Source organism: Motacilla alba, chromosome 15 (assembly GCF_015832195.1).
Source record: "Motacilla alba alba isolate MOTALB_02 chromosome 15, Motacilla_alba_V1.0_pri, whole genome shotgun sequence".
NCBI classification, from domain to species: Eukaryota; Metazoa; Chordata; class Aves; order Passeriformes; family Motacillidae; genus Motacilla; species Motacilla alba.
Genome location: NC_052030.1, coordinates 12,696,239 through 12,975,231, shown reverse-complemented (window position 1 = coordinate 12,975,231; position 278,993 = coordinate 12,696,239). Strand labels below are relative to the sequence as shown.

Sequence of the window (278,993 nt, the reverse complement as noted above, 5' to 3'; positions counted from 1 at the left end):
AACAAAGCTGACCTCCAGATGAAGCATATCCCAAACCAGCAAGCCAGTCTTCAGGATAAAAGGACCCCAATTACAGAGCACAGCTGCTGGGGTAGAAGGGTGAGAGGCCAGCTGAGGGAGGCCGTTGGGAGATTAATAAGAAACAGGTGGCTAAGGTAGATCCCCACCCGAACGTGTTTCAACACCTTGTGGAAGTATTGAGAGCAGGTGCAGGAGTGGTGATGAGAAGGGACTGATTGGACAGAAAACTCTTTTTTTTGCTAATAAGCGGGTCTGATTGCCCGATGTAACTCCCCACAGGGTCACACAGATGGCAGCTTCCCCAAAGGCTGGAGATGACAGGGAAAAGTGGTCTTCCAAAGCCACTAGGCAGCTCTGGCGCTGCAGGCCCAGAGCAGCCCGTGTAACCAAAAATGATTCTGCAGGTGTACCCTGGAGCAGGGTATCCGGCTGTGGCTCAGAAAGCCACGTTTTGGGTTAACAAAAGCTGTCCAATGCATTTAGTGTGCAACACAAAGAAGAAAAAATGCAAACATTAAAGTAAGACAAAGCCTGCTCCGTGAGAAATGAGGAAACTCAGCCAGTCACCTGAGAAATAAAGAGGAAATAAAGGAAACATTCACAGAGACCTTAACGTGTTATCACTATTTATGGTAGCTCTGGCTTTATGCTAGATAGGCTCTGAGTGGGAAAAGTGATCTGGAAATGGGCAGCCCTGTGTCTTGAAAGCATGGAGATGCATGCGTGTATTCCTGTGCAGACACAGCTGCACTCACGGGGGCACAGAAAGGGTCTGGGCGTAGCAGAAAGCAGTTTTAAACACACTGTAGCTAAGCGTTGTGCGCAGGGAAATTAAAACCGCCTTCCTGCTGTGCTTCCAGAGAGAAGTTATGGGTTCAACAGGACTTGTGGATTTAGGGAGAGTACCCACATCTCCATACCCCAAGAGTCAGGTAACATTTTAATGTACATTTGAATGTAGGCTTCAGCTGCTGCTCAGCATTGTTAGGTGTTCGTACCAGCTGTGGGATAGGCCAACACAGCAATCTCACCAAGGTAAATTATGAAGGGTCTAAAACATGAAAATAACACACAATAATGCAAAGTGTGCTTCATTACTTTGAATCTCCACAAAATGCTACTAAACTCCTCAGAAAGTGCAATCACAGCTAATATGACAATGCTAGGAAAAGATGCAATGTAATTTTGTTACAGAAGCAGTCACGTTACAGTAGTTCACCAAGAAATGCCTCTACAGCTGGCTGCGTTTTCCTCATTGTCCTTTGTCAAGAGATTTCTTCACTAGTTAAGAAAGCAAATGTATGTAATGAGTCATTTTTTATGGCATATGTTATTTACAAAGGCCCATTATTGAATGACTGTATTTACTTTTACAAGCATCACTTGCTCCACAGCAAGTCATGCCTAAATGTTTGGTGGGTAACTACATTAGGTCAATAAACTGAACTTTTTCACTGAAAACACACAACCAGCAGTGTCTTACCCACTTTGTTCTGGCCAAAATTAAGTCTTTAAGATCTGCTGCCGAAGGCAGTTTCATGCATTCACAACCTTCACCTCAGCACGTGCAATGGTGGAACTGCAGCACATCTCAGGCTTGTAATCTTGCAACCACTGATTTATGTTTTCCCATTTTAACCACATGCTTTGTCCCTCTGAAATCAGAGTGTTCACTCTCCATGTGTACCTGGCTAATTCCTGCATGTCCTCACACCCAGCTGCTGCTCCCACCCCTGAGTCAACAGGCACATCCTGGGTGCAGAGCCAGGCTCAAACGTGTATAAAAACACAGATAAAAACACGTATAAAAACATATATAAAAACCTTTTACACCTCACATTCATCACCTTTTCCTGCTGAAAGGCCTTGTTGTGAGACAGTCTTTAACTATAGCATTAAGCTACCCTAAAAACCCCAAAGGTAATCTGTGGTCTGGAGCATCTTTTGAGAGAACGTGGAGCCTGTTTAGTCTCCAGAAGGCTGAGAAGGGAATCTCATTAATGCATAAAAATATCTCAGAGGCGGGTGCCAAGAAATTGGTGCCAGGCTCCTTTCAGCGGTGCCCAGCCACAGGACGAGCACAATGCCCATGAACTAAAGCACAGTTCCACCTCTCCGTGAAGAACTCTTCTCATGAGGGATGGCAGAGCAGCGCAGCAGCTGCCCAGGGAGGCGGGGAACCTGCTGCACACCCCCCGGGCACCTTCCTGTGCCACCTGTGCCAGGTGCCCCTGCCTGGGCAGGACCCGCCAGAGCTCCCTTCCTCTGGGACGCAAGCGGTTCGGGCATTCTGTGCATTTCCATTTCCATTTCCATTTCCATTTCCATTTCCCTGTGCAGCCCCACGAGCGGCAGCCGGGTCACAGGGGGGAGAGGCGCCGCACACCCCGGGGTGCCCCGCTCCGGATGGCACTGCCGGCCGCTCCGAGGGAGGGACACCGTGAGGGACCTCCCGGCCGCTCCGAGGACACCGTGAGGGACCTCCCCGGCCGCTCTGAGGGACACCCTGAGGAACCTCCCGGCCGCTGTGACGGACACCGTGCCGGACCTCCCCAGCCGCTCTGACGGACACTGTGAAGGACCGCCCCGTCTGCTCTGAGGAACACCCTGAGGAACCTCCCGGCCGCTCTGACGGACACCCTGAGGAACCTCCCGGCCGCTCTGACGGACACCCTGAGGAACCTCCCGGCCGCCGTGACGGACACCGTCAGGAGCCTCCCCGCCGGCCGGGGCTCCCTCACGGCCGGGCCACTTCCGCCCCGCCGCGCCCCTCTCGGCCAGACGGCGGCGCGACGGGCGGAGTGACAGCTCACCTGACCAATGGCACCGCGCCGCTGTCGGGGGCGGAGCCGGGCGCCGGAGGAGTGACAGCGCCCCCGACCAATGGCGCCGCGCCGCTGCCCGGGGGGCGGGCCCGGCGGCGGGTCCCTGCGGGCGGGCCGGGAGCGCGGCGGGGCCGCGGCCGGGCCGGGGGACGCGGGGCCATGGACGAGGCCGAGCCGAGCGAGCGCAGCCCTCTGCTGAGCAGCGGCGAGCGCGGCCGGGCGGCCAGCAGCGCCTTCCAGGGCCGGCGGCTGGCCTGCGCCGCCGTGCTGCTGGCCGAGCTGCTGGAGCGAGTGGCCTTCTACGGCATCACCTCCAACCTGGTGCTGTTCCTCAACGGGCCGCCCTACGGCTGGGAGGGCGCGCAGGCCAGCCAGGCGCTGCTGCTCTTCATGGGCATCACCTACCTGGTGTCGCCGTTCGGCGGCTGGCTGGCCGACGCCCTGCTGGGCAAGTTCGGCACCATCCTGCTCAGCATGGCGCTCTACCTGCTGGGCATGCTGGCCTTCCCCGTCATCGCCGCGCCGCACACCCGCCAGGGCCTCTGCGGGGACGTCCCCCTGTTCCCCGTGGAGAACTGCTCCTCTCCGGCGGCCAACGCCACCCTGGCGCCCTGCTCGCAGGTGGGAGCCACCCGCTACTGTGCCACCGCCACCTTCGTGGGACTGGTCCTCGTGGGGCTGGGCGTCGGCTCGGTCAAGGCCAACATCACCCCGTTCGGGGCAGACCAGGTCGAGTATGCCGTGCCAGCTGCTGGGGTGCCCCGGGTGGCAGAGGGGCTTGCCGTGCTGGGGTGGGCACTGCCCGGCCGACCGAGCTCTCTGTGGGTGCCCAGCCTCGCAGGGAGTCGCCTCGTCCGGCTCCGGCCCTGTGCGGGGCAGGCGGCTGAGCTGGGCCCTGCTTGGTGTAATTTTGGTGCCTCTGCGGTGTCGGATCCCTCATGACCCTTGGTTCCCTGGTTTCCCTGCCTTAGCTGTGCGATCTGAGTTGGCTAAGCCATCAGCATCTTGAGGACTTGGGTTGAATACTTAATGGTCATGAAGTGCACTGCTAATTGTCCTCCCTGGTGAGTTTGTACCCAGTTAATGTGACCTCAGCTCATCAGATGATGTACAAGGTACACATTTTAGCTGTGACAAGGATGGCATGGGCCTTGTGAGGCACTGTCAGAGGCTTTACCGTCCCGTGATAAAGGAAGGCTGCAGAACGAACAGTTTTTATGCTTTGGGTATTTGTGCACTGCCTTGCCCTGGAGTGGCGTTTCTGTGCGGGCTGGTGCTGCATCACATGATGGGGAAGCTGCTCTGGCCGTGCCAAACATCACCTCGGCTGTTCCATGAGGACACATCCTGTCAAATGACCTTACGGGGACCTGCCACAGTGATCTCATTCATTGGGTCATCCCTGCAGAACCCAGGGGCTGCACAGAGAACGTTTTACAGGCAGCTTGCAGTTCAGCAGCAGCTGGAATACTCTGTTACACGCAGTTTTGAAAAGTCCTGTGCTAAGGCGGCATGCTGGCTGTGGATGTTGAAATGTAATTTCTGCTTTGCAAATGGAGAATTTCAGCATGCTCAGGTACTGCTGAGCAGCTTTTCTAGCTCAACAGAAACTCCAGTGGCATGTCTGTTTGCTGGCTCGCTGAGTTCTGGTTAGAGCAGGTATCAGAAATGCCATGAATTCTTTGAAAGAGGGAGAATCCACCACAGAATCCTTGCCAAACGTAGCTCTGTTCTCTGTTGTGCAGTTTGCATTTGTCATTCCTTGGCATCTCGTGTATTCTGAATTCCGGGTGAAAGGCAGTATATAAATGTGAAACATTATTATAGCCCAGGATTGTGTGTCCCAAGTGCATTAGCTCTGCTTAAGCCAGCCTGAGCCCATCAAGTGAAATAGCTTTAATATGACTTTATCTTGTAAGGTGTTTTTCAAAAGTGACTGCTCATCCCCAGAACGCTTTATGAAAGTTAAATATGGGAGATAAATAATGGCAGGAACAGAGCAAAAGAAGAGCCATTGCCAATGGAAGGGTAGCTGTTGCAGCTGGATTTTGGAAAGGCTTTTCCCCCAGGAATTCAAGGAAAGCAGGTTTTGGCCGGGTTTGCAGATAATTCACAGTGATTTATGTAGGGTGAAGCAAAAGAAATACTCCTTTCTGGGCCATAATAATCAGTGGAGCTCTGCCGAGGTCTGAATTTCCCCCTTCTCTCTTTTTCTGGCTTATCTCTTGTTAAATCTATTACAGCGTGCCACTTACCTTGGAGTGCAGTTTGGGGCCCTCTTGGGTGCCTTTTCCCTGCACAGGAATGCAGAAAACTGCTGGGGAGATGAGTATATATCTATATAGCTGTATATATCTATCTGAATCTCTGTATCTGAGGATAAAGTCTATCCCAGAGCCACGTTCTGGGAGGCCAGAGCACATTGCAGGCGTGTTTTGGCTGGCTGTGTGCTGCTAGGATTTGTCCTCCTTGCCCAAAGGAAGGGATGAATTGTGTATCATGTACCTCAGCTGGCACAATCACCTTTCACAACAATGTTAATTACATTTCATTGCGGGTCTCTTAAAAATCACCATGTCAATTTTTCAGCTTTAACATGTGTATAGAATTGGGGTGGGGAGCTCCTGTATAATGAGAGGTTTCTTTATTTAGCAGAATCACTTTGTGCACGACTGGAAACTGAACTGCAATACTGACTTTTCCCTGGAGTTGGAAGCTGTGGTTTCTGTCTCTCTGTTGAGTGCCTGCTTTCAGAAGTGCTGTTAGAGTTAGGATCAAGCCAGCTTAGCAGAGTTCCTGCAAAGCAGGGACAGACCAGCTTTTCTCAACTGTGTTTAGGAATGTTTTTCTAGAAGTTGCAGCCGTGGTGCTGTGTGAATGTGAGGGGATGGTTCTCAGAATGGTTTCTAATCATGTGATCCCACAACCTGGCACTTTCCAGTTCCCCTTTCGGGCCAGCGTTTGCTGTCGCTTCCTGTTCATGGAGCAGCCTGTGACTTTCTGCAGTTAGGAAACAGTGGGACTGCTGGCCATCATTGTGAAAGCTGCTTCAGCTTCAGCACTGAGGCCAGAATAGCAGCAGGCTCCTAATCTGGTCTCAGCCATAATGGTTCTAATTATAGCTGGGTCTCTGTCAGGGTTACAGCGACTGGGGAGGCCAGGTTTCACCCGCGCCGTGCCTGCCCTCTGAGCTGCCTTCCCAGCCAGTGAATGCCAGGCCATGACTGCCACACATCTCCTAGCTCTGCTGAAATTGGTGCTTTACAGGTGCTGCTGGAAATTGCTGCTGTAAAGATGGCTTTAGAGTGATTTTCAGCCTTTATTTATTTGTAGAGCATAGATTTTCCAGCCTCTGGATAAGGATGGGGAGCTGCATATAAAGATCTGAAGGTCCCTGACTGCAGCTTGTTTTGTTGCTGCCGCTGTCAAAGTTCTTACGAGCCTGTGGACCTCGAAGGCTCTGCAGAGAACAAGTTTGGAACAAGCTGTGGCCTTCACAAGGCCAGTAATAACAGATGGGAGAGGAAGAGACTTTATGTGGGGACTTGCCGAATTTCAGTGTAAAACTTTGAAATTACTGAGCAGCTGAGTAATACTGTGGAGCTCAGCTACCCAGCTGTCTGACACGATCTCAGAGAATAAGTGGCTGTCTGCAGTGATGGATTAGAGGGTCAGGATTCTGTAAAGTTGACTGCACAGAACTCCTGTCATTGTACCTTCTTCGGTAGGCTAAGGACAGGACAGGGTTCTCTGTTCCATCCCTGCTCTTTGTGTGGCTGCTCTCAGAGTTGACTGGGATCAGTTTGGGGTGTTTGTTAACATTTGTCACTTGTGACTGTCAGTTGACTGCAGGAACAAATGAAAGCAGTACTGTCAGGAACTTCTGAGTGGTCATGTTCCTTTTGTGCGGGGTTTTGACAAGACATCTTCATCGTTCTTTGTCTTTGAGAAGATATTCCACCAGGCAGCTCAGTGGGACCTTTATTCAGTTATTAATGTTTGCCAGTTAAATGCTGTAGTGGCATTTCAGATGAGGCTGTGATGTGATTTTTAGTGCAAATGTATGCTGTGATAAAGCAGGGGGAGATGGATTCTTTGCATTGTAAGTCTGTGGTGTATCTGCCTTCCTTTTGGTCACTTTCTTACAAAAAGGACACTGGAGATGGTGGGGGAAGTTCCCAGGAAGGGCCACAGACCTGGTCAGTAGTTTCCAGGTGAGGAATCACGAATCAGTCTAAATTTCCTACCTCTGAAAAGGCTGCAAAAAGAGAGATGTGACAGTGGTTTGTGCCAGCAGTGGGCAGGGGAGAGAGGCAGCAGTGGAGCAGGAATGGGATGGAAATGGGATGGAGCTCGGCTGTCTCTGGAGCAGGAATGGGATGGAGCTCAGCTGTGTCTGGAGCAGGAATGGGATGGAAATGGGATGGAGCTCGGCTGTGTCTGGAGCAGGAATGGGATGGAGCTCAGCTGTGTCTGGAGCAGGAATGGGATGGAAATGGGATGGAGCTTGGCTGTCTCTGGAGCAGGAATGGGATGGAAATGGGATGGAGCTCGGCTCTCTCTGCAGCAAGAATGGGATGGAAATGGGATGGAGCTCAGCTGTGTCTGGAGCAGGAAGGGATGGAAATGGGATGGAGCTTGGCTCTCTCTGGAGCAGGAATGGGATGGAAATGGGATGGAGCTTGGCTGTCTCTGCAGCAGGAATGGGATGGAGCTCGGCTCTCTCTGCAGCAGGAATGGGATGGAGCTCGGCTCTCTCTGGAGCACGAAGGGATGGAGCTCGGCTCTCTCTGCAGCAGGAATGGGATGGAGCTCGGCTGTCTCTGGAGCAGGAATGGGATGGAAATGGGATGGAGCTCGGCTGTCTCTGGAGCAGGAATGGGATGGAAATGGGATGGAGCTTGGCTGTCTCTGGAGCAGGAATGGGATGGAGCTCGGCTGTCTCTGGAGCAGGAATAGGATGGAAATGGGATGGAGCTTGGCTCTCTCTGCAGCAGGAATGGGATGGAAATGGGATGGAGCTCGGCTCTCTCTGCAGCAGGAATGGGATGGAAATGGGATGGAGCTTGGCTCTCTCTGCAGCAGGAATGGGATGGAAATGGGATGGAGCTTGGCTGTCTCTGGAGCAGGAATGGGATGGAGCTCGGCTGTCTCTGGAGCAGGAATGGGATGGAAATGGGATGGAGCTCGGCTGTCTCTGGAGCAGGAAGGGATGGAGCTTGGCTGTCTCTGGAGCAGGAATGGGATGGAGCTCGGCTGTCTGTGCTGTTTCCTGGAGCAAGGAGCGAGGCTCAGACAGGCTGGGTTCAAAGCAGGCAGTGGAGGCAGTCCTTCCCACCGTGTCATTCATTACCTGTGGAGCTCTTTGCCAGGGGATGCTGTGGATTCCGAAAGCTGACCTGGGTTCAGAGGCAGGTCACACAAGCTCGTGGAGAGGAGAGCTGCTGCATTGATCAAGCAGGGAGAGGCCATCCTTGGCTCAGGAAGTTTCTCAGGAGCTAATGGTTGGAGGCTGGGATAACGCTTGTCAGAAGGCTCACGGTGTGCTTCCCTGTTCTTAACTGCATCAAAGTTGGCTTTCTTCTCCCAGCTTTCCTTTGTAGAGATGTCAGCCAGGTCATGTGCAAGAGGGAGGATGAGGAGTCATCTGCCTTGCAGAAATAAGAGAACTGAGACTTTGTGATGAAGAAACAGAAACTTCATCAAACAGGTTGCTAACACACACGCTGGAGCACTGTGTTCCATGTAATTGTTTGCTAATATCCTGCTGCTCATTGGGCTTCAGGAGGAATCCCTGGATTGACCCACTGCTGCAGCTGATGAAAGTTAGGAATTGAGTACCAAGTTGAAGCTGGAGAGGGAGAATTTCTTGGGTTTAGTCTCCAGGATTGAATCGGACGTTGTGACAGATGCAGCTGAAGGCCTGGCGGTGCTGTTAACTGTGCACAGGAATAGAACTTTCATATCTCCTCTCTGGGGCTTGGCTAAATGGTACAGATGGCTTTGTACCACTGGGAAACCTGGAGCTGTTAATCAGAACTGGCAGTGTTAAAACCTCATTTTAAGACACGGCTTGCTTTTCATACTGCTGACCAAATATGGGTCTGTTGGAGATCTGGGAAATGAGGAGGGGAAATTTGCAGTTACAAATGAAAAAAAACTGACTCAGCCAGGCTGGTGCGTGGCACTGACTTGCTAGTCACTGTTCATGGCCTTTCAGTCATCAGCCACTGGCACATACAGTATTATGGGTTCTTCTGCAGACCACTTGATCTTTTTATTGTATTTCAGATTTTGATTTGCATCATTTCTCTTACATCACCTCTTAGGAGTGATGCTGCATTCCTGGGACTGAATTACAACTTGTGGGGTAACTTAGAGTAAGCAATAATAAATAGGGATGGTGAGAACTCTACAGGACAGTTCTGTCAACCAGGGATGTCTTTACTTTCACTGGAGAGACACTGAGAGCTTCAAGCAGAAAAATTAACACTATGAACAGCACTGACTTACAGGGATAAATATTTACTGGAGCCTGGTGATCCTCAGGCAACCCAAATTTAATTAATTTTTTTAAAGGTCAGAATGACAAGTGCTCAGTTTGTGTTCTGATGAGAGGCATTAAGACTGTGTTAAAAATTAAATTTGTTGTTTAATTACCAAGTATTCATTTGAGGCTTAGAAAATGGAATAGTGTTAACTGTTATGTAAATGCAGTCAGAAGAAGCAGTTGTGGCAATATGTGAATTTTTAGGTAGCTTAACTTTTTGTTACTAAAAAACAGTTACTTAAACTCCTGTGGACTATGGGATGTTAATCTGAGGGAGCTTTCTGTAGAGAAATGACCCAGTGAGAGTCAGTGCAGTAGAAATAATAATGGCCTCTCTGGGGAAGCTGTCTCTCTCAGCAGTGTGGCTTTTTTATCCCTGTGCTGAGCTTCTGGAAGGTTACTGACATAATGCTGCAGCTCTCACTGAGGTGTCATTTCATCAAATACCATGGGAAGCCCAAACACTGAAATCATTCCAGTGTGACTCTAAATGAAACCTGAGCTCTTCAGTGTATTGAACTTGTTTGAATTCCAGTTCAAAGATTCTAATTCTGTTTAGCCTCATTTTCTTCAGAAACTGAAGGGCTTGCTTTTAATCTTCTCCAGGTCAAAGACCGGGGTCCGGAAGCCACAAGAAGGTTTTTTAATTGGTTTTATTGGAGCATTAATTTGGGAGCCATCCTCTCTCTGGGAGGCATTGCCTACATCCAGCAGAACGTGAGCTTTGTGATCGGGTACAGCATCCCAACAGTCTGCATCGGGATTTCCTTCATGGTGTTCTTGTGTGGGCAGAGCTTCTTCATCACCAAGCCTCCCGATGGCAGCGCCTTCACAGACATGTTCAGAATTCTCACCTACTCCTGCTGCTCCAAGAAGAGCCACGGGGAGCACTCGGCAAGCAGGTTTGTGATGAGCTCTTCACGTGGCCTCGCTCAGAGTCAGCCTGGGATGAACCCCTCGGCTCACACTGGCTGCTGGTCCCTCCCAGCAGAGGCTGCAGGAGAACGAGCAGCTCTGCTCTGGGAGCTGGAGAATGGCGTCCTGGAGCTGCTGTCTGGGAGCTGAGGGATGGGGAGGCACAGTGAGATCACTGGCTCTCCCTGCAGCCAGACCACAGTGCCAGCTGAGCTGTGTCCTGCCAGCCCAGAGTTCTGAGGGTGTGCCCTAACCCGGCTGGGCTGCCCTCAGCATTAGTTAACTTTCTCCTCTGGCAGATGTGTGTGTGGATGCCTCCTGGTGTGAAAAGCACTGTCATCTGCATTTAGTGCTGGAAGTAGCTTGATGGGAGCCAAAATTCTTCCACTGTTAAGAGCTGCCCGTGGAATACTGGTGGTTGAGTTGAATCACTGGTAAGAGGTGTCAGGAGCTCTGCAGTGGGGTGTCATGTGTTCAGATTGCCTGAGAGTTCAGTGACCTAGCAAGCAATATCACAAATTGCAGGTTACTCCAAGTTCTGCCAGTTATTTAGGGCTGGGCTGGGAGGGGAGGATGGGAGATCAGGAAACTCCGTGGCAGAAGGTTTCCTCTCGTGTTTCCACCTGCTGGGGATCCATTCTGGCCTAGCTGTGTTGCTGTAACTTACATGAATCACTCATTTTGGAAATGCATTAGCTTTTTATAAGTAAGAGAAGATTGCCAGTTGTGTTTAACTAAACATCTGACATCCTCTTCCCAAGTGAAGGCCAGGGAGTGCTGCACCCGCCTCGCAGGCAGAGCCTCTTCGAGATGGCCAAGCTGTCTCGGGGGGGCCCCTTCAGAGAAGATAAGGTAGAGGATGTGAAAGCTCTTGTCAAGATCATCCCTGTCTTCCTGGCTTTAATACCTTACTGGACAGTGTATTTTCAAGTGAGTAGTTCCAGATTATATTTTACATAATTTCTAATTTAACATTTTTGGGCGTTCTCTCATTAATAGGAAACTTACCTTGAAGTTGAGACATGAAAAATGTCTACTAAGGGATGCTCTCAAATAATATTTTGATCTAATAATTGAAACAAATAAAATCATTACAATGGTAGTTCAGACTCACATTGTACACATTCACACATCTTCAATACTGTGCTGTGTTTCATCTTGCAGCTGTTTCATGTGGGTCAGGCTTAGTGGCCTAGACCTCCTTTTAATTTTCAGGTTCTGCCTTACCGAGATGACTTGGGATATCAGAGACATTTTGGGCAAAGGAAACAATGCAGAAATTGTTTTCAAAGACACACAAATGATTCTTTGTGTTTTTAGTAAAAATAGCTACAAGGTTAAAAAATCTTGTGATGTTCTGACCATAATTGTTTTCAGTTTGCTGTCTTGGCATTTCAGCTCTGGTACAAACTTTGTTAATGGTTACAAAATGAAAAATATCTTGCTCTCAGCACTCCTTGTCCAAGTAATCTCAACTCCTCTCTCCTGATGCCAGATGCAGACAACATACGTGTTGCAGAGTCTCCACCTGAAAATCCCCGAGATATCCAATGACACCAACTCCATCCACACGGTGAGCAGAGCAAACCAGAGCCAGGGCCTTTCTCGAGTGCAGTGCAGGTTACAGTGCTGTGCAGAACCTCCAGGAATGCAGGTAGTGCCTCTGGGATCAGGGGCCCCAGCCTTCGGGGATTTAGGAGCACGGTGCACATCCCAGGTTTTGTCACACCAACAAGTGTCTGGAGTTCCCAGCAGCCTGCTCTGGATGCATTCAGGTGACTCTCACTGCTTTCACCCTGAGTTTCTTATCCTTCAGTGCCCAAGTCTGACCTTTGGAGAAAGCTGATCAGTCTCCGTGCCCTGAGTTTCCAGAGCAGCACAGAAGCATTTCTGCAAGCCCAGGAGGAATAAATGCCCATCCTTAAGGGATACATTAGCATTTGGAATTGGAAACACATTTGTTACTCCAGACTGCCTAATCAATAATCACTTTACCTTCAGCATATTGAAAGAAGCTGTTCAGTCAATACTTTTCAAGAAGGGCTGGCATCATGTGATGGCAGAAATGGTACAGAGAAGTAAAACACAGGATTTACAGGGTTTACACGTGTTACACCCCCCTCTCTAGTCATTTGATAAGTGGAACTTGATTTTAATTGAACTTTGCATTGACATTAGTGAGACTGTTTCTGCTCTTCTGTGGCATGTTTCTGATAGTTCTGAGCTTGAAGGAGAAATACAGAGCTTGGCTATTAAATGCTTTTCATGACTGAATTAGGTAAAAAGTTAAGTTCTGTCAGATGAGAAGCTGAGCTTACAGATGTATGAGCAGCCTGATTCAATGAAAACCTGATTTGCTGAGTATTTTCTTCAGCTTTTAAACACTCTGACTTTTCACAATGTCTGTCAGTGCATTGTTGTTTATTTTGGATCAAAGTGTTCAATCAAAATCCTTATTTGTAAAATATTAGTAAAAATTAACTCTAAAGTATGAAATTGCCAACTGGAGTCCTCTCCCCTTTCAGTTCCCAGCAGCCTGGCTGACCATGTTTGATGCAGTGCTTATCCTGATCCTGATACCCCTGAAGGACAAACTGGTGGACCCCATTTTGAAGAGGAATGGCTTGCTGCCCTCCTCCCTGAAGAGGATTGCAGTCGGGATGTTCTTTGTGATGTGCTCTGCCTTTGCTGCAGGTAAGAAAACGACTTGGGCATCTCCTGACATTGTGAATTCTCCAGCTCACTGCAACAGCATTCTTAAAAGAGCTGTGTGAATATTTAATTCAGCATTATTCAGATCTTTTTTAGTGGGACAGTTGGAATGTGCCTTCGTGGATGCATTTTCCTCAATAAAGGGGATTGTATCCAGCAATTTACTAAACTGTTCTGAACACTTGTTATAAAGTTGGACCATTTTTTCCTGCCTGAAGGAGACTTTGCATATACCCTTTAAAAATGTTTCTTCATGCATTCTGACTCACAAGTATAAAAAAGCTGAAATTTTACCCAAAATCCTTTCCCCTGCTCTGAAATAATAAAGTTAGGTTATGGCTGAACAAGAGTTTCCTCCCACTTTGGGTTTTCTCCCCCCTGTGTTCCTGTTCCCTAATGTTTGGGAATTAGTGTAGTGTAAAATAGCTCAGCTGTAGCATGGAAGGGCAAAGATGGCAACTCTGCTGGCCCCATAAATCAGCTGCTTTTGAGATGATTTCAAGTTGTTAAGTGCTGCTGATGTGGAACTGAACATCTCTGAGCAATGCTTCACAGAATCTATAGCCTCGCCAGCATCCCTGTAATGCACACCCTGATAAAGCATTATAGCATTAAATGAATTCATTGCAGCACTTGGGATCCCCTATATTTTAGGGAGAGCGACACTTTGTATGGTTATTAAGAATCCTTTCAATGAGAGAGGTAATTATTAGGCCAAGGTCACTTTGTGGGCAAGGAAAGTTCTTCAAACAAAGTCACTTCAAGATAAAATAGAAGTGTTTCTCCTATTCCATGTTTCTTAGGACGCTGCTGCTGCAGAAGAGGATGATGTAAAACACTTAAATGTCAGCTCTTTAAATAGAACCTGTGGGCTCACATATGAGGGAATTCAAAACCAGCCATATCTGTCTTTATTCATAGTGGGGAAGGGCACTCAAGCTGTGAGAGCTGACTTGGGGAACAGCAGAATTCCTTAAAGTTTCTGCTGCTTTTTCCAATTCACCTACAATTGTAACAGATGCTTTTCTTGGTTTGATCCTCCCCGCGTCTGCCCCAGTAGAAACTGAAAAGGTGAAATCTTTGGGTGATTATTTGCAATGTTTGGAAAGTTTAACCTTTTGGAATAACTCAACATCTCTTCATCATAACAGGAATTTAAGGGCTTCAGTTGTGACAAATCTGGGGTTTGGGAAACTGTTTATTTCTAGCAAGGTGTTGGTTTCTATGTTTCACTCAATTTTTATTATGTCATTAGGTGATATTTATAGCTGCCATATTTTAACATTCTTAAAACACACTGTTGCTTCCAACCACTGCTGCCTTTGAGAGGGACACTGAATGAAATCTTAAACATATGAAAATGTCAAGGGTTTGCAATCATGGCAATATCTTAATGATTTGTTTGTGCCATATCTCCATTTTGACTTGTTTATCCAACAGCCATTAGTTGTGGACACTGCTCAGGCTGCCTATTAGATTGCTTAGATTATTTAAAATATTTTACAAACTGTTAAAATACAACTGATGAGATTTAATGAACATCTGCTGTGCTTCATGCATCTTACGGTGAATTCCGAGCAGCAGTGTTCAAGGTTATTCAGCTGGAAAATCTACTTCATTTATAGAGTTTAAACCATTATAGCAAGAAGTTAAGGTTATTTTAACTCCTAAGAGTGTAAAATTGAATATGAAACTTGTCTATCAAAGTCTAAAGGGAAGAATCAATAGATTCCAGATACTAAAGTACTTTGAAGATGAATTTATGGCCAAGTTTTGTATACTGTAATTGTGCTCCTAAGTGGCTCCATGGTTATTTTGTAAGAGTATAAACACATTAAGATCACTTGATGTTTTGAGGTGCAACAATTCTGTGTTGAGTGTAAATAAATGAAATTATATCTGAGCTCTCAGATGACTCAACTGCTTTGTTTACACTTTAATTAAGTTCCACTCTAAAGTGTTTGGCAGCTATATTAAAATTAAAACACCAAGAAGTCCAGATTTATTTTAATTACGGCAGCTCTTCATAGTTCAGAGGGCACAGAGGTAGGTAAAGAGCTAAAGAAAGATAAGATGGGTCACCTAAAAAGAAGTGAGGAATATAGAGAGAATGTGGTGGCTGGCCTGACATGAAGAAGTAATAAATTCAGACCAATCTTTACCCAAACGCAGATGTTAGTGAGAAATGTGGCACTGTCACTTAGCACAGAGCTGCTGGTCTGGCTGCTCCCTCAGGGTTTACATCCCAGACTTGGGAAGAGCCAGGAGAAGAGGAACTGTGCTGTCCATCAGGGGCTGTGCTGTCCATCAGGGGCTGTGCTGTCCATCAGGGGTTGTGCTGTCCATCAGGGGCTGTGCTGTCCATCAGGGGCTGTGCTGTCCATCAGGGGTTGTGCTGTGCGTCAGGGGTTATGCTGTGCATCAGGATCTGTGCTGTCCATCAGGGGTTGTGCTGTCCATCAGGATCTGTGCTGTCCATCAGGGGCTGTGCTGTCCATCAGGGCCTGTGCTGTCCATCAGGGGCTGTGCTGTCCATCAGGGGCTGTGCTGTCCATCAGGATCTGTGCTGTCCATCAGGGGCTGTGCTGTCCATCAGGGCCTGTGCTGTCCATCAGGGCCTGTGCTGTCCATCAGGGGCTGTGCTGTCCATCAGGGGTTGTGCTGTGCGTCAGGGGTTATGCTGTGCATCAGGATCTGTGCTGTCCATCAGGGGCTGTGTTTGTTTCTGGAGAGCGCTGCCAGAGTGGCTCCCAGGGTTTGGCAGCACACAGAATGTGCCCGTGGCACCCCTGGGTGGCTCCAGGAAAGGGAAGCTGGCACAGGGGAAGCAGATGGACTCGCTGTGGTGCCCGTGAGCAGCCTGGCTAAGCCCTGCCCATGGTTTTGGGGACACACTTAGTGTCCCAGATGAGGGCAGGTCGTGGCTCAGGACAGAAGCAGCTGACAGCACTGAGGGGAGGCTGGGACGGCGAGCACACTGCAGGAGGCAGTGGCTCAGCCCTGCTCCTCTGGATTGGGATGAATAAATTCACCTTATTTCCAAGGATAAGAGATGAGAGTTCCTTTATGGAGGTCTCTTTTGGGTGCAGCAGGGAGTTTTATTAACTATTAGCTATTCTGTGTATGTTATGGAACTGTGAGTCAATCCTTTAATCTGGGCAACTTCAACAAAACCCCACAGCATCATTTGATATTCACTTTCTACCCTAAACTGTTGTGCTGAGCAAGCTAGAAATGCTTGTATTTCACACTAACCTGTCTCTTTTTCATTCCCTATGAAGTACTTTCTATGCAATGTATTGCTTGTAAATCAAGCTCTAATGAGCTCTTGGATCTCTTTGGATGAAAAGTGTCAAATAAATGACATAATCATATTCATAGAGGGTTTTCATGGCTCTACAGGACTGGTGTAGCCATTTCCATAAGCAAAAGGGTTTCTAATTTATGAATACTATGGTGGCAGTTGAAATGGTTCAACAGTGCAAAGCAGTAGTTTGTGAAAATGAAATTGTCTTTAAAAAAACCCCAGCACGGTGTCCATGAGAGCTCTGAGCTGATCCACCCAGAAGTGGGCTAAGTGTTTGTATAATTATTGCTACTGAATGAGAATATAATCACCGATTCTATGGCAGAACAACTATGTCTTGAAATAACAGCAGCAGAAATAGTCTGAAATGCTTTATGGCAGGAAATAAATACATATTCCTCTTGTATCATTTCTAACTGCAATGCAGGGCTGAATCCTAATTTCATTCTTAATGTGGAGAAACAATGTTTGCGTCTTAGGTCAATCTTTTTTCCTTCCCCTTTCACATAGGAATTCTGGAAAGCAACAGACTGAAAATTGTGAAGGTTAAAACCATTAACCAGACCATTGGGAATGTCACATACCACGCTGCAGACTTGCCAATCTGGTGGCAGATCCCTCAATATGTGCTGATTGGATTCAGTGAAATATTTGCAAGTATAGCAGGTAAGAGTCTGTGTGTGCTTGAATCTGCTTTTGTATCTATGGTAAATGATGGAATCTTAGAAAATAAATACTTCTCAAATCATTACAAGCAAGCTCTGATGTTCCCAAATACATTTTCATACGACATTGCTCCATTTAAGTGGCAAAGCTCGCCGCTGTCTTGCGCATTTGAAGCCTGGCCAGGTAAGATTGTGCTTTCAAAATTGAATTTCAAGCAGAGTGACACCCTAAATATTTGTGTGGCATCTAGTTAGTGCTGGATAATTGCAAGCCCTAATGGAAAAAAATCTACTCTTTCAATATTGTATTTTAATGCAGTTTTGTGTCCTCCGAATATCCCTCTGTGCTGGAAATACAATTTGTGCTTTGTGATTTTTTGGCCACAGTTTAGAAAGTCAATTAGTAAGTGGAAACACCTCTCTGAGGGCAAAGGGAAGAAATAAACCACATTTAGAAAGACTTACCAGTTTAAATTCAGGTTACTTGAGTTTTTCCATCTATGAAATAAGAAAAGTTTTAGTGAATATTAATAATGAAGCAGCTATTTTTATATAATTTTATCTACTTTCTTCCTAGATCAGTTTTCCTGTAGCTCTTCCAGTACTTCAACATGACACTAAGCAAACTGAAACTCTGCTGACATTTTGTGTGTCTTGAACAAATGCAAGAGATGTTCAGTTCCCTCCCAGTGCAGGTGTGCTGCAGCGGGCAGCTGTGTGCTCACAGATTCTTAAGCTGAAAGTGCAGAGGGAGGGGAGGAGGATAAATCAGATTTAGGAGGATAAATCAGTCTGTTTGCTGTGTGTGCAGGCTCAGCAGGAGGAGAGCTCAGGCATGCCTGTGGCTGTCCAGCCCTGCTTTCCTGGGCTGGCATGGGGAAATGCTCCTGGGAATCTCTCAGGTTGCTCCCGTGCTGCTGGAGCAGGGCCGGGCTCCCAGGACAGACGCAGCTCAGAGAGCCCAGGTTTGGCTGGCATGGGGAAATGCTCCTGGGAATCTCAGCACAGGTTGCTCCCGTGCTGCTGGAGCAGGGCTGGGCTCCCAGGTCAGAAACAGCTCAGAGAGCCCAGGTTTGGCTGGCATGGGGAAATGCTCCTGGGAATCTCAGCACAGGTTGCTCCCGTGCTGCTGGAGCAGGGCAGAAACAGCTCAGGGAGCCCAGGTTTGGCTGGCATGGGGAAATGCTCCTGGGAATCTCTCAGGTTGCTCCTGTGCTGCTGGAGCAGGGCTGGGCTCCCAGGACAGAAACAGCTCGGAGAGCCCAGGTTTGGCTGGCATGGGGAAATGCTCCTGGGAATCTCTCAGGTTGCTCCCGTGCTGCTGGAGCAGGGCAGAAACAGCTCAGAGAGCCCAGGCTTGGCTGGCATGGGGAAATGCTCCTGGGAATCTCAGCACAGGTTGCTCCCGTGCTGCTGGAGCAGGGCTGGGCTCCCAGGACAGACACAGCTCGGAGAGCCCAGGTTTGGCACTGCTCCAGCAGGACTGTGGAGCTCCCTGCTGCAGTCCATCCAGCCTCCTCCAGTGGCTCCTGTAAAACTCATTTGAACCTCGCTGCACTTCTGCTTGACTGCAGTCCCTTATCAAAGTGTTGAAATTCTGTTTGCAAATGCTGGGCTGTGAGGCTCAGCCACTCCAACTGGCAGCACCCACAGCTCCCTTCCTTCGATTGCTGGTGGCAGAGCTCCTGTTTCACTTCCCCTGGGAGGCCACTTTCATTCCTGGGCAAGCACAGCAGGCTGGAGGCAGATCTCTGCTGCTGGGAGATCTTGCTGGCCGTGGCCCCAGCTGTCGCACGGCCCATTTGCTCCCCTCTGAGTGGAACAAAAAACAACTGCTCCGTCAGGTTTCTGGTTACTCGTGGGCTGCTGTCATCACAGTTGTTAGGAAATAAAATAAGGTGCTTGCATTGCTTGGCAAGGAGAAGAAAAGTGGGGTTTGTTTTTGTTTTCCTGTCTACTCACTTGCTGGCCATTTCGTTATGTGTGTATGGTACCTGTCACAAATGCCAGCACACAAAAACCTGAGTATAAAATCTTGCCTGATTTGGTTAGTTACTAAAACCAAGGCTGTATTTAGCATTTTTATCCAAGGAATAAATTTAATTACTTGTAGCCAGTTTAGTTACGGTGCCACTTAAATCCTGATTCAAACAGATGACTTATCAGAAACACAAGTGGTCATGGAAAGTTAAACCCATTTCTTCCCTCTTACACAACCTTGTTTCTCTATCAGCTACTATTAATAGTTCCTAGGTGTTTGCAAGGAAAAAACAGCAAACCTGTCTGCAGGCTGTGGAAAGCACTCTCTGTTTGCTGCACTCCAAGCTGAGAGGACTTCAGTGGAGTTCTCTGGGAGAAGTCTTTGAGGCTTGCACAATTCTTATGGGAACGTTCTGCTGTCCTGCACTGCTGGGTCTGTACCAACAGCGTTTCAACTTCAAAACCTCTCGGGCAGTGTTTGAAAAAAAAGGGACCAGAAATTCTATGCAGAGTTTAATTGCTTTGTGTAGTGCACTTTCATTGGATTTTTTATTTTACAAAGGCTCTTTCCTGCCTTCTGAACATAATTCTTAATATTTTTAAGAAGGCCTCTCAAGACTCAGAGTGTACTTTACCAATTCAGCATTAAACTTGATAAAGGCATCTGCCGTGCTGTGAAATTCAGGTTTAAAACAAGCAAAGTGTTACTGGTTACAAAACCATAACGATGGGGAAATGTTTGTTGTGAGCAAAAAGGGATTGAATAGCCCAAGAGCTGAAACATACCTCTGTTTGTCTGTTTACTGTAAAACTAAGCATATTCTTATTAAGCCACATTAGTTACACTCGAGGTACCTTTAAAAAGATGACACACACTGCATTAATCTTTTGTATTATTCTGTCAATCCTCCTCAAGCACCCTTGTCTAACTGGGAATTGTAATCTCACATGACAACACCAGCGAGGGGCTTTCATTTCAGCAGGAGCATGAAATCATTATCAATGGCTGCCAGCAGCCAAGGGAGCTCTGAAGGCAAAGAAAAGATTTAATATTCTTTATGCCAGATTAAATAGTAGTGTTGCTGCAAAAGTCATTCAAATTCAGAAATGTACCTTATTTTGTTGCAAGAAGTGCAGGGTTACACTCGTTTTGGTTTTTGTTCTGAGTCTTAAGGTCTTTTTCCAGCTGGAGCAGTCAGATCCAGCGTATCTGTGAAATGAACAAGAAAATAAAGTCCAGATCCTTTCCTGTGCTCTACCTGAGCTCACCTTGCACAGAGCATTCAGAGCCCTGCTGCCCAGGCTGAGGCTGAGGCGCAGGAGCCTGGGGCAGCTCTGGTCTCACCAGGCCCACAGGGAGCTGCAGCGTGCTCAGAGCAGGCTGCCTGCTTCCCCCAAGAGCGCTGGGACAGGCGAGCGCTGCTGGAGAATCCGAACGGCTGCACTGGTGCAGAGCCTGGGGAGCAAGGGCAGCGTCCGTGCTGGAATAATGCACTGTGCCCCCTGCCCTGTCCATGCTGGAATAATGCACTGTGCCCCCTGCCCTGCCCATGCTGGAATAATGCACTGTGCCCCCTGCCCTGCCCATGCTGGAATAATGCACTGTGCCCCCTGCCCTGCCCATGCTGGAATAATGCACTGTGCCCCCTGCCCTGTCCATGCTGGAATAATGCACTGTGCCCCCTGCCCTGCCCATGCTGGAATAATGCACTGTGCCCCCTGCCCTGTCCGTGCTGGAATAATGCACTGTGCCCCCTGCCCTGCCCATGCTGGAATAATGCACTGTGCCCCCTGCCCTGTCCGTGCTGGAATAATGCACTGTGCCCCCCCTGCCCTGTCCATGCTGGAATAATGCACTGTGCCCCCTGCCCTGTCCATGCTGGAATAATGCACTGTGCCCCCTGCCCTGCCCGCCGCAGCGCTGTGTCCGTGTGTCTGTCCTGCTCTCTGGCTGTGGTGTGAGTCAGGGAGGCCCCTCAGCTGTGTCCGTGTGTCTGTCCTGCTCTCTGGCTGTGCTTAGAGTCAGGGAAGCCCCTCAGCTGTGTCCGTGTGTCTGTCCTGCTCTCTGGCTGTGGTGTGAGTCAGGGAGGCCCCTCAGCTGTGTCCGTGTGTCTGTCCCAGTCTCTGGCTGTGGTTTGAGTTCAGGGAAGCCCCTCAGCTGTGTCTGTGTGTCTGTCCCAGTCTCTGGCTGTGGTTTGAGTTCAGGGAAGCCCCTCAGCTGTGTCCGTGTGTCTGTCCCAGTCTCTGGCTGTGGTTTGAGTTCAGGGAAGCCCCTCAGCTGTGTCTGTGTGTCTGTCCCAGTCTCTGGCTGTGGTTTGAGTTCAGGGAAGCCCCTCAGCTGTGTCCGTGTGTCTGTCCCAGTCTCTGGCTGTGGTGTGAGTTCAGGGAGGCCCCTCAGCTGAGCAGGGTGAGCAGTTTCAGGTCCCTCTGGCCATCCCAGCTGGCTGCTGGCCCTGCTGCCCTTTGCAGGGGAAGGAGCAGCAGGGTGGTGGCCCCCGGGCACAGCTCGGGGCACTGAGGGCACCCAGCTCTGCTGCTCCCCAGGAACACAGCTCCTGCTCCCTGGCCCTTCTGCCTTCACGTGTTCATCCTGCTCTTCACAAGAAATGCCTCTGGGTTTCTGTAAAGCTGCCTGGAGCAGGCAGGCAGCAGCGGTGCTGTAAATAAAGCCTGCCTTATTGTGCCAGACAGGAGAGTTATGCAATTTCAGCTCTGTAATGCTCTCCTTGCAGAGAAAAATGTTAGATGAGGTAGCATTAATTCCCAGTATGAGCAGACTGTTTTGAAACAAGCATTTCACCTGTCAGAAAAAGCTCTGCAAGGAATGTATTTGATTGTCTCTCGTGAATAATCCCATTTGATTTTTGACAGGAGTATTATTCTAAAAAGGAGAGTTAATCATGGGCATTAATCTTTGTGTGGCAGAGCCTAAGCCAGTGTGTGCTCTTGGTACACAAATTCAGCAGCACAGATTTGCAGGTGGATGGTCACTGGCACCTTTTCTTGCGTTTATTGGTTGAAATTTGAGCAAAGGCAGCTGAAAGTTCAAGGCCTATATCTACAAATCTCAAAAAGGATTGCTTGCTAGCGAGCAATGAACTCCGAGAATTCTAGATCAAAAGTAAATGAAATTAAAATAATTACTGCCTTTCCAGTTCCAGTTAATTTCTCCGTGTGCACACTCAGAGACAGAGACACTGAGGCTGTAAGAAATAAATGTTCTTGCCTAATGCAAGGGAGACTCCTCCTTGTCCTGCCTGCACTGCCCTGCAGCCAGGGAGCAGGGAGGCAGGGCAGGTGGGAAACGTGGAGCTGCCAGGTTGGAGCTGGTTTAGTTCATTTCCTTCAGGATCATTTTAGACAGAAAAATGAAAATGTTGGTTCAGAAGATTTCTTGATTTTACACATGGAACATAAAAAAGATCAAGGTCTGTGTCTCAGCACTGGGTTGATGCATTGATGGCCTTTAGGAGGATTCATGAAGCAATTAAAAGGAGCTGGGAGCTGCCAGGGATTCACTGCACACCTGTGGCTTCTAGAGCACTTCCAGAACAGTCTACTCTCATTTCTTACACATTCTAACAGCATTTTTTCCTCTTTTGACACAGGGCTAGAGTTTGCCTATTCAGCTGCTCCCAAGTCCATGCAGAGTGCCATTATGGGGCTGTTCTTTTTCTTCTCGGGGATTGGCTCCTTCGTGGGCTCTGGGTTGTTGGCACTGGTGTCTGTTAAAGAAATTGGCTGGATGAGCAATCACACGGATTTTGGTGAGTCTACTTTGCAGCGTGCTCGTGGAAAGCAGAAGTTTCAGTTCAGCATCAAGGACACGGCACTGTTGAGTTTTAACACAGTTATTATTTAAAAAATATTAATTTGTCTACTGTTCTGTAATAGTTTCATTTTGCATCTAAGCATGAAATTACGTGACTGTGCAAAATAATTCACTGCCCTCCTGGAAGCATGAGGAACGCCTCTGTAGAGCCTCAGCTGCTCAGCTGTTACTGCATTTCATCTCTAGAAATTACAAATATTTTCATTTCAGTAAAAAATATTTAAATTATGTGCAGCAGAAGAATAGATTTGGTATAAAGTACTGAAATTGCTTTCTGTGGTTACGGGAAGTAAAACGTACCCATTTCTCTCCAAGTGATTATTCAGCTTCCTCATTTCAAGTGACTTCATTGAAATTACCACGAGTTAATTCTGCACTTCTGTCTGCTAGCTATTTATACTCCTAAAGTTCAACAAATCACCTGCTTTGGGTTGCCAGTGGAGGTTAAAAATAATTACTGGCACCAGTAGGTGGCACCTTGGGAATTTCAGAAAACCCTGCCATCCTCAGTGGGCTAATTAGGGTGTGAGCAGTTCTGCCAGACCTGCCATGAGTACATGGCTAAAAACTGCAGCCTGAGCTTTCAGCTTGGTGCATTTTCAATTCCTAGAGAATTTGCCATTTCAGCTGGGTTTGCATCTACCAAAAAGCAGTGGTGGCTGATTCCTGCCTGTGCCACACGCTGGCATCTGTGGCCTGCAAGTTGTTCCTCAGCAGCTGCAGAAGATGACAAGCAGCCTGAACCTTCTGGAAGGTCCTCCCCAAAGGAGCATTTCATCCATTGAGACTTCTTTTCCCCAGACACTTTCAAAACTGGAAAAGGAACCTTTTCTGCAATGCAGAGGTCATTCAGCTGGTGAGGGCTCAGCAGGGGATAAGAGTTCCTCAGAATAATGATGGGGCTTCTTCAGCCCCTTGCCCTTGTTCTCTGAAGCAGCTGAGAGAAGGCACTGCCAGATCTTCTCCCTTTAAAACACTTGGGCTGTGCTAAATCTACCCAGAGGTGGCCAGCACTGAAGGGGCTGCCTTTGCTGAGCCCCTGGCCATCATTGTGAGCATCCACCTCAGCCCAGTGCTCCTGGGCAAGGTGTTTGTGCCTTTGCTGAGCCCCTGGCCATCATTGTGAGCAGGCTGCTCAGCCCAGTGCCCTTGGGCAAGGTGTTTGTGCCTTTGCTGAGCCCCTGGCCATCATCCTGAGCATCCACCTCAGCCCAGTGCCCCTGGGCAAGGTGTTTGTGCCTTTGCTGAGCCCCTGGCCATCATCCTGAGCATCCACCTCAGCCCAGTGCCTGTGGGCAGTGCCAGCACCAGCTGTCCTGAGCCCCTGGCCATCATCCTGAGCATCCACCTCAGCTCAGTGCCTTGGGCAGTGCCAGCACCAGCTGTTTGTGCCTTTCCTGAGTCCCTGGCCATCATCCTGAGCATCCACCTCAGCTCAGTGCCCATGGGCAGTGCCAGCACCAGCTGTTTGTGCCCTTCCCCAGCAGGGGCACACCTGGCTGGGGTGATCTGCAGCTGCAGCAGCCACAGCAGCCCCTGCAGTACCCCTCTGTAAGTCCATTTTCTCTGCTGCAGCAAGATTAGAAGCCAGCAGAGCCACAGCTGAGCTTCACCTGGCTCTGCAGGGAGGCAGTCAGTGAAGGACGGGGCGCTGCTCCATCAGCTGCTGTGAAATGACTGCCAGCACATGCCCTCAGTTCCTGTTTCTGCCATCTCATGACATCGTGGGGGTGACTGACAGCCTCCAGAATCTCCTGAGGACGCTCCCTCTCTGCCAGCACTTCAGGGCTGGTTGCTGCCATTGAACTGACTTGTTTCTCCCACCAAAACGAAGATTTCATGGGTTTAATATCCCATCTCATAAAGGATAATTACTACTCTTTAAACACATCTGCTCTTGAAATGGAGATTCACATCTATATTGTATTTTAAATGTCAAGGAAAGGCTGAGTTTAATTTTATTGCATTTTATGATAAGTTCATTTAATTGAATCTTAAGTTTCAGTAATTAAAGTAATTTAATCTGAACGTTTATAGGCTTGCTGCAGGAACAGCTGGTGAGGGTCCGTGTACACGTCACTGTTTTGGTCTCTGCAACACATCTGATCATTGTAATGGTCCACTTGGCTGTGCTGGGCTGGAAATCAGCCACCATGCATTGTTCTTGGAAATCCAGCAGGAGCTGGGCACGCTTCCTCACAGAGGAGGGATGGAGGGATGCTTCAGCAGCGAGCTCTCTCCATTTAACATTGCTCAGTGTCCAGAGCAGTAATTGGTGACAGCTCGGAGGGAGCATCCCAGGTGGACTGAAGCACAAAGGAGTCACCTACGTTTTCATGAACTCTAAACTTTGTTGCCAAAAAAGGCTGAGAAACAAATTCAGTAATGGCTTTTTTAATATCCGTGGAGTTGCCAACTTCTTCCTTTGCAGCATTCATTTTTTGGGGTTTTTTACTTGCTTTTGACTTGGTCTAAGGCTCTGGAGAAGAAGGAAAGCCATGCTTACCCTGTGCACACCTTCCTCAGCAGCCCAGCCCAGCTGTGGGTCATTCCAATGAACTTTGCTGTGGGATGCAGACGGGGTTTGGTTCGGTTCTGCGGGACAGCCTTCACCACTTACACTTGACCAGAGTCACGTTTTCACTTGTATCACCTTAAGCTAATGCTTTTTTCCTCCCCTGTTCTCCCTAGGCAATATCAATGGCTGCCAATTAAACTATTACTTCTTCCTGCTGGCTGCTATCCAGGGAGCCACCCTGCTGCTTTTCCTGATCGTCTCTGTGAAGTACGAGCACCACAAGGCCAAGGCCGGCGAGGCCAACGGGAGGCTGTGACCGCGGGGCACTCAGTGCCAGCACGGGGAGGGCAGTGCCCCCGCAGCAGTCCTGCCTGCAGGGACCCTGCAGCCCTGCCTGGGAGAGTGGAAGTGCCTTAGGGCAGGGCTGCTTCTTGCACTACGGCCTGGCAGGGACAGCAGAGCTGCACTGAAGCCCCTGCAGGCGTTCGGGCTGCTCTCTGCTCAGGGGAGATGTTTACTGGGCTCCTGAGGCTGGCACACCTGGAGGGCACTGCAGGTGACCCGATGTGGAGCTGTGACACCCTGCAGGCCAGGCCTGCCCTGAGGACACAGGAGGGAAACCACTGACAGCAGCCTCAGGCAGTGCGTGGGAGTCATTCTGGGGTGAGAAACAGGGACAAATTAAACTACAGATTAGCACAGCCTAAATTTCATGATTGACCTGGTACTGACAGTGTATCCAGGATTTCAGACTTGCAGTCAGGAGTATCCAGGACTGAGGACTGAATCCCAAATCCCAGTAGCTGGGCAGACAGCTGCTGCAGACTGGTGCACAACTCACACTAGTTGGGATTGAAGCTGTTTGACTGCAGCAATATTCTTATTTTTGAGCCTGCTTTAGATCTCTTAGGACAACAGCCACCTTTGGACAAGGCCCTGTTCAGTCTAACACCGTTCCTCCCCTAGGGATATCCCACATATCTGCAGGAAGCAAAGCAAGCTGGAATTCTGAGCAGATCAATGCACAGCAACCATTTAGCAGCCTTTAGCCAGCTCCTTCAGTCTTGTCTTACTTTCAGTTAACGTGCTCCAGGGTTTGGATCTTTCAGCAACACATTCCTCCAGCAGAGCAAACGGCTTTATGTTCAGCCTCTTGAATTTTAATGACTCTAACAACTGTGCTTCAGAGTGTGTGCAGACTGCTATGGAAGGTCAAGGAATTATGCAGAAAGAAAATAAAACCTTTTTATTAATGTGTTGAATTTTTATAGTTTCCTTTGTCTGCAGTTCTGTTGTTTAAAATGTCCTTATTTTGTACCTGGACATCTTTTTAATGAGTTTACAAAATAAAATGAACCTCCATGCTGTGACTTTCGACCCTTTGTTTCTAGGTGAATAAAATGATACTACAACTGCTTTGTTCTTCAGCCTTTACTTCTGAAGAGCCAGAGGAGTGGTGTTGGATTTCTGAATGTCCACAGGCACCCCATGAATTCTGTCAGACACTACAGCAGTGTCCTACCCTTGCCCAGATAAATCAGCAAAAATGCTTCAGCTCTTGCATTCCTTAGTATGATTTAAAACTGGAATGACTGAAAAATAATGTCTCTATGAAGAAAAACTAATTTCCTTTCCTAGCTCTGTTTCAGAAGCTCCATATGCTGTGTTTCTGGAATATCCCATTTACAACCAGCTAAAACATAATATCAGGAGAGTGGAAGCTGCAGAAGAGACAGAACAGGGACCCAGTAATTGTTCCCCTTTTTTGGCTGCTGTTCCCAAAGAAAGCCGAGCTGGGGTGTTTCCCCCCTGCAGCACTGATTCCCCAGGCCAGCAGGGCTGGCTGGTGCCTGCTCAGTGCTTTGTGGCAGGCAGATGCAGCTTTGGCTCCCTGGAGTGTCCTGGCCCTGCAGGACTGGCACCGCGGGCAGGGCTGCCAGGGGAGCTGCTCTGCCCCTTCCTGATCCCCGAGCTGCGTCCATGCCCTGCTTCCCCTGGCTCCTGAACTTTATCAACAGCACTGATCAATTCCCATCTGCTCAGGGGTAGAGCTGTGTCAGCCAGGAGAACAATCTGCAGCTTCCCGAGGAAGTCAGGGGGCTGGAGAGAGAGAGCCTGTGCAGGCAGAGCAGGACGGGATGGTTTGGGGCCAGGACAGTCCTGACTGCTGGCCAGCCTGGCCCACGCCAGGCAGCACGTGTCCCCTGGCAGCATGTGTCCCCTGGCAGCAGCATGTGTCCCCTGGCAGCAGCACAGCCCCCGTGCCCGCTCTGGGGCCCCTGCTGGTTCTGCACCATGGAGAGCAGGCTGAACAAGCACTCCCTTGCACGATTTAATTTTCATTCGGGAGGCCTTGGCTCGGCTCCAGGCACAGGTAATTACGACCATTTGTGAATGTTAATCTGACACTTCTCACCGGGGGACGAGGCCTTGGAGTGGCTCAAAGGCTCAGCTGATTCTTCCTCCCCACCTCAGCTTCCAGTGGTTCCACCCCAGTCACAGAAACGAGAACCAACCAATTAATCCATGACTGAGCACTGCTCCTCATCAGTAAACACCTTGAAGATTCAGTCTGAATTCTCCATCCCCTCCTTAGGATGTTCCAGGGCATTGGAAGATCTGACAGGAGTTACCCTCATGGATGCTTTGAAGCCTTTGTCTTTCCAGGTGCCTTAAATTCAAAGCAGAGCACAGAAAAGCCCTTGTTCAACGTGGGAGGAGGTCTCTCAGTGAAGTTTGGTACTTTGACTTGTAAATAATTGTAGAAACTAGCACTGCAGGCTAATTGCAGCCTCCCAGGCTCCAAGCAGGGGAAGGAGGGTGCCTGTGTTTGTCTGAGATTACAAGGTGGCTGCACTGCTCATGTAATGGTGGATATTTCCAGAGCACAGCAAAACCTGGTTTTTCCTGCCTTTGTATCTATGCTGGATATACTGGATATACTGAATATCCCTCCTCAAAAAAGGAGAGCTTTTTCCATTTATTCTGCCTATGTAAACCTCCAGCGTGGGTTCAATTACAGCAGTTTAGACACCCGTCACTGTTTCCCTCACAAGTCTGTAGTCACCTCTGAGTTGGTTTTATTTGTGTATTTCTGTGTTAACAGAAGTTGCTCAGGGCTGGCACCAGACAAGCTCAGCTTGACAATAAACTGCTGTCGGAAGCTGCACAGAGTTCTTAATTTCCAAAAAGCCATTTCCAACACCAAATCTTATCCCAGTGATTTTGTTTCTATGCAGAGCAAGTCTGAGCCCTCTGGGCAAGGAGATTGAACAGCTTCCATTTGAGCAGGCGGTGGTTTGAGGCAGATTCATTTCTGAGCGAGCAGAGAACGTGTCACCCAGCAGTGCTGGTGACAATCACACACCTGAGAGCCTGCTGGGGGCCAGGGGCTGCCTGCAGGGACCAACAGGAGGCGAGACCCAGGGGCAGCAGCCCCTGAACACAAAATGCCATTTCTTGGTCCTTTCTCTGCTTCTTACACACATTTTCCACTGAACTGCTCCCCGTGCCAGGGCATCCTGCAGAGCTCTGCTCCAAACACGCAGAACGCTCGGGGTGTCCCTCAGGGGAGGGAATTCTGTGCCCAGCTGAGCAGCCTCAGGAAGGAAATGCAAACAAGAACTCTCTGCTGCTGTGGGATGCAGCAGGTGCTGCCTTGGCTGGTCCATGGAGGTGTTTCTAATGAATGACCAATCAAGGATGCAGCTGGCTCAGACTCTGCTCAGTCACAGCCTTTGTTATTCATTCCTTTCTGTTCCTGCCCAGCCTTCTGATGGATCCTTTCTCCCTGTTCTTTTAGTGTAGTTTCAATACAGCATTTTAATATAATATATATCACAATATAATAACTCAGCCTTCTGGAACATGGAGTCAGGATCCTCATCTCTCCCCTCGTCCTGGGACGCTGCAAACCTCACAGGTGTGATGTGAGGAGAGCCAAGGCCCAGCCTGCTCCGTCTGCTGTAGCCTGGGAACTGCTCATGCTGCGTGCTGGCTGTGCACTCTGAACTTCCACTAATAACCTGATCCTAGTGACAAATGGCTGCCCTGGCAGGCAAGGTGCTCCAAGGGCAGCTCTGCAAGCTGAACATCTGTGAGGAGCAGTGCTCTGCTCACGCTCAGGGCTGGTGGCTCACTGCAGGCCCAGGCAGACACTGAAATAATTAAAATGTGGGAGAGGGCTCCTGTTAATTGACTGCACATTTTAGAACTTTGTCAAACACTGGAAGCCTAGAGATGCCCTGATTCCTGTTCCAACCTGAGTCTCTCTGGTGTAACCTTTACCTTTGTCCTTTCCTGTCCCTCTCAGTGTGCAGGATCAACACCAGGCACAGCCTCCAGCCCACCTGGCAGAGCCCGGCAGTGACGCCTCTGCTGGCTGTCAGAGCTTTAATAATTCCAAACATTGTATTACACACAATCCTCATCGTTCCTCAATTCCAGCTCATCAAATTGATGAGCTTTAACGTGCTGGAATTGCTCTGTGGGATACAGAACTGCCCAAATCCAAGCCCTTACAGAAGCACGAAGCGCTAGGATAATTTAAAGTGGGCTTTCAAAGCCCTCTCGTGTTGCTGGAGCACTTCAAATATTTTTACAAGGATGTCAAAGCAGAATATGGTCAAATAGCCTTTTGAAGTAAAAGCAGCAGACATCAAAACATTCTCCCCGGGCTGAGAGAAACACTTGGAGTGTCTGGAAAAGCACCGATCCCAGCTCGTCCCCAGCCCGCAGGCTCCTGGAGCAGAAGCGTGCTCGCTGATGGAGCCACACGCGGGTGTGGCCCCCGTGGGGCAGGAGCAGCTCCCGTAATGTCCCCACTGCGGAGCTGCTGCCTGCGGGGGATCCGCTCCCCATCCCCACACCTGCCCTGGCAGTGCCCCCGGGCTGGGCCAGCCTGGCAGCAGCACAGCAGCTCTGGGACACTCCAGGAACTCTCAGCAGTGCCGTGCCCTGCCTGGTGGTCATGGTTTTTGGAGAAGATGGTGAATTTGGGGTACAAATCCATTTTGTTTGGTCGTGCAGATCCCAGTGAGACTGGACAGGAGCTGCTTGCAGTGACATTTGTGCCACGGAGCTACAGAATGTGGCAGGAAAACATGCACGATAACATCCCCCTTCAATTTCCTCCTTCATTTCTGCTACAATAGCTGGATTTTCTCCTGCCTTCTGGAGAGGAGACTAATGCATCCCCAAAGTTAATAAAATGATATGGGGTCATTTTTATTGAAGGGAAGTTAAACATCTGCCGTGTCTATTGCAGTATATTAAACAATATTTTATTATTCTCACTTCCCTGACATGATTCATGTCCCTGGCAGGCACTGAGCCCCATTGTTTGCTTTTCATATACATGCAGCAGCAATTTAAAACGTGAAATAAAATCGGGAGATAAAGCCCAGCTGCAGAGAGGGAGCAGTCGGGGACGGGGTGCTGATGGTCCCTGCCTGTCCTGGGTGTGCCCTGCAGAGGCAGAGGAGCCCCGGAGCAGGGGGCGCTGAGCCCAGTCCCCTCCCTGGCAGCTCGGGTGAGACTGCAGCGGGTCTGGGGGCGCTCCCCACCCTCTCTGGGGGCACAAGGGAGACAGATGCATCTTTGAGTCATTTTCCATGCAGCTCTGCTGATAGCTGGGAGCCCAGGCACAGCACGAAACAGAATCACTTCAGCCGAGATGAACATTTCATCTGCCCACCCTGCTGAGCCAGCGGAGCCCCAGAGCTGCCAGCCGGGGCTGCAGTGCCCTCTGCAGAGCTGGAGCCAGCCGGGCTGCAGTGCCCTCTGCGAGCCGGAGCACACCGGGGCTGCAGTGCCCTCTGCAGAGCCGGAGCCAGCCGGGCTGCAGTGCCCTCTGCGAGCCGGAGCACACCGGGGCTGCAGTGCCCTCTGCAGAGCCGGAGCCAGCCGGGCTGCAGTGCCCTCTGCAGAGCCGGAGCCAGCCGGGCTGTGCCCTCTGCAGAGCCGGAGCACACCGGGGCTGCAGTGCCCTCTGCGAGCCGGAGCACACCGGGGCTGCAGTGCCCTCTGCGAGCCGGAGCACACCGGGGCTGCAGTGCCCTCTGCGAGCCGGAGCACACCGGGCTGCAGTGCCCTCTGCGAGCCGGAGCACACCGGGGCTGCAGTGCCCTCTGCGAGCCGGAGCACACCGGGGCTGCAGTGCCCTCTGCGAGCCGGAGCACACCGGGGCTGCAGTGCCCTCTGCAGAGCCGGAGCCAGCCGGGGCTGCAGTGCCCTCTGCAGAGCTGGAGCACACCGGGGCTGCAGTGCCCTCTGCGAGCCGGAGCCAGCCGGGCCAGGCACTGCCCAGTCCAGAGGTGCCTCAGAGGGGATTGCCTGCAGCCCCTTCTGCTCCTCTCCAGCCTTCTGATGGAGCCTCTCTGTTCTTTTAGTGTAGTTTCAATATAGCATTTTAATATAATATATATCACAATATAATAAATCAGCCTCTGGAACATGGAGTCAAGATCCTCATCTCTTCCCTCGTACTGGGACCCCCTGCAAGGAGCACAGCCAGGGGCACCCAGAGCACAGCCAGGAGAGCCCAGAGCACAGAGCACAGCCAGGGGCACCCAGAGCACAGCCAGGGGCACCCAGAGCACAGCCAGGGGCACCCCGAGCACAGAGCACAGCCAGGGGCACCCAGAGCACAGCCAGGGGCACCCCGAGCACAGCCAGGGGCACCCCGAGCACAGAGCACAGCCAGGAGAGCCCCGAGCACAGCCAGGCTCTGCCCTGCCCCTGCAGCAGCCCTCTGGGTTATCCCAGCACTGACTCTGCCCCAGGGCCTTTGGTGCTCCCGCCACCCCCTCAGCTCCCCAGAGAATCAATATTCACCCGAAGGGCTGCTCTGGAAAGCAAGCCATCACTCTGAGAGTGTCAGTGTCCCCAGCCAGTGAGAGTGTCCCCAGTCCCCAGAGAGCAGGATGGAACGCCAGGCACAGGCTCCACAGGGAGATAAAGGAAAATAAAGAAGATAAAGGGAGACAAAGGGAAGGGAAGCAGGTGAGGAGCCCTGCAGTGACATTCTGGTGTCTCAGGGGGGCTGAGCAGCCTGGCTGGGGCAGGGGACACCCGAGGAGAGCTACAGCCACTCCTGAGCAGGGCTGGTGCCACCAAGCCCATGCAAGGAGCCTTTTCCTGCAGCTGAGCCAACCCCCCAGGCTGCTGCACGTGGCAGCATGTCTCTGTGCAGTAAAGCAGGAGTTTTGAAGACAACTCCAAGGCAAAGCAGGACATCTTGCAGCTCCTGAGGCTCTCTGAGGCTCCAGCCCTTCCCTCTGCCAATGAGCAGTGCGGGAAGTGCAATAAAATGGATAATGAAGAACAGGAAGATTAATAAGGAATGCGAGAGTGAATGAGGGAAATAACTCTGCCATTGTTAGGATGGTGCTAGTGGCAGCTTTATAGCAACTTATCATTTCTATTTAAAGCCTGCTTTGGGGGCTATAATCTCTCAGCTGTTTTCTGTACCATCTGGCTGAAATTTAGCATAAAATTTGTTACCTCAGAGGTAAATTAATTCTTTTCCCTTTATCAAAATTGCTGGATTGGGGCAACAAAACCCCAAGACACAGAGACCCACATTCAGGAGGGCTTTTATCAGCCAAGATCCATCTCTGCTGTAAAACCAGCCCTGACCCTGCTCCAGCCCCAAAGCAGGCAGGGGCTTCTCCAGCCCTGTCCCCATCTCCTAACCCAAAGGAAAGCTGCCTGCAGCCTGGGGACAGCCCTGGGGACAGCTCCGGGGACAGCCCTGTGCCCCAGCCCGGGCTGGGCACGCCAAAGCTCCACTTGCAGTTTCTCAGCTCAACCTTTCCTTTCCTTTCCTGCTGAAGGCCAGAGTTTCTGATTCATTTCACATTAACCTCATTATTTCAATGTGCTGCTTTGCCCCGCTCCACTCTGCTCCGAGTTCAAGGTGTGCAGCTTTATCTGCTGAAAATGTCTCTTCATTTTCCAGTCTGGACTTCCATTATGCACAAAATAACACAGCTCAGTGGAGGAGGTTTGCTGGAATAATTTATATCTTTTTTACAAACTGATGATAAAAATTTAGCTCCTTGATGTATTTTTCTCCCTTAAACTGCAGTTATGTTTCCTTGAATAGACAAAAGCAAGATAAATTCAATTACAGCATAATTTCTCCTGGGGTGAATAACCTTTCAATCAGCTCTGATCTCAGAACACGCTCTGAGATAACACCCTGTCCATTACAGCGCTGAGATTGGGGCCAGCAGCGCCTGCACTGTCACTGTGAACATCAAATTACTGATGCCCCCTGCACCCCTGAGTGCCAAACGAGCCGGGGCCCCTGTGAGAGCCGGGAGCCCGGCTGGAGGGTGGTGCATGGGGGAGGGAGGAGGGGTTTGCCTGTCGCAGCCTGCAGAGCTCCATCCCTGGGAGCTGCACCGCACCTGAGAGCTGCACCTCACCTGAGAGCTCCATCCCTGGGAGCTGCACCTCACCTGAGAGCTCCATCCCTGGGAGCTGCACCTCACCTGAGAGCTGCACCTCACCTGAGAGCTCCAGCTCACCTGAGAGCTCCATCCCTGAGAGCTGCAGCTCACCTGAGAGCTCCATCCCTGAGAGCTGCACCTCACCTGGGAGCTCCATCCCTGAGAGCTCCATCCCTGGGAGCTGCACCTCACCTGAGAGCTCCATCCCTGAGAGCTGCAGCTCACCTGAGAGCTCCATCCCTGAGAGCTCCATCCCTGAGAGCTCCATCCCTGAGAGCTGCAGCTCACCTGAGAGCTCCATCCCTGGGAGCTCCAGCTCACCTGAGAGCTGCACCTCACCTGAGAGCTCCATCCCTGAGAGCTCCATCCTTGGGAGCTGCACCTCACCTGAGAGCTCCATCTCTGGGAGCTCCAGCTCACCTGAGAGCTGCACCTCACCTGAGAGCTCCATCCCTGAGAGCTCCATCCCTGGGAGCTGCACCTCACCTGAGAGCTGCACCTCACCTGAGAGCTCCATCCCTGAGAGCTCCATCCCTGAGAGCTCCATCCCTGAGAGCTGCACCTCACCTGAGAGCTCCATCTCTGGGAGCTCCAGCTCACCTGAGAGCAGGACCTGGGATGCAGCAGGATTTGGGATGCTGCAGGAGGACTTAGGACCCAGCAGGATTTGAGATGCAGCAGGACCTGGGACCCAGCACAACCTGAGAACCAGTAGGATTTGGGACCCTGCAGGACCTGGGAACCAGCAGGATTTGGGACCCTGCAGGACCTGGGACCCTGCAGGATTTGGGACCCAGCAGGATTTGGGAACCAGCAGGATTCGGGAGCCTGCTCTGCTGCAGGGTGCTCCCCGGGGATGCTGCATGGCAGGGGCTCCCATGGGCGCTCCAGGCTGGCTGCACCTCATTCCTCTGCCAAAGGCAGGGCAGGATAAACACAGTTTCTCCTGCTGATTCCCACACTTAAACCACAAAACTTCCCCTTCCCTCCAAACAGAACTCGGTAATAAAAAAGAGTGAGAGCAGAACTCACTTTTTCCCCCGAAGTCCCTTCTGTCCCAGCGGCCTCAGCAGCAGAGGAGCTTCAGGGACCTCCACCTGCTCTCCTCTCCCGCAGCTGCCTCCCATCACACCCATCACGGCTCCCCCCAGTCCTGACCTTCAGCTGCAGTGGTTTCACTGGGCTCCCTCCAGCAGGCAGCCCCACACTGCAGGCACCAGGGGAACCTGTTCACCCCGCGCTGCCTCCTTCCCAGCCCCTCGCGTTCCCACCCTTCACACTGGGAGTCACTGAGCTCAGATTTGCTCTCCTCCAGGTGCAAACGATGATCAGTGAGTTTCGGGGCTGGCTCCCTGGCAGGAGGTGCAGCTCGCAGCGCGCTGTCTTTGCAGCCCTGCACCCCTGGCACGGGCAGAGTCCCTGTGCTGCCAGGTGAGCCGTGCTGGCAGCAGGGAAGCTGCAGCAGCTGCCCCCCGTGCCCCATGCCAGCGCCTCCGAGCTCCGGAGATGCCAACCCTGCCGTTTGACCCGAATCGGGGATATTTCACAGCCCGGCGCTCTGCTCCTGCTGGATGATCGTTTTTGGTAACCCGCTCGGAACAGGGCTGTGACAGAGTTTTTGGTCGGTGCAAGACAAACTGAAAAGTTTCAGTATTGGCCTCTGAAGCCCCACGTTCTGTAGCTTCAGACAAATCAAATGCGAAGGCAGGGCTCAGGTTTTTTCCCTTTTTTTAATTTTTTTTTTTTTTTTACTCTCTCCCTGCTGTCTTTTCCAATCCTTTCTGTCCTCCTCTGCTCAGACCCACGGTCTGGTCACCTTGCTCCTGCCCAGCCAGCAGCCCTGGCTTCCTGGGGGTTCCTGGGGGTGCCACCCCTCGTGGGTGCTGCACAGGGGCACCCTCCTCAAAAATGCCCGTGGAACTGGCACCCTCTGTGCCAGCACACCACTATTGCTGTGTTCCTGCTTCCTCTGCTGCTGGCTGCTGCAGCTCCACCTGTAAATGCCTTTTCCACCTTTGTTTTCCCAGGTAATTAATACATTAATAAATTAATTTCAGGGGTTGCCCGCGGCAGGAGCAGAGTCCTGGTGCTGGTGGAGGCAGGGCGAGCAGAAGATGGATCGTGGCACTGCCCTGCCCTGTGCCTGGCTGAGCTGCTCCTGCCTGCCATCATCATCCTCAGCACCACCACGCTGCCCGGGGAGGGGAGTGCTGCTCCAGGGAAGGCTCGGAGCAGGGAAAAGCTCCCACGCATCTCTGTCCTGCCCCAGGAAGGGGCTGGAATCGTGCTCCAGGGCAGAGGATGCAGCGCTCCACAGGAATGACAGAGGAGCACCCCCCTGAGGAAAGAGAGGTTAATTTGTCAAGCCGTGTAAAGCATTTTAATTACAATTCATATAACAGGTATAAATAAATATTACATTCTTTCAGTCTACAATGCATACTAGGCATATCTTGTTAAAACCTCCATCTATGTTACTGGGTGGCAGGATTGACTTTGTCCAAGTAAAAAAAAAAAACCAAACTACAGAGTTTAGTAATTAAAAAACCCAAAACAATGAAATACATGGCAAAGACAGGACGATGCAAGTGCTTCTGGCTAACAGTCAGGACATAATACTGCTTTCCAAAGGCTGGCTCTACCACCTCCTTTCAGTTAGGAGAGCTTTGGGAGGACTCTGGTTTCCTCACTGAATAGATCTGGACCTGTGTCCTCCAAGAATGTGAACTGGCACTGAGCCAGCACAGTTCTGCCAGTTCACACCACCAATTAAATCTCTGTTTTGTATTTGCTTCTGATTTATTACTGCCTTGGCATTTGTTTATTCAAAATTCAGATTTACAGTCTAGTCTAAGCTTTTCAGTCTTCGCTGGTCCAATGGTAAAAAAAAATAAAAATCTATAAAACAGCTCCAGGTATTTCTTGTTCTTGCTTCAGCAATATTTCCCTCCCTCCCTCCCAAGAGTGTGCCCAGAGGCCAGCTCCCCCAGCACACGGGAAAAAACGTTTGGGGCAATCAGGGTCTTTCTGTCCATTCCTCTTCTTGCTTTCAGAGCTTGATGAGAGCTGGTGACACCAGAATAAACAGAAAACTGCAGCACAAAATTAGGAATTCATGAACCTGGCAAAAAAAAAAACCAAAAACAACCCCAAACCAACCCAACTGCAGGCTGTGCATATTTGGCCTGTGGTGGTCCCAGTTCCAGGAACACTTACAATGCACCAGTGGGGCACTCCCATTGCTTGGTGCCTCTAAAAGCTAACAGAAAACAGCACCTGCTTCCCTTGGTGAAACACAGGGACTTTGGTTGTGGAGATTTAAAACCAGCAACTAAACAAACAACCCCAGCCTGAAAGGAAAAGGAAAATTCTTCCAAACAGAACATCTTTCTAGGCAGGGAGAAATGGAGGCTCAGGCTTTCAGAAGAGACACCACGTGGAAATTATTAGTCAATACTTATCCCCTGAATTCTTTAAATGACAGGAGACTGTTTACAGCTGCCTTAGAAACAGAATGTTCTTGTCCCACTGTGAACTTATTGAATTTTAAATTTTCCTGTTTTCAAGATATTTAAAAGAAAAATACAAGAGGGAGAATGATTCTGTTTCAATTTACAAGACAAATGGAAAAGTAAAAATGAAAATACCAGGTAATTTCTTCCTCCTTCACATGTAATGCCAGAGACACATCTTCATTTCAAATGAAGGAATGAGAAGAAATGGCTTGAGTACCAATACAAAAAGTCTCCTTGTGGGTCACATGTCCATAACTGTGATGTTTTATTGGAACCAGAACAAGTAATTGTTTGCCTCTTGCTTATTCTTTTCATGCTCTTATGTTCTCTCATTTCTTTTTACAGATATTTTTGGTACTGTGAAATATTACCATCATTATTATTTGTATGACCCATAAAATGAATTTTCACAACCTCATCTTGCCCAGTTCATCAAATTGGTCATACCCTTTCCTTGTTCCTTTCCATTCGTATTCCACTTCCTAAATCCTTGAGTAGCAGAATAACCACTGGAAAAAAAAATAAACAAACAACAAAACCCAACAAAACGAAGCAAAAAACAAAAACAAACCACGGACAGTTTGGCAAATTTCTTTCCCTGATTATAAAAACTGCCTCATCGTTTCTCCTGGCGACCCCTTCGCCTCCCCCTCGCCCGTCCCAATATATACTGTAGAACTGAAGGCATCAAGGTGTGGTTAAACCCAAAAAATACCCCCAGCAGGGAGCTACGCTTTGTCTTTGAACTTCCCCGCGTAGTTTCTGATCTCTTTGGAGTCGCCCAGGTCCATATCCTGGCACACCCACTTAATGTCATCGTCGTGGCTGCTGAGGATGGAGTTGACGGTGGGGCAGCCGTCGTCGGGCGGGATGGTGGTGAACGTGGTGAACTTCACCCGCTTCCTCTTGGACGTGGGCGAGTGCAAAGGCTCCACCTTGTGCTCCTTGCCCAGCCTCCCCCCCGGGTCTGCAGCCCTGTGCGCCTGGCTCTGGGCGTTCTTCGGGGCGCTGCCGTTCAGCAGCTGGCTGCTCTCCTCGCCGCCCGAGCCCCGGTCGATGATGGTGGTGTGCTCGTCCTGCTGAGGCGACGCGTCCGCCGTGTTCTCCAGCAGCTCTGCCTCGTTCCCCAGCCACACCCAGTCGTGGGAGTGCGTCATGGTGGTCTGTCCTTCCACCAGCACCTGCTTGTGGCGGTACTTGAGTGCAAATGTTGCACAGTTGATGAGGAACACCAGGATGGCCAGGCAGAAGACGCCCAGCAGGGCGTACATGCCGATCTCCAGGTCGCTGAGCCCCCGGGGTGTCTGCACCAGGTCGCTGTCCTCCATGCCAGCACCGCCTCTGGGCAGGTCCACCTGTGCGGGGAAGTTGGTGAAGTCAATGGGGATGTTCTGCAGCTGGCCGTCGTCCGAGAGCTTGCCGCCGTCCGGGCGGTTGTTTCGGATGACTTTGTTTTTGAGGATGGACTTGGCCGTGGTGCTGGCCTTCCTGAGGGGCCCGTCGTCCCTCTCTGCCGAGGAGCCGCCGTGGTGGCGCCCGTCGTGCCCGTGGCGCTCCGGCTCCGGGCCCTTGTGGCGCCGGTCGCTGGCGCGGTTCTCGATCTCGTCGGCGTCGTAATCGCCGCCCGCCTCCGCGTCCGCGTCGTTCTGCCCGAACTTCACCCGGATGCTGCCGCTCCCCACGGCCAGCACGCTCTTCCTCTTGGACTTCTGGCAGGCCTCAGAGATCATCATGTCCACCTTGACCAGCGCTCCCTGGCCCTCGCCCTCCGCCGCCACCACGGGCCACTTCAGGGCAGGGCTCTGGTGCACGGAGACCACGGCTTCGTCCAGCGACACGGCCGACAGGGAGAAGTCCTTGGGGTCGTAGATGTCCAGAGGGGTAACAGAGCTGTCGCTGAACTGGATCCAGGTGCTTACCACAGCTTCCTGCAAGGACAGGGAGATGGGTGAACGCAGGGCCCCCAGTAAACCAGCCCAACCCGCTGCAGCCCAGCCTTCTCTCAGCTGGAGGAAATGGGACACAGCCACTCTGCAGTGCATTAAAAGCAAACCAAGCCTCGACTGATGGGGCTGAAAACTGGTCACATTTGTCACTAAGGGTTCCACTGTTACTCCCCCTGCAAATGTTCTGCACAAGGACGTGGAAAATAATTGATATGAGATGTCTTTATTACCAAAGTACCCATTAGCAAGGCACAATTTTACAAGCTCTGTGAGGAAAGGCATTCCTGTCGTACAAAAGCCAAAAGAGGCAAACCACAAAAATTACTAGAGGCACTTGACAGAACACTTATTTCCCTCATGTAACACATGCACAGGTGTCATGGGGAGCTGTCAAATTAAGGCATAAGTATCTTAGCAGGAGTAAGGAGCTACCACAGTATCTTGGAAATGGCTGGAGCAGAAGATTCATCTGAAAGAAAAGGACTCACAGGACAATTGCCATTTTGCTGGAGAAAGTTTTTTTTCATGCAAAACACACTTTATCCTTGAGATAATTAAAAAGTCCACCAAATTTCTGCGTCAAGAAGAGGAGGACGGGGATTCTGGCACGATGTCTACAATAAAAATACAAATGGCCTGGATTTAATTGGTCAGTCTTTGTGCTCTGCAGGTAGCACTGTCAGAAGTCATCATTAGAAGCAAACACAAAGCCAGAGGTCAGCTCTTTGCCATGTGAAATCCCATCCAGATGACACAGATATTTACTTCTCCGCATCTCAATAGCTTTCTTTGCAGGGCATTTCTTTAATTTTTCATTTGCTCTGTGCCTTGCCTGCGTAGCCAGCAGACGGCCAGGCAGATTGCCAGAGTGCGACTTCCCACAAAAGTGAAGTTCTTTCCTTCCCACACTTCAACCACAAATGGCTCTAATAACTTCACACTTGGGTACATCAGAACAACTGGGCTGAAAAACCAGCACTGGGGAAAAACATTGCCACCCTGTTAATGTCCAGTCATAACACAAATTTACAGCTTAATATGGTTTTCAATTGGCTGCAATTTGTTATGCTATGGTTATAAACAAAGAGAATTGCTACCCTTCCAGTTGAATTTAAAGCTTTTAAATGGAAACAGCAAGGGGCATTTAGCTGGCCAGAAGGTTGGGCCATACTGAATGTCTGATTTCCAAAGCACTATCAGCAAGTACTTGAGGGACTGAAAGAAGGAAAATAAGTTGTGGCACAACAGGAAAGAAAGCAAAATTCTTGGTGATTCAAATTTACTTCAAAGAGCTGAAAGGGAACCAGGGTAACTCAGAAGCTGGGAAGGGTGAACTGCATAAGGAAATGAAAACATCTGATCCCTCATTAGAGAAACAACCCTGAAATGACTGAACAAACACAAAGCTGCAGGGCACAGCTCGAATTTCTATCACGGAAATCCATAGCAGAGCAACCCCGGCCACAGGAAAGCAAAGGGGGTTTTTAATGGATATGAGCAGAGAGAAAAGGATTCACCTCCTCAGGCAACTCAGCATCCTGCTGCCTTCCTTCTCCCTGAAACAAAGGTCAGTGTTTCCTCCTCATGAGCCACTGGGGAACACACACTGACTTTGCATGTGCCAGGGAAAACACCAGCATCCCTTCCAGCACACCCCCAGTGCCTGCCAGCGTGCCCTCCCCTGGAGAGCAGGGGGAGAAAGCGAGAGCAGGATTTTGTTCAGGCAGGGCTGGGAATGATGGCTCCTGTGCCTGCTGCCCAGCTGGGAACACGCACAGCTCCACGCCCCTGCCACGGTGCTCACCTCACCAAATCCCTTCTGCATTTGGGTAAAGTTGCCACCAACTTCAGAGCAACTTCTATTCTTTATGCCACTGCTCTACAATTCTGCATTCCTGGTTTTATGAAGCAGAGACAGAGACAAACGGGATGGCAGTCAGCTGAAATTTGCAGGCACACTTGTGATTTACTGTCGGTAACAGAGGTGTGCACTGGCTCAGCCATTATTTTCTACCAGCACTGACATTTTTTATTTCCAAGAGAACGTTTCTTCATAGGAGGAACCAATTTTTTTTTCACAAAACAACATTGTCATGCCCATACTATGGACAACATTAATTAAAAGGGAAAGAAAACAAACCAGAGAAAGAGGGAGAGAGTTTAAAATCCTGCCAAAACATGTTGGATCAGACCAAATATTCTATATGGCAAGAGATCATTTCCTCTCATTCACATCATTAAAGGAAAGCCAAAGGCAGGGCAAGGAAGTGAATTTCCCAAATGATTATAAATTCTGAAAAGCTAAAAAGAAAAGAAGAGAGAAAAAGGAAATGATTTAGTGCCATGTCCTTCAAAGAGCTGTTTCTGCAAATCCTGGGCACCACATCAATAAATCCCCTCCAATCTCTGACAAGGTCCTCCAGTTACTCTCAGAAGATGAAGATGGATTGGAGCCTTCTCACCTGCCAAGCTGCTGCCCCTCGTCTCATGCCCTCAACACTGAGGTGACAAATGCTTGTGCTCTTTAATTACCAGGCACAAACAAAGAGTTTGAGGGATTATCTTGCTTTCCAGCCTTTATTTCCCTCACCTTTCCTCTCACACTCGCTCAGAGGTGCTCAGCTGCTCTCCCAGAACAAGTGACCCCAGGGACACAGCAGTGCCAGTGCTCCCCACAGAGCAGGAGCATCTCAGTGCTGACTGTGAGTCAGAGAATGCTCACTAGGTCGTGCTAATGACAGCAAAATCCTGTCCAGAGATGTAGAAACTGCTTCCCACAACACTGTTGATTACCACCGGGCTCTCCTTAAGCACATAAAAACTTTATCAAGACATCTTTTGGCTAAACTTCCCCTTGTGCCTTTGCTGCTCTCTTCCCCCACCACATATTTTCAGCTCTTGATCTGGGGCAGCTCCACCAGCTTTTCTGGCCTTGAACTGCACTGTGGCTTATCAGTCCAAAGATACCATTTGATAAATCTTCTTGGATAAACTGGTGGCATTTTAGAGAATTCTGCTGCTTAGAAACACTGATCAGGATATTTGATTTTATTCCATGCTCAGAATAAAGCGGCCTTTTAACAGTCCCCATTCACTACAGCACAAATAAGAATAAGCCCTCAGTTGCTGGGGTCAGCTGCAAGGGTCCTGGAGTGAGGCTGGACATCAGAGGAAAGAAATGGTTGGCTCTGCAGAAAACAAATACATCCCTCCCTCAGATAAAGGCAAAGGAATACTGTTCCCAGCAGCTTCTCCTAGACCAGCTCTGATTGCTGTGTCTGGGTTCCTGAATGCTGGAATGGATTTCCCCAGCAATTTTATCAGATGAAATATCAAAGTATTACATGTGCATTTATTTTTAAGCCCGTGGCTTGTGTAGTAAAAATTTGGCTTGATCGTTATGATGTGGAAATGAAAGGCAGCCAGACTCAGATCTTAATTCAAGCCATGCATTCCCCCACTGTGGATTTCTCTCTCTCCTTTTTGTCCAATCTGCTCACGTGACATTCCTTTCCAGTGGGAATTTTGCTTGTATTTGCAAGGGAAGAATTCAGATTCTCACCCAACAATGCGTCCCTTCTCCCTTTCCCATGCTGCTGAATTCCTCTGTCCTTCCTGCAAGCCACGGCATTGCTCTGTCAGCTCAAAGCAGATATAAACACAATTTGGGTGTAACTCACGCTGCCAGGATGGGGCAGGGAACCCACACCATGAAATCACTGCTACTGCCTGTTACTGGCCGTCAGGTGTCAGTGAACTCTCGGGACAGGTTTGCAGGAGGGCCAGGAGCTGAACCAGACCATCCAGAAGGCAGGGCCAGGGCAGTGACCCCAGCCTGTCCTGCTGACCAGGGGTGCTGGGCACCCTCCCCTGCCAGAGGGTGAGAGCAGAGCCAGCCCCGGGGCTGCAGCAGGCACCGCACCTGGGGAACACCAGAACTTGGCTCTGAGAAAGCACCAGCGTGGCTCTTTTTCCCTGAGAAAGTGTCTGCAGCTCCCCAGCAGCACTGAGAGATACATCAATGCACAGAGCAGTTTATTAAAGGCTTTTTTCTTCTTTCTTCACTGACCCATTTCAGTTCATCAGCCCCCATGCAATACCCTACAGTGACAAAAAAGCTGGATGTGACTGCGAGTTTCCCTGCAGAGCCAGCTGAGCTTTGAGAGTCCTTGAAGCTCACTTAGATCAGAAAACATTTAAACACTGCAGGTTTTCTTTTGTTTACGTTTTGGAGAAGCCTTTAGGATGACAGTGTTGATTTAACAGCCAAATGGAACAGCTTCCCTACCTGAGCAGATGGCCTCCAGAAATAGATTACTCACAGCCAGAGTTTCCAAATTTTCAGGAGACACTTCATCTTCGATATCTAAAAGTTGGTCAAACCATGTCTATTTTTAGGCACCTAAATCACTGATCCATTTTCAGTGCCAATGAGCTCCCTATTGATTAAAATATAATATATGGGCTCAGCATCCCTCAAGGTCACCTTGTCACAGCAGGTAATTAGTTGCTCAGCTATAGATAAAGGTATCTAATTTAAAGCATCCAAGGTGAAAAAATATTGGCTTATCTTCTTTAAAGTGCCTTGTATTTAGGGAGAAACTGCCAACTTTTCAGGACTTGTGCTCTGGCTGCTTTGTGCTGTGTATGCAGACAAGGTGTGGTCAGTAAACTGAGGCAATCCAGTCATTGTGGTCACTGAAAGAAAGCCACAGCAAAAATCCTGCATTTTGTTTTTCACTTCCATCAGTAAGGTTTATAAGGCATGAGTTATTTGGGCCTTTTTACAAACTTGCTTGAGAGAAAAGACACACTTAAATGATGAAGTCCTCACAATGTTCAAGTACAGGCTTAGTCCTGGGCTGTCTCCTTGGAAAAAACCCTCTCTGAAAAGGGCTTGATTTTCAGAAAACACTCAGCATTTGCCTTCAGAGTTCCAGCTCAGTCAGGATCTCAGCTGATGCACTCCAAATCATGAGTCACTCCTTGCAAAATTTAGCCACAAACATTCCCACATTTGCATTAATTTTTCTAAGGGAAAGTGACTTAAATGTTATATCCTTCATTCAAACTGCAACTGAAAGGAAAAGCTGTCTGTGACTCTATAGGTCACTCCTACACCGTTTCCTTCCACTTATTTCCCAGTGTGAAATCTATTCCTGCCTTGCTTTTGGTGATGGAGATGCCCTGCTCAGAACCAGGGCCTGACTGCTGTGCCACTCTCAGCAACCTGGAACCGTCCTGCACAGAAACAGCAGCTCAAACCAACATTTCACCAGAGTGATTTCAGAACTCGGATGCTGGGAGAAATAATTTCAACCCAAACCACGTTTACAGGTTTTGACTCTTTTGTACTTCCTAACTTGCCAGTTGCAGTGACACGTGATGACATGCCACATCGTACTGCCACGCCACGAGCAACGGGAGGTGTCACAGATTATGGCATCATCTGCCAGACCCTGATGCTGATAAATGTCTCTGCATACTCAGCACAGATCATAAATCCATACATCTGGGAAGTGACAGTGGGACTGGCAGCCCTTCCAGATCCACAGGCTCTTTTATCTGCAATCAAAGCCACAACCCTCCCAGTGCTGCTGCAGGACTGGTGCTGCTCTGTGCCACAGGACAGGACTGGGTCAGGAGAGCTCCAGCTCTTGTTCTCAGTCTTAGTCTGAGGCCAGTATGCCAGATGTGGCTTCTAAGCCCTGAAGAAGGGTAGAAATGGGTTAATTACATAAGATTCTTATGTTTACAGGATGCAACAAATGGAACAGATGGGCACCGTGTCCTTCTACTTTGGACATTTTCCTGTCACTAAGTTATAAAACAAACTAGATTATTTTTATGTTCCAGAAAATTAGGTAGCAATAATCATGAAAATGGGCCATAAAACTTGACTTGAGATCTCTCCCCATCTATGTAAGAGGAAAAACGGTTCCTGCAAGAGGAGTAGCTGTGGACAGATTTAAAGGCATGGTCCCCAGTCCCAGCCCTCACATCAACTGACCAAGGAAGCACGTCCCAGTGCTGACCCTTGGGTTTATCCTGGGCCAGAGTGAGTGTTTGCCTTGATCTGGTGGAGTTCTCCAATCTTCCTTTCCACAGAGGCTGTGACCTGAGACAAGCTGTTTGAAAGACCCCCTTCGGAGAGATGGGAATTTGCTGGCTTAAATGAAGATCAGCACATGAACGGGATGATGAATCCCCCAAAATCCACAGGAAAAATAAAGGAGAGATGAGCCTGGCAGTGTGTCATGGCTCCAGGAGGGAAAGGAAATGGATGTGGCCATCTTCTGCCTGTATTTTACAGCTCTTGAAGATATTAAATTGTGACACACAGAGCTCCCTGCTCTCCAGAACAGAAAACAAGGGCGTGCTCACACAGCAAACCAGGATCGCTGTCCAAAGACTGCCTGTGCAGTGAAAACAACAGGTTCATTAGCTAAAGAAAGCATTAAAACTGTAAACAGCACAAACTTCAGTGCAGCTGGGGCTTTTCCTGCAGACTGAAGACCCCATTGGAAGGGAAGAAAAGGCAGCTCCAGAGTATCTGTAGGGAAAAGCAATCAACATGGACACAGACTACACCTGAAGTCTAAACTGTGAGCTGGCTAAGAATTCTCATCTGTACCTTACACTGATGAAATCCTGCCCCATCCCAGAAGGCAAACCCAGCAAATCCAGAGTGCACATTACCTGCTTAGGAGTGTGAAGCAGCTCCTGGGCAACGGCTGTGGCCACAATGGCCCTGCTGGTGGCTGCACTGGGCTGCAGGAAGAGAGAAAGCCCAGACACCAGCTGCACCCCCAGGTCTGTGATGGTCACTTTGTCATCCAGCACAGTCACTGTCTTCTCTGCCAGGATGGAGTCAGACAGAGGAGACAAAACCTTTGGAGAAACACGGAAGAATCAATTTAGGAAAAGGCTGATCGATTGATAAAACCTTCCTTAAGGTCATCATCCCCTCTTGTCTCCAAACTTTATGCACAGAAATGAAGAGCACGGGAAAGGGAGTCTGATTTCATTAGCAGGCTCAGAAAACCGGAGAGGTTGTGGCTGAGAACCATCCAAGGCTGGGAGCTGTCCTGTCCCAGCTGTGTTATTTGCATTATTTCACCATGAGAGTGGATTTAAAATTCTCATCTCCTGTTCCTCTGTCTTCCCATGTGGATGAGCTCACTAAACCTCCCGGCTGCTTCAAAGGGAGGTCAGCAGCCCAGGATGTGTCCTTCATTCTTGGCTTGGAAAGTCTCATTCCTCCAGCTTTTTCTGTTTCTGATGGAACACCAGGACAGCAGAATATCCTTCCCTTAGCTGAAACTAAGGGCCATGCTGCTCTCTGCAGGAACTACTGACAGCCAGTTCACACTCATGCTGTCTTCCCTGTGGCTGCGTTCGAGGGGTCCCAGGACGGGGGAAGAGAGGAGAATCTTCACTCCATGTTTCAGAATGCTGATTTATTATATCATGATATATACTATATTAAAATGCTATGCTAAAAGAAGAAATGATACAGACAGAAGGCTAGCAAGGAATAGAGAGGAATGATAACAAAAGCTCACGACTCTCAGAGAGTCAGACACAGCTGGATCTTTGATTGGGCATTAAGCAGAAACACCTCACATGGACCAATCCAAGATGCACCTGTTGGTAAACAACCTCCCGACCACATTCCACAGCCATCAGACAGTCATTGTTTACATTTCCCTTCCCAGGCTTCTCAGCTAGAACAGGAGAAAAATCCTAGCAAAGGATTTCCATAACAATACCACGGTGACACTTCCCCACATCCCCACAGATGAGCTCTGTCCACCCTTTATGCGGTGGCTTCAGTCAGGATCCCCGTGTGCAATCCCCCAGCTGCCCAGAGTGTGGCTGTGGCAGCCACAGCCCGTCCCCAGTGCCTGCCCAGGGCTGTACCTGCATGGTGGTCATCCCCACTTCGCGGCCGATCAGGATCCTGCCCTCCTGCAGCCTGGCAACGTGCGGATCCTCCAGCTTCATGAAGTCCCTCACCAGGTCCGTGATGTCAAAGTGCCAGTCCGAGCCCAGCAGGTAGCTCAGCTGGCCCCAGGGGCCCGAGTCCTCGGCCACGAACTGAGTCAGCACCCTGACCATGGCGTGCTGGTACTGCAGCGTGCAGCCCCTGCCCCTGCGCTCGTCCTCGTCCTCGTCATCGCTGTCCCTGGTGGGCCTGGTGGCAGGAGAGAGCACAGCAGGGAGAAACCTTCTCAAAACACCAGTGAAAATTAACGTTGGAGTGCTAATGGGGAGTGCCCCTCAAACAGAGCCCTCCCTTCTGGATTTCTGGACTACAGGTGTCCACCTCACGTGATGAAGGACCACACAACTGGACTGTGCCACCTTTTCATCTGTGCTGCCATCTCCCACCAACACCTCTGCCAGGGGACCTTCCCAGAGCCCCACACTGCCAGGGAACCTTACCACAGCCCCACACTGCCAGGGGACCCTACCACACTCCCACACTGCCAGGGGACATTCCCAGAGCCCCACACTGCCAGGGGACCCTACCACAGCCCCACACTGCCAGGGGACATTCCCAGAGCCCCACACTGCCAGGGGACCTTCCCAGAGCCCCACACTGCCAGAGGACCTGACCAGAGCCCCACACTGCCAGGGGACATTCCCAGAGCCCCACACTGCCAGGGGACATTCCCAGAGCCCCACACTGCCAGGGTTCCTTCCCAGAGCCCCACACTGTGTTTTGTGGCCCAAGACAGACACATGCCCAGGAGCAGAAGTCCCACAGCTTTAACAGCTCTGTTGCAGCTGCAGATGCCCAGTGCAAAGCTGGGGGTTCCGGTGCTGCTCCTCAAGGGAAGAGGCTGAATTTCGGGAGCATTCCTTTCACAAACCACCCCAAAATGTAGTGACTGAAACGCACCTTTTGTTGGAAAGCACGGGCACTCGCCAGCCCTTGATCTGGCTGAGCTCGGTGTCGGAAATGTCGATCTGGAGGGGCAGGCGTGGCACCCACACTGTCATGTGCAGGGGAGCGCTCAGGTACTGGTAGGTGAAGTTCACCAGGGCGTTCACCTTGCCTTTCATCTCCTTGCCGTTGACAAAAACATAGTCACACCTGTCAGAAACCTGAGAGGGGGAGGAGAAAAGGCGATCACTGTGACAAAACCGGCTCCGGGTGTCACCCTGGCAGCTCAACCCCAAACCAAACAGCAAAGGCTCCCCTCTCTTTATGCATGTTAATGATGGCCTCGTGCAGTGGGAGCAGCTGAGCACAGAACCCCTCCCTGGCCCGGGAGGCACCACGTGCTGGAGATGCCCACTGGATACTGCTGATGAAGCCTGTGGTTGATTTTCTGCGATGCAGCGAGCTCCGAAGCGACGGCAGAGCTGGGGAATCCTTAATGAGCAAAGCTCTTCAAAGACAGGAAAGCTCTTTGCTCAAAGGCTGAGCAAAGCTTGGTCAAGAGGAGCCCAGCAAACCCAAACTGGGCTCCAGAGGGGCAAAGAGCCAGTCAAAGCTCTACCCCAAACACGACCTCCATCAGGGGTGATGCTGCCTTCAACACTGGCTCTGCAGTAGATTTCACCCACTGAAGAGTAACAGAAGTCGACTCATTTCCTCTGCAATAAACATTATCTGTTTGTAAATGTTTACATTTTGATTAAAGCTGTAAAGTATTTCTAAACACTACAGCAGATTTATCATTAATATGTAAATGCTGTCCTGGAATATAAGCAAGCATTATCATAGCCGTGTAAGAGTTATATCAGTAATCACTTCTTTAATCAGTGTTGTAATTTACAGACCATTGAGTTTTCTCATTTATTATGTTACTGAGCACTAGTGATAAAATCACTCCTGGATATATAAATCATTAAGAGAGATGCAGATAGTATGAAGTGACTCCATGTGATAAAGTCATTGTCATTTCTATTCCTAAAGGTGTCATAAATGTCTGGGGGAATCCTGTGGCACATTAATCATACATTAAGTGGTGAGCAATGGGAGCTGTTACATTACTAAATGAGCTGGTATGTCTGCAGGAATTAACAGCAGACCCAGCAGATCCCAGCTCCTGCTCTTGCTCCCATCCTGTCAGAATTCTATTTCATCACCCCTAACGAGCCCTGGTAATGGTGGAAAGGCATCTCCCACCTGAACATGTATTTATATTATCATCTGCTCCCTTTTATCCGTTCCCAACACCGTTTTATTCAAATGAGGATTATCAGCTGGCAGTGCTGGTGTCCCCAGGCTAACCCAGCAGATGGATGTCCTCTGTGGCCACAGATGCAGGAGCTGAACTGCTCCCAGTCTGACACTCCCCGTTTGAATCCTCTCCCGTGTTCAGGCACTGCTCATATTCTGGTAAAATATTTGATGATGAGATTGCAAAAAGAAACTTCAGAGAACATAATACAAACACTTCTCTGCCTCGCTGCCTCAGAGGGTTATGCTCCAACAGCTCTGTTGACTGAAGCACTACCGCTGCTACAATGCCTGACCCATCCCTCTCCTCAGGCTTCTCCCTCAGACCTCCCGAGGCCGGTTTAAATGCCTGAAGGGGGCAGAAACACCTTCATTTTAGCACTCTGAATGCCATGGCCTATTTTTCCATCCATCAGCTTGAATGGCAATGCAGAAACAGGTTTAGTTCACACCAGGCTGTTTCAGAATGACTGTTTGATCTATTCTAAAGGCACCGTGCAGCAGAGGTCAGCAGGAACCCAATCATACGTGTAATATCCTCCATAATACCAGGCAGGTATTCAGAACACACCCCTACATGGGCTGCTTGTTCTTTCTGTGGTGTCTCTCATCAGCCTCACCCTGGGAGAGGAATCTGAAAACGTCTCTCATTAACAGCTCCAGCTGCAGGCAAGCCAGGGCTGCGTGTCAGGAGGCCCAGCCCTGAGCTCCTGCCCAGGGAGGTGCTGTGCCCAGAGCAGTGAGCAGCCCCTGGGACATCCCAGGGACACTCAGCCCCTGTGTCCGAGCTGCTGGTGTCCATCCTAGGTCTGGAACATTCGACAAAGCAGCCTCAGACAAAGCTCTTGGCTCCTCAGCCTCACCTGCCTTTGAGCAGAAGTGCTTGGGAGGCTTGTCAGCAAAATCTACCTGAACTCTGCTTGGAGCCACAGCCATTGCTGTCCTGGAGCTGGTTATACCCCACTCATTTCCATGCAGCTCAACCCCGAGTCAAAGTGAACTTTCTGGTTTAGTTGTGCGAGTTGCTCGTTTATGCATGGTGCAAACCACTTGCACGTGCTGATAAAAGATTTCTGACAACACACTCGGCTTCAGACTGCTCAGGCCTGGCCCAGATGCATGATTTCATATTGTCTAAAGCTCAGTGTTGTCAGAAACTGGACAAATCTAACTGCTGGGGAAAGAAAAAGAATAACAATAGTAGCAAAAGTGCAATTCCAAAATGGCTCTGGGCTGAGATCCAACCTCCACCTGTGTTTGGAAAGCTGCTGGGAGCCTGTGTGGCTATGCCACAAACAAATGGCTGAACAAGTCCTTGCAGCATCCTAAGGAGGTGGCTGGGCAGCCCCACAAAGCCTTCCCAACTGCTCCAGGTTGAGATTTAGTACTGGACATGCATCAGCAACACGGGCAGGTCTTTAGGACCAGCAACACTGGTCTTCAGGAGCTGCACTGTGAAAAACATGAGTCTCCTCCCCAAGAACAAGCATTGCTGATGTCCCTGCACTGCTTCTCCTCTGTCCTGCACTGCTGAGAAGGAGGCAGCACTCAGAGAGGAGAGGGCAGGAGGAGCAAAGCTCAGGCTGCATTGCATTCCTGTAACTCTGCATTTTAACTCCTTCCAGGCATCCACCCATCCTGGAAGCATCATCCACCCCTCCTGACAGGGACAGGCAGTGCTGCACAGGAGCAGCAGCTGTGCACCTGATCCCCAGGTGGCTGTGCTCCCCGAGGCTCAGCTACATCCCACCCCTGCTCTCCTGGAAGCAGCACACCTCAGCTGAGCCCAGCCACGGCAGGGGAAAAACGAGAGCAGGGGCACTGCCTCCCTTGCCCTTCCCTCACACAGGGGCACTTAAACAATCAATAAACAAGGTTTCTCGGCCTCAGAGGACAGATGCAGATGGACTGACTGCTGCAATTTACAACCCCAGCCAGCCCCTGGGAGGCTCTGATTTGCTGAGCAGATGCCTCTCACAAAGAAAGGGAACAGGTTGTGTGGTGCCTCAAGAGCCCCCAGCTCAGGCTAAGGTGGAAATAACCTTAGTTATCAAATAACATCATTTACTAACTTAGTTAGTAAATAACATCCCAGACAACTTGGTTGTGGAGTTATTCAGGGCAGCAGGCTTGCCTACACTGCTTTGATCTGCTCTCCTGTGGGGTAAAACAGGATGGAAACACAGGGCTGGTAGGGACAACCAAAGGCAATGCCACATGGAACCATGGAGGAAGGACAGAAAGCAGATTTTTTTTTAAAAATGGGTCACATTGGAACTCTATTTTTATTTTTTTTAATTAAAAAGGTGTATTCGTTGAAGAGTTTTTGATAGATAGAAGTGCTTTTCTGTTTTCCTCCAGGTTTTTGCCAATGCTCCTGGAAGGTCAGGGAGCAGTGCAGGGAAACCTCTCAGCTGTGGGTCCTGCCCACTCCAGGTCAAGAAAGTTTCCAAGAGAAGCTGGAGACTCTGTGAGCAGTGCTGTGCCTCTCATCTCCTGGGGTATTTATGCTTCTACTATGAAAACATCCTCCCTCTGAAAGTGCTTTTTATCCCTGGCATCAGAAGAAGTGAGCAATGATGAAGGGAAAGCCTGCTTAGCCACCACCTTTAAGTGATTGGGTTTTTTCTTTCCTGCTTAGCAGATCAGCAAGAAGTTTTGCATTTTAAAGAGCTCTCTGATGCTATTTCAGCAGTTTCTTTCATTATTAAGCTGTATTCAGCTACTTTTCCCTTTTTTCTATTTTCCTAACTTCTTTCTCCAGATTAAAACTAAAATAAAGAGGCAGACAGCAAAGGCAGGGCTAAGCACAATTCCCTGGAGGCTTCCTCTTTGTCTTTTTCCTGGCATTATATTTTTGTGCCCCCTTGTAACAAAGGCCATTGCCTTTGCAGATGACTTGGACAGATTCTCTCTGCAACAAATCACATTTTATTGAGCTGACAGAGAGAACTGCTGCCTGGAAATCAAGAGAGCGTCACTCCTGAATGGTACCTGTGGCACTCTGATCTGGGGAGGGCACGTCTCTGCCCCCTGGCAATCAGCAGATGGGCTGCAGCGAATGTAAAGGACACTCCTGGCACTGTGACCAGCCCAGGGCAGAACCTCCGGGTCTCCCTTCACTGCCCCACTTCAGAGTAAGCTTTTGATCCCACCACGACTCTGTGCTGCACACTGCTGGAGGCCACCACAGAGGATGTGACAAGGACACCACGGCCAGAGAGGGGCTGCTGGCACCTCTGGAGAGCACTGGGTTCGCCAGGTTAAATTGCACCCCAGATTCCTGAGAAACCTCCCTTCAATTACCGCTGGAGTCAGGCAGTTTTAGGGAGACAAATTTCATCCAAACGCAAGCTAAGGCTGCCTCTCAAAAGATGGTGAGCTCAAAGCACTGGCCTGTGTCTGTGGTACACAGGAGAGGGAACAATGACAACTGCAACACCTAAAAACAAACGAGTGGCTGCCCCTGGGAGTCTGCTCTAGTCCAAGCTTGTTTATTCTCCCAGGGGTTTTCACCTCTGGGGATACCAGCCCGGCCTCTGAAGGACAGTTCAGAAGGACAACAGGAGAAGTTTTTAATGCAGCAATCCTGTCAGGTTTATGGAGACTGAAAAGCTGGGAGGCATCAGTCCATTTTCCACATAGAGGCCTGTGTGGTTTTAGGACTGAGCAGAAATGAGGAGATGTGCCAACAGTGGATGTCCTGCTTGTATTCATCAGGTTCAGAATCTTGCATTTTCATCTGTAAACCCATTTACCTATTTCTGTTACACTAATGTAAATGTTGCTAACATATTCAAAGGTTACATAAATGTTGAAATATTTATGACAGCACTTCTGTGAGCTGAGAGCTTTTTCCAGTGCCTCTTCAAGGAATCTCAATTTCAGTGAAAAAAAAATAAAATTACAGGATAATCAGCAAAGAATAGTGGTGTTCAGCACTTTTCATACATGAGATCCTTGTGCTCAGCTCAGTGTCATCTCTGGGACACACCAGGAAGGCACCTGGAGCCCATGGAGGTCAGGCTGTGGCAGCAGCCACTCATTCCATGAAGGAACACAGAGCCAGGATCACTCATTCACCACAGACCAACACATCATTTACAGGAGATTAGGCAGTGATAATCATTCCACACACTTTTTGGATATTCTTGCCCTTGCTATAGAATTTCTCCCAAGATTTCTTTTTAACAACGTGTCCTGTAGAAAGGGAATTATCCTCTATTAAATTCTACAGGTTTTGAAAGAGACACTCGGTGTGGCTCTCCAGCCTTGATTCCCATTAAACACCATGGTCTTACACACAGAGGAAATCCTCTGCTACAGGAACATTAGGCTTCCTAAGGAGGATTTCAGTGCCTGGCTGCATAATCCTGAATAATCAGCAACCTAGTGGAAAACCGAAGCTGTCTCAAGACCCACAGTACTCATTTTTTTTCAAATTAAACTCTTTAAAGTCTGGTAAAAGTTAAAGCTTCAGACCTGAGCTCTTCCGTGCCATTCCCAGCTTTGTGGCAATGCCGGGATGGAAAGCTCCACGCCAGGAGCTGCTGACTGCTCCAGGGCTGGCCTTGCCAGGGCCACCCCTGGCTGCCAGGGATGCAGCTGAAGCTGTGTGGCTCAGGAAGGGCAGCCAGGAGCTGCACAGGGGTGAGGGCAGCCCTGCAGGCTGGCAAACTCTCACTCAGCCCTGCAGAGGCTCGGCTTGCTCACATTAGTGCAAGAATGACCCCGAGAGCCCTTTCCACCCGTGACCCCCCAAAAGAATGACCCCGTTTGGTGAGACAGCTGGGGAAGGATTCCCACTCTGGGCACAGGGAGCAGGGCAGCACTGCCTGGTTTCAGCTGCACCCCTCAGAATCAGCAGGCTGCAGCTCCCAGAGGCGCCCAGGGCTGGGTGCTGGCGGGGCTGAGAGCTGCTGGGAGCTGCACATCACAAAGGGGAGCCCGGCAAGGCTCCCAGCAGTGCCCGTGGCCAGCACAGGGAGGGAGCCCCAGCACTGCAGACGAGAGCTGGGTAGCACCAGGGCCATGGCCTGGATGCAGTTTGGGCTCTCTCTGCTCAGCAGGGGCTGCGTTTTCACTATCAGCAGCCAGATTAGCAAAACTGAGCAGAAAGCCCCCAAAGCAAGAGAGCTTTTCTTAGGGAAAAGGCTGTACATTATCTAATCTCATTACAGAGATTTCAGAGGCAGCCTTGCAGAGCAGCAGCAGTACATTTAACTAACTGAACATCATCCACCACGACAGAACTGAGACAGTAAAAGGGGCACAAAATGCCAGCTGAGACTGGAGGGCATCTATTTGCTCCCAAATGACCAGCTTTTGAAGCTGAACTGTAGCTCTGCTGAGCCACAGGAGCTCCGTGCAGCTCACATTATCACAGAACCCAAAATCTGCCTTGCTCTGTGCGCTCTCCAGTCAAGCAATTTCTGGAAATGGGGACAAACAGAGAGCTTGGCTGCTGCTCACTGGGGAAATGGCAGCCCATATATGCAGCACAGCCCCAGATATCCTGCTTGGCAAGGCAGGATCCCAGGGTGGAATCACTTTGAATTCCATCTCTCAGTTCGGGCAGTGGCTGTGCATTTCCATCACAGCGTTTGTCATTCCTTAACTCGGTGTGTATCTACAACACACTGATTCTCAGTGAGTAAACTACAACCAGGGGCAGAAAAGCAAAGCAGAATCAAACCATCCTCTCTTCTGACTGTGTTACCCAGGTCTGGAGCAAACTGATCATCCTGCCTGGCACAAGACTGCTGTTGCTTCTCCCAGTTTCTTTGCCACTCTTGGTGTTGAAGCTTTGGAGGTGATTCTGAAGCACTTTCTGTGGAACTTGAGGTGCTGTTGCTGTGATTCTTCACTTGGGCTCTACTGGCTCTCCATCCCCAGAGCAGGCAGGCAGCTGGGTGATGGCACAAGGGGACAGGGAGGGAACTCTTCAAGGATATAGTTCAGAAGTTTCTTCAGCTGCCCTTGGAATTTCTGCCTAGGATGTGGTGGCAAGGTATTTACAGCTTTCATTGCTGAGTGCACCTCAGTCCGTGCCCATTTTGAGTCTGAATTTCCACAGAGGCTGGCTGCTGGGGGAGTGGTGCTGACCACTCCTGACAGAGCATCTCCTGTGGAAGCTCCCAGCACTGCTGCCCTGGTCACTCTGCTGGCATCACAAGTGTGTGCTCAAGCTTCACTCCACAAAGCTCCTCTCAAGTTCTGCTGCTCTGCTGAATATACTGATCCCATAAATCACAGGACTATGGGAAGTATGGAGGAGGGCAAGGAGGGGGAGTTTCCATTTGTTATCCTGGTCAGAATGTAACACAGCAGATTTGCCAGAAGAAAAACCTTCAGAGCAGCAAAACGAGGGCATCTCCATGCTGTGACTTTCCCCCCTGTCTTTAAAGCTGTTCAGTGGGACACAAATGACTGGGTGCTCCCACAGCACCAGAAGGGAAGGAGAAGCAGGCTGCTGGCTTTGGACTCTCAGAGCTGCAGCTGCTGCTGCTGCCCAGGGCTTGCAGGCTGGTTTGGGGTGTGCTCAGAGGGAACTGCACCGGCAGCTCCTCATCCACTGAACACAAACCTCAAACCTTCAGGGAAGGAGGGATTGTGGGGTTCTTCCCAGCAGGAAACCACACCTGTCCCTGCAGGTGACCCAGGAGCCCGAGCAGGGTTTGCTCCTGAGCAAAGAGCACCAAACACCAGCAGAGGCAGCAAAATCCACCTGAGCCCCAGCAGATGGCAAAGAGCCCCTGCATGCAGCTGCAATTGCTATGAATGCATCCAGACAGATGGATCCTATTGGTAAATTCCAGCTTAGAGAAATAAAATTTGGCTTTTGCTTCCTTTTTAGTGCCACAATAAATTTTGTGTCCACTTTTAAAAGGTTGGACCACTGTGTGAAGGTCTAGAGCACTCAAAGGCATTTAAAGTTCATGAAATCAGCTGTAAATTTGGAAATAAAGACTGGGAACTATGAGACAATAAAAGAAGTAAAAGGAGTAGCAGTCAGCAGATTGAAACTGTGCACTGAGCTGCCCTGGGACCATGAGGGTCACTGGGAAACTCTCACCCGCTATTTGCAGAGAGATCTCAAACTCAGATTTCCACAGGGCTCTGTTACTGAGAACAATGCAATTCAGCCCAACCAAAGTAAAGATTGATATAAATAAACTCTGAGCTGATGGCCAATTGCTGGGCAGGAGCATCACCTATAAGCTCTTTACATGAACCACACATTTATTTGCTAACTGAATCTTACAGGCCAAGTGCAAACAGGCACTGAGCATCTTCAGCTTCTGGCCTCACCGTCAGGTTTGGCTGAACCCAAATTACCAGAAATTCAACACAATTAAAAGCACACAAAAACATCTGCCTGAACCTCTAGGTGATATAACAGGAGTAAGTATTAAATAGCTCTCAATAGCTCTCATCAAAAACTCTTTTTTTTTTTCCCCTGAGTTTGTGGTTTAAGGTAATCAACAGGCTTTACAGGAGCTGTAAACTCATGCACACAGCCCTTGTACCATGGGCTCTGCCCAAAAGGCAAAATTTATGACGACTGGATTTTATTTTTAAGCAGAAAGGTTACCCCCAACAAGGTCTCTACACCAGGATTTCACAGAGGAAGATATTTCTAAAGAATTGAACATAAAAGCTTGATGGAGAATTTCAAAATGAATTAAGGATGAAAGGCCTCTGTGCTCATTTGATGCTTTCTGAGTGCTTTTTAAAATCTGAACCAACTGAAGATGTCAATTTGCCTTGAACCCCAAACCACTTCCCCATGTAAAGAAAGAAATTTTGTGGAAACAAGAACATTTTAGATGGAAAAAGAAAATTTAAAAAGCCTTTTTTCCTTCATGATGAGATGAGCAAACCCTGTTTGTTCCAAGCACTTAACTGAGCCCTGTTTTTCAGCCAGCTGCATGTGTTACAGCAGTGAGCACTCATGTCACAGCCACATCCCTCCAGAGCTTCTGCATATATTCCAAACACACAGGAGACACCTTCCCTCACCATCTGAGCAATTTCCAACCAGCTCTGAAGAGAGAAATTACACCTGAGAGCATCCCTGGCTGATCCCAATAAATGCTGTGTGTTACCCTCCGGTTATTTGTTCCTCTTCAGCTTCAGAGTGCCCCGGGCAGGGGAGGCTCCTGCAAGCCACCCACAAGGTTCTGATGGTGCAAACATGGTTGGAAGGAACCCTTTCAGTGCAGGTAAATCATTTCTGCAGAAAATAAGTGCTAATCAAAGAACACAGTGCTTCAGGAAAACATTCTTTCCAAACAAACGGCTGGAGAACTGCAGCAGCCCAGGCTGTGGTTACTCCCGGGCTATTTCCCTTTTGCCTACGAAATGTGGAAGTCCAGAAGCCACTGGGTGGCAGGAACTTACTTTGATGACGTCCTCCCCGGAGGATTTGCACTCCACAGACTCGGAGATGTCTGTCACAGCACTGTTCTCCTCGATGGACACCACCCTGACGGGCACTGCCACCGTCCTGCCCGTGAGGATGGCCGTGTTCAGGATCTCCGTGTCCTGCACCAAAACAAAGCACAGCACTGCTCACACCAGCTCCAGGGGCTGAGGGGCTCAGCTCATCCCCAGAGAGGATGAAAGGCACTGCTGAAAGGCACTGAAAGCCCAGCCCTGTCGGGTCTGCTGGACGAACACTCGGGGCTGCACCCTGTTCAAGCACCGTTCTCTAAACTCAGGTCAGGCACACTCCCCCAGGGTGGGATCTTCTGCTTTTGAGAGGTGAGGGGTTATTCCCAATATTCACCTTCCAACATGTGATTTCAGAGTTTTTACTAATGCAGGCTTGACTGGCAATGTTTGGGTAGGGATAAAAGAGCCTCCACAGTAAAAATGAATCCAAGCCCCTCGCAGAGACGGGGCCTCTCCCTGAACTTTGTGTCTGGAACTGTGTCAAGATTATTTAATTTCCTCTGATATGGCCAAGGAAGCGATGTAAGGAATCCAGGAGGAGTTAGTGATGCTGTTAACTGCAGGGGAAATAACAAGGAGATCTGGAGTCTGAGCTGGGGTTGTGGCTTATAAAAGCCCTTCAATGCACCATCGACCAGGCTAACGCTTGGAACTCCTGAACTATGTCAGCATCACTGTATTCCCAAGATTCCCATGCAGGAAAAACTTCAAAGTTTTCTCCAAGTTTTCAGCTTTCAATATAAAGTGAATAAAATATTCAGCAAATTCCTCAGCACTGAAGTCATGAGGACTGCAGCCACTGATGTCAACAGCAGCAAAATGGGGCACTGACACTGTTGATACTGCTTTCAATTCAAGTTTAGTGAGTCTGAAATTTAGGTCAGGTTTTCTTTTCATCTGGCAACTCGTTATTTCTCAGGTTCTCCTGCAGCTCTCTTAAGAAATCCCATCAAACTTAAAAGGAAATGCTAAAAAGGAATGTTGACTGTTCTAGAAATGTAAGAACCCCAAATCACTCCCCCTGCAGCACGAGAGATCCCCAGCACTGGGAAGGGACTGTGCCCACCCAGCCACAGCTCTGAGCAGGGATGGAAACCTTTTGCCTTCACCTCCCCTGAAAGCAGCCATAACTCATGGCTATAACACAGATTAGGAAATACTGATGTATAAGCAATTAATATATTACACACTATACTAAAAGCAATTTTCAGCTCTGCCACTTCCCTTCCCCAGGCTCTAAGAGCCCTGTGATAGTTAAAACAAACCAGAAAAAGAGACCAAGGAACAAAGCCTTGGTTTTATTGCATTTTTTGTTTAGAACTGAGATAGAGAAGCATGTATCCTCCGTGCCTGGATGTGGAGCAGCCTCGTGGCACAGCTGCTGCCTGCTCTGTGCTCCCTTCACACTGCTGCAGTAAAGCCAAAGGCAGTGCAGGGAGAATCCCCCACAACCCTGACAGAAAGCTCTGAGCAGCACAGGAAACATCCACAGCCCAAACTCCTCAAAGGCTGAACTGAAACACAGCAAAATAAAAGGAGCTCGAGCAGACCCTGTCTGTCTGACCGTCTGTCTGTCCAGGAGCACCCAGATTGCTTCCCTGCCTTCTCCCACGCCCTGCCACACCCCTGAATATCCTCTGACAAGCACGGGTCCCATCCTCAAGGCCATGCCAAGCGCCACCAGGACAGCAATTCTGCAGCAGCAGCACAGGAAACCCAGCAGCAGCAGGGTGGGGCTTCTGGGTCTCATTTGGAAATGCAATTTGCTGCCCCGATTGCAGCTAATTCAGGAGTACACAAACAGCATTCCTCAGAAACTTTCAGAGAGACTACCAATTCATTTAAAATGAAGGCGCTTCTCAAAATCACAATATCTTGCCATTTCCACATTCTTTAATTTTTAAAATCCCCCAAGAACTAATCTACTTTCCGTGCAAGGCAGCAAGAAGAGTTTTAAAATGAAATTTATTTTATGTGACAAAAAAAAATTGAAAGCATCCGACAGCAGTGTTTGGACTTGTTCCCCAAGAAATTCAAAAATGAGGGAAGTAGAGTAAATTGAAACAACACCCAAGGAAGATGCACTGTAAGTCAGCATCAATCCAGGTCAGAAAGAAGTTTCTGTAAATGAACTGCAAACTCGAAAAAAGCCAGGACTGGCTCTTCCACAGCTGAAACAGAGCTACACGGATAATCCTGATGGAAACAAGGGAGAGTGCAGCTCTGACTTTGGAAGCCTCCAACTGTGTTGGCAGCATGATGCCCAAATCCCAGCAACATCTGACTCTGGCACTGCAGAGGCTGAGCTGCCTTTCCTGCCTGAGGAACATCTACAAGCTCCCAGTCAGGAAGGTTCTTTCCTGTTACCAGGGCATCCCTTCAAAGGATACAACCTAGGAAGGAAATTATTACTATTTAAATGCATTCAATTAACAAACAGTATAATTAAAGAACAAATTTTCCCTCTAACGATCAGAGGAAAACTCTAGTGGTTAGGCTCAAGGAGGTATCAAAGGAAATATCTGAAAGCAAATTATTGAATTTTGTGTGTGAGAAATGACTTTAAAATGTATTGACAGAATTCAGAGCAAAACCACCCCTGTCCAGAAGCTCCAAGCTTTGCTCCCTGAGCTGCTGTCACAGCCCAGAGCAGCACAGAGCTGCCCTCGTGCTCTGGCCTTGCCTGTGCCAGGGCTCCTGTGGGTGAAGTCACCAGCAGCAGCATTTCCCTCCCCAGCTGCAGCCCCTGTGCTGCCCAGAGCAAACTCTGCAGGACTGCTTTCCAGAAAAATCCCCTCTTCCTTGGCAAAGGGGAAAGAATGCCCCAAAGCCAGCGTGTTCTAGCAGAGCTGAGAAGGCTGTGCTCACATCCAGAGCTAGGTACCCCCAGGGCTGGCTCTGCAGCAATCTCACTTTTTATTCCAGCCCGTTCCAGCCAGGGAACTCGCGCTGATGGCAGCGGGAGCTCTGCACAAAGAGCAAGAACACAAAGTATTGCTTGGACTGAGCTGAAGAGCAAACCTTATGTTCACCCAAGCTCTCAGCTGTAAGAAGGCAAGCATTCAGCCGTGACTGATTCAGGAACTAATTCAACATTAAATTGTGGCAGAATGAGGAAGCAGAGCGACAGCTGTTTAATTAAACTCTAAATCCGATTAGATGGTGTTATCAGGAGAAATCCATGGCAGCCTGAGGTCATGAGACCGGTCCAGCGTGCAGGCTGGAATGCTGGAGTGGACTCTCCCAGGATGATGTTAATCGTGGCTCAGCACTCAGATGTGTCCCTCTCACAGCCACGCCACCTCACCAGTGACAAACCTGTGGCACAGACCTGTGGCTGGCACAAAAACGCCGGGTATGTTTTGGCAGGGAAAGTCGCTTGGAGGAGCATGTGGGAAAGGGGCAGTTGGGCACTGCTAACCTTAAAATGAACCCAGCAGCTCTCTCACAGAACAAGGACAAAGCCAGCGAGCCCTGGCTGCTGACAGGGCTGCAGTGGAGACAAAGCTCCAGGAGCGTCCAGGAGCTGGGCTGTGCTTCCACTGAGGTTCCCCATCCCCCTGAGAACACTGTCCCTGGCAGCGTGTTGGCCAGAGGAGATGGGGATGTGGGAGATCTGAAGTGCCCGTGCCAGCTGCAAACAGCCCAGGAGCCCAGGAGGGGCACGGAGCTGTGCCCGAGCCCCAGGGCAGCCCCAGAGCTGCACTGCAGGCAGCTGTGGGCTGAGGTGTGAGCACAGAGGGTGTGGGCTCGGTTATTAACACTGCTGGGATTACAGCTGATTAAGGAAATCACACTGCTAGGCTGCAGACTCTGCTGATCTCCAGAATGCCACGATTACCAGTGAATTCTAGCTGTGCTTTCTGCCAGCTGGGCCCTGACACTCCACACCCACAGGCACTGGGCACAGGAGGGGAAGCAATTCTGCTTTTGAAATCCTCAGCACAGCCTGCAGAAGAACAGGAGTGCTCTTACAGGGTTTGGATGATTGGGGACCCCCCGAGGCAGAGTCACCCCCTGGCAGGAGCGGGGAAGGGCAGATTTTGTTGGTTGGATTTTGGGCTGCTCTTTCACTTGATTCCAACGCCATTGGCCCATCACTTCTCAGTCCTGCTCTTCATTCATCACTTCATAACACGAGGGCTTTCTCTTCATGGGTAATATCAGCTGCAGGAGAAATGGGGAACTGCTGTCCAGGAGTGGAAGCAAAAGGGGACAGCTGCTTCCTCAACAGCATCCCTCAGTCTGCAAACGTGGGTGCAGCCGGGATCCAGGTAACTCCACGACTCTAAGGGCCACACTGCCAAGGGAAATGTCAGCTAAGGAACAAATGAACTGTGGAGAAAAACCAGGCATTCCAAATCTACATCAGAAACAGACTCAGTGAGTAAAAGCTGCCATCTCTGCAGTCTGTTCCTGACGAGGACAGGAGAACAAAGCAGCTCAGAGCTTCCTTTGGATGCTGACTGCCCCCACCCCAGCAGCACTGGGAGGTGGCTCCTCTCTGCTAAAGCTGCACACAGCCACACACACAGCACAGGAATGAAGGGCAGCACCTGCCCCCAGAACAGGCACAGCCCAAACATCTGCCCTGGGCACACCCGAGCTGGGGCTGGCACAGCATCTGCCCGCAGCCCTGAGCCTGTGCTGGCTGCGGCTCTCCAGAGCCCTGCAGAGGGCAGGGAGGCTCTGAGCAGGATTTTGCTCATCCCTAGATCTGTTCAGAACACCAGGAGACTCAGGAGTTCACCCAGGTGTGCTGGGGTCAGCTGATCTGGGTGCTCTTGGTGCACAAAGTCTCCCCACAGTCTCCAGGAGCCCTGCAGAGGGCAGGGAGGGGAACAGGGACGCTGGGAGGGATTCAGACTCATCTCCCCCTCTTGCAGCAAGGTGGCTCTGACAGTCAGAGCCCACCAGTGCCCAGGCTGGCTGGGCCCCTCAGCAGCTTCTCCTGGGCTGGAGCTCTGCCAGGACACAGTGGCAGCTTCCTGGGGCCAGGAGCAGAGAAAGCAAAGCTGGGAGGGGAATTCTGTGGGCCCAGCACAACCTTCCCTGTAGCTTTTGTGGACAGTGTGATTTATGATCAAGATCTAAGTGTCTCTTCAGAATGGGAACTCGGTGTTCTGCAAGTGCAATGCCCTTTTCATCAACGATCCTGTCTCTGTGCAGTCTCCACATCAAGATAAATCTTAATTACTGGCCCCCTGCATTAGCAACAAACCGTTCAGTTCTCTTCCCTGCTTGCACAGTTTTCAAACACCCTGCTAGTGGAATTTTGGAGGCCTGATAAATTACACTCTGCAGGCAGAAAAGGGGGATGTAGAATATATTAAGAGACAGGGATGCAGAGAAATATCTTGGGATCCTTGGATGACTAATCCCACTCTCCTTGCACTGAATCCATCCTGTTAGCATCCAGACGTGCAGGAGGGAGCAGCACCCATGATTACTTTGATTCAGCAGATGCAGACTGTGTTGCTAAATGTAATTCTATCATCTGTCAGAAGTGAGCATCCCTTACAAAGGAAGAAGAGACTGGAGCACCCAATTGCTTGGTTCTGTGTGCAGTTGGTGACACGCAGGCTGGCATTGCCCAGGCCACGCTGACCCAGGGTCAGGGACAGAGCTCTGGGCTCTACCCACATCACTGTGACAGCAGGAGTTTTGTAATTGTCAACAAAAAAGGAAAATCACATCAGCATTCCACGTGAAAAGGCCATACATGGAGCAGGGAAAGGAGCCACGGGCACACCCTGGGTGTGAGCAGGAGGAGCCTCCCCAAAGGGACAAATCCTGGGAAATGTGCTCGAAGCTGAGGGCAGGAATGCCCCTCCTGCAGAGCTGATGGAAGGGAAGGATCCAGGAATGCCCCTCCTGCAGAGCTGATGGGAAGGGAAGGATCCAGGAATGCCCCTCCTGCAGAGCTGATGGGAAGGGAAGGATCCAGGATGCCCCTCCTGCAGAGCTGGTGGGAAGGGAAGGATCCAGGAATGCCCCTCCTGCAGAGCTGATGGGAAGGGAAGGATCCAGGAATGCCCCTCCTGCAGAGCTGGTGGGAAGGGAAGGATCCAGGAATGCCCCTCCTGCAGAGCTGATGGGAAGGATCCTGGAGCCAGGGCAGCTTTCTGTCACTGCTGGAGGGGCACAGCCAGCCCTGCTCCTCCCTCCCAGCTCTGGAGCCAGGGGAAGGAAGAACCCTGAACAGCCAGCAGGTCCAGAGAGGCAGAACCACAGAACCACAGAACCAGAACCACAGAACTACAGAATACAGAACACAGAACCACAGAACTACAGAATACAGAACCACAGAACCAGAACCACAGAACCACAGAGCCAGAACCATGGAACCACAGAACCGCAGAATACAGAACCACAGAACCAGAGAGCACAGAACCAGAGAAGGACAGAACCAGAACCACAGAACCAGAGAATACAGAACCACAGAACCACAGAACCACAGAACCAGAACCACAGAACTACAGAATACAGAACCACAGAACCACAGAACCAGAACCATGGAACCACAGAACCGCAGAACCGCAGAACCAGAGAGCACAGAACCAGAGAAGGACAGAACCAGAACCACAGAACCCAGAACCACAGAACCACAGAACCCAGAACCACAGAACCACAAAACCCAGAACCACAGAACCCAGAACCACAGAATCACAGAGCACAGAACCACAGAACACAGAAACACAGAACCAGAACCACAGAACACAGAAACACAGAACCACGATGCCTCTGAAGCTCCTGTCCCTCCTTCCACTTCTGAACAACTGAGAATCAAATTCATATTTCTTTTAACAAACTGGTTTCAGAAGTAAATATTTACTTCAATGTATTTGTTATACTAACTTCATCATATGCAGTTCATAAAACCAATTCAAAACTTAATTTTGGAGCTGTATGCGTTTGCCACAGGCACTGAGACCAACCAGGAAATCTTATTTCCTCTCCCTTGTGAAATAAGGATCTAAGCACTCGCATTAATATTTCTACCAGCAAAGTTCCCCTGCCTGAATCTGAATTTATTATTTCTCCAAAAGCAGCCCCAGCCTGGCTCCACGTGCTGGGGGTCAGTGCTGAGCTGAGACTGAGGGGAGACTTTGTGCACCAAGAGCACCCAGATCAGCTGACCCCAGCACACCTGGCTGAACTCCTGAGCCTCCTTGAGTTCTGAACAGATCTAGGGATGAGCAAAATCCTGCTCAGAGCCTCCCTGCCCTCTCTCCTGGAGACTGAGGGGAGACTTTCTGCACCCTGAATAAAGTTAAATATTGAAAACCCAAATATTACACCAAAGCTGCTTTCTGTTGAGTGAACAGCCATGCCAGGATCCAGCGGCCAATCTGCATTTGCAAAGAAAAATGGCATTTCCTGCTGAGTGAGGAAGAGTCTGGAACTGAAAATGACTTCAAAGGAAACAATTCTGGAACCCATTAAAACTTAACAAAAAACTTTCAGGACAACTGCGGGAGATGGGAAACAGAACCCCACATTTCATCTTTCTGTAACCACTTAAAATACAGAATAAGGACATTAAAGTGACTGGAGGGGATGGGAAGCAGAAGCCTATATTTTAATTCACCAAGCATGTACATAAACTAAAAAAAAAAAAACAGATTTTTTTTAGAAGATGCTTATTTGTAACAGAGGAAACTACCTGCTCCTCTTTGTGCCATTTCAGTCCTCACTTGCAATATTTAGCTAAATTGACTTAGAGATGAAAGCACTTACATAGGAAACATTATCCAGAGAGAAAAAATTCTAGTTACGGCTTGAAATGTGAGTGATTATCTAAGATATTCCAACTCCAGCAACACAACTGGCTCCTTTTAGCATAGAAAATGGGGCCAGATGAAAATGAGTGGAGTGACGGGTTCAAAGCCCTTATTCTGAGACCAAAAACTTGAGAGGCACTGCCGCTGCTGCTTCAGAGCACTGCTGCTTATGGAGGTAAGTACCCTTGCAGGCACTTCTGAGCACACTTACACTTGATAAAACAAGCAGTAAATTGTCCTAAGTCCTCTTGAAAACTTCTGGTTCGATGCATTTATGCAGGGCATAAATGATACCCATTTAATTTCTGGCAGATGTATGAAAACACCTACAATATGTAGCCGTACACTGAATTTTTCATCTGATGAGCACCCTCAGACAAGTGCTTGGGAAACAGAGTGGAGGGAAACATGTTAAAGGCATTAACCTGAGGGCGGCGAGGGTGATCTCAACTCTGTCCCCGAGCTGAAGGAATTTTAAATGCTTCATGGACTGCAAGGATCCAGTCCCAAGGACAATCTCTTGTTTTAAAGAGCTGGGGTACTGCGTGGTACAGGGATGGTTTTTATGGCTGCTGCGGAGGTTGTGAACTTGTTTTATTTGGGTAGATTAATATGCCGTGGATTATTAACGAGCTGCTTTCTCCCAACAGACAGCACTCACGTCCTGCAAGCTCCTGAAGCTCCTCAGCTCTTGGCCCTGCACCTGGCTGCAGCCTGGGGAGGTCAGAGCCCTGTTCAAACCACAGTGCAAGTGAAGCAGGCAGCTTCTGCTCCAGTATTTCACTGTAGTTTGTTCTGGTTTGAGATCAGCAGGAGGAATTTTCTGCTTGCTCTTTTTTTATTTTGGCCATACAGTTTTCATTTTCGACAAGCAAAATCTGTGACAAAGACACCACAAGCTCCTGTGCAGCCACTATGAAAAAGTGGTCCTAAAAATGCAGAAAACAGTCATTATTATTCCCTGTCCTTGTGCCTAGATTATTTTTCCTCTTCAAGTAGTTTATTGACTTCACAGACTTCACAGCAGCTCCACATAAGCAAAGCACACAGAGGGCAGGAACAGGATTATTGCATTAATGGGAGCAGATACTGTACAGACATCAGAAACTCACTGTGGTTAAAAAGATGAGAGAGTGACCCAGGAAAATTAAATTATTGATCAGACACATGTCTGATAGACTGGTGGGCCTTATAGAAACCAAACCTGGCATATATCTAGAAGGAGGAAAATTAAATATATACAGTATGTATAACCACAAATGCAATTATTTCCCCCTTCCTCAGGCAGAAACACGTTTCACCTTCAGGGGCTGCTTGTGCAGAGCCTGCTGCAGGCTCCTGGCTAGAGCAGCATCCTTGAAGGAGGCTGCTCTGATCGTTGTGTAAGTCAGGGATATGACAGACCAAGGGATCAAACCCATTTGTTTAAAGCACCATTTCCTCTGTTAGTGTAACCTGGAGCAATCCCAGTGACCATTAACTTTATCTGAGCATCTCACAGCAACTTCCAGCTGAGAGAGGCTTGAAAAAAGATCAGTGTGCTTGAGAGCTTGGCCTCTTTTCCTCCTCTACTGGATGGCCTAATAAAAGACATCACCTCTAGCCACAAAGCTGGCTTCACTTATGGAATTACTCTGATTTTTTACTCCTCAGGGCCACAACTGCCCTGGCAGAGCTGAAGCAGGGGAGGGAGACCAGCATCCCTGCTCAAGCAGGGAATTTTCCTTCCCACAGAACGGTCCCGTCAGCCAAACCTTGCTCAGGAAATGCAAGCCCATGGCAAAGATGAGTCAACTGCTGTGGGCCCGGGGCACAGACCCAGCAGAGGCAGAACCTGACTGCAGACAGACGTGTGGCTCCCACCCCGCCAGACAATTCCTGTTTCTGCCTCCCAGAGCTCCCAGGGCTTAATGAGCAGCCCATAATTTGGATGAGGTAAGAGCAGCGAGGAGGAACGGGTCTGGAATGACTTATTTATTGCCACGCCGAGCCGAGTCCTGCAGCTCCCAGGCATCCTCAAAGCATATGCCTCAGGACACCTGTGCCAGCTGGCAGCTCCCTCCCAGCCTGTTTTCAACGCTTCCAATTGACATTTTGTCCCAGCTCCAGCAGCCAGACCAGAGACAGGCTCCTCTGCTGGCTGCAGCAAGCAGCAAGCTGTGTAAAACTTCCCAAAAAAAGGCAGGCGGGACCCTGGACAAAGTGATTCCTGAGGACACCCAGGTCTGAGACGGATGGCTTTGGTTTCTGCTGCTGACATCATCCGTGCAGCAGGAGGCTCCTGCCTTCTGTCAGCTCCCCAAAAGCAGAGCTCAAGAGCACAGAGAGGTTACAGCAGGCCTGGACCTCGGCCAGCCGTGTGCTGCTTCAGAGCACAAAAGGAGGGGAATTCACCTTTGAATCACACAAAGGTGATTTCTGTAGCTTTCCCCCCTGGCTACGTCCTGGTGAAGTCTGGTTTATGCAAATGAAAATGAAAGTGTTGTGCCAGGGTAAAAAATGTCCCCATTAAAGAAGAAGGAGATGAAGTGGCTCTCCCTGGCATGGCACTCCGAGAGTGGAGCTCAGTAATGAACCTCAAGGCTGGAACTGCAAGCAGCAGTTTGGGGTAGAAGGTGTAAATAAATGTGCAGTTCTGCAGAGCCATGGGATGTGAGCACATTATGGGGTGCAGTAACACCCTGCTGTGCCTCTCAGTCCTGAGTTTACAGGCTAACGCTTCCCTCTGTCATTGCCTCAAACTTCCCAGTGAACTTGAATTATTTTCACACTTCTTTAGTTTAAGCAAAATACTCACTCCACAGCCTGCAAAGGACACAGAGCTCTGCTCCTGCAGGACCTTGGGGAGCAGGGCACAACACAGTCACTCCTCTGGCACTGACACTCGGCATTCAACAGTCACCTCCTGCAATTAATAAAACTGCACTCTTGCTATTTTTCACTAATAGAGGATTTCCAAAAGCAAATTACAGCCATAAATTACATCATTACAGCCTGTGTTATTGTTCTGTGGGGTAACAAATCTTGCAGAAAGACAATCAGCTCTGCTAGAGGAAAAAAAACATACAGAGGACAAATCAGATGATTGGGACCTGATTAAAATTAATGGCAGTGGTACTTTTTTTCCATTTGCCTGCTGAAATTCCCTCTCTCACCAGCGTGCTGGTGGTCATGCCACAGCGCTGGAGAATTAAATATCAGGCAGGATTTGTTTCTGAGGGGGAAACCCAGTGTTTGTGTGGATTCCCTTTGCAGTTTAAGGCTCTGAAGACCCCACAGCAATGGGGCCATGGAGTGCAAGGGCTGGGCTGGGAACTCCCTCAGCACATGGGACCACATGGAGAGCTGGGGCGTTAGGGCCTGGTTTAAAGTGGCTTTTTTTGGTGAGTTTGATGAGGTTCTGGTACCCCTCTGGTTCTGGGATTATGGATGAATCAAATCCCATCCCCACTGCTGCTCCCCTTCAGCAGCTGCTGCAGAGAGCCAGAAGCACACTGTCCCCTGCACTGTGCTGGACCCTGTCCTGGCTTTGGGGTTTATCTCCCTCTGCTTTGTCCCCTGCACTGTGCTGGACCCTGTCCTGGCTTTGGGGTTTATCTCCCTCAGCTTTGTCCCCTGCACTGTGCTGGACCCTGTCCTGGCTTTGGGGTTTATCTCCCTCAGCTTTGTCCCCTGCACTGTGCTGGACCCTGTCCTGGCTTTGGGGTTGATGTCCCTCGAGCAGAACGAGTGAGTTTGAAGCACAGATTCGGAGTGAATTCCATGACAAACACCCTCAGTGACGAGCACCTGTGTGGATAATGAGCTGTAAACTGAGAGCGGGGCAAGGCAAACATGCAGCCAGAGCAAATTGAAGGTGAAAAGTGCCTGGGTTTTTAAGGTGTGGGGGCAGTTCATGAAAACCCTGAGTGTTCTAAAAGTCACAGTGATGTTTTCACCCCATGCTCCCTCATTATATCCCATTAGAGTAAGGCATTTTCTGGTGTCTCCATCGTTCACTGTCCAAGCTGGAACACCTCAGGACCTCATCAATCACAGCTCAGCCTAAACAATGCACAGCTCAGCTAAGCAAATATTTCACCTGCTGGTGAAGAGTGAAGCATCCCCCAGAAATATCAGAACTCTCTCTACAGATCAAAATCACCACTGGAAGCTGCCAATGAAGAGAAATCCCTTCTGGGTTTGTGTGAGGGTCACAGCTACCCCACCTCAGCTCAGGGAGGCTGGGAAATGGCTCTGTCTGCAAAGACACCTGGCCTGCCCTGGCAGCCCTGCTCAGCTGCCACCTCCTGGCAGTGACAGCACGAGGAGCTGCAGACCATCTACCCTCCAGGGAAAACCACCAGTGTTTGCTGTCTGGAGCTAGTCTGGACAGTGGATGTGCATTTGCCAGTTAAGTCTAGACAACCACCTGCTAGCTAAAGCTAATGAGAAAACTGGAGCTCAGGGAGAACTGGCGCACTCATTCCAGAGGAGAGGGCATAACCCAGCAGTGGAGGCTGCCGAGTGCCATTCCCTTTCCCAGACAAAGCCGTGCCATGTTCTCCCAGCTCATTTTCCTCCTCCCAGCCCTGGCAGCTCTGAGCTGCAGGATGGCAGCCAGGCGAGCACCAGCCTGCAGAGCCGGCCATGGCTGAGCTCTGCTCCAGCCTGAGCTGCTCCACACACTGCAGATTACCAGGGAGGAATCACAGAATCCCAGAGTTTCTAGGTTGGAAGAGACCTTTAAGATCATCGAGTCCAAGCCATGCTCCAACACCTCAACCAGATCACGGCACCCAGTGCCACATCCAGTCTGTTTTTAAACACATCCAGGGATGGTGACTCCACCACCTCCCCGGGCAGATGATTCCAGCTCCTCTGCCTCTCCATTCCAGGTCTCTGGCAGCTGCAAACCTCCTCTGCAGCTGCTGGGCAGTGCTCCTCTGCCCCCTCCAGCTGCTCTGGCTGCGAGGGCAGCAGGGAGGGCTGAGCAGCCCCAGCACCACAGCCCAGCCCTGGATGTCCTCCTCAGGCTGCAGCCCGTGGGAGCACAGCTCCCTCTCTGCTGGCTCTGCTGCCCCTGTGCTTCTGCCAAACAACCCGAATTCTCATCAGCTGTCACTTCAAATATTCACTGCTGGCTAAGATGTCTTCTTCTGATGGGGCGCTACCACAAAGCTGAACCAACACTTAAAACAACCCCCAGAATACACCACAAGGCAACACAGCCTCCAGATTTCACAGGTCACACAGGGCAGTGACACAGGTGTCCCCCTGCCAGCTGTGCTGTCCCTCCTTTCCCTTTCAGGGAGCTCAGCTTCACTGAACCTTCACCCACCCTGACTTTGATCAGCTTGGCTCACACACAGCATTCTCCAGAGGTTTCTGACACTCCTCTTCCGGGGGAGCATTTTGGTACCAGCTCACCCAGCAGCCAATAATTTACTTTGTGTCTCACTGCACATTCTTCTTCTGCAATTTTTTGTTTGGTTAGCAGGATTTGCCTCCTGCTGAGACCAAGAAGCATCTCTTAAGCCTCCTATTAACATTTCTCAGAGATCTTCAAAAGTCTGGAAGTTAGCTGGCCCCACCTGCCCTCAGCATCTGAAAAATCCCAAAGTAATCCATCCCAGAGCACTGTCACACTGGGGGATGCTGCAGGAGGAAATTGCACATACTCATAGAAAATGTCATACAGCTTGATCCAATGGAAATATTCACTCCAGCCAGCTGGGACAGCCTTATTGATCCAGGCCCATTCCCTGCAAAAGGTAGGATGAATGTGACTGTATAAAGCAGGGATGTGGCAAACGCAGGGAAACAGAAGCTGGAGGCAAAGTGCAAGGGCTGTAGAAATGATCTCTGGGGCATAAAAAGGCAGAGTTAAATTGAGTCATTTTGGGTTCTTTATGCTGTCTGCACCTCCTGACCAATCTGAGATCGATGAACAGTTTGTCCGTGTTTTGCTTTTGTTTCCTGATGGGCAGGCAGCAAAAGAAGCCAATTCTCCCCAGATAAGGTGAATCAATAAGCACTGCAGGCCCCAGACCCCGTGTGACACAGCCCTTCCAGGCAGGTAAGGAGCCCTCAGCTGATACCAACTTATGCACAACCAGTGCAATTCCACCCCCTGAAGCTGAAGGAGGCAATGCTGCCCTCCTCGAGAGCTCTGCAGGGCTGGCAGCGCCAGGCACAGGAGGATCTCTGTGTGTCCCTTCCCAGCAGGACGTGGGGACTCTGCTCTTCCACACAGACTCAAAACTCCTGCCCTGTGGTGCTGCTCAGGGCTGCAGAGCTGATCTAAGCCGTGTACTATTCATAGAATTGCTCCATTTTGCATAAAATAAATTTCCTAACCTCCCAGTATTTATTTCGTGCGATTCATAACTGAATTATCCGAGACAATACCTGCCAGCTGAAAAGTCTGACACGTGGATGATCTGTTTGTTCATTTGTTTGTCTGTGATAAGCAAATCAGGAAATGGATTTTTCCTTCTGGAAAGCTCCTCAGTGCCTGTTGCCTCCACTTCACTGAAGACTGAAGGATGAACCAGAGTGAGAATTCTGCACTTGTGTGCCCTTGAACTAGATAGAGCTTTATGGTGTGAACTCACAGACTGTGCAGGGATGAAAACTCTATTTATTCAGGCCCATATTTTAAAATGGTATTGCAGGGACTTCATTACAATGAAATACCCTAAAAAGTCCTTACCTTAGGGAACAGCAGACATAAATGTGTATATAAAACAACAGTGCTTTGGGAGCTAAGTTTTTGATCACCTCTGTTTTAATGGAAAGCCGGTTAACCAGCACACATAAAACTGTCAAAAAGTGGTTTTGGCTGAGTCACAGCTCTGCAGTGGGTCCAGCCCCTGCTCCTGCAGCAGGAGCAGCAGCACTCTGAGTTCAGAATGCACAGAAACACACCAGCACTTCCTAAGGAACAGCAAAGCACTGAGCAAGAGGCACAGGAGGAATCGCAGAGCAGCCTTTATGTTCCACCCAAACCAGGGAGAAGTTTGCTGAAAGACTTTCCAGGTGTCCCTCAGAGCAGGGGCAGGGAGCTGAGCAGCCCCCACAGCCTGGGACTCTGCAGTGTGTCTGCAGCTCCTTTTCCTGGTCACTTCTAAAATGTGCAGTGGCAGCTTTGACTCTGCACGTTAGCAGTCCTACCCTGGAATGATGGAGGCTTAAATCAACAAAACCTCCTTTCCCTCCAGAGGATTACAAACCCCACTGGCTGCCCAGCACGGAGATCTCAGTCCTGGACACAGCCACGGGCTGTGGCTCTGCTGGGCAGGGCACACAAACACCCTGACCTGACTCCCCAGCAGAGCCAGGGTCACCCTCCTGCTTTCAGGGGGACTCTTGTTTCTGAGCAGAACTGCCAGGCAATCAGCTCAGCTGGAGATGAATGCCTGCTTGAAGGGAGCACCCTGGCTGGATGTGCAGAGTGAGCTAACAGAGGGGTGAAAATTCCCTCTTATCTACCAACATCCTGCTAGCAAAGCCAACTGTGCTCTGGTGCTCCATCCAGCTGCATTCTGTTAGCACAGTGTATTTTGGCTCTGGCTAAGGGTTATCACAAGGCACAGCAATGAGATAAACACAAGAAAGCTTTGTGAAGAGAGAGGTTTAATGATGTCATTGTTTGAACCCTCTGTTTGAACCCCAGTGCCTACTGGCAATCTGCTGGGAATGCAGGATCTGGCCTCACATGATTCACACAACACTAAACTCATCCTTTTAGACCTCCAGTTCTTCCAGGAACCCTCGCAGGCCGATGAATTTTAATGCAGGACAGACACAAGCCTGCAAGAACCCTGTATGCAAGTGCAGAGGCATCACACCCTGACAGGAGATACTGGAATCTCCATTCCCTCAGATAGGGAATACACTGAAGAAGCTGATGAATTCTTTCATGAAAAGAGCAAGAAGACACAAAGTCTGCCAGCAGACACGTGTCTGCTGTTCGGCAGTGGAAGGCATCTATCTCAAAATCAAATCTGACCACAAAAGTTCTTCTTCATGCACATTCTCCAGTCCCTAGAGGACAGATGCTCCAATAAATATTCCCCGTTCAAGATGACAGGTAATGAGGACAATTATTTCCCCCTCAGATCTGGAATGCAGTGCAGGCTTTCTGCTGACTTAACAGACTGAGGATCAGGAAATTGCTGGGCATGACCTCATTTGATATGAGCAGCAGTTTCACTCTTCAAAGGGGAAGAATATATTGAAGACTGGGACTTCCAGGAAATAATACTCATCTAATTATCTGCTGAACACCGTTCAAAGAAAAGACTGCCAGAATTTTGCCACCGAGATGATGCACTGGAGGGGCAGAATTCACAAGAAGCATGGAGCTATGTCTAACTCTTCTTCCAAATCCTGACCAACAGAAAATAAAATGCCTGCCTAGCAACAGCACAGCTGAAATGCTGGAGAACCCAGGGAAATTCCTTGTTTTCCAAAAACACTGAGCAGAGAGAGCAGATTTTAACCCAAACCAGTTACCCACAGGAAAGTCTGCACTTCATGATTCTTTAAATGTATTATTGAGGCTATTATTGTTTTCCATTTTTTACCTCAAACCAGAAGTTCCTACACTATCAGGTCATCAAGCAGAAGAATCAGTATCAGCCTCAGCCTGCCAAGGACCAAGCAACCTGGCCTTCAGGAGAAGGTCCTCGAGGCCCTCTGGACTTGCAAGTTCAAGACAAGGAGAAACAGGAAGGAAAATCTACTGGGCTTTGAGGGAAAAAGCCAAGGGTTTAAACCTGAGGGAGAGTTGAGGAGGCAGCATCCCTTCCATCTGAGCATCCCTTCCCTCTGAGCATCCCTTCCCTCTGAGCATCCCTTCATCTGAGCATCCCTTCCTCTGAGCATCCCTTCCCTCTCAGCATCCCTTCCCTCTGAGCATCCCTTCCTCTGAGCATCCCTTCCATCTGAGCATCCCTTCCTCTCAGCATCCCTTCCATCTGAGCATCCCTTCCCTCTCAGCATCCCTTCCCTCTGAGCATCCCTTCCATCTGAGCATCCCTTCCTCTCAGCATCCCTTCCATCTGAGCATCCCTTCCCCCTGAGCATCCCTTCCTCTCAGCATCCCTTCATCTGAGCATCCCTTCCCTCTGAGCACTCCTCTCCCTTGGGGTCAGAGCAGGAGCTGGGTGCTGTGCACAGAGTGAGGATGGTTCCTGTCCTTGGGGTCAGAGCAGGAGCTGGGTGCTGTGCACAGAGTGAGGATGGTTCCTCTCCCTTGGGGTCAGAGCAGGAGCTGGGTGCTGTGCACAGGGCACAGTGAGGATGGTTCCTGTCCTTGGGGTCAGAGCAGGAGCTGGGTGCTGTGCACAGAGTGAGGATGGCTCCAGAAGCAGTGCCAGGGCAGGGAGCACTCCTTGCTGAGGCTGAGGCTGAGGCTTGGCCCAGCCTGCAGGGGCTGGGCACGGGCTGGGAGGGGCTCTTACCATGGCCAGGGGCACGATGCCCACCAGGTCCTTCTGGCAGATGAAGATCTCGGCCAGGGCGGGCTCGGAGGAGCCGTGCTGGGGGTACTCCACCTGCCAGCTGATGGGCTGCGTGCCCGACAGGCTGCTGAAGCTGGCGATCTCAAACTCCAGCTGCACGACCTCGTGGAACAGGCTGGTGCTCCTGGGGACAGCAAACAGGCAAAGGGAGAGCCATTACTGGGGCTGGAGGGGCTGGTGAAGTGACAGGTCAGTCCCTGCAAACTCAGCTGGTTACGTGAGGATATCACACTTCTAGAAGACTTTTTCCAATCTACAGCTGCCTCAGAGCACACGAACTGGAATTACCCAAAATTATCAAAGCTCCTCCTGTGGGCACTGCGGAGGGATGGAATCCAGGCTATTGTAACACACTTACTCCTTTCCAAGTCCTGTTTGATTTCTCAAGTATGTTTTGTACTCCGACTTGGATTTGAACTCTGATCACCCAAAGTTAGGGCCAGTGCAGCTCATGAAGGCTGAGGAGCCCAGAATTACTGCAGCCAAAAAGAAAACCAAGGTTTCTTGTAGATGTTCACCACCAAAATCACAGAAATGCTCAGCAATGAAGCCCAGTGTGACCAGTGTGGGGAAGCCATTAAAACAATTAACAGGATTCAATGAAAAAATGACATTTTTAGTCTAATCTTAGAGGTGCTCTCTGGAAATTAAAATCTCAGGCAGCTGAGACCAAACATAGAAAAAAGCTGTGGCGGGTAAAATATACCACAAACTCAGTAAGCAAATTTGAAAAACAAATATGAAAAGACATGCTGGAAATGTTTCCCTCACATTAAATTCTTTAACTACACCAGAAATAATAAGAATATGTGAAAGACATTTGCTGGACTAGCTGCTGGCTTAATTTTTAAAAAAAGTTTAAATCCCCTTCATTAGAAATTAGCCATTAAGTTCCCTGGAACTTTCCAAATGCCTTCCCAGAGTGGTAATACTCCACTGAATATTCCTGCAACCCAGCCCTAGCTGAAATGATTTGAAAAAGAAGGGAATGACAGGTAACTTGCTAGCTCAGTAACCCAACCCCAGCCTCATCACACCTCTGCCCGCATTCATCACGAAACAGCTTCAATTTTTCCTTCTTTTTGCATACAATACATGAAGGCCCATTTCTGAGCAAATCCATCAAGAACTGATCATGTACAAAGCACTTACATCCTCAAGCGCTAGACTTTCTTCCTCCCTCTGAACTGAAATCACCATTTTTTGCTACTTAAGACATATTCTGTGCTTTACTTTGCATGATTACTTGAAAGCAAATGGTTCCCCCGATAATTATTATTTTGATTATGGGTTTTCATTTGGATGGCTCCCTCTGAAAAGTCCTAATACTACCTAACGCTTGAAATTTACTTCCTTGCTGTTTTCTTGCTGTGTCAAAAGAGACACTGGAGCACTTTTGTGGCAGTGGCACATCTCCTGCCTGCATTTGGAGGGTGATGCTGGGCAGTAACGTGATGGATGGATGCCTTCAGCAACTCATAACCCAAGCCCAGCCTACTGCCACCTGAAGAGTTCCTACTAAATAAATCCTACAGCCTGTAAATACGAGGCAGCTGCAGCAACTGGGGTTTACACCCTTCTGGGACAGCTCGGAGTGGGAACACAGTGCAAGGAACCTGGTCATTTATCTGCAAACGTGAGCAGATGCAAAGACACCTGAATCTCCTGAGCTGCAGCACTCGTTTGGCTGCTACAGGCCCCATTATGCCTTCGATTAATGACACCTGAAATGACATCATTTGCACCATTTCTAGCTCTGATTCTTAGTAACTGGCAGAGAAAAAGTTCTTCCACGCGACTGACTACCCCAGGGCTTTCACTTCCACCAAGTGGAGGATGAATCTTTGCGCACATCAAAGCTGCTCTGAGAGGTAATGAACTCCAGGAAAGGTCTCCAGATGAAGAAGTTTGCATGCGTTTCTCCAGGGATCCCCTGAAAATGTGCAGCTTTCCAACAGAAGCCCCACAGCTCTGCTGGCAGCTCCAGAGAGCTGGAGGTGGGACCCTGCAGCTGGGGAGGAGCTCGTTTCCAGCCTGCCCCTGGCTCCCAAACCTCTCCTCCCTTTCCCTGAGTGTCCCAGCTCTGCTCCCGGGACTCAGGAGGGGCTGGTGACACACTCAGGGCTGCGTGGAAGGCTGGCACAGGTGAGGACCAGATGTGGGGTTTGCCAAGTCTTTGCCAACCCCTGCCGCAGAGCTCTGGTTTCACTGGCAAGCACAGCACTTGGTTCCAGAATGGCCTTCAGCATCCTGACACCATCCTGCACCGCAGGCAGGGTTGGATGAGCTATTCTGGGACAGAAATCATTGTTATCACCTTGTACAAAGCTCCTGCCAAGCTGGGATTTCTAGTTCTCCCCAGCACTGGGATCACCCACGGAGCTGTCCTGGCCAGGTGTCCCCTGACCCATGACAAAGACAGGCTGCTTTATAAAAACGGTACCAAAATTCATCTACAGTTCTCTGAGTAATGCCAAATGGTTTTTTCTGTAAAACACGAGACACAAAAATGTCAAAAAGTGTGCACGGTGCAAGGCAAAGCTTTTCTTGGTGCTTTTCCAGGCTGACCTGCATTGACATTCCAGCGCCTGCATCTGTGAGGGATGCAGCCAGCTCCCTCCACAGCAAAGCAGCCTTGGTGCAATGGCACACCATCATCAGTTTCCTCCTTCCCTCTTCACACAGCAGAAACAGAGACGATCAACAGCTGGGAAAGCATCCACTTGAAAAAAAATATGCCTTCAGAGATGTGTAATGGCTGAGGAAAAAACGCTTCTCGTGAAGCACATTTAATGTTCAGAGCTTGTTCACTGACTGAAACAGCAGTTCCTTAATATCCAACATTTAGAAGTGCTCAGCAGCCGGAACAGCAAGTAATTATAAAACTTTTCCAAAGTACACAGCACGAAGTGATTACAAATGAAGCTTCCTCAAGGAAGAGCTTCTAAGGAATTGCTCCAGGGTGGATACATGAGTCTAATTTGATTGGATTGAGAGTTCCCCTGGGCCACTTCACTCCTTGGATTTATTGTAATTTATGAAAATGCTAATCATTCAGGGCCAGGCTGGAGCACGTGCTAGCACAGGGGAGTGAGGGCTCCTTTAGGTGGGGAGGGTGGGGGTGAGCACTGAGACATCAGCCAGCAGCTGAAGGCACAGCTCCTCCCTGCTGGAGCAGGCGGGCACCCATGAGGAGATGCGGATGGTTTGAGCCTGCAGGTCAGGGATGGGGGAATTCACTCCTGGCAGAGGCTGGCAGCAGAGAGAACGGGCAGCAGAGCCCCTGGATGCCCCAAGAGAACGGGAAGCAGAGCCCCGGGATGCCCCAGGAGAACGGGAAGCAGAGCCCCTGGATGCCCCAGGAGAACGGGAAGCAGAGCCCCTGGATGCCCCAGGAGAATGGGCAGCAGAGCCCCTGGATGCCCCAGGAGAGCAGGCAGCAGACCCCCGGGATGCCCCAGGAGAACGGGCAGCAGAGCCCCGGGATGCCCCAGGAAAATGGGAAGCAGAGCCCCTGGATGCCCCAGGAGAATGGGCAGCAGAGCCCCTGGATGCCTCTGAGCAGCACAGTTTAGGGAAAAGAAGCTGGAGTGGAAATGTTCTGTTAATGGAAAGATAATAAAAGATCCATAAAAGGCAAAACAGAGTGACATCAGGAGAAAATGCCATGAAACTGGCCAGCTGCTGCCAGCTGTGTGGGCAGCACCCACCCTTGGGAGATCAGCCAGTGCTAGCTGCACCAGCACCCTTCATTTTAGAAGATTTTTGAGTATGAAATTAAGCATTCCTTTTTTGCAAGTATTTATTGATCATTCAAACCTTCAGTGTCCTGAGAAACATTTACCCTGGGAAGAAGATTTTTCTCCTATTCACGTGCAGGACTGGCTCTATCCAAAGCTGTTCTGAATTTAATGTAGGGGATTTAAAACCTGGCACTGTTGGGTGCACGGGCAGACACTCGGGGTAACACCACAGCCACTGAACACAAAACAGCTTCTGCTTCCTTCAGGGGTCTGGAAAAGGGGGAGCCATGGGAAACCTGGCCAGGGCTGAGCTGAGGCCAGCATCACTGACCACTGAGGCCAGGATGAGTGACCACTGAGGCCAGCATCAGTGACCACTGAGGACAGCATCAGTGACCACCGAGGCCGGGATGAGTGACCACTGAGGCCAGCATCACTGACCACTGAGGCCAGGATGAGTGACCACTGAGGCCAGCATCAGTGACCACTGAGGACAGCATCAGTGACCACCGAGGCCGGGATGAGTGACCAGGCCTGTGCTGCAAAGGTTCCCCAGGGCAGGGGGGAGAGGGGCAGGGGATCACAAAGCACCCAGAGAGCTCAGCTGCTGCCAGGGCCATCAGCAGACAGAAATCTTTGCTGGATGCCCGTCTGCAGGTGTGGCCCAGCAGTCTCTGATGAGAGATTTCACAGTGCTGGGTTATTGCTCCAAGTAATAGAGCAGTTTCCACTCGTAAATGAGTGAATCTTAGCACTGCTACGGGCTAAATCAATAATTTCGATTTATTACGGTGGCTCTCAAAAGAGAAATTTTAAAAAGCCTAGATTAAAAACATTTTTTAGCCATCCTTTATTCCAACAGATTTCTACTGAAAGTGCCCAGGGATCTGAGAACACTTCGACCTGCTGGAAATTCAGCAACTCCTCTCCTCTCTAATGCTCTCCCGTTTTGACAGTGACATCTTAATGCAAGATCAGCACTTACCAAATGACATCAAAAATGGAGAAGAGCACAGTCGCCACCATCCCCCAGCTCACACCTGACTCTTCACTGAAAGGAATGTACTGAAGCATGTCACCACCCAGCCCGGAGCCCAGAGCGACCGGCGCTGCAGCTGGGACACAGCAGGGCTCTGCCCACCCTGGAGAAGGGCTCAGGGCTGGTGCTCTGCCACTCTCCATCCCCTGCTCCTGGTCCCAGCCACGGCTGGGAGTGGGGATTTCTGTAAGGAACACCTCGGGGCCGGGGTGAGGCACAGCAACTGAAGGAAAATTACTGGCACAGAATTAGAACCTGATCTGGGAGAGTGGGAGTGAGGGTGACTTTAAAGGTCATGGAATGGTTTGGGGGGAAAGGATCTTAAAAATCACAGACTTCCACCCCCCTTCCACCAGACCTGGCTGCAGCCCCACTGCCCACCTGAAACACTTCTTCACACGGAGTACAAATGCTTAAAAATAAGTTTATTTCAGCAAGTCCTTAACAAAAGCTGTTACAAAGCTCACCCCCTCAAAAAACTGGGGGAAGGATGTGGTAATGCCGGAGTAATGCTAACTACTGGAGACAAAATGCAGCTTAAATATCTTATTTTGCAGTATTAACCTAGCTTTTACCTTCAAACCATGAAAACCAGCAGAGGAGAAAGAAAAGAATGATCTATTTTGACATTAACAGATAGGGAGGACATAATTTCATGGAAATCTAAGACATTAAAAGTGTTATGAAGTTCTCCAAAGGAAAATATCCAAGGTATAAGTGAGCAAACTCTTGATCACCATAACATAATGTACGTGTGTATCCTCAGGAGGATGATATAATGCTGCACTTGATTTCTCTGTACAGTCCAGATCAGAGTTAGATTAGTTAATAAGGTTTCTTGGCTTTCTTGTCATAAACTGTGATATAAAACATCACTTTTTGATTAAGGTATTTGGACCAGGACAGGAAATCTCATTTCACTTCCCAGCTCTTGCACAGCATCCTTGAACGCCCTCAGGCAAGACACGAAGATACAGATCCTTACAGCTAAAATAAAATCAATAGGCATTAGGCATGGTGGAGCTTCAGGAACCTCTGCTGCGCCTGAAGGTGGCACCTGTGCCATGCTGCCACCAGCCCCAGGATGCCAGCTGCCCTCGGCCACAGCAGGGCTGGGAAAGACTTGAACATCCCTCCTGGCTGAGCTGCTGAGAGCTGCATGAGTGAGGGTAATGCTCAGCTAATTAAACACGCACTGCCTGCATGGCACAGGGTGAAGAGAGCCTAGGGTGGGAGATTTCTGAGCCTTTATTTCCCCAGGGGAACAAGGTGAAGGTAATTTTTTTTTCCAGTCCACAAAAACCAACCCAGTGCCTGAATTCCCTGTCCAAGCCTTGCCTACAGACGCTGATCTCGGGGATGTCACACTGAGAACAAACAGCCGAAGTCTTGTTGTTAACTAGAGTACAAAAAACCAGAAATGCTCCTCTCTTGGACAGGCAGAAAGCAGAACAGGCAGGCCCTGAAGGAGGGAGACCTGACTGGGGATCACAATGAAGCCCAGTTTGTTCCTCCCATGCAGAGCAGGTTTCCAGAGTCACTAATCACCAATGAGGACAGCAGGCTCATTAGTCTTCTCTGATACTGCATCACACGAGGCACAAGGCAGATGAGATTGATTTTTCCCTGTTCCCAAAGGAATCAGGTGTGCAAGGCTCTGCCTCAGACTGGAAAAGGCTGTGTGCAAGCACAGCTCCTGAGCTGCCACCATCTCCCACCCTCACTGCCCAAGGTGGAGGTGCTGATGTCTTCATTACAGCTGCAGAGAACAAAACACACAGGCAGACTGGTCAAGGGATGGGCTTCCACAGCGATCCATCATCCCCTCCTGCCTCTGAGAAGGACATTTTCTACTCAGTATTCATTCAGGGCTGGAGCCTCTCCAGCAGCACTCTCCTCTTCTGGAGACAGCAAATGTGCGAGCGCTGGAAAGCTTCCAAGGGACAGCACTGGAAAGGAGACCCTGAGCAGATATTTTCAGAGACAGTCACTCCAAACCCAGAGCTTTCAAAGGGAGAAGGGAAGGCAGAATCACCTCATCATCAGCCTTAGATTTCATGGCTCTTGCAGCTTGATGGATGCAGCAAGATGAGATCAAATACCCCAAAGGAGGTTTTATCATTCCCATTTAATTGCTGACTTTAACAGTTTGGGAGCAGGCAGTGAAACATTTTCAGAGGCAGGAGAACACCTTTAACAAAGCAATCTAGATAAGACATTTTTGGCCACAAATATCTTGCACGTGTGTTTTACTCCACTTAGAAGCAACGCAACCCCTGGAAATGATGTGGAACTCAAATTACCAAATCCATTTGTAAGCTGGACAGGTTCAACCTCCACCTTACACCCAGTGAGGGTGTGGCAGCTGTTGTTGCCATGCCCAGTTGATTTCTGTCCCAGCTGGGCCCTGGCTCAGGCCTGTGGCAGAGCTCTGCCCCAGGTGACACAGTGACCAAAGGCAGGGACACAGCCCCACTGCTGCCTGCTGGGCTCCCGTGCAAGTCAGAGTACCAGGCGCTCACTCTGAAACAAACTGAAGGTTGCATTATGGATCAGGTGGCAAGAAAAATCAGATTTAGATGTAGCTGTGTATGCAGCTCAGATGTGGGATATGCACATCTCACTTACAAGTCAGGTGTCTCCAGATTCCAGCCCCTGTAGCTCTTACTGGGTTAGGTTTTTTTACAGCTCTGCCACTGTATCCGGTGTTTTGGCTGTGTTTAAAACTCCAAAAACACTTGTGCATAAAGATCCCCATTCCTTATCTCCCTGCTGGAAAAGCACCTACCAAGTCAACCATTCCCCGGGCATGCAAAGCTGATACAACACCTGCATTTCGCAGAGGCAACGGATTTAAAGCACGCACACATTTAATGGCTTGGTAAGGGTAATAACAGCATTTAAGTGATGAATACTGTGGTGGAACAACTAAGAAAGTGACACTCAGGTGAACTGGAGTAGTTTTTCACACTTGCTGGCCATGGACAAAGCCCTTGGGCAAGGAAAAACCAAGTTTGGGGTGCCAGCCCCGGGCTCCCCTGCACCCCCTGTGGACACCACTGCAGCTTCCCAAGCCCCCTTTGCCAAGGGCTGTTTCAGAGCAGAAGCAATGATCACCACTGCTTGATGGCAGCTGTCTGAAGAGAGCTCCAGCTCAGCTGCAGAGCTTCTCTGGGTGTTTGTGAAGCTGCCTGAACAGAGAGAAAAAGACCCTGAAATGAGCTGTGTCCTCTGAGAAATAAGCCCAGCACTGCAACTTCATCACAGAACAAACCCAGACTGTGTGCAGCCCCTTGGGCTGGGAGCTGCAGGGGATGGAATAATGCTGTGTTCAGCCCAAAGCTGGAGAATACCAGCCTGGGGACGGTGCAGAAGAAGTTTTCTTTCTGGAAAGTCAGTATATTTTTGCATGAGTGTGTTCCTCTCCCCTAAGCTCAGGCTGTGTCTCCTGTCTCAGACCATATTATTCCCTTTATTTGCATTTGCAGGATGTTTGTGTTACTCTTTTAACCCTACCCTTTTGTTGGAAATTGTTTTCAATGCTCACACGGTCTCTGCCATGCTGAAGTCACACTCAGGTAGAGCGAAGCAGAAACCCAAACCAGTCTGAGGAAAACACTGAGCAGCAGCAGCGGGATAAATCCTGAGCTCAGGGAACTCCAGTAAATGGGAATGGCACCAGTGAAAACTGAGAGGAGCCAGGTCAGCAGAACTAGATGGGTTTCAAGCTCCCTTCCAACCCAGGCCCTTCCATGATTCTACAATTCCCTGTCTGCTTTCCCTGTCTTTTTTTCCTTCTTATGAATGTTTAAAACAAAAGAGAATGAGCTGGTGCTAGTGAATGTCCTGGGGAAATCAGACAAAAATGTGACCAACTTCAGGCCTCAGTTATGAACCAGCTCTTATGCAAATTTACAAAAACCACGGACCCCGGGGCTTTCAGTAGCTGCAGTTCTGGAAGTCTGATGGACAAACCTTTATTTTACAGTTCATAAAGCAAAGCTTAACAACGCTGCCTCCCTAATGCCATCCGAAGCTCTTGCTCATTGTAAATTTAAAAAGAAGCTTACTGAAAGCGGAACCAGCATAAATACTGGAGGTAGATCCATTACATTTCATGATGCAGTTATCAGGTGGGAGCTCACTCCTCCTGTTCAAGGGTAATAAAAGGGAAAATGTCCCCATGACATTCAGTGGCAGAAATGTCATTGCTGAAGTGCCAGTGATGTGCAATTAACATTTTTAAGGATTCATTTGAACAGATATTGTCACGGCTGATAGATCTGAGATTACACCAACTATCTACGTTTGGATTTCTGCCTAATTCAGCATCTCACTAGCAAGTTCACCCTCTCACTTCTGGATATTTGTCTTTTTCTTTCTCCTTACATCTACTGCATTGAGGGTACTCTAAAAATTAGATTATTTTACGGTTTATCATTCAAGGCCAGGCGGGATGGGACTTGGAGGAACTGGTCTAACAGAAGGTGTCCCTGCCCAAGGTAAGGGGTTGGAACTGGATGATCTTTAAGGTCACTTCCAACCCAAACCATTCTAGGATTCTCTGACTTCTCCCCTACTCCATCACTAATGTTGTATCACAATCAGACTTTCTACCCAAAAAAAGTTTCCTTTTTTTTTTTTTAATTTCCACAAACAAGTTGTAATTTTCACAATGAAAAACACTTTGTTTTTCAGAGAAAAGTAAGTTGTGGGGCAAAAGCTGCTTGGTGTTAGGGTGGATTAACAAAGAAGTCAGTGTGCATAGTGAATGAAGGCACTGCCACAGGATGGGGATGGGGAGCAGGACGGGGATCCAGGTCTGGACTCTGTTTGTGAGGAGAAGTCCTGGATCTTTGCTCCTTGGCATTTGGATCCAACCCTGCTGTTGAACAGAATGGAAAGGCAGGAAAATACAGAAGGTATTTGCCATGGCAGAAAATCTGTCTGTAAGCAAAATGTTCAGCCAGGTTTGCAGGAGGCTGCAGCTCCTTGCGGACACTGCACTGGGGTGGGAGCGTTTGTGCTCGCAGCTGCAAGGCTCCAGCCCAGAGCTGACAGTGCCACGGCTCCCCAGGCAGGCTCAGACACTCCTGTGTGCTGCCAGCCACAGGGAGAGAGAGCAACGTGTCCTCAGCACCTCAACAAGACAGATGAAGGAGACATGATCCTAATGGAAAATGGCCTGGGAGGAAAGCAAGTGCCTCCTCGAGTGACACGACACTCGCGGATAAAGAGCAGCTCTGAAGAGATGCCCCTGACATCTGTGCTTCTGTCCACATCTGGCTTTCCCCTACAGCACCTCAATTAGGAAATTGCCATGTCTAATTTGTTGGGAAGCCTCAGTTTCAAATGTGCTAAATCAGGCAAAGCAAGGAAGCACAACGGGCTTGGATGGGGCTTTTGAGAGATGTGCTTCACACAGGTGACTTTCCATTGCTAGGAAAACAATTTCATCTTCTCCTGACCCCCAGGAAGAGGGCAGGAGTGCTAGGGGGAACCACAGGCTCCAGGATATCAGAATGCTCTGTAAACAACAGCAAGATTTCTACTGCAGAAAGTAATAAACGAGAGCCTAGCACAGAATCCCTCCATGCAGCACAGAATTACACATTTGCCTCACTGCCCAGAGCAAAGATTTCTAACTCTGCTGTGATTTTTTTCCAAGCAATCATTGCTGCCTTTTTATGCCCTTCTTTCTATGCCTTTTTGCACCAGATGAGTCAAAACAGGTTTCCATGTAATTATACAAATGACATTTAGGGGACACCGTCCAAAAAAAAAGGAAAAAAGATTCTAAAGAACACAAGCTTTCCCTTTGTTATTGAAATCCTCAACAATATTAGTCACCACTCCTGCTCTCTGATGGCTTTGAACACTCTGTTTGATCACAGGTAGGACTGCACTGATGGAAGTCCAGCTTTCCAAGGCTCTGGGGAAATACAGAGCCAAAATCAGAAGCTCCTCTGGACCTTTCAGTTGCATTTCCACCTTTGCCTGCAAGGTAAGAAATTTTCTTACACTTGTTAATTGTTCCTGCAGGAGAGCAGCAGCAGCAGCAGCGACTGCACAGCTGTGTGAATGCCACGTGAGTGACAATTCCTAAAGACAAGCACTCAGGATGTGTCAGCCCAGGCTGTGCCCTGCTCCCATCTGAGCAGCCAGTGGCAAACACAGCTGCGGGCAGAGCAAACCCAAGAACGCTCTCATGGGGTCTTGTTTGACACAGCAGCCTTGCAATATGGAAAAAAAGGCTGAACAGGGGCGAGGATGATGCCAGCCAAGCAGATGGGGTGTTCTTGGGAATTAACAGCACCAATATAGAGAGGGGTTTGCCCCTTGCAGCCTCCTCCCAGCTCAGATCCTCCATCCGGTTTGGTTTTCCTGGGGTAGCAGCCTGTCAGCTGCCCTGCCTTCAGAGCCACTAGAAAAGGAGTGAATCATACACACTACTGCTCCCCTCAGTGTGCAGGATCCTTCAAACACAGAAACAGAGTGTGCAGCAAACACCCATCCTTCCCTTAAACACACAGAGTGTGCAGCAAACACCCATCCTTCCCTTAAACACAGAAACAGAGTGTGCAGCAAACACCCATCCTTCCCTTAAACACACAGAGTGTGCAGCAAACACCCATCCTTCCTTAAACACACAAACAGAGTGTGCAGCAAACACCCATCCTTCCCTTAAACACACAGAGTGTGCAGCAAACAACCCAGCCAGTAAAACCTGTGTCAATGCCTCTCCAAACTCCGGGGCTGCTCAGCGAGTGCTGTTCCCCTGTGCCTGAGCAATCAGCATGGTGACAGCCCCGAGCCACGCTCCTGTGACACTTTGGGCCTGACCTTCCCTTGGCTCCAGTCACTCGTGGTTCTGCTTTTGATTTTGATGGCAGCGGGGCCACTGCTCCAGTGTCACCTCTCCTGTACCCCCAGGAGCTCTCTCCAGCAGCACTGTCAGCTCAGAGAAGGCAGGACAATTTGAAAGTATTTCCTGAAGCCCAAGGCAAACCAAGAGATGACCTTTTCCACCAGCAGAGAGCTGCTGCCAGGCTGCTATTGAATATTCCACCAGCTGCACTGCTCTGCTCCCACAGCTGGCCTGGCTGCCCTGCAGGAGGGCTGGGTCTCCTTCTGCTGTCCCTCTCCTCACCCTGGCTCCCAGAGTGGCTCTCCTCTGCGGCACACCTTTGTCACTGCCCTCACCCAGAGCAGCCCTGGGCTGTGCCACCGCTTGTCGCCAGGCTGCAAAGGCCAGCACAGGACACAGGAACTCTCTCTCTGCTCGGGGATTGTTTCAACAGAAACAAACCCTTCCCCTTCCAGGCACTCCGAGCTGTGGCTGAGCTCTGCTAAGCTCTGTCTGCACGGAGCACACGGAACTGGCAAACGCAGGGCACAAATCTCTGCACATACCCTGCTGGGGCTGGCTGCAGAACGCACAGTTTGTACCAGGGAGAGAGAGGATTCTCCCACTCCAGATGGGAGAATCTCCACAGTCTGTTACACATCCCAAACGTGCTCACATCTACATGACAGTCAATCAAAAAGCTTTTTGGAAACGGACAAATATTTCCTAATAATTTTTAGCAGCATTGCCAACTCTTCCAAGAATTACTTTTCGCTAGGAAGTTGGCTGGATTTTTTGCAGATAGGCTATCTGTGCTACCCAGTTATTTCTATAAAGAGACTTGGCCTTTAGGACTAATTTAAAGGGTTTCCCAAAGCAGATGGAGCTTTTTGAATATAGAAAAAGGGATTTACAGCATTACCAAGCTCCAAGTACTCAATCATAAAGACAAAATTATGCCTAAGGCAAGTAAGAAATGCTTTAGGCTATCAGAGATTGTCTCTTCATCCTAGTAGATGACACCTAGTGTAAATTGACATTATTTCCTGACATCAGTGGATTTTTATTCAATTCCTCTTGTTGATGATGTGGTTCACAGATCACCAACAAGACACTAAATGTCTTGGTGAAGAGGACAGAGAAAGGGAAGAGAAAAACCAGAGAATGTCTAAACTGGCTGTATTAAATTAGTGTAGAGTACTCCCATGTTCTACCTGTGCCAGCAGACACAAAAAAGGAGCTTCTGGAATCACTGATGTCATTTACTGGCAAGCACAAAACCTTCTGTGACAAGCCAAAGGCTGAGGACGTGGACCTTGTGAATGAAATGCTCTGTGCACAGGGGAAGTGACACAGACACAGGCAAGCAGGCTGGACAGGCTGAACTTGCCCAGCTGAGATTGCATCTGCTCCCCTTCCCACCCCAGTTCCCAAATCCTCCACCAGGTTCACGTCACCCTCTGCCAGCCAAGCTCCTGTGACACCAGCCACAGAGCCTGGGCAGGGGACACTGCCACAGGGGATCCACACCACATCTCCTGTACTGATCAGCCCTCTCCCTTGCTCGCTGCCCCCTGCTCTCCCCCCTCCCGAGCTCTGGAAACTGGGAAGAGGCAGCTCCACGAGCTGCTGGCTTCTGGAAGGTCCCTGTGGTGTCCAGACCTGTGTCCAAGCCCTTTGTGGGGCCACGCAGTGGCTGTGTGATCTCACTCCAGCCATTTGTCTTCCCTGGCCTCCTGTTAAGCCTGTCAGGAGAACTGGCTCAATGCAAGAAAAGCAGGAGCTCCTTAAAAACGTATTGGAACATCTGAGCTGAATCTTCCTGGGGTGAAGAAGTTATAAAAAACGGCTCTGCTGTGAACTTTTGTTGTTTTAATTTTTTAAGATTTTTCTAAGCTTTCTAATATTTACATTCTTGTAACAAACTTTCTCACACAATTCTGTAAATAACTTATTGTTTTGCATTCTTTTATAGAAGAAAACAAGTTTAATGGACTGTCAGTTTGTCCAGTGTCATTGGAGAGGTGACACTGTCACCCTCCAATCCACTACCAGTTTTAAAAAACCATAAATGTTAAAGTCAGAAAATAAACTTCCCTTTTTCCTTCACCTTGAGAGCAGCATTGGCATGTCATCATTTCGTGTCCTATAATAACAAACTTTGAAGTATTAATTTGTTAGAGAGGCGGTGATTTCCCTCTCTGAACAATGGTGTGAAGCCTTGGAAGGCCAGTGCTGTGTGTTAGGAACACTTTCAGAGGTGTTGGTATGAAGGACTGGGTGATGCACAGTGTTTCAAGAACAAAGGAATGCTGCCCAAATAGCTGCTCCTCAGCAAGCTGAAGCTACAATTTAGATCCTGCACTGTATTTATCAATATTTTCATCCCAGCACAACAGAGCCCTCAGTGGTGCTGGACACTGCAGAGATGGTTTCACCCCACAGGAGGCTGTGCGAGCACACCCAGACTGAACAGACAAGTGTGAAAGGATGTCTGTCAGCTCATTGATGAACTGAAAACTGAGCTGCTCCAGATCCCACCTAACACCTGGACCCAGCCCCCTGCATGGCAAGGGCAGCCCCTTCCCTCCACACTCCCCAAAAAAGGAGCACAGAGATCTGGGCTGAACTGAACTCCACCTTCTCCATCCCTCTCTGGTGGCTTTGCTGCAAGGCTGCACTTGCACTTCCTTTTCCACGAGTACATTTCATTTTATTTGTCCCACATTGCTTCTCAGACTTTTGGGAAATTCCATAATACCCCACCAAAAGCTCCCAATAGCAGCCAGAATTGCTTTTATTGCTGTTTAACACAGTGCTGAATTTAAATGGCTAATGTATATGCCTCTCTCACACATGAGTACAAACTGCTGCACAGCAAAACTTTATTTTATCAAATTAAAATGCACTGTAACACGAATTTATTGTATCTTTGCTCATAAGTGGTTTTATGCATTTGATTTTTTTTTAGTCTTTTAGGGTTTTGGCAGTAGATGGAAAGCAATCAAAGTCCCATTTGAAGCAGCCGTGTAAGCAATTCTCATTTACAGAAGACAATGAAAAATTAATCTAAAATGAGTGTAACTAAGTTTTCATAGAAACAACAAAACCACTCAGACATTATCATTTTCAACAGCTGTTTACTGTCTTCATCTACAAAATCACCCGTCAGATTTTACTATTGCCTCCAGGGGGAAAGAAAGCCAACCCCAAGCGCCCCTGCGAGTTAATAAAATGCTCCACTTGTAACACAGATACTGAGGCTCCCTTTCTTTCAATTACAGCACTCAGCAGGCACGATGGAGGTGATGTTCAGCACCCCCCTCTCCTGCAGGTTTGAATTCTACATGATTAACTGCAGGGGAAGAAGTTCAGCCCTGGCTGTTGGGTAAGGCTGGGTGTTTTCCTCTCAGTCCTGCTCCTGTGCCAGTGGGCAAAGCGACATCTGTCACCCCTGGAGAGCTCCAGAACACAGCTTCCTGCCCATGAGATGCAAACAGGTGAAGGAGGGACAAGAGGGATGTCAGAGCTGGGGGTGCTCAGCCTGGAGAAAAGGAGACTCAGAGGTGACCCCATCACTCTCTGCAGCCTCCCGAAGGGTGGCTGTGCTGAGCTGGGGGGACTCAGAGGTGACCTTGTCACTCTCTGCAGCCTCCTGAAGGGTGGCTGTGCTGAGCTGGGGGGACTCAGAGGTGACCTTGTCACTCTCTGCAGCTCCTGAAGGGTGGCTGTGCTGAGCTGGGGTCGCTCTCTTTCTCCGGGCACCCACAGACAGAACAAGAGGACACAGTCTCAGGCTGTGCCAAGGGAGATCCAGGCTGGAATTGAGGAGGAAGTTTTTCACAGAAAGAGTGGGCAAACACTGGAATCATCTGCCCGGGGAGTGGTGGAGTCACCGTCCCTGGATGTGTTTAAAAACAGACTGGATGTGGCACTTGGCCATGATCTGGTTGAGGTGTTAGAACATGGCTTGGACTCGATGATCTCAAAGGTCTCTTCCAACCCAGAAACTCTGGGATTCTGTGATTCTGTGAAGCACAGAGTGCTCTGGGGAGAGGGGGTTCCTGTCCCAGCACCAGCTTGTTTCAGCAGGGAGCTGGTGAGGAGTTTGTTCAGCTGGCAGGGCACGTGGTTCAGTCCACGTCATGCGTGTGATGGGAAGGTGCCAAACAAGCAGCAGAAGGAAACCAAAGGGCTCAGGGGCCGTGCTGCTGGCAGGCTGATCCCCTGGCATGGAATCACCAGGGGACAGCCCAGCCTGATGCTGATGGCTGGGCTGACCCAGCAAAGGCAGCAGACAGGAGAGGCAAACGCACAGCAGCTGAATTTATTGTCCTTCACTTGCAGATTCTCAGGCTGGATGCTCTCAAAGGCTGTCTCAAGTGCTGCTGCTGTCCCTAATTTCAGATTTAGGAGAGGGGAAGGAGTTAATTATTGAAGGGCAGTGGGATGCACAGCTCCTATTGACTTCCTTAATGGTGGTAAAATGTGCAAATCCTGTGGACTGTAGCTGAATTTAAATTACAATGATTACAAAATATAAAGCCTAAAAAAGAGGATTTATACACGAGCAGATTTAGCTGAGACACAGACTCCCTCAAGACCTACATTTTGTTTACATGCAAAGCAGACTGCGCCTCCTGAATGCCTAAATCCTGATGATGACAATTATTTATATATCTCACCACCCTCCTGACGGGGCTCTGAGCCATCATTCCTGCTGCTAAATGCCCTGGGGAGCATCTGCTGGTTATGGGTTCATCCCTATTTCCTGGCCATTGTCCAGCAAACCACTTTCAGTGTGTAAAGAGCCCTGCTGCCTTCAGAGGGGCTGCTCAAATGAGGCACAAGCCCGCGAGGACGCGTTGCTTGAACAGATCCATAACATCAACAGCAATGGCAATACATTTCTCTGGCCGCTTTCAGACAGGATTCCCATGCACAGCACAGAACTGTTAACCTATTTCGTGTCACCAGAGCTGGGGGACAGAGAAATGAAGTGACTTGCCCAAGGTCATGCAGGAGTTCATGGGAGAAATGAGGACACAAACAATACCCGTGTTTAAACCGAGTCCTGAGGAGTTTGCAGAGCTCTGCCCACTGTGTGAGGGAGGCTTTGAGTGCTCTGACACTGGAATAAAGGAAATCAGTGACTTGTACAGCAGGAGCCAAATATTTTAAAAATGATTTGCATCTACTCTCATGTTAACTAGTCCAGATCCACCTCACCCAGAAAGGCCAATGACTGCTTAATTAATGTCAAAGCTAAGAAACCATGAAACTGAGGCTGTTCTACACTCCTGATCCAGCTGCAGGAATAAACCCTAACACCAGCCATTATTCTGAATTCCTTTAGAACAATCAACACGCAGTTACTCATAATGGAATAAAAAAAAATGCAGTGCTATCTTTAACCAAAAACTAGCAGCCACTGCTCAGCACAAGCCTGCCTTTCCCTGCAGCCCCATGTAGAGCAAGGTCCTGCATCTCCTCTCTTCCTCCATCTCAATCTGCACACAAATTTGCACCAGGAGGTCCCCACTATGTATGCTACCATTTTACACCTCGCTTTTTGGCTCTATTTAAAGAAATTTACTTTGCTTTCACGTTTAAGTCTGTTGCAAGGCTCTCTCGTTGGGATGCAGGTGAAATTTCCAGAAGTACCTTGCTGCCACATTCCAAAGGGCTGGGGTAGCTCTGGGGTTTTCAAGAGCACAAGTTCCTTTCAGACTCTGATTGCTTTCAAATGCCTCTGCTTTCTCCCAGGCACTGGGAATTCGAGGCCCCAGAAGTTCTGAAAACTCCAATAGGTGTCGGGCTGTTGAAATAGCTGCTTTTTTTAAATTTAGGTACTACAAACTACAGTCATCCAAGTATTTATGCATTGCTTCACTTGGCACTGCAAAGCCTAAGTGAAACAGATGGCCAGCTCAGGTTTCCAAAAGTGACTCAGATACTCAGGAGCCCAACTCACACAGGAAGTCAATACCAGTTAATCTTCCAAATGTCAAATGGCACTTTTGGAAATAGCACTTTCCATTACCAGCAAGGACCTGAAAGTCTGTGCTTTTTAAATGTTTGCTTTGTACCAAGCAATACCCCAGGCTCCACCTGTCTGTCTTTTCGTGTTCAAAGGACAAGTGAGCACTTGGTAATGCACTTTGTGCAGGCAAATCAGCCAGTCCTGCAGCACTGTGGCTTTCCTCCCCCAAAGGACACTTCCAGGCAGCAAGCTAAAGGTGGGGAGGAGAGAACTGAAGACCCTCAGAATTAGCAGCACAGCCTTCCCCTGCTTGCCACAGCTTTGGCAGTGAAGTGCAGAGACTGAAAGCACCCCACACCAGAGCTCTGACCTTTGGGGTCCCATCAGAGCACAGCAGAAATGTAAGGTTGGGCTGCAAAAACAGGCCTACAATGACACCAGGGCATCGACCCAGGGGCATGGCTGAGGTTTCTCTGCAGCCCATGACAAACCAGGCAGCCCTTGACAGCCATGACAAACCAGCCAGCCCATGAGAAACCTCTGAGCCCATGACAAACCAGCCAGCCCATGACAAACATCCCAGCCCATGACAGCCATGACAAACCAGGCAGCCCATGACAAACCTCTGAGCCCATGACAAACCAACCAGCCCATGACAAACCTCCCATTCCATGACAAACCAGCCAGCCCATAACACCCATGACAAAACAACCAGCCCATGACAAACCTCTGAGCCCATGACAAATCTCCCAGCCCATGACAAACCAGCCAGCCCATGACAAACCTCCCATTCCATGACAAACCTCATAGCCCACGACAAACCAGGCAGCCCATGACACCTATGACAAACCAACCAGCCCATGACACCCATGACAAACCAGCCAGCCCAAGACAAACCTCCCATTCCATGACAAACCAGCCAGCCCATGACAAACCAGCCAGCCCACAACAAACCAGCCAGCCCATGACACCCATGACAAACCAGCCAGCCCACAACAAACCAGCCAGCCCATGACACCCATGACAAACCAGCCAGCCCATGACAAACCTCCCATTCCATGACAAACCAGCCAGCCCATGACACCCATGACAAAACAACCAGCCCATGACAAACCTCTGAGCCCATGACAAACCAGCCAGCCCATGACAAACCTCCCATTCCATGACAAACCAGGCAGCCCATGACACTCATGACAAACCAGCCAGCCCATGACAAACCAGCCAGCCCATGACAAACCTCCCATTCCATGACAAACCAGCCAGCTCTCCTCCATCCAGCCCCAGAGCACAGGCAGCTTTCTGGGCATGGCTGCACAGAGTGCCCGGGGTTAAAGTGAATGTTCTGGATTTGGGAGATCAACCACCTCCCCCTTCTGACCCAACAGACCTGAGCTGGCCCAGGCCAAAGCTCTGCTTGTGGTGGGGACTTCCCAGGCAGCAGCAATTCCATGATCAGAGGTCACCTGAGAAACCTGCAGCATATTTCTGCTGCAAACAGGTAATTAATCAGATCAATGTCCTTCCCAGAAATTGACTGGAACTGAGGGGGAACTGAGCTGAGTGCTTCTGGTATTTTTAACCTGGCATGTCAAGCAGAGGAATAAGGGCCATTATCTCCAGTATGTATCTTAGGAGAGGGAGAAATTAGGGAGGTGATTTCTACCCACATCAGTAAGTCTCAGAGCAGAATGACAGATGAATGTGGAAACTGGCTCAGAGAAGAGACGAGAGGGACACCAGTCCTACAAAGACTTTGAAGGTTAACTTTATGCACCTTTAGGAAACTCTGGGAAAGCCTGCAAGTTCCAGACTTGCCAAGCTGGAGTTTCCAGGTATCAGCAGGAACAGCCTGGGGGTCAGATATCTGCGTATCTTGGACAAATGTCAAAATGCTGTCACTGACTGAGGGCAGTATGGGAACTGTGTCTATAGCCTGGTGAGTAGGAATGCACAGAAGGAAGCCAACACCAGGAACTGCATACTGCACACTATAAAATTATAAGTGCATAGATCTCCCTCTAATAACTTCAATCTTTAGTCTTTGTTTAGCACTCTGCTGTTTCCAGTACAAAGAAATAACTTTGTGGCATTAGCCCCAGGAGAAATGTGACTTTCCTTAGAAAAAGAACAACCATTATCCTTTTGTATTCTCTTTGAAGAGCAGTAATTTCAATACTTTCTTTTAAAATTTAAGTTACGAGTACTTAGCAAAGAGAGAATGACTGTTGACATATCTTTCCTGCATCTAATAATCTCTTCCTTTCACTTAAACTATCTTTTTTCCCTGTAGAGGATTATTATCATTGAGCTCCTTGGAGTCTGACAATAATTGAGATGTTTTGGCTATTGGAGTCAGAAGCACTAAGATTTTAAAAAGAGCAATACAGAGACATGGAAGAAGGAAGATGAAATGCCCAAATCACCTACACTTGATTAAATTGAGAGACAGAAAACTTCTAAAGGCTCGGGAGAGGCTTGGTCTCTTCACTTCCATCCTACCCAGAGCCCTTCCCCTCACAGCACTCCTGCCAAGCCTGACCACCTGGTGCCCCAGCTGATCAGCCCCCTGCTTCTTGTTCTTCTTCAGGTCCTGGCTGCTGGGACAAGGGACACAGGCCCTGGTAGCCACGCACAGCTCAGGGCTAAGCTGCACAGCCTCTGAGCTCTGCAAGAGCCTCGGGATGTGAAGCCCCAGCTCTGCACACAGGGCTCACAGCAGGTCTGCACCATGAGGAACGTGGGCAGGCTGCAGCCAGGGCTCCTTGAGCTCCAGAACCAGTGGTGCTCCATGTCCTGATCCCATAACCACTCCATAACCAGTGCTCCAGAGCTGCTCCTGATCCCTGATCCCATAACCACCCCATAACCAGTGCTCCAGAGCTGCTCCTGATCCCTGATCCCATAACCACCCCATAACCAGTGCTCCAGAGCTGCTCCTGATCCCATAACCACCCCATAACCAGTGCTCCAGAGCTGCTCCTTATCCCTGATCCCATAACCACCCCAATACCATTGCTCCAGAGCTGCTCCTGATCCCATAACCACCCCATAACCAGCGCTCCAGAGCTGCTCCTGATCCCATAACCACCCCATAACCAGTGCTCCAGAGCTGCTCCTTATCCCTGATCCCATAACCACCCCATAACCAGTGCTCCAGAGCTGCTCCTTGTCCTGATCCCATAACCACCCCATAACCAGTGCTCCAGAGCTGCTCCTGATCCCATAACCACCCCATAACCAGTGCTCCAGAGCTGCTCCTTGTCCTTATCCCATAACCATCCCATAACCAGTGCTCCAGAGCTGCTCCTGATCCCATAACCACCCCATAACCAGTGCTCCAGAGCTGCTCCTGATCCCATAACCACCCCATAACCAGTGCTCCAGAGCTGCTCCTTGTCCTGATCCCATAACCACCCCATAACCAGTGCTCCAGAGCTGCTCCTGATCCCATAACCACCCCATAACCAGTGCTCCAGAGCTGCTCCTTATCCCTGATCCCATAACCACCCATAACCAGTGCTCCAGAGCTGCTCCTTATCCCTGATCCCATAACCACCCCATAACCATTGCTCCAGAGCTGCTCCTGATCCCATAACCACCCCATAACCAGTACTCCAGAGCTGCTCCTTGCCCTTCATCCCTCACACTCACCCGCGCTCATCCTCTCTCCCCAGGGTGTCTCCGCCAGAATTTTGGCTGCCAGTCTCTGGTAAAAAACCAGCAGCACTGCCCCTCTGAGAGGGTGGAAACCAAAAGGGGCGTCCAAGGGCCACAGCTGTGCTCTGTACCTGAGGAACCAGGGAGTTCTGCTGCTGGGAAGAGGGAGGTGGCCCCAGGGCAGCACAGACCAGGCTGGGGTCCCACAAAAAGGAGCTGGGGGCCACAATCAGCTAAAAGCTCCTGAATGTCAGGGGCCAGACATTCTTCAATGCCTTGGAAAATTCCATCTTCTCAATGCCTTGGAAAATTCCATCTTTCCCTGCTGAAGGTGAAGAAGCAGCAGCAGCTATAAAACAGAAGGGTTTACACACTGTCCTGGGGCTGATTTCAGCAATATCTGGAATAGGTAGAATAAAAAAGCTAAAGAGAGTAGGAGCTGTTAACAATTAGTGACTAATTACATGTGTAGATGCTTAAATAGCAGCATTTCCAAATCTTGGAGCGTACATACTGTAAATCTTTCATGTAAAGGATTTGCAGAGAAAGGAATCCTCAAACCCTCTTTAACATCTTCAGTGGAACAAAAGATCTTTCTGTACACTCTCTGACATTACTCAGGAAACAGCAAATTATCTGATTCAATTGGCTCATGAGTAAAAGAGCACACAGCAATTAACTCCTTAGAAACCAAATCCCCCTTTGAGAGGATTTATTGTATAAAAAATACTAAATACATGATAAAATAAGAGATGCAGGAATTTAGAACTAAGCACAGTCAAATATAAGACAATGTAAGAAAAAATGTAAGATGGAAAAGAAAAATAGTCTTAAATGCAAGAAAAAATTCTCATGCAGGGCTGAGCTACTCAGCATCATTAACATTACAAAGGGATGAATCTCCAACAATCTCAGTGATCTGAACAGATAAGTTACCCACCACAGTCCACAAAAGACATGGCTTCAAAGTGGGCAGGATTAATGGTCTTGCTTCCTGGCAAAATGAAGTCATGCTTGTGTATTTGTGAATGATTTTCCAGAAGGCAGGAACAGCTATAATGGAGCCTGGTAAATACTTCAGCCAGCTGCTCACTCCACACGGGCTGGGGTTGATCTTGAGAGTGCCACTGAAACTAAAACTCTGCTCTGTGTCTCTCATGTGCACAGGGAACTGGAAACTGGAAACACACGGAAAAGATGGCAAATAATAAAGAATGGAAATGATTTATTGTGCTGTGGTGGTTAAAGCATATCAACATGGGATCTGTGGGCGATGCCCAAACTCTGGGGCCTGGAAGGACTCTCCTGCTCGTGCACATCCATGGTGTGCCCTTGCTCCAGGGTCAGTGTGTGACCCAAATTCAAGGTCCCACAAACACAGAGATGTTAAAGCTGATGGACATTCTTCCCTACAGTTCACTGAAGGCTGAATCAAGCTCCAAATTACAAACTTGGTTACTTCTTTCTGTCTTCATGGCTGGGTCTTGACTCCTGCTGCCTATTGCAGACACACCTCTTCAAAATCAGTTGCTGAGGTCAGAGCAAAGCCAGGGAAATCAGGAATGCCCTGGGAGCAGATGGTGGTGAGGAGCTCACACCTTCCCAACTTTTAAGAAGTCAGAGCCTATCTATGCACAACACATAAAAGCCACTTGCCCTCGATGTCCTGGCCTTGCTCTAAACACACTCTGTTCTACAACTCTGGGGATCTTGTGGGATTTTTTTGTTTAATAAACTCATTAATGTGTGATCCACAGTGAACCTCAACAAATCTCTACTGATCTGCATCACTGAGGGACGTGGCAATTGTATCATGTTTGATGACTTTGTGTTTCATCTCACCTCAGCAGCTCTACCAGCCCCAGAAACACTGAAGAGAACAGGAGAGGCTGCCTGTCAAAATAATTAACACAGCTGTAATTAACAGAACATGGCAGCAATCCCCTTCTTGGGTGGTTCTGGGAGTAATGTCAGCAAAAGCTGAGCTTCTGGCCAGTTCTGAGTGATCAAGTCCCCTGCCCTTACCACGACATTTCCAGGTTAACTTTTCCAGGAGTTCTGTTGGGAATTTCCCCTGCATTTAAACAATGCTTATCTGTAACGTACAGGAGTTTAACAGCTGGTGAGGAAATCACAGCAGGCATAGCCAAGCTGTGGAACTGCACACATGCAGACAGCCAAACATCCCCAGCAATGAACAGATTCAGCTTTTAAATATTCCTTACCAGCCTCATCAAATCTCTGGGCATTTCTCAAGACAAAAATTGACAAATAGCATCTCCAAGTGGAGAGCCTCACCACGCTCCTGCACTCTCTCAGGCATGGCAAAAAACGCCACAGGAAATGAGAATCACAAGCAATTAAAGCCTCCAAACCCAAGTGAACAATTGCTAAACTAACCAGAGAGATCCTGCTCCTTTGGGGATTGTCAGTGGTACTTGCTGAGCTCTGATTTGGCTGAAACCTTGTTCTAGTGGAGTGCAGCCTGCAGATCATACACATCACAGATTTCTTGTGCTCAGTACATCCCAGTGAATGAACTCCAGGCCACAGAGACACTGAATTCTGGCTAAGAGAACAGATGGAAACACTGAAATCCAGCACTGGCCCATCAGTACTGCTTTGGTGGACAGGACACTTTGCTTTCCAAACCATCTGATGGCATTGCTAAATATGCCAGTCTCATTAAAAATACTTGAAATAGGGAGGAATTCAGTGTCTGAGGTCACTCGAGTGCTCTGGCAGAGTCATTATTGAATTTCTACCAGTGTGATTACAAAGAGTGCGTGCTCAGTCCATTAATCTGCAGCGTGCAAACCAAAAATCAATGGGGGGCTACTTCAAACTCCTTTTTGTAATAATTACCATCATGTATAAGAGGGTGTACACGTGGGAGGGGAGTGTGGAAGCTGTTGTCACAGCCCTGGATGGAAAAGAGATCTGAGCTGTACACCAGAGAGGAGAAAAGAGAGAAAAGTCAGAATTTATTCTAAACTTGGGCTGAAATTCTGTCAGCAAAGGAAATTTTGCCATTTGCTTCAGTGAAGACAAGGTTTCTTCCCTGGAAACTGAACTGGGACTGAACTTCCTGGCAAGCCATCAGGAATTCAGCACCGGTCAATCCAAAAGCCTCTCTCCAAGAAACACCTCAGTTTCTTTAACAAACTCACTTCTCCAGGAGATTCCTGGCACATTGGTAATGGAGTCACAGCGAAGTTGTAGGAGTTTTTTTGTGAATGACCAGGGACAAACCCCTCTACATTGTCCCAGTGGGTCTGGACTGATTTAAACTAGTCCTTGACACTCCTCATCCTGAGCCTTCAGAGCAACAGGGACTCATCAGATTTTTCCAAGAAAAACTATTGACTCGCCTTGCTTAAGGAGAAAGTGCATCAAAACACATCAGCAGCTTTTGTACCATACTGCTACTGCCATTCCATTCTCCATTCCTTATTTTAAAGCTCTGCAAAAGGATGTGCTTACAGACCTCGACTGTCCAGAACAGCTACTCAAAGAAACAGGAGTCCAGGGACTTATTTAGCCAGGGTTTGACCTTTTTTTGAGGAATTCACACATTTGCCACCTTTCAGAAGAGCAGCCAGGCTCTACCTTGTTAAGCTTTCAGGCAATGCAGAGAATCCTCCAAACATTTCCTATGTCCCCTCCAAGCCACCAGCTGATGAACACAGCTCAACTCGGAGCAGGTGATTTGTACAAGCCCTTGACACAATGCAAGACAGATCCAACACTGATTTACACTTCAGGGACTGCGGCTGCACAGCTCTGAAAAGAAAAGGCTGCCTTTTAAAATGTCACTATTTGCTGATATTCACCACGAAGTGACAGTGAAAAAACCCAAGATCTTCTGTCATTCCCAGAACGTGCCATAGCAGAGGCCTCCCTGCAGCCTGAGCTGGAGATAAATTATGATTTGCAAATGATGACTTATAGAAGCCAACAGAGTAACTCCTCTCTCAGTGCAATGATCTCTGACACAAGACAGCTCCTTAAACTACAGGAGTTGCCTTTTCTGTAACAGGCCAAGATTTTGACTTCCTAGGCTTGTTAAAGGCCATGTACTATCCCTGCTCTGGTGTGTACAACGTGCAGGGGGAGCTGGTGGAATCCATCCCCACAGAAGGTCAGAAGCCAGGGGTTCTGCTGGGCTGTGCTCTGTCCTGCTGGAACTCCACTGAGTGCTGTGTCTGCTAGCAGAGCTCCCAGGCTGGGAGTGTCTGAGGGCAATGCTGCTGCTGCTCCCTGCAGTCTGGGGCACCTCTAGTGAACACCTGCCCCTTCCTATTCTGCAACAAATTCCTGTTTTCCCTGTGCCAGCCTGCAGAGGATCCATTCAGCCATCTGCAGGCAGAGACAGAGAATCACCCAGGTTTGGGGTGTGATTTTTATTGTGTGCCACATCCTGGGACCCTGCTGCAGGGGGACAGCACTCAGCAGTGCAGGGGACACTTACAAAAGTCCTGGAGTGCTGTAGGACAGAACCCAGCAATTCCCAACATCCCTCTGCAAAGACAACTGCAGAGCAGGGTTTTCTATGCCTGAGATGGGAGAGAACCAGAGGAGCAAACACGCCTGGAGGGATGCACCAACATCACCTGGCACATCAGCCCCTCAAACCAGCACAGCCCAAAATCCCCCCAGGCAGCACCTACCAACTGGCTTTCTAACCATGCTTGCTAAACTTGTGTGATTCACAACAAGGACTCTGCATTTTTGTAATAATTTTCCACCTGTTCCATAGAGCAGTCCCTGTTATTATATAACAAAAGAAATAGAGATTTTTATCAGTACTCTAAACAGGCAGTAACACATCAAACCAAAGTAACTTTGATTGCAAGAGTAAATCTCAGTAAGCCAGTGCAGAAACAAATGGTTCAGCTGTCCAATATATTATATTTTGTGTGAGGAATGGAAAGGTTTCAGATAAATGATGGTAGTTCACCACTGTTAGCTGGTCAGCTGTGACTGATCTGACAGAGACATGAGATGGAAAAAATATTTTAAATAATCTAATTGTCTTTTGTGATATTGTAGCCAGCTTTCCAGAGGTCTCTCCTCACCAGTTTTGAGTGTCTTTAGCTCAGAGGAGTTTTGTTATTACAAAATTCCTCAAGCACAGAGGGCTTACATGTGTAAGAAACATATTTCAATTCGCTTCACTGAACACTTACAAAGTTCTTATTCACTTTATTCTTGAAAGGTTTGGCTTTTGGCACTTTTTCCTAAATTTCCTCCATTCTTTAGTGCCTGACTGATTTATTTTGTGCGCTGTGACAGTTCCAGGGGAAAGCAGAGTTGCTTGGCAGCGTGATGGGGTATTGCTGAACTCAGCTGTTTGTGGCTCTCAGCAGATGTTTCTGCTTCAAAGGCAGGGGGAGAAAAAAACACACACTCACAAATCCCTCCTCCCCAATCCTGCATCTTTTGTCTCTTATCTTCCACTGCCTCCAAATCACAAGGCTCTGTCACAATAAGCTTGGCCATGCAAGCAGTGTCACACAGCAATAAGGGCTGACCTCGCCCCAGAGCAGAGTGCAGAGAGGAAATGAGCAGAAGGTCACACCAGGGATGGGCTGCATCACAAGAGGATTCTCGGGCAGAACTTCACTGTGAGTCACAGGTTACTGCAATGGGCACTGCTGTGTGCCAGGGGCCAGAAGGCAGCAGGGTGGCCCAGTGGGACTGGCAGCTTCTCCTCCTGCGTACTCCAGGAGCGCCTCAGAACATCTTCCCAAGCCCAAGGGAAAGCTGAAAGGCAGACTGAGTGTTTGCAGGTCGCTCTTGAGAAATGATTACCTTGTCAAGAGAGTCAGGAAATCCTCTGACCCTGGGCATCAGGAGTTACAGTTGTTATTGAACCTGTCCATCAATCTGGATGGATGGAGAGCTGTTGTCCCTTTATTCCATGACTGCACATCCATTCTGTTTGTGTGGGCTCTGCTCTATTTACATTATAATGAAATAAAACAATTCATCCAACCTGCCTGGAAAGCAGGGCAGGCACGGGCTGCAGCTCTCAGCAGGGCTGGGTTGCTGCAGGCATTGACTGAGCCTCCAGCATTTGGTTTTGATAAGCATGTAAAAAGCTTTTCCAAACGATACAAATTTGCTGTGCAAACAGATTTGATGTTTTCATTTGGGCAAGAGATATGTGAAGAACGACCTTTCTCTTGGAGCTTCAGCCCTGCTGCTTCTCAGCAGACCCAGGAACTCCAAAGTAGATAACAAAAAAAAAGAACAATTATTGCAACTGAAAGTTCTGTAGAGATCATGGCTAGATCTCTAATGCATTTTCTTATCTCATCTCTGCTAATTAATTTCTTCTCTTAGATAAAAAATCTCATGGGCATGCCTTACTCCTTGGCTAATACTATTTAAAGTTATGTATGAAGATTACCGGAGTATTTTATGAATGGTCAGAGCTCAGTCTAACAGTGGTTCTGTTGAAATCCAACAAGGAAATTCCTCCATCTTTCATCCTCCATCCTCCGTCCTTCGTCTTCCATCCTCCATCCTCCCTCCTCCATCCTTCCTTCTCCATTCTCCATCCTCCATCCTTCCTCCTCCAACCTCTGTCCTCCATCCTCCATCCTCCACCCTCCACCCTCCATCCTCCGTACTTCATCCTCTGTCCTTCATGCTCCATCTTCCCTCCTCCTCCTGGCTCAGGCCTTTGATGAGCACTGCTGCCATCCAAAGCAGCAGAAGAGGAGCCATGTGAAAGGCTCCTTTGGGAAGGCACCTTCCACCCCCAGCCTTGTGTGCCCCGGAGCAGACACTGTCCCAGCCCAGCTGGCTGCTCCCCTGGCTGTGTGCAGCTGCCCAGCGCGTCCTGGCACCTCCCCTGCCTGCTGGACACATCTGTGCCCTGACGTGACCTGCAGCAGGCATCCTACCAAAGAGAAACCTCCCAGAGCACAGACAGCTTGTCTGGAGACGAGATGAGAAAGCAGGGAGGGGGAGGATGGCTGAAGCAGCAGGTGAAGGCTCGGCTGGAGCTCCTGCAGCAGCTCTGGACAGCCACACGCGCGTTCCCAGTGGCACTGGAAGCACACAGATGCTCAGCACAAGAATGACTCGTGCTGGAAGCTCCCAGGGCTGCTCCAGCCACTTGCCAGCAGCCCAGAAGGCTGCACTGAAATGTGCACAATGCTGCAAACAAGGGGCCAGAATCACAGAATTATTGAGGTTGGAAGACTTTAATAAGGTCGTTGAGTCCAACCATCCTCCCAGCACTGCCAAGCCCATTACCAGAGCCCATCCCCAAGCACCACATCCACTTGTTTTCCAGACACTCCAGGGTCACCCTCCCTGGGCAGCCTGTTCCAGTGCCTGACAACCCTTTCAGTGGTGAGTTTTTCCTCGTATCCAATCCAAACCTCCCATGGTGCAATTTGAGGCATCTCCTCTTGCCCCACCTGAGCACACACCCGGCTCATGTTCAGCCAGCTGCCAGCCAACACCTCCAGGCTCTTCTCCCGGTTTTCCCTTGAATTATGGAGGCTTCATTCTGCTCAGCTGAGGGCATTTAGCACCTTTTCCTCATCCTTTGTCACAGCGTTTCCCCCCACATCCAGTGGAGATTCTCCTGAGCTCCCCTTTTGTTCATGTATCTATATACAATGCCTGCTCATATGTGGATTTCTTGTAGATGAATGGAAATTGTTTCTGTTTCTGGTTTAATGGAGTAAGACATCCATCGCCGGTGCCTTCCTCCCAAAGCACCTCTGCAGTTTGTACAGCTCAGTCCCTGCAGACACAGGTGTGACCTCCTGCAGACACGCACAATCTCCCAAGCACCTACAGCAGTGGCATGTGCCACCTCAGCTCTGCTCCTGCCTCAATTATCAGCCAAAAGGATAAACAACGGGCATGAAAAACCCCTGACCCACAAGCACTAAACCTCTGAATCCTTGTGAGAACCGTGCTCTCTGCCTGGGCTGCAGGGTTTTGAGGTCAGCAGGCACCACTGCCACTCTGCTGAGCTCTGCAAACCACTCTGACCCAAAACTGCCAGGCCAGGGTGACCCAGATTCTGAAATAATTAATAACATCTTCCCTGCTCATAATGTGTGACTCCTCTTGTCTGTTCACATCCTGGGCACAGGCTGGCTGTGTTCTGCTACAGGCAGACACTCTCCACATGGCTCACACTTTTTCAAGCCTGACTCATGCTGTACATACACACTTTACTTTTGTTTTTCAATCACAAGGGAATTGATTTCACTGACATCCCTTGGCAGCATATGGTGCTAGCAGACAGAGCAGGGATCTGCACAGAATTGCAGCGGCTTTGTTGCTTTCCTCCACGTGCTAATGATACCAAACACAGCCTGGTAATGTAATTACTGTTTCCATGGGCATGCAGAGACACCCAGACAGGGCTCAAAACCAGCCACAACAAGCCCAGCCCAACAGAACCCGCACATGAGAGGGAGTCAGTGGCTGTGACACGGCCTGAAACATCAGCACAACATCTGGAAGCACTCCTCCCCAGCCTGCCTCTGTATCAGACAGATGGCTGCAGAGCCCTAAGCCCACAGGCCTCTCCAAAGGTTCCAGGCCAAGAGGATGAAGTGCTCCATCACAGCAGTTTTCCATGCTGTCAGTGTTTCTGAGTCTCTCTGCTCTGTCACACTCTGTGTGCCTGGCTGGCAGAAATGCCAGCGCTGGGCGACTCCAGCCCCCACGAAGGGCACAAATGCCAGCCCGAGAGCAGCTTGTTCCAGGACAGCCCAGGTTTGCAGCAGCAGGAGGAGCTAGGCCTAGATCAGACTCAGCTACAGGATGCTCTGGTGCTTTGGCTTTGGCACAGAAGCCAGCCTAAGGAATCCCCTGCTCCCTCCCTGCTCCTCACCCCCAGGCCGGCAGCAAGCCAGCAGCCAGAGCTCTGCTACACTAGAGTTTGGTACCTTAAAAAACAACCACCACAAATGGCCTTGCTCTGCCTTGGAACAGCTCTCCTGCCCCGTGGGGCAGTCCAGAATAAACCACCCAGACAGCAGGAGCCCTTCCACTAAATAAATAAACTACCCAGAGCCCTTCCACTGGGGCTGCTCTCAGGCGAGTGTGGCACCTCACAAACCACACGAGCCTTAGGCTGGACCAAACCAGGCAACACTGGGAGATGGAACTGGTTCCAGGACCAACCAAAAATATCCTTTTTTGTCTAGCCCAAGCACACACGGCAAACCTCCAGAAGCCACAAAGGAAAACAAGCAACCAAGCAGTTGTCTAAGCCTTGTTTTCACTAATCACCACTGTTGTTATCCTCATCAATAGCGACTCGAGTCTCAGCAGAAACTGCATTATGAGGCACACAAACATCGCTGATTTCAAGCTGCTGGCAGTCACTTGCCATAGTTGCAAAGACTTTTTGAATAATTTTAAACTAAACTCTGCCTCCTGGCTTGAGCACCACAAAGTATTTCTTAAAAAAGTAAAGAAGCATGACCCACTTAAATTCTCCAAAGGTAATGTAAACAATTACTGATGTGATGTATCTAAAATATCTCTTGTGTTCTATTATTTATTTAATGTGAAAGGTGTATTAGCTGCTGCTGCATTCAGACTCAAACTGCTTCTTTCAAAGTGCTTACAGTGTAATTATACCCACACACTAATGACAGAGAAACGTGCAAGAAAGGGAAAGCTGGAAACAAAAATCAGTGTTTTTATTGAGTGTGGGCACTTGTCCCTAGGGGCGTGAAGGGAAAGGAGTGCAATGGTTCTCCATGGTGCAGCAGGGAGATTTCTGAGCAAACACAGTGGAAAACTCCTTCTACTACACAAATTAACCAACATGTTTGTGAGCTGGCTGAGCTTGCTGCAGGGAGGATGAGGCAGCGCTGGTGCTGGCACTCCAGAGCTGCTCCTCACACCCGTGCTGACCTCAGTACAGACCTGCACATCCCTCTGAACCCACCCTGCTGAACCAGCCTGGGAGAGCTGCTGGCAGCACAGGAAATTCCCATTAGGGACTCACAATCCTCCACCTAATTAAATTAGCCTAATGGAGGGTTTGTGCTCTGTGCAGAGGGCTCCAAGTGACACCCAGAGCCTCGGCAATGCCCACTGCACCGTGTGCTGCCCCTCAGCTTTCCCTACCCAGCTCCTCCCTGCACACAAACATTTCACTCAAACCAAGGCTCATCATGCTTTCAGAAGACAGCAACTATTTACATGCACAAATGAGAGAGGCATTAATTAAAACATTGAGTTTTATTTGCATAATTAGTGCCAAAAATATTTTTATGGGTTAATTAGACTTCATGCAAATTGGATCGAGGAGATTTAATTTGGGGTTTGATAACCTGACTATTATAGTTCTGCAGTTGCAAATCTGCTCAGAGCTGCATGCTGTTCTACAGCTACGTCCTCCCTTTCAAACTGGTTTAATTTTCACTCCTGGCAGCCTCAAATGATGCATTTTTCCTTTCCTTTTGCCAGTCCTGAGACAGGTTGACCCTGTTTAGATGCCAGGTACCCACTAAAGCAGCTCCATCTCTCCCTTCCTCAGCTGGACAGGGAGGAAAAGACAGAATGAGAGGCTCAGGGTGGAGATAAAGACAGGGAGGGATCAGGCACCAAGGGGAAATATATATTATATTAAAAATGCTATATTGAAACTACACTAAAAGAACAGGGAGAAAGGATCCATCAGAAGGCTGGGCAGGAACAGAAAGGAATGAATAACAAAGGCTGTGACTGAGCAGAGCCTGAGCCAGCTGCATCCTTGATTGGTCATTCATTAGAAACACCTCCATGGACCAACCAAGGCAGCACCTGCTGCATCCCACAGCAGCAGAGAGTTCTTGTTTGCATTTCCTTCCTGAGGCTGCTCAGCTTCTCAGGAGACAAAAATCCTGGCAAAAGGATTTTCATAAAATATGTCAGTGACAGGCAGGCACCCAGCAGGCCAGAGGAACCTCCAGGTGTGGAAGAATCCCCAGTTTGCTGCAGAGGATAATTCTGTGTTACCCACTGGGGGTTTGAATTGCCCTGCACAGTGGCCCACGGGAAGAACTCAGTGCTTGCTCAATGAACCAGCCCCCGAGGCTGTGCTCTGCTCAGAGAAACAAGGTCAAAACTACCAAGGCAGAAAAAGCAAAGGTTCTGTAAAACCCTTTGAATTAAGAATATCCATACTGCTGCCAAAATGACACCACCCCCCAGCTCCACCGTAGGTGTATTCTATTAATTTTTTCCTTTGAACTGATGAGTTTTATTACCCGTTGTAGGTCAGCAGATGGTACCACAGCTACCCTGAGTGTCTCCACATTTCCAGGCTGCAGGTTTAATAGCTGTGAGCAGTGCTGATATGAGCCTTATGTCTTTCAAGCCCTGAACGGTATCGTGGACATAAATGAGTTTAATGTGCCGAGAAGATGAGGTTTCATACCTGTTCCTTGAACTTGGGGCTATCCTCTGACAAAGGACCGTGGTGGTGGAGTGCTTCCCACCATTGCCCACCTCCTGCTTCACGTCCCACTGCCGGGGGTCGCTCGTCCTCGCGCCGAGAATGTTCACACCCTTCTTCACCTTTGCCCTGTGGGAAACAGCAACGGGGAAAGGTTTACAAGCCTCATTCGGGGACCTCTGGGTGCAGCTCAGGCACGGGAAGCTCAGCAGAGCAGTCTGAAGGGAAGTGTCAGATGTGCTTCTAATCCAGCAGTAAGCAGCAGGGTGATATCGTGAATGCAGACCTGAGGCAGCATCACGATTTTTGGACAGGGCCTTTCTATGTTCTGCTGGAGTCAGGGGTCAAACTGAACCTGTACAAAAACCTGCACTCAAGGTTCTTTATTCAGACAATATTTTTTTTCCCAAAGAGAAGCCTGTCCCAACACAGAGGACTCTGGCATGTTTGTCTGTATCAAGATAAAATTGTGCCTCATCACTGCACAGAGCAATACTCCACTGGAGGCTTTTTAACAAGCCATTTTTATGCCAGATGAAATCCTTCTAGGTATCAGTGGGCAGGTTGTTGCTCCTCTGCCTGACAACTTCCTCTTTCCTGCACATTCCTGTTTGAAATCTCCAGCCTGGAGAGAATGCAGCTGTTGGTTGAACCCAACCTTGTAACCCAGAGATGTTCTCAGAGCATGCAGATTTCTGCCACTCTCAGTTGTTATGCCCTGTGGAAAAGGTAACTGGATTCATCTAGTGATGCTAGTAACATCAGCAACAACTGCGTGGAAGGTTAATTACAGAACACTTGCTAATTAAAGAGCATTTGTACAAAGAATTCTCAGCAAGGGTGTTGTTTGGGTGCAGAATGCTGAAGTGCTGATGCTCAGCCCTACCACAAAGCACCAGGAACGGGGAAGATGTAGAGTTATGCAGCCCTTCCCTTCTGAAGACAGTGAGGGACAAAAGGACGATGAGTATCTGGGAGGAGGAGGCCACTGAGGAGCTCCCAGCCCTGAGAGCAGTGTGGCCTCATGCTCAGAGGAAGAAGGGAAAGGGCTGCCTGACTCCAGTTAGCATCACAGGTCACCACAGCACGGAGGCCAAACTTAAAAATCACAGTTTTCTAAAATATTTATGCAACACAAAATGTTAGTTACTGGGCAGAAATCATCATCTAGCAAGGTGCTGGTATCTCCTTGACATTTATGAGGACTTGGCACCTAAGTTTCTCTAAAAGACTGTTTTTTTTGCATCTTCAGCCAATAAAACACTCAAAAGCTGTCGTTAGGAATGACTGAGAGTACCTGTCTCCTTGCAGTTTTTCAACAAAACACAATTAATTTAAGGTATTGGAAAAGTTGGTGGTTTTTTTCTTCCCACTATAAAAGCATAAAAGATTAATTCTCTCATTTGTAACATGAAACACCACGGAGCTTTAGAGAATGCTGCCTTGCTCTTGTAAAAGTAGCCTGATGAATCTCTCGTGCCTTCAGCTGAATTACTCAGAAGCAAAAACAGAAAGGCAAAGGAAGAATCAAATTCATTCCTGAAGGTTCATTAAAGCTTTGAGTCCCATTAGGTTTTCCAGTATATTACAGTTCAAATAAATGAACAATAAATAAACGTTCCAGTATTTATAAAACACTCTTGCCAATCTTGAGGCTGTGTAAATCCATCAGTATTTCTGTGGCAATCTGTATTTTAGGAGATCTTTGGATGTATTTTAGGACACTGCAATTTAGCAACTGGAGAGAAGTAAAACCTCATTGTTTATACTTTGTTCAGCTGCTCCTTGAGACAGGCTCTGAAATGACAAAACACCACTCAAAAGGAGGCTCCCGTGCCTGGATTTTCAACAGAATCACAACTCTGTCAGCAGCTGCAAACTGCTCTTTCCACCACGGAGCTTGACACAGTCAATAGCTGGGCTCCTGCTAATTAGGATGGACGCTGTGGATGGATGGCCAAGGTTAGGGTCAGACACACTGCCAGAGGACCAGACCACGGCTGCAATGCCATTTTGTTAATTAACTACAGGATGGGGCATTAAGTTGAGTGGTTTGCACATATGCCATTATATAAAGCCCATTAAAAAAAAAATTCCATCCCAGGGTAAAGTAGGTTATGTTTAGTGAGAAAAATCAATGTTGTGATTGCACTTAGGACTGGAATGAGGGTATGAACACCCAGAAGATTGAGCTTCCGAAATAAATATGCAGAAGCACAATTTGCAACTCTCCCTCCAAAAAGGGCATTGAGTTTTATATAACAAGGTCAATGGATGGATCAGAATTAAGTCAGACAGAACTGAGCCCCACACATTTCCAAATGCAATCTGTACATAGGCTACAAATGTTTTCACTCCAGTTTTTATTTACTTGGTGTTTGAGTGCTAGCAAGGAAAAGTCTATTTAATTACTTACCAAAGATTTGTTGACCTTGTTGGATGCTTGTGATTAAATATTCATTTTTTTTAAAATCAATAGTGCCAACTTTGTACATAAAAATCTGTAAGTTATACTACCTCAATAAACCCCAAGACCGAGGACCTGGAGGCCAAATGCCTGGACAGCCTCCTGTGTTTACCCAGCTAACCTGACAGTATTTATAAACGCACTGTGTTTACTCCAGGGTGACAATAAGTGCAGAGGACAAACAGCTGAGGCACTCCAGGTTTGCTCGGTGAGGGGCTCCCCACTGCAGCTGGGAAGTTCTTTGCTGTTCCTGCTTATCCACAGGTAGGTGGTTGTCCTCACTCAGGGGCTTTTCTGCACAGCTCCGTGGCCTGCAAGCTTCCACCAGCTTGTCAGGACTTCCACCCGAAGTGGAGGCAAAATCTTCCCTCCAACGTTATTCTAAACAACCTCCTGGGAGTGTCACTAAACCTAAACTAAAAATGCACTAAACCTCAGGGCAGCAGCTCCTTCACTTGAGGTGATGGTCTGTGAGCTGGAAGTTAAGCCCAGCTTTTGCTCTGTGACGAAAGCAAAGCTTGAATGGAAGCTGGAGCCCAGCCCAGCAGAGCCCAGCTCCAGCCCTCACTGGGGAAGGGACTCCAAGCTCTCTGAACACATGGCACCCACAACAAGGGGAGATTTTCTTGCTCGAACTTCTGAGGTTATTAACTCACAGCACAGGAAATCTCTGCCTCAGCTTTGTCTCAAAATAACTGTCTCTCTTTAAATCTCTCAAAGGGAGAGTTAAGAGATTCTGCTGGCAAGCAGAGCAAGCAGCATCTCAAAGATATTACAGAGTCTCCAGCAGCTTACCTAGGAATCATTACTTAATTTGTGTCGAGACCAAGTAAAAGCACTTATTTACTCACACAATCACACAGCAAATGAGCAATTTCCAAGCAAACATTTCACTTTCAACTTGAAGATTTCAGTTATATACAAAGATTTCCATTTAGCACCTCACCTTCCTAACATGTCAAATCTAGAAATGATGCTTCTAATTAATGCATTCTGATCAATTGCAGATGAAAATCTAGTTCCTCCATTTCATATCCTCAAATTACAAGAAATGTCAGCAGTATTTAGATATAATACTGTACAGCTATTAAAGACAGCAACCAAAAGGCAATTGAATCAGCAACAGCCAGAGCTGGAGATGTGACTTACGATTCATGCAGCTCAAATTATAGCTTCCTATTTAAATTTAAACGTTAATCTTGCAGAACTGCTGTGCCATGGAAGGGCTGTGCTACCTGCAGCAGTGCTATGGAGAGGGCAGGGTGCTGAGAGCTCCCAACCTGCAGGATTCTGCTGACTGTGCTAACAGCAGGCAGCATCCCCCCTCTCCCTGCAGAGGAACGATGCTCGGAGCACAGAGCCAGGGAGCTGCTCTGCCTGGGGGTGCCGTGCTGGCCACAAGGAGCTGCACAGGAAGGCTCTGGGCTCTGGGCAGGCTGGCAGCACGGGGAGCTGGGCAGGTCCTGGCTGCCCTGAGCCTGGCAGCACCCAGAGCAGGGCTGAGCTGGGGCTCGGCGCAGGAGCAGGGAAGCAGCAGTGCCAGTGCCTGGAAGGGCAGAAGTGGGGGCTGGAGGGGGGAACAGGGCCATGCCCCCAGCAGCAGCAGGTGCCTCTCTATTGTATCTGTAGGGAATGCTCTGACCATGTTTTCAGAAGGTTAATTTATTATTTTATGATACTATATTCTATTAAAATACTATATTATACTCCACTAAATACAGAAAAGATACTTACTGAATGTTAGAAAGATAATAGTGAAAACTTGTGACTCTTTTTCAGTCTTGACACAGCTTGGCCCCAGGTGGCCAATGAGTTAAAACAACTTACACTGGAGACTAATCAAATAACCACCTGTGGGTAAACAATTTTTAAACACATTCTACATGAGCCAAACACAGGAGAAGCAAATGAGATAAGAATTGTTTTACTATTTTCTGAGGCTTCTCAGCTTCTCAGGAGAAAAACCCTGGGTGAAGGAGTTTTTTCAGAGAATGTGAATGGCACACCTCTCACCTGGGCTCACCCTGCACTCCAACCACTCACACAGCAGGGCTGCTCTAGAGAGTCTAAATCAGCACTCAATTCCTATACCCAGTGAGCTGCAGTGCCTGGAGAGCTGTCCAGACTCTCAGCCCTGTGTTTCCTGCCAGGCTGTTTGCCTTCCATGGGTTATCACCATCCCTGGCAAATGCCACGTGTCCCTGGCTGTGGAGCAGCCTGCCTGCAGGGCAGGGCACTGCTCGGAGTCTCTGCAGCGCCCACCTGCTGTCCCAGCAAGGATCCCAAACTCCAGTGCAGGGCAGCAGCAGCTCGGTGGGCTCCTGCCCAGGCTGTCCCCAAGGATGCAGCAATCCCAGCTCCTGCTCCACAGCAATCCCAGCTCCTGCCCGGGCTGTCCCCAAGGATGCTCCTGCTCCACAGCAATCCCAGCTCCTGCTCCACACCAATCCCAGCTCCTGCTCCACAGCAATCCCAGCTCCTGCTCCACAGCAATCCCGGCTCCTGCCCAGGCTGTCCCCAAGGATGCAGCCATCCCAGCTCCTGCTCCTCAGCAATCCCAGCTCCTGCCCGGGCTGTCCCAGAGGATGCTCCTGCCCCTCAGCAATCCCAGCTCCTGCCCGGGCTGTCCCAGAGGATGCAGCAATCCCAGCTCCTGCTCCTCAGCAATCCCAGCTCCTGGCATCCCCCAGCCTGGAGCTTCAGCTGAACAAATGCTGACCCCTTTTGGTCAGTCTCCTCCGAGCCTCGCTGTTTCCCCGTGCTCTCTGCTAGCTCTCGCTCAGAGCCCTTGGCTTTTCTGGCTGTAAAGGTCAGGCTGTCAGAAATTCCCTCAGCGGCTCCTGAAGCCCAGGACAGCTCTCCTGGTGGCTCGCTGCGGGGCTGCACGTTACAGCAAGTCTCGACACTTCATGAGTTCTGCCAGAAAAAATTCAGCTTCTTCCTGCCATGATTCACTCCTCTCCTCCTTTGTTCCCAGAGCAAATCAGGAGATTAAAGCCAGCTGCAGGAACCCATAAAAGCCAGGCAAGAGGCTGACCACAGCAATTAAAAAATATTTGTTTTATTAAGTAAATATTTTTCCTTTCATCTTTCTGTATGCAATGAGTTGCTAGATCTCACAGCAGCTCTGAAGGAACAGGACAAACATCTGCCTGCAAAACATTACTCATGAAAAGCTGAGAAGCCAGAAGTGGAGCAGAAGACGACCTGCTTAGCTGGGTCAGCCTTTCAAATACGATCCTTTAATTTGCAGAACACACAGACAGGGTAAGTGTGATTGAGTGGCTTGGCCCAGCTGAGGGAATTTGGGGATCAGGTATCAGCTCCAGCTTCCCACTGGGCTCCACACAGGATCCCTCTCTGACCATCCCACTCCAGCACGCAGATGGCCACCAGAGCTCTCTGTGGCCACCTCTTTCCTACAGAAATTTTCATTTACAAGCCACGAGCCCACGTCAGCAGGAAAAGAGAGCTCTCTCTCAACTGCAGGATGTAGGTACTGAATGGATTAGGTAATAAATCACTGCTAATAGCAGCAGTTCAGATTTCCTTCCCAACTCAGGAGCTGCTGCAAAGGGCCATCCACGCAGGAACCACCAGTGAAAGCAAGGCCTTGCTGCTCAGGGCATCCTCTCTGCTTCAGGCATTTCTCTCTCGTAGTGTATCCAGAAAAGGCCTTCAGGAAACCACTTTTGTAGAAAAAGAGAAAACAGCCTTTAAAATGTCAAAACAGATAAACCAGGTGCACAGGTCTTGCTTTTCACTCCTTACAATTTTCCTTTCACTTCCAATAGACCACAAGGTTGGTCTTTTTGGAATTACTTTGGAAAAGAGAACACGTCAAAACAAAACAAATGGAAATATTTCACTTTGAAAATGCAGTAAAAAAATCCTTTAAGAATCTCCAAACCAGAATGCTTAAGCTTCTTGAATGCAGGGAGCAGCTGAGGCACATTTCAGTATTTCTGAAACCTCCTCAGTCTGGCAAATTGGACTAAATTCATCCCCCAAAACTGCATATTTCGGTGACTTTCATGTCCATCAAAATTCTACAAATTGCCAGCGAGGAGTCCTGGGATCTAAAATAGCTCAAGGGCTGATCTTCTGCAGTGTTTCTTACATAACTGAAATTCCCTGAGACCCTTGGAAAATCAGCTCTCTTCTATTTCAATAGGAATAGGTGCTTCACATCCCTTAGGAAGCTTTGAAGAGCTCAGCTGCAAGGCACGAGGTGGATGCTGTCAGCTGTATTTTAGAATTTTTTTTTCTCTCCATAAAAGAAATCCAATGTATTTTGGGATGTTCCAGGGACAGAGTTCTTTGGGTTTCGGGCTGATATCTGTGGTTAACTATTTGTTAACATCTCCAGTCCTCTTGAGGAGTCAGGTATGCCATTATTGAGTTTTAAAAGGAAGGCAAAAAGAGGTGCTTTCTGTGAAGTTTGGATAACCCTACTCAAGGCACAGTCAGTCACTGAGCCTAACAGATCTATGGCAAAGCTGCCTTCTCCAGCCCTGAATTTCAACAGCACTATCAAGGCCTTAGGAAAGGAGTGTGGGGAGGTGGGGAAATCCTAAAAAAATCTATAAATAAAAGCAGGATGGAGCTACACAACACAGAGAATCTGGATTTGCCATCCAAGCTGCAAGGAAAGCCAATCTGAATTTACAACCTGCTAACATCCTGCCTGCAGCAAAGACAAACCCTGCAAACTCCTGAGTTCCCAGCAGCTGTCACTGAGCTGCTGCTGCTGCACTGAGCTCAGTTCCTGCCTGCAGAGGAACAGCCAGGGGCTCGCAGATGCCTGCTCAGGGCAGCAGCCTCACCTGCAGCAGGCTCGCACCTTCAGGCAGCTCCTGCAAAGCTCCACGAGTTCTCCTTGCCCCCTCTGCCTGGGATGGTTGCTCTTCTGGGGCCACTTTGGTGGCAAACCCACTGCCACTGAGCCCGAGCGATCAGAGCAGCCGCAAGGCAGCAGACAAGGTGGGCCCAAAGCAAAACCATGCACCAGAGAGCTCCAGCTCAACACACACCTTCCCTTCCTCTGTCCCCAGCCCCCAGCCCCAGGAACTCCTGTGGATGTAGCAGCTGGTGCCAAATCCCTGCCTTTGACACCAAGTACAGCAGGGCTGGATATTTATGGGTTTTCAAGCCCCAGCTCCCAGTGCCATTGGCAAAGAATCCTCACAGTTAATAAGAAATGAAGAAGGGGGAAAACTGAAAGCAGAAGAGAAGTGTTTTCAAGAACACAAATCCCTTCTTTTTGCAGCACCTGAGCCTGGCATCTCAGGACAGAAAACCCCATTCCTGGGCTGGAAGGATGGAGATCCCCTCCTGACAAACCCTGTCCCGGGTGGCACAGGAAGGGCTCCCTCCCAGAATCTACAGTGCACCTGCTAACCAGCAGGTTTGCTGATTAAATTACCACATGTGGCTTGAGACAGGGGACAAGGCCAGGACGTTCAGCCCTCTTTTCACTGCCCTGTACCTTTCACCCATGGAACCAGCAAAAAATCTGGGTTCACAAGAAATGCAAGGGAATTACAGAGAAGGCCAAAGTCTTGCAGCGCCTGAGGGGGTTGCAGCAGTGCTTTAAAGCCTCTGCTCTCCTCATCCCAAGCACTGGGGATGCTGACCTCAGCTGACATGGGGACAGTGAGTGGGCAGCTCTCCCTTTCCTTACAGGGTGAACGAGCAGCAAAGCTCTTCTCTGGTTTGAAACTCAAACAAACGAATGGGTGAGTGACAGATCCATCTCAGGCACTCTGAAGCATAATCACATGCAGGTAAAATCCCTGGACAGCCTGTGCCGTGGGATCAGTATCTGGGTGAACACTCATTTATGAATTCATCACAGGGGGAGACACTGGAGACCAGGCTGCCTGCTCTGCTGTCACAAAGGCAGCTGCAATAATCTTCCTCACACCAACACATGCCTGCTGAGAGAGGCAGGAGAGACAGAGATGGGTGTTGTGTAAATAAAAACCCCAGCAGGGTGAATCCAGAGCACAGATTCAGCTGCACACGCTAAACACAAGCTCATGGATCTATTTTACAGGACCAGGGACACTTTTTAGATAAGTAAATGCTTTGAGATTATATTTCCCTACTATATCCAGTTTCTATTATTACCAGAAAAATCTCTAAGCTGCACATTTGTGACATTCCCCCAGCTGGCAGAGCAACAGCAGTGCTGAGGAAAATACTTACTGTTTGCAGTGGTTATTAGGATTATTACCCAGACCCCAAGTGACTTTCTGAAGTAATCTCCCCCTGCAGTCCCTTTGTGGTTTTAATCCCATCCTCAGTCCCCCTTCAGCAGCTGCTATGAACGCAGCTTTGGAGCTACCAGGGTTGTGTTTCCTTCTTCCCTCAGGGAAACAATTTTGCTGAGATCAGCTGCTGGAAAGAAGAAGGGGCAAATGTCCCTAAAGCAGGGAGAAAGGGAGGAGCCTTCCACCCCAGGAGTTGGTTCCTGCCTTAGGAGCAGGGGCAGATGTCTGCACGTTGGGAACCACCAGTTTCTGGACCAGCTTTCACACGTTTGATTTGCCAGGCCCATTTAGATCATCGATATTATCTCAACAACCACTGCTGGACACAAGCAAGAGCAGCAGCTCCCGTGGGCTATTTCAACAGCACGTTTCAAGGATTCTTTTTCAAATTATTTTTTTGAGGCTGGGCTTGTACTTCAAGAGAATGGAGAACTCTTGAAGCCACAGTGAACACAGTGAAGTCTTGAGAGGGCAACAAACTGCTGAGCTCCTCTGACATACGACAGGAATCAGCAGGAAGATTCTGGGATGTATCAAAAGAAAAGCAGCTGTCGGTGAAAGCCAGAGGCAAGAGCTTGTTCCTGGATGCAGATATTAAGGTCATGATGTGGCCAAACCAACATAAAACACCTTCAAGAGAAAACAGATCAATAATCTGGAAGTCTCACTGTGTTCATGGCTCCCTCTCTGTGAGGATGAGGATTGCAGATCAGCAGAAGTCACATTCCCTACACCACCTCCTGGGGAGTCTCTTCTTTCCCCCTCGATGACTCTCCCCAGAAGTCACTTCAATTCACCCAACTCCAGCCAGCAACTAACTGCAGGGATGGAAATCAATTTGTTTCAGCTTGATGCAGCTGAGAAACACCTGAGGTCAGACAGGTGAGAAACACCTGAGGTCAGACACAGGGGAGAAACACCTGAGGTCAGACAGGTGAGAAACACCTGAGGTCAGACACAGGACAGAAACACCTGAGGTCAGACACAGGGGAGAAACACCTGAGGTGAGACAGGGGAGAAACACCTGAGGTGAGACACAGGACAGAAACACCTGAGGTTAGACAGGGGAGAAACACCTGAGGTCAGACACAGGGGAGAAACACCTGAGGTTAGACACAGGGGAGAAACACCTGAGGTCAGACACAGGGGAGAAACACCTGAGGTTAGACAGGGGAGAAACACCTGAGGTGAGACACAGGGGAGAAACACCTGAGGTGAGACACAGGACAGAAACACCTGGGGTCAGACACAGGGGAGAAACACCTGAGGTCAGACACAGGGGAGAAACACCTGAGGTCAGACACAGGGGAGAAACACCTGAGGTTGGACACAGGGGAGAAACACCTGAGGTCAGACACAGGACAGAAACACCTGAGGTCAGACACAGGGGAGAAACACCTGAGGTTGGACACAGGGGAGAAACACCTGAGGTCAGACACAGGTGAGAAACAGAAACACCTGAGGTCAGACACAGGTGAGAAACAGAAACACCTGCCTTCTCTCTCCCTCTGGCTGTGCTCCCAAGGCTGTGGCAGTGGGGGATGCTCAGCAGCAGTCCCCGTGGAGCAGGGAGCTGATGAGGCTGCTCAGCAGCCACGAGGGTGGTGGGACAGGAGCTGCACATTCAATGTGCCAGCTCACTGAATGCCTTAGCAAAGCTCTCCCTGCCTCCTAGGCCATGCACTTCCTCATCTGAAAGGTCTTGGATAAAACGGCCAAGAGTTATGGGGTATACAACAACCAAGGGTATAGAGAAATGACAAGTACAAAGAGAGGAATATGAATAATATACAGAGGAGGCCATTATTCTATGTACCCAGGGAAAGTGTTTCTGCTCCTTACAAAAGGAAGGATTTATCTCCCCTTGATCAAAAGTGACAAAGCTGGAATGTTAATGCTAGAAAAACACAAGGAGGGCAGGAAGAAGGCTGCCAGCAATTTCACTTTGATTTCATCAGCTGATGGTGCAATTATACATTTATTTTTCCTGTGAGCAGCAGACACTTTCACACTCAGAGTACACCAGGAGGAGAGACAAATTACCGAGTCTCACAGATCTTTCTACAGAATTCCACACACGTTTCCCTCCAGCAAGACACTGATGCTCTCAATCTCGTGTCCTTTAGGGCTGACACAGCTCATGGCACTGACATTAAGAGGGCAAGACTGGCCATCAGGTACTAAGTCTTCTCCCAGTGACAGGAGTGCCACACAGACATAATTCAGGGCCAGCTCTGAGTCTGCTTTGCTGTGCTTGAAAACCAGGTCAGGCCTTCAGCACCTCGAGCTCCCTGAGAATTCCAGCCCCTTCTCCCCAGGGATCTGCAGGGCTGCATCCCTGGGATGCTGAGGAGCTCTCAGCAGGAACTGCTGGGCCAGGGAACATCCCACAGGGGCACTGGGACATGCACTGGGACATCACACAGGGGCACTGGAACAACACAGTGGCATTGGGACATCACACAGGAGCACTGGGACACGCACTGGGACATCACACGGGGCACTGGGACACGCACTGGGACATCCCACAGGGGCACTGGAACATCACACAGTGGCACTGGGACATCACACAGTGACACTGGGACATGCACTGGAACATCACACAGTGGCACTGGAACAACACAGTAGCACTGGGACATCACACAGTGGCACTGGGACAACACAGTAGCACTGGAACATCCCACAGTGGCACTGGAACATCACACAGTGGCACTGGGACATGCACTGGAACATCACACAGTGGCACTGGGACATCACACAGTGGCCCTGGGACATGCAGCCCTGCTCTGCTGGCAGCAATGCCAACGCAGCCATGTCACCGTGGGCACATTTCCAGCTCCCACAGAGGTGACAAGGCACCCGAAGCGGATCGGAGCTCGGACCGTGTCGCTGTGGTTAGCAGGAACAGCCTCCAGAGGGAAGCTGGGAGCTCTGCTGTGCTGTCACACTAATGCATTATCACGGAGTTTACACCCCAGAAGGGTTTGTTAAAGGGAGGAGAAAGGGAAAAATTCACATCACAAATTGCCAGAAGAGCCCTGCTTTTGTTTGGATCAAACTTCTCAAGCTCCAGGTATTACCCATTTACACTTGGAGCTGCAAATTTCCCCCAGTCCTAGAGACCTGTTGTTTCAGTCACTGACAAGGAGAGTCAGCGCTGGTTTTCAACACAAAGGAACAGTAAATTGAATAAATATCAAGAGTGGAGCTGCACTGCATGGAGCAGAGCTGCCTTGGGTTTACATGCAGAGCGTGTGCCAGCCTTGCAATGAGCCCACATCACCATGGTGTCATCCTGAGCCACCCACAGCAGTGTCCCAGTGCACAGGATCACCCCTGACTTCATTTTATGTCATAGGCTACAAGGACATTTTACACCTTATTAGGAAATTTTAAGGCCACCCTTTCAGCATATCAAAAACAACAAAATGTGTAATTGCTGTTATGCAAAAGCAGCAGTGGAACTTATCTGAAAAAAAAAAATCAAAGTGAACACTTGGGAGTGTTTATTTGGAGTAAGAACTTCAGCTGGGTGTGACAATTCCAGACACCTGCCCCAGGGGTGTCTGACCAGAGGTACCTGAGATCCAGGGCTGGGCTGAAGGACTGCCTCCCTCAGCCAGCCCAAATCCAGCTACTGAAGCATGCTTTTAGTCGTCATCTAATTTAGTCTTTCACTACCAACCCTCTCAATCCAATTTCGCTAATTTTTAAGAACCTTTGCTCTCCTAATCCCATTAGACCAGTGATTTTAAAAAAAGATTTTACTGCGAGCGATGCAGAAAACCAACACTGCCCCTACCACGTGCTTTTACTCCTCCTTCCCTCCTTGAAGTGATAACTTTGCACATCAGCCCCTCACAACTCTTTAATGCTTTGGAATGTGTTTGAAAATGGGAATTTGCTTATTTGGGCTTTTTCCAGCAGACCCTCCTCGCTGGGATCTCCCAGCCTCTGTTTGCAAGGGCGGCGTTGAGAGGAGCAATGACCCATTTTTGATTTTTATTTTAATTTCCACCTCTGCTGTTCACACAGCGGAAGGCCCTGGGATGAATCCATGTCCCCAGTGCAGGTCAGATCCTCTGGTGGTTTGTCCAGAGCTCCTGGGGGAATCAGGAGCTGAGCTGAGGAGAACAGGGGGTTCAGAGGCAATAAATCCACCTCAGCACCAGGGAGAGGGGAGATTTCCCTTCAAAGATAAGGCAGAGGGCTGAGAACTGGGGGGTTATGAAACCATTGCTGCATCAGAGAGGGGTTGAAAGGAACAAAGCTGCATTCCTGCGTTTGCATTAAAACTCCTGCGAGGCAAGAAAAGCAGAGAGGTTGTGTTTGCACTGCCCTGGCTGAGCACAGGGTGTGTTTCAACGAGGAGGATTTGCCCTCTGTACACACGCAAAAAGAGGCTGCAGTAAACAGCATGAACCCCTGGAATCCTGGAGTCACCCTGCAGAGGCAGAGCAGGGCTGGTCTGGGCTGTGATTTCCAAACTGCAACGAAGGGCCTGGCACAGCCACGGCTGGAAAACAACACCACCTTTTCATCTGGAACCCCAGCAAACTCAGAGCAGGAGCTATTGATGGAAAACCAGCTCAGAACCTCACATTTCTCTTTTTTTTCCCAGGGTAGGGCTGCACTTTAAGTCACTGGCTTTATTAATGGAATAAGTGCATTTGTCTCTCACAGGCCTGGAAAATAAAGCACTGAGCAGTAACATATGGAATATGCCTTAGGCAAGAGACTTTCTTCTGGTATTGCTGTTTTTCTAATAAAACTGAAATCACGGCACGAGTGCACATGTTCTTGTAAAGTGTTTCACAGGGGGTGGTCTAAAATAGATGCACCCAAAAACAACAGACTTTTTAAAAATAAAACTGCTAATTTCAACAGTTCAGAACGCAGTGATCTGGGGTCCCTAATCTCATGGGATGGAAGGAAATAAAAAAGAACTCCGTAAATTCTCCTCTTTTGAGTTTATCCTTCAAATTCTTGGGGCAATTTCCTCCGTAAATATAAAATAAGGGCTCAAAAGATCATTTTATAACGTGAAGTCACAGTCACAGCCCTCGTGCCACCCCTCAACTGCAGCAGAGGATGCTCCTATTAAAACAATAAATGAGACTGAGACTCCCAAGGAACGGTGAGTGTTCAGAACACCACTGATGTTAAAAAGCAACTTAAAATCCTGCAGACTGCACTGAGCTTGTTGGCAGGCACAGAAATAACTGAAAATAACCACAGAAATAACTGGGTTTTGGCTGCACCACTGCACAGGCAGAGGAGCAGAGGAGGCTAACAGCACACGTCTTATGGAGGGTGGATCGATTCAAAGCTGGTACCCCTGCAGCCTTTGGAGCTTTGCTTTCAGGCTCCCCTGTGCTTCAGGCAGTTTTCTGTCTGAATTTCTGTTCCCCAGGCAGTCCCCCCCCTGCCTCGGAGCTGCCTCAGCCTTTCTTAGCCAGGAGCTTTAGGGCAGAGCAGTGAGAAGCACTGCAAGTACAAAAAGCACAGAGCAGCCTCAGGCACTGAGATTACCTTTACACTGGAGCACCTTTGATGCCAGCTCCTGGACAAGAAATGCAGTTGACTCAGGCTCAGTAAAAATTGATGTTTCCTGCCATGCTCGTCTCAGCACCAAGCTAAGTCTAAAACTCAGAACAACCTGGAAAAAAAGAACTGCACTAAAAGGTCGTGACATGCAAGAGGGATTTTCCTCTTGACAACACTCAGGCAGTGGGTCTGCCCGGTTAAAATACTGCCCAAAGAGCTTCATTTCCATCGAGTCTGTTTTGATTCCAGACTCACAGGTCAGCAGCTCCAAAGGTAAGAGCCTTCTGGTTTGCTGTTCCACACTCCCAGGGTGGCTGATGCAAAACCCAGGCAGCAGGGAGGGAACTGGGAGTCTCTGAAACGCTCTGGAACAGGAATGGTCTGTAACAAACAGCCTGATACAACTTCAAACCACTCAGCACTGCACAGCACATCACTGCCTCTTAAATTAGCTCTTCTGCTACCATTTTTTGCCTCTTTTTTTCCCCACTGGCTGTAATAAAATACAGAAAAGTGATATCCTCCCCCTTTTGTACTGCTAATATCAGATTCCTCAGGAAACATGTAACTTGGAGCCTATTTGCTGGCTCCCACCAGGAGCTTGTGTTTGTGCCATTTGTGCACGTGGGAAATGGGGCACCTTCTGCAGAACCACTGGAACCAGCAAACACGGGAGCTGCAAAGCATGAAAAAACTCTGCCCTGTGAGTGTTCTGACAGCAAAAGCTGGTTTACGTCAGCCCCACATTCCACAGGTACATATCACTGAAAGGACCCTGCAGATCCTCTGAGTGGGAAGCAGAAATATAATTAAATAAATGGAGAGGGCAATGAGCAACAAAATTTAACAAGCCAGGCTACGGTTAATGTCCTGTTCCCTTCCAGGATCTGGGTAATGAATCAGATTTTACACCTCGAGTTTCCAACAATGTCTGCAGAGATAAAGTAATGGAATGTCCATTACCCTGGCCCAGGATTGACATATTCCCATCAAATGCTTTGTGACTGTATAAATAGCGAGGAACAAGGGAAAATCAGGAGCACACAGCACGCAGAACACCTCCACAGACACCTCATTTTTTTCCATTCAGCAGGAAGCAGCAATGCAAGCAGAGCTGGAGGCATTTGTGCATTTCAGCATTCCTGTCTCCCCTGAAGGTGCTTGATAAATCCAATGCACATAAATAAAAAGCAGAGGGGTTGGAGTACAGGCAGTTCCTGGTGCTGGTGCTGACTTTTCATTGCTAAGGCTCTAATTCAAGTATGATCCATATGAATATTATTTCTAGATGATTATCAAAGGTGCAGCCCTTGCAGGCAGGAAAAGCATTGTTGTTAATGATCCAAGGCGTGCTGGCACTGCTCTGGAGAGGGCAGGGAGCTCACAAGGGTTGGCTCTCCCAAGGTCACAGCGTCGGAATGGCAAATAAAGGATCAGCACACCTGATTTCCTCTGCTCTGCTGCGGCGGACACCATGAAATCCAGTGTTACCATTCGAGCTGGGAGTCTCCCCACTGACAGCAGGAAGGCTCTCCTGCTACTGGACTCCCCGAGCAAAGACCACAGAACAAGTCAGTGCCAGAGTTTAAGCAACACCAGTTCAGCCATGAAATGCCTGCGTGAGATATTATTAATTAAAGTTTTCCTTCATCACACTCCACAGCCACGCAAGCAGATAAAGAATTGCAGGGCAGAGGCACTTCCCAGACCCACTGTGCAATCCCAGACACAAACAGACAGAGCAAGCTTCCTGACAGCTTCATCTGTCCACAACACTCACCTGTTGGTTTTGGTTACAACTGATACTGACACTGTCATTTCCACTCTTATTTTGCAAGTTGTTCAATTTACGAAGCTGTCAGTGCCTCGTGACACCTGTGGCACCCTTTATAAGAATGTTTTTATGTGCCAACATCAAATATTCTGCGAATATGGTTGGATGATGCAGCACCTCCAGAAAGCTTTAGAAATCAGGCATTTCCCTGTCCATTGCAGGGTGGGATAAGGCCAACGATGGCACAGATCTGCAGCAGAACAAACCCAGCCTGTTTTGCTCCTGAAGTGACTCACCTACAGTGCCATTCACTGCCTTGAACACCCCCAGGCTGAAGCCTATTCACCATTTAAGTCCCCAAAATAGGATTAGGGGATTTAAGAAGCACAGAAGCTTTGCATTTTCCATCCACTTTCTTAATGATTTTCCTGCATTAATGGCAGCGAGCACTGCAGCCAAGCAGGCAAATTTCTCAACAGGGCTGTGTCAAGGCTTTGGAGAAGACAGTTCCAACCACGGGGAATGAACAACCTCCCCAGAGCTGAGCAGCAAAATATTGTTTGCTTGAGGGCTGAGAGAGGGTTTGAGCTCAGATGCACAGAAGTGAGAAATAAGCAGTGATTTTTCCCTACCTTTTCTTTATTATAAAGGATTTTTATCATGATGTTTTTGAGTTGACACTCAAAGCCAGTCTTGAATGGCTTAGTACACACTACTCTTTAAATAGGTCTGACTTAGAAGCAGTTCTTGACATTCTCAACAAACCAGGAAAAGGTTTTTAAGACAGCAATATGAACAGCCTGCATTAATTAGCAGCTGTTTACTCCTTTTAATAAGCAAACACCTGAGAATGAAAACTGGAAGTCACCCCATCATCCCAAACCATCTTAATCTCAGACACCCTGCATCACAAAAGTTCCCAAACTCTTTCTTGGCACCTTCTGCAGGCCTCTAGGCAGGCTTTTATCTGGGGATCTAACACCGTGTAGGAGCATTAGCTAATTAGATCTCTTGCAACTCCTATAATATCAGAAGCACTTAGAAGAGAGATAAAGGCAGGATTAAACCACAGAGCCGGGTCTCACGAGACACCCAGGGAGCTCCAGCACAGGCTGCCTGCACAGGCACTGAGCTCCCCTCCTGCTGGCTACCAGCTCCAGCCCTGCAGCTCCTCCCAGCTCTCACAGGGAGGGTTGGTTCTGTGCTATCACCTGCCCAGGGGCTCCAGTCACCATCAAACACCAGGGAAACCAGCAGGAGGGGGAATTTCTACCTGCCCATCGAGGAGACAAGTCCAAAAGATCGGTGCTGCAGCCTGCCCTGAGATAAACTGCTTTGTGTCACCTGCCCAGGTGTGCAGGGCACAGGCAGAGGGAACCCCTGTGTGCTCACCTGTGGGCATCAAAAGGTCCACAAAGCCCTGGACCTGCCACACACACCGACCACCCCTGAAGCACCTCGTGACCCAGCGTTGCAGTGTGTAATGCTGCTGCAAATCCTGCCCCCATGCAGGCACCGCTGCTTCGGGGTGCAGGGAGAGCTCCCCAGGGCATGGGCACGGCCCCCAGGGACACACAGGGGGACTGTTGGGGTGTCTGTGCAGGGCCAGGGGCTGCACTGGGGGATCCCTGGGGGTCCCTTCCCGCTCAGGACATTCTGGACGTTCACACAATTAAATCTCCTCCCAAGGGCAGCTTAGTGCTGGGATGGGAGAGCAAGGCAAGGCAAGCAGGAGGCGGCAGGCACATGGAAACCTGGAAGAACAGCAGCTGACCACCGGAGATGGATCCTACACCCAACCCTGAGTGCAGTCACAGCTTGCTGTCATTACCGCACGTTTTTAAAGCGTCCAGAGCCGCTCTTTCAGGATTTAAACTGTAAGAGCAAGCTGCTGTCATCGATCTGCAGCTGGCTGAAGACGGGCAGGGCAGCGAGGGGAAGGCACAGCTCGGGATGGAGCCACCCCAGCTCGGGATGGAGCCCTAGCTCCCTGCTCCGGCTGCACGGAGGCTGGAGGAGGAAAAGGAATAAATGCACAACGAGCACGAGGAGGCCTGGGCTGGGAAGCAGACATATGCCTGCCTCTCATTAGAGTTCCTGGGAGATGTAAGCGAGCATCTGTCAGGAGAAGCAGACCCTAGGAAAAAGTAGGGATATAAAATCCCAGCTCGCCTCAGAGAGGCCATAAAAACAGAATGGGAAATTTACACCAATCCAGTGTAATTGTTCAGAGGTAACTGCTTCAAGGACTCTTAGGATGCTTATAAAGGTTCCTCGACTGATAAAAAGGGAACGGCGTTTTTAGGATGGGATAATTTAAAGCACAATTCAGCACAGCTGTGCAGGAAAACAGGGCAGTGATGAGCGTGGGCTTGCTGACCTCCCAATGGAAACGTGAAGGAAACCGTTCTTGCTAACGAGATGTTATGATATTTAATTTTGCACAAAGCATTTTCAATCTGAAAAACCATTCCACGCATTTAAAACTCGATAGTTAAACACCAAAAAGTAAATTTGCAGATCCCATAGTGCCAGCTTTGAGTGCAGGGAGGCACCAACTGGCTCCATCAGTGACATTTTCAGAGCTTTATGCAAGAAAGGTTCAGCATCTCCACTGGTCCAAGGGCTTGGCATCTGGACAGTTCAAGAACGCTCGTCTTTGATCACACAGGTGAGGGAAGGCACGCTGAGAGCTGGAGCCAAGGACTGGGAACAAGGTGTGCTGTTAAAGCTTAAAAGAATATATTCAATTTTTAATCAGAAGTTACTGTAATGATGCTTAGCAAAAATTTGGAAATGTTATTTCTTTTGCAGAGTCCAGCCCATTCCGAATTCTGCTATATTCTTGGGAAATGTATTGTCAGCTGAAAAGCAGTTTTATAGGTCTATTTTATAGGCTAGATATAAATTCCTAGCTTCTGGAGATTTAAATTTAAGGTATTATTTTTCCCTTGAAAGTATTAATTTTCTTCTGAATAATTTCTTAGGCTATTCAAGTGTTTCCAAATTTTGCTCTGTTATTAAAAATACATCATTTAGCCTAATTTCTACTTTAATCACAACAGAATCAGGCCAGGTGTCTACGCCTGTATTTGATAAATGTCTGGCTCCCAATGAGAATATATGAATATTAGCAGGAACCAACATAACAACTATTTATATGAAAAAGAAGGAGTAAATATCGTGGGGTGAAACATCCCTCCCTGGGAAGGAACACTACTGCTGAAGGCATAAAACATGCAAGGGGTCTTTCCCAGCACATTTATTTACAGCAATATAATTGTCACATTTATTTGTTTGTGCCTCCTTTGAATCTCCTGAAATCACTGCTGGAAAATGTTAAAGCCAAAAAGGTCATTCCAATCGCCTGAGCCTGTCACCAGTGACTCCCAGAAATGGAGCACACCTGTAAATTACAGAGCTTAACCCAAGCTCGAGCCACCGAGAGAGGCAGAAACTCCAATTTTCCTCTGTGGCCAAGCCACGAACGATGGGGAATCGAGAATTCCTGTCTGCAGAACAGCCAGGGCTCTGCAGGGAGACAAAAGCTCTTCATTTTCCTGCTGCAAAGGGAGATTTTTATGTGCTGGAAACGTTGGGTTTTAGACAGAACTCCTTAAAGTTAGGAACACAGAATGCCAGGGAGAAGACACTGAGCTCATTAAATCTTTATGGGCACTTTAAATCCTATTGACAAGAAGTGATGGAGATTCAAAGGAAGCATGGAAAGGTGGCAGCCAGCAGCCATTGTGTCAGACAGGGAAAGCAGGAGAGGGTCAGAATTATTTGCAAAAGTTCCTGGTCATCCCTGCTCTGACTCAACTTGCTGGTCCACTTTCCACATTAATTGGCAAAAGGAAAGATGATGCATTAAGACAGACAGTCCTTAAGTGATCCATATTTTATTCCAGTTAGCTTTATGCTCTCTAATTGATTTTGCACATCCATACTCACTTTCCCCTTCAACCTTCTCCAGGTGCCCTTTCTAACCAATTCCCATTCTTTCCCCAGCAGCACAGAGCAACCCAAGCTCAGGGACCCCCTCCTGTCCCCTCCTCTCAGAGGGTCACCACTGAGCTCACAGCAGGCTGCTCAGGGCTGCTGGATTTTGAAATCCTCCAAGGAGACCAATTCCACAACCTGAGCTCCCTGTTCCATCTTTCCTCCTCTCCAGGCCACACAAGTCAGGGGTGCCCTGTTTTCCTCAAAGAGACCATTGCACAGGAAAAGAACTTTTCACATGTTTGTTTTTTTCCTCTCAGAGACCATTGCACAGAAAAAGAACTTTTCCCATGCTTTTTTTTTTCCCCTCCCAGAGGCTATAGCACACAAAAAGAACTTGCAGAACTCTCCAGCAACAGCCACGCTTTCTTAGCTCTGCCAGGTGTTTGCTTTAATTCCTACAGTGAGCATGAAGACACAGAATGAGGAAAACCCAGTGACACTCAGGAAATCCTGATGGGGACTCTCAGCCCCCGGGCACATCCTGAACACGGCTGCACTTGTATTTGAAACGTGCTGGTTTCAAAAACCTGCAAACCTCCAGAAGCAGCATTGTGGATAAATAAATTCCTTGCCTGCACACAGGACGTCTGATCGTGGACTGTGTTTGAAAAGTGAGGGCTAAGGTTGAGATCAGCTTTTTGACTCTCTAGATGAATCATTGTGGTGTCCATTTCTGAAATGAAATCAGCCAGCAGCACATCAGTGCTGTCTCCCAGACATGAACTGAAATATCTGAGTATCCCTGGGAAGGCAATTTTTTTCTTGACTCAACACTTGGCCATCTAACCTTGAAATGCTAGATGTTGTAAATATGATATAGAGCTGCTATAAAAGTGGGGGAAAGTGTCTGAAACTCAAAATGAGAAGGCAGTGGGAGGAGGATTTCCCCCCACCTGATTGCTATATCATTCTGATACTTAAAAATGAAATCCCAAAGCCTGATCTTGCACTACAAAGTAGTCATTTGCCCCTGCTGGAAGCTGCCTGGGTTGATATATAATGCCATTCTCCCAGTCACAGCACATTTCACATCCCCTTTGCCTGGATGTGAGAGCTGAAATGGGAACTGGCTGCCATCAGTGGCCATCACACGGATTGTGGGAGCCTTTGGAGAAACAGAGGTGTTCACAAAGCACATGGATGCGTGTGAGACAAGCAGAAACCCACACTTTGGGGTTCTTCATTCACTCTGGTACCACCAGGGTAGTGTAGATAATCCATCCCCCAGGGCTGGTCCTGCTCACAGCTCCCTGTGAGGACTGAGACACTGCTGCAGCTCCTGCACTGAGCCTTCCTCGCCCTGCTGGGGGCTCAGGCTGAGAGGGAATCAGATGCAGGTAAAGCACAACTGCAGAAGTGAAATAAAAACGACACACTGCCCTGGGAGGAGAATTTGCTGCTTCAAATGTCAACAGAATTGCTAAGGTTTCCTCCTACTGAGGAAACCCAAAGATTCAGAACCACACAGCCTTAATGGGATTCAAATGCTCTTGAGTTTTCTTAATTTAATGTATTATTCTCCCGCTCAGTGGCCAAGGGCTGCCTGTTTCTTCCCTCCCTGCTCTGCTATCACAAACAGCTGAATGCTGGAAGCAAAGGGAGCAAACCAACCCAGAAACCTGCCCTGAGTTTTCACAAAATGGTTTTATAGCCAGAGAGATCCAAAGCCCAGCTTCAAAGGAGTCCTCGGGGAGCAATGCAGACGATCTGGATTTGCACAACTGCACTTTCAGTTAACCTCATTAATACAGAATTATCTTGGTGGAAACACTAGAGGCTGATACAGAAATCTGTGGAATTTCAGAAAAGAAAATCCATTCTCTCCACAGACAGCAGGGACAAATATAGATGAAGAAGGACAAAAAAAAAAAGGAAACTCTCAACTACCCTACCTCAAAGGCAGGAACACGACTCCCTTTTAATGTCAAAACAACTTCACTTTCTAAGCTTCTCCCACTTCCCCCAGTCTTCAGTTCTGCCCTTGCCCATCACCCAGCACACCTGGCTCTCTTACAAATGACACCCATTTCTCTACTCTCTGGCACAGCAGAATCACTGCAGACTTTATTGCACAAAACCAGGGTAATTCTCAGCTTCCAAATAAACTGCTGTTATATAAATAAATAACAAACTTTGCTACATAAGCTGAATTTCCAAAATGTATTGTAATAGGAGAGGTGACATGATTGGTTTATTCCAAAATGCTTTCTTTATTCAACTCTCCTTAATTTTTTCCCATCCTTTTCTTTTTATACTGATCCAGAAGCACAGACATGTGCCAGGCATAAAATGACTCTTCCCTGCAGCACAAGAGCTGCTTGACTGAAGATGAGCTGTTCTTGAGCAACAGAGTCTTGAACCAGACAGAGCCAAGAGCCAACACTCAGACACCTCAAAAAAAAAAAAGAAGATAATCAAAGCAACCTGTGGGTCACCCCCAGAGCAAGATAAGCCATGCATTACAACACCAGCCTGCCCAAGTGTGCTTGTTGGGAAATCAAAGCTCGCTGGGAATCACAGGCTGCTCAAAAAAGGAGCAGAGAAATCCCTTCTGAAACATCTGCCCTTTGACTAGGTGTCCTTGCGAGCCACTGTCCATTCAGGAGGGGAGGAACAGACAGAAAGCTTAGTGGGGAATGGTTTAGCCAACAGAATGGCCAGTGAGCCAGGCATGAGAGGCAGCAGGAAAGCCAATATCAAATTGAGAAAGGCTCTTTTACTGCCACAGCGTCAAACCCAGGAAGAGCAACTGCAATCTCTAATCCTTGGCCTAATTCCAAAGCAGCAACAGCAGATTAGCCATAACAGTGACTTCACATGGCCCTTATCACCACACTCACCAAGAGATTCAGTCCCATTAAACAGTTTGGGGCTGCCACATCCACAGAGAAACCCATGGTGAATAAACAGGCTTCAGATTCGTTCAGCATCACACAGAGCTCAGCAGCAAAACAGAAACATGGGAGAACTCCCAAATTTCAGGCAGGTGCAGGTGACTCCCTCCCCTCCTCTCTGAGTGCAGAGGAGAGCACAGAGGGATTGCACCCCTCTCAGAGCAGGGAGCTCTGCCAGCCCCAGGGCTGGGTATTTCCCTGTGAGAGCAGAGGAGAGCACAGAGGGATTGCACCCCAGCCCTGCTGCTGGGCGTTTCCCACAGGAGGCAGCTGCAGTTCCCATTTCACAGATTTAATCCAACTACATCTGTTTGTAGCTTTTGATCAGTTCTAAGTGGAAAGCAACAAGCCTGCTGTATTTTTAGGGCTTTGCTTGCTCGTCAGTGGGTTTAGAATTTCGCCTGAAATTCTGCCTTTCAAAGGAGAGGTCCCAGCTGAGAGGAGCTGAGGTCCCTTCCGAACCCAAACCCTTCTGTGAGTCTGTGATTTGACCTCTGGAGTTGTGCTCCAGAGCTGAGATCCATGAACAGGCAGAAGGGACTGTGTGCTGCTCGATCCAGCCCTTGAAGAGGAATTTTTAATGCTGCATCCAAAACTAAAGCCAAACTGCTTAACCTCTGATTTTACTACCTGACCTTCAAAGCTGATAAAAGCCTATTTTTCCCCTTGAAAAGGAACGAAGCCATTAGGGAGCCAGGAAATGCTCTATCTCCATCTCAGGACTCTCATCCAAAAGCCTGCATGACGTTTTCCCTCCTCCTTTGTGCCAGTTTGGGAATGTGATTAAGGGATGCTCTCACTGGCTCAAGTGTGGCCACAACACAAAACAGCACAGACTTGTCCTGCCTTCCAAAAGAAGAAAATCCACGTGCAAGACACATTAGTAAGATGACATTGACCTGAAGACTCAAAGAGAAACTTTGTGGAGATTTTGCCAGCGTAACTGTGTTGAAATAACAACGCTTGGATTTCTTTCAGGCATAAGAATCAAGGAAATTCTCTTACAGAGTGCTTGCGTGGTACCACCTTCACACAAAAATACACAAACACACTGCTGTGAGTGACCTCAGGGCCAAATTCCATCTGCACCTCAGCCCTGGGGAGGTGTCCTCACCCTAATTCAACATTAAACACGAAATGAGCAGTCTTGGTTGGCTCTCATGAAGATTTTGGAAACTTTGCCCCTCTCACCCAAGGACAGTTGGCTTCCCCTGCACCTGGAAGCTCCTTGCAACAAGAAGTGATTTTGGAAAAAGCCTCAGCACAGGAGACTCCTACAGAGGGGGATCAGCAGGAACACAACTGCAGAAACGCTGCTTCCCCAGGAGGAGTCTTCAAACCACGAAAAGAGCTCCCCGCATTTTTAAAGGATATTAAAAAGTAAAGGCTCAGAAATAGAACTTTGTGAGTAATTGGTTTGGGGGTTGCTGGTCAGACTAAACCACTAACAGAGGTAAAATTATTACTGTCAACATAAAATGGTTTTGGAGGTTGCTATTTACCAGAAGGCAGGAAAAAATGTTACTGGATGAAATGATTTTTTTTTTCATAAATTGAAAGGCTCTGTTTCATTTTCAGGTTGTTCAGCTCTTTCTTAAATTAAAATTTGACATATTAATTTCTTTGGCTGCCTCAAAGTTGTACTCTTCACTGAACACATCATTTTGCCAAGAATTCCAGCCAAACTCAGCTCCTAATAATCCAGGGCTATAAACACCACAACAATGGAGTTTTTTCCATTAGTGGCAAGAGGGAGCCATCCAGCATTTCATGGAAATAGGACTGGAGGCAAGAGCAGGACTGTTTCTAGAACTGCTGCTACAGAAAGCATTTTGAGAAGATAAAAGAATGACACTAAAACATTACCTCTGAAAAGGAGCAAGAAAGAGTTTTTAATCCACTGTAGACACGGAGGGTTTAGATTGCACTTCACCTAAAAATCAGCCTCTATCACAAGAATGGGACATTTTAAAATGCTCAGAGGAAAAACCTCTCTCCTGATGCTCTCTGTACTTCCATCATACATCATTTATCTATTCAAATGGCCCACCCATCTCTCATTATATTCATGAAAATCGTAAAGCAGAGAGAGTTCACACTTTTTTTTACATTTTCTGTTCTCATTTATAACTCCAGCCTCCTTTTTTTTTTTTTTTTTTTTTTTTTTTTTTGCTTCTGTAGTCGACCATGAACTGTCCAAGGAGTGCTATTGCAAAATGATAAATACTTGAAGCTGGCATTATGTACCAGCCTTTGTCACAAACAGAGGAGTTCTCTGTGGCTGTGCAATCCAGGGCTTGCAACCGAGCAGGCACAGCCATTTGTTCAGTTCAAAGATGTTAATAGAATATTCATACCTCGTATCTTTTATGTTGATGGAGTATGAACTAATCAAATTTTCATATTATCTGTGCTCTATGAAACAAAACCAGTCTTTAGACACATTAATTTCTAGCTGAGACTCTGCCGGTCTGAAAACATCAGATTCTCAGGCCAAACGCTTTGGTTGCCAGGATGTTGCCATAAAATGAAGTTCTGATTGTGTTTTGTGTTTTCAACCACGTTAGAAACTGTGCAGATACATTATCCAGTTTATCAAGCTTTTCTGCTGGATCCAGAAGTTACACCTGATCCTGCTCTGTCCTCCTAAAAGGCAGCATTTCTTTCAGCTCGGTGCCTGCACCCCTTGCAGATGGGATTTCTGCTTTGCTGATTGAATTATTTTTGTTTATATTCTGATGACTTGACTAATCATAGACTGACTGTTGTAGGCTGAATGTTGGCAAAATTCAGCTCAAAATTTTCCTTTGCTGGCCTATAATTAGGAGCACTGGTGGCAGCGTGCAGGTTGGTGTCTGCCACATCTGTCATTTCTGCTGGCAATTTCCACTTGCTTCTGTGCTGTGGGTTTTCACAACAACATTTCAGAGCACATTCCTACTTTAAAAAAAAAAAAATTAAGGGGAGCTTTTCAAATGACTGCTGGGCAAAGTGAGAATTAGCTCTAGGCAGAGGAACAGCACTGACCATTTGGGGCATGGTACAAAATCCTATTGCTCAAAGAAGGAAAGCAATTTTTTTAATGAGTGAGAAAAAGGCCTGGCTTTTCTATCTTCATCATCCTGGTCAAGATGCAGAAGCAGGTTTGAGTTCTGAGCTTACAGAGCCTTTCACTGTTGTTTCAGTGGTAATTCTGCAAGATGTACAACTCCTTCCCTTCGAGCACCCTTTGTTGAGCTCACAAATCACACCAAGACCTACCCAGATTTTTAAAGGTATTGCAACAGTTAAACACCCAGTGAAGTTTAACAAAGATCCAGTTCTAGGAGATGGACACTCATTCTGTTTGGATACCTCATAACCTCTCTTCAGGCACCTCAAAGGTGATCTTCTGAAAAACTGATCCATGGTTAGTTAATTAAAAGAGTCTGCACCCATCAGCCCTCCACAGAGGATGACAAATGGAACTGACGCACACCAGGGTAAGAACAGGAAAAACTGCTTTAACAATGGAAAAAATAAATGTTATATATATGTAAAAAGTGTGAAATCATTTAAGACCCTAAAGGAATTTGCAAAAGCATCTACAAATTGCCACACAGGAAAAAGCCAGAGATGAGGGAAAGCTGCTGTGGTTCTGCATTCCCTCTAAGCATGTCTGGTTTTAAGAAGGAGGTAGATGGGCCTGAAGCATCCTCTGAGAGCTGCTCTGGGCGTGCTTTGCAGTTTCTCCCACCTCAGTTCCAGGGAGGGCCCTGGTCCCCTCTGTCCCTTCAAGGTCATGCTAAAACACACAACTGTCCTCTCTCACTGTGCCATTCACACCGTGGATTTTTAGGGATGCTTTCGCCCCTTGGGAAGAGAAGCAGGAAGGGGCCAAGGATGTGATTTGATGCGGCTCCTCCTGGGAGTGACAGAGTCCTTTGTCTTTTGTTCCCATGAAAATCAGTGCGCAGAGGAACCCTGCGTGGGCGGCCAATTAAGATGTCAATAGAAGTAAATACACTTAAAGAGGTCATGGCCATGCATTATGCAATGAGGAAAAAACCAAAGGTTTATATTTGTATCATGCTAATTAAATTGACACGGTTATTGCAAATCATTTTGTTTCACCTGGAGCTGTAATTAAGTGACACCACTTAATGAGAAGGAGCCAGTGCTGATGGAACGTGCTTCTGTGCTGAAGCTGCCCTGACAATGAAGGATGTTTCTGTTTACATCTCCCATCATTTCCCATTCCCAAATGCCAATGCCTTTCCAGTGAGGTAAACACCGTTTTTAAAAATAAACAATCGTTTGTAATTTTGGGCAGCCTTTAACCCAGCTTTTCACTTGCTGTTCTGCATGGGAATAAAAATAAATAATGCAGGCACTCTACAGTATTATTTCCCCTAAAGACAGATTTTTAAAAGTAAAACATTGATGTAATCAACACAAAAATTGAAGTTTTAATTGTCTTTCCAGCGGGATTTGTTTAATCTGGATATACTGGGTTAAATTCCGTTCTCTTCCGTGGTGTTTTAGCAGGATTATTCCACATTTAGAGCAGATTTGTACATGGGTTTGGCTGCAGAACTTCTACAAGAAATCGGGATAATGAGAAACTCCAAACTATTCGTGTGAGGAGCTTACATAATACAGAGAGAGGAGGCAGGGAGGTACTGACAAGCTCGGTGCCACTTCTTATTTGAGTTTCAGCTGCTCACCTGAGCTCGGAACACACCCCGAGCTCACGGGGAGGGGCTGCAGCAGCTCCTGCTGGTCCCTCCTGGCACCTGGGAGTGGCACCTGGGAGCAGGAGGGATGGCAGGGAGACAAGGCAGGAGCCAGGCTTCAAAGGATGGTGCCAGCAGCAGCCACAGCAACCATATGTCCTTAATCTGCACAGCCCAGCTTGGCAGAGCTCCTTTGCTCCGGTTCATTTCGTGGGCTCTGCAGATCCCATAAATATTTTCCTACCCAAAAAGGCTCCCCGCGTTCATTATGATGGGATTGCTTCGCTAGGCAAGCGGGAGCACTGCCAGCATCCCAGAATCTGGCATCCCAGTGCTCGATGCTGAGAACAACTCAAAGAGGAGATGGAACTTTAATGCCTGCTGCACCTTCCAAGTGCACCATCAAATCTGGATCTCCAATTTATTCTTTTTTTTTAATGCTTTCAAACTTGAAAGTGAATTCAGTGCTTTTAGAAGAGCAGGATAAACAGAGATGCTCGGAGCCAGGAACACTGTTGGCAGGGCCTGTGAAAACTCTTTCACCCATTTCTCTGAGAAAGATACTATTTTTATCCTGGGCTGTCCTTAAAAAAAGATCATCCTTCAGGTTTACTGTGTAACACACTCAGAACAAGACTGGGAAGGGAGTCTGACAGATTTTAAATCATTATGGAGATTGTAGCAAAACCTAGGTATATCTGGAGAGAAGTCAGACTGCTAAAAAGGCTCATTAAAACATTTTACCCTCTTTATCATCACTCCTAGAGGTAGCTCAGAATCTCTTACTATCCCTGTGTTAGCAGGAATGAATATTCTCAAACCCATCCTCAGCTCTAAGGTCAGAACCCAACACTGAGAACACGAAATTTTATCATTGCTCTGCCATCAAGATGTATCTGAAGGGAATGAAGATGAGCCCCAACTGTAAGCAGCCCAAAGAGTGGATTCACTCCCAGGAGGAGAACTGATTCTATTATTCAGTGTAATAAAAACCTCTGGCACAGAAATACTTGAGCCATTTGGGGACTCAGAGCTCAGGAGACTTCAAGGTTTGTAGAACCAAAGTCCAGCACCCACCAAGCTCCAAAGAGAAAACCAGGGCTGCACACAAAGATTGCCTCTGTGGCAGATGAACCTTTCAGCTTGAGTTTAGCTGTGAAGAAATATTTAAAGAACATATTCCTTCTGGGTTAAGAAGCCCAGCAGTGGAAGAGATTTTTATCTCAATGTGTGTAAAACACAATCTGTGCATATTTACTGCCTTATCAGTCACCCAAAATCACAGATACAGCCCTGTAAAAATGACAAAATTAGACTTTAGGAACACAGCACAGCCCCACACCTGGTTTAACTTGATTAAGAGTCATTCAATACCTGACACCCAGGCTCTGTGAGGAGTCAGAAGGGGGATTCAGGCAGTTCATCACCTGGGGCAGGGCAGAGCTGTCAGTGTCCTGAGAGCTGCCCCTGGCACCTCCTGCTCAGAAAGCTGCAGCCATCCACCCTCAGGGCAGATGCCTGCTCTCTGCAAACCCCTCAAACTGGCAACAGCCAAATCCCCTGCTCCTCCTCTCCCTCCCTGGTTTTTGGGCTGGAGAGAGAAAGGAAACAAAGCCAAACAAACCCTGGCAACTGTCCCCGTGTCTGTCCCTGCTGTCTCTTGTGTCAGCTGTCAGAAGCGCTGCAACGTGCAGGAAAAGGCAAGAGCAGCCCCTGCACGGAGGGGAAGGCAAAAGCCTTGACCCATAAGCCCTAATCCCAGCCTAAACCTAGTACCACGTGCTGGACAGCGTGCTGAGAGCAGCCAGGGCCAGGGGAAGCTGTCCCTGTCCCAGGGGCTGGAGCTGGGCTCTGAAGTGCCTCCCTACCCAAACCAGTCTGTGACTCTGTCCAGGAGCGTGCCCAGCTCCTCACCAAGGCTCTGAAAGGTTTCCAGCAATCCTGCTCACTGCAAGCCCTGATGACAGCCCCCACGGGTGTTTTAAATGCACTTAACTTGATTAGGCCTCACTGGATTGTTTGCTTTTTCAAACAGCCTGTGGAATACGAGCCTGGCCAGCTCTCAGGAGCTCCTTTATTGATCCCCACTCCCATCCTGGAGGTGGTGAAGCTCCCACTGACATCAATGAGAGCTCTTTGCCTGGTCAGAGATGAGTATGCCATATGTTTATTTAAAAATAAACAAAGTGAACTGAATGAAGAGGGTGGTGGGGGATTGGAAGCACCATTTGGGGAAAAAAAGGAAATTAAAAACTGCTTTATTCCAGCCCAGGGAAGGCTCTGGGACCAGAAGGGTTCAGTGATTAGGGGCTGATTTGACTTCACCCTATTCCTGCTTCAAAAGCTCAACTCTGCTAATGGATATTTTCTGGAAAGCACAGCCAGAGAGGATTCCTGAGTTATGGCTACCCACATGTTTTCTGTAAGAGCCAACCAGTTTTAATACCCACTTCCAATAACTGCAAACCTCAGGTGGTTTCAGGCACCCTACAGAAAGGTTTTACAGCACAGCCATCACCAGTGTCCCACTCCTGCTCACCTTTGCTCAGACACCAGTACCCCTGACAAAGATTTCTCTTCATCCCCTTGTCCTTCATTCTCTTTCTAAAAAAAAGCAGCAACAACATTTTTTTATTACCAAGCCTCTTTAAAGCTTCAAATACAGCCAACAGAGGAAAACAAAACAAAACAAAACAAAAACTACAAAAAAAACTACAAAAGGCAGGAATTAGAAATCCCACAGCTGAAACTAATAGAGACCATATTTATGTAAGCATGTGTATTTAAGTGTTCCAGGTTTAGGATAAGACACCCTTTGCCAAAAATGTGGCAGCTATATTCGCTAGTCTCTATGGGAAACGTTATAAAGAATCAAAAGCAAACAAATTTTCCTTTCAAATAAACTTGACCCGTATGTTTCAGACATGTGTTTCCCTTTGAATGCTTGTCCCCCTTTGATGGTGTTACATACTTTCCCCTCTTTAAGAGCAAATAGTTTGTTGTTACAGCAATTCTTTCCCACAACTCTACCCGGAGAGCCCCCCTGGTTTCCAAAGCTGGCAAGTCCTCCTTCCTCGGCCACAGCTGCTCCAGGGATGCCCCGAGCCTGTGCCACAGTCCTGCAGGCAAACCCTGGCCCCTGCACTGCCACCACTGCAGCTGGGGAGAAACCACCCAGGGGCCAGATTCCTCAGGGTGGGGAAATCAGGATTCACTGGGCAACTGTCTGTGAGCTCCTGCCCTTTCATGTTCTCCATTCCTGCACTCACTGATGCCCTTTATACCCCCAAGCAATTTGTGTGGAATTAGCTCTGGCCTTCCTCTTCTAGCTGGGAGGAGAATTAAGATATCTGAAAAAAACCTAGTTTCACTGCAGCTTACACAACTTTCACAACGTTCCTGTTAGTTCAGAAATGAACACCACCCAACCCATCACGTTGGGCAACAGGTTGTCAAAGCACCACACTGAAGTGTTCGGCAGGACTGAATGAGAATATAAATAATTCCTGCTAATCTCAGGATACTGTCCTGCTGGGTAACATACACAAAAGGAAACAATCCGAGCCAGTCTGCTCCGCAGGGTGAAACAGACAGCTCCCACGAGAATTTCACCTGGCAGAATAAACAAGGGAGGACCTCTCCAATCAGCTCCACGTGCCATCTAAAAGCTAAACCTATTTAATTTCTTGTACAGGCCAGAGGCTGCAAGAGAAACCCGTCTTAGTGCTCATCTTCTCACTTTCCCCATCCATCCATCCATGGGAAATAAATCTCTCTCATTCAGCCCCTGCTCAGGGACTCAGAATCAGCTCTAGGGGAATGCACATCCCAAGGAAAGGCTGGGGAATGCCCTGACCCCTGCACAGGGACTCAGAATCAGCTCTAGGGGAAGGCACATCCCAAGGCAAGGCTGGGGAATGCCCTGGCTCCTGCACAGGGACTCAGAATCAGCTCTAGGGGAATGCCCTGGCCCCTGCTCAGGGACTCAGGATCAGCTCTGAGCTTGGGGAATGCCCTGGCCCCTGCTCAGGGACTCAGGATCAGCTCTAGGGGAAGGCACATCCCAAGGAAAGGCTGAGGAATGCCCTGGCTCCTGCTCAGGGACTCAGGATCAGCTCTAGGGGAATGCACATCCCAAGGCAAGGCTGGGGAATGCCCTGGCTCCTGCACAGGGACTCGGAATCAGCTCTGAGCTTGGGGAAGGCACATCCCAAGGAAAGGCTGGGGAATGCCCTGGCTCCTGCACAGGGACTCAGGATCAGCTCTAGGGGAATGTACATCCCAAGGCAAGGCTAGGGAATGCCCTGGCCCCTGCATGCCAGGCAGCCAGGATGGGATCACCACCAGCAGCCCTGGAAAAAGGGAGCACTGGCTTCTGTTAGCTCTGCCAGATCTGTGCTCTGCTTGTAGCACCCTCCCTGAGGCTCAGCTTGTCAAAGCATTTCCTACTTGATACAACATATAAAATAATGCAATTTAATTTATACATTTCATCTCTATTATATTCATATTGTACACAGAAATATCTTAAAGGCAGGCTCGCTGCCCAGTGAGATACTCCTGGTCGCTAACAAATTTTCACTCAATAAGCAAAAAAAGCCCAGAAAACACCAGGAAAACCTCCCTGATAAATGTGCCTGTTCACAGGGCTTTCACTAGCTGAGTTCAGAATGACAAATGAAAGCTTCAGATCCATTTTTTGTTTTCAATAAAAATCTTGTTTAACAGTGTCATGAATATTCATGTTTTTGGCACAGCTCCAGATTAAGCAAGAAGAGCCAACTCAAACAAGAAAACAGGAGTCCACTCGGCTCTACAAAAGGATGTACTGGAATTTGGACACTAAACCACACACTTAGGGAAAGGTATAAATCTCAAGTTCTAATACAACCAACTTACTCACTTACATAAATGTACCTGTATCAGAAGAAAAAACTTAATTGAAAATTGGGGAAAAAAAGAAGTCTGACTATTAAACACAATCAGCTTTACCCACCAGGTCAGCACCACTCATTTGGAATCTCACAAGAAGCTTTTCTCTAAGGGTGCTTTAAGCCTTACACACACACTAGGAGGATGTTAAAAAGCATAAATGGCCAGATTTTAAGAATTTCCTAGGAAAATCAATCCAGATTTCAATTTTCTCCAAAATACCCATCTGAAATGCATTCCCACACATGGCTCTTTCTGCTCTGAATAACAAAGCTCTAATAGAACACAGAGAATAGCTGGCCTTCTTTTTTTTTCAGATACTAAGAACATGCTCAGATCGAGTTAAACTCATTTTGTGTTTCTTATTTTTCTATCCTTTTTTGTGTTTCTGGAAAAGACAAATAAAAGGTAAAACCAGCTATCCATTAAACAAACACCTAAGTACGCTCCAGACTGGCAATTGTGAATTTCAGTACAACTGACTGATTTTCTTACATTTGGAAAGACTCAATTACCACAATCCTCGTGTCTTTCCCCCCCTTTTCTTTCATGCTGCTGAATCAGTTGAGTATTTGGTGAAAAGGCAAATCCCAGATCAAATGTAACCAGTCCAGGAGGGCCCTTCAGCAGCATTTAAATAATTATCAGAGTAACATTCCTTATGCTTTTATTTGTTTTTTGAGCAGAGAAGGACATGCGGGTGTTTCACCTGCTTTTGCCACGAGGATGTTAAATTTCCTCCCTGAACAGGCAGGGCTTAGATAAGAACACATAACAGGAATGAGCAGAGGGACAGGGGGAGGCAGATAAAATCACACACACAGGACAGTCGCTGCCTCCCTGAACGAGCACAGCTCCCTAGAACAAGCAGTTCCCAACCGCTTCCCACTGCTGGAATTGCTGCTGCATCCAGCTGGGCTCTGGCCGTGACTCACCCTCATTTAGGGAGATGAGAACAGAGCTGTTCTGGGATGAGAACAGAGCGGCTCTTACCTAACACATCTAACACATCTCCTGTGCAGCGCAGGACACCCCCAGAACGACACCCCCAGAACGACAGCCCCTGCTCCTGCTTTCCTGGCAGGGCAAAAGGGGTGCCCCAAAGCAGAATCAGTAATATTTAAACCGCAGCAAACTGCGGGATCAGAATAACCCTGCAGAGCACTAAAGCATCACCCTGTCAACCAGGGCAGCACTTAGACCCCTTCCAACCATTTTCACTGCACGTCCCATCTGCAGGGTGAGGCCTTTCAGAAAGCACAGTCCTGATTTAGAGCCCTGCACACGAGGGCACAGAGCTCTGCAGCAGAGCCTCGTGCAGAATGGGGCTCAGCCCCGCACACCCTGCTCTCCACACACAGCATCTTCCATGTCAGCACTCCAGCAAAGGGCTCCGCCAGAATAAACTCTGCTGGGTTTTAATGCAAGGTGGTGCAGAGTCATTTCCTCCCGGGAAACCCCTGGAGAGCTAATGGAGATGAAGCTGAGAGGGTGTAAAGATGTTTAATGAGGTTGCATCTAAAATCATACAGAACGTAACACAGAACATGCAAGCCTCCTCTTGTAGAAAATTATTAGCTTTTTTAATTATTTCTTTTTATTTTTTTTTTTACACAAAGATGAAAAGATAATTGCCACATTTATCAGATAATTGTGATAGGTAGCAGGGAAAACCCTAGAAAACACTTGCAGAAAGACTTTTTCCAGGAGAATTTTTCCCTTCCAGAAGAGCCAGACCCCAGAGCTATCCCTGGCAGGGTGTCACAGGGGTGTGGGGACTCCAAGCAAGCTGCCCATGCTGGGAGGAACTGGGAACACTTCATTCTGCACCTGCATCACTCTCAGGGGATGTGAGGAACAGCAATCTGGGCAGCAGAACCTCGTGGAGGGGACTTGGGCTACTGCAGTTTTGTAGAGCTTTTCATGAGACATTCGGGGCTTTTGAGGCAACAAAACAGAAGCACTAACACAGGGAAAAGAACCTCTAGTCCCTCCATGAGCGTTCACAGAAAGGTTGGGAGGGATTCTGAACGACTGCCAGAGGTTCATGGGATCAATTCCACTTCAAAATGGAGCTGTTTAAGAGCAAAACCAAAGCTCACATGCCTCATCTGCTGTTAGCTCCCATTCCCCCACAGCACTTCCCCACACCCAGCCAGGGACTGCTTCCACCCTGAAGTGTCTGAAACCTAATGAAACACGGGCAGGAATGAAAGCAGAGCTGAAGCAGCTGACATTGAATTCTGCAGGTGCTGGAAGGTGACACCAGCCCCACACCGGGGCAGGAGCCCTGCAGCTCACTGCTCTCCATCCAGCACCATCGTGACACATCTGCACAGCTCTGGCATCCATTAGGTGTGCACAGGGAACAAAAAGGACACGTTGTGGTGGGGTTTATGTCAATGTTTTCTTTGAGTAAGAAATAAAGCAGCAGTTACCATAGCAATGGACAGAGAGCCCATCAGCCCATGCTATGAAAATTAAAGAATGCAGGCTGGAGATGACAGCACAGCCCCACTTCAGTAACACAAAGAGGGATGAGGCATATTAATTCCTGCACAACTATTCAAGATTTCTTTCAAGATCTTTCAGAAGATATGAACATTAACCAGCTGTCACTATCTACAACCAGCTGATAAAATCTTCATTCAGCTCTCTCAATATTTCTGCCCAGTACAAATTACAGTAGCATTGTCTCAGATAGATAAGAGAAAAATTCTTCAGCAGTACCCTTGAGTCTGGAGAAGGGAGGTTACACATCATCCTCACGTGCTGTGCCCAGGCTGGATTGTCACCTGCAGAATCCTGGCTGAGCAGGGCTCTGAACAGCTTGGTTTAGGGTAGGAACTGGGCAGTTCCTGGGGTTTAGGGTACCTTCAGGCTCCAGGAAAGGCACTGGGCAGCTCCTGGGAGCTCCTGAGTGGTTTAGGGTACTGACAGGCTCCAGGAAAGGCACTGGGGAGGTTCCTGGGAGCTCCTGAGGGGTTTAAGGTACTGACAGGCTCCAGGAAAGGCACTGGGGAGGTTCCTGGTTTTTCCTGTGCTGGTTTAGGGTTCTGACAGGCTCCAGGAAAGGCACTGGGCAGCTCCTGGTTGTTCCTGTGCTGGTTTAGGGTTCTGACAGGCCCCAGGAAAGGCACTGGGGAGGTTCCTGGTTGTTCCTGTGGTGGTTTACGGTACTGGCAGGCTCCAGGAAAGGCACTGGGCAGCTCCTGGGAGCTCCTGAGGGGTTTAGGGTACTGACAGGCTCCAGGAAAGGCACTGGGCAGCTCCTGGTTGTTCCTGTGCTGGTTTAGGGTACTGACAGGCTCCAGGAAAGGCACTGGGCAGCTCCTGGTTGTTCCTGAGTGGTTTAGGGTTCTGCCAGGCTCCAGGAAAGGCACTGGGCAGCTCCTGGGAGGGCAGGGTCACCCAGCTCAGCCCTGAGGGACCTGAGCCCCAAGGTTCTGGGGCATCTCTCCAGAGGCTCCTTCCATCTGGAATCATCACTCTCATGGATCCTGAGGACAGCAGGACCCTCCCACACACCAAAGTCCTGTCTCAAGGACCCAAAGCCACCTCCTTGAACGCTGCTGGCATGTCACCTGCAGGGCTGTGACACTCCTGTCCCCACGGCTGAGTTGTGACACGCTGCCTGCTCTTTCTTGTGTTTGCCCTGAGCCTCTGCTCAGGCCAGCTCTGTTCTATTCACAAATTAATCACAGCTTTAAAACCTTACCTAACACATCAGCCTTTTATCATCTTCTGTCTCAAAACCCACTATCACAAGGGTACGTTGTCCACAGTCATCATCACACGACCAACAGTGACTAAGTACATCCCAAAAAAAATTGGTTTTGTCATTCCTTTCTACTGGAAAACTGTAATCAGGCTGCTATAGAAGGGAAAATCAGAGGCTGCTGCTAATGTGACCTGTCATGGATGTCTGGAATCCAGAGGAATAAAAAGTACCCTAAAGCCTGTGAATATTCTCATTACTTTCCACAGGACTAAATTCGGGCCCGTTCCTAAGTGACAGGCTCCTGCTGAGGGCTGGTGCTCCCTTTCCATAGAAGAATTCTCAATGCAATCAGAGATTTTTCTAAGCTAGACGTAACCTCAAGCAGAAAAATATTTTTGTTGCTACTGGTGGTGTCCGTACAACCTGCAGAGAGCAGGCACAGCGAGTGACTCGGTGGCTCCAGCAATTACCATCACTGCACCTCACTGTTTAAAAGCTGTAGTGAAGCTTACAGCCCTGAGGAAGCAGCCATGCAACCCGTAGGAAAATTTAGTTTCCTCAAAATAGGATCCACACATGTCCAATACGCCAAATAAGGAACCCCTGAGGCTGGTCAGTGACATTTTTGCCTCAGTGCTCACCTGTAGGGCTGAATTTCTTCCCCAGCACTCCTGGGGTGAAGGAAAGATTAAGCATGACTCTATGGTCTGCTCTGTCAGACACTCTTTCATCTGCAAAACCAAGCTGTGATTCACGACCCGCAACTATTTATGTGTTCTGGTTAACAACTAATCAGGGAGGTTGAGGAAGCAAGCTGTGCATTTTGGAAAGTGCCACATATTCCCCGTAATGAGCCCGTCTGTCTTGTACCAAGTGCTCGCTCTGGTGGCACTGTGGAAATGAAGGGTTACATCTCAGAGCCAGAGCTTGTATGAAAAAGAGATTACTTTAAGCAGCCTGACAGCCGAAAATGCAGAGGGCTATGTCTGAAGTGCTTCCCCCCATTTTTCTTTTCTCCCAAGACCCATGCTGTTTCTCAAGCCCTCCTCTCTCTAGTCCTGCTGATGTCAGCAGCAATAGGAAAACCTAGCACAGTGTCACTGGAGATGATCAGGTTAGTGCAAATTAACCCCCGGCAGCTTTGCTAATGCAGACACTTTGTAACGCACCAGGAACCAGGCAAACAAACAAACAAAAATATGCTGGATTTCCTTTTAACCCGGTCCCATCTCAACCATGAATTAATCAGCTCATCGGTGTAGTCAAAGTCTGTAGAAATGCAACTTGCTTTTCCAGAGAACACTACACACAGCAGCACACGCCTCCCTCAAGAGACAGCACACCTGGGCAGGGTGGGATTTCCAGGAAACACCCCAAGGTGGTCCCAAAGGAAACGGTGGCCAAACTTGGGAGTCAAACATTGTATAATTTACAGGAAAGCTCAGCATTCTGTAGAAATTAACTCAAGTGAAGAGCAGCTCTTCCCAAGATCCTTGTGCCTTTTGTGGGAGTTTTAACTGCGAAGTGCCACAAGAACACATAAACAATGTGATTTCTTTGTGCCTGTGCTGTCAGGAGTGAGGAGCAGCTTTCTGCCAGAACAGAAACTTCAATCCATCTGACACTTTCTGTCTTAAATAATAAGCCCCACGAGCACCAATGAAACAACAAACCCATCAGATTTAGCAGTTCTGCTAGCACGGGTACCTGCTCTTGGATTGCCCCCCATTCATCCTTCCACCCCAGATCTCCTCCCTGCAAGCTCTCAGCTGGGGCTGCTGGTGTCCTCGCAGCGTGACTCCAGCAATCACTGCTGCTTCTGCTGCTTTCAGATGCAGAAAGGTTTCAAAGGCTCGGTTTTTCTCAGGGATGCTCATTTCCATTCAGACCCACAGGCTCACACACTCCAGCAGCCCTGGAACCCAACAGCTTGTCAGATAATCACACTGAGGATTCCCAGGAGATCCCCTAATGCAGCAGATCACAGCCTTGTTCCAGACAGCCGCAAAACATTCCCCTGATTCCACCCAATTCCCGGCAGAGCGGGATTTCCCTGCCCACTGCTGGCTGGGGAGGACTGGGGTTTACGCCGTGTGATCTTCTAACGAGCCACCATTGTCACTAATTAGGCAGGGAATCAGAGATTTAATTAACGCCTGTAACTCGAGTCACACCAGCGGCTAATAGTCCAAACAGGAATGAGGCAGCGGTGCCTTATCCCGCTGCAGGCAGCCTTGCAGGGCTCCCAGAGCTGGGCTGTCGGAATCCAGGACATCCCTCTGGGTGCCCTGGATGGCCAGAGCCGCTGGCAGGGGGCTCTGAGACCCTGGCATGCAGCCAAAGACACGCGTGGGGTTTGGATCTTAGCCCGTGGAGCAAGTTACTAACTCTGTATGAAGAATGACAAGCCACACACACAAGTTTAGGTGTTGTAGTAGAAGTAGTCACGAAGTGAAAGGAAGGATTTCTGAGTGCTGTACAGGGGGGGTTTAAGCCTTGTACGCAGGGGTCCAAGTTTTGTACATGGGGGTCAAGGGTTCTAGGATGGAGGGATTTGGGTGTGCCCTGTCCTCCTTCTTTCTCCTTCCCAGCCTCCATGTCTTTGGTGATGTTGGCACTTACAGATTGGTTTAGAGTAGAAAGTCACCATTCAATATAGACAGTAGGCATTGGGGAAAAAGTATAAACATGTAATACATAATATATGATATAAAAGATGGCAGCAGCCCCTGGGAGGGCAGTGTGCCTTTGTCTGAGCTGCTGAACGGGCCACAGCAGCTCAGGAGAAGAATCTTTTAGATAAACAACCTTGAGAACAGACAACAGAAGAATACTGAGTCTTTCTTCGAAAGCACGGGTTAGAGGAGGAACTTTTCCATCTTTTAGAGTCACCCCAATCCGGGGATGAAACCCCACACTGGGCAAAAGGGCTGCAGGCTCTGCAGCACACAGGGACACCTGGGGCAGGCTCTGCAGCACACAGGGACACCTGGGGGACCCCACCAACCCAGCACAGGGGACTTCAAAGCACGGCTCAGCTTGAGTGCCTCAACTGCAGCACCTGCTGCCAGAAGGGACGGCAGCCCTGGCTCCAGCACCTCCCTGCCCAGCCCCTGATCCCAGCAGGGCCCCAGGTCTCCTCCTGGCTCCAAAGCTGTGCTTCACCAGCTCGGGGCTGGGCACCCAGCAAATCATTTCCACAGAACACAGAATCAGCCTTCTAACAATAGATCCACAGGTTGTTCTCAGAGCTAACGAGTACATTTCGTTGGAGAATTGTTCAAAGGGTTTCTCAGGCACCACAGTTTTTCAGAGGCATTTAAACAGTCAGGAGGAGAGTGCCTGTTTTCTCTTTTCTAGGTAGCTTCAATTTCAAGTTAATAATTAGTTCTTTTTAAAACTTTATTAAACCAGACTGCTGCCACCACAGTGAGCCCTTCCCTGCTTGCCCTGCTCTGGTGAGAAGCACCTTTCTCAGATGTTTAAAGGACATCCTCCTCCCCGGCTTAGCAGTTCTGAGAACGAGTCATTACTTTGGAGGACCCAGCTGCCTCTGGTGTGACACCAATGTCCCTGAAAAGTGCCTGCTAAGGGCTAATGAAATTAAACTGGAGCTCACGCCACTCTCTCAAAATAGCATTAACACATTCTCTTCTTTGAAGAAGTATTTTTTACATCACAAATGCTTTTTAAAGCTACACTGGGAAATATTCCCCCTTTAGTGTGTCACTTCTCCTGTAAATGGTAATTAGGAGTGCTCCAGCAGGCTGCCCCCGTTGCTTACTGGAGCAGAACATCCAAGCTGAAGGCACCACTGCTATGAATCTACTCGGGAGACATCTCAACAAAGCCCTTGCAAGGTGCTGCTCTACCTCAGCACTTGCTAAAACCATAATCCCCCAGTGTACTTCTCTTTCAACAACCTGCTCCACTGTGGATGTGCGGCTGAATTGTTACTAATCATTCTGCAGAAGGGGAAGAAACAAAAAAAATCAGTAAGACTTAAAGTTCCACAAGGCTGAACACCAGACAGTGAAGTATAAAAACCTCTGTCAACAAAATGTATAAAATCCCTTCAAGTCATAATTCACACCTCCGGGCATTTTTGCAGAGCAACTCTGGACTAGCACCTGGCTGTAGGGGCCCTATCAATGCCATAAAACAACTCAGTTTTGCAATTAAAACATACCCTGAAATAATGAGATTCAAACTCCTCTCCCTTCAGATGAAATGCTTTTGTGCAGTGAAATGGCTCTTAAATATTTCAGCAGTGCAAAGCTGCACAGGACATGTAAAATGCTTTGTTGCAATTCTTGCCATTTGGAGATGGACATGTACACCCAGAAGAGCATCCCACCAAACTCTTCTGTCTCTCTTCATTTCACTCCAAGCTCTGCTGGTTTTAAATATGAACCAGTGTGGAAAAAAAAGGCACCCTTCACCTCAGAGCTGAAAAACTGCATTCCATTTACCATGGAAAACAGATCCTTGGGACAATGCATCCCAAATTCTGGGTTAACACCAAACTTAGAGCGACTCCAGCTCTGGTTTAGGTTTGCATGTTTGGATACCTTTGACTTCAGTTCTTCATTACCATGTCACGTGTGTTTGCCAGGATGCCACCGCACCGCAGTGTCAGGAACTAATGAACCAACAGCTAAGTGCAGATTTCAGGGTGGTAAATGCTATTTCATCATAGGGTTAAGATGAAAATGGCACTATCTCAAAGCAAACAGTAACTGCTTGTAAATGTTACTATTTTTGGTTATTTTTGGTGCAGCTGAGGGCAGTGCCAAGCTCTGCCAAGAGAGGTTTACTCCCCAGGGAGCCTCAAACAGGTCCTTCATGCAGAACAGGCAGAGGTAGTGTTGAAGATGCCCTTTTTCATGACCAATTCCTCCAAAATAGCTTTTTATATGAGATTCCCAAGCACTTACACAGATGTTATGACCGTAACAACCTTTTCTACCTCTGGTGCTGCTCTTCACGTGCATCCTCCTCCAGGTCCTTCAGCTGTTGCCAGCACCACCCAACACAGCCCTGCTGTCAATACTCATTAGGCACTGAAATGTAAAGGCTGTCCCAGCTCATGGGTTTAATAGCTTTCCTCGCTGCATTTATCCTTATCCAATTTGTAGATTTATTATTACTCCTAATTATCCATTGTGTTGGGTTGATTTGTTTGCTGGACACTGATTACAACCTACATCCCTCCAGGTGCAGCAAGCTGCACTGCAAAAATCTCTAACAAGAAGCCTGAAGGGAAGAAAAAACCACTGCTGTGTTACACCTCTTTTCTCTAATCAGGATGTAACAACTTCATCCCCTTTCCCTTTACTTATCCCGCTCGATAGCTCCTGTAAATCAGGTTATCTGCTGGTTCAGCACCTTGCAGAGCGAGTCAGAGCTGATCTGCTGCCCAGGGACAGAAGCACTCAGCACTGCCACCCCTTCTGCTGGCCCTGTGCTGTACAGAGCCCTGCCAAACGTGGCACAACACACGAGAAACAGCTGGCAGGATCCTGTCGTGGTGAGTCCCTGGAGAAGTATTTCCAGCTCCAGAACAAACAGCAGTGCACACAGGACAGCCTTTTCAGAGCTGCCTGGTGCCTTCAGCTCACCCCTCCCCAGCCTCCTCCTTGCCTTCCAGCACCCCAGCATCCCATCCAGTGATGTGCAACCTTCTGGAAGTCAACCCCACAAGAATAGCTCCTTTTCAGTTTGGTTACGATTCCTTCCCTCTTCTGCAGCCTGCTGGGTGTGAGGGTTCAGGAAAGCAGTCAAGAACAGGGGCATGCCCCAAGGATTTTGCTTTCTAATCCTCACAGATGGCACACCCAAAACGACGACTCACATTAGAGAAGAGTGTAACAGCACTTGGAGAGGTCCCGGTAGCTCAGCCAAAGCCGGTGGTAACAATTTGTGGCAGCTTTGGGAAGGACACAAGACCTCAATAATCTTCATTTTTAAAATTGCTGGGGTTTTTTAAATTTTCTTTCCTGTACTGATGCTTCTTTCCTTCCATTCATACTTTACCAACTGCTAGAGGTAACAGTGATTTTTCCTTGCTGTACCACCAGCAGCAAGTGTAATTCATCTCTCTTTTGGGAGCCCAGAAATCCAGTGGTAGGAAAGCTGGGCAATATTTTCCTCCCCTTTCTCTATTCCTTCAGCTCTTCTATCAAGATTTTCCCATTCATATTGTTGTTGATAACATAAGGCAAAGCTGAAACTCTTTCCATGAGAGGAAATCAAAGTCCTGCAGCAAAAGGGTGCAAGGGTGATACTGACCAACTGTTTGCATTTTCTGTTTTGCAGATAGAAAATGCCTGTAAAGACCTTCCAGAGGTGACACAGCAGGACAGGAACAGGACCTACAACCTCTCAGGATGGTTTGGACTGCTCCCACAACAGTCCTGTGCTCACTGGGTGCAAGAAAGGAGGAGCTGTGTTTATCCACACGGTGCTCCTATGGCATTAATGCACTGCCCTGCACAACCCACCTCACCCCCTGCCACACCAGCCATCCTCCTGACTTTACTGGGGCTCCTGGGCTGATAAATGCACAGGTACAGCACCAGGATTCTGAATGAAGACACAATTCAAGAACGTGGATAAATTCACAGGTACAGCACCAGGATTCTGAATGAAGACACAATTCAAGAACGTGGATAAATTCACAGGTACAGCACCAGGATTCTGAATGAAGACACAACTTAAGAACGTGGATAAATTCACAGGTACAGCACCAGGATTCTGAATGAAGACACAATTCAAGAACGTGGATAAATTCACAGGTACAGCACCAGGATTCTGAATGAAGACACAATTTAAGACCACGCTTTCAATTGCCATGATTTGTGGCTATGAGGTCATTTAGACCAGTCTGCTTCCCTTTTGCCAGAGAAGATTTGTAGCTATTATTTCCCACCCCCCCAAGCAATGATCACATGCTGTTTGCTTCAGCTCTGCATGTTGCAATACCTCAATGAATAATATACAAGGAGCAGAAAATAAACAAGCCCGCTGTGCCCGGGGATAATGTGTGGTGTGTTTTTCTTTAGGATGATTAAATGTGAGTGCATGTCACAGGATGTAGGGCTTGCTCTGCTGGGAACCCAAGAGGATGAGAGCACACAGCTCTCTCTGAGCAGGCAAATGGCCACGGAGAAGGTTAAGGGGGCCCCCAGGCAGGCCCAGCATATGCACTGCTACTCCCTGGCTGCTCTGCTCTCTGGGCTCTCTTTCCAGACACAGACACTCCACGGGTTCCTGGCTTACACTGCACCCCTTCCACACCTTGGAAGTTGCACTGAAGACATCAGATTCCCACCACAGAATGGGAAGCTGCACTTGGCGTTGCCAGCCTTTCACCAGCCCTCTGCTGATGCCTTTAAGTTTTAGCTTTCATGTTTTTTACAATCCGTACTGCCTTAGTGTGTGACTCTGAACTGCATTTAAAGTGTTAGCAAGTTCTCCTCACAGCTCAGTCTCACAAAACAATCCTATTCCAGCCCCAGAACCAACCTGTGCCAGACTGTGCATTCCAGATAAACACTCCCAAAACTAAAGCCAATCCTCTCTGTCCGGAACAGCAGGTCACACAGGCAGCTGCCAACATCCCACACTGCCGTCTCTGTCTCCTGCACCTCTCAGCCAGACTCACTTCTGAGCAGAGAAATACAGCCCCAGATTTCAACAAGCTCTTCAACTCACTTCTCAGGAAAATATAGACCGTGACAAGGACCTTCAGAGAGTGATCCCCACTGCCATTCACCCAACAAACACCCAGCTCACTGCCTCTGGATTGCTTCTTTCACCACAGCTATGTTTGTTATGTGCAAACGTATTCTGTTTCTACTACTTTGTGTAAAGGGATTTTCAGTAGAAGGGAAGTAACAACATCAGAAAGTACTTCTAGCACAGAGGTTTCACTCGGTAAACAGGTGTCTGGGAGATTATCTCGCCAATTTAACCAGAGCTGCAAACACCACAACGGCTCTGGGATGACTAAAATCCTCCTTTTTTCAAATAAAAGCCTTTTATCTGCCAAGCGACACTTCCTGTTCTAAAGGCTATTCTCCTCGGTGGTTGTCAACTATGTATTAATCTAATTCATATAAGCCTTAGAAATAAATTCTTTCATGTGCAGAATCTTTTGGGAAACTGATTCCCTGAGGCTTTAGAGAGCAATTGTTGCTTATCACCGTGGAAATTTCCACTGAATTTAAAGCCTGGTAACAAGTTAAAAAAAGATACATCAAATTTTTCACTGATTAACAAGTTTCCCAGTCTTTGTCATCCTCAAAGGATTTTCATCTGATCGGTAGGGAAACTGCTAAAAATGAAAATAAAAGGGAAGTGGTCTGACCCAGTAAGGCAGCTCCTGTGTTCCCACTCCTGTCCAAAATAATGGCACTCACTTCTAACAGCCCCTTACAGGCAGCAGCAATATCAAACACCTTGGGCTTTATTTAAAGGACAAATGTGCTGCCAAAGACAAACACTGCTTAGCTGCAAGTGGATAGTTAAACCCTCCCTACAGAGCTCTCCTAACAAAACCACTCTGTGTGTGGGAGAGGCAAGCTCTGCCAGAGCACTTACAGAAAGGCAGGTAATTGAAGTTTTTCTACATTCAAACTCCATGCCTGTGCAATAAAAACCTGATTTTAAAAGCGCCATAAAGCAGAGAAGTTTCCTGATGCCTGGCTGTCTGTCACAGCACAGAAACAGCCCTGCTAAAGCAGCAGTTTTGTACCTTGCTGCACACCGTGGGCCTGTGATAAACGGCACTGCAGACACGCTGAAAACCTCCCCGTGACGGGGGCTTTCATTCCTCCTCACAACGTGCAAAGAGGAAAACAAGGTGTTTCAGTGACTAGGAGCAACCTTCAGTGGGGATCATCTCCACATCAGCTGAGATCCATCCCACGTCCCCAACATCTTTGTGTGCCACCGCGTCAGAAACACGCCCAGCCAACCTCCTTACCTGAGGATGAACTGATCCACCGTGGAGTTGTTGGCGATTGTCACGTAAACGCTCACGACCTCCCCTTGTTTGACGGGCTTGGAGGGCAGCCACACCGCAACGTTGCTGTCCAGCCGGAGCTCCGTGAGCTGGGAGGCCTCCTGGCCCCGGTAGAGGCTGACAGAGCCAATCCTCTGCAGGTGGGACATGCTTTCATCCACGCCGTCCTTCCCGGGCCGGATGGCGTTGCCCTTGCGGATATCCTCGGCCGTGCACTCGCCCTTCTCGTCCCCGGGCTGCACCGTGTAGTAAAGCTCCACGGGGCTCCCCTCCAGCTGCTCCGCCGGCTTCTTGCGGCCCGTGAGCACCGTGGGGGGGTTGAACCAGCCGGGCAGCAGCTCCAGCTGCGCCACGCAGAGCCCCAGGTCCCCCCGCAGGCGGCAGCTGCCGCGCACCTCGCGCGTCTCGCGGAAGGCGAACACGCGCAGGCAGGGCAGCCGCTCCGCGGGGCTGTACTCGTCCCAGTCCCTGCCCACGATGTAGAACAGCACCTGCACCCTGGGCTTGCTCAGGTAGATCTTGGTGCTCATGATGTAGGCCTGCAGCTTCCAGTTGTAGGTGAACTTGTTGGCGGATCCAAAAGAGCTGGAAGTCAGCATGAGGTCCTGGGGCACTGCTTGCTCCACGGAGAAGGGTCCGTAGCTGGCGTTTAGCACGGGCGGTCTCTTGGCTTTGTATGGGAAGAAGGACTCCACCCTGGACTGCAAACTGGAATTTCTCATGAAGTCCTGGTTGGCTTCTTTGAGGAAGAAAGACGTCTCGGCATTGAAGAGCCGATAGCTCACAGGTAGGTACGTTGGTAGTGAAGAAAATCGCTGGTTATTGTCCAAGACCCCTCGACACTCTGTCACTGATAAAAGAAAAGGTGAGTTAGACCAAGCCTGCTTACGGACTCAAAGGGACACTTAGCACAGCTGCAGTGCTAAGGTAGGGACAAGCATTATTCCATGCAAAGAACATTTACAGGGCAGCTACATGATTAGATATAAACAATTCTCTTCTGCATTACATTTGCAAAGAAAATAAAATGCAGCGTGTCAGGAGAGCCCAATGACCAACAGCCCCAGGGCTGCTAGCCCTGCAGGATCAAAGGGAGCTCTTCTTCTCAGTGCAAAGAAACTGCTTTCCTAAGGCCTCACACACACACAGCCATCTCACTCTCTCTGTCAAGTAACCTTGCTCTTGTATTATTGTTCCTGGCACTACAGTCCATATCTCTGTGGTCAAATACTGACAGTTTCCTATGTTCTTTAAATGCAGATGGGCACCACAACCCAGAAGTATTTCAACAAGTACTGACATGTAAGATGCACACAGAGAGAACCAGCCTGTGCTGGCCAATTTCAAGTTTCAGCTGAACATCAGGTCCCTTTTGACCTACAGGTTTTCCTGTTAAGATTAACAACACATTGCTGAAAGGCAAAATGCGTTGTCTAAATTAGGGTAGATAACAGTGGAGAAGAGTTCAAATACATGCTGATTATGTCATACAGCTTAGCACCCCTCTCCTTAACCCCTGCTGAAGGGAGTTGCCACAGGTACAAAAGGTAAACGCATCTAGTGCTGGGCTTCTTGAGTATTGAAAAAACAGAGCTTGCCCTCAGCTCCAGGGTTCTCAGGGAGTCCCATCAGAATCAGGATTTAGGTTCTGTGTAGGTTCAGCTCTTTAAAGACTAAAAGCAACCACAAGGACAACACAGAATGCAGAGATTCATCTGGAACTCGGGAACACCTGAGGATCCCAAAACACCCCACAGAGACACTGCCTTACCACCTTCCTCACAGAGGGCTGCAGCCTGGGGACTTCTGCAAGTCACATTTGCTGCCCTGGCATGTCTGGCTGCTAATGTGCTAATTATGCAGTCAAATTTAATTAAATGTTTTTGAGTAATGAATAAACAATCGATACCTGTCATGACACCAAATGGCTGCTGACAGACAAGCCCACTGCAGCCCTGTGGAGTGTGCAGTGCCAGAGTGCAGGGAATGAAGAGCTTTGGGAGGCAGGTGTGAGGTAATTAAGAAAAGAAGGAGACAAATGTACAGGAGGGGGAAATCAGAACTCTCAAAGGACAGCAGCCATAAATTTGAAATAAGGAATTAAGATGCGTTCACTCATGTTTAATTCATGAACCACCATGGAACTGTTCTCCTAACTGAGCAAACTGCCATGACTGGACAGAAATTTGAACAAAACAAAAAGGTAAAACAGGAAAAGAAACAGTGAATTACCATCACAACACCCTCTCTGTCAGGCAGAATCACATCTAAAACATAAAACATCAGTTTAGCCCACTGTTACAGCCCTGCAAGGCTCCAGTCCTTGGCACACAGTTTAATTCTGCTCAAAAAGATGTTACAAATGCCACCTCCTGAGCTGACTGATTTCCCTTACCTGAGTCTGTCAGGCTTCCATCCCTAAGTGCTCTAACCCTTCTAAAAGGAATGCAGGAAAGATCCACTTTGGATCACGGGCCTTTCAAGGGAAGAGGAAAACCTACAGACGCCTTTGGTCCAGCAGCAGAACAAGAATTTGGATCACAGGTACAGGGATTTCCTCTCCAAGCCCCTTCACCCACCCTGGATGAGCCTGCTGGGATCTGCTCAGCTCCCTGCACCCCTCTGCAAAAAGCAACCACTGCCATCCTTCGTGACAGATGCCAACACGCTTTTCAATTAAAACACCTGGTTTGCTAGACAAGAATTTCCTGGGGGCCAGGTTGGCTTGGTGACTGATGAGAATTTCTTTCTTAGGTGTCCTGCTGCTCAGCCAAGAGCCCCGTGGCCTCAGAGGGCAGGGCTGTGCTCAGGGGGAGCACAGAAACACTTGGGGAAGGAAAGCATGGACTGGTTTAAGCTCACAAGTTTTCTGAAGGGTTTCCATGAGCAGGGATTCTCCAGACACAGCCCCACAGCTCCTGAGGGAATCCATGCCTTCCACAGAGCCACACAAATCAGAAATAAACTCAGCAGGCTGCAGAGACAAGCGAAGTCCTGTGATTTCAAGAGGTTGCTGGTCAGGATCTAAGCTAGAGAGACTTTACAGCTGGTTTTGTGCAATTCCCAGGAGTTTTGCTGCAGCACATTATCCTCAGACAGACAGTGGGCTCATTTTTGCAGGCACTTCATTTATCCTGGGTTAATCACATGCATGAGGTATGCAGGACTTGGCCCAATGTTAAGAAAAACAGTCATGCAACTTCTGCCTCAAGAAGCTGAGCACAAACAGCAAAACCCCAGTGGCCAGACTGACAGCAGAAAGAAAAAAAAAACTTCACTTTTTTTATTGTAGTCAAAAGATTTCCACCCACTTTCATACCATACATAATGGATTCCTATATTTCTATACTGAAGGCTGTACTTTAGACAATTTATTTAAGCACTTTAAGCCTTTTACTGATGAAATTGGTAGTTAAAATTGTCCATTTTATTTTTAGAATACCAACACCATGCATCAGCAACTGCAGGCCATCACTTAAGGGATTTGTTCTATTCTCTTCATCTCTACCCAATAACTTCCACATCCTGGTATAATTAATTACCAGCATTTCCAGAGAACACTTCTGTACGCTTGATCAGCTCAGTTTCAAAGTTCTTTAATTTATCAGAGAATCTATTTAAACAAGATGCCATGGGTTTTCCTGACTTTCACATCCCCAGTTATTATTTTAAATAACCATTAAGCGCTGTTTACTTTATCCACCCAAAAAGTAATTTTTAAAAATAAGCAGCTCTGCCTGTCAGTGCTTTCAGGTGCTGTGGAACAGATTCTTGCACTTTGAAATTCTTTACCCCTTTCCATCACCCAACAGGAGTCACAGCTGCCCAGAGATGAAGTCCTGCATGCAAGAGGTTAACAACCATCAAACAAAGCCAGTATTAGCCAAGAACAAAAGTGAAGGCTTACAAGTAATTATTTCTTCTTTGTAACAGCCTGGTGACTTTTTAATCCTCCTTCTGGCATCATATGCCTCTGCAGCACTTCATCTGAACCCAGGCAGGCATCTGCTAAGCACATCACTGGCTCCAGTGTGACAGCAGCTCAAATTCCTGCAGCCCAGTGAGCTCATTGGATGGGAAACAGTGACTTCTGATCCGTATTATTATTATTATTTCTTGGGTTCCAGCATGAGAGGAATTTTCTTTGGGGGTATTTCACATGGAGCTGGAGCCCTGGGTGCTGGATTCACTGGAACAGTCATGAAGGCTTAATATCTTGGAGTTGTTCTTTTATGAGGTTGGTTTGAAGTGACTTTCTTCTGGGCAGGGAATGAAGGGTTTAGCTCGTGGGTGGCAGATTACTGGCCAATGGCCACGGATCTTCAGTGCCTGATGCTGGATGGGCCACTGAGCCTTCGAGGCAACCATCTGCCTGTCCCCTCAGCCAGAAGGTTCTGGGCCAGGGAAGTCAGGGAGCAGCAGAAGACATGTGCCCGTGCAAAGGAGGAGTGATGAGAGAAGCCTTCCCTGCACCTCGCTGGGCCCTCAGAGGCACATTTATAATTTATAATTGCCCTCGCAGGAAACAAGCCAGAGGAAAGGAGCTGAAGAGATTCCTGTGCCTGTGTGTTCTCCTGGAAGCCCAGCACTGCAGCACAGCTGGAGCTCCGTAACTCTTAAGGCAGGATCTTCTCCCTCCTTTTTCCAACTACCTTCCCTCCATTCCTGAACCCAGCTATAATTGAATGCTGCACCGTATTGATTTTGATTTTTGTTCCACTTCCATGCCACCAGAGTTTTAAGAGACAAACCCCACCTGATATTATTCACAGCACCACCATCACCTAAAATGCTGCAAGTGCAGTAAAAGGTCATCTCTGTTCCTTCCACGGACACCCATCCCACCTGCCCCTGCACCCAGATGAGCACCTGACACAAACCATGCCCTCACAAAATCCCCATCCTTGAATTCTCTTCTGACTCCATCTTCCCCTACAAACCTGTCCTGCTCCTGCAGAGCAAATCACACACTGCAGCTCAGGAACTGCAGAACAGAATGAAAGCAGGGAAGATTCACTTCAATCAGCACAAATGGTTCCTTCACCCCAAAATGGCAACAGCTCTATTTGCTGGTTCATTTTCCCTTAATTTTCTGTGCCAGCACCACGCTCAGTCACATTTAGGGACTTCACAGTGTACAAAATCTCTGTAGCAATGTTTTGCTCAGAACTAGAGCTCAGCAAATACATTCACTTAGACCTCAGGGTGACCTTAGCTCTACTCTCATCCCCTCCAAGTTCCCTTTTCTTACCTTCTAGAAATAGGAGATTTTGCTGATGGGAAGGCTGAGTGGAATCTTAAACCAAACAAGCCCAGATCGAGGATACGGAACAGATTTTGGACTGTGAGATTGATAAAATACAGCAACAAAGGGAGCAATGGCTCACCCATGCCCTCACATCCAGACTGATTCCCCCCTGACAGGCACACCTGCAGACTCACACTCCCTTCTGGCTCAGAGTGTGCAGTTGTGTGAGCTTTCCAAAACATCAGCTGGGTGGCAGGGAACTGCAGAAGCCACAGCTCCTCACGTGTGCCCAGCAGAGCTGACTCCCTGTCCTCTGAGGGGTCACAGGGACTCCTGGACTAATTGCACACAGGCAATGTCAAGTGTCAAATGCTCACGATGACCAATTTGTGAAGCTAAAAATAAACTCTGCAAACAAATCTGGCCAAGAAACCCACAGAGCAAACATTTGAGGGAAATTGCAGCCTATTATCAAATGTTCTGTGAGCACCTGGTGAGGGCAATTTCATCAAACAAAATTAATGCTAACAAAACTATTTTAGCAGTTCTCTTTTGAATTTAGAGCTCCCTAAACTGAAAGCTGAAGTCCAAGGATAGGTTTGTACCTGCAGTGTTCAGCAGGCTGACCTGGAATGAGATATTCCCATTCACATCATGGGAGTACAGAGTCTGGTTGGTTACCAGACATATTTCAAGCCCAGATATAGACACAGTCCTATTTAGCCTAGATCAGAGTTCAATTAAACCACCTTGCAAAGATTTTTGGAAGACATTACAATCAGTTATTGCGAACAAATTTCCTATTTTATTTCAGTGGGAGATATTAACTTCATTCATTCAGTACACTGTTAAATGAAAAACTGCAATAATATTCTATTAAACAGACTTCTCTCACATTTTCAGAGCATATCCTTAATGAATTTATCCTTTGTACATTACCACGGATCAAACCTTCACTGAAGTCCCAGACAATCCTGGATTTAGTACAGAAGTGAACACTTGCCCCATTCTTCTCCAGCAGAGGCAGAACAGTGGCATTTCAGAGCTGCCAGAACACGACAAGCACCTGAAGCAAGGACTGAACAAAGGTGCACCAGCAACCTCTGCACTCCTTGAAAACAAAAACAATGGGAGGGTCACTGAAACGAAAGGATGGCAATTCCAAGGGGATGAAAAATATTTCAAACAGAGCATGCTGAGATGCTAGAGCTCATTGCCAGGGAACTCCCCAGCATTTGAAGGGTGATCAGGATGCTTGCACTGACTGCAGCCCATCCAGAGCAGTGGCATTAACCACATGTAAAACTCCTTGTTTCAGCTGCATCGATTAGAACCCAGGATTAGACCTCTGCATTCTAAAGCCTTATCCAACATCTGTCAGGTTGTTCCATTTTCCTCAGGATTACCAACACAACGGACACATGTATAAACCACAAATAGCTGCTCGTGAGGCACAGCCCTTCCACCAACAGGAAAGAGAAGCTTTAAAGTCTATTTTGGAAACACAGAACTCTCAGAAAAGTGCACATCAGAAAGGCATTTCCAATATTTTAATAACAGCCTCCGATGGTTTTTGTAGTTCTGCACATGCCCCCCTTTGGCTGCAAAATACCAAGATACCCTTTTATTGCAGGCCTGTCTTCTCTCTGACCCTGTACTCGCAGAGCTGCGTTAGTCAAAGGCTGCCTGACATTCAGGACTGAAATCTATAAATGGTTTTCTCAGACTGGCTGATGACCTTAAGAGTCTGTAAAACAACAGTGTACATGCAAAGGTCAGTGAAGATTTCCAGAATCACTCCCCCTCCCAGGGCTGCCATTCCCAATTGTCTCCACTGCCGAGGCCATCTGACCCATTTCAGCCACTCTGCTGTGTGGAATCACAGATAAATAACTGCAACTCCAATTCCCACTAATAAAGCTTTTTAAAGAGAAAAGGGTTGGGAAACTTCTGTGCAGACACTATTCAGGTTTCGTGCTGGCCAGAGGCTGCAAATGTCAGTGTCCTGCGAGCAGCACACGGTGGGCAAAATGTCACACGCTGGCCTTTCCCCGCAGCCCTGCCCGGCTCATTGTGGCAGAGCCCACGGATCCCGCAGCCACCCATGGTGCCAGCACGGCAAGAACAAAGCAAAGAGCCCTTCAGCCTGTCCTGCCTGATAGCTGGGGAGAAGAGCAGCATTTAGGACACTGGAGGTTACTGCTCCATCACAGGCATGAGGCACAGGAAAGCTCAGCGAGGCAGGTTCTCTGGGGGGGAAGTGAGAGAAGCTATCGTTCAGTTTGACTGACTGGCGAGTCAAAACCACGTTGAGTTCATCACACAAAAGGCCAAGTAAAACACTGTCTGTCTGGGGGGGTTTTCTGGGCTTTAAAGCAGGCAAAAACAACCCAGTGGCAGTCACAGAGTGGGGGAAATCAACGTGGTCAGTATTTTCTACCTTCAGCAGTACCTCTTCAGAGACCTGGACTGCTCATCTTCCACTGAAGACACACCGCTGAAGAAATCTCATTTTCATGGCAGCACAGTTCTGTGAAAGACACTGCTCTGCAGGGGATGTATCAAATTTAGCCTTACAGGATGGCTCACCAAAGCCTCCACAACATTCTAAAGTTTGGCCAGAATGCCATCATGATTGAAATACATGAATATCACAGTTAGTTTGGTTCATTTTTTTTTTAAAGTTCTCAAGTGTCATAAAAATGGGAACATACAAGATGTAAGTTACAAACTTGAACAAGTTCTGGCCTTGGCAATGAGTCAATTCCTTGTCCTGTCTCTCCTTCTCCAGTTTTTAATAGCTCTTTGCTTTCCTCTGCTGTTTCAGTCTCTGTCAGATGCTGATAGGCACTCGCTGCTCTGTTTAGACACTGAATTGCTGTGCACAGCTCCTTGTTTAAAGAGAGATTAGGGTCCTAGAGCCTGAATGGGGCAATTTGCTCAGCACTCTTCACTGCCACGAAAACCAACAAGAACCAAGAGTACCAAAGAGCTCAGACCTGCACAGGATGAAGCTTTCAGCTGCAAAAGCACTGAAGGAGGAGTCAGAGGACTCAGTAAATGAATTACAATGCCTTCCCCCTACCAGCCAGAAAGAAAAAAAGAGAGTATTTTTTCTTGTAAATAGGTACTAATGAAAAATAAAGCCAGCCAGCAACATGAACAACAGGACTTTATCTCATATAAAGGACTTTATCCCACACTGAGACCCAGCCTGCACCAGGCTCTGCATTACACAGGTCCAAGGGGCATTGCTCAAAGAGCCAGGTATGGCCTGAGTAATTCCAAGGCTGAAAAGGAAAAAGGGGTTTCCTGCAATCAGACCTGAGCCAGGCTTTCCCTGGGCTCTGGAATACACTTCTAGCACACATCTTGATACCTTCCTAACTGGCAACTCACTTCTCAGGGCTGGTATTCCCAGGGCCCGGGGCTCTGCTGGGAATAAACCCCTTCTGACCTCGCATCCCACCTCAGCAACTCAATATCCAACAGCTGCAATCATTTTTCCCACTACCCAGGCAGGGAACTCGGGCAGTGAATCTGAGATTTCCAGGAGGCTCTACCAAAGCTAAGCACAGAAACCAGACAGGAGCAGGGACAGGGGCACTGCGTGGGCAGCAGGTGAAGCACCAAGGCACGGAAGGTAAGAGGATGTAAGAGCCTTGCTGCTGATGGATGGGACTTGGCAAGGCAAGGCAGCAAATGCTGCCAAGATTAGAGTCTAGTCTGTCAGCTTTTCCGAGTGGGAACCAAGAGCCCCAACCTCCGCTGCCTGGCGTCTCCTGGAATCTGCAGATTTGGTGTAAAACATCTAAATCACGGAGAATAAAAGACCCTGGAAGTACTGACTTGGATCAGCACTCACTGCTGCAGAATTCCACTTTCAGGAAAGCTTCACCGCTGGTATAAACTCATAAAGTTTCATCAAGGACAGAAAAATCACCATGTGCTATGCCAGCAATGACCCAGCCCCAAAAATATTTGTTTCTTGATTTTTTTTTTATTTATATGAAAACTTAAATTTAGAGTAAAGCAGCCACTTATCCTTCTTTCCTTTCTCCTCCTCTCCTTTATGAAGAATTTGGAACACTAACAGATGCAATGCATGCACGTTTTTAATACTTGCATGTATTAAACAGTTGCTTGTATGCAAACTGTGATTTAAACCATGCCAGAATATCCCAATATCCTGGCTACAACCCTGCTAATCATCTCCATTTCAAAAATGCAATGAGGATTTATGAGAAGATTAATTGAGAAGCGAGGCTGAGGGGGTGGGGGACAGCCCTGCCTGTTGGGGAAATGAACTCGGCATCACCTTTAACCTCCAAGTAATTCTTTGCCACAGAGCACAAAGCAGCTCATCATTCCAGAAGAGCAGCAGGACAGAAACCAAGCGGAAATTTATCTGGTTAAACACCTTCTTTCCCAGGGATTAATCAAAAGGGATGGCTGGAGCGCTGGTGTCTTTGTGCTCCCAGCACCTCCAAGGGCTGCTTTTAAAGAGCCCTGGCTGCTGCCAAGAGAGCAAAGCCACTGTGGGTCTTGGGGGGAGCAGCCACTCCCCAGCCCCCCAGTTCTGGCTCTCAAGCATCCTGTCCTGACTCAAAAGCTTTGTGGGAGCAGCCCAGCTCTCCACGGGGTTTGGCGAGCCCTGGTACTGAGGGGCAGAAGCAGGAGGGAAGGGGCTCCTCAAGCCCCAACCTCAGTCCTTCTGGCATCTCTTCTTCCCAGCTTACCCACAGCAGAAACGTGAGCAGGGCAGAAACAACAGGGAGAACAAAGTGGTTGTGGTGCTGGCAGTGAGAAGGGGAAAGGCAGAACTACAAAAGGAAAAATGAGATCCAGAAGAGGGAATCTTCCAGAGGAACACAAGCAGACCTGACAGAATGCTAAATCACAGTGAGAAAATGCAGCAGAAGAATGATGAACACGTGGTTTTAATTCTGTTTTTAAGGCAGAGAAATGATTGAGAAGTCTCTCTCTAAAGTCTCTTTTATTTGCTCTAATGCCTTGCTATAACCTGCCTAGGAAGGGCCAAACCAAAACTCTCCATCAGTGCCATAGCTGAGGAAAGTGTCTGGGGGAACACTTCTGGCAATCCCCGCTCTGGAATCAGGATGCAGAAGCCAACGGGACCAGTTTCTGCTTTCAAAGATGAAGTTTATATAAAGGAGTACATTCAGAAGCCAGAGATAAAGGCCTGCCTGAGATGAAGACAGGAACCTGGATCCAGTTTATGTTCAAAGCAGAGCAACAGTCTGCTGCAACTTCAGGGAGGGCATTAATGCCAGAGGCAAAGCTGGCCTGAGCAGCTCTGAAGGTACATCAGAGTAATTCTGCATTTTCTGGAGTGGGTGGAAAGCAGGATCCTACCTTCCTGCTGCTTCTCAAGCGTCCTTAAAGTCATTGGCAAAGACAAACGACAATGATGGATGCCAGTTTGTTATGCTGAGCACCACAAAACTGCACAGAGCAAATGACTTGCACCATCTTTTTAAGAGGTTGAATGTGTCGTGCTCCTAAAGTGCTGTTGTGCTCAAGAATCACTGAGAGCTCCCTGCAAATCAATGCAATAGAGCCCTGCTATACATTTTGTAAGCACTATTTTTATCCTTTCCTAATATAACTTCCAAACCTTCCTCCTCCCCCACGTCCCTGCCACAGATCCCTAATTCACACAGCTAAAACCACACAGTGCCTCCTACAATTTTTTCCAACATGTGCAGTCCTTAACAACAAATTTAATTTCTTCCTTTCTTTGAAGCTCATCTTCATTCAGCCTGGCTCCAAAGGGAAATTAATGAGGGCTCACTGAATATGTTTACATAAGATCTCCTCCAAATTTCTGTTATTAAGCATTAGGAGTGATTTTATCTGCCCTCTAAGGGACGGAGGGGCTGATGTGTCTGGCCAGAGATGTCTCAATACAAGATCTGCTGTCCACTCACCCCAGCAGCACTCACACCCTGCTGGCCTTGCTGCCAGCAGCCACAGCAGCTCTGTGGCAGAGCCTGTAGTGCCAGCTGAACAAAAGCTGATTTCACCAGGAGTTCACAGCCAGCGAGGTGCTGGCACACCAAGGCACACTCAGGGCTGAGCAGGCTGTAGGGCCTGGCTGTCCCCATTGTCACCTGGCTGTGACTGTGTGCCCAGGGCCAGGCAGGAGCTGTGACACTGCTGTGGTGACACCAACACCGTGCCCACACGCCCACTGTGACCCACACTGAGCCAAGCTGGACCCCAGCCCTCACCCCCAGCAGCCTCTCTGCTGCAGGAATTCCATCACTGATGGGAATTCCAGGTCCTGGTGGACTCCACAACCACCTTGGTCTGTGACACCCAAGAGAGGCTTTGGAGTTAGAAAAAAACCCTTCTGTTCATTCTTACTGACATAGAAGAAATAAAATAGCTCTTTGTGTGACAGCAAGAGCGTGTACCATCCCAAGGAAAGGTACTGCACGCACAAGCACAGATAAAACACGTACTTGTGCATGCACTCACAACCACAGCTCACTCCTGCAGGACAGACTGTAAACCCAGCTCCTGAAGTGACCCAGGCTGGCTGGCCACATCGTGTCTGAGCAGGGCACAAGCTGGGCACCCTCTCCCTGCTGCGGGTGTGCTGCTGTCACACACCTGGCTGCAGTAAAGCCCGCGCTCCAGCACGGCTCTCGGATCCAGACAACGGGATGTCAGCAAGGACTGAAGATGCCTGTGGCTTCTGGGCAGGCAGGAACAAAGGAAACCCTTCTGCTGGAAGAGGGGTTTGATAGAATTCAGGCTGTCTCCACTCCTGCAGTTCAGTCTCCTTCATTAGCTAACAAAGCAATGACTCCAGTTCACGACAAGAGAAGGAAACCGACCCTCCTGACCAGCCTCCAGTGCCCATCCTGCAGTTCCTTCTGGCTCCATGTCTGCCCAGGTAACCCTTGCCAGCCAAGGCAGTGGTACGTGAGCCATTACATCACCCACATTCAGGAACCAAAACTTTCCTAGGGATCATTTTTCCTTCAATAAAGAAATATAAAGGCAATGCCACCCTGAATTCCCAAAGTGCTGTATTAGCACTCTCATCAGCTGTAGGGCTTTTGGACTGCTATACATTTATTTTTTTTCTCTTTGTAAGTCTATTTGAACCTGTCTGCACTTCGGTTTGCTAAAGCTGTTTAGCCAAGTATGAAGTCCATTCATGGCCAGCTGTAATGAACGTCTCAGGCTGTAACCCAAGCAGGCAGTGGTGCCTGTTTGCTGGAGACTCTCATTCAAACAACCCAAGAGAACAAGAGCAGTTTTAGAGATGCTGTAAATGCTGAGCTGCTTGCTCTGAAAACTAATGCAGAGCCTTGTTCTCTGTGCAGAGCAGGCCTCCAAGCAAGGGGGGTGTGGGAGGGAAGCCTTGCTTACACCAGGCTCCTCTGAGCTAACAACTTTTACTTTAAAGGCACTATCATGCATTGATTTAGAAGACAGATATAAGCATCTGCTACCCTTGCTGGATACAGAGCAGGCTGTGGAAAGCTCCTGCCCTTTGGGCTGCGTGGTAAAGAGCAGAACACGTCTCTTCTTGGTATAAATTTAAAGGGAGGACCTACAATATGGAGAAATCTTCAAAGGCCAGTCAGGTTTCCAGTCCAACAACCCTGCCAAGTGTTCCTTTAATCCTTTATTTACCAGTAAATCTGCCTCTCTGTTCAGCAGGCTTTTACTGGGATTGGGTTTCAGCCTGCAACCCAAAAGCTGTAAGCATATGCTCTGTAGCCCTAATGAGAAACTCAATCTATTAATGAGCAGACCTTCTCCACAGGACCAGGTCTTGGCAACATGAGTCAGTTCCTGAACTTTCACCTCCTGCTTGGCAGCACACCAGACTAACTCCACATCTCTCAGCTGGCTTACATTATCAGCTCATTATTAACATACATCAGGGCCAGATCTCTTCTACACGCACCCAGCAAACAGGAAACTACACAAGGGGAGGGCTCCTCATTTTTGTCCGGCTCTGGAGCTCATAAAAATGACTAATTAGAACCAGCTCTAGCAGAGGCACTCTGCAGATCACACGTTCCCTCTGAACCCCGGTCCTGAGGCGGGATGAACAGCCTGGGATGCCGTGGCAGCCCACGGCTGGCTGCAGCATCACCCCAGACCCCTGCAGCCCCGGGCGAGGCAGAGGTGGGCTGCTCCCCTCATTCCGAGCCAGCAGCCCCGGTTCAGATGGAGCGAACGGCATGTCCGACGTCCCACACAGGCACGGGAAGCTGAGCTCCTGCCACCAGCTGCCCTGCGGCAGGGAGAGCTGCGGGAGCCCTTTGCAAAGGACTGCTGTGGGCTTTGGAGCTGCACGCCTGCCTGGGCTCAGAGCGCTGCTTTGAAGCGGCCTGCGAGCCCCCAGCAGGGTACACAGCACGTTGGGAAAGCTTCCCAGGCCATCTCCCACGGAGCACAGCAGAGGGTTCCCTGGCACAGCGAGCACCGTCCTCAATGACACGCGACCATTCGCCATGATTGTGTCACTTTATTTTCCTCCTTACACCACCAGTATTTGCTTTTGCCCTCCAGTGCCCTCTCCTCAGCTGTCATCCTTCAGCTCAGAAAACAGAAAAAAACCCAGACATTCTCTCCTCCAGATGCCAGGTTCAGATCCAGTCCAGCCAGGCAGCAACTGCAAGTTGCACCAGCCTGGTAATTGCTCCCATCTCACCTGAGCACAGATGCCAGCACAGCCAGGGCCACTTCAGAAAATGCAGATGGAGACACACTCAAGGAGCAAGAAAGGTCAGCAGAAGAGCCTGCTCTGCTCAGACAGGTGGCTGTTAGCGATGTGGATCAGACTGAAGCTGTGGCACAGCACTCTGTGCCTCACCTCTCACCCCCGCTTAAGGCACAAACATCCTCTGGGTGCAGAAAATTCACACCCACTCTGAAACAGCCTTTCAAGCAAACCAGACTTAACACGAATCAATACAAAATCTGGCAACATCTCAGAGCCTACACAAGCCCCTAATTTTCCTTGGCTGCTCAAAAAGTAGCAATTTATATTCCTTTTTCTAAAAAAAAAAAAATTAGCTGTGGTTAAGAATTACTTTTCAGAGCTGATCTCATTTCATAACTTGCCTCCTATTCGGGCAGAATTTATGCACAGATGCTCAGAGCCAAAAATCTGTTCTTGTTTAACCCACAGCAGAACAGGTAAAGAGCAAATCTCTTGCAGCCAGGTTGGTGCCTTGCTGCTCCAGCCTCCCCTCACCCGGCAGCAGGCACGAGGAACCCAGAGCTGCCCAAAGCCCTGCTGCTCCAGGGGCTCCTGTCAGCTCTGCTCCTCTGAGAGCTCTCACGCTGATGACTAGGGGGGAGCTAAAGACAAAACATTCTTACAGGACCAAGATCTTTCAAATGCAAAAGAGCTGAATATAGATTTTTAACTCTTTTAAATGCACTGTCTTTCCCAAAACTGCAGGTCAGAAACCTGCAGAGTAAAGAGCTAAGGGATCCTTTGTGGAAGCAGCAGGGATAAGAAAAAACAGAGTATTTCAGATCAGCTGGTCAAGAATAAACCATACCACTCCTCACTGTTGTGCAGTCATGGTACAAGATGATAAAACCACAAAACCACACCAAGATGATAAAACTCTGAATTCAGACAAAGGTTTTTTACCTGAAATAAGCTAATCTCACAATAGGGGCACCACATCTGTCATTCTCCAATGGATGCTGAGTTACCTTAGGCCACTCATTTCTAAACAGGCAGAAGCTAAAGTAAAATAACTAAAAGTTCTTTTGCAGAAAGAAATGCCTGGGGCTTTAACTGGTGCTCAAAAATGCCTTGGGGTCTTTGAATGGGTGATTATGCAATGGAGAGTGATACTATTCAAATTATAAAACCAACATATATTAAGGTATATCAATATATTAATGGTTGACTCAAGCAATGGGAAAATGTATATTTAAATGTATTTTCATTATTTGTTCACGTAGCTCCACACAAGAGGTGCCAGCAATAGTACAGGTGGAAGAGGAGTCAGAAATTTATTAGATATTTGATTGCAAAGAGGTGACAAATTTCATTCTCAATAATATTTACAGAAGGCAAATTAAGTCCAAGCCATCTTAAAAATAAGGGTGTGATAGCATCTCAGTCACAGCAATGGGCTTACTCCTTCTGGCTTTCTTGGGACTGACTGAAAATCTGGGCAGGATAAATTAAGTTTTCCAATATATAAAGCTACATGTTCTTATCACAGAAAATAATCTGGATTCCAGCAGCAATTCCATTGCTTTCCTCAAGTATGCAGATGTAACTCCTGCCCCCTTGCTAGGCCCCTACAGCTGAGAATTGAACCAGCCTCTCAAACTGAAATACCTGCACAGCCAACCTGATTTGTGATGCTCAGGTCCCTCAGGTCTCAGCAAAATTAGCTCCATTAAGAAACAAAGCACAGTCTGGTACCCACATATGGATTTAGCAATTTCCCTTTATGTTAGCCAATTAGAAAACACTGGCTCTTTTCCTTTCCCAAATGCTTTCAAATTAATGAGAAGAAAAGAAAAAAGACCAAAACACGTAGCAAAGGCTGAACAAAGACTGGTACTTGATAGAATTTGCATGTAAATCCTCCAAGATTCAATTTTAAGCAGAAGCAAACAAGCAAAATATTTACTGCTCAGCATTTCACAACCACACCAATCTCATCTGGCATTTAAGGGCTTTAGAGGCTCTTACAGGACTGTGAGTGGTGTTTTCAGTCTGGAGGCTGTGAGCAGTGCCGTTTGCTGAATGAACCACCAGACACCATTATAAAAATTAAAATTATTAAAATTATCTGTCCCAAGAGCAAAGCCCAGCAGGGCCAGGGAGGGGCAGAGTCCCAGCTGGGCTGTTCTGTCCCCAGCCCATCTCACCCTTCCCTCACCCCAAACCCCCCCTGACTGCTCCAGTCTGCTCCTGGCTCCTCAGACATGGATGGCAGCTGCCAGAGCTCCCTGCAGACTTCCAGCAGAGTTCTGTTTTCTGGGAGTTTCTCCCAGCCCCAGCCAAGGCCAGCAGAGCTGATTCATCCTCCTTGGCCATCCCATCCATCTGGAGCCCAGGAAAACCCTGGCTCCTCTCACTGCTGCCTCACATAATGTCCATGCTCAGAACAGACTCACTGAACACCTACTGCCAAATATCTCTGCTGGAGATGTTTGAATATTTGAATTTGATGTGGGCTAGAAATATTTCCTAGGAGTTTTAGCTTCATTTCCTTTCAGAGAAACTCCTCTCCTCATTTTCCTTCAAGCTTATATACTTGAATTACCACATCTCCTTAAGCAGCAAAAAGCAATAACTTCACCAGATCCAGGAAATATTAGTGGCATTATTAATGTAAATAAAGGATTTTTCATAGCGTTTTTAAAGTTATTACAACAGGAGCATAAATAAACCTCACTGATGGAATATTAGTATTTTATGTTGGTGGGAATCAATTGTGTGATACAGTCAAGTAGGGAACTTCTTGGGCACATTTAATTCCCACATGAACAACTTTGTTCTGTTAAATCTCCTCCTCTTTTGCATTTTCCATTCATTTCCTTCCAGCCTCAGCACTGTCCCCAACTCCAAAAGCTTCAACTCAACCATAACGAGCCTCACAATAAAGCACCTCCAGAACTAAAGAAGACAAATGTCCTTTTGGCTTTTAAAGCTGCGTTTCTCATTAGAAATGCTGCCAGTTGAAACAAATCTTGAAAGGTGAGCATGGGCTAATGGGCAGAGAAGTGAGATAGAAGTTGGCACACCTAGATTCGACTCCCAGTCTCTGGATTATTCACTAAAATACTAAATACTGGCTGTTTTCAATCTCATTTAAGAAGTATTTGCACTCAGGATCACATTCCTCACACAAAGCAGGATGAAACTCTTAATGGATGACATGGAGCAAATAAGAATTATCATGAGATAACCATCCTGCTGATCCCAGCTCCAGTCCCACTTCCAGCATGCTGCAGGGAAGGATCTGAGACCATTCCTTCAGTCCCTCAGAACAGCCTTGCCACCTGAAAAACTGGCACTCTCCGCAGGAAACCGTGGGGTCTGAACACTCCACCCAGTTCATCTTTCCTTCTAAACCCCCTCAAATCCCACATTTTACACAGAAATCCGCATTTCCATCTCCCAGAATTCCCTTGCACCTACTATGAAAGCATCCTGAAACACTTGGGGGAGCGGAGCAAAACAGCTGATAAAAACCCTGATTAAAGCAGCATGTTTCCATGGTAGGCTGGGATTTCTCCAGGGTTTTGTAACTGCAGATATGAGGGGGATTACTGGGTGTGTCAGACCTTACCAGACCTGGCACTCAAGAGCAAAGGAAAAGGATTCAAGAAGCAAAAAAGCTGCTTCAGGAAAAATGAAACACAGCCCCCTGAGTGAAGAGAAGGAACTCACAGCACATCTCTCCTTCTTCAGTGTGAGGCTGAAAAATGCACTCTGCTAATGGACAGTATTTATTTCTTTCTTTTACAGCATTTCTGCCAGAAGTGCTGACAAATAGGTGCTATTTCCTTACAATAATTCCTGTAATAATGAGAGATCCCAGGCAGCCTCAACTCTAGATGGCGTTGGCAGCTCCTCTTAGAATCCATGAACTTGCTCCAAGGTACCAAACTCCTGGAGATTGAGCCTGATCTGGTCTTACTGCAGGCAGAAAGAACTACTCCTGAACTGATCAGAGACCTGGAGAACTCTGTTTAGCAGCTCCAAAAGCGATTGGATGGTTAAAAATATGTATTTGTGTTGTTGAGAATTACTATTATATCCACAAAGAAATGAGCATCTAATAACTATCAGAAACTGTTTCTGCAGAGAATAACGGTGCCAGGAGGCACGAACTGTGGCAGTGCTCATACCACACAGGCACAGGCTAAATGCCACCATTCCCCTGCCCTGATTTCACAACTGGAGCGAACTGCAAATTCCTCAAACAGTGCATTTGCACCTTTCATTCTGTGACTGAGCTGATTCACCCAAACAGGATTCCCCAAAACACTAAACCCACCGAGCTGCCAGACAGGAGCCTGAGTCAGTTCTCACCTACACTCCCAGCAAGGCGATGCTGTTTAGGAGGGGCAGTCATGGATCTCATCTCTGGCAGGGCCATAATTTCCACAGCTCTGCAGTGGGCAGGAATCATTTGATTTCCTCAAAGCAGCTTGCATTTCCCACCATTCCTCAGAGCCCTCTGCCCCTCAGTCCCAACAGGAGCACCAGCACTTGCACAGGGTCCCCACGCGCTGCTGAGCCCCGGTTGGCAGCAGGAGCTCGGGGCACAGGGGGAAAGCTGGCTGCTGCTTCAGCCTCTGCCATCAGCCAGGGAGCACTCAGATCCCCCAGCCACACCACACACATGGGGCCCTTAGAGCAAACGCTTCAGAAAGTGGATATGAGAAACCAGATGGGAATATTGTCCCGCTTTGGCCGTGACAGTGGCTGTTTTGACTTTATTACCGCCCATTTCTTCCTTGTGGAGAGCCAGTTCAGTGACAGGCAGCTGCCACCAGCAGCCAGGACACTCTGGGTGCTCCCAGGGCAGATGCCAAGGGAGGGCAGGTGGCCTCAGGATCTCCCAAACTACACTTGTAACTTCCAGAAGGAAGAGATAAATCACCCCCAGGTTACACCTGGCCACTCAGGTGAGTATGACCAAGACCTGGTGACCTTTCTTTTCTGACTGGAGGGGAGTTCTGCAATTCTCAGCTCAGCGGTGCCACTGATACAACATTAAAATGCTGCTTAAGTCTGCTCCTGTGACAACTCTTTATTTCAAATGATTGTTTATGAAATTTAATAGCAGCAGCTCATTCCTGAGTGATGGTGTCTGACACAGAACACTTAAAGTGAAATGTGAGTGGCATTTTTGTATGGCTCTTGTACTGAATATCATCATAGCCCCAGTTAATTAAAGTGCAGATGAGCTGTCATTAGGTCTGTACGAGTTAATTTGCCTTCTCAGGGGCCAAAATAAAAGCTACAGCACATCTAGGGTGCAGACTTTCAGGCTGAACTTGCATTACCACATTTGGAGTCTGGGAGCAGCCAGCACCCAGAGGCAATTCTGAGACCCAGCCTACAGGGCTCTAGAAATTTGGTCATTTCTTTCCTTTTTAGCTTGTAGGCTGAGCTTCTGTGCAAGTCTGGCCCTGGTGTTTAAGCAAAATTTGGTCTGTAGTGTAAACTCCTCATTTTGCAGCTGGAAGTTGATGTCAATAGTTTTCCCAACAAGCTGGGGCCTCCTTGCCATAAATAAAGAACCTGATCGGGTTTTTTTAACCTTTATATTACTAGCCTTCCCTAAGTTTGCTGTATCACTATTCATTTACTGGTTTACACAAAGTGAGCTCAAATATACCCTAAATTCTTTGCCCAGCACCTAACATCCAAGCCCGAAACTTTTTTCCTTGGAAACAGCTTGGTTATTCAAGTCTGGTAAAAAATTTGCATTTCTTGTTCCTAACCTAGATGAGAAGCATAAAACCATCTACACGAGAAACAGCTGAGGGAAAAAAAAAGCCCTCCAGTAGCAATAAACAGATCCCAACCTATTGCAAACTATGAAAAACTGGCTGCAGCAGAATATGACTGTAAAATGGTCATGTTGTTATGCAGACTCAATAGCTCATTTAAAAAGAGTGCCCAACCCTTCCCTGCCTTCCCTCCTCTAGACTCTTTGTCTTTCTGCAAATACGAATCTCTCAAATGATATTCACGAGAAAAATCACTGAATCACTTACTGCAACAGCTCAGGGCCTGGGCAAATATCGGGATCTCAGAGCAATAACAGACATGAGGACAGTTCACTGCTGAACACAGGATTTATGGTAGCTAATTCATTACAAGCTACTTTAGAAAACAAAGCTCAGATGAAACTTCTTGTCCTTTCTGCAGCACGTTTTCCCTTCAGTGAGATGCCTGAATGCTGCTGTTGGCAGCTCTGGAAGCTGCTCAGAATGTCACCTACTTGCTGCTATTTTCCCTGCGAGTTTAATACATCCACCCACCCCTAAATCCACTTGGCTCAATTCATTCATTTACTTTTAGTTTTGCCTTTAAGCGTCTCTCTAGATGTCTGAAAAGAAAGAGATAAAGCAATTACTTGATTTCATCCTTGGGATTTCGGCTCTCAGCCTCGGCATGGTGCCTCTTTAGTGCTTGATGAGTGTCTGAATTCTCCCCAGATTAAAGAGGGCTGTCTTCTCTCTCCATGCATTATACACACGGAAGAGAAAGGGAAAATCAAAGGGGTCCAAACTTCTGTGGGTGGAAACCTGCCTGGCTTTTCTGCTCTGGAGAGGCTGTGCCAACTTACACACGACAAAGATCGATCTCGGACTATTTTTCAAGCATATATATACATTTAAACACGCTATATAAACCCCGAGCTATGATTTTAGAATGAATTCCATAACAGCCTCTTTCAAAGTTGTAAATATGGGCAGACTGAGTCAGCTTCTAGAATGAGCTCCCCAGGAGGGTTTGAGTCTGCGCCCCAGAGATCACTGCCCACAAAGTGGAAGAAGAGGAATGGTTTGCTCAATACACAAAGTAGGGCTGAGCACAGAAAAATAATTAGAGAAAGCTACTGTGGTAGTTCTTGGGTTTATTTCTGTCTGGAAGTCCTTGAATAATGATCCCAAACACAGCACCAGTGATTACTGTTTCCCAGTGATTAATCAGCTGCAAACTCGTCGTCTTTTCTCTTCTTCATCATCTCCCTGAGAACAGAGTGGGAAGCTGAGCAGTGGCTTTTGGAAACGAAGCATTTTGTTCAGCTGCTCTGTATGAAGCCCACATGGGGGCCATACATTTCAGACTTGAGCCTCTCTTTCTCAGCCAAAATCCTTAATCTGCGAATTATTTGTACAAATGGGAACGAAAAAGAATTTGCCCTCTTTTCCCCCTTTCCCTTCAGAGCCTGGGTTTTTAAGGCAGCTTTCAGCAGCCCTCCTTTTCTGCTCGGTAAAATGTGTGCAACAAATGCACAGAACTGAGGTGTGGGAGGGACCCTCACAGACAGGAGCCCCCCTGGACAAATTCCAGCCTCACCAGAGAGATCAGAGCTGACCCTCCAGCTATTTTCAGATCTCTCTCCACCAAAGGACTGTGGCTTCTATGAAATATTGAGGTCCCCAAACTTCCAGGGCCCAATGGGACTGGTCCAAAGGGCTCCCTAATTTATACTGCCTGTTTAGCATTAAATTCAGAAGTTTCTCCTTTTCTGTGACTTATAAGTACCCAGCTATCCTGCAATGGTTTTCATTAACATTTTAACCTGGTAACTAGGAATCAAATATATCTACGAAGGTATAGTGAGAGTAAGCAATAATCCACTTAGTGATAATGTTCTGTCACATCAAAGCTTGCTTTTCCCAACTTTCAGTTTTTGCTGTGAATAATTTCGCCTCTCTTCCAGAAAGCCCCCAAATGAACAAATGAGATCATGCACAAAGATGATTGAGCTAAGTGACAGAAATGCAGCAACTAAATATGAATATATGATAGAATGCAGAAATGCTAAGTCTCCCATTTTACTTAATAAGGAGGACTTCAAATGAACTTACACTGCTTTTTTCAATGGATAATCTTTTATCAACTAGGAAGACTCTTACTGATGGTACACTAAGATGCACTGTGCAAACTTTCATTACAGCAGCTGGGGAGACAGTTGTAACATCATTTCCACTCAGAAACAGCTTCAGCTCATACTTCCAGGGCCTTTGCTCTCACTAGCAAGAAATCTCACGGCTGGGAGCCCTGGAGTGTTTTCTGAATAGCTGTTACACTCAAACCCTAAAATCCTTATCTGCAAAACAGCCTCAGACAGAGAGAGCCAGCCCTGTCAGAGCCCAGCCCTGCTTTGATTCTCCAGGTACAGACACATCACCAAAATAACAGAGCAGCAAACATTATCCTAACCCCACATCTCTGACAAGAACATCCCAAAAGGCTGACATTCAGTACTCTGCTCACTGCTAAATCACACCTTGAACAGAACGAGCACGAAGTTAATACCAACCAGCAAGAAACGCAGGCCTGGACCTTATGAAGGAAAAGACAGGATATGGATTTCAAGAGTGAGAGCTGTAAGAGAAGTCTGAGAATCATTTCCAGCTCCTCGGTGCAATGTTACCTGATGTTTGCCATTTCTGACAATAATGCCTGCAGTTAACACATTCCAGCTGGGAAGCAGCACTAGCCTGATGTTCAAAAAACTCAGCCTTTGATGCCCTGATGAAACAAACCTTGGATTTTTTCCTAGATTTGCAAAGCACCTTCGTGGAGCACGGCTAGGGACCGCAATCAGTCAGCCCTTTTGGCCATTTCCAGCTGGGACAGAACTATGTGGCCACAGAGTAACCCCCCTCTTTATGTCTGCAAATACAAAACCAATAAAGGTTCAATCTATGGCTTAAGAAAACCTTGGAAAAGCAATGGGTTTAAACTGTATTACTAAAATAATAGCTGGTGTTCTACTTCAGCAGCTCTGGCATTGAACTATTTCATGGGGGGGAAATAATTTCCTTTATACCACCCATATTAACTGCCTCAAAAATATTCAGAGGACTTTCATATTGTAACTTGAAAGGTACATCTCGACTTGCTCCTCATGAAACTGTGACAAAAACTGCAGAACTCCCATCAGCTGTTGGCACGGTTTTGTTTCCTGTAAAGACCCACATAAAAACCGATAGCAAACCTCAGTGCTTCTCTCCCTTCCTGACATAACTTGACCAGAGAATTCAAAGGGGTCAGACCACACAGATGCACGAAGCACGTTTGATCCTGGTTTATAGAAGTCAATGGAGTCGTAGCACAGATGGCCTTTAAATCTCCTGTGACCTGGAGGACTGATCAAATGCACTGCTTGGAGCACACGGGGGGTTTTTCAGCACTGTCACCATAATATTTTAATCTTGGACGTGCTTAGTTTCAAAGCACCCCTCTGAGGCTGCATTATCCCTTCTTGTATCAGGTGAACACAGACGTGGCTTGCCATGGTTGCACAGCCCGTGGTGGCAGAGCAGGGAAATGATCTGCGTCTCCTAATTTTACATTTACAAATGGAGCGGCAGCAGAGCAAGACACAATGGTTTTCATACTCATCAGAGTCAATCCTTAACCATAAAACTTGCTCACGAGCCTCACACAGAACTATCTGAAGACTGTGACCACGAGTCTACAGACACCCAACAGCACAGAATTCTTCAAGTTTTTAACAGAAGAGCCCATAGGAATTAATCACAGCTTTTACTTAATACAATCTTAGCAAGGACTGCTCCCAACTCTCTCGCCTAAAACCTTGGATTCTGGTTTTTTGATGCTCATTTCAGGACTAAGTGAATGTAAAGTCATATTAATGAGGTAAAAATGGTATTCTACACCATCAAATTCAGCCAAAATGAGAATTAACCTAAGAAAGATCAGAAACTGAATGCCACAAACTCAAAGCCACAAACTCAGATCAGATGCTTTTATACCTTAAGGGCAGTCCAAGCTGGAAATCTGTGATGAAACTCAGAACTGGGAAAGCCCTCTGTGCTGTTGCCAACACAGTCGAGAGAAGAAAAAGCCACAGAAACTATTGTGCCTTTTAAATAGCAAGAATATCATGGTTCTGGAATTGTATCAGCATCCAAACTTTCAAAAAGGATGGGGCATGTGAAAGCTGCTAAACATTAGACAAAATAAAAAAAAAAAAAAAGAGGGGATAGGAGAAACTGAAAGTCTCAAAAGGGAGATAAGCTCAACTACAGATCAGAATTATTATGTCTTCCCCTCCCAGTTTTAGGCATAAAGGCAAGTCCAGCAGCTTTCAGCAGCAACTAGGTGATTATCTCTGCTAGTCCCTTTGGAAAATTCCACCCCCATAAATTCTACCCCCATCTTCTCTACAGGCTCATCTACACCCAAGATTTTCCTCCTTTCGTGTCTGCACTGAAGACAGTACACATTGCTGGACTGCCCTCACCCCATGTTCTACTTCACTGAAAGCAGGCACAAAAAAAAAGTCAGTTTAGTTTTCCCTTTTTTAAATCCACATCTTTGCTCCCTGCTCTCAGCAATGGGAAACAGACTCAGCCAGCCTTAAAACACTATCTCAGCAACAAAGCATGCAATGTGCTCCATCTCATCTCTCCCCTCCAACTGAGTTTACAGCAGTGGGTGGTTTTCAAACCTAACATTTGATCAAAATGAAAAACCGGGCATTCCTTTCACCCCATGACAGGCAGGCTGATATAAATCACAGCCTTCCCAGCAAGGGTTCTTCCACAGACAATGAGTTGTGGCAGTGCCTCAAAGCTCAGCCCCGGCCATTGTAAGAGAAAGTTTCAGGTTTTTAAAGCAGGCCTGGGCTTTTTACAACAGCACTAAAACCAAAAGAGGGGGAGAATTTATGGTGTGGTTGTCTGAGGGGCAAGGAAGGTGTTTCCCCTTCAGAAGTTGTATCTGCAGTGCATTGCTCTGGGGTGGTTTGTGCCAGTGCCTGCTTTTAATTTTTAGTATTTCAGTAGCATTGAAATCTCCAAGCTGGGGAAGCCTCACAGCATTTTACACTCACACACATTTACACATCCCACGAGTCACGGCTCATTCATTGTCCCCTCATTGTTTTATCAGGGAAAAGAACTTCCTCAGCCACCAGCTCTGGAGAAGAGCTCTCGATGTATCTGCTCAAGGAAAGGATGGTGTGAGCCATCCTCTGGCTGTGGTTTAGGAACACAAACAGGGTAGGTAAGCATCAAGCAGTAGCTATTAAATTCACGTGTGTGTGCACAACACTGCAGAGTGTGATCAAAGCACAGTGATAGCATCCACAGCCTGCTGCTGCTCCTTGCTAACCCAGTAACCTATTACAAATGCCCTCCAGCCTCAACCATGTTAAGCCTCGACTTCAAAAGATCAGCTTATCCTTTAGGGCTGAGCCGAGTGACAGGTGGGGGGCAGGAAGAAGCCCCGTGCCCCCCTGCAGCCGGGGGTGTAGGGTTGCACAACTGGCTGGGCACCTCGGGGGGTTCGGCTGCATTCCCGGGCCACCTGAACCTCCAGAGCTGGGACACCCCTGTGCCCCACTGCTGCTCCAGCCCTGCTCTGGGCAGCCAAAACTGTGCTAATGTGAAGCTGTGCCACGCAGAGGCGAGAAATCCCAATTTACCTGCCTTTAGGGGCCTGCTCACCTGCCAGGGAGGGCTGGGTACCTGGTGATGGAGAGGTGCCCTCTGAAACCCTCAGGGAGCACAGCGAGTGTTTACAGGGTGCCTATCCCAAAAACCTGTGCTGCAGAGCACGGAGGAGTGCCACGAACACGGCACAGGAAAAGGGAAAAGAAGAAACTACCCAGAGCTTAATGTGCACTGAGGGAAGAGGAGCCCCGTGTGAAGAGGCCTGAGAGGCATCCACAGCCACACAAGGGTTGGCCTCGTGGGGTTTGTGTGCCTGCCACCAGAAGGTCAGGAACCACTGCAAGGGACACTGTGGCACAAGGTGTGTCATCTACAGCCCCTGTGAGGGACACTGTGGCACAGGGTCTGTCACCCAGAGCCCCTGCAAGGGACACCATGGCACAAGGTCTGTCACACACAGCCCCTGCAAGGGACACTGTGGCACAGGGTCTGTCACCCAGAGCCCCTGCAAGGGACACCATGGCACAGGGTCTGTCACACACAGCCCCTGCAAGGGACACCGTGGCACAAGGTCTGTCACACACAGCCCCTATAAGGGACACCGTGACACAGGGCCTGTCACACACAGCCCCTGCAAGGGACACCGTGATTTAGGAACACAAATTTTAGGGGTCTGTCACACACAGCCCCCAGAGCAGACCCTGAGCCTTCCCAGCATGTGACACAAGTCACACCTGGTCAGGTATCTTTCAGCACACCCTGTACTTTTCATCTATACTTTCTTCCTTTAAAAAGGCAATGTTAGGGCAGGGCAGCTGTTGGAAACTTCCACACACCACGTTGTCCACCCATACTGAGTTTTTTGATATTCTTTTCCATTAATGAAACTTTTTCCTCCCCAAAAAACTGTATAACTGAACTGGAACTTTGCTAACTAAGCAGTGGCAGGTTCTATTCCAGCAACGCAGCAGGTGATTCCCTGAGCTGTGAACACACTCCTCTGCCTCACCAGGGCTGCTGATGGCATTGCTGTTCCAGTAACACATTCTCATGCAGTGTAAGAACGGGAGATGCAACAGCCAGGCAAGTAAGACTATTAATTACCTAATGACTGTAAAGTGTTGTTTCTCTGAGAGACAAAGAGTCTGCTGTACAATCACATTTGCTGCCTCAGAAATGTAAAAATCTAGAGGAAAAACACGCAAAATTATTTACTCAAAATCCAGATTATGGGGTGGGAGAAGCAAGTCAAAATTATAGCAAAACCAATTAGTCTGTCTTTAGAAAGAGGTGCACACAAAGCTGACTCTGAAGGCCTTTTCCTGTTTTCAGACATGAATTTGGATTGCTGTGGCACACTACCCCCCAAAGCAGGCCACTGCTTTAAATTCAACAGTCAATTCAGCAGCACCAGAACTTTCCAGTCACTGAACTTCAGCTGTGTGTCAGGTCTGTGAATGGTAACTAAGGCAGGAACATCAGCACAAGTCTTGGAGCAGTGAGCTGCGAGTCCTGCAGCTGTGCTGGAGTGACTGTGAGGGACCCCAGAACATCACTCATGTGTCACTGCACATCACCAGACGTGTCTGAGAGCCCATTTCTCAGAGATGGGAAATCAGCACAACGAGCCAGAGGAGGAGAGCAGGAAAATAATAACTCAGGCATATGACAAAATCAGCTGGTGATTTAAATTCTGTGACTGTCAGCATTTTAAAACTTACACAACAAATACACCAGGCTCCCTGAAAAGTCATCACAACGAGGCAAGAGAAAAGACAATACTCTTCTGAACTCAGCTGTAACTACATTTCAAAGTAATATCTCCTTTCTCCTATCATGTCAATACAATCTGGAGTGGGAACTGATGCTTACACGCAGCACCAGGCCTTCAGCTTATTTCCAGTGCTAACTTTAAATAACAATGCATGAATGGACAAAGTGCCTGGTTTATAGCATCCTCCCTTTCAGCCTCTCCCTTGTCTCAGTTCATTTCCCCGTGGCACGCTTTGTTCTTAAAGCAGTCTTAACCACTCATACATCAAAATATTTAATCAACATTTCTCAGTCAGAAAATAATCCTGCTTTAGACCGATTCAGTGGGAGACTCTGCAGTGGATTCAACATAAAAAAAAGGGTCAGAATGCATTTCCGAGGGTGCTTTAGAAAAATCAGTGCTGACATGTTTTTAATGAAAATCAATAAGTGACATTAGATAATGAAACAAACATGCAGCAGCACCAGAGCCGGGCCATTCAGGCCATCAGCTTCGGGAGGACTCAGCGAGGTGAGCGCTTGAGCGTGCCGCCAGCGCGGGCTTCAATAAAGTGCTGCTTTTTGTTTGTTTTAATGAGAATCTCCAAATCTGCTTCCTGCGAACAATGCCTCAAGGGCTCACAGTTTCCCCCCGTGCCCGTTCCCCAGTGCGTGCAGCTCCAAGGAGATCAGCCTGGGGAGCAGGGCCGTGGTCCTGGGGACAGTGTCCCGCTTTGGGAGCCGCTGACCCGTGCAGCCGCCGCCAATGCTTTGACAAGCTGCGCTGCAGCCCCAGCGGGGAACACTGATCCATTAAAAGCTGGAGTTGTGAAACTCTTTAGAAGAGGCCCGTCCCTTCTCAGAGTAATTAATTCTTTGACTGCCACGCTGAGACGCAATGAATGAACACATACTCTCGGCAGTAACAGCTATGCTAATGCGGAGGAGCCGCGGACAAAGAACCCGAGGGCTCGCTGGAACTGGGTGAGCCTGTGCAAATCCCCGTGCCATGCACATGCCTGAAAACCAACACAGCTCGGGGGAACCCACCTCACAGCCCAACCTCTACCACAGACATCGGTTCACACTTGCATATTCCTTATCTGCACCTGCAGGAGCCACCTGGGACCTTCTGCACAGCTGGAACCATCTTGCTCGGTCTGTGGCCATTCCCGAAGCCCAGGATGATGGCAGGTGCCATGAGGATGTGATCCCAGTGGGACCCAGCACATCTTGCTCGGTCTGTGGCCATTCCCAAAGCCCGGGATGATGGCAGGTGTCGTGAGGATGTGATCCCAGTGGGACCCAGCACATCTTGCTCGGTTTGTGGCCATTCCCAAAGCCCAGGATGCCAACAGGTGCCGTGAGGATGTGATCCCAGTGAGACCCAGCACATCTTGCTCGGTTTGTGGCCATTCCCAAAGCCCAGGATGCCAACAGGTGCCGTGAGGATGTGATCCCAGTGAGACCCAGCACATCTTGCTCGGTCTGTGGCCATTCCCAAAGCCCAGGATGCCAACAGGTGCCGTGAGGATGTGATCCCAGTGAGACCCAGCACATCTTGCTCGGCCTGTGGCCATTCCCAAAGCCCGGGATGATGGCAGGTGCCGTGAGGATGTGATCCCAGTGGGACCCAGCACATCTTGCACGGTCTGTGGCCATTCCCAAAGCCCGGGATGCTGGCAGGTGCCGTGAGGATGTGATCCCAGCGGGACCCAGCACAGCCCCCAGCCCTGCTGGCTGAAGGACAGGGCTCGGGGAACATTGCTCTGACCACTGTGGGACTGCACAGCGCAACTGTTCTCACAGGCTTTTCCTGCAGGGAAGGAGGAATGCCCCTCACCTGGGCTCTGCGCATTTGATTAGGGTTTGGTAAGTCACCCTCAATACCAAACAGCCCCTGAAGGCAGTCAGTGTCTTCCTGGCTCTGACTGTACCTGTGCCAAATCCTGTGTTCTGTTTGCAAGATTTCAAACCACAGCTCAAATGAAAAAAACCTAACAACGTCATAGCAGAAGTCATTTGAGGAAAAAGAATAAAACAACTAACAGCCCACGTGCAAAAATTACTGGTAAGAACAGAGGAACAAGGGCTTGTTATTAAATGACACTAAGAAACTGATGGCTGCAAGAATAGAACTTTCCACCTTTATCTCTTTCCTATGTGGCTCACAGCTTTAAAAAAAAAAAAAAAAAACAAAATGGAAACAAACAGCTGAAACAGAACTGAAATAGAACCAGTTCTAGTCAGTTCCACTGTTTCAAATCCCACTGCTCTAAAACTAACAAGGAAACAAACAAACAAACAATTCCCCGAGTGCTTTGAAACATTCACGCTTTCCAGGAAAGCTGGCAAATTGAGCAAAGCCCAGCAGAAGTGGAGGAAGCTTTGCAGGTTTCGAGGCAAACTTGCAATATCTGGGGGCACGTTTGAACAAAAGCCGACCCACGGAGTCAACAAGAGCACGGGGAGATTCATTACAAAGTCAGACATGGTGTGCTGGCTCCTGGCTGGACAGAAGGCTGTGACATTACCACATGCTTCAGTACAGCACAATCACAGCCTGCTTATTCAGGACTGCAGAAATTAGGGATGGTACACATCAAACGTGTTTTCCCAGGAAAACACAGGGCCTCCAGCCCGGCCCTGGAAAATCACTAATTACGGTGCAGAACCTATCTACGTTCACAGAATACAACTTCTGCTTGGCAGTTCTTTGTCTTGATTTTTCCCACTGCAAAGGGTTTCAAAGTCATCTTCCTGACAAGAAGCAATTGAATATTTTTTCATATTCCAGCAGAAATTCGAACAGAATCAAGATATAAAAGTACGGAGCAGTAGAAATTAATATTTTCTCTTAGCAAGCATACAATGATATTTTATTAGCAGGATAAATTACTTTACACCTCATAAGCAAGGGCTGCTACATTGAATTACTGTTGCAATTCAGACAGTTACAAGCAATCAATCAAAGAAGATTTTAAGTCAGTGCTATTTAATGGCTAATTCCTCAAAACACAAAATAGCTGAGCTCTTGCAATTAGTCTCCTACAGGAGAGCAAAGAAGATGTCACAAAGCAAGTAAATGAAAGCAAAGCAACCCAAAGATCTTGGGGGAAAAGGGGAACTTCTTTGGCATTAACAGAACAGTGTTAGAATAGTTCTAACAAGTACAATATTCTGTATTGATTTCTAGTGAAACCCTTGTGGTAAAATATGCTTTTCAGTATGATGAAGCACACTGCAATCTCATTTTGCAAGTCAGCATGCATTTGAAGAGTTTGTACTGAAGACAGGTTCAAGTCACCATTACTGGAGAACTGTACAAATGTGTCCATTTTCTTAACCACTGTTTATAGCAAATTACAGTATTTAAATACCAGCACCAAAAAAGACTTCTTCCACTTAGAAATACATTCAAAACACCCAGCTTCAAAGCATCTTCCTTATTAACAGTCTTTCTACAACATCACATTCTCAACTGGTGTAAGTCAAAGGGCTTCTTCAATATCAGAGATTCCACATTCCCTTGCTCTAGCTAAACTTTTGTGGCATTTAAAAAATATCCAGATTTTAGAAAGAAACAGATAAATGAGGCAGCATTGTCTCAGTAACATAGCTCCTTCCAGAAGGAAGTGGAGAATGGGAGATGTAAGGCAGGTTTCTGAGGCTGCCAGGAACCCAGTGTTTGCAGTTCCCTTTCCAGACAGCTCATGAGCTCATTTCTGAGCTCACAAATTCCCCCCAGCTCCTGCTCCCTGCTGGCTGTAACGTGAGCTGGCCTGGCTCCTCAGGGACAAAGGCAGGATAAAAAGCGGTAAGGGACACAAGCCCAGGTGTTTCCAGGACTCACGTGTGACAGCATCACTCATCTTTCAGCTCGGTAAAGGGGAGGGGAGAAGGGGGCAGCTGATGAGGGATGGTGGAACTGTAGGAAAGGATACCCCAGGAGGCAATAGGGGAGGAACTGGGAAGAAGCAGGCTCAAAACCAACACATTGTCCAAAGTCTGCCAGAGTGAGCCACAGAGAGGCATTAACATGCACGGGGGATGAAGAAATACAATTTGTCACTTCACATGATAAACTTTCTCATGAAAAATACCAGATATTACACCGGTTTCTCTTCTACACAGGCTGCTTCCCTCCCTGCAACCTGCTCCCCCAAGGTGATGAACCCGAGGAATGCCCAGAAGCAGCCAGCACGTTTTCTGAGGGGCTGCCTCAGCTGCATGGATGGCTGCTCTCCCCGAGGACAGCACATGAACGGCTTCAGAGCCCTCCTGCCTGCCCTGGCAATCTGTCACCAGGCTGAAAAGCAGCCTGCCCATTCCTCATCCCACAGGTTACAGACCAGGGCATCAGCGAGCACACAGACCTGAGGGAGCACCCCAGGTGCACTCCAAGTGTGAGGCAGGCAGAGAAGCAGCTCATCAAAATATTTTATAAATATATTTGCACACTTTTTTTTTTTTTTTTTTGCATGGAGGGAATAGTCAGGAACACAGTTTGATGCTTCTAAAGAAGTACCAAAGCAAGCAGCTAAATGAATGTACTAGCTCCTGTGACGTGTTGCATCTTGATTATTGCAGAGGTAAAATGAGAACTCGTGCTCTTACAAGAAGCAAGAAGAAAAGAATAATGCCTTTTATAGCTAAAGCACCCACTCTGGCAGAATGCTCCATTCTCAGTTCAGGTTTTACTTCATTTTCAAGTACCAAGTGGGGACCAGCCAGATTACAATAAATCTTAATCCAAAGCATCAGCTGAATCTTGCTCCTCACCTATGGGCCCAAGTGCCGTTCTGACTCTCTGTGGGACCCAGGATTCCTGGAGTCAGACCCCCCTTAGAGCTCAGAGCCTTCTGCTGCCAACCCCAAAGCTCTACAGACTCCTCCAGCTTTACCTTTTGCCACCTTGGTGATAAATTCCAAGCAATTTTACCGAGCAGTAGCAGTTATGTCATTGCACAAGAATGATTTATGGAAAGAACTTGAGCAGGGGAGAGGGAGAAGTGAAAAGATTTTCCCTCTTCCCTCCTTCTCCTGAATCACAATTCCACTTCATGAAAGATCAAGAGGGACCTTCTATGCCAATCTGTACTATGGAAAGTATAATGAAAAAGTCAGTCACTTCCTCAGTTACTGTGAGGGAATGTAAGTGAATTCCACAAAGGAACAACTGAAAGCAATCAGATTCACTTTCTGCACAGCTGGGAGAAAAGCAATGCTCTTACTTAAGAAAAAAAGGATTAAAAACCAACTTAAATTTGCTTTCTTCAGAACCATCAAGGCGTTTGAATGAAGAGAGCCCACCTTTCAACTACAAATTGGCAGAAGTAGTGAATCACCACAGCAAATGCTGTGCCCTTCAAAGCTATAATAAAAACTCCTCTAGGCTTTTCTCCAGGGGTGGAACTCCCTCCACATCTTGAACAATCAGCCTCCTCCTTTATCCAGCAGCGCCCTTGTTTGCTTGCTGTGGCTGGCACAGGTCACCACAGCACTCACGGCTAACCAGAAGCTCACTTCATAACCTGTCTCAGGGCCACAATTACTAGATTAATTTTCTTGCAAGTGACATTTGAGAGACTCCTCCCACACACCAGCTGAAGGGGTCTGAGCAGCCCATTCCTGGGGAAAGCAGCTCCGCAGCGAGTCTGCCCAACAGAGCCCTTCTGAACAACTCCAGGAGTGCTCCTGGGAGGGCTGACACTTCCAGACCCGGCAGGATACAAAGCCGGGGCAGGAACACCTGTCAGGAAGGGCTGTCTGGGGCAGAAGGCACATAGCTGCCCTGCTGGGTACTGCTGATGCCATTACACACCTGCCTCAGGTCCCTGGGCACCCAGAGCAGGGGCAATAAAGAAAATACATCTATTGATCAGTTCAGCAGCCCTCACTGGCAGTGACTGACACCTCGTCTGGGCTGGCAGCATTTGCCAGCTGGGGCACCCAGCCCACCCTGCAGCATGCCTGGGTGCCCCAGCACACAGCAATGGTGCTGCCAACCAAGGAACACACACTTCCCTCAGAGTGCACCACTGCACACCCCTTCAGGCACCAGCGTCTGAGAGGGGAGCTGAAGAGCAGCGCAATGAGCAGAACTCACCAAGCGAGGACAAAATCCAGAGCTCAGCTACACGTGAACTGTGAAAAGCCCTGAAGAGACACTCCAAGGGAACAGAGTGGGTCAAGTCAGTCCTTCCCACCCAAATTCTGCCTTCCCTAACACACAAATGCTCGATGGGACTGTAAAAAGTTCATTCCAGGCTGAGTGAGCTTCTCACCTTGACTGAATGAACAGTTCCTAGTTAGAGACTGCCGCAGATGGCAAATGGGCTCAGGAGCAGAGCAGCACTTCAGCAGCCACTGAAGACAGGGGATGATGTCCTGTGTGCCACTAGGATGCACTGCCTTCCCCCATTCCCATGGACCTGGCAGTGTTCCACAGCTGCTCACCAACTGCTGCAAGGGAGAACACCAACTCTGCAATCGGGGGGGGAGAGGTGAAAAAGGGAAGGGAGATGCAGAACCACTTTTTCATTCAAATGTGAAAATCCAGAGATACGCATGGGTACAAGTAAGGGCAGAATAAAGCCTTAAATATTTAGTCTTCTTTGAAGCTTTCACACTAATCACTTAAGCCAACACAACATCTTAAAAATCTACGGAATTATCCAAAGCCTTTCTGTTAAGCCAGTTCTAAGGATACAATCAGCTCCTCTCCCGCCCTGACATCACACAAAGCGACTCAGGCAGCAGTTAATAAATCTAAGCCCCTGTGACAGATTTCATCTTCCACGGGGAAAAAGAAGCTGCAGAGGAAACCGAAAAATAAAAGAGGATCTGAGGGAAAAATCTATTCATTGATCAGGGGAAGGAGAATGCTAAATTCAGCTGGCAAACAGCAGCCTGGCAAAGGAGCCATCGAGACGCTTCCGAGGGTGCTGGCACAGCTTGTCCTGGGTGGGCTCAGCAGCCCCAGCAGAGGAGCTGCAGGTTCTAAATGCACCCGTCCAGCACTGCAGAAATCAGACCCAGTTCTTGATGCACTGAAAACAGCACTCTCCTCTGCAAATCCATCCTGAAATTCCTCAGTGCCCTGAATGTGCCAAATGACCAGCTCCTCTGTAACTGGCATTTTGTAGAGGAGAAATGCTCACCTGGTGCAACGGAGCCAGTCTCACAGTGGGAGAGGTGGTCACTTTCTTTTCACTGATCTCTCTGAAACAATTTATAGTAGTCCCACATCTTAAAAAAAAACAAACTTAAAAGCCATAAAATTAAAGCAGCCTCTCTCCTGTGCTACAGAGGAGTATACACAAACTCAAGCACAGACTTGCTGAAGAGTGGAAGGGGTTAAAATCTGTGGGGAATGAGAGAAAAAGGCTAAAAAGCACTACTGCAGTTAATGTTAAAAACACTAATTTCAGTCCATTTGTGCACTCCGAGGCATTCCGGTTTGAATTTCTTCAGTGAAACCAGATGTCTGCAGTGATCACCAGAATGCACAGGCTACAGCACAATCAGCTTGTCCTGGGCACAAGTTCCAGCACATCCAAAGAAACTGGGGACTCTCGGAGAGGAAGCAGCTAAATGCAATAACCTGGTGATTGCTCAGAAACAGCTCTCAGGGCTGGAATTGGGAGGGGGATGGAAAGGGACGACAGCAGTGATGAATCCTGAGCAGAGTCTGACTCCGAACACAACTGTGAAAAAAGCACATAATCAAGAGACAAAAGGCTTCCCAGGGAATGAATGTAGCTGGTTGCTCTGTCATTGCATATAATCAAATAGATGTTCTAATAGCGAGGCAGCACGTTACAGAGACAGCTGTAATAATCAGAGCTTTAACAGGCTCCAACACAAAACCCTACAACGTGGCAGTGGCACGATCATCTTCACTCTCAAGCTGTCCAGCTGAGAAGAGAGGTTGTGCTTTTATTAGCTTATATTAGCACACCACTTATCTAGTTTCTAAAAGCAGAATTAAAACCTTCTGCCATGTGCTGACACCTGGCTGCTGTCCAAGCTCGTACTTCATTTAGCATTATCACTGAAAAAGGGAGGCTTAGGCAACACTGGAGGGAGATGGCAGGACAGACAGACGGCTGCCCATTACTGTCAGCTCGCTCCGTGGGCTCCCTTCTCCAGCCTCCAGGAGACAGGAACCTCCCAGAAACCACAGCAAGAAAAACTGAGCTCCCTAACTTCACCAATTCAGGCTGCTGGATCCCTTTTCCTGCCCCCAAAAGCTTATCCCAGCATCAATTCAGAGCAAACAGCCTGGATGCAAACATGATCCCAGCCAGGAATTTTCTGTGCCTGACACAAGGTTGGTGCACAACCACCATCCCTACTGATGCACTCCCTGCTTCAGGGAGCAAGAGGAGCATTTTCTGCAAATGTGAGTCCAACACACCAGCTCTGCATGAAGCTTCTGACACCGTTTCCCACAGCTGACTCCTCCTGCACCGTTGCTCCAATGCTATTCCTAGCACGGAGAGTTTTGCAGCTCCATCCCAGGTCCAAGCAGTGACGCGATGGCCACTGCTGTCTCCAGGCTGTGCTGAGTGCATTCCTTCACTGCCAGGCAATGCTTTCTAGCTCCAAAAGCCCTTTTTGTTCATAACCACACCTTATCTGCTCCATTATTAAATCCCCTTTTCCCTATCTTCCCAAGAACATTGGGATACAGTGGTAGAACAAAGCAGCAGGAGAATCACCTTTTAACTAATTTGTGAGCCTCCAGCTGCCCTGTTCTCCCATTCCAGAAGTTCCCTGAACCTTGCCAGAACAGCAGTGTTTGACATGCTGAACCCAAGTAGAGGACAAACATGAATATGGTGATTTGCTCATTGAGCTGCATACATAATCACTAGAAAAGTAATGAACAAAGAAACAGCAGGCCAGAAAACAAGAGATTGAGCAGGCAGGGTCAGGTATTTCAGCAAAGCTTCCTACCTGTTTATTAATTAATTGAGACAGCTTTCCAGAAGCCTTATAGCAACAGGGGCTCCCATTTATTCCAGGTGAGCACAGTTTAACTGCTGAAGATCTCTACCTGGGAGGAAGCATTTCTGATATCAAGGGGAAAAAAACAAAAAGGAAAGTTTGAAGGGAAGAAAAAGTTAAGAAAAATATCACCACAGCCTCTCAAACACATAATGGTCCCGCAGCAGGGGGAGGAGATCTCTCCCCCTCTCAGCTCCAGGTTATCTGAGCTGCTGGATAAAAGCCCATGGAGCCACCACTCTGCTGTGGCCATTCCCATACCCTCAGACACTCGGAGCAGGACCTACAAAGCACATCCACCCCAACACCTCTCTCCAGCAGGAATGCCCTTCCTGGAGAAAAGAAGGATAATAATAGCCAGGACTTACAGTTTATCATTCTTCTGACAGTCAGAAAGTAAGCTTGAAGTGAACTCCTTTCATCCCTTCCCACCCTTTCTCTCTGCTCTGTCTGGTGCACGGGGGTAATTAAAGTATTTTACTGCCTGACTGACAGCCCAGTGCCCCACGAGCCACAGGCGAGTAAAGGGCACGCATATTCCACAAGGAATGTAAACAGAGCCGTGGCAAAATAGTCAGCAGTCACCTCCAGCAGCATTCCTAAAAATCAAGGAACACTCCGCAGAACTTCCTTTCCCTCCCTCCATTGATGTTTTATATTAAAAATCAAACCCAGTCCCAAGTGAACAAAGATAAGAGCATGAAGGTTCTCATTTTGCTGCGAGCATTCAATTTGCTAACGCATTTTAGCTGAAATTCCTGCTTAGTCACGCCTGACACAATCCAGTCTTTTAGGCAAACATTCCCTCCATTCTGTGTGCTATGGCTGCCAGCCAGCTTTCAGTTGATGTACCCAGGGCTTTTCTGCTGGTGTCCAAGCACAGCGAGATCTCTCAAACCTGCTCCCACACAGCACTGCCACCCCTGCATATGCTCTCCATTTAGAGACAAAGCAGATGCAGATTTATGTATAGGCAGGTCTGAATAGTGCATATTAATTTTAGAGATAGCAAACAGAAAAACTTCTGAGTCGGGTTATGCACAGGAAATAACTGCATGTCCTGAAACAAATAAATCTTTCTGCAAACAGCCAGAGGACATTATTCTTCACCCTAGAATTAAAGCTTTGTTGTAGGTGGATTTAAATGAAAGGCTTTGTCTCTATGGAAAAACACCAACAGAAGAAAATCATAATTTGTTAAACAAAACACAAACAATTTCCAAGGCTCCTACAAAAGGAAAGTGAAAAAGAAGGATAGATCCAAAGCTTCTGATTAGAAGTCGGGCTCAGAAATTCTGATACTGAACACACTGTTCAGCTGCATTTCCTTCTCACATGACTTCTTTAAAGTCCAGAGAGTTTTCTTTAAGGTCCCAGACAAGATTTTTATCAAGAAGACGAAAAGATGCCCAGTGCTTTGGCCAAGTACCTGACCACGGTTCTCACTACCAGGTCCTGCCTAACTCAGCTACCCACAGCCTTGAAATTCAGGGCAAGAACCTGCTAAAGCAAAGTGCAGAAAGAAAGAAAAGAGGAAATCGAGTTTTCCCCGTTACCTGAAGTAGTGCTCCCTGGATGCTGGGTGGCAAAGCAGCTTCCAAACAAACTCAAAGGCAGAAAGGGAAACCAGCCCAGCTCCCAGGCAGCTCCCGCTGACGCAGAGGTGAAACTCTGGGCAGGCAGAAGGTAATTCCACTGGAGTCAATAAAGATGGCAAAGAATCCCCTGCCTTTCAGGGCGGCACGCAGCTCAGCTGCTGGTACAGCACAGCCATGCCCTGTCCTCCTCAACCCTCGGGAGAATCATTCCATTCCCGGGCTCTTCCTGGGCTATCCTGAGGTTTCTTGTGCCTGAAGCTGCGAGCAGATGGAGTTTCCTCAAGTTGAAAGAGCACTGAGAATGTCCCTGAGCATTCAAATCTTTCTTCTCTTCTGATAGCAGCAACTCCTCTCTTCAATTGTGCCTGCTCAAGGTTTCTCCAGAAGTGCAGGAGAATAGAGCCTGCTCTGGAAATTGTTAATTATTCCCCAAAATATCATTAATTTCTGAGTGGTTTTTTTAAGATAGCTGGTCTGTTGCCTCAGCTCTAATTACATTTCTCATGTCAATTAATTAAAACCATGCTAAACGAAATGCCAGTTTTTATTTAAAGTTTAGGGGAAAAAAATCATGGGATACAATTAGATGTTACCAGACATGATCTCAGCAGGTTTTCAATTATTCTATGGATAATACAACCCTAATTCAATACAAAGCTGTAATTAAGAATGTAATTAACTTGTGGCATTCTCCTGATGTCATACACCACAAGAACACATAACAGTGCAGAATCCTTAATGGATCTGTCTTTTTCATCGAGGATGAATTAGGCACATAAAAATAATTTACTGGGGGAGCTTGGCCAACATAATGGCCACATCCAAAACACAAAGCACAAAACCAACTCTGTCCTGTCAAGGACGATCTGGCCAGGACCCAAACCTGCACCTGGCACGGAGAAGGTGGCTCTGCCTTCAGAGCCAGGTGGGAGCTGGGTGGGCAGGGCTGGGGAGGAGCACAGCAGCTCAGCCAGGTCCCTGCTGGGCTGGGCTGCTCTCTGTGCCCAGCACACAGGGCTGCACGGAGCAGAGCTGCTGGGCTGGCTGGCTGCATTAAAAACCTGCACTTCAGTCTGGGTTTTATCCCATCTCTGTGCTATCACACCACTTCAACTTCACAGAAACCCTCCAGGCCACTTCTGCTTATTAAAGGAAGGTTCCTGAAACACAGGCTGCTCTGCTGTGCTGTCTAAACCAAAGATTGCTGCTCTCAGTTACAATTATTTGAACACCACCATTTCCTTAGATTTTTTAATATATGACATTTAAGGGAGGAAAAAGAGAATAAGGTACATTTCCTGAGGAAACCAAAACGGGTCTCAGAAGAAAGCCCTCAGAACTACAAATAACAGCTCTGTTCACACTGTAAAAAGAACCTACAAAATATTTACTTTTCTTTCAAGTAAACCCTCTTGCAAGAAGGATAGGAGGATAAAAGCTCGATTTATCAGCTAAAGAATCTCCTGCACTATAGTTCAGTGGTGATGTGCCAGTAAACACATGAAAATATCATCAGGTAAGGCACTGACAGGCACTCTAGGAATATCAAGGAACTCCAGAGCCATTGAACAGACTTCTGAGACTTTAAAAGAGGACACTTCTTTTTTTCTTTCTCTCTAAACACTCAGTATTTCCCTTTCTTTAAAATAAATTAATTAAGGAGTGTCTTAAGCCTATTTCTGCTACTTGCTGAAGGAAATTACCACTTGACATTCAAATAAAGTTCCATTCTGTAAGCTGACTGTAAGGAACTTCATACAATGGACAACATAATTCTCAAAGCATTAACCACTACACTCAAGAAATCTGTAAGTGGATTTTCTAAGCTTCACTATCAATAGCTTAATTAGCAGGAATATTTATAAAGATCTTAGAGAAAGTCTGACTTTTGTGGTTGAAGCCTAGAAAACATTTTAATTCAAACCTAACAAATGCATCAGATGAAAAACTGGGGGAGGTTCTTGTAATATATTTCTCAAGCATACAGGTCAATACCATTCCTGACCTTCAACGTGCTCAGCCTTTTCTGCAATGTGTTGAATCCTCACTCCCTGACAGCTGCAAAGAGCTTTTAGGGGATTCTACAACATCTGAATCTGGTGGGGGAAGAAACATTTCTTCTGCATGCAGTGTGCAGAAAGGGAATGGCAGAGCCTCCTGACACTGCTCAGAGCACACACAGCAAGCCAGAGGTGGCCACTTGATTAATTTATAGGAAAATACTGCTTTGAGATTGGTTTTTTCCTGCCCTTTGCTCAGAGACCTAAAGAAGTCCAAAAGCCACAGGTTTTCCCTCCCGTGCCCCGCGTTGTTGGTAAATTTTCAAAGCAAGCACAGTTCCAAGCTGTTTGCACTCGGGTCCACCTCGTCCTCCTCCAGGTCTGCCAGGGGTCCCAACACCCTTCCACTGATGGATCCCATCCTCCACTTCCATCTTCCCTCTCTGTGCTGAACCCTCAGCCAGTGAAAGGGACACACACCAGCCCATCCTCTACCAAGCAGCACCAAAATCACTGAACGTCACCGATATAAAAATGTTCTCGAGCTCACCCAGCCACAGAGATTTTTTTCCTCCAAGCAGTTATCACATACAGACACACTCAACGATTACCAGACACAGCTCTTTTGGTTTCCCAAAGTATCACTCCAGTAAACTTGAACCAGATGTTGTCTTTATATATTTTGCTAATGCTATCCATTTTTAATCAAAATGGAACTGACTAAATTCATGGTCTTAGTTAACAGCAAAGCTCCTTTGAATCACAAGATGTCTCTTTCAGATCAAAGTGGCACAGAAAGAGTCTGAGTTCAAATTTATTCTCGTGTATCCAGGGTCTTTCTTTAGGATTCTTACCCTTTTTCCACAGCTCAAGATGTTGGCACTTCATGAATCAATCTCAAAGGATATTAAAAGCAGCAGGAATAGCCTACAATGAGCCAGAAGGTTCCTTCACAAAAAAGAATGTTAAGTTTGCCAAGGAAAGCACTAAAAAAGTAATAAGGAAATCCAGACTTAAACTTAATTCATCCCCACATACATATGCATTAAGATCCAGCCTTTAATGACAATTTATTTCTTCCAGAGTAATTGTGAGCAAGGCTGACAGAACAGACAGCTGCTCACCATTTCTTTAGCATTATGTATAACCCCATGCAGTCATTCAAGACACAATATTCAAGTGTTGCACGGAATTATGAACATTCTGATAAACTTTTTAGGCAGCTTATCATGGTACCATACAGCACTCTTCAGAAATATTAATACATTTACTTACACAGCCCTTTGCTTGAACAGAATTTTCCATGATTTTAAAAGGCTGAAGTGCAGCACAGCAAAATTAGCAGCTACACTCTCAGAAGCATCTGCTAATACAGATGCCTAATTAGAAAACCTGTGGCCTGATTTTCTGAAGGATTCACTATTAGTGCAAGTTCTGCTCAAATCTCCTGTTTACATTAGGGACAGTTATAAAAAAAAAAAATCAAAGCAGAACAGAAGTGTGCCTTTTTCCCCCAGTGCAGTGCTGTGCAGCAGGAACATGAACCAAAAATAATCCCCCAGAGTGTTCCTAAACTTCTTTGTCCTTCTGCAGCCTCTGCTCCTTCCATGAGACACAAGCCAACCTGCAGAGGTACCCAGCACGTCTGGCCACAGCAAGGGAAGGTAAAAGGATTCAGAAAACGGAGCCCTGAACGCCAAGGGAAATTGCAGAGAGGAAATTTAAGATGCCTAGGACCAGATATCCCCTGCCTGTCTTCCTTCTGTGGCTTGCGTTTGGCTCCTGAGAGCAAGGCTGCGGTCTCTGCAGGGCTGTTGGAGACGTGTTCTAGGACGCTGCCCCCAAGACAGCGTGCAGGGCAGTGACAGCCACACCACCCACTCACGGAGTGCCTGAGCTGCTCCCAGAGCTCAGCACAGCCCACCAGCCCCACACCTCCAGCTCCTGGAGCCAACGGAGCCCAGGCCTGCAGACAATACCCTCCTTCAGCCCAAAAACTGGGATTTTTTCCCAGGAAGCTATCCATCCTGTGTGCAAAATGAGACAGCAGGCCTGTGGATAAGCACCTGTTCCTTAACCCTTGGTGTGCCCTGAGTGCTTCCCCCTCCCTGGAGAAGGAGGCACCGAGAGCTCTGCTGCTCTCCCACCATGGCTCACAGAGAGAACAGCCCAGCAAAACCCCTCTGCAGCTCTGCCATCCACAGGCACACTGCTCCCCAAAGACAGGGCTCCAGAATAATGCTGCTGCACCACCTCCATTCTGCATTGAGAGCAGACTAAACCCAATGTTCTGACTCGACAAGTCTGGCGACTTTGAATAGATTTTTTTTTTGGTGGAATTAGACCAAAAGCTTCAAAATATTTTCATCCCCCTTTTTATGTGCCTTTTTGTGATGCAGGGACATGTTTGCAGGAGTTATCTGCAGTCATGAATCTTACTTAGTAAAAATGAATGCTAGCATTCATACATCATCATCACTTCAGAAAGAGATTAAGGAAAACACCATCTATCTCTGCCTCCAAAAGTGAAAATCACAGGATTTAACCCAACTAGTGCTGCTCCTGGAAATGATTCTAGCTGGCTAGAACTCAGGATTCTCCAGCTGCCTTTGTTCTCAGAAACAACTGAACCACTTCAGAGACTCTTCTGAGTCAGTCAGAAAAGACACAGCATGAAAAACCCCAGCTAAAACGGCTTGAGCTTGAGACAGTCCCATTTCTAAAGCATTACAGTGCAAAGTGTTGCACAGTCACTCTGTCACTTTCTGATCAAGGGTATCTGCCACGTTTTAGATAGAAAAATGGGATTCCACTCACTTTTAAACGATCAGTTCAGACCAAACCCCCCTCAGTTTTACTGCACTCCCCTGGCTTCTTTCTCAACGTAACACCTATCCGCTAGGAAATATCACATATGCAATGAATTAGACCACACTCCTTTCATCTCAAACTGCTTTGAAATGTCACTTAGTAAACCCAGTGGAGTTTGTTTTCCCAAGGAAAATAGATTTCTCCACTAAATCTTCACATCAGGAATGTACCATGTGGTTTGCATTTTCTGTTCCTCAAAACAGTTCCCCAAAAGCTCACACTGTTTGATTTTATTTTCAGTTAAGGGAGTTCAAACCTAAAATGTGGTGAGGCAAATTAAAAATCATAAAATGGGGGTTGAGGCGGGGGTCTGTATTATGTACTTATGTAAAGTGCTATTTATTATTTATTTATTATTTTGTGCACTTTTAGTAGAGTAAATTTCAATACAAATCCAAGTGTATTTCTTCAATAACAAACAGAAATTAATCAAATGCAGAGGCTGGCAACTCCCAACTTGTTTTCTAAGAAGGCTGGATAACTTATTAGAGTAATATTTGGATAATCAAATGCACGAAACAGAGCACAGGTAACAGAAAAGAGAGATTTTCACCCCCGTTTGCTGCCCAGAAATACAAACTTACTCTGCAGATGGAAGGAGAAAGGTCCTTTGGGAGTCAAAACATCCCATCAACATGAATTATCCCCTGGAAGCATTCCTGACTCTCCTGTGATCACTGGAGCACAGAGCAGTTTGGGATCTTTACTTTGTCTCCCAGGCTGTGGGATGGGCTCCCAAGAAGCGCTGAGCACTCACCAGGAGCTGCAGCCCCGTGCCCACCGAGCAGAAACTGGGTTCAATAAAGCTCCCCTGTGATTACAGCTCTGCCATCACCAGCACCCGGGGAAGGTTAAACTGTTCCCACCAGTCCAGGACGCGGAAACGCTTCCAGCCACAGCCCCGAGAGCAAATCCGCCCCCTCTAAAGCAGATGCCAGCATCTGGGAACTCAAATCCCCCTCCTGAGCAAAGGCCCTTCCCTGGAGCACCAGTAACAATCACTTGAGCCAGCATATTGAAGCAAAAGTGAGTTTTAAGCCCCAGTAAGAAGCAAACCACCCAAACTCTACGGTGCAGCAGTGAAAATACCGCGCTTCCTTCCCACCTTCCCTGAGTACCACCCTGCTGTGTCAGCTGGAGAGAGCACTGACATCCAGGAGTTCTCAGCACAGGAACTAATATTTGATAAAGTCACAGATGAAATGGCCAACTGCTGTGCTGATAAAACTCCAGAGCAAAATTCCACCCAAACTGAGCTTCTCTCTGCATCCAGAAACTGTGCCAGGCTACTGCACGACACAGGGCAGAGCAAGGAAAATTCTGGTTGCATTTTATTTCTTTAGAGGTGAAAACCAAATAAGTAATCACAGATACATACATTTGAAATGCCCCTACTCGTAACAGCCAAATAATTTGCATTAAATGCCCTTTAATAAGCTGAACAAATGGACTCAGATTGTTTCAAACATCCCCTCGTGAAGGATACTGAAACAGTACTATTTGAACTGCACCTATCACTTATAAAGAGAATAATTGTCACTAAAAGAGAGAAATTTCCAAAATCCCTTCAGCTCTGACACGGTTTAGCAGTGCCAAATTCTACGTGACATCCTGAACTTTCACCTCTTCCAACAAAGGAATACATAAATGCTGGGGGGGAAAAATATCATTGTAAACTATTAACTGTCTGTGAATAACACCATGAATGTGTGACACATCAAATCCAGTTTTGTTCATTGGAAGGGAAACTGCACAGAACACAAGATGGGCTGAAGGCATTTACCAAGCAACCACGACTTGTTAGATAAATAAACTGTCAGCCAACAGCTTGTGCCAGTGTCTTGGCAGGTCTTCATGCACAGGTTCTAACACTAAAATCTCATCTTTAAATTTAGAAAAGTCCACAGTCATAAAATAATGAACTAGCAAAAGTCAAGAGAAACTAAGAAGCCCTGGAGAACCAGGGCTGCAGTCCGACACACCCTTATTAAAGGAAAAAAGAAGGGAAGAGGTGCAAGAGGCACAAAGCACATAAAAAGGCCAGAACATCGCTACAGCCTGAACGGGCTTGGATGCACTGCTGAATTGATCTGAAAGCTGAGAGGGGCATTTCAGGGTCTAGATCAGGACCCACATTTTAGAGGCATTCAGAATCGTAGATTCAATTCCAATTCACACATCTCAGCCACTGACAAAGGTGGATCCTTTTCCTCTTCTCAAAACAAAAACAAATCAATGTAAGCTCTGTTCAAAGGAACCATTTGCATTTTGTGACTTTCCTGAACAATATTGCCTAAAGGCATGATTTTTTTTACCTCAAACCAGTTCTGACATGACTGCACTACAGGACCACGTTTAAATGTCATCTGATGATTCCTATTAAAGTGCCACAGTTTCGTCGCTACAGCTAATTTAATTCTAAATGAATTTTCAAAACCAAGACTAAAGTTCAATGGAAGCCTGAAGCTTTGAGGACCTGTGAAGCTTTGAGCCTGAACTACAGCGATATCCAGCTTTAATCCGTGAAATAGCCACGGCAACACACGAATCTCTGTTTCTTTGAGTAGGGCTATAATGCAATAAAGACCTTCCCGATGGACCTTGCACTATAGGTGCTTCCACATTTGTCTTTCAAGACCAGTCAGCACCACCCTTTTATCTCCAGACTCCTGGTGACTCTCCAAAGGAAAAAGGAGAATATTCTAATTCCATTATGTCACATACAATTGGAAAAATTCCTTTTACCAGCTTGCTGACATTCCAAAGCACAACACATCAGCTTATGGAATCAATATGAAAATGTAGCTAATGGGCACCTGCAGTGAATTGTTGAGCACCATCATGTGATCCTGATCTTTTATCAGGCTGGGCTCATTCCTCAGTAAAAATGTAACAGCAATAATTCACAGTACTCCCCAGTCAGCTGCGGGTACTCTTGTAAAAAGAACTTGCAATTTACCCCAAAGTAAAAAATATTTTTCCTATCCCCATTATGATAACAAAAAGGTAATCAAGTGCTGTAGCCATTTCCATTTTACAGATGAACAAATGAAATCTGACAGGTGACCTCAGCATGCACATCTGCACATACAGCTGGGGAGAGAATTACAGAAAACAGGGAACACATTCTGGGGAGAGAATTACAGAAAACAGGGAACACATTCTGGGGAGAGAATTACAGAAAACGGGGAACACCATTCAGAATTCCTTGCTCTTCCCTCTGTGATGCAATGACAAGGGAGCATGTTCACTCATACACATGGGAAGACAGTTCCCTATTTCTGAATTCCTTTAGTAGATTTCTTTCTGGAATTATCAAGGGTATAATTATGAAAGAGAGAAGCACAAAGGCGTTTGATACAGTAAGAGCTCAGTAACATCTGTCATAAAACACTGGTTTTTGAGCACCTATAAAAGATAGAAAATATAGCAATTAGTCACTCTGCCAAATAAAACACAACTTCTTGTTTTAAACTGTAAAAATAAGGCCATTTAAAAGACAAAGATTTGAAGACACGGCAGGATAGACCTGCTGAGAGGCCCAGTCAAGGAAGATCCCAAGCTCAAGCAGTGTCACATCAGCGTTTCCAGGAGGCAGAGCCTTTACACTCAGGTGAGGCAGGTGCAGCTCTCCTCGGCTATTGGTGCCACAGCCCGTCACACACAAAGTCACCCAACAAGCATCTCACAGCACAGACACTGCCCAGAAAACGAGGGGCCCTCTCTAGCTGCACCACCTTCTGCTGTCTGAGGCGAGTCCAAATCCCAAATTGCAGCTGTGCACAGAGAGAAGCATCTTCTCCATCTGAACAGCTCAATGCTGCACCCCTGGAGCCATGAAACGTCGAAGCTCACATCCCACCAAAAGAGCAGAGACAGAGAAAGCCTAGATTAAACTCATCATTACAAATGTGGGAATGCAAGGAATAACAACAAAGTATACCATGAAGGATGACAAAGCTGTAATACAAATCGATGCTCTACAAGGTTTTACATAAATCTGCAGCAAAACTGAAGCCCTCATGAGTTTTTAGGGTGATATTATTCATAAGCAGGCATCCACCCCTCACTAAGGGGCAGCCAAATTCAATCTCCCTCTTCCCCCATGTTCTGATCAGTGAAAATTAACAGGTATTCAGGAGTCAATACTATATTAACTTCCCCACAGTAGTTATTTATTCTATTTGCTACTCTTTATTTCATGCCAGCAGAGTGAGAGGTCATTTGATTCCACAGTGCAAAAATCAAACATTCTGGCTGTTTCCAGAGAGATATGAAATTAGAAAGTAAAAAAACACCACTTCAAGGCGTGAAAAAACAATTTAAAAGAAAGAAGATGGATAAGGTGTAATTGCTGTCTGCACCAGCACACCCACAGCACCAACCCAGCGATGGCTGGAAACGAGTGCACGAATCAAACATGCTTCAGCAGCCCAGCAAGTACAGGCCACTGGTCAGGCTGCAGTCCCCACACGAGTCTGCTGGCACTGCACAATGACTGACGGGGTAATTCAGCTGCAGACAGCAGGAATTAAAACTGTAATTGAGTCCCAAAGCAGCCTGGGCTGACTCCATGTCCACCATGGAGGGAGCTTCCACCTGGCTACAAGGGGCCCTGGGGCAGGAGACACCACAGAAGGTCTGGGCCCACCTGCCCAGCTCTGCTTCTCCTCCAGCACTGCTCCAGGACAGCATCCTGGAGGGACAGGGCATGGAAAACACAGGATGGGCACTGCCCTGCCCACAGCTCAGGCCAGGCTGCTGCAGAGAGCACCTGGGACTGCCAGGAGGGCAGAGCTCGCCCTGGCAGGTACATGCCCAGGGCACAGCAATTGCCAGGGGTTTTACCCCTAAGGACACATCGACTCTTTCCCTGCCATGAGCAAAATTATCCTTTCCAGTCTTGCTTACTTGACACCCCATCAAACCATCCACGGACTGTTCTCTCAGCAATCTCCCAAGTCTCCTCCTGGCATGTTTCATCAGGGCATCAGTGCTTCCCAAACAAGAGGTCAGCAACTATGTTCAAACAAAGGAAAATCCAGAGTTTCTACCCCCCTCAGCCCCCTCCACAAGCTCTGTTCTTGTAAACCACTGAATTCTTGGCTGAAGTTCTGGAAAAGAAAAAAACTGATTCAATCTGAGGCAGATGCTTGGCACGGAATACTTCAGCTGAAACAGTTAATGGTTGGGGAATTTATAAGAAACTAAAACCAAACTCTCCTAATGACAACTCTTATAGAAGTAGTGCTGTTAATCCTGTTTGCTATAATAGTGCAAGAACCTCAGGGTTTGGGGTTTTTTTGTTTGTTTGTTGTGGGGGTGGTGATGGTGTGTGTTTGGTTTGAGCTCAGGAAATCAGTTTTATCTTGTGCATCAAAAAGCACATTCTACCTGCATGAGGAAATGGCAGTGTATTAATGCAAGCCTCACTTTTATTTGTTCAACACGATACAGAACCAGCAAAATGAGAAAAAACCCCACCCGACAGAGAAATCAAAGCTGCATCGTTTGCAGAGTGCCTCTCATGTTCTCTAACCTCTCAGTGTTTAATATCCTGCAGTGGATATATGATGTAAGCAAGTCCCAGAACAATCCCTTGTTTTCCTGGAGTGTCCCAGGGACAAATTAAAGCCATACCACTGCAACTGCTGGGCTGCAGGACCCAGCTCAGCTCTGCTCTCCCTCCCCCCTTGCTCATTCAAGCAGTAAGTTGATCCCAAGGTGATACAAACTCACCCTTTATTAAAAAAAAAATAATAATAAAAATTGTATTTGATGTGCTTTATCTCCCCTGCAGCAGTTTCCAGAGGAATTAGAGGCACGCCAGGGCTGGCACACAGAAAGAGAGGAGCTCACTTTGGGAGAGGGCAGAAACCTGGCAGCAGCAATTTCCACTGGCTCAGGCTGGTAAGGAACAGCACCCTCAGGCAATACAACTGGTTAGAAAATGGAATTTCACTAGGACAGAAATGAACATTGCAAAAGTTAACTTTCACTCTTAACCAGAAGGAAAAATTAAACGGTCACATAAAGTTACAGTGCTTTTCAGAAGTTGTTAGGAATGACAAATCTTTTCATCACAGCTTGTTTCTGTGACAGCAGTACAATATTACAGAAAAACATTAACAGAATATCTGTCAGTTTGTATCTGAATATATCCACTTGAAGTCAAAATGGTCACTTTATGTGAAACGGTTCACCAAATCCAGAGAATCATCTAAGTAAATTTGGGATGTTAGCCCAATTTTAGAAGCAAATTGTCTTGTAAATTGTACCAGTTTCAAAAATAGTTTCAAATTAAGAGCTGCCACTTGAAAAATGGTACCAAGCAGCAAACTGGAGTAGTTACCTAAGCAATAAATCTTCAAACATATTGGTGGGGATATTTCAACATCTACACCCTGGGACAACTCGCAGCAGTTCATGAGCAGAATCCAATGGTTCAAGCCCTCTGTTGCACCAGCATCAGGGGACATCAGCTTTCCTTTTATTTCCTTCAGATTTCCTCTTTGGGCACAGAAAATCTGATTTTTAAATATACTCGGGAAACAATTAAGTCTTTTTTTTCCATCCAAAAGCATAAACTTATTTCAAAGTTTGATTTTGGTGGGTTTTTTCCATAGATAAGCAACTTTATCAAGTTTTACCTTCAAAGTTTTCTCATAAATGTCAAAATTCCAAACCACTGTTTCTGGGCTTAGTGTTGTCTTCATGGTATTGGAAAGGGCAAGTCACTTACAGCAGGGTGGTGTATGTGGTGTATTATAGAGAAATACACAACTAAAAGCACCAAACACACATTTTGGCAACAGCCACTAACGTAATTATGATAAAAATATTTTAAATTTCACACTGCACTTCTGTAAAATGACAGAAACTTTACAACAACTGGAGAATACTAAAAACAGGATGTGAGAAGAAACGATTAACAAGAACAAGCCGTTTGACCTCGCCCATGACACTTGTAGCACCAGCGGATGGCAAAATCAGGTGAAATTCTTGCAGCAGTGTACAATAGAAGTGTCCACTTAGGGGGACTTGTCTGGCTGGATCTGTCACTGCTGAGACTGCACAGTTCTAGGAGCAGGCTTTGCTAATGACAGTGGCACTACAACTCGCATGAGCTCTGTTATTCAAGCAAAAAAAAGTGCCAAAAAAGGCTGTCTGGAAGCACAAAGGTACTGACCCACGATGTCAGTGCTGCAACAGGAAGACATTAGCACATTTCTTAAGTGTAATGGGAAAGAACCACTTAGTCCCAAATGTACTCCCCTAACGAAAAGTTCACTTAATTGAGCAGGGCTGCAAAGCTGCCAGTAATTTTAGTGATGGGGATGACACTTTGTTTATGGAATCCAGGCTCTACAGATTAATATGCTTTAGACTAGCAAGGAAAATAGGAGAGTACACTCACTGGGTCATTTCACTAGATACAGCTGAAAAGAAAAATGCTGACCTGGGGCTGTGTATTGACCCAAAAAAATGTGAACAAATAGATAAAGGGAGAGTATTTCCATTTGCTAACTAAAACACAGGCACTGCTGGGCTGAAATTATTTCCAGAGCGAGATGCATCCGCAGGCTTTTAGCAGATACCTCTGAGTGAGGAGACTGCAGAAGCTATGAACTTTGAATGCACCATTTGTCCGTCCCTGTTTCAAAGGGGTCACATCTGTCACTAGAGCCTGAGCCAGTCCACAGAACACAAAACAGTACAACTGCTTGAAGAGCTGAACACTGTGAAACTGTTTTGCCAGGGTACTGAGTCTGTAAGGAAGGCTGAATAAAATATAAAGGACTCAGGCCTCCAAGAGCAAGTCAGGACAAGAGTTTGAACTAGACAAAAACAACTTTTCTGGCCAGAAAGTTATTGCTAATGACTATGAAGGAGAGGCAAGTCAAATTTCAGCCAAATACCTTAAGCTAACACCTTACAGCATCCCAAAATATCGCCTGTATTTTTATCACTGGACTGTTTAGATACTAAACAAACCAAAAAGTCCCACTGGACAAGGGGGCCAGACCAGGGTCAAGTCTTTCACCAAAGTGGCAATCACAGAGGATAAGAGACAGAGAGAAAATGATTGGCAAAACCAGCAAGGCAGTGGCAATCCTGGCAGCAGAGACCAGGAACAATTCCTGCTACCAGCCCCCCTTACACCAAACCCACTCCTGCGTGCAATCAGCTCTCCCTGCTGCACAGGAAATGTCTCCTCCGAGCTGAGGGACAGGTGTGACTGGAAGTCACCCAAAACATGCATTTGCTTTCCCCAACATCCTCAGTTCACCTTTTTCACATCCCTATTGGATGGTTTTCCATTGCTGTCTTTACACCCCAGTTCTCTCAGCTTGTTACCACTTTACATCTTTTATCATAATTTGCTTTTTGTCTCTCTGGGAATAGCTGGGACACATCTAGTGGAGCCTGCCAGATATGAACCACTGCCAAAATCTCGCTGTGGCAGCACAAACTTGCATGCAGCTTATGAGTAAATAAAGAAATTTACCAAAGCTCTGGAGAAAAGTGGGATCCTGCACAGAAATCTCTGGCACCTCTTTAACGGCATGGTCACACCCTGAAGATGGCAGGCTTTAATTTACTTTTTTGTCATTTAACTGTCTTAGATGGACACAACCTTAACCACACCTGGGCACAAAAGCTCTGAAAGACTTACAGCAGAGGGGCATTACCTTGAGAACTCTAACCAGGAAAGTTTGTATTCCAACACTTTTGGCAAATTTGCCCTTATTCACAGAGTTTCTGGCTATTCCTTACAAGCCACCTTTTCAGTAGTGCTGAACTTCTCCTTTGTGATTAGAGTTTAAAAACACGGAGCTAAATCCCAATTCACAATAAAACCCCATCCCTTCATCCCAATGAACAGGATTTGTCAATATTTACTAACATTTGGCCGTTTAAGAAAACATAACATTGTGCTGTTTAGTACTTAATTTTCCACAGATATTTCGTTCTGCAATTCAAGAGGCAGACACACATTTATGCATTAGAGAAGCGATTACAGGGATGATATTTTATATCACAGTCATGCACTTAGAAGCAGCTTTGAACAGCCATTTGTAGTACAACTGCTGGGAGTTTTACTAGGTAAGTACAGTGTCTAATAAACTTTGATCTACTACCAAATATGAAAACAAAGTAAAGTGGAATATTAATAGCACTATCTCCATTTTGAAAGGGTTCTATCCAGAAGAGAGATTAGCCACTTATAAAAACTCCACGCAGCTATAATTTAACATAATGCAAGTTCCTGCTGTGCTCTTGGCTGGCACTAACGTGATGAAATTGAGAAAAAGGAAATTTACGAAGTTTTCCGTAACAGTAGGGATGCCATGCTACTGAACTTCCAAAGCAAGATGTAAAAAAACCTCGCTGCTTGATTAATTCAAATCAGGATGAAACAACATTCAAACTCCAGAGCCTCACTCAGTGTCCACTGCAGTGTAACCAAAGCAAGGACGCGCTGCAGGGCTGTGGGATGCAGAAGGGCAGAGCAGAACCCTGGCGGGTGCTGTGCCAACCCATGGATGCGCAGCTGTGTTTGCATTTGGGCTCAAACGCTGCTTCTGTACCTGAAATCCTGCTAACTCCACGCACCTTGAACAGCTGCTCCTGTTCAACACTTTCTTGCTCTTACAGATGCTTGTGCAAACAATGCAGTTCTCTAGCTGGGCATCCTTAAATGCATTTTTAGGGCTCGGTGTACTTGCAGTTTCTGGGAGCCTTGTTCTAGCTCACTGCTAATAGGAAAATGAAGATCCCCACTTATCTACCCATTACAAAATGAAGTAAATCTGTACATGTGTGTTCAGATTTATGCTCTGCCTCAGAAAAGCTATTAAAATAAATAAATAATCTTCCTTCAAGCTCATGAATACCTCCTATAGGCTATAAAGGGGCTTAAGCACATGCATTAGCACTTTGCTGAAAAGAGGTCATTTCCTGAAAGGAATATATATACACTTGGGATTTACTTATGTAAATACAATTTCACACACATCCTCTCCACCTAAGGAGCAGCCATCCCATAATTGGTATGTAAAACATGTGCTCGCACCTAAATGCAAGAGCACTTTTGCACACTGACTTTTATACATCCTGGTCTGACTAGAGGCATGGCTTAAATTAAATGCCAAGCTTCTTTCTTGAGATTGAATGAATTAACATTATTGGCCAGATAATAACCCCAGCATAATGGCACACTGAGGCCTAAGGCAACATTTTGTGAGAATTTTCTTAGAAATTCAAGCCTGATAGGCGATGCTAATGAGTTTAGAGAAGTAAATATGGCTCTTTAAATAGCAAACGACAACTTGTCTATAACAGTAAGTTTCTCAGCACATTTACAAACGTTTTTGCTTGCGAGCTATAAAGTGACTTTCATTTAGTTGGACTTTAGCTCTCAAGAACAATCACTATCCTCGCACGCCAACAAAGGGAGTGCAAATACACGAGGGGAGCGCAAATGAAACGCTCATTAAGGCGCCACAGGAAACTATACAAACACCTTATTTAATAAGTTTAATTAAGTGGGTCTTTTCTAAATCATACAGTGCCCAACAATGCTCGGGCCAATTCCCCGCTCAGAACCTCTGCTTTTCTTCCCTGAAGGAAAGCAATATTTTGCCTTTTCCTGTGGCACAGCAGAGCCCCCGAGCCCCCAGCAGCAGCTGCAGGCAGTGCCTGGCCGGGGCACCACTCCTGCACGGCTGACACAACGCTGAGCCAGGGTCCAGCAGGGCTTTAGGAGCTGGGTTGTTTATAAACTCTCCCTGTAGCACTTTCTCCTGCCTTTATGAAGAATCATAACCTATTTCTGTTGTACAAATACCTTGCTAGAGGAGTGCCATACACTGGTGCCTAACTCAGCACGCTAAGCCCAGTGCGAACGCTCATGGCAGAGGATGCTGGTGACCATCAGAGCAGCCCCACACAACGCCAGGCTCTCCTCACAAACCCTAATCCAGGGCAGTCTCTGGAGGTGAGCACGGGGCTGATCTAATTCTCACCTCCCGGCTACAGCAACCAGAACAGAAACGTGCATTTTAGACTCTTCACGCTGGCACCCTCAGAGCGTGTCAAGTCACTGGGCTGTCCATTAATTTTAATGCACGTCGAAATGAACGGCATTAAGAGGCCATGCAATTTTCTGCCAAGTACTTTGTTTTCCCTGCCGACTGGGGTGGGAAAAGTCCTTTCATGAATCGCCCCTGATTGCGCTCTTGCTTCACCCTTGAGATATTTCTGTATCTCTCCCGGCTGCCTCCACAATCAACTGCCCTGGGAGAGAGGTTGGCAGGGCTGGAGCGAGCCATACAATGAAGAGTCTTTTAGGAGTAATCTTCTTACGACAGTCAAAGAGCACCACTAATACCAGCAGGATAAAGGGCAAAATTATGTTTTTATTCCTAGGAATGGCAACAACAGCAGGCATTGCAGATAGCTTCGGAAGTTCCCACACCCTCCCACCCAGACGGGGAAGAGGGCACGGTTTAATAAAGCATCCACAACCATCATGTTTCGTCTGAGCAAGAAAACAAGAAGTGTTGAGACACGGCAGTCACCTACTACTCTGCACAGAAATCCCCCTTGGGAGCATGCACTGTCTGCATCCCCGAGCCACTTCAGAAGAGATCTGCCTTTATCAAAGGAACTCTCTCATCACACAAGTTCAGCGATGAGAAAAACCAGCAGATCATTCAAATGACCTCTCCGCTAAGCCAAACCTGTTCCTCAGCTGTCCCTTTAATCAAAATAACGAGCATCTTGTCCAACCCAGGTGACAGCTCTTCCATCCAGGCTCCGGAGCCAACACCGCACGATTCCAATATAATTTAAAGGACGCTCTTCCCAAACACTGTCACCGCGCTGCTCTTGGAGCTTTCCCCGCTGCCCAAATTCCGCTCCAAGCTGGAGCTGGCACACCCCCTCCCACAGAGACGCTCCTTGAACACAACGCAGCAATTAACACGCATCTGTAAAACCATCACTGGTAAGGACGAAAGTAAACTTCGCCCGTTTCTCCTCTCAGACAAACGCAAGCTCGCAAGGTTTCCCACCATTCACACAACCGGCGAGAGAGAAAGCAGCAGAGAGAGGCGGCGGCAGGACTGAAAGGGAAAGGCAGAGGGGAGAGGAGGAAGGGGCAGCTGAGTTCACACGGCTGACAAGCGCACTCCCGGCTCGCCGAGGAGCTGGAGCCGCCGCCGCGCGATCAACTGGTGCCCGCTCCGCGCCCCCCGCGCCCCCTCCTCACCTCCGCAGAGCAGCGCTCCGAGCAGCAGCCGGGCCGCCCGCGCCATGCCGGGGGCTGCCGAGGCGCCGGGCCACGTCCCGCCCGGCCCCGGGGCTCCTCCGGGGGCTCCTCCGCCCTCAGCTCTCCGCGCCCGCCGCCCGCGCCATCGCTCCGCGCCCGCGGCGCCCTCCGCGCCAACCCCGGCGGGCACGGGCGGCGCCCACGGCGGGTGCCCCGGCCGGCACCGCGGACGCTCCGCGGACAAAACTTTTGAAGCGGGTGAGCAAAGGGAGGGGAAGGTGCGTGAAGCGGCGCGGCTGGCGCGTCCCCCACGGCCGCTGCCCGGCTGCGCCGGCCCCGAGCGCCCTCCGCCGCTCTCCCCGCCCGTGTGAGGGGCCGCGGCGCGCTCAGACACTTTTCCCTGCGAGGCGGGAGGGAGGGAAGGAGGGAGGGATGGATGAAGGGAGGGGGCACCGCCGAGCCCCACCCTCAGGGGCGTGAGGGGACGGGGACTCGCGGCTCAGGCAGCGATGGAGCGGGACCCGCGGCTGATGCGGTGAGACCGCGGCTCTGGGCGAAGGGCTCGCAGGGCTGAGAGGGACTCCGGGCAGCGGCCCCGGGCTGAGAGGGGCTCCGGGCAGCGGCCCCGGCAGCGAGGGGCTCCGGGCAGCGGCCCCGGGCTGAGAGGGGCTCCGGGCAGCGGCCCCGGCAGCGAGGGGCTCCGGGCAGCGGCCCCGGCAGCGAGGGGCTCCGGGCAGCGGCCCTCGGCAGCGAGGGGCTCCGGGCAGCGGCCCCGGCAGCGAGCGGAGCCCCGGAGCGGAGCGATGGACGGAGCGCTCCAGCCCGGCCTCACCGCGGCGCTCCCGCTGCCTCCGCTCCCTCTGGGCAGCGGCGCTCGGTAAAAGCTGCAAACCGCAAAGAAAGAGCCCTGGCAAAAGACGAGAGAGCCCTGTGCGCCTTCCTCTCCCGGAGGAGGGAAACCCACCGGGTTGTGTTTGCCCCAGCTGTGTTTCGCCAGGCCCCGCCACCGCCTCCTCGCCCTCTTGTTTTGCCTTTTGTACACGTTCTCAGTCCCATCTTCCAAACATAATTCGCTCAGGCAGCCGTTTCATCCCTACTCCTTTAGTTTTGATGCTTTCCCCTGGGCATCCTGGATAGCTGGCGTCTCTTTCCTCCTTCTTGTGGCAAAAAATGAAATGTAAATATTTGTGGCCCAACAGTAAGCACACTTTCGATAGTATTTACTACACACAGCAAGCAAGGGGCAGCTTGGTATCAAGTAGTGAGTATTTGAAATATACTAAGGGCAGAAATCACCTAAGCAGGGAAAACAACCCTCCATGAACAGTCTGTGACAAAGCAACCTCTTTAAATGATGGCTTATTCCCAATCTGCTGGTTTTATCCTAGAAAACGGGCTCTGATCCTTCAGGCAAATGCAGCCATTCCCCCATAGCTGGCCAAAATCAGTAAGGCTCTATCTGCAGTCAGTTCCTGAAAAAGGTGTCAAAGTTTATTAGTAGAGATTACCCTAAACAAAATGAGTAAAGCATATTTTGGCAGATTCTAAGAAGCCTATTGTTGGTGCAAGACATTATCCCTGGTTTGATAAGCCAAGTCAGGAAAGAGTTCCTAGCACAGAGATATCCAGGGAGGAGCTGCAGAGAACTTTGTCAGGAGTATGCTTTGTGCTGTCATGGTTTACATGATTTTATTGTCAGTAGCAGCTAATTCAGATGTGGAAAAAGCAAAAAGATGATATCATATGGATGCAATTTCAATGTAATTTTTCCCACAAGAGTGTAAAGAAGTGTTTCTAGTTGAAAAACTCATTCAAAAATGTGTAACTGCTTTAGTCTCTTCTGCTTAATTGCAGATTGCACTAGGCACTACAAATACTTGTTGGATGAGTTTAAAATAAGAATCCAGCAGCTGACAGTAAAACACAGCAGCTCTCAAACATTTATGTCCTATATCTTGAATTTGTAGATAATGTAGACAATTCATCTCATTCATAAGAAAAAGCAGCCATGGTGACAAGAAATGCTATTTCTTTCCAAGGCAACTTTCACTAAGGGACCAAAACCCAATCCTATCATAATTCATAAACTACCAACATCTGTCTTCTTTGAATTGGGGGGAAAAAAATCAGTCTGATGTAAATCAGATGGAACACGAGATTATTCAGAAGTACTGACAGGCAGTAGAGCTCCTATTTATCACATCTGAGCTGGAGTCTGTGCATTACTTGCATGAGAACCAAGTTTTGGAAGTTGCACCTTGAGTCCATTGGCAGGGACTCTCATGGATGGGAGGCAGAAGTCAAATAACAAGGTGATAAAAATGCTAAAGAAGTCTGGACAGAATAGGTTTTGCTACAACTTCTTCTTGCTCCTGTGAAATTTGATTTCATGTCCTTCTAGGTACGGTAATTCAGTACCAGAATTTTCACTACAAGCTCTGCCTAGGATGATCTGTTTAGGCTTGCATTTCCAACTGAAGGAGTTAAGTACACAAATCACACTCGAAGAACCCAGGTTAATTTCTTTCCTAATGCATTTATAATGAAAATATGGGTTGCTGTGAACAGTTTATGACAACAGCTCAATTAGCACCAAACATGAAAACAGAGCAGTGTGTCTGAAGGCAGAGGACAGTATACAAGGAGTCCTGAAAAAGGAAACTGTAACACTAAATAATACAGAAAATGTCATTACCTACCTTTGATACAGTCCAAGTTATGTCTCTGCACATTCATCAAAGCCATTTAAATCATCTCTAATCCTGAATTTGTTTGGATTTTTGTGATGTTTGATTGCTCCAGAGTAAGTTTGTACATTTAAAGTGAAATTTTGACATTTTGTTCATGGTGACTATTGTGCTGCTCCTCACATTATTCAGCTGAAGATTAGTTTGGAGAATCTATAGAACATCAGAATCTCAGGAGTTTGTTTTCAAGTCTTTGAGGGCTCTCATGACTTTAAATAGACAAAACCAAGACTTTCAGTGTTACATGTAGCACATTCCCTGCAATAACTGTCAGGAAATAAGGAACATGCTCCGAAGCAGGGAGAGTGACTGCACCACAGTTGTCTTCCTAAGGCCAGTCAGCCTCTAAAAATCTTCAAATGTACCATATAATGTGCTTTAGGCTGAAAATGCAGCCTTTGAGGGCTCTCAGCTCCCTCTCTATATTTTCCAGCCACGATGCTGAAATCACGTCCCAGTTCGCTGACCCAATGCTAACAAATGAAAGCAGAAAGAAAAACCCATCAAATCAAAGCTCCTATTTCCATGTGCAGGTAGCAATTGCCAGAGGAACTCTCCAACCCCTGTGCAGGCATTGGGGTGTTTTGTACAATTTGTATTTTGTCATGCAGAAATTCTGTTCATCAAATATATCTCACCAACATTTCTCAGGTGAAAACATGATCATATACTTGGAGAAGTAGCATTTTGTGTAGATGATTGAGCATGACAGCAGGTACTACAGCCATCCAAATGGCTATTTTATTTGTTAGGGAATGCAAAAGCTAAAAAGTTGTCTTGTTCTGTGTGTGGGATGGATAATGTTCATCAGAAAATGGAGAAATAATTGAAGTATAAGAGTGAACACAATCTTCTTAATATGAAAATATTGGGGGTTTAAGGCAAAAAATGACTAAACTTTGTGCTAAGTAGACTTCCAATATTAAAATATTAATCAATATTAAAAGAAATTCAGAAACCTGTCCACCAACCCTAGGACTGGACTGGCAGCAGAGGTGTGTCAGAGGGAATAACCTGACAGAACCTCAGAAGCCAGCTGTTGGGGCTGTGGTGCTGCCCCAGCTCAGCACTCCTGACATACCTGAGAGGAACAGACGGTGCAGTCTGTAATCTGTAATTAAATCTGTGGATTTAATCGCTGTGGGATGTGAAGTGGTCCTGGCTCACTCCCCTGTCACTCGGGCAGAACTGGCCTGCCCTGGGTCCATGAGAGGGTTTGGTGTGATCCCAGCCCTGTCTGCTCCTCCAAGGCCCTTTGAGCTGCTGCTCAGTTTGAGCTTGCCCTGCATCATCCCAGTGACTCTGGCTCTCAGTGTGACCTTAGACGAGGTCCCTCAGTGTCCTCAGATGTGAAATGGGCTAATGACACCACGTGGTTTGGGGATGGATGCACAGAGGGAAAAGCTGCACATCCATTCTGCTGTTCTTTACATTGGTCACACTGGGGGAGTATCTGTCTGTCTCATTTAATGCATCTCTCTGCTCTCTCATGTAATTATTATAATAACTCACTCTCTTTAAATACAGAACTTTAAATCCTGAGAATGTGACTGTGGCCAGTTCACTGCAAGTGTCCCTACAGAAATCACATCCTCTGTTATCCCATCTATACAGGATTCCCAAAGGAAGAACAGGAGAGGGATGCACCCCAAATTCTGCCAGAGATCTGAAGTCACATGAAGGAATTGAGTGCAGAAATACTCAGCACTCAGTTTTATGCCATCCCTGTGCCCGGGTGCATTATCATCTCTCTTCTGCCTTCTGTGCTTTGTTTGCAGTTAGGAGTATTGCCATTTAAAGTGATTTTATTATACTCCAGTGTCAGCATCTATCCTTGTAATAGAGATATAACTTGTATCTCTCACGGTTACTCTCTGGTGCTGCATGCAGACAGCACGGCCTGGCTTTGTACTCAGTGCATCTGAAAGGGGGTTTTCTGCCACAGGGCCTGGCATTGGCATCTCTTTGGCTGACGAATGTTTTTAACAAGGGCTGGGATCACCAGGTACTGGTATTTGCAAAAGGAACCAGCTCACTGGTCACTGATCTTTCCTGGTGCACGACAGGTATCTACTGCACGCATCAAAAATTCGGGGTGCCACGGGTGGATACCCTTCAGCTTGAGGTCTGAAGAGGACCAGAAGACCACTCCTCAAAATGCAAATGACCGTAGAAAAACCCAGTAGATCTTGAAATCAAAGGGATTCAATTGTGGCCTCCCATCCTACCATTCAACACAGCTACCGAAACACCCACACTTGCAGTCAATACTCAATTACCAGTAACATTTGGGACTATGAGCTTCCAGAACACAAACACAATTTCATCATTTGAGGACAGCAAATGCAACAGAATTTGGATAGAGCCAAGAATGAGTATTTATTTTCATATAGCAAATACTTTCTGAAGTTCTGCTGGCAGTATTTTTTTTCAATCTGTACTTATTCTCCTCTTTATTTCTTTGTCTTATCCAGGTATTCTAACCTGGGACTATAAACTCTTGGGAAGGACCATGCTGCAATAATTATGAGCTCTAGGTTCTATTGCAATGGAATTCCATAACCCACTAAGTCTGTGCCTTACACAGCACTTTTCATTTGTGTATTCTGCACTATTTATATATATGAATGACCTTTGCAACGATTCATCCACAAGTGTTTCTGATCCCTCTTACTCCTTCTCTTCTTGTTTACATAAAGTAAAATAAATTAAGATCTGTTGATAAGCTTTAAGTATGAATCCCATGAGGCACTCTGGGATGTTTTCTGCAATGTGAATTAGTGTCCTGGTTTCAGCTTTAAGACAATTAGTTGTCTTCATACAGACTTACTCTAGAAACAAAATATCTGTCAGATACAATATTTGTGAAGGTATTTGTCATTTCCCTGCTGCATCTTTGGATTTGCCTGCAAACCTTTGGAACACTCAAGTCCCACGTGTTGCAGGCTGCCCTGACACAGGAGAGCCGCTTCCAAGCGCTGTGCCCCGGATAAATTGCTGCTCCGGGGGAGCACCCTGACACCGAGCTGGAGTTCAACCAGTGCTTCCAACACGTGCTAGCAGTGACCGGTCCCTGGAGCTGCACCCGGGGATGCAGGAAAGGACCCGGGGTCTGGGAATGGTCAGCTGGATCCTCGGACAGGACAACCGAGGCACGGCCGCCGGCCAGGAGCCAGGAGAAGGCTCCTGTAAGGCGGATTTATCGCCGAGCCGCTCTGGGGCTGGGCTTGCCGGCAGATTCCCGGCTTGGATCGCGGCGCTGGATTCCGGGGATGTCTTCCTGGGATGGATGCGGCTCCTGGGAGGGATTTTGGGGATGCGTTCCCGGGCTGGATCGCTGGGATGGATTCTGGGGATGCGTTCCCGGAATTAATGCGGCTCCCGGGCTGAATCCTGGGGATGCGTTCCCAGGTTGGATCCTGGGATGCGTTCCCGGGCTGAATCCTGGGGATGCGTTCCCAGGTTGGATCCTGGGATGCGTTCCCGAGCTGGATCCGGTCCCCGGGCTGGGTTCGCAGCGCTCGCAGCTCCCCCTGGCGCAGGAGGAGCGCCGTGGCCGCAGGAGCGCTCCGGGAGCGCCGCGCCCCGGCCGGGCGGCACCGCCGCACTCCGCACCGCTCCGCATCCCCGCTCCGCATCCCCGCTCCGCATCCCCGCTCCGCATCCCCGCACCGCACCGCATCCTCGCTCCGCATTCCCACAGAGCATCCCCGCTCCACATCCCCGCTCCACATCCCCGCTCCACATCCCCGCTCCGCATCCCCGCACCGCATCCCTGCACCGCTCCGCATTCCCACAGAGCATCCCCGCTCCGCACCCCTCCTCATCCCGCGCCTCCCCTGGCCATGACAGGCGCATTTTCCCTGCCCAATGAACGGAACACGCCGCTTCTGCCGGGGCACTGTCGGGCTTTGATGCACTGCAATTAGAAGAGGTTCTCATTTAATCACCCAGCATAATAGGACCTGAAATGCTGAAATTCAATCTTTCACGTAACTGCTGCTTTTCAGCAGCCCTCTGGGCTGATGAGGATAATGTTACAAACTAATGCATATTATTGATAAAGAAAACGTTGCAAAACAAATACAGTCTTAGAAGGGTATAATGCTTCAAATTGCTTTAATAGCTGTTTGATTACTGTGGCCAGTAACTGCTGTAAATCAGTGAAGATGCAATTAAATAGTCCTAGTTAGAAATTAATAATAGTCTAGCAAGGAGCATGAGCTTTTAGATGTTACTTCTGCCTGTTTTTATTTTTTCCCCAGTCAAATGAAGGAAATTTGCAACAAACAGATTTTAAATGGCACTTTAGATACAGCTGTCTTTTAATAATAAGAATGCTGAGTCTTGTCTGTCACAGGGCAGATTAAAAAAACCTGAAACAACAAAAACACCCACACAAACAACCAGAACTAGAGAAGTATGAGGAAAACACTTTAGGCATCTAATGGATTAGGACAGCCATCTAAACAGGTTTTGAGAAATACATGCATGTGCTCCAGGAACCGTTTTTTTTTGCAGCCTCTTGGCTCTTCTGAAGGTCCCAAAGACTTCCTTTAATATTAGGATTTACGAATTTACTTTCGAAAACTCCCTCCAAGTGCCAAAGTCATATCACAAAGTGATGCATTTGCTGAACTAAGCCCTGCCTTGTGACTGTCTCCAGAGGATAACAAATCTGAAATTGCAGGTCCCTATGCAGTGTTCAGTGCTCAGGCATTTTATTAACTAATTGGTAGGCCTGAAACAGGCTACGAAGTTCTACCAGGGCATTTAGTTCTCAGCAGAAATGCTGGGATCACCCCAGATATGACTCTTAGTGTCTCAGGGCTTGTGTTAGATGGCCTCCAGAGGCCTCTTTCAATCTGAAACACTCCGCAGTTCTATTCTTTATGGGAATCTGAAAATCACTAAGTTACCTTAGGAGGAGGAGAAGAAGAAGAAAAGAGTGGTAACTGTCCATGCTGAGCTCTCCATAAATATGCCTCCAGAATAATTTACATGAAATTACCAGGGCACAAACAGAAGTAACCTGGATGGATTTTCACTTAAAAGTGTCAGCAATCCTACAGAGATCACTGGCAGTGAGGGCAGAACCTTACAGTGAGGGATGGACTCAAGGCAAGAAGCTTTAGGGAACGTTGTGGGATCAATGGGTAACTGGCAGAAACCACCACCACTGTTACTATAATGAGAATTTTAATTAGAAATGAAAGACAATATGACTCTACAGATGAGCCAGAGACTATTAGTTATGTTCCCATTAAATATTTGTGGTCTGAAGAGCACAGTTTGGCAGGCTGTGACATGCAGAGTGATGATGTAAACTTCAGAACCTCCCCAGGGACCGACAGGAGCTCCTGAGGGGGTGTGTAAGTCTGCCTGCTCTTCCCTCCTCAGTAACATACACCAGGTTTTGTGGTTACAAAAAGCAGCTCAGTTTCCTGACTGATGTGTTTTATTAGAGTGAACAGATCAAGGCACAGAGCTCTCTGCAGAACTGTTCTGTCACTGCTTGCTGCCTTTTTGAACATCTTTTGCCAGCAGAAAGTGGTAGAAGAGGAACTTCAAGATGCCCAAAAAAGAGAGAGACTGAACCTGGAGCTGTGTGGATGATCTCTGATGCTCCGGGTTCTATCGTGTGCTGGCAGCCCAGGAAGCCAACTTTGTCCTGGGCTGCTCCAAAAACAGTGTGGGAAAAGATCCAGGGAGGGGATTGTGCCCTGCTCAGGTGAGACCCCACCTGCAGAGCTGCCCCAGCCCTGGGCCCAGCACTGGGAGAGCTGGAGCTGCTGCAGAGAGCCCAGGGAGGCAGCAGGATGAGCAGAGGGATGGAGCAGCTCCGCTGGGAGGAAAGGCAGGGAGAGCTGGGCTTGTTCACCTGCACGGGAGAAGGGCTTGGGATGACCTAAGTGCAGCCTGAAGGAGCCACAGGAAACATGGAGAGAGAATCCTTACAGGAGCCTGGAGTGAAAGGACAAGAGGGAATGGATTGGAACTGCAAAAGGGCAGATTTAGATCAGACATTACAAAAAGTTTCTCCCTGTGAGGGTGGGCAGGCCCTGGCACCCTGGGGCTGCCCCTGCATCCCTGGCAGTGCCCAAGGCCAGGCTGGATGGGTCTGGGAGCACCTGGGACAGTGGAATGTGTCCCTGCCACAGCAGGGGTGGCCCTGGATGGGCTTTGAGATCCCTTCCAACCCAAACCGTTCTACGATGCATTCCACAAATTTTTAAGGCTTCTAACCAATAGTTTAATCAGGCCATATGTGGAGAAGACAGACTTGTTTAACTCTTGAGTGTCAAAGACAAATCACGCTATCAGAACAGGAGGACTTTGTCTGCAGCACCAAGATGGAAACTTGGCATTTTAGGCTGAGAGTTATCTTTCCATTGAATGATGGCTCACACATTTAGTGCCAGGAATAGATTGTACATGAAGTCATTTTTGTCTGCTAACACAAAAAACAGCTTTAGAAAGACTCAGGGAGGAACTTTTATAAGTTTTCTTGATTTTTACTGTGCTTACAAATTTAGACTTAAGGCTGACATCATGATTTTTATAATATCAGGAGTGCTTTTCCTCCCTGGCCCTGCCAAATTGAGAGGTAGAAAGGGAGAGATTGTCCAAATTTCCACAACTACATTCAAGCATTTATGGACTTCAAGCAAAACTGTTCCATGAGACAACCTTGCTTTTTCCCTAGGTGTAGGGTAAGAACAGTTAACAGTTAAATTATTTCTCTCGATGATTAAATGGCATAAATAATGAACAATAATGGAAAGGTAAATCAAGAATTTCATTAATTTTGGTATTAATGTAAGGCCAAAGAGATATCCAATATAATTGCAATACAGCAATTTTTAAATTGCCTTATGAAGAGAGGCGATGTCTGTGGAACTCCTTCCCGCAGACACCGGCAGTGGAAGCGATCAGCAGTGTTATAAAGGTACAGGAAATTTATATTGACAGCGTCTGAAATTACAACAGTAGCATTTTCAGGAAATTTAAAAGCTCTCATTCATCAGAGTATTAACCACCTTTTAACCAAATAAATTTAGGAACTCTATTTCAGGGGAAATTATCTAGTAACAATACACTGCATTAATCTGAATCCCTTACTGCCACTGCTTCTGAGAGGGTTGAACATGAGAGCTTTTGCTACTCAATTCTAATTTTATTATGAGGCTTCATTTAAAGCTACATGTGACAGCGTGCAAGAGTACTTTGATTTTAATGTCAATACAATAGAAGCATTTTTATTAAGAATGTATTTTGATTGACATTTTTATTCTCTGGAGTATTTATAATAATATTTATTACGTGTTATATTGTTATGCATTATTTTAATAGCATTTTATTATTAAATCATTAAATTGCATTGGCACCTGCAGGTTGCCCTGCCATGTTTATCCAAGGCAGGGTACAAACTGTCTCTGGTAAGTCTGGGTACAAAAGCTTGCAATCAGCAGTGTAGGAATTGGACTTCTCTGTAATTTTCTGCTAAGAAGGCTTGTGCTGTTCTTTCAAAACAATCATTGTTCTGATTTCAAATATCAACTGCATTTTCTTCTGCAAAACACAATGACTTCCATCCCGAGGAAGGAAATAACTGCATGCTCACAACCTGTCTGTAAATGACATGTCAATGTCTTTTGTGCAGGACTCTCTCTCTGTTCTGTGGGATGGTTTTGCTTGCCAGAACAGCCAGGAGATGTTTTTAATGCCTCTTTCTCGCTTTCTTTCTGACTTTCTTTTTTTTTGCTTTCTTTCTTGCTTTCTTTCTCCTAGGAAGACAACAGTCCCAATCTTGTTCTCAAAAACATCCATAAAATCCACCTCCTGACCTGCAAGAGCAGTCTGAAGTGTTCACCATCCTCTAGAATGTCAGCCTGAAGACATTTGCCATTTATTTCACAAAAGCTTTCCCTGTCCTTTCCCTGTGATGGTGACAATGATTTAAATATCACATTCAGCCGAGTTTCCTACGCTCACTTCTTGGATGGACAAACTAAACTGGATGATGGTCTTGCTGGTTCATTGCTCTGCCCTCCATTCTTAGCTACCCAATTTCTGTTGATTTGGAAGGTTTGATAAAAAGAAAGCCTCAAAATCCATTTCAGCACCTCAGTTCCATTTGGGTACCAAGTGACAAGGACTTGGGTTGAAGTTTCTCTGTGGAACAGTTCTTACACACAGGAAGCAGCTGTGCCTGGTCCTGTCAGGTACTGCAGGGGCTCTGTCCTGAGCTGTACCCCGAGGAACGAGGAGAAGTCACCAGAGTCCTGTCTCCTGCAATGGACTAATGCTGCTTTTGGCAGCAGTGCATCAGCAGTTCATGCTCACAGGAGAGCAAATCAGGATATTACCTGGCTTTTTTTTTTTTTTTTTTTTTTTCCCCATGGTCCCTGTTCTTTGTCTGGTTTCAGAGTTAAGTGAGAGAAATATTTTTTCCTCAGTCCTGATTGGACTCAGAACAGTCTCAGCTGAGACAGGAGACGTTTCTTCTTCAGAGGGATCTCTTTACTGTGCCTACCAGGTGCCTGTTCATTCCTCTTTTGATCATGCCAATGTTTTACTTCAACTTTCATAAACAAACATTTGCCTTAGATAATGCAAAGGAGCGCTGGAGTGTTCTGAGGGCACATTCCAGCACTGCAGACTTTCAAGGTCAAGAGACATCTCCTCTTTAAAGCTGGCAGCAGAGGCTGAGGGCTCCGGCCATTCAAAAGGCCATTGTCCCCTTTCAAGGGGCCGCAGAGCTGAGTTGATGAAACAGCAAGCAGAGCAAGCAGAGCAGTCCCAGCTCAGCCAGATGCACCTGACAGGGCTGCGAGAGGTGCCTGACCCCGCAGGAGCCCGGGCTCAGCGGCAGATAAGCCCCAGAGAGGCCCATAATTACTGTCAGGAGTCACGAAACAAAATTCTAGTTCTACTTCGTGTATGGTTGAATAAAGAGCTCATTGTTGTTCATTCAAGGATCATCATTTTACAGCAAAGCCCCAGGCACCGGCCCGGCGGGGTTTGTGCCGTTCTGCACGGCAGAGGGCCCTGTCGCACAGCTCCACGGAAACAATGGCACTGCTGAAAACACATCCACTTCCCCAGCCTCACATTTTCAGCAGCTCGAGGCTTGTTTGTATTTGTCAATACGCAGTTGTTTTCTGTCATGTTGGGAGCAGCAGCCATTAGCAAAGTGATGAGCAAATGCAGGCTTATTGTGCTAAAATTCATTACTTTGTGGAAGAAATAGTATTTTCTGACTGAGGGCATTCTAACAAGCTTCTGTAATAATTCATGTCATCTTTTACACCCGTGCAGAATATACAGTGCGTTACAAAGCCAGAATGTGATATTGCTCCATCTTACCTCACTTCAAAAAGACACAAAAAGATCAGGGTTTTGGAGCAACACAGTGACCAATAAAAATGGGCTGGAACAGCTACCAAAACCCTTCTACAGAAAGCTGTGCAAACACATGCAGAAATCACATGGTATCCAGAGAGTTCTTGTCCCCAAAACAAGTCAAACAATCTGAAAATACTGCTGCTGGAAACCTGCTCCTATGGGACAAAGTAAAAATGAAGCTTCCTTTGTAACTTTAAATATCTTTTTGACACAATGAGTGTTAGACTTCATTCAAAATGGGGTGTTTCATTACAGTCTTTGGCTACTGAGGAAAAGGACAAAAACAATTTCATTATTGCATTGAGAAATTATTTAACATATTTACACTGATGCTTTTCCACTTCTAAAGATGCTGGTTTGGGATCTAAGAAAATGAGATTACTAATAGGTTAATATCCATCCTGTATGAATGGCTATGGTGAAAATATTATTGAATTTTACTAAAATGTCTTTTTTTTTGTTACACTGTGATTAATGGTCCTGATCAGACTGAGGTTCCACTTCAGCTGGCAGATTCCAACTTGAGAATACAGCCTAGTTAAAAATGCAAAAAGTAAAGGAGAAGCAGGGAAGTTAAACACCTTCTCCAGAGCCCCTGGCGTGTCAGGTAAATGGTCCTGGCTCTGCGTGCAAGGATGCAGCCAAAAGCCTGTCTTGCCTCCTTGGAGCTGGGTGGAGGCCTGAAAAATCGTTGTGTTGTTCTTGGGGAGTGGAAGGTTGTGACTGTTCTCCAGTCTGGGATGGGAAATGCCTTCTCATCACACTGCAGAGCACATGGTTTGCTCAGACCTTTTAGGGAAGGGGTGGTTGCTGGAGAAAAGTCCTCAAATAATGACATGTGGAATTTTGTGTGATAAGGACTGAAAACCCCTGCGATGTCAGGACAGGGTTCCTTAATGGATGGGAGACTTTGCACTGACTTTCACACACAGGGGAGCAGGTGTGGAACTGAGGCATCAAAGCTGTCCCTCCAATGAACTGAATGTGTGTCCAAGCTGATGAGCATCTGCATTCTAACACACTTTTCATTATGCAAATGGGAATAGCAAGACATATACACTTGCAGATGGAAATAAATAGATTCCAGGCTATTATCTGGTAAACCTTTGCTCACAACGTTGCAGCTTAGCTGCTTTTATACAGAACCACAGCTGCAGGGAGGCCAGAAGAATTCAGCAATCAGATAACATAAGAACAGTGATTTCCTAAACATCCCTCTGGATGCCCATTTTACTCCTTTTCTTCCCTTGTGTCTTCCAAGAGCAGCAGCAGGCTTGGATTGGATTCCTCTCACAATCCCTAGAGAAAGAGACACCAGTAAAACCAGTATGAGTATCCTTTCTCCATTTTTTCCAAAGCTAAAGCTGTTATTGGCTTCTGAGATCAAATACCCATAAACAGCCCTTTGCTTGCCTGGCCATTGCTGTTCCCCTTCTTTCCCAGCTTCAGTCCTGGAAATGGGAAGGATCCAAAGGATCCCTTCCACCTGAAGCAAACAAACTCACTCCTCCCTCAGTCCTTCCTTTCTGGGCCTGGTACCTTTCTTGCCAGCTCCTCAGTGTGCTTTTTTGGATGTGCACTCTCTTTCTAGGTCAGCAGTGTTTACCCAAAGTTCATCACAAACAAAAACCACTTTCTTTTACTGTACTGCATGGGTCTTGAATCAGTTTTCCTGGAAAATTGATATTTCCAGATAATTCCACATGGACAGAAAATGTTGCTGACCTCTGTGTTGTCTCTGGAAGTGCTTTTGCACTTAGAAATGCTTTAGAGATATCACAGCTCTGGCATTGCATGAAATTTCTGGTCACTCCAGAAAAGACATCTCATTTTCTAATACAGAAATCCCCTTTTTAAAAGGTAATGAATTGCCAGAGATGAGGCTGATGTCTGAGATGTCAGAGCACAGAGGTGTTTCGCTCCCCACTGAGGGCTCACAAGCCAGCAGCTGCGGCAGGCACTGACAGCACCAGTTTAAGGATCTCCCCTGCCTTCTCCAGTCCTACAGCTGGCCACAGATGGGAGCCCTGGTAAATCATTGTGCAGAGTGCAGTGACATTGGTGGGGTGTGAACGAGAAAAGAAACACTTAAAAATGGTGCACTGCCTTAAAAAATACATCTTAGCCATCAGCAAAGAGGCTTGTGATCCTTTGTACTTCAAAGGCATGAGGATAAATCTCATTTCTTAAGGATTGCACATAAGTATCTTATGGACACCAGGGACAATAGGTCAGGGAATTGAAAAAAAAAAAAAAAAGAAAGCAAGAAAAAAAGCAGCAAAATAAGGAATTACCGTTATGAGTCATTAAACAAAATTCTAGTTATGTGTTTTATGTATTGCTGAATAAAGAGCTCATTGTTATTTATTAAAGTATGATCATTACCTGATAAACCATGTTAGAAGAGGATGGATTTATTATTGTTCCCACACAACTAAAAGGTTAACACCCTTCTGACTGCAAAATAATACATTTTCAGCTGATGGAAGCATTTAACAGAGCTGGCAAAAATGTTCTTGATATTTATTAATAGACCAATACCATTTGCTAGGCCCAGCTTTTAAAATCTCCAGGCGTGTGCATGAGATTTAAAGCTTTTCCCAATTAATTTTTCTTGAAATTAGTTTAGCTACTTGCAAATATGAATATGTTAAAAGATCAAACAAAAAGTGTGGACTCACACTGTTTCAAAATTTCTTTTCATGGAATTCAAAACAACAGGTCAAATTGAAAATTTCCCTTTGTTCCTCCACCTCCTCCTGTTGCAGGTGTAACTCAGCAGTCAGTGAGTGGAGTATGAAAGCCGGGCTTTGTCGCAAAACAAGACATCTAAATTCTGTGATAAACCCCACAAAAGGCAATTTTTGTGACAGGGCTGTTTTATTTGCATCCTTTGGATAAGAGCCCTTGGATAGCCAGACCTGTCCAGGGCAGTGAAACCTCCTGCTCCAGCAGATGAACCTCCTGTGGTGCTGAGATCCCCAGGCTAGAGTGGTTCACCCTCGCAGTAAATTCAGGTTTTGGTGCCCCCTGTCACCCTGTAGCACTGTCCTGGTCAGCCAGAGCTGTCCACAGCAGTCTGGGAGGTGCTTCCAGCAGTCTCCCAAAATTCCTGGTTCTTTCTTTGAGTAAAACATCTGACAAATCTCCTGCACAGGTCACGGATGGAAGTAGCTCAGCCTTCTCCACAAAGATGAGCTCATGTGCAGAACCCTGGGCATGCAGTTCTGAGTGTGAACTGCTTGCGTATCAACAGCTCCCAACCCGGGGTTTATTTCATTTGCTGGGTTTTTTATAATGGAAATCAGCTCTAGCCTGTATCTTTTAGTTAATAGACCACATCTTCAGGGAGGACAGACATCTCCTGGTAGGTGTGAAAGAGTTTAAGGGGAAAGTGTGATGAAACATGCAGATTCTTTCTCTAGAAGAAAGAAAGAAGGCAAAGAAGCTTTGTCTGGAAGGATTCAGATGTGTGTCCTTCAAGTTGAAGGAAAAGAACCTTGCTTGAGCCTTTTCTCCCACAGTCTTCTTTAGAGACTGAGAAGATAAAAGTAGGATCTCTTTGAACATGAACGCCTTCAAGTTAAACTCGATTATTTGGTGTTTAGTAGAAGAAGTTAATGAACTCTGGCTAGTACATTCCTCATATATCTTCACTTGAAGCACTTGCAGTATCCCCCAATACATCCAGAGAAAGTACTACAGGTGTTCAAAGGAAACTGCTTTCCACTTTGTGCTTTTGTATGTAAATTTAATTGCCCGAGCCATTAACACATCGGAGAAGCCATTGGAGATGGTCGTTGGAAGCTGCAAATATGATTTTACTCCCATTGGCGTTTCACTGAAGCCTTTCAGTCATTTAAAACTCTGAGTTTGGATGCTGTGTTTAAAATTCTATCCTGCATTATGAAAATCTCCATTTCCCAGGGACTCTACATTCTTCTATCGCTGCAGCAGTGCTGTCCTTAATTGAAACACGCAGATATTTGCTGGAGGCAGAGCTAGAGGTGGAACATCTGATAGAGGCCCTGCATTAGGCATGACGTGATCTGGTATCCATTTGGAGGGAGCTAATTGAATGTGGGAGAGCTGTAACTGAAGTGAGGAGGTGAGAAAACCCTACAAACTAAACAGAAGCTGCTATTTAAATGTTTGCACTTTGGAAATGCTTGGATGTCTTGTGTTCTATTTTCTTTCCTGCAGGGCCTTATATAACCACCACCATGACAACAGTTCAGTAAATTCTTCCAGTGTCTCAAGCAAAATAACCGAATGTCACATCTCAGCTCTTCCAGCCCTCTTCCTTTCCAGTCATGGGCCACAGAAACCTGTGGAAAAATGTTGGTTTATATCAGCTGCTGGACCCAGGAATGCATTTACACACCATTAATGTAAAGTTACCTGCGGATATTACCTGGAACTGGAAATTAGTCCTGAAAAGGAAGTCCACACCTGTCCCCAGACAGGGGGAGAATACTGCTGAAGTTATTTAGGGGCCTGCTGAAATGAGACATTTTGGCTGCATACTCTAAGAAAGTTTGCTCTGTGATTTGCTAATCCCTCATGGATTTCTGGTACAACCTCAGAACAAAGACCTTGCATTAGATGGAAGCCCAGCTGAGGAGATATTGGTACAGGGAGATCACCAAGAAGCCTAAAAAAGCTGTTTTGGAGAAGATAGAGCCTTGCAGAGTAGTTTTGGAGTGGCATGAGGCCCAGGACAGGCTAGGAGTGTTTTATACACCTCAGGTAGATCTCTGTTTAAAATCCTGGGGATTTCCTTTTCCTTAGCCTGTGAAATAAACGACTTTTTTTTTCTTTTTTTTTTTTTTTAAATCCCCTGAAGCCATCTCTGTGAGAGAGACATTCTGCTGGAGTTACTCCCCTGGCAAGTCCATGTTCTGTCATCTTTACCCGAGCCCAGGGGTGCTGAAGGCTGAACTCAAGCCCTGATGAGTTTCAGACAGTTGTTGCATAACTAATGTTCTCAATCCACAGAGGGCAGGAGACACGTCAGACCTGAGATGCTTTGTTCGACCAAAACTGGAGTGAAAAGTAAATTAGTGAGATCAGAAAGCCATTTCCTTCCTGGCTAGCCTCCACGAGGATGACAGGAATTTGTCATTCACTCAGCCTCCTGTCCCAGCCTGATGGACAGGGAAGGACACATTTATCAGAGAAGGGACATGTTTAATCAGTTCGTGCCATGCTCCACACTTGATGGAGTGCTTTAACATCGTGGTGCTACATAGTCACACCCACTTGAATAATAATTAGTGAATAATTCATTTCCCACTGTGGTAGCCACAAAAAATCAATGAGCCTTGATGTGCAATAAAATAGAGGCATAAAAGGCTATATAAAAGTTCCAGAAAGGGGGCTGATCCTGGATTTGCTGAAGGCACTGGCAAAAAAATTGCAAATACTCAATAAAATCCTGAGCCCCATAACCAAAAACCCCACCGTAACTTGTAAAAGGCAAAGCTAACCAGAATATCAGAAATACTTAAATCTCTTTAACTGAAATATACTGAGTAGATCTCTTATGAAAACCTGAAAATGGGCAATTGGTAAAGATGACTGGGTACCTTTTTTCATTTATATTTTATTGTTCGAGTAATAACAATTGTTCCTTCAGTCTCAGGCCAGGAGAGATTTAGCTCTTTTGCACTTCCCCCAAACCACAAGTGAATTTCACCTGTGGGAGAATGAATGATTGACTTTGTGAAATTGTTCTTCATGAGCAGCTCATTCCAAAACTTCCAGTCTCCTGTCTCAACCTTCATTAGACAGGAGCAGAGCCTACCTGTGACTTCTGCACTTTTTTACACCAACAACCTACACTCTCAAATTATTTACCAACCATCCGGCTCGTTTTTAATTTAAATCACACCAAATCTGTGGAAATAACTTACGTTTCTTGTAATGAAATTGTCTAGAAAAGCAGCAGTGGCAAAATTAACTTATTTTGTCAGAGATCCACTAATGCCTTCTTCACACCGAAAGGTAACTGCAAATTGCTGTACTTGCTGAGATTGTGCTTGGTGTTTGCAGCGTGCCCAGCATCTTCCTTGAACTTTCTTCCGTGGAGCTGTTGAGTGAATATAGCTGATTTTAAGGAGGGAAAGAAGGCAGTTCAGATGTTTTAAAACTCGGCCGTGATCTCTGTTCTTTCTGAACCGGTGTTCTCTGGCCCCACCTGAACTTTGATGTGAGAAGGGAAGGACTGCGCTCAATCTTGACTGAATCCAGGGAAAGGATCCGGTAAATCCCTGATCCCGATTTACCAGAACTTTTGGGATACTTGGAGGAAATTTACTCACTGATGACTTGTTTGATTATGGCTTTGGAAGAATTTTTCAACGGCTCAAGTGAAAGAATCTTTCAAGATCCTTATAAGAATATCTCAGGAGGGCCCACAGTTTGCCCAGACATATTTGTACACCGAGAAAAGAAAACAGAAGGTTTTATTCTGGATCAGACCTAGTGGAAATCATTAAGCACTCACTCTTACCTCTCTGAATTCATAATAACAGTGGGAAGACAAGACAGGTGTTGGAGAAAAGGAAATCTGTTTTTTCTCATCAGGAACACATTTCTCATCCCTGTTGTGTTTCCACGTCCAAGTCACTATCGCTCCCTGCCGGCACGGACGGAGTTAAATCAAAGCAGCCTATCAAGTGGTTAAAGGAGCAAAGAGGAAATGTAAGACAATGGCACAGATAAGAATAACTTCAGATAGGTGGCTTCAAAGGAGCCGGGTGGTTCTGGCTGGGTCATCACTGGAGGAACCTAATGAGCTGGCTCCGGCTGGCCGGGCTGCTCCGGGACCCTTCCCAGGCTAAGTGCGGGATCAAAGCAGCCTGAAACCTCAAAGAGCTGGACAGGGGAGGCAGCTCAGGGTGAGCCAGGAGAGGCTTCCCAGAATGTGTCAGTTACGGAGCTGACAGGCTGGGAAGGCTCACAGACGGGGAGAATGTGCGATGGAGCTGTTCCCCTGGGAGAGCCTGAGCTGGATTTATGGAAATTGGAGACTGCGCAAGCTTGGACTGCGAACACGCTTAGAAAAGAAAACCATTCTTTTCTGTGTCAACACCTGGGCCTGCAGCCTTTGCTTCCTTGAGCTACTGAACGGATATTTTGGTATTTTGCTATTAAGTGAGTGCGATTTGGAACTTTCTAACGAGCCTTTTAGCAGAACTCCTGCGGGACTGAGCACACTGAAGAGGTGCCGGTGGTTACCCAGGAGCCGTTCCCAGCTACGCCGGGGAGCGCTGCCAAACTCCTGCTCGGGAAACGGAGCACCCTGGGCTTGACACCGCTGTGAGGACACGACCTTGGGAAGGGACAACATCCAGCAACGTCGGGAGGCTTTCCAGTGCTAACGGGCTGTGCGCTTTTGAGCAGATCTTCTCTGAGATCTGCCCCAGCAAGGGCTGGTGGTAGCCCAGCGCTGCCGTAGGGTATGGATTCTTGGGCACACGAGAATTTTTTTGTCCACGGTACTTCACGTTTTTCATAATAATTTTTCTATCATGTTCACCACGTATTTTAAAGTAGCTAAGACACGGGTGAAAATAAAAGATCATTGTGAGCACCTCCCCAAAAGCTACATGATGGCATGGAAGGATAGCAAGGATGTGGATGTTCAGTGGGCCATTTTGGCAAAGCATTGTTATCATGATTTTATATTTATTTTATTATTGTATATTCACACGTGCCTTCAGCTAGAAAGAGGCAAACGGTGTTATTTGCAGAAAGAATTGTTTATCAGACCACAGAGATGAACCGTGGCACTTTGAAGCCATCTGTGTGTGGTAAACCCCTCTCCCTTTGTGCTGCCATCCCACCTCAGCAGGGTCAGCAGAGCCCTTCCCAGTTCAGCCCTGCCTGCAGCACACTCAGAACTGCAGCTCCTGCTGCTGACATGCAACCACACCCTGCAGTGGCAGCTGGAAAATGCAGCTGCTGAGAACCCAGCACAGCCTGCTGATCCCAGGGAGCACTGCGTGGAGACCTGCCAGCACAGCACATGGCAGAACTGAAACAAAAGAGCATCCAAGGACAGCAAAATGCAGGAAATCACTTTTCCCACTTGTTGTGTTGTTACTTGCTTACTTTTAGACTTTGCTCACATGTATGCTCGTATTTAGAGAATCCCAAGTACGACTGGTATAATTATACACCCAATCTGAGATCAGACAAAACAATCACCAGTGATTCAGTCATTACCGCATGATTTTTTTTTTTTTTAAATCTGTTGTCTAATATACTGAATTGTGCTATTAGAGATGCAGCTGCTTTCCTTGATACCAGACCTTCCTTCTACAGATCTCTTTCTCTCTGGAAGCTTTTTGTGGCTCTAAATTAATGCATCGTTTTTCCAAGCGGGTTCTTCTCTATCATGGAATTGTGTCAGTGTTGTTATTATAGGCTTCCATAGAGATAACATTTTTAATAGCCTGTTCTATTTTAGCTCCATAGCCCATGCCTCTGATCTATCAGAAAATGGTCTGCAGAGTCACCAGGGTATAAGAACCTGATTAGAAAACTTGGTGCACTGCCTTTTCAGAAAGGATCTTTGTGTTCTCCCCAGCAGAGGAATATGAGCTATGCAGTGAGGTCACAATACACAAGACTAATTCAAAATCTCAGTGACTACTCACTTATTCACACAGCCACCCCTAGGGAGAATAACTGAGCAAAGTGGTTATAGGTAGTCTTATGATAACATCTTTGCATTCCTGCAACGCCTTTCTTGCCAAGGTATTTTACAAGTAGATGCAACCCAAGGGTTGTAGAAATAAAAATTACTTTAGCCCAAATAATGCTGCTTTCAGTGGTACAAGCCAGGATATAATTTTTCCTTCTGATTTTTTTCCAGGCTTTATCAAAGACTTGACATTGTTTATCATGAAGTCCCATTTCTGATTGACAGATGGCCATGGCTATAAGGAGACCCAAATTGGATTAAATCAATTCTTCACTGTGGGAAATAATGCCCATTGCCTTAGAGTCTGACCTTCCACGCTAATTTCTGAGAGGAGTGAAATAAAAGGTTTAAAATTCTGTATGCTAATCACACCTTATACATTCTCATGAAGATCTAATTACAGTACAATTACCATCGATTTATTAAAAAAAGCCCCAATCTATTGCAATCTTGTACTGTCCAAAAAGTATTAAAAAGTTGGGCACTGTATTAGAACACTTTTAAGTGCTGGCATGTTGGCCTTCATCATTACATGCACAAGCTATTGCCTAAGTGAGCCAGTGACTGAATAATAACTTGTTTAATAATCTTTTGTCAACTGTAGTATCTCATCTGGAGGGTTATCATAATAAAGACAGTAATTGTTTCTTCAAAGTAGCCATTAGAGAATTCTGTAACCACTACCATTCTAATTAGAGCATTCAAGATTAATTTCAAGAGCAGCATTCCCTGAGAATTCAGTCACAGGAGACACTCATTTAGAAAGAGATAAAGTTGTTCTCCACATATATACACACATGTATATATCTATATATATCTGGGATACTACACCCTTTAATAAAGCAGAATACTGTAGCAATAGAGAGGGATGAAGTACTGAACTCAGTTTTCCAAGGTCATTGGTCTTCCTGGGAACTGCAGAAGGATCTCCTTAGCATTGTCTGATGCCCAGAGCACCAAGATCTGCATTTCAGATGTGCATCCTTGGAGGAAAATAGTTGTTTATATTCTGAGAGCACCTGGGCTGCAGGTGTGCCCCTGGAAGTAGCCAAGAGTGAGGGTGGGTGTCAGGGAGCTTCTCCAGAAGGACCTGGTACAGATAGAACAAAAACCTCCCTCACTTCTTCAGGCTGATTTGCACAGGTAATGCACAGTTCCCGGGTTGTCCTCATGCAGCCCAAGCTGGATTGCAGGCAAAAAGATGTCAATCAGCCTCCTTCTATCAGCAAAGCAAGCCCTAAATTCACTGGATGTGGATTAGGGATCCCAGAGAAAGACAAATGGCATCGTTTGTTCATGGTGGGAGCTGGGACGGGGCAGTGGCAATGCCAGGACACCAGGGTTTCACACTGTGGCCATTTCTGTGCACTAATCTCCCTGCCTGCAGCACTCACCAGGGTGAGGAAAGCACCGAGAGACACCAGGTGCTGCTGCTGGAGAGGCTCGTGCTGCTCTCGGTGCCCTGCTGAGGTGGCAGCTTGCTTTTGGAGGAGAGCTCATGGCCAGCTGTGAGGGATTCACAGGTCTGCTCTGTACTGCTCAGGGACAGAACTCTCCTGAATGGAGTGGTGGCCTAGGAGCCCAACTAAATCCCTGATTTAATTCCTTTGGATTCCAGTGAATGTAAGGGAAGCTGGGATCCACGTTTGCTCCTGAAGCTGAGTGAAAGAGACATTTCTGCTTAGCCAGAACCACCTGGTGGGATCCAGGACAATGTCAAGGGTCCAGAAACCAAAGTGAATTGCAAAGGCTGCAGGACTTGCTGCCTCCCACCAGCTGAGCAGCAGTGCAAAAGCTTTCCTGAAAAGACGCCATGTAAACCCTGCTCCAGAGAAAGGAGTGCCGGTGTATCAGCAGGTGGATGAGCTAAATACACAGGGATCCCCTTCTGGGAGCTGGCAAATTGTGCTTTCTCATGCATGAAGGTGTTCATATTGCTGCTCACAATCCAGCACATTTAAAACATCCTTATCCTTCTCAATAGCTCTTGATTTCCATTTGAAATGCAGAAGACGTGCGCTACATTAAATTTTCTACATGTGCTGTGCTGATATGCTGTCAGGTCCCATTGCCTGAATAATAATCCCTTTTTTGATGTGTGAAAGTTTACATTTCAATCAAAGGGTCTTATTTTTCATTGCCAAATTCCTCTATGGCCAAAGCTTTCACAGTATTCTTTTTATGTTTTAGTTAAACCTACACTTACCTTACACTTCACCTGTTTCTTGCTTACTCCCCCACACCTCTGCAAGCAGCTGCAGTTCTAATACATCCAGTGAGACAATTTATCAGCTGAAGAGGACACTGACAAAAATAGCATTGGACCTCTCTGGAATTGTTATCTTGGGGTGGGTGAGCCACTTCAGCCAACTCACTCTGAGCAGGAAAGGAAGGATGTCCAAAACATTTTCATTTCAACTTCTTGCTAGTCTGGAAATGGAAATATCCACTCTCAGGGAACTCTTTTTTTTTTTTTGTTTGTTTGTTTGTTTGGTTTTTTTGTTGTTGTTTTAAACCATTAAATGAGCCATAGATGAGAAAAAAATCTAAAATTTCAGAAGTGCTGAAAAACAATACAATCATAGTGTTATGTAACTTCTTTCCACTATCTGATCTCTCAGGATAGCAGGAAATAGGAAATAGAGTTGAAGATGATTCATCACATGCCCGAAACAGATGTTCCTCAATTTGAAACATATCATCCCAGGCAGGGAAAGGGAGCTGTGCTGGATGTCAGAGCTGTTACATCTGCCTGACAGATACTCCACGCTTTGCAATAACATTACTGCTAATGAGAGTCTACTGCTGATGTGCAGTTCTTTGTTTTGCTGTTGATGTAGAGCAGTCAGGTCTGCTTGGTGCATCCATTAGCAATAAAGCCCTGTGTGTGTGTGTGGTATTTCTAAATTGAATTATAATGCAAAACACAGGCGCCATCCCCACTTCATTTTTCAAGCCTTGCCTGTGCAGTCTCAAAACCAACAGTTAATAAAGCGAGTTCCTCTGCTCCGTAGAGTTAAACCACCTGATTTATTTCCCTTCAGGAGAGCAGCTTCCTGTGGCTGCCCTCTGAGCAGGGCTGGAGGTGCAGCCCCGGGCAGCAGCCCAGCCTTTGTGCCTGGCTGTCCCAGCCTGGTGCTGTACTGGCGGGGCTGGGGCCAGCAGCACTGGCATCTCATATCATCAAAATGATAGTGCCAATCTTCGTGTGCTCCTTTATGAAATGCTGGAGAGGCTTTCCATGTTTCCTCAACAGGCTTCCACTTGTGCTCTAGAATGACAAGCTTTCCTGGTGAAGGTGAGCTGCCTTTTTGCCCAGCAAACAGATGTAGAAGCCTGGCTGCTGGACAGCTCCGGGGTGCTGAGATGCACCAGCCAAAACCAGGGCAGCTTAAACCCAAGACTGGCAATTTCTACTGATCAAGTATTAAAAATAATTAATAGGGGTTTTATGAGGATAAAAGACAGGGGCCACAGAGGAGCTTGTCCTTCCTTGCTGGATGGGCAAGTTTTGGTGAACACTTTGTTTTCCTGTTTGCTGTTAAATCCTCAGGCTGAGAATTGTGTGAAAGCACTGAGAGAGCTCTCTGCTCCTTATGGATGGAGAGTTAGGGATCAAAACTGCAATTTACCAGCTGGCTGTAGCTCCCATGCAAAATTCTGTAGAACACATAGCTGCAGTTAGAGAACTGGCAGAGCAGGAAATTTTGACATTATTTAGGATTATTAACCTTTCAAGGCATTATTAATAGGTTTGGGTGTTTTGCTCTGTTTCTTGTTTTGTTTGATTTTGTTTGGGGTTTTTTTTGTAGTGTTTCTTTATGGGAATAATTACAAATCTTCCTGAGAGATGCCTTTAAAGAATTTATCCTTATTTTTGTGGGAGGTAAAAGGGTGGGAAAACGATCATTAAAAATTATCCCATTTTTAAAGAACATCAAATGTTGAACATTGTCAAAAGCCAGTCATTTACCATTGAAAACAGATTTATGTTGGTTAGCAAGACCAACCTGTATTGTGAATATAATATAAGGGGGGCTGACAGCCACAGAAAATTTAAAGGACACATAAATTGGCCAAGTTCTTCCTTTAGCAGCAGATAAATGCACGGAGAGCAGCCTGGAGGCAGGGGCTGCCTTGTTATACCCAGGCACAGCAGTTTGCTGTCTCACAGGGGCTCTGATCACTTGTAAGTGCAAAGAGGCTGATTTGCTGAACACGATGATGGCAACCCCAAAGTGAGCCCTGAGGGGCTGTCAGCTGCCAGATGGGTGTGCAAGGAGGGAAATGTCCCTGGTGAGCTGCCCCTCTGTGCTGGGGACACTCACCTGGGCACTGAAGGGGTTAAAGCAGCTCACACAGACCTGTACACCTGAAATGGAAATCACTCGCTGCTCCTGGAGACTCTAAAGCCTCCTGGAAGACTTCAAATAGGGTTAAAATGGAGCTGAGGGGGGGGAAAAAATGAATCCTTCTTTGTTTTTCTTGCCGTAAAAGGAACTTCAGCACATCAAGGAGTAAAATTTGAAAACGGCTGCTTGACAGTTTAACATAAACAATTCCAGTGATGAAAGCACAATATGGGGATAATTATCTGTTCAAATAAATCTGATTGATGCTAATGAGCATTTGAACAATTCATCAAGCAGCCAAGGGTTTTTTCTGCCCAGTTTTCTTTGGTAAGCAGAAGTGGCACATCCAAACCTTTTATCCAGTATACCGCCTCCCTCTGTATCTTCCCATCTTCTACAGAGACCCCTTTTCCAAGAAGCTGCTGCATCTCCAGCAGGAAGGACACGGAACTTATTCCCACAGAGCATTCCCAATATTCCCCTTGACACAGTGACAGCTGCTGCAGCTAAAATCCGGGTCAGCAGTGGCCCAGTGCTTCACCCTGGGGCTGCACTTTGCAGGGGTGCTGGGGAGGGACTGCAGAGCCCCAGGGGTTTGTCCTGTTGGCTGGGGCAGTCCCCTGTGACCATGCAGTCATTTTGGAGCCAGGAGGAATCCCACAACCCGTGGTCTCTGTCTGTTCCTTCACCCCGTCCTGCTCTGCTCTGGTTTTCATTCAATGGCCCTCTTGCAAGTGGTCAGTGAATTCTTCCTCAGAAAATGTCCACAGCCACGACAGGACAAGCTGGATTTGTCTTCAAATCCAAAAAGTATTGACCAGTTCCACCACGGACTCTGAAAGGGGGAGTGCTGAGAAGAAAATATGCTTTCATGGGAGGGTACTCCTAATATCTGTTATTTAAATACAGCAACCAGAAGAAAATCCAGAATGCACTGGATGTTGATCAGATTTAAATTGTGTTTAGCTGCCCGTTGCAAATATCAGACTATTTAATTCCATTTGCCCATCCCCTAATAAATTATCTTTGAAACTCTCAGTTCCAGAGCTCATGGCAACTGATATTGCTCAGGAACTTGTGCCCAATGTTGTTTTCCCCTTCTCTTTTAGTCAGACAAAACAGAAATTGTAACTAAGCAGGCCAAGGCACAGAAACAACAACACATGATTCGAGGGACAATTGGCACAGGGATGTGGCAGAAAGTGTGGCAAAAATTCACAGACTATCCAAACTCCCAATGAAGTGCTGTGAATATCCAGCACACGCTGATGAGGACTGGGCTGCACATGATTTCTTAGCCAGGAGAGGGCTGAATTCGTGGTTGTGCCTTCCCAGCACCGCTGTGTCATTCCATCCTCACCCAGCACAGGGATTGCCTTGTCCTGTGCATCCCAGGCAGTGTCACCTCGCCTCCCTGCAAGCTCTACCCAGCCTGGGCTCCTGCTTTGAAGAGAACTGGCATTTCTCTGTCCTTCACAGCACATTTGTGTCTCATTGTTTCATTCTAAGATGTCTGATAGTCTCAAAAATTCTTAGGAGAGAATGCCTCCAGCATGCATGGATCTTCCTGAATACTAATGAAGTTTCTGACATGCTCTCCTCATGTTAAAGAGTGATTTTATTTGTTGGTAAACACTGTTTACTTGAGGAAGTACAGAAAATTCTTTCTGGAGAATCATTCCATTAACTCGTGTCCACCTCAGCTCGTTGGTCTGCAGTGAATTAACAGGGATGCTGTTTGAACGAATGCCTGTGCCTCCTGCCAGTGTAAATCCATTTATCTCCAGTCCTTGGACGTGCACTTCAGCACTGTATATTTAGACTGCATGAAACTTTGTTGTTGTGTTTTGTTGTTGGGTTTTTTAAAGTGCTCTTTCAGGCAGCAACACATCCAGCACTTCCCTGAATAGCACCTGAGCCTTCCAAGGGACTTGAGATGAGATTGTGGCAGCAAAGCCCCCCTTTAATGCTCCAGGGGTGCAGACAGGGGGGTCAGCTCTGGCCTGGAGCTGAGGGGGGAACTCCCCCACATCCAGCACAGGGAGTGGAGCCAAACAAGCACGGCTTGGGTGGGGTGTGCTCCCATGATGAGCTCCCACATCCCTCCACTGAGGGATGTGCTTCGGCTGCTTGGATCCAGCTGGAAGAGCTCCTGTGTGTCCGTAGAGAAGGATAGAGATGTTTCTCACTCCATTTTTCACTCTGTTTCTCAGGGCACACAAACCCAGAGTCCTGGCAGAAGGCTGGATTTCCCCGTGCACAGCTTTGGGGTTTGTCAGCTGCTGCAAAGGGATGCATGAAGAACCTTCGAAGTATATCCAGCTTCATCCAGTTCCCAAAGAGAGAAAGTTAAAAGCTCTCATGGCTCAGCAGATGAGACTTTTCCCTCCCTCTGGTGAAGCCAGGACAAGGCTCCAGTGGTTTAATGTGTTTAGAATTGGATATGGATTTTTAGGAACTGGAAATAGATTTTTAAAAGAAGCTCAGAAGATTTAATTCTTGCCATCTCCTTGGTCATAAGGAGCTATTTATTACAACAGAAAGATGAAAGATTTTTAATTGAACTCTGAATTAATTTCAAAATACATTCTTTTCTTTACATGAAAAGCAATTTTTTGTGTATCCATGCTTCACACATACATTCCAGAAAGCTGGCTTTCACGGGGGCTCAGGCACTGGAATTGCCTGTGCTGTAATGATTTTTGGTTACACAGAAACCTCACTTGCTATAACCAATAATGAAAGCACATAATGGAAAAATGTTTTAAACCCATTTCTTTAAAAAGCCAGCAAAAGCTTAATAACAACTTAAAATCTGTTGAGGTAAGTTCTTGAGATTTGGAAGTGCTTGCTGTAAACAACTTTTCTCAGTATCTTGCCCTGGAGATCCAATTTGTTATTATTAAACATACTGAGGTATTCTTGTTAAGAGTAGGACTAAAAATAACCTCTCGGTTTGTACTGCGCTGGTATTTTTAGGTCTAAGGATTTATTCCTCCTATCAATTGGTGCTTTGTACTAATTAATTTTCAGTGGCAACTTCATTTTCTCCTTTGTGGCTCGATTCCAAAGAAATTCTGTTTTGACAGATTTCGGGTGTTCTGTTCTCAATCATTACAGCATGGAAAAAAAAGTTCTGCTGTAAAAAGAGCAATGTATTTGTTAATCAGCTGTTCCTCATTTGTCAGGAACAAAAAATCCAAAGAACTGAGGTAAAGTCACTTTAAAAACTGGGGGCCCAGTAAATGGCCAAATCTCCACGGTGATTGGGTAAGAATTGCTCAGAGAGAGAAAAAAACCTGTTGTTATTCCAAAAGATTTCATGTTAAGGTTGATTTTCAGTATCAGAAACATTGCTAATCCATGCAAATATAGCCATTACTGCAAAACTGGAGCTACTCCCTGCGGTACTCGTTGGTTTGTTTGTGACATCCTTTGTGCTACTGGGCTGCATGGAGTGAAGATAGGTCCAGTGGGATTCACTGGTCCAGGTGGATTGACTGGTCCAGGTGGATCGACTGGTCCAGGTGGGATTGGTTGGTCCATGTGGGATTGACTGGTCCAGGTGGATTCACTGGTCCAGGTGGGATTGGTTGGTCCATGTAGGATTGAGTGGTCCAGGTGGGATTGAGTGGTCCAGGTGGGATTGACTGGTCCAGGTGGGATTGACTGGTCCCTGTGGGATTGACTGGTCCAAGTGGGACTGGTCCCTGTGGATTGGTTGGTCCAGGTGGATTCACTGGTCCCTGTGGGATTCACTGGTCCAAGTGGGACTGGTCCCTGTGGGATTGGTTGGTCCAGGTGGGATTCACTGGTCCATGTGGGACTGGTCCCTGTGGATTGGTTGGTCCAGGTGGGATTCACTGGTCCATGTGGGACTGGTCCCTGTGGATTGGTTGGTCCAGGTGGGATTCACTGGTCCAAGTGGGACTGGTCCCTGTGGATTGGTTGGTCCAGGTGGGATTTCCTGCCTCTCCCTTCCCCTGGGCTGCATTTGAGGTGTCTCTCTCGTGGCACAGCACCTGCCTCAGAGTGAATCCCTCGGAGTCCCCAGAGCGTGCTGAAAGCAGAGCATTCCCAAGAGCCCTGGAGGGAGTGGGCAGCTGCCCTGAGGACGCCAGGTGACCCTGGGTCCTCTCCTGGTGTCCGTGGGACTGGTGGGAAGCTCTCCAGAAGAGAGGATGGAAACCACAGGCTGGCATGTTCTGTGCACGACAGCAGAGCAGGATGCAGTCAGAGGCTGGGGGAGATCCTGCAGGTGTTTGCTCTGAAGTGTTGACAGCTCCGTGCAGGAGGAAAGGACCAGACTGAAATGTGTCACAGTCTTCCCCTCCCACCGCCGCCGTGTGGGAGGCTGGAGCACGTCAGGATTTGGTGGCCTATTTTCTGTGCTCCTCCAGTGGCTGGCAGGAACAGCCCTGTTTTCCTACTGCCTTTGTCAAGCTCTCAGTGCATCCAACAGCAGCCGCCAGCAGGGACAGCTCCCCAGAATGTCTGAGGGGCAGGGGTGAAGTTATTTCTCACACTTGGGGTTGTGGAGCCACCCTCCAGTCCCCTTGTGCGAAGCTCTGAGCCTCAGCTTGGAACAGATGGCTCCTGAGAAGCTGTCAGTGCTTCTGTCAGTCAGGGGAGGTCAGGGAGGGTACAGGAGGGACAGAGGAGCACTGGTGACAGTACATATGTGCTCTTACTCTAGGGCTTGGACTGAGTAAATAAGTCTTCTTCATTCTTCTTTTTCTGTTTTTGAATATTCCTCCCTGCAGGGAGCTTTATTCCCCAGTCTGGCAGTCTGGGAACAAAGGAAAGACTTTAATAGCTCCTGGCTTCTAATCTCAGGGCAGGCAGAAAACTTCATTGTGACCTCGAGCAAATTATTTAAAGTCTTAACATCAAATTCACCTCTATTCATGCTCTCTGCAACCTCAATGTCATTATATTGAGAACTTAATTTGTTCTGCATTCCCTCACATGCAATCCCAAGAGCAGTGTTTGTCTTTCTCACGAGCATTTTGCAAGGAAAGGTTCCTTTTCTGGTTTTGCTACAAGTCTGTATTTTGAAGTATTGCAAGAGCTGTGGGCTGTGTCCATCCTGAGGTTTTGTCTGCAGTGTTTGGGGTGGGATCATGGAAGGAAATACAGACACAATGACAGACTTCTAGGGAAAAAGCTTCCCCATGTGCCGTATGTCTCCCGTGGAAAGGAGAAGCCTGCTGCCTCAGCACAGCATTCTGCTCACCTTCAATTTCCTGCTTTCATGAGTCTCTTCATTTTCCAGGCTCCAGGTGCCCTCTGGAACCTCCCAGCCTCCTGCCAAGGGCAGTGCTGGCAGACCCCATCTCGGGCAGCAGAGGGAGAGGCAGCCTCCTCCTGGTGAGTTGCAAAGCTGCTTTCTCTCCTTTTGTTTTCAAGCATTCAGTTCCAAAGGTGGATTCAGTTTCTGCCGGTGGGATGGAGAGGGACACTTCCCATCTCCTGTGGCACGTGCTGCTGTCAAGGCTCAGCAGCCCCACAGCTCCTGGGGGCAGCAGGCAGGTCCTGCTGCAGCAGCTCCCTGTGCCCCCCATGTTTGCAGCTCCTGCCTTATTCCAGTTTCTGGTTCTGATGGGTTGGGAGAAGCTTACAGACCAAGGACAGTGGCTATAGGACCCTTGATTCTAAAACTTTCCCTACAAGATCCTGTGATGCTTAAAAAAATACAAACTGTGCTTCCAGGCACAATTACTTGCCTCTAAGATAGAGGATGTGAAGGCATTAGGCCTGGAAGGGTGCAAGAAGCACATTTTTGTGTTGGTTTTGCCATTAGAGGGTCATGGCTAAGCTGGTGCTTGGCTCCTGGAAAAGCAGCAGTTTGCACTTTGTGGTTGGCTGGCTGGAGTGCTGCAAGCAAGGGCTCCTGTGCATTTAGATTGTGCAGTCTTGTGTCTACCCAGGCCTGGTTGTTTAAAAAACAGTCAAGATCAGCCATCCTGATCCACAGCAAACAGAGTCTCTCCTTAGGATTGTGCTTGAAGTGGAGAGATCAAAGCCCTGGAGTGGGGAAATAGAAGCTTGTTGTGCTGATGGCTTTTGCTAAGTCGTATTTCTCCTGAATAAATTGGCAGCAACTTGAGAAATTCTACTGGGACTCCACTTGCATTTCTGAAGTATCACCTAAGCAGTAGCTTGGGCTTGCTTTATTTCATGCTTTTCCCAAAAGAAATATGGCAATATCTGAAGCCTGGGTTTCTTTGGTGAAGTATCTGAAGTATTTTCTCCCTCTCTTTCATTCCATGCAGCTATTTAAATCTCCCACTCTGTGTTTCTTTTGTAGAGGAATTTAGGACAGACACTTGCTCCTGCTCTTGCACAAAGATGAGTTTTCCCAGCTGAAACAATTTCATATTGTAACAAATTTGGGGGGTTTTAAGAGTATATTACAGGCCAAGTGGCTTAACAAATGGATAGCATGAGTGCAGAACTCCCTCAGATAAGGCAGCTCGTGTCTCCCAATGTCCCTGCTGCTGGGACAAGGATTAGTGGCACTGCTCAAGCTGCCGTGGCTGGAAGCACTTCCTGAGGTTCTGGCTGTCCTTGCAGGGTCAGTGCCATGCTCTGCTCTGCTGGGAGCCAGGCAAAGCCTCGAGCAGGGCTGAGGGGCTGCAGAAACGCCAGGCACAGGAGCAGAGACACTCTGCAATCCCTTCTCATTGCACGGAGAGCTTCTCACAGCCCAGGGGTAGTGCGGCGTCTGGGGTCACTATTTGATGTGGTGGTCTTCAGGGCAGTTAGGACTTGGTGAAGGGAAGGAGAGATCTTGACTCCATTTCAGAAGGCTGGTTTATTATATGATGATATATATTACATTAAAAAAACCACACTATAACTATACTACAAAGAATAGAGAGAAAGATTCATCAGAAGGCGAGACAGGAATAGAAAGGAATGAATAACAAAGTTCTGTGACTCCAGAGAGTCCGAGAGCTGCTGCCTCCTGGATTGGCCACCAAGCAGAAACATCCCACACTGAGCAATGGAGGAAGCACCTGCTGCATCCCACAGCAGCAGATCACAAATTGTTCACACTTGGAGCTGAGGCCCTTCAGCTTCTCAGGAGAAGAAAATCCTAGCAAAGGGATTTTCATAAAATATCATAACTACACAGGGGTGTCAGGGGTACCGGCTGCTCCAGGGGTACAGGGTGCTCCAGGGATGTCAGGGGTACAGGCTGCTCAAGGAGATGGGCAGGAGGGGTGGAGGCAAAGGGAGGGGATGGATTGGAGTGGTTTTCTTCTTCAGATGTCTCTTAAAAAGGGGGGGAATGGAGGGAACTCAGTTCAGCAAGGTGGCCCAGGCTGCTGTGTCAGGGCTGACCCTGCAGATAGGAGAGGATCATTGCCTCCGTGTTGGACGGTCTGTGCTCGTTCTTTGCTCGGCCAAGCAGCAAACAGAACCCTCAGGGCATTTATCCCCAGGGGAAGAGAGGAATAAAACCCAGCCGTGGCTGGCTCTGCTTCCCTCAGCGCTGTGTTTCAGACTCCTTGCTGCACCAGCAAGTGTCACTATGGGCTTTGCTATGCAGCAGGGGAGGGAATGAGTTTCACAGCTCAGGGAAACCCTCATCCTGGCCAGGAGTGTGCCTCGGCTCAGTGACCCGGAGCTCCCCTCTCCCGTGTTTCCATTGACAAGGTGACCTGAAATTATTTGTTAAACCTTTCCCTCTGGAGACGTTTTGTTGGTAGAATCATGTGACAAAATCTAATTACTTTTCCTTGTGGGGATGATCCCTGCTTGTAATAATCAAGGTTTCATTTTAAGACAGTCTGCTTGGTAAGCCACGCTTTTTAGTCCAGCTCATCAGATTTTCATATTTGGATTTGGGAGTGGAAGTTCATTGGGGTACATTGCTACTTCTTCAGACAAGAAAATGAAATATTTATTAATTTAGAAAAAGGAGTGAAGTGAATTCTGTGACTGTAATTTTATTTCTCCTCTTCTTTTTCAATGTTGTTGAATATTTTGGCAGCATTTGCAATGTATTTAATATTGGATGGGGAAGTGTGAAAATGGAAATGCATCGGGGAAATGGAAAAACAGCAACATTCCTGTTACTGAAACAAAACTAAATTATTATGACAAATATTATCATGAATATGGAAAGGAAGCAAGATTGTATTTTCTTCTCCAACTGCCTAGCCACAGTTTTGTGTTCCACAAAAAGAAAATTCAGTCACATGCCTGTGACACTGAAATGTGAAGCTCTTAAATATTATCTGCAGCAGACACAAAATTCATTAAAGATACTACTAATAAAAATCTCTTCCTTCCCTACATACATATTTATTTTTAACCCTTTGTACCCAGCTGATTTAGGACATCACAAAATCCCAGAAATTACATGTAATTTCATTCATCTGTGTGTAGAATCGGTGTTGTGGGTGAAATCCTCACCATGCTGGAGTGAATCCCTATGGCTTCCAGCTGGAATTCCACACTTTATCTCAGCGTCACGTGCTCTGCACCTTTTCCCAAATCTTCAGGAGTGTTGCAGGAGGAGTGGGAGGGATGTCAGCAGGGGTTTGCAGTGGCTCTGGAACAGGAACAAACACTCCCAGCGAGGTTTGGGATGTACAGACCACGAAACCGAGCTCCTTCCCACAGCTGGAATTGCTGCTGTGAGGGGCTGGGGGCTGGCTTTGAGACTGGCAGCATCTCAGGGAAGTGAGAAGCAGGAATGCATCCATTCCTCTGGTTAATTCATTCCTGCTGCAGCCTGAGCTGATGCAATCCTGCCTGGGCTAAGTACACTACAGAGGGACATTGACAACAGGAAGAATGACTAACTTCAGGGAGGAGAATTAGAATTGTTTGACCTTTCGTAGTCTCTTTTCATCAGCTCTACAGAAAAGAATATCATAGCTCAAAGCTCTTGTTCCCTCAGGTTTCTTTCACTTTAATAACATTCCTGCATGGATGTAATAAAAGTCTCTTTTTTCATGAGCTCGTTTTTCTCCCTTTATTTCTGCTTGCCATTCTTGACTTCACAGATCATGACCAGCACAATAGTAAAAATCTCAGACAAAGCTGGAGGAGGCAGCATTTTTGTCTTAGCCACCAAGTTTCCCATTTCCATTGTGCTCATGACAATGTTCCTCATAAAACATTTGATATTACAGATTCAGAAGGTCAGCTGGTGAGGTGGCTTTGGAGGAACACCTGGAGTAATCCTCAATAATCAAACCCTGCTCGTTACTACGCTGAGCTCACAAGCTTTGCTAAGCCATGGGTGCCTTTTCATCTGCTGGCTGCTCTTCTCCTGGAACAAAATGTTGTTACAAAGAGCTGTTCATTTGTAACAAGCATAAAGAAACGGGAATTTGTTGATTTTATGATCAGCTTATGGAACTCATTTCCACGGGAGGTCATCAAATTTTGCCTGCTTGTACTATTAGAGAAAAAAAACTTGGTCAAAGAGAGCTCCTCCAAACACACATTCTTTTAGTCCTTCCCCATCCACTGTAGGCAGCTGTTTGCTCTCTGCCCCCTGAAGTTTGCCTCAGTACTGTCTGAGCTCATGCTTTGAAAGAGAGGAGATAAAATCATTAGGCTCTGTCTAACCCCTGAGACCGCAGTGATTTTAACCTGGTTTCTTCTAGGGCACTTCTAACCTGAGGTGATCTCTGCTGAAGGACCTGATCTTTTGGGCTGGTGAAACTGAATGTGTTTAAAAACCAGCTTCAGGCACATTTCTCTCAGGAAGGAGATGCAATGTTGGTACAAATATGTGCAGCTTGATTTCTGGGTCACGGGGCTTCTGTGCCCACCCTGCTCCTGATATTTTTGTGCTCAAGCCTCGCTGTCCATGCTGGGTTGCAGGAGGAGTGTCAGGGCATTGCTGATTTCTTACCATAGCATTTTCACAATGCTTGATCTTTAGAGAGCTGCAGAAAGTGAAGCTGTGTCCGTGCCCTACCCCGTGCCCCTGCAGTCGCTGCCCCAGCCCTGCCCTGCCCTTCCTGCCCCCGTGCCAGCCGTGCAGGGTGTGAGGGATGTGCTGCCATCACCCACACTCCCGTGGGGAGGCTCAAGGTGAAGCAGGCAGACAGAGAGGAGGGAGATGGGTGATCCTTCCTTGTGAAATGCACCGAGGTTGGTTCAAACCATCTGCTTCTGGGAGCTGCTGCCCCGGGGCACGGCCAGCTGTGTGCGTGGCACATGCAGGACAGCTGCCACTGGCACTGCCCACAGCGCTGAGCTCTGCGACCTGGGCCAGCCACCCCCAAAGCTGGGAAACTTCTCTCGAGTCACAGTTTCCTCTGGTGCAGGACTGGGTTGGCTTTGATTGTGGTATTTTTCTCTGTCCTCTCGGAAGCCTCACTTGACAGCACTGAGAGCCAACTATGTCTGGGACTGTTTGGAAGCCTTTAGGTGTTCCAGACCATAATGGAATAGATTCCTAAAACCTTGCTTGGTGTGTCTGGAGGAGGGGGACAGTTGTGACACACGTGTCTTGCACAGGATAAAAACCAAGATGTTAACACAGCTGACCCTTCACTCACCCAGTGAGCAAATGCTGCTCAGCAGACAGAATATGTGAAAACCAACCCAATCTCACAGGAGCCTGGAGTGCTTAAATCCCTAATATAAACTGTGGTCATAAAGAAATATTGTACCAAAATTAAACAAATATTCTTAAAATACACAGGCGTTATGGCATGTCCTCTGCAGCATAATAGCACACGTGGTTTCATAGCTGGAACCCTTTTTACTTACAAACTGATACTTCTCAAGATGTTTTAATCATCTCTCATATCTAAAGCAACATTCTGCCATTTGGTTCTTAGGAATCTCTGTAATAAACACATGAGCAGCTCATTAAGTCTCACTAAACACTTCTGTGTTAGCTAAGAGTTATTTCATATTTTAAACAGATAAATGGGCCCAGCATGCCTAAACAACTTGTAGATGATAATCCATCATGCCAGCTGCTTGGTGTAAGTGCTCAGGGTGGCAAGTGCTCTCCCTGCAGATCCGAGGATGCTGCTGGCTTTTCAGAACAGGAACAAGTTCTTTTTTTAACCCCAAGCCCAAGGAGCATCAAGTAAATCTCGTGTTTAACTGCACTGGTTTCCTTTGCCCAGTGCTCAAGGGACTGTGGCACATACAGTAAATTACTGCAAGAAGAAATCTCCACCAAGGTAACAGGTGCCAAATAAAATATATTAGTCAATAAAAAAACTATTAGAAAGCAAGTCCTTTTAATGTGATTTACAAGAGGCTGAAGTTACAAAGCAGCAAATGGAAGGAAAGGAAATTACACCACGAGCAGTAAAGAGGACTGCAGCTCTTGTGGTAGATACTGGAAAATAAAGGAAGAACTCTAAGTAGGCATTGGCCATGGCCTGCTAACATTCATTCCCAAAGGAAACAGTCCAGAATTTGAAAGGGAGATGGCAGAGAGGTTTATTTATTGTGGTCAAAGCTCGAGTACAGAGGCCATGCTCTGATCACCTTCCCCCGCTTCCCACCGCACTGTGATCAGGGAGGCTTGGCTGGAGGAAGATACTGTTTGATGTGGGGACTAAGGAGAGGAAGGGATCAATTAAAAACAGTTCCTGGCAGGAGAAATCACCAATGTCTTGGAGCTCACTGCTGCTGGTGCTGGGGACCTCAGCACAGTGGGGTCTCTTGCTGGAGCACGAGGAGCTGCTGAGGAAAGAGGCTCACTGCTGAGGAAACAGAGGTTCTGCTGAGGAAAGAGGGGTTCTGCTGAGAAAAGAGGGGTTCTGCTCAAGAAAAAGGGGTTCTGCTGAGGAAAGAGGGGTTCTGCTGAGAAAAGAGGGGTTCTGCTCAAGAAAAAGGGGTTCTGCTGAAGAAACAGGGGTTCTGCTGAGAAAAAGGGGCTCTGCTGAGGAAACAGGCCACTGCTGAGGAAAGAGGAGTTCTGCCCAAGAAAAAGGGGTTCTGCTGAGGAAACAGGGGTTCTGCTGAAGAAAAAGAGGAGTTCTGCTGAGGAAACAGAGGTTCTGCTGAGAAAAGAGGAGTTCTGCTGAAGAAAAATGGGCTCTGCTGAGGAAAGAAGGGGTTCTGCTGAAGAAAACAGGGGTTCTGCTGAGGAAAGAGGGGCTCTGCTGAGAAAACAGGCCACTGCTGAGGAAACAGAGGCTCTGCTGAGGAAATGGGTTCTGCTGAGGAAACAGAGGTTCTTTTCTCACTGGGTTGAGGGGTGGCTGTGAAAACCCCATTTGGCCACAGGTTCCCCACCTGAGGACAGGGAAATCCCATTGCTGTAGTGAGAATCACTGACAGCAGTTATGTAATGGGTCGGTGTTTTAAAAGAAGGAAAACATGATTATTATTTTCAGGGTCTGTAATAAATCCAAACACGAATGCTAATGTTGACAAAAGAGATTTCTGCTGCTATGAACCAAAGGCTGTTTGCACAGCAGCTCAGAAGCAGGAAATCTCCCTGAGGTGATGCTGAATAAAGCATGTGCATAAGTACTCTGTTAGTTTAGCTCCTGGTCTGTGGTGGATCTGAGTGCCCTCATAAATTCACACCGAAAAAAAAAAAAAAGGAAAAAAAATAGAAAAAGAAAAGAAGAAAAAGAAATGGGAAGGCTGCTTTGAAACAATTTGTCTAAACGATGTTATATGGTTGTGTGTGGAGGCTGGGGGGTGGCAGGAGAAAAGGAAGGCAAAAAAACCCTGTCAGATTATTTAAACAGCCCACTCTGTATTCTGGGAAGGCCAATTCAATTCCTGCATTCTGAATTAGTGCCCTGCTACTTGAAGCAGCAATAGCAGGGCTTGCTGCAAAGGCAGGCAGCACAAAATCAGTAATCTGTGCACTGAACTGCTTCTCCATATTACATGCTGTGTCATTTCGTAGTGTGGCAAAATACTGCCAGAGCTACACTTCATAATTAAGTGATTATTTTACACACATCTGCATTATAGAGTCTGTCTATCATTACATGACTGATATTCTGATGGCTTGAATTTATTTCAGAGCCAGGTTGGTGTCAGGATATTACAGGTTTGAAGACAAAAATTGTTGTTGTGCATGTTTCCCTTAAAATCTCCTAAAGTAATTGGTTTATCTTTGAGGAGAGAGACACCTGGCAGTGACACAAACAAAACAGAAAAAAGAAAAATAAAAGAGGAAAGATATTTTCTACAGAAGTCGATGGATAATGGAACTGTGCCTCCTCTGTGATCTGATGTGTTCTCTCCTGGCTGTTGCCTCAGCTGAGTTTCAGAGTTTTCTTCACGAGCCAGTGGGGCTTAGAAGGGACATGGAAGAGTTGCCTCAACTGCTGAGCAGAGAGGAGGCTCTGAAAGCCAAAATCTGCTGCCAAGCTGAAGCCAAGCAGTTCTAGGGTGCCAGAGTGCCAGCTCCTGCAGGACTGCCTGCATGGGATGCACGACTCCATGAAAATGAGCCTGTCCACTCTCAGAATGCATTCATGGGGCTTAGCTCACCGAAGGAAAAGTCAGTGAAATCTGCAGACTGACCATCCTGCTGTGTTCTGTCCTTCAGGACACATGTCCCAGGATGGAAAGAGAGGCTGGGCCTGCCCTGGAAGAGGTTGTGCCATGAGGATGGTTTGGCTGAGAAACTCAAGGGTGAATTGAAAAGCCCGACAAGAAAAGTGAGTACAATAACTGGAGTATTTTTAGACCAAAGTGTCTTGGGAAACCATTTTTGAAAAGTGGAATAATCCGCCTCCTAGAAAGTGCAATTAAAGTCATAACATTTAGCATCATCAGCTACTTATTCCCTGTAGTTCGAATTTCATATATTGCACCAATTTGCAGAGTTGTGGCTCCTCTACAGAGGGTAAACAATATGCAAAATATTTTCTGATTGTGAAGGAGGGTTGAGATGATGTTAAGATAACATGTAAATAGGGTGAAAGATATCTGCCGGATGATTTTTTTATCTGATCACAATTCCCAGTAGATGAGGCAGAACTGAGTACCAAAATACCCCTTAATTTCAGGCAAGCATTTGCTTCAACATGCCTCAATTGTCTTGGAAGGATTTCTTCTTCCATTCAGCGATCCCAAAGGAATGGAGGGTTAGTTTTGTGAATAAATCTGCAAACCCAATTTGAAAAATGGTAAACTGATACTGGCTCTTCTTAAATGCCAGTTTTCCTGCCCTGAATAGGCACGCAGAACTGAGATCTGTAGTAGTGTAGCTGGGAAGGAACTTTTGGAAAAGCCAGAAGAGCTTTGGACAGAATTTGGCTGTCCAGGGTGCAAAGTCTCTGAGTGAATAACTCTGAGCCTGAAGAACAGGGTGAAGCACAGGAGTGTGGAAAATACTGGGCAAATTTGAGATCCTGAAGAGTGGGTAAGGAGTGAAATAAAATAAATCAGCAGAGCAGCTGCTTTGATTTCGCCATTGGTGGAGTAAAGCATTGGTAAATTCGGTGAATCAAATACAATGCACAAAGCATGGACTGGCAAACTCAGTGTCCCAACCAGGTGGGAAATTACCCCTGGGATGGGCACAGTTCGATAGAGGGGCAGTGCTTTTCATGTGTCTGAGGAAGCAAACAAACCTGGAGAGGGCGTTTGGGCACTGAAGAATGGTACAACTGTGGGACTGCCAGGACAACCTGGAGTCCAGCCTGGCTCCTCCCAAAAACACTCTGAAGGCTGGGGGGCAGATCTTCCTCTGCTAGAAATGATTATCACAAAGCACCTGCCTTGCCTGGGCTGCTCCTCTGCCCTGCAGCCACAGAGGGATTGCACAAACAGCACATGCAGCCAAGGGTCACGTTTGCACATCACCCCCGGGGGTTCTCAGCTGGTCATTTGGGCCATTTATTGCCTGCTGGTATAAGGAAAACCAGAAAACCACCCCAGCTCAGCTTTGATAGCCTCCTTTCATCTTCAGACAGGAGGAAGTGTGACACGGCAGGTGTTTGTACACCGCTGGCATTTGCCATTAGAAATGATAAAAGGAGGATGGAAAAGCACTGTGGTGTCTTGTTGGAGCTGCTGTCAGTGCTCAGCCAGATGAGAAATCAGGCAGGAACTCTGCGTGACAGGGAGGAAGGAAACTCCTTTGGACTATCACTGTCAGAGGGTGTCCAGTCCAGGCATTTCCACTCCTTCTGCTCTGTGCTGTGCTGGTTCCTAGGTCTGTGCTCTGTCAGCCCAGTGTTGGGTGATTCCTGGCTCTCACACTGGGGAGAACTGCTTTATGAGGTCTTGCATTGTATAAATAGGCTGGTTACCTCAGCCTTCTCCTGGCCAAGCCTGGCAGGAGCCTTGTGCATGCCACTGCCAGCACTTCAGCTGTAGTTTGCACCTGAAAGTACAGCAGGACCCCAGGAAATATAACAGTGCAACAGGCACGTGATGCTTTGAGCAATAATCCAAATGATGGATTGATATACAGGTGTGAGAGAGAGCTGCGAGGGAATAGGAATCCGTGGCAAAAATTGGTCTTTATCTGCCCTGTGCTGTGCTATGAAAAATCCAGCCTTGCAGCCAGATTGGATCCAGTTCAGGGGTTGTTCCAATGAGCCAGCTCTCTGTTGGTGCTGGCTGAGAAAACTACTGAGCTATTACCTGTGTCGGCTGTACAGCAAGAACAAAGACAAATAAAAATTGCATTTGCAAGCTCTGCTAGCCTCAGTGCTGTGGGACAGCATTGCCTGGCAGCAATAACCCATGAAAACACAGCAGCGTGGATTGCCTTGAGGTGCTTAACGCCCAAAATAAAGGAGGATCCTCCTGTAAGCCAAAGCACATTTTTCTGAGGGAATTGAGGGGATCAGTAATGTCCCTTTGAAAACATTTTCATTGCATGAGGAAAAAAAATTAGATGGTTTGGAGTTACTGATGGGCTGAGCTCAGCACGGCTGTAGCTGAAGGAGGGTGGGACCTCACAGCTGCATTCCCAATTCTGGAGGAGCAAAAGTGGTTCTAAGCAAGCTGTTGCTGGGCTGGAGATAACTGGGATTTGGGAGCTGGAAACATCAGGCTGTTGAGACATTCTGTGATTTCTGCTGATTCCCAGGTTAGCTTGCCATTCCCAAGATATTTCTGTTGAAAGAGAAAAGCCTTCTACTCTGCCTTGTAAGAACATTATGAGACTTAAAAAGCATTCATGAACATGTTGTGAGGATTATCCATGTTTGAAAATTCCATTTAAAAAATAAATCTGCATGTGAATCGCTAAGTAATATAAATCTGTTTAATTGAATTTTAGACTGAAGTGATATACTTAATATTTACAATGATTTTCGATAGGAAAATACGTAAAATATATGTGAGAGATATTTACTCTCAGGTTCCACTTGTTTAAGAAATACGTGGTACACTGTATTTTGATTTCTGATTGAGATGTATGATTTTGAAAGGAATTAAAATTTTCAGGCCAGCGTTCCAGACCTCTGGGAATTCCTAATGTAAATTCATGAATTAAGATGACAAGGAATTAAACAGGTTATCCAGATTAGCTTTGTAATACAAAGCCATTTCATTAATATAAAAGCTTCTTTCAACCCTGAAATGATTTACTAACCCGTTTGATGGCAAGCTGCTGGCTCTTTCTCTGCGGCTCAGTTTTAGCAGTGTCATCACACGTTGGAAAGCCTGGGTGAGCAGCAGGTCAGTGGAAGCCAGGCTGGCTCTCAGGCAGGAGCACCAGTAACGCATTTCCTGCAGCAGCACGCACCAACCTGGAACGTTCTGTGCTGCTCTCCCTCTGCCACTGCCTGAGCACTGGGGATGCCCCCAGGATGGAGAAGGAGGGCACTGAGGCTCACCTGGATTGGCACTGGGAGGGCACCTCTGGGTGGGCACTGCCCAGCTGGCAGAGGGCACAGGCAGCCCCGGGAGGGCAGAGAGCACAAGCCTCCTCCTGCAGCTCCCATGCACAGGGCACGCCGTGTGCTTTGAAGAGTCCAGGCAGCACAGTGAGCTTGTGGGGAGAAAATCAATGTTTGTCCTTCCTTTTCTCCTGTTTGGTTTCTAAGTTATTTCACTCTGCAGCAACACTGCACCGTGTCTCCCCAGAAAACAGTGCAAAATAAACTTGCAGTACAAGCGCGAGGTCAGTTTCCACACCAGCTGGGACCTGGGATGAGCAGTTCTGACCCAGTGACCCTTACAGGGTTTGTTTTGTGCTACAGGCAGGTTTGTTTTCTCAGTCCCTTCCACCTCCCACTTCTGTCCCAAAAACAATGCAGCCTCAGGGCTCAATGAGGGGCCCTCTCCCATTCTTATTTTGTACAGCCTCTCTGGCCCTGCTGGAGGGCTCTTAACCAAAGTGCTCCAGAGGTGAAAGTGTTCTCCAGTGGTGTTGACAAAAGCCTTTCAGGAATTACCCTCTGCTGCCTCTACGGCACACAGCAACTGCAGCAGTGTCTGACAGCCACTCAGCAGGGATGTGCAGAGCCACAGAAATCAGTTCCCATCCCCATCTGCTCTCTGCACAAAAGGAGCTGAGACCCCTGAAGTGACCCCACAGCCTGGAACTCAGCACAGTTTATTGGGATACCTTGGCTGGTTCTGGGAGGTGCCCCAGGAGCTGGTTCTGCAGCCAGAGGTGAATGTTGTCACCCTTCCACTCTGCCCTCGTGGCAGATTGGATCCCAGCATTAATAAAACGTGGTGGCTCAGTGCAAGGATTAATTCAGTGCAGGAGCTCTTTGAAGATGGCAATTAATCACACTTATCTCCAGCTGAAAAATTCAACTCGACTTCCCATTGGCAGAGTGCTGCCAGGGATGCCAGATCAGTGATGGAAGGCGTGATGGGATCGTGGCAGAAGGCACAGAGCTCAATAAACACCAGCAGCACCGTGGGGTTGGGTTTGTTGCCCCTCTGTGGACTCGCTCTCCTGAGATGGAGATGGCATCGTGGTTCTGCCAGCCAGAGGCAGAGTGGCAGTGCTGCTGCTGACATCGGGGAGGGCTGCTCAGATTGCTCAGCTATGTTTTAACAGGGGTTATGAGGAGAATCATGCCAAAACTGGAAATGCAACCATGTCTGGGCAGATAACTGGGACTGTCTAAGCACAGCTTTGGTGGCTGGAAGGTTTTGGGTCCGTCCCCAGAGTTGGTGTGGACAGCATCCCAGCCACAGGTCTGCAGGGAGAGCAAGTCCTTGGGAAAGGTGGCAAAAGTTCTGAAATTATATCCATAATTTCGGCAAAATTTGAGATATGATTCCTTCCGGCTTTGCAGCTCTGGATTAGACTTTCTTTGCAGTATTTATTTAAAAACCCTATTTTGCCCCAGATGTCAGGGCACTGAGAGCACCAGCACAGGCCCTGCCCAGCCTCACCTGGAAGCTTTCCTAGCAGGCTGCAGTAAAGCAGCTGTTCTCTGATGTGGCATCAGGAGTGTTCCGAGGTGCTGAGTGGTGGCTGTGCATGTGATGGATGTGCATAAATCCATTAGCACTAATGGCAGCTAATGGGCACAGCCTCCTAGAAGAGAAGAGGCTATTCCTCCGTGTCAGACACTAATAAAAATGACATTTCAATTTGGACGTCCAACCTTCAATTTAGGCAGCAAGTGCTTCAGATGAGTTTTTGATAGCTACAGTGCCATAATTAACTTGAGGCTCAAATGGAATTGTTTATGCTATTTCAGCTGCTTATTCCCATGATGGAGGGCCCCCTTCCCTTCTGTGACTTTAGGGGGAACAGATTCACTTGCATTTAGAAGTTTTGCTCTGCAGAGCATTGCAGAGGCATTTACATCAGCTCAAAGGCTTGGCTCCCTCAAAGTGCATAAACACAAACAAATCTCCAGCACAGAATGGGCTGGAAGGGACCCTAAAGCTCATCTTGTTCCTTCCACTGTCCCAGGCTGCTCCAGGCCTCATCCAACCCATCCTTAGGCACTGCCAGGGACCAGGGGCAGCCACAGCTGCTCTGGGCACCCTGTGCCAGGGCCTGCCCTTCCTCTAAATAAAGGATTTCTCCCTAATTTCTCATCTAACCCTGCCTCCTTTAGCTTCAAGCCACGATGCCACTGGATGCTGCAGTCTTGGTGCCCCATGAATGCATTGTGCCTCCGTGCAAGGCAGGGTGCCCTGGATGTACCCTGCATCCTGGTGCCACTGGAACCTGCCTGGAATCCTGCCTGGAATCCTGCCCAGCCCCTCGGACTGCCTCCTCTGTCCTGGCTCACCTGGCAGAGGGCAGGGAGGAAGGAAGGCAGTGCACATCTGGAGCTCAGGGTGCTATGTGAGCCCTCTGACTGATCTAGGGTTCCAGATCTTTACACTGAAATATTTGTCTGGTAATTTATCTTTCTTTTTAATTTCCTGAGGAGTTCTCTTAAAGGATATTGCCTGGTAAGAAAATAAAAATGAAGATTTATTAACAACCAAAGAGGACTGTACATATCCTGTTTAATTTGCCTGGGAGTTTCTCTGACCTTTGCTGATTTTGTTTGCCTAGGAGAGTTCTGTGGGATGCCAGCTCTTCCAGGTCACACCATTTGTTTCAGCCTTTCAGCTTATGGGGGCGTTTGGGGTGTGATTGTATTGAGCCACAGCTGCCACTCAGACAGCAGAAACATCATCTGACAAACCTGACATGTGGCCTGGAGTAGCTACTCAATTTCGTGGTGCTCTTTATGGATTTGATTGTTTCAGCATTCATGGCAGTAATTTTCAGTCACTTTGATTATGATTATCTGAGCACTCACGACACTAATTTTTCACAGCATCCTCAGTAAAACCTGTCAGGGTTTCTAAGGTTCTAAATGTGGCGTTTCCATAAGAAAGCCCAGCTCTTGGGATATCAGTTCTGCCACTGCCCTGAGGGCTGGGACAGCCCGGGCACAGACAGAGGGTTATTTTAGGGGTGTCCTAGGGTTATTTCAGGGTTATGGGCCAGAGGTTTGTGTTCAGCTCTGCCCCTGTGTCCTGCTCATGCCGAGCAGTGCTGAGATCCTGGGACAGTTCAGGGCGCTGTTCCTCTGCTGGAGACACTGATGTGGGTGAATGTTAGCTGGTCATGAATTTGATAGCTAAATATGGAGATTTGTGCTCAGTTAGCTTTTACATCCTCGCTGGGCTTGACTGGGCATGTTTCAGGCTGGGGTTATATATGAAGATTTTAATCTGTGCCATAAATTCACCGTCATGATGCAGCTGCTGGAATAACTGCAGGAGGGGAGGCAGGGCTGAAAGGAGAGTTCCTGTGTGCTGCTTCAGTTCCTGCTGCTGTTCCATCCAGCGTCCATCCCAATGACTGTGTTAGGGGAGAAAGTGTTCCTCAGAGTGAATTAAGTGGAGATAATCTAATCCTTAGTACTTTTTAATGTCTGATGCATTTGAAGAAAGATTTTCAATTATGATACCAGATGTCTAGGGCTAGAGCAGTGGTTGATGTAAATCAGTGTAGCTCTGTTAATTATGGGCTGAATGGAATTTCATTCTAAGCTAGCACCACCCTTTGTACAAGGGAGTGAATCCAGCTGTGAGATAAGTCACATTCAGACAGTAGGGATGCTGTTTCTCCAGTCTAAGTAAAAAATAAAAATTAAAAAAAATATAAACCTAACTGTTCAGCTGCAGTTGAACACAATGGATGGATTATGAAGACATTGTGCCTTTCGTTATTGTGTTAATATGTATGCAGAAATCAATCAACTTAAACATGACTTACTGTTGTTTTTAGAAAAGGCAGTTAAAGGTCTCCTTTCTTCTGGTAAGTAATGTAAATGAGCAGAATATTAAATCCTGCACTATATCCATTAGGAAATCAAGCAGTTAAACAAGTATGAGTGGATTAATTCTCAGAGCAGTTTAAAAGCTTTTCCATTAAGTTATTAACTACACATTAGCAAAGAATAATGCTTAATGAAAAACGCCTTCAATATCCCAAAATACACAAATCAGCGGAACATAGAGATGTTGGCATGGCTTCCAAATATTCCTGAGCAAGAGCTGCACTGCACGATTTCTACGGGGCCTCATTAATGAAACAGTCAAAAGCTATGAGATCTTTTATGTATGACATGAGCTCAGCGAGGTAGAAGGAATAGCTAATGATGGTCTATTAGTGCCAGGGAACTCCAGGAATGCTGTGGGGGTGTGGTGTGATGGGTGAGGGGGTTTTTTTGGTTGTTTTGGAATTTTTGGTGGTGGTTTTCCGGTGGTTTGGGTTTGTTTTGGTTTGTTTTTCCTGGCGGTCTCATTTTGAAGTGTGGTTGTTTGGATTTTGTGCTCATCCAAGTGACAGAGCTGTCACCAAGGAGCCGATTTGCACCTCGTTCATCAATCTTCATCTTCCACTGCATGTCCTCCATCCTCTTCTCCCCTCCATCCAGTCCCGCTCCAGAGCTGACAAGAGAAACCAGTGTGTCATGTTCAAATGCCATCCCTGTGTAGAAATGTGGAATGTACTCCTGGACATGGGCTTTCTTTTTTTTTTTTTTTTCCCTTGCGGAATTAGGGCATGAAAAAGGATAATGAATGTTAAGCAAACTTAAAAACAGATTTAGAGAGAATTAAAAGACAGAAATGCAAGATTAGGTTGAACTCACACTTAGAGGGATTAAGGGACTTTTATTTGTCCTTTGATCTCGTTTGTGTCGCTGTAAAGATCTTTAGAGACAGCGCTGTGGAGGATTATCACTGCTCTAAATGATGGCTGGGATTTGCAGTCGTGGATTACACGCAGGAAAAAGGGTCTCCCACTGAAATTGCACAGGCACCTTACTCATCCCAGCCTCCCGTTTTTACTGAGGATAACAATCCCAGCAAATGCTCTCCACCCAGTTACCCAGAGAGAGACAGAGAGCTCCACCCTGAGATGCACTGGGGTTCAGCTTTTCTATTCTGCAGCTCCTGCACTGGTGAGCAGCTGAGCTCCACGGGCAGTGTTAGCCAGCTTCTGCACAGGTTGGCCAGACAGAGGCCAGGCTGACCCCCAGGAGCTCGTGTCCTGCATGCCCAAATCCCTGCCCTTTACAGGTCCCATGTTGTGAGTCTTTGCCTGGCCCTGGGGGAAGTGCTGAGCCCAGGGGGAGCTTTCTGAAACTTCTCCATTGTCCCCTCCAGGCTCCTGTCAAACCAGCGACAGGGAGGCTGCAAAACCCCAGACACGCCAAGGTAACATTGCACAACTGAAAGAAAACGGTGAAGATTTGATTAATACTGACAGTTTTATCTGACAGGCGGCAGATTAGGGCAGTCTCCTGACAAATACCTTTTTGGTTTTCTCCTCCCATGGTCCTATGAGGAAGTGGCTGCTTGTGAGTTATTTTTCTCCCAATTAAAACCACAAAATCCACTGGAGATCTTATCAGGTACTTCATGCCTCGAGTATGATGGATCTCCAACTGAGAGCCTCTTAATTCCACCACAATACAAACAGCAATTGTACAGGATCTATCCAAGAAAGCATTACCAGCAAATTCATCCTGATGGGTTTATAGAGCAGCCTTCCAGGAACCTAATCTTTACTCACATCTAGTGCTTGCAGCAGGGATATAATTGCAATGAAATGCATTTTCTCAGAAGGCAGGGGAAAATAAATATTTTCCTAATGAGGATCTTGTATTTGAGAAACTCCTTCTTCTCAGGAATGATCAGACTGAGCAGTTTCCCTAACACAGGGAGACAGAGATGTCTTTAAAAAATGAGGGTTTGCTGACTCCAAGACATTGAACATGCAGTGAAGATAAAAAGAGCCCCACACTTACTTCCTCCAGTTGAAATGTTATATACTGAGCTCAAAAAGGAGTCACTCTGGCACGTTTTTATGTTGGCATCTTCAGCTGCTGTAAAGCCAATGGCACTGTGTAGGAATAGAGAATCACACGGTGGCCACTCGAATCCATTCTCCACGGCCCATCTGCCCTTTGTGCTAGAAACAAAAAGTGTTTCCCACATCATCTGTGGTTTGCAGGGACGGGCTCTCATATCCTCCCTCTGCTCGTGTCCAGAAATGTGTATTTGCTGCTTCTCACCACTGTTTGCTATAAAAAACCACAGTTTAAAAGAACAATTCCACTCACAAGACCTGTAAGCTGCAGCCATAATTCAAACTCTCCCTGCTAGGGAAGATGAAGTGCTTTACTTTTTCATAAAAATTTTCCACTATTTTTCCCTTTTTGTCAAGTTTCTCTTTTGTCATGAAATACCTATAATTGCTGCTTACTCTTGTTGCTGGATTGTTTTTCTTTTCTGATAAAAACAGTGGAAACTTTAATTGGTTTCACCTTGTGGAGGAAGTGACAGTTCTCTCCCTCCTTTCAGAGATGCATTTGTCAATTAAATAATTTTGAATATTTATTTGGGAAGCAGCTCCCAGCTGCTGTTTATTGTGCAAATGCAGCAAGTTCTTTCAGGCACTGGAGTGTCAAGTTATCCCTTTTTTTAGTTTTTATTCTGTTTTCAAAGAAACTCAGAGCTGTGTGGAAGCTGTAAGTCTGCCCATGTGAAAATGGGCTGTGCGCTCCCTCGGAAGATTTCTGGAGGGTCAGATCATCAAATTCCATTTATGTTTTCATCAAGAAACAGAAAGGAATAAGAAACCTCTGTGGGTTTTGCCTGGCTCAGGTTGTAGGTTCCACTTTGCTACAGAGACTTCCTCTGTTCATCAACGTGGATGTCCTTGGCTTTCTGACCACTCAGCAGGCTACAATTTGGACTACACCCTTCAAAATACTCCAAGAGAGAATCTCAGAGAAGCCAGTGGCCTGGAAAACCGAATAAAAAAGCCTCCAATTAATAAACCAAACAGTCCTGGTGGTGTGATTTAGCTGCAGTTTATCATGGGGATGCCTCTTGTTCAGCAATTTATTTAGCTGCATTAATAACACTGCCTGCTGCAAGCTAATGTTGCCTCTTGGTTCCGGATTATTCATCTTTGTTTTGATCAAAAGCACAGAATATTGGATCCTATTGTGTTCCAGCTCTTCCATTTCTCATGTTCCTTGTTTCCTTCTCCTCCCGCAAGTCGTGCACATCCATCTTAAAGTGAAATTGTTCCATACCAAAAATAAAATTATAAGTCCCTGAAGGTTTCAGCTTCTGCTGCAGTCGCAATTGTTCACCCTTTCCAGTTTGTGAGCAATCATCATTTAACACAGAACTCAAGTCAGATTTCCTAAAGAGAAAAAAGAAAAAAAAGTGGGAGAAGCTTGATGACAGAATGTGTTTTGCTGTAAATCACCCAGACGGAGCACGGCGCGGCGATTGTAATGCAGGGCTGGCACTCCTGTACACGGAACAGCCACGGAGTATCGCTGCCATAAACACGATAAATCAGAGTACACTGTAACTGCACCTCACTCCCAAACCCTGCACTCCAGCCTGGTGCAAGCTGCCAGCCATAAAACACTTCCCTCTCCCTCAGTCACTTGTTTACAGCTTGTTTGCTGCCTTTCTAAACTTTCCAATGGCTCACACTTGACATCAATTGCTGTGGCAAAGGGAGCATAAATGAGTGAAACAGACTTCCAGCCCTTGAACTTGGGCAGTTCTCTTCTGGCAGGCCATGACTGAAGCAAATTGCTTTTGCTTCTTGAGGCAATTTCAATATAATTTTTATTTTTTCCTTTGCATCCTCGAAATAATTTTAAGAGGATGACCAGCATTAGGAATCCCTGTGACTGAAGGCTGGATCACAGCCTGCTCCTGGCTCCTGGAGTTCCTGGGATGCTTTCCTTGGAAAGCTGGATGCTTTCCTCTGCAGTGCCCGGGGGAAAGGAGTGCCTTTGACGGGTTCCTAACAAATGTTATCCCCCATTCCCATCGTGTTTGGCTGCAGAGGGGCTGTGCGTGTGTTTGCTGGGTGTGGATGCCCTGCCCTGTGACCCAGGGATTTGCCTGTGCCCCATTCCAGCTCCGGATGGATTCGGGAGGTGAGATCAGTAAAATTATGATTACAGAGGCACAGCAACCTCCTTTAAAAACACCTTTCTCTTTTTATTGTCCCTCTCACGATTGGCAGCCGCTGCTAAGCAGTGAGTTTTTGTGGGCTGCTGTTGTGATTTGTCAGCAGTTATTTTTCAAGTGTTCCTAAACAAAAAAAGAGATGATTTTCTGTTTTCTGAGTCTGTCTCTCTCTTTTTTTTTTTTTCCTAAAGCAGGGCAAAGTTCTTTTCAAGTGCTTTGTGGCTCCTTAGATTCAAACTGTGAGATACTGTCAGAGGAGACTCTTGCAGGATAAAAATAGGAGCTTTCCATGGGGGTCTGTCTCTAAAACACTTTCAGCTGTTGCCTGGAGAATGCACTTCACTGCTGCTTTACCTTTCTCTTTAGTATTAAAATCTCTTTCTTCTCATGTAAACAGAGAGGTAGGGCAGCTGTGAGAGTTAAAGATAAATAAAATTAGCTCTAAATACAGCAACTGTTAGTGACACATTCTAGAATTATGACAGCAAAATAAAGCTGCTCAGAGTCCACTCTTTATCACCAGCTGGAAACCCCCCTGTGATCAGATTCCACTCTATATCACTGACTGGAAACCCCCCTGTGATCAGATATCAGGGACAGTATTGGCTTATTAAACATCACAGCTGAAGCAGGACACAGCTAAAGGCTTGTATTTTCTTACATCACACTTTTGCTTGAATTCTTGGCGTGGGATGAAAATAAGGCATTTCAAAATCAATAATTTACAGATATTTTAGCTCTTACAGTAATTAGAAGCTGAATTATGAAGATAAATTAGACAAAACCAACAAATTATGGAGATAAATTAGTGGAATTCTCTTAAAGCTTTAGCAAAAATCCTTCCTGGCCCCAAGATGTGGTAAGGACTCAGATCTGTAGTTCAGGATTCAAAAATGGCATTCACCATTAGCATGAGTTATGGTGGTGAAAACTGTTGCTGTAACTTCTCTGTTCTGCCTAAATTAAATTTAATACAAGTGAAACATTGCTATTTCTTTTAAAATAGGGTTGAAACAGAAATTATATGATGTGATATTCTTGAGCCTTGCAAATAAATGCTTTGGTTTCCCTTAAGTATAATATAAAAATTAACTTAGGAGAAAATCCTAAGTAAATTAACTGTAGCATGATTTATTGCTCCTAAATTCTTGAAAGTTGATTCGAGTTGCTGAACATTTTTGGTGCCAAGTGGAAGGGATGGAAAGCAGTATATCCTGCCTCTCCAAATTATTGTTTCTTGGGTTGGGAGTTTATTTTAGGTGCTGTTATTCAAGGTCTTTGCTCATCACTGGAAGAAAAATGAGAACTTCCCAAAGACCTTCTGTGGGACAACTCAAATTCACACGTCCCTTTTCACTGATGAGTTAAAAACTCCTGCATTTCTGACAAGCTATGTACTCCTGCATTTTTAACAACCTACTGTACAGTTTGTGGTGTATTTAACTCTTCCATAGGACTTGGGGCTATCAGAGATCTTCAGGAAGAACAAGAAGTGACACTGGGCTCTCTTTTTGAATGGTGTTGAGGTGAATTAAGAGCCCACGTGCACTCCTACGTCCCCAGTTTTATCTGAGAGATGAAACTCCTTTTACTGCTGCAGAAGCCAAGGAACCAGTGCAGCGTCTTGCAGAAGGTTAAGCAAGAGAAACGGAGCCCCATCCCCATTTTTTTTTTGACTCCAAGCCCAGGGTTCCAGCAATTTGCCTGCTGGAAAATGAAATCATGGCAGGCATGGCTCTAACTTCATTTCAGGCAGCTGGAAAAGAAAATCCAATTTCTCCCATTAAAGCCTGGTTGTTTGAGATTCTGAGCACTTCATCCCTTCTGGGAAGCAGTGGGAGCTCTGTCCCACCCCGCTTCCATCTGGGGGCTGGAATGCTGGTGGATGGATCTGCAGCGTTGCTGGCGCTCACCTTGAGTCAGGCCCCACCATAAGCAGGGCTGTAAAAGCAGGAGAAATTAAAGATTCTTCAGCCAGCCCTGACAGCCACAGCACATCCTCCCCACAGCACACGGTGTGGAGCCCGCAGAGCAGAAGGTATGGTGGAAAGAGCTGAGATTAATTGGACTCTGCTGAGCCAAATGGCATTTGACACACATTACACAATATCTGCATATGCTATTAAAACTGGGAGGAAGTAAATGCCATTTCTCATTTCCATTTGCAGCACGGTCCATTTTGAGGCCCAGTAATTGCCTGGATGCGACATCTGTGGGTTTCTCTTTCAAAATGCCAAGGGATGCGTATTTTTATTTACTGCTGTTGAGTCACTCCTTGCCCAGCCTGTTGGTTCCCTGCCCTTGTGTCTGAAGGAGCAGTGTTGAGAGAGCTTCGCGTGCAAATTTTGTATTGTACAAAATTATCAAGCTGGTTTCCTTCCCCATTATCTTCATATTTGTCTGACAAATCTGTCAGTTCAAAACAGGCACGGAATTGTGACCAGTTGCCTTTCTCTCTTGCAATCTTCTGGCCTGCTCTCTATTTTTATTTGCTGGTATATGCCAAATTTTGGCATAACTTTGGATCCAATAGTACTTGAATGTGCAAACCAGCCAAGTACTTTGAAAAATGTATGAAAGTGCCTGCCAGAAAGAAGTGTTTTCCTCTTCTGGAGAGCAGGTTAACATTGATACCACGCTCCTGATGAAACTCCTCTGGCCTGAGAGAGAACCTCCATTTCTCCCAGGGAATCGTGGATCACTGTTTGCTGTGCTCAACCACTCGGGGCAGAAGCAAATTGCACTTTTTAAGAATGGCCCTGTATTTTTTGTCCAGCATTGTTCAGCTAAAAATCAACCCTTCTCTGCTCTTGGTGCTTGCAGAACCTCCCAAAAATGGCAAAGCACCTTCAGTCTCTGATTTAACCTCTGAGATTTCCTAGGCTTGCTTTTCCTCCTCAGCCTCAAGTCCTTTTTACTCTCATGTGCACAAAAGCCACGTAATCCATCCTGTGAAATCCCAAATTCGAGGCATCCTCTCAGAGAATTCTGCTTTCCCTGAGCCCCCACTGAGGGAGCTCCATCTCAAAGCCCCTCAAAGAGGATCCACGCTTCTTATTGCAGAATTTCAGGCCTTGCCCCTGAAATCCAAAGAAACTGGAGGTCACCAAGCAATGGGATTGAAGGAACTGGTAGGAAAATCAAGCAGATTTCAAGAGGATTCTCCAACTTCTGCAAAATCCAGACAATCCAAAATCCAGAAAAAGGGATGGCACAGCTCCCCCCTGCCTGGCCCTTCCTGAACACATTGATCCCACCACGCTGCCCTTGGCAGCAAAAGGAAAATGGTGAAAAGCAAAAAGCACATTTAGCACAGAATTAGGGCGTTGGGAACAAAAGGCTGATACATTAGAGGACTAAAAAAATCACCGTGTTTTAGGAGGGGATGATTATAGCTGGATTATATTTGTAATATGCAAACAGAATGAAGCCCAAATCTGTCATGGAATGTACAGCAGTGCTTTTAAAAGAGCTAATTCCATAAAGCTTAAAATAATTATGAGCCACATTGATTTAGAGAAAGAATTAAGACTGAAAAATTTGAATAATTGGAGACTGTGTAAGAATACTTTACTAGATGCTGTGCAGAAATATTTCCACAGATGAGAAATTCTCATATAATGATAAAATATTTTCCTCTAATGGCTCTAATTGTGGCAGATGCTAAACAGCAGGCAATAAAACTGTCATATTTAAATTGGCAAATCAGGTTTGGCTGCATCCTCCACTTTTAAAGGGTTGGCCAAGAAACCCAGGGCCATTACTGTTGGTTTTCAGTCAGCCTTAGAACGCAGGAAAAGTTTAGAGAAAAGAAAGGAAACTGATGCCACGTCAGTGTTTAAATTTAGGGGGACAGGGTATTTCATAATGTTTGATTAAGAAGTTGTGTTAGTATGATTATTAACAGTTTGTGGGGGTTTTTAAACAAAACAGTCCAGTTTCCACTTGCGTGATTAATGATATATATTTAAATATGAGAATAAATAGATTTTAGAAATATACATATACTGGACTGAAGCATTATCAGAATGGTCTCACAACTTCTGTCCAGACTATTTTCCTCAGAGACAGGCAGCATCAATTTCTCATTTGGGAAAAAACCAGTTCATCAAGGGATCAATACCCAGTGGGGAATCAACTCCTTAGAGTTGTGTCATTTGGGACCAATGAACGAGAGCTGCCTTTGGTTTTGTGTGTATGAATCTGTGGAAGGTCCAGTACAAAGAGGAGGCAGTGGAATGTTTTCCATGGCACATCCTGGCCAGAGTGAAGCAACGCCTGCTTCTCTACGGCTACAAACAAAGTGCCAGAGGGATTCTCTTTTCCTCCTGGATTTCAGTGACACCTCCTTCACCTGAACAGCAGCCTGGTGAGGCTTTGCTGAGGAACATTCTGGTCAGGACATGCTGAGGGATGGAGGCACCCAAAGGTCTCAGAAACCCTGGCAGCTTCTTCTCTCATCCTACCCCAGAGCTGATTTTTGTTCTTGTGGAGTGGGACAGTCCTGGGTGGCTCTGGGCTGAAAATCCCACAGCTAAACAAGAGTGAAAATCCCTAAAAAATCCCCAAATAATCCCTAAACAATCTCTAAAAAATCCCCAAACAATCCCTAAACAATCCCTAAACAGCTGAACCGGTGTGCTGGCACCCACTGCTGTCTCACACCTCCTGGCTCTTCCTGAGATCAGGGCCTTCAGCAGAGGGAATGAGCAGCAATCCTGGGAGAGCTGGCTGCCTGGGAATTGCTGTAAATGGCTTGGTTAATGATTCTGCTAACCCGAAGTGGCATGTGATTGTAATGGAAACGCTACACTGCTTGGAAAACAAGATATTAATTTAGAACATAAGGACAAGAACAAATAATGTTTGGGGATTGAGCAGAGGGCATTCAGCTTCTCAAGGCTCATTTCCTTTTTCTGCGGTACTCCATTAAGCACAAGATGCTATCATGGCTTTTAATGACCCCGATGCTGTTGCCTGGCAGCTTTGTGTGGCAGACAATTCCCGTGCCATGGTTCAGTGATTGATGGCTCCTGTGTGCCTGCCCGGCTTCCAGGCTCTCACTGGGGAAACTCCTTGGGAATCACCACTACCAAGGGAAAATTCCTTCATGGTAACAAGTGGCTGGAATCAAGAGATTTACTCTGCTGCTCGCCATTTAATGGCAGTGGATAATATTGGTTTTTTCTAATTGAGTAACACTTTACACCAATTTGCAGAGTAGCTCCATCCATTTTAAGAGCTTATTAGTGCTGGAGTCCTTAGTTTTTTGGAGGAGTTTCAGCCTGACAGTGATTAAATCTCCCACCAGGAATGTGGCTTTCCCAAGAGATGAGAATGCTAATGGGATATGAGTGGGAATATGTTAATAAAGGAGTTCTCCTCTCCCTGCATTGTGCACTCCTCCTCTGCTTTCTGAACTCCTGCACACGGTGTTTGTGTGTGCTGGGAGCCCACGGCCTTGCTTAATGCAGATATTGGAAAAGACACCCATAGAAACCCTGGTTTGCACCATCACGACGGGAAAATAAATGTGTTCATATTTCCATATTTATGGTGCAGCGTTGTCCAGAGGTGCCAATCAAATGTTACAAAACCCCCGTGAATGGAAATGTCTCTGCGTCCTTGCAAAACTCTGCTGCTGCTGCTGCTGCTAATGAGTTGTCTGGAAATAAATCCACCAACTGGGCATAATCACTCAAATATGTCACCTCATAAACATTTGGGGATGGCCAGTTACCACCACCTCCAAACCTGACCTCAAATCCCCTCCCAGCAGCTGCTGCCAGCAAGTTCTAGGCTTCCCCTTAGATAAGCTTTGATTGACAATCCCTTGTACAAACCTTCAGCACACCTTTGCTTTATTTAGATTTGCAATAATTTAAAAATTTGATTTAATGGGATCTCAGCCAAGGAAGGCTGTAATAATTAAATCCATTTTGTCAGGAAACACTTAATATTAAATTTCATCCTTTACTGGAGGATTCTGCTCATACTTATAAATGTAGTGACCTTTACTAAACATCTGTTGCTGAATGTTTATCCTTTCCTTGAGAGAGAGAGGGAAAAAGAGAGAGGTTTGAGGAGAAAACTCCAATTTTCAATCTGAAAATAGCAAGTGTGGGGTCATTCTGGCTCCTCCAAATGTCCAGAAGCCGTTTCTTTGTTACCAAGGGATGCAAACACTTAGAAACACCAAGAAGTGGCAAAGGAATTTAAATTCTCTTCTCTGGGCTTAGATATGGAGAACAAGAAATGCAGACCTTGGACACTTTGAATTACACGCTGTAAATATATAAAGGCTCGTATAGATAACTGCAGAATGCATAGATAAAAAGGTCCATGTCCCACAGAACCATCAAGGCTGGAAGAGGCCTTCAGGACCATCTGCACCACCATAACCACCCCAAAAAATCCCAAGTGCCACAGAAAGAATAACTCTCTCCACAACCCTTTCACAACATGAAGGATAATTCCTTATTAAAGAATAAAACCAAATAAACCCCACAAAATGCTGCTCCTGAAATGGTGACTTTTGTAAAATAAGCTGAGCCTGCTGCTCCGTGGAGCTGTCACACGACAGATTGCTCTAGGACTAAACAAAGATCAGGAATGGCAGCCCCAGTTTATTATCCTCTGCAGGCCTTATGCAAACCATGTGGGACTGACCTGGGGGTGAGGGTGGCTGTGTCTCATGGAAAGCAAAGGATTATCAAGCACACTGAGAAACACTGATAGTGGAAATTGCTTTTTTTATTAATCCATGCTTAAATTCCCTGTCTGTAATTCTTGTGACCTGAATCTTCTGGTGGGAAACCCCGGTGCTCCAGCAGCTCTGGGTCTGCCATCCTTGCTTTTTTTGGGAAAGACTACACCACTACTACCCCTGTGTCATTAAAAACGCTACCGAGTGTGGCACAAATTGCCTGCTGTTGAGTTGCTGGTGTTCTTAAACTGCTCTAACCACCAGTGGCTGCCTGCAACAACGCTGCCTGTGCTCGGTTCTGCTCTTGGCAGCTGTGGGGGCTTCGGAACAATTCCTGTGGGCTGAGGGCAGCAACTCCTGGCCAGAAACTCTGCTCAAGCATTGCGTGATAAAATGGGAAAAAATCAAAGCAAAAAGAAATTTCTCTCTTCCAAAAGACTTGAAAAAGAAAATACCTCGTGGCCCAAAGCTAGTAGAGGCACTGGGAGTCTTCTGGCTGCTGCAGTGAATTTGGGATAGAAGCAGGGGAGCAGGTGAATGTTGCAGGGCTTGGCTGCTGTTTAACACTCACTGTGTCAGCAGGAGGATTGCTGAAAAAAGCCATGCTCACCTGCTGCTTAGCAGTGAATTGCTGTTTAATGCTTTCGTGGGGCTTACACTGCCCCTGTCCAGCCTCTCAGGTCATAAATTCTATTCTGGAAGTTTTCCTAAAGAATGGGATTAGCTGCCTGGACAGGTCAGATGATTTTTTTTTTCCGTCCCAAATCCTTTGAGCATACAAAGCTGGGAATTTGTGATGGGGAAGGGGTTCCCACATGTGTGCAGGGGGTTTCTCTGCAGGGCTGGGGGAGAATGCTGTGCTGGGAGAATCAATTCTGAGCAAGTGGGGACATTTCCAACCCCTGCTGTGCCCCAGAGGGTCTCAGAAGCAGCAGTGGTGTGTCCTGCTGGGCTGGGAGCTGCTCGGAATCACAGCCCAGCAGCAGCACAGGGACACTCAGGGACTCACACCCACCTCTGCTCTGCTGCCTTGGAAATCCTGATCTGCTTGTTGGGAGCAGCCTGGAATGCCACCTGGGTGTCCTGCTGGGCTCCCCAAGCTGCTCCAGAGCATTCCTGTGCTGCTCAGCAGCCCCAGCCATCCCTGCAGGGGTGGGGGACGTCATTCCCGGGCAGAGATAGATCTTGGGAAGTACTTCAGGATCCTTTGGGATGAAAGGCACTGTTTAAATCCGAGGCTTTATTATTGTCTGTCCCGCTCTACAAATAAATCATCTCGCAAAATGGCTCTGGAAGAAATTACTCTTGCATAAATGAATTCATCCTCTTCTCCCACGGAGAGATGAAAAAAACCTTCATAATAACTATCAAATTGTTTTACAACCAAAATATTGCAATGTTTGAGCAGTTTCCTACTCGTGACTTTGATAATGAGTTTTTGAAAAGTAACAGAAAATGGTTCCAGAAATTGGAAAATAAGATTAGCATATCTGTTATGTAGGATCCTTTGTTAAGTCAAGCTATTTCTTGTTTGGGTGATAATAGCTGTGCCTTTGTTAATTATTATTTCATATTGTCATTATTAGGCTATTAATAATTTATAGTAAAAGCTGCTTCTTTGTGCTATGTAAATGTTTTCATTCTTATGCATCAATTCCTTATTCCATTATTAATGGGATTCATAAGTACATTACATTTAGATCCTCTTACAGGAGAAGAGATATTTGCTACTGTATTTTCCCTTTTGTTCGGATGCGAGGTAGGAAAAAAGTGTGAACGGGGGAAAATGGTTGGGAGGTCCCTTTGGTTTGTTTTTGGGGTTATTTCCCTCGGTGTTCCAAGCTAAAAGAGGGAACACCGTGGGAGCTGGGTCCTCCCTGGGGAGTGCCCCACACAGGGACAGCCTTTGCACAAAGCCCTGTCGTGTGCCAGGGTGCGGGTCCAGCTGGGCGGGTTGGAAACGAGTTGTGTTTGAGAGTATTTGCCTTTCAGCTGGATTATTGTGGCTTTTGGCATGACTCTCAAACACATGGCTGGTGGAGAAGGAAATCTAGCAATCAGCTTAGCTTGAGACGCCGGCTTTAAAGTGCCTTTGGATTTTGGAAGGGCTCTGGAGCTGGCATGAAGGCTTTGACCTGTGCTGGTTTCCATCGCTGGAATTTCTGGGGAATGGTGTTATCACAGCTGAAACACCACTCTGAGAGGGAAAAGTCAACTGCAGCGGTGCTGTACGGAGGGTTATTACTGCCAGGACAAGGTTATTTGTCTTTGTTATCTAAACAAGAGGGAACACTGATTTTCCTTTCAGCTCATGAGCCCTGGCTCAGCTCTGGGAGGCAAACACAGTGCTCATGGCCATGCCCTGCTAAAACAGTGAGAGCTCCCAGTTTAATGGGAATTAAACCAGTTTAATGCTCTAATACCTATTGGCAAGAGCTGTCCACGTTTAATTGATCCCTTTCACATCCATTGCTGCAGCACAACTAACTCATGCCATCCAGTGGCAATGGCACAGCATAAATTGGATGTGTCAGGCAGTGTTGTTCGAGGCTCTGGCTATTGCAAAGCTTAATTAACCTGAAAAAGGCACTAATGAGTGGCAAGTGGTTCATCCCAGCAGACGGCAAAGGCAGGGGATTTTAGAACAGTGTCTGTAACTCCTCTCCCCCAGTCCCATAAAACAAACCAGTCAGGCTGGACAAGACTGCCTGGTTGGGAGGAGAGTGGGTGTTGAATTTTGAAATGAAGTTGTCACCTAAGTTCCTGCTTTACTGCACAGAGCATAGATTTTACTGAAATGCTGACAAGATGTTTCACTCCAGGTAAAAGCCCAAGGTGTGGGTCGGGTTGAGGGTTTTTTTGCATGACAGAACACTCCCAATATGAAGAAATTGACTCTGATTTGGTTATTTCTGCCTAAAATATGCTCCTATATGCAAGAAAAAAATAAATCTAGAGATTAGATCTCTGTAACACAGACCTTTGCTTGCCTCCAAGACTTCACTACAGAAATAGCTCCATCTTTTCTTTTTTCTACGTGGAAAAATGGCCTCACTCTACATTCTTAATGAATGCAGAGTGCTTTGAGATCTGAGTAATTCTGTGTTTTGCTGCGGGGGTTTCAGCCACCTCTAACAGGCTCTAATTGCTGCTGCTCTTGTGCCCCTTGCAATTTCAGCAGCCCTGGCGTGGACTGTGAGCATTCCCCACTGCTGACACCAGCGGCGCAAAAAACGTGTGGGAACTGCAAAAGCAGCCAGAGGAAAAGAGCTGGGATGCCAAGCCCTGGGTTTTTGAACCGATGGGAATCCGGCCTTGTTCTCGACCACACGTGCTGAAAAATACAATTTTTCACAGCTCTGTTCTGTTCTTGTTACCTGGAACATGGTGTCAGCAAAGCAGAGCTTTCCTCCTCCTGTCATCGCTAGCTCTTGCTTACTTTGCCAGATGTAAATTTGGACAGAATGGCCAAATTTAGTACATCTAACCCCCAGATTTTATATAAAATTACACTTAACTCTTTTTCATAACTTTATACCCAAATTTAAGGATACCTAGCCCCCAAATTTTATATAAAATTACATTTAACCCTTATTTACAACTTCATCCATATCTCTAGGCAGTACAATAAGCAATGAACATTGACTACCATAAATATTTTGGGAAATACTTCAGATTTTATCAGGAATACCAAAGGATGAGAACAAACATCCACAGTGATGGAGCCGAGTGCCTGAAGTTAACTAGAGAGTTTTTATTTAGTGCTGTCTTTCTGAAGGCTGGACCATCATAACTTGGTAACCTGGCAGGGCAATCCCTCAGGGTGTGTAAGAGCTGCTGGGTCAGTGCTTTGGACTCAGCCCTTGGTGTGTGAGCACTGACACCAAATTGAGGAGTGAAACCAGCAAAAAATCACTTTTCCAGCTCTGGCCCCAGTGACTGGAGAGATCCCTGCCTGAAGTCACCTTTTGCTTTCTGGGCAGAAGCTTTCTCAGCCCAGTAATCCAGCAAAGATCTGCAAGGTTTCATTTGGATGATGTGAACGAGTGATCTGAGAGAGTCTGGTTAATTCTGGCCTTAAACAAACGGAGTGATCCATGCAAAGTGTGCTCCCAGCAGACCAGGAGGGTCATTCACGGGCACTTGGGGGCCATGCCCTCTTCCCCAGGCACAGCTGGCTCTTGGAGGGAGCATCTGCTCTCCATCCCTGCCTCGCTGCTACTGAGCAGCTGGAGATCTGCTGCACCACAAGCAGAGATTGAACTCTAAACCAGAGTTTCTGAGCCTGGCTCCTCTGCTTTCCATCCCTCTCCCAAGCTGCTCGTACAGAACCCGACAGAGTCCAGGTCCCCAGCAGGTTCTGGCACAAAGGGGGGTTTGGCAGTGACGCTGAGCAAGGCTTCTCCTCGTTGCTGCCCATGCCTTGTGAGGGACACAATCCACACGCTGCTGCACGTCAGAGCCTGCCTGCTTCCAGCACTTGGCCAGAAATGCTCAGAATCCAGGAAGAAAATCCAAATATTATGAGTACCAATGGCACACAGGCCACTGAGTAATTTTCATGGTCTAATAATGAAATTCTGTCTCTCTTGGACTTTAGCCCTTAAAAAAAAAAAAAAGTGCATATTGTTTTTTTCTTGCCTGAAAACAACCACCCAGCACTGAATGCTAAAATGGAATTATTTCCATTATGTTTTGTCACTTTTTCTGGAAGATGCAGTGTGCAGGCTTTAAGCAGAAAAAGAAGCCTGAATTATTTGTGTAAGCTAAAAGGTCATGAGTAATTCCTCCTGCCAACTAATATCTACTGCCAAAAGAACATTCTATTCACACTGAAGAGTATTAAAAAATGTTGACAGCCCAGAAGACCTTTATCTGGGAGGAACAGTGTTAATTATGCCACATTGATTTAAGAGGGGCCTGATGCAGCATTTAAAATTCATCCCGTTACTAATTTGCCAGGTGTGTTTTACAGCCATCACATTTAAGAGCATGCAGGTACTGCAAGGCCCAAGAATCTCTTGCCTCAAACAGCTCTCAGGCTCTGTGTGCGTTTGGCTTTTTGGGGTTTGCTTTGGTTCCTTGCTCAAGGTTTTCTCCAGTACAATTGCAGAGCCCTTGGGCACAGCAGTGAGGTGGGCATGCAACTCTGGGTGACAGCTAGAGGGGAATCACATTATTTATGTAAACCAAAGAAGTAATAATTTTATTTTAAAAAAAGACTTGAAATTATGATACTTGCTTCTGGAGTATATGATCAAGTAAATGTCATAATTACTTCATCAACTAAAAATGCCATTTTAATTAAGTTAAAGCCCAGAATCTTTTCAGTTCCTAATATCTCAGTTGAGGCACTTTGTTGGGCAGGTAACTTGACAGTGATCCAACACCTGTCTAACTGGGGCACTGCATTGTTAAAAAAAATCCTGAAATTAGTAGAAAAACAGCTGCATGACTGCTCAGTGCCTTCATGCAGGAGCTCAGGATTGACTTGGGCATGAGTGCCCCATTATTCCATGCATGAGTGCCCAAAGAACTTCTGCACGAGTGCCCACTGCTGCATGTCAGAGCAGCTAATTAATTGATGCACAAGAGCCCAATTAACTGATGCACAAGAGCCCAAGTAACTGATGCATGAGTGCCCAATAATTGATGCATGAGTACCCAATAATTGATGCATGAGTGCCCAATTAACTGATGCATGAGTGCCCAATAATTGATGCATGAGGAGCAAACCCGTGGTGCTTGGCCAGGTCTCCAGGCATTGGGGATGAGCCTTGTTGGGACACATCCCTGAATCTGGGATCTCTTGGATCACAAGCTGGATTCATACCCATTATTTTTCACATTTATTACAATTCATTACAATTATTTTTTGCTCCGGTGCCAAGGAGAGCTCAGGTTTCTCACAGGCTGCCCAAGGCAAATGCTGGCAAACCCCTTCCTGTGGAGGTGGCCCCAGCTCTGCCCTGGGGCTGGGGAAGGACAGAGCTCTGTCATTTGGGACACAGGAATGAATTCACTGCAGGCATCAGGGGGGTTTTCCCCATTGATTGCAACAGTATGGAATGACTTGCTGCTATTTGGATTATCAATCCTCCTTTACACCCCTCTATCACCCACACAGTAATATTGACACAAATAATTCCTTTTGCCTGAAATATGCATTTTTCAAGGCAAAGCACATTAATGCTCCCATCGTACAGCTATTAAATCAGCAGCCTTGAGCCCTACATTTACTTGATTTGCATACATAAAAACCAAAAAATGCTTTTGTCACATTAGTTCCATTATGTACTGGCTTCTGAAATTAAAGATTTAGGTGACAGACTTTCCTTCTTCTTCTATCTTAAGCTGGATTTTTTTTATAGTTGATTTGACATATAAAGGCAATTTTGTCCTTTTTTTTCCCCCTCCTCATATATTCTCTGCTGAATAAGTAAACATCTATAATTTCTGACAAGGTCACTTAATTATCAGCAGGAAAAGAGCTGCTTTATCTCTGCTGCTTCTGCTTCTCTCGTGGAGCTGGGCGCTGCTGGAGCAGCTCCTGCGTGTTCATCAATTCCAGCTCAGGAGCCCCTCAGCTCTGGGTGTCACAGGAGTGGGGTCTCTCTGTGCCCGACCCCCAAAGACACCGAGGTCATCAAAGCAAGAGAAGCAAACAAATTTTGAAGCCCCTGAGCAGAAGGAGTAGATGGACACAGGGGTGGGACAGGGACAGGAGCCAAGTCCCACTCTGAGCTTGTCTTCCCTGAGGAACAAGGCAGAGCACTGCTGGGGCTTTAAAGTTCCAAACTGTGACTTGGAAACTTCAGATCCAGTTTCCACCTTCCTAACAAATCTCTTACAAGCCTCTGGGCATAGCATTAACTCTTCCTGTGTCTCACCTGTCAGCAGGGAAAATAATCTTCCATTTATCCTCAGTGCTGTAGCTGAGACATTTGTTGAGTGCACCTTACCCAGGTGAAGGGGGGGGCTCTGGATGTCATCAAAATAAAATATAACTTGTTCTTTAATTAAACTACAGCTGCTGGTACAAAATATGATAGAGTGAGAGTATTGCCAGCCATTTACATACCTTGAAATAAATGGCCACGTGTGTTCTCTCCCTCCTCCCCATCCATCTCCTGCTCCTTGCCAAGCACATTTGAGGCAGTGAAACCAGCCCAGAGATTGTCTCTCCAAGAGCTTTCTGCTTGGGCATGGTGTGAGTGCCCAAATTATTTGGAAGCAGGTCACAGAAAGCCTTGGGAGAGTCGCAGGAAGCCTTCTGCTCAGCGTGCAGCTGTGCTTCAAAAAAATTCAAACAAAGGGCAGAAACTGCTCACGAATGTGCAGCAGAGGACAGAAGATGACATGGTGCCACTGCAGAGCACAGCCAAGCCCGGCACACCAGGAGATGCTGATTTCAATGGAATGATGCTTGTGTGAAATTACAGTTCTGCTGAGTCAAATGATACATTTCACATCTCATAATTTTATTTTCTTCTCCATCCAAAGGGAAAAGTGTCCTGTTTAGACAAACCCCCTCCCTATGAAATGAGGCTGGAAAGGATTAAGGATATTATCCTGGAGGAGAAGCTCATGAAATAAGAACGTGTGAGAGGTATGCAAAACAACTCACAGCAGGTGGAAGGAAACTCCTGTTTACCCTTTCTCATCATCCAAGGACAAGAGAGATGGATCACTTACAAATCTGAAAAAGGCTAAAAGGAATCAGGGTTTTTACACAAAGAAAATTTACCCTGTGGGACAGATAAGGATTTAGTGGGATTCAAAAGGGATTAGACATTTGTATGGATAATAGGAACATCCACAGCTATGTTAGGTAAGATTACAGAAGGGGGAAAAGGAAGAAGCACTCCTGGTTCAGGGCACGGCCAATTACTGAGAGGCAGACAAATTTTCCTGTGGAATATTCCTCCCCTGGAAAATGCCTTTTTGTGAAGTGCAAGTGTTGGCAGCGACGTGCTCGTGTCAGGGACCCTTCCAATGGATTCGGCTCCAAAACCATTCCTGTTTTCTTGGCAGCTTCCTCCAGACTGGGCATTTGGGCAGGGAGGGATGTGCTGGGGATGGTCTGCTGGAAAATCTGCTTGAGGTGGAAAACCCCATCCCCATCTCTGCAGGCCATGACCAGGGAAATATCCCACACAATCTGAAATGCTAAAAATAGCTCATTTTCTTCCCAGCATGGAATTGCAGAATTTTTGTGCAATTTAAAAATTTTCCTTGGAGGATAGATTCATCTTCTAGCCTCAGGGACAAGTCTCAACTGTTAGTGTATGCTTTGTTATAGATTACACAGTTATTCTTTGTAAATAATTAATGCCTGGCCAACAGCTGATCAAATCTGTTTTGTTGTTGAGCAGGGCTTTTTTTTTTCTTGGCTTTTTTACTATTAGAAAAGAGTCAGGGAAATGGAGGAAGGTAATTACAGAGGATAATTACTTTAAATGCTTTTAGATCTAAGCTGCTAAGAGGCTAGCTGTGCAAAAGGAAAGTAACCATGATAGATATGGCATGGAACAATAGAGAATTCAGGCAGAAAAAGGATCTGGTGCAGTTGCACAAGACATTTTTGGCAACAATTCCATGTAAATCTCGCAAATGAGTCCAGGTACTTAATAGGCAATTAAAGACAGCCAATGTAAATTAATTAATAGCAGACTCTTAAAAGTCATTAGCTGCTGTGTAATTAATAGAAAATTATAAAGGAAAGAAATGCTTGCTTACAGCCTTATTAAGATCTGAATGTTACATCTTCTTCTGAATTGATTGGGATGATAAAAATTCGGGGGAAAATATGGAAAGCACCATTAAATAGTTGCCAAATCTGAGCAAATTTCCATGGCATGCAGTCACCACTCCATATTTCAGAAGCTGACACTCAGAATGTCCCAGCGTAGGTACCGGATGTAAGCTGGAAGAGGTTTATCACAGCCCTTCCAAAGCTGCATGGAGATCATAAAGGAACTTCAGCAGTCTCAGGTGGAAGGTCTCATGCATTATTCAATTAGCCCAGCAATAAATTAACTGCTGCATAAGCTCAGAATCAGTCTGAGTCCCAGCACTCCCTGCCATGCCCATCTGCAGATCAAATCCAACTTCCTTTTTCCAGCCACCTTGCCAAACTAGTGGAATATATTTAGGGATGTGGAAGCTTAAAAGAAAAGAAAAAAACCAAACAACAAAAGGGGCTGAGAGCTCCTTTTTTTTGCAAGTGGAGGTGTTGGAAAACTGTACTTACCCTTAATATTTCCTCATCCTTTTCTATTCATTTTCAAGTCATAAAGTTTCTTCAAGGACAACTGATCTCCTAAGAGACTTTTTGGGAATGAAACATTCTGGTGAGAAGCTGAGGATGCTTTAACAATCAACAGCAGACCAACACAGAGATCCTCCTGCCATCTCCTGCACTCCCTTCTCTAAAATTCCTCAGTCTTGCTGTTCCACAGATGGGAAATCCTTTCATGTGAGGTGTAAGGTTGAACGACGAGTTTTCAGTCGTCCCCAGCTGAGAAAGCTGCAGATTCCTCTATCCCAAACTTTTAAAAGTTTTCCTGACCTTCTCCGGTCAAGTATCTCTTCACCTGATCTGAGTGATGTTACTTTCCTTTAGATCCTCTTTTCTTCCAGAAATCGTACCCTCTGTGCTCTGTTTAATCCTGTACAAACCCCCGTGGGTTCAGCTTCGTGGTAAAGTGATTGTTTCTCTACCTTCAGCAACTGCTAGGGATTGCTAATTGGAGTCAAACTTTTCATTTCACCCTGAGCAGGTGAAGGAGGCTCAGCAGAGAGCTGCACCCCTGTCAGCTGGGGTGGGTAACCGTGGGAGCTGCCCAAGACACGAACAAAAGAGAAAAACCCCACATCTTGGGGCCAGGAATGTTAAAATTGTGTCAAAAATAACATGGGTCAACGTGGATAATGTGGGGGGAGAGGGACGGACAGATCTGTGGGAAAAGTTGGACTCTGTGGCTGGGATATCTTCTGCAACTCCCCATTGCCTCTCAAGCCTCTTGACCAGGTGCTGCCAGCGCAGAAACTTTCTTCCCTTCTGTAATTCTCTGGGTTTCATGGCTACAGGTTACAGGCAGGGATGGGGAAAGGACAAAGACAGCAGAAAAATGGAAATGATGAGGACAGCAGAGGTAGAAAAAACTCCTGCCAGCAAGAAGTGTTGCAAAGTCAAAAGGATGCAGAGACAGACACCCGGCCACAGGCAACACTGCCAGGAAAATCTGGATGGTTCCATCTTTTTTCCTCTTGTTCTTCCCACCAGAGCCGTTCAAACTGAGAACAGCCCCCGAACTTTGATCCTGCAGGAAGCTGGCACAGCAGAGATGGTTTCCCAACTGCTTCCCTCCAGCTCGGGCATCAGGAGCAGAGGTCTGGGTGGGATCAGCTTGGTGGCCCTGGCTGAATTCATCCCACGAGATGGAATCCAGCTGGGGATTGCTGGGGCTCTGTGCTGGTGCTGCTGGTTGATCCTGTGCCTCTGTGCTGGTGCTGCTGGTTCATCCTGGGGCTCTGTGCTGGTGCTGCTGGTTCATCCTGGGGCTCTGTGCTGGTGCTGCTGGTTGCTCCTGGGGCTCTGTGCTGGTGCTGCTGGTTGCTCCTGGGGCTCTGTGCTGGTGCTGCTGGTTGATCCTGGGGCTCTGTGCTGGTGCTGCTGGTCGATCCTGGGGCTCTGCTGGTGCTGCTGGTTCATCCTGGGGCTCTGTGCTGGTGCTGCTGGTTGATCCTGGGGCTCTGTGCTGGTGCTGCTGGTTGATCCTGTGCCTCTGTGCTGGTGCTGCTGGTTGATCCTGGGGCTCTGTGCTGGTGCTGCTGGTTGCTCCTGGGGCTCTGTGCTGGTGCTGCTGGTTGCCTCCTGGCATTTCCTCTGCCCCTGGAGTGATGGGTTCTGTGGTTTCATCTGCCAGGTGCCGTTGGTTCACCCCAGGCAGTGCCAAGGCCCAGAAGAGCTGCAGTGCTGGAGCTCCATCCCAGCTAATTCCTGTCCCATCTTTGGGCAGAACCTGCCTCCCTCTCCATGTGCTGAGCCACTGCCTGTTCCTCTGCATTTCCAGGGCTGAGTGCTGGCGAGAAACGCTGATAATTCTGTTTGTAGCACCCCACTGGATGGTGCCAGCCCTCTGATGGCCTCCCCTTCACAGAGCACTGCTGTTCTCCTCCTTCTACAAATGACCTCTTCAGAGCAAAAGGGAAATGATTTGTGTGCAGTTTGTGCTGCTGGAGACTTCAGGAAAGCTGGAATTGTGGAAAAGGTCGGACAGAGCTCCCCAGGACTGTGGGTGCTGGGGTTACTCTCAAACAGGCTGTTCTGAATGCATCATGGAAGGAGAAGGAGAGGAATGGAACACCAGGCAAAGCCACACGTAGAACCCAAATGCATTCATTTGGAATGCCAAAGCAGCACACAGGAAATACAAAAAACATTTGGAGGAGGAAATTCAGATTTTGTGAGCCCTGACCTGGAAGCAAAACAAAACAATGAGTGACAAGAATAAGTAAACCCAACCTTCTGAACATTCATGGGGGGTCAAATTTAGAAACAATGGGGCATTTTCTTATGCAGCAGTAAATAAAGACAGTAGGCTTTGATTGCATTCATTTGGCACAGGCTGGATGAAAAGTTCAGATGCTGGCTAAGGATGGAGCATAAAAATGTATTTTTATGAATCAGAAATGTAGAAAACTGATTGTAATTCATAACTCTGTGCTGGTTTTATTGTTTTCAAGCCACACACCAGCACTTAGGCAGCAGAATTTTCAGTTTAATATGTAATGAGTGTGCTATTCAGTAGGGTATTTTATTAGGCATTAGAAAGATTTACAGAGCCATCCATATGACATGGATTACAGAACACATCAAGAAATCAAGGATGATTTTTGCTTCTCTACTAAACAAAATATACTTTAAGTAATTGCTATTAACTGGTATTACTTACCAGGAGGCCTATTGTGATAGAACAGAACAAAATGGAAAGGAAAAGAAGGATAAAAAAGTAAGTAAAAATAGAGCTGAATTCCATAAAAAAAGGATTAGGGTTTTTTTTGTTTGGTGGTTTTTTTTTTTTCAGTAACATGCAATTTTAAATTTGATCTAATGTAGAGAAATCAAAGGATGGAGCTTTAATGTTGGTTAATACTCAGTTTTCACAAAGGAAAAATCAGTGTCCTTTAAATGTAGTTTAAAGTAATAAAATGGGGCAGAACAAAAGAGGTAAAAGATCAGGAAAATTTTCTTTGCACTTTGAGACAGGAAGTTGTTTAAGGACGGAAAGAACAGGGCTGCAAAGGTCTGGATTTAAGTGCTCCTTCCAGGTGAAGGCTTTCTCAATGTCCTTGCATGAATCAGCTGATAAATCATAAAGCCCCCATGGGTTTTTTAATCTCTTTTTTTTTTTTTTCCTCCCTGATGTGATTTCCTTGTTTATTTGATTTTATTAGCACTGACCATTGACTCAATCTTTGTGTGCAGCACCCAAGAGTTGCTTGGCATTTTAGTGGTGATGCTTGGAGCCTCTGTGCCCTGTTACAATAATAAAAAACTTCTTATTCAGCTTTGCAAACGTTTGGCACAACCATCATTCAGCTTCAGCAGGAGAACCCACTGAAGCTTTTCCGGGCTACAATTTAGTTGCCTGCTGTATTTTTTCATCAGAGTTGAATGCTGTGTACCAGAAACCACTTTTAATGTCTATTTTCTTACCTTGAAAACAAAAAAGCATCTCCAGAACGAAATGAGTCGCAACAAGAAAGGAAACCGGGATAATTGAAAATATAAATTAAAAAATTAATACTTTTGAAATTTATTTTGTACTGAGTGACAGAGCTTCAACCGAAACACAGCCCTGCCTTTGTTCCTGCTGGCGTGTGGGAGCAGGAGCTGTGGTTGTGTTTATTGCTTGCCCACTGCAGTCACTGATACCCTCTCCTGCTGTCCCCACAGTTTCAGGGAACGCCACCCTTTCCTGCATGGGAAAACCCATCAGTGTCAAAAAGCAGGTTAAAAGGTGCTTTCCATGGCTGGAAACCACATTCAGGCAGTGTCTGTTCCCCGGGGTGCTGCAAAAATCAGGATTTCTGTTCCACAGGGCTTTGGGGACCCAGCAAGGCACCTGTGTTCATCTGAACTGCAAGGCCAGATCAAAGAAAAGGGTGGAATTCAGAATACAGCCAAGAAGGGCTGTCTTCAGCTTCCTCATGTAAAACTGTGCCTTCACAACTTTAAAGAAGTCAATCCAAAAAGATTTTATGGAAGGGGATTTGCGCATTGAAAACAAATTGAAATTCAAACCTTATTATTCCTCCTCAAGCAAAAAAAATGTCCTTCAACAAAGCAGTGTGCCCCATGTAGGGTAAAGCAGTGAGCAGGTTCCTGAACTTCCAAAATCTTCATTTTCCCTCTCCCATCACATGCACAGAGCGAGTGAGTCGTAATTAACCCACAAGTTCTTTAAAGCCATAAGCACCAATCCTTTTAATTGCTTAAACGTTAGGAACTTACATTATGTAAATGCAAGGAGGCTTTGCTGAGATTTGTTTGGTGATAATCCATCTGTCCTGGCTGAGGGCCAGGGTACAGGCATTGTGCCACACTGAGGGAGCAGGAGAAGGGAGACTTCTCTTTCTTGTTGGAGATTTCTCAGAGTGATCTCTGTGTATTTTCACTTTCACAATGGCTGCTGGGAATTGGTGCCAGAGAGTTTTCACCATGTGCAGCTCTCCCATTCACATGTTCATCACTGCTCGCAAATTGCACTACAAACATGAACGTGATTTGTCCTTTTAAATCAGCCCTTTGCAGCAGCTAACTCTTCAAGCAGGACAAGCTCAACCTGGTGTTCAATACAAGCAGAATGATAGGAAAAATGTATTTTCCACCAGCTCCAAAAGTTGAAGAAGCCAAGAAAGACAAATCCCTCACTGCTGCCCTGCAGGGAGAGAACAGTTAAACTTTTTTTTACTGCTGTGCTCACAACTTACATCTTCAAATGTCAGGAT

General features: G+C 47.3%; 2 protein-coding genes across 4 annotated transcripts; one reads left to right on the top strand and one right to left on the bottom strand.

Moving 5' to 3' along the window:
* Positions 1–3,005: 3,005 nt before the first annotated feature.
* Positions 3,006–26,740, top strand: SLC15A4 (solute carrier family 15 member 4). The gene is made up of 8 exons (XM_038152156.1): positions 3,006–3,575; positions 10,003–10,298; positions 11,073–11,241; positions 11,807–11,884; positions 12,837–13,005; positions 16,841–16,996; positions 22,584–22,742; positions 25,499–26,740. Exons 1-8 carry the CDS (start codon positions 3,006–3,008, stop codon positions 25,639–25,641), a joined length of 1,740 nt encoding a protein of 579 aa, XP_038008084.1. The 3' UTR covers positions 25,642–26,740.
* Positions 26,741–36,138: 9,398 nt separating this feature from the next.
* TMEM132C (transmembrane protein 132C) lies at positions 36,139–208,561 on the bottom strand. 3 transcript variants are annotated; one of them, XM_038152356.1, is made up of 9 exons: positions 208,176–208,561; positions 153,216–154,104; positions 107,879–108,025; positions 75,131–75,314; positions 57,844–57,987; positions 48,151–48,356; positions 47,166–47,439; positions 45,942–46,133; positions 36,139–39,224 (listed from the first exon to the last, which is right to left on the bottom strand). In XM_038152356.1, the coding sequence occupies exons 1-9, from the start codon at positions 208,219–208,221 to the stop codon at positions 38,025–38,027; spliced, it is 3,282 nt and encodes a 1,093-aa protein (XP_038008284.1). In that variant the 5' UTR covers positions 208,222–208,561; the 3' UTR covers positions 36,139–38,024. The 3 variants fall into 3 exon arrangements, with proteins under 3 accessions (XP_038008284.1, XP_038008285.1, XP_038008286.1); XM_038152357.1 differs by lacking the exon at positions 208,176–208,561 and adding an exon at positions 190,986–191,128; XM_038152358.1 differs by lacking the exon at positions 208,176–208,561 and adding an exon at positions 157,162–157,218.
* Between the last annotated feature and the right edge of the window lie 70,432 nt (positions 208,562–278,993).

Bases quoted from the DNA above. Each gene is read 5' to 3' on its own strand.
- TMEM132C (XM_038152356.1), bottom strand. From the start codon at position 208,221: ATGGCGCGGGCGGCCCGGCTGCTGCTCGGAGCGCTGCTCTGCGGAG. The intron at 57,988-75,130 runs GTAAGAGCCCCT...GTTTTGGTGCAG, and splicing joins GCATCGTGCCCCTGGCCATG to GACACGGAGATCCTGAACAC. The intron at 48,357-57,843 runs GTAAGTTCCTGC...TCCCCCTCTCAG, and splicing joins CCGGGGAGGACGTCATCAAA to GTTTCTGACAGGTGTGACTA.
- SLC15A4 (XM_038152156.1), top strand. From the start codon at position 3,006: ATGGACGAGGCCGAGCCGAGCGAGCGCAGCCCTCTGCTGAGCAGCGGC. The intron at 13,006-16,840 runs GTAAGAAAACGA...CCTTTCACATAG, and splicing joins GTGCTCTGCCTTTGCTGCAG to GAATTCTGGAAAGCAACAGA. The intron at 22,743-25,498 runs GTGAGTCTACTT...TGTTCTCCCTAG, and splicing joins GAGCAATCACACGGATTTTG to GCAATATCAATGGCTGCCAA.